This window comes from Opisthocomus hoazin, chromosome Z (genome assembly GCF_030867145.1).
Source record: "Opisthocomus hoazin isolate bOpiHoa1 chromosome Z, bOpiHoa1.hap1, whole genome shotgun sequence".
Classification (NCBI taxonomy): Eukaryota; Metazoa; Chordata; class Aves; order Opisthocomiformes; family Opisthocomidae; genus Opisthocomus; species Opisthocomus hoazin.
This window is the reverse complement of record NC_134454.1, coordinates 77,413,362-77,701,719: the sequence shown is the minus strand read 5'-3', so window position 1 is coordinate 77,701,719 and position 288,358 is coordinate 77,413,362. Positions and strand designations below refer to the sequence as shown.

The following is a 288,358-nucleotide window of genomic DNA, read 5'->3' as shown; positions in this document are numbered from 1 at the left end:
TATGCAGGTATGGGAGACTCATGTGAGGACAGCGCCAGAATTATGACAAACGAACGGGCAGACATCAGAGAGACATGAGAGAAATGAGAAGTGCAGCTAACCATGACAATAATCACTCTATTGAAACAGAAAGGTCTGTGTTAGTATGGGCTGCACTAGTTCACTGAACACTTGCGTGATTAGATGAAACTGGCATAAATGTTTGAAAAAATACACTGAGAGAGCAGCTATCAGTCAGCTTGTGTTAAACTAGCAGGAAATTTCAAGCTGATTCTATCCTGTGTTTGGTTCTTGTCCAAAAAGTCATTAGGGGTATGAAAGAGGAAAGAGTACGTTCAATTTAATTGAGTTTAATATTATTTTTAGTAGGATTCCAAACACTTCCAACTGAAAAACACACAAAGAAAAAAGCCTTTATATAACTTGTCACAAGCGATTTGACAAAATTCACAGTTAAGATGTCTCTTTTTATCAGCTTTTATGTGTTTCTTTACTTGAAGCAACGTTATTGGATTGTGTCCATGAAACATCATTAAAATGGGATGTTAACGAGGAGATCATCAGAACATTTGAGTCATGGCTAAAAAGAGAAACTGGGAACGTACTTTTGAAATAAAATAAATTTCACTAGAAATGTGTGAAATTAAGTCATAACTGCAATGAAAAATACTGTTAAAGGAAACAAAACCCTAGAATGCAACATCTGCTTTCCCTGTGTTTTTTGCTATTTCCCACAAAAATTGTCTGATGGAGCATTTGCAGGAGAAGCTAATGCAAGAACTTTTTGTCCTTTGGTATCTGGAGATAGTTTCCAGCACTATGGACTATGATGGAGGTTGCCTGGAGTAAGAAATTGAATTTGGAAAATCGATGGCTATGAACTGTACCAAATGCATGACTCAGAAACGTATTTCTTGCTTCTAATCAGCATATGTGGGAAATTCCTCCACATGCCACGTCTTGCCATGGTATGGAGGACTCTGCTCACAGAGCAGATGAAGGAACACTTTGGTCTCCATAACATGCGAATCACTATTTTTTCTGGTAAGAGCATCAGGAAAGATGTCTGATCAGGCTAATTATTTTTTGTGCTAACTTTTTTTTTAAATTTCACAAAATATTAAACAACTTTTCACTGTATAGATATTACATACATATATCTACGGTCTGCTGTTACAGGCTATTCTCAGGGAAAAAAGTATCAGTAATATCCATAGGGAAAAAAATCTCTTCAGAAACTGGAATTCCATTGTTACAAAAATATCTGAAATAAACCACACTCTCAGACTTTAAACTCTGAAACATACACTAAAGTGAACCGTAATGGGTTTTTGTTAGGGAAAAAAGGCTACCAAAAAAGTATTTTGGATTCTGGAAAATGCCATATATCTGCAAAAAAGTTTTATGTAGTAGAACTGATGTCGCAAAAAGTGCGAGTTCGTTCCCGGTGTGCAGTGACCAATCTCACACACTGACACGAGACACTGATTTATCACAAAGTTGTACAAGTTCAGATGCTAGGTAAAACTAGCATACTCGATTCACAAAAGACATCAATCTTTATTCAATCTCTTCTCAGTAAGTTCCAGCCCATGGGGCAGCCCCAGGCCGCTGACTGGTCACATCATTTACGTAACTCTTGGACAGCATTTTCACACTGCGCATGTTCAGTGAGGAAGGGTCTGGGGGTCTTCTCCCCAGGGGGTGTGGTTTTTAGTATTATAACGTATTATAATGAGGGATAGGCTACTTTCGGACACTACTTTTCTGCTAGAACCAGCCAAAACCAGCCAAGCACTTGCAAGCAGTCTTCTCAGGGTGTTCTTTTCTCCTTTGCGGACAGTTCCCCGATTTAGAGGTAACGCTAACTCTCCTCCTAAGCAAAGAACAACAAACTCCCATTGTTCCAGTTATACGAAGGCCTTTGTGATAACAAGGTTTTGGAACATTAGCTCTTCCAATTTTGCTAAGGCCTTCATGATAACAGTTCCCCCCTTTGCGACTTATGCATTACTTTATTACTTTTTATACTTAAGTCCCACTGTATTAGCTTATTGACTAGTGACTAACCACATTTTATATAACATTGTACAATCACAACTACACATACTAAGGCAAAAACAACTAAAATTCCCATTACGATTGATTTCTTAACCCAGCGTGACAAATCAGGAATCCAGGACGTCAACTATGACCAAATTTCTTGAAATCCATACGAGGTGTCATCTTTCGGTATTTCATGAAATGCGCATTCTGAGTCCACGGATCTTCCTGATTTCTCAAGGCTGTTATTAACTTGATTCCATTTAACAACAATGAGCCCAGGATTAAACAACACACGATGATTACATAAATGCCCAAAAAGAAAAATTAAAATTATTAAGAGTGTTAAGCTTAACAGAATGTAACTTTGCCTACATTCAACATAGAACTAAGGTTCTAAATCAGTCCATGTTCATTTACTTCCTTCTACTTGATATTAACTTTGTAGGAGAAACCTTTTTTGACTTCCACTCTTCTACTGGAGCCTTTTTCACTCTAGTGTAATGTATCCATGAATCTATTCCGTTGAGTTTCCCAACTGTATTAGTCATAAGTTGTACCCAACAGGGTCCCTTCCACCGCTCCTGCAGTGGCTCGTCCCTCCAAGTTCGCAGGTAGACTGAGTCTCCAGGCTGAAAAGAGTGGACAGGTATCTCCAAAGGTATGGGGAACCTTTCTTGGAGATGTCTGTATAAAGCTGAGAATGATCTAGCCATAGAAAGCAAATATTCAGTAAGCAATCTATTACCAGTAATATGCATTTGGTCTGCTTTCCCTATTAAATACACAAGAGAAAGTCTACCATACAGTATTTGAAACGGGCTTCCTTTTTCCTTTGCTATGGGAGTAATTCTAATCCTTGTCAGAGTACCTTTACCCATTTCAAGTCAGTTTCTTGATACAATTTGGTTAGTTGTCTTTTAATAGTTTAATTCATCCTCCGTACTATCCCACTTGATTGTCGTCTCCGTGATGTATGTAAATTCCATTTTATCCCTAGGAATTTTGATACCTACCGCACTATTTCCGCCACAAAATGTGGTCCCTTGTCTGAACAGATTCTCCCTGGAAGCCCAAATTGTGTAATTATTTCCCCTAGCAATTTCTTAGCCACTTCACTAGCTTTGTTGGTACGACACGGGAAAGCTTCAGGCCATCCTGTAAATGCATCTGTAAGAACCAAAAGATTACAAGCTGAAGCATAGGAAGTTCCGTCTGAACACAAGGAAGAACCTCTTCACTCTGAGGGTGACGGAACATTAGCAATTAAAGCTTCAGCTCCCATATGGCCTCCTTCGTGGATTTGTTGCAATAATTTTCTCATCATGGGAGCAGTTATCAGATACTGTATGTTACTGGTGATCCACCATCCTTCAGTGTCTTTTTCTGACATTTTAGCTTTTCTGCTAATTTATCTTCGTTTTTACTGTACTTAGGTACTTCCAATTTAATTCCTTTTACAAGAAGTAAAATTCTCATAATCTCAACACAAGCTGCTCTTTTGGCTTCATTGTCTGCTTTACAGTTGACTATTATTGTTTCTGTATGTCCACACTGATGAGCCTTGCAATGCATTACTGCAACCTCCTTTGTTTTTTTTACAGCTTCTAATAGCCTTAGAACCTTTTTTTCCATATTTCACAGGTGATCCTTGTGAAATTTAAAGCTCTCCTTCGTTCCAAATTGCTCCATTCACCCATTGATTCTCTGATAACTCCAAAGCTCTTGTTAATGCTGTTAGTTCAGCCTTTTGAGCAGAAGTGTTATGTGGTAACAGTCGTGATTCCAATACCTTTTCCAAAGTCACTATTGCATATCCAGATTTATGTTCCCATTTGATGACAAAACTGCTACCATCAGTATATAGTGTCTGATCTGGAGTTTCAAGAGGAACATACTTCAAGTCCATTCTGCTTGAATAGACTTGTTTGATGGTCAGAATGCAATCATGTTCTAAATTTCCTTCCTCAGATATTGGTCACAGTGTATCAGGGTTTAAGGAATTGGAAATTCTCATACACACGTCATCCTGTTGTAGCAATGCAGCCTGATACTGTACCTTCTGACTAGGAGATAACCAGTGGTGTCTGCGCTGTTCCAACACCACTGTCACTGCATGAGGTACATAAACAGTTATTTTCTGGCCCAAGGTTAATTTTCTGGCTTCTTGGATTAACAGTACTGTTGCAGCCACCACTCAAAGACAGCTGGGCCATCCTTTACTCACTTGATCCAATTGTTTGGAAAAACACACCGCAGGTCTTTTCCAATCTTAGGAATTTGAGTTAGAACTCCCAATGCAACGTGAGTTAGAACTCCCAATGCAATGTGCAGTCTTTCATGCATGTATAAAGCAAAAGGCTTAGTTAAATCCAGCAGTCCCAAAGCAGGGGCATTCATCAAGGCCCTCTTCATATCACCAAATCCTTTTCGGCAGTTGGGAGTCCATTGCAATAGTCCATCTGATCCTTTCACTGCCTCATACAGAGTTCTAGCCTTCAGGTCAAAATTCAGAATCCACACATGACACCAACTGGCCATTCTGAGGAATCCTCTTAGCTCTCAACTTAGGGGGGAAGATTCTGCAAATGGCCTCCTTCCAGTCGGTGCTCAATTGCCTTTCCCCCTGGGAAATTTCAAATTCCAGGTAAGTCACTCTTTTTTTGACCAGTTGGGCATTTTCTGTGACACTCAATATCCTGCGAGGCCCAAGAAGTTTAACAAGGTAATAGTGGCATTTCTGCACTGCATTTCAGTTTCAGTGCCCAATAATATGTCATCCACATACCATAAAAAATTACTTCCAAGTTTCTTCCCCACCATTCTTCTAATTCTTTAGCCAATACATTACCAGAGTTGGGCTATTTTTGAATCCCTGGGAAAGCACCATCCAGCGTAGCTGCATCTTCCATCATGTAGTAGGGCCTTCCCATTCAAATGCAAGAAGTCCCTGACTCCCAGGTTCCAATGGGATGCAAAAGAAAGCATCTTTCAAATCCAGAACTGAAAAATAAACACTACTTTCAGCAATGTTAGTCAGCAACATGTAAGCATTAGTAATACTGGATGCACATCGATTACAATCTGATTGATAGCTCTTAAGTCATGAATCAATCAATACTCTGAAGAATGTCGTTTCTTAACAGGAAAAATCAGGTTATTACATTCAGACTGGCATTTTAGTAAGAGTCCATACTGTAAAAATTTATTTATCAATTCCTCCAGTCCTACCTTAGCTTCTGTTTTCATAGGATATTGTTTTCTCCTTACTGGCTGCACATCAGGTTTCAGTTCCACATTAATAGGATCAGCTTTGGCTCTTCCTGAGATTCCTGTTGAAGGAATTACAGCATGTAGCATCTCTTCTGGAATGTTGAGATCCTGTTCTTCTTGTTTCTGTAACAAGCCAGCCTGAGCTTTCCAGGCATTATTTTTTGGAATATGCAATTGGATTGAATTTTTGGTAAATGCTACTTGAGCTTGTAATTTGTTTAACAAATCTCGACCTAAGAGAGGTTACTGGGCATTCAGGTATGTACAGAAATTCATGCATTACCATTTTTTTCTCCAATTGTACATTTCATTGGTTCTAAAAATGGCCTGATTTCTTTTTTTCCTGTTATCCCAACAATTGGCATGTTAAATTTACTAGGAGGTCCTTTACATGTAGTTACCACAGAATAAGTTGCTCCTGTATCAATCAAAAAAATTTACGATTTTGTTCCCCAGCTTAATTGGAACCAGGGGATCTGCACGGGATATTTTTAAAGTCAACCCCAGCCCCCTTCACTCTGAATCCAGCAGATTAGCTTCAGGAGTCGCACCCCCTCTTTAGGAGTTGCTCTGCTGCCTGGGGGCACTTCCTCCTCCAAATTCCTTCCTTTCTGCAGTACGCACATTGGTTAGGCCCGATGCTAGATTCCATGCTGCGATGGGCCCCCCTTCCTCCACTATCTCCTCTTCCACTCCCTTTGTTCATTCCTCTGTCCCTTCCTCTGTTCAGTGTTCCTGATAATGCCACTGCTAACATGTTCACTTGTCTTGATTGGCCTCTGACCTTCTCTCTTTGTTCTTTCGCTTCATTTCTTCCCTGTGACGCACTTTATATGCAATATCAATTAACTGTGATATGAATATTCCCCCAGCCCCTTCAACCTTCTGTAATTTCTTACGAATGTCAGGAGCTGATTATTCTATAAATAGCATGTAAAAAATTAGTCTGGTGTTTTCATTTTCTGGATTGAAATCCGTCCATTTTTTAGCAGCTTCGCACAGTCTCTCATAAAAGACTGGTGGATTTTCATTAGGATCTTGTTTAACTTCATATGGCTTTGCAATATTCCTTTGCTTTGGCACCCCATTTTGAATCCCATATAAAATTAACTCCTGATATTGTTTCATAAATGTACGCCCTGCCCTGGTATTCGGGTTCCATTCTGGTTCTGTTTTTGGCATAAATCTTACAGGATCATCTCAAGCATTCTGACTTTCATTTTCCTCTTGTGCTTTTTCTAACACTAATCGTTTTTCTTCAGGGAAGGAGAGACAATTTAACAAGGTCTGCATATCTCCCCAAGTGGGATTATGATTCAAAACAATAGTTTGCATTATATGCTACATCTTCCCCAGATTCTCTCGATACGATTCCACAGATTCTTTCCAGTTCAATAAATCAGATGTGGAGAAAAGCAGCTGTAAAAGAGCAGGCTGCCCCTCAGCTCCTGCTACCTGCCACAGAGGAGACTGTATCTTAGGGAGCTGAGCCCTGGTTCTTCCCGATAAGGGGCTAGAAAAAGGGCTGTCACTCCCCTGATCTGTATCAGAATTTATGATTCTCTTTCCCACCATCAGTTGAACATCTTCTTCCTCCTCATTCCTTCTAACACATCCTCTTCCTACCACACATGCCTCACAACTTTTCTGCTTTATTCCTTTTATCTGTCAGCACAAACATTACATTTGAATCATCTGTTAACAACTCACACTTCTTTCGTATCTCATAATAATTTCTCAAATCAAATAACAAATCTATGTATGGTGTCTCATCCCATTTTTCTAACCCTTTGCAAAATAACGTTAATTGCAAAATAGTACTGTAATTCAAACTCCCGTTTTCCGGCCATACTTCCCCATCATCTGGCTTATGCATATGCCACCATCGAGTACTATACGTTCTTAGTTTTTCCTTTTGAAGGGGATCCCTACCAGATTTATTCCAATGTTTTAGGATGCATCCAAATGGGTTACAAGGAGATAGCTCACTCGAAACTTTAGAATCCATGACACTAAATTCAAAATTGCATGCAAAATTCTAATCTCTTACTGTGGTCCTTAATGGAGCGACTTATGTAGAGAAATCAAGATGTATCAAAACTTATCACAGATATCAGACAGAACCAGACTCATCCTGCTCCGGTCGTCGCTGTACAAATGCAGGAGAGTACCCCGATGCGTACTTTTAACCATATATACCTTACTCAGGGAGTATCAGTCTTAAAGGGTACCAATCAGAAACCAAGCTCAAATGAAGTTTGAGTTCCAGAATAAAAACAAAACCAGACATTACTCTTAAAAAATTCAATATCTCGATTTTAGCATTGCACCTTTGAGTCGCTTACCGCCCTGTCAGGGAGAGGAATTGATGGAGTCCTTGATCAAAGAGAGTCGGTGAGCACTGGAGTCCGCTCGATCCAACTCCCCGCCAGCTGCAGCAAGTCGACCCGGGCAAGGTATTCTCAGTGAGGTCCCAGCTGGGTTGCCAAAACTGTTGTCGCAAAAAGTGCGAGTTCATTCCCGGTGTGCAGTGACCAATCTCACACACTGAGACGAGACACTGATTTATCACAAAGTTGTACAAGTTCAGATGCTAGGTAAAACTAGCATACCCGATTCACAACAGACATCAATCTTTATTCAATCTCTTCTCAGTAAGTTCCAGCCCATGGGGCAGCCCCAGGCCGCTGACTGGTCACATCATTTATGTAAGTCTTGGACAGCATTTTCACACTGCGCATGTTCAGTGAGGAAGGGTCTGGGGGTCTTCCCCCCAGGGGGTGTGGTTTTTAGTATTATAATATATTATAATGAGGGATAGGCTACTTTTGGACACTACTTTTCTGCTAGAACAGCCAAAACCAGCCAAGCGCTTGCAAGCAGTCTTCTCAGGGTGTTCTTTTCTCCTTTGCGGACAGTTCCCCGATTTAGAGGTAACACTAACTCTCCCCCTAAGCAAAGAACAACAAACTCCCATTATTCCAGTTATACAAAGGCCTTTGTGATAACAAGGTTTTGGAACATTAGCTCTTCCAATTTTGCTAAGGCCTTCATGATAATAGAATAGTTTGGTCATGTTCAGTTATAGTAAAACTAGTTTAAATTTAGGTAAAAAAAAAACAAGAGTGTGTCTAGGAGCCGGAAGCTTAGGAAAAAATGTTGTATCAACTGGATTTTTAACATTAATTTGTTCTAATAGTTTAAGTTGTGATTAAGGACTGTTAAGGACACACGATTTAAATTTTTTGAGTTTATCACCCCTCTTCCTCAGTATATGAAATTGCTAACATGTTATTTGCCTTTTTAAATGACTGCTGCCTTGCTGCTTTATCTTAACCAAAGAATAGGAAATGGAAGGCAGGAGCTCTGAACCTCCATCTCACAGCCCAGTCACAGGACTGTGAGTGGAGACCAGAGTAGGAGACACAGATCCACACAGCTCCAGACAGAACAACTTTTCCTGAGACCAGTATCCAAAAAAGATCTTAAATGAAGAACAAACAGCAGTTTTCTGTTTTTAAGTGCAAATCTCACTGGAAAATAGGAGTAATCTGCTGTAATACTAGTGAAAGGAGGGCAGTTTATCCTAAAAGCAAAGGTTTGGAAAAGTATCTTAATCCTAGATATGTCACTTGGTTAATAATGTGCCCTCCAAAATGACATGTATGAGCTCTATGAAAAGGACAAAAGAAAGATCTGAGTTTCATTGAATGTACACACACCTACTACTTTTCATGATGTGAGGTAATAAACTATTATTGACTCAACTACAAGTATTGTTAAAACTTTATAGCCAAGTGAAGTAGGGGTAAATCTGGGACGCAGGGGAAATACAAGACATTGGTTATCATTGGTATGTTTGTTATGAAGTAGAAAGCCAAATCTGGTTTTATTAAAGCAAAAAGAAGGAAAAGAAAATCACCCTGCATCTCACTTCTTTAAAAGACCCAAAGATTGCTAGTAGGAGTCTGATACTTGTCTGATGTCAGGGAGTGAACCTTGGTTTTAAGTTTCACCTAGAATTTGTAACCTGTGATCCCAGCATCTGTAACTATGAGATGAAACGGGATGCCTCCTACATTTGACCAAATACAGCCTTACTGTGTTTTATTCAGAAAACCTGCCTGGTAGCAGAGAAGAAACTGAACTTGAGTCATTTGAAGGCATGGTCTCCACAGTTGCACGTATGAAGAAACAGTGGCAAGTGCGGCAATTGAAGAGGACCTGCACCCTGGGACACCGGTGGGACAAGGCTGTCACTGCGCAGCTTGCTTCAAATCTACGAAAGGTCAGTGGGATTTCTGCTGCTAGTAAGGATTTTCTCCCTAGCAAGCACAAGCACGCACCTCTTCTGGAAGAAGCAGAAAAATGGCTGTTAGATTTGGCAAACCCCTTGGCACCACGAAAACTACTGGACTACATACCATAGTGGCTGTACACAAAGCCATCATGGATATAGAAACAAAATAAAACTGGTCTCCTTCTTTGCATGGAATACATTATTTTTCTTATCCTCCTAAAAAGACAACTATTTTCTCTTAATTATAAGGCCACAAAAGTTGAAAAAATATCAAAAGCCAAGGCTTAGATTCAGTTTTCCTAGCACGTTCCAGTTTGAATCAGGACTTCAGTTATTTTCACATGTATTTTAATTTCATGTCAACTTTATTTTTTTAATTTAATTTCATATGTTATTAAATTTCTGAATCTACATTTCTAAGCTTGCTATACTGGACTTCTAAGAAGTCAACTGCTTTGTTGCAGCAGCCCAGGTGAAAATGGCACAAAAATAATTCAGTTCTCAAAGCTGAGATTCCCATATTTGCTTGGTTTTATAACAGGAGGTGATAGCTCTTTGACTGATGGGGTCTTATGGAAATCCATAAGGCCTTGAATTCAAATTACATGTTTTGAACCCTGGATGTAAATGAGTGGCTTTCATACAATTTGATTTTCAGATTAGTTGGGAGTTTGCAAAATTAGGGAATACTCTACAGTGAATAGAGCTGATTTAATGTACACCAAATATAAACAAACCCAGACACTTCATAGAAAGGCCAGTGCTGTATCACTAGTTAGTGGGTTTCCCTAGAGCAGCTGGTGCAAGCTAATGATGTAGATGCATTACAGGTTGTGAAATACTTTTCTTAAGCTATCATCTCTTGCCCCTTCCTCAGTTCCTGGTATGTTCATTTACCTTTCATTTCTCACTCTTTTTTACTCTCTTTTGCTTTCTAAAATTCTGAGTAGTTGGGGGTTTCTAGGTTTTCTTTTCTCAAATTTTGATTCTTTTTTTTTTAAAGAATTATAATTATTTTCTTTTTTATTTCATTTTGATTTTTAGCTTCCCTAAACGAAATATAAGCTAAATAACATTGAAATTGCACCCAAACTTTCCAACCCCATTTTCTCCAACAAACTTCAAACGAAGCAGAAACATCCATTCATTTACTTGGTGATAATCATTAAAGCACACTGAAATGAATTTACACTTGGCTTAGGGTCCGGCTGATTTCAGTCCTACATCTTTAATCACACTGCTTAAGAGCAAAGCCAGTAAAACAGTCATTTAGTTTTGTATTTTATGCTATAAATCCTGTTACCTAAAGCCAAGAGCTGTGAGATTAGTTTCTCATCAGCGCAGCGTGTTTCGCTGCTGCCATCTTCTGGCAAAAGGGACAGTACTCCCGCTTGCTTTTGAAATATTTAATTCTTCTTAACAGCTGGACTATAGGGTTTTGTTAGTTTTGGGGTTAGATAATTTATCTGTAAGTTTTGCAATGTGTGGTCTCTTAGCCAGTTGCAATTGGTCCACACAAAAAGATTTTAGAAGATATTGCAAATCAAAAAAGTTAGTATTTAAAAACAAATATCTTATTACTAAACATGGCATTGCTACACACTGTCTTACACATATTATTAAAAACAGCTGCTTAAGAACAGTTTTTGCCAATATTTATGCTGCTCATATTTTACTTTTAGACAGCAAATGTATTATTCAGATCTAGGCCTGATTCTGTCTTGAAGTTCCTATTTACTACCCCTTCCCACTTTAACATTTTTAAAAATACAAAGATATTTACATTCTTTTTTAAGCTCCTACATTTGTGGTCAAATAATGTGGTGATGTTCTCTCAACCATCCTTCACCTCTCCATAACCGGTATTTGACAGCTACACAAAACTGCCTATGTGTCCTGAACTTTTTTCTCACAGCACGGAGGTCCGTGGAGTCTGAGGTGTTCATCTGAGCATGTTGTAGCTGCGTTTGGCACTCTCCAGTCCCGGATGACTGCTGCAGAGTAAGAGGAAGCGGCTGCTACAGGAGGCAGACGTGTCGGGTGCTCTGCAGGCAGCACAGGTCCAAGCCAAGCCGTAGCCCTGACCCCTGATTTAGACTCTTCAAAGTTAAGGACGCTATGCCAGGATTTCTTGAAAACACGAAAAATTGTAAGAAACGCCTTTGTTAAACTAGCCTGCTGAAGGAGTTCACCAGACACACCGAAGGCCTTTGGGAAGACCGTGGGAGCCCAGGGCCACCGCCAGAACGTGCTGAAAGTACCCTTCCTAAGTGTAAATATTGTTTGTTATTACACAAAAACAACAGCCAGGAGAGCAGGGGAGGAAGGTCACGAAGCACAAAGCTGTCCCTGAGGAACACATCCTTTTCTCAGAGATGTCGGCAGCTTCCAGCCCCCCCTCCTCTGCCGAGCCTCCCGCCGAGCCAAGCAGGCACGGGTCTGGCAGAATCTCCTCAGACCGGGGTTTTTTTCCTCCCCGGCGAAATCAGACATCGCTCAATCCGATATTTATTTTATTTTTCTCTCCTTTGTACTCAGGTCATCCGATCCGCCCTGGACTGAATCTCTGCCTCGGGAGGAATGGCAGCCAGGTCTGCCCGAGTGCCCCCCCGTACCACGGCCCCGCGAAGGCCGGCTGCTTCTCCCCAGAGAACCGAGGGGAGCGGGCACACGGACGCGGCGGTCCCGCTTCCCGCCCTCACGGGTGCTGCTAGGGGCTCCGCCATCTTGAGCTGCTGGGGCCCCTCACGGGCCACCTCTGCTCTCGCCGCCCCGGCCACACACTCCAGGGCAACCCGCTCGGCTCGGCTCGGCTCGGCTCGGCTCGGTGCGGCCGCCCCCGGTTGCATCAGCTGCGGCGTCCGGGAAGCGCCTGCGCGGTGCCGTTCCCGCCCCTTCCCCGCTGCGCCGGGCGGCTCTGCGTGCGGCCATGGCGGGCGCTGACAGCCAGGTGGGCCCGGCAGCACGGCGGCAGCGGCTCCGTCCCCAGCGCCGCTCCCCCTCACCGCGGGCCGGGGGTGTCCTGGGGCGGGGAGGGCGGGCGGGCGGGCGGCCCTGAGGGAGGGCGGGTGGGTGGGTGCTGGCAGGCGGGGGGAGCTAGGCCTCTGCCTCCTCCCTCCTACAGCGGGGGCTTCCCCAGCTCCGGGGCAGAAGGGTGGAAAGGTGAAGGGAAAAGAGCGGGGAGCTGGGCTGGGGTTTGCCGAGGCGGGGGTGTGTGGGGATGGGGGGGGGGGGTTCAAAGCGCCGTGGGTGGCCGCTGGAGGATGAGGAAACGGTGCTCGCCCTCCTCAGGTGAATGCTGGGGAAGAAAGAAAGGCAGACTGCGGGAAGAAGAAGATGAAGGAAGGGGCCGGCGATGGAGGGCGGACGGAGGTGAGCTGCGCTTGGGCCGCGGGGGGCTGAAGGATGCGGTCCCCTGGTTGCTGCCTTGCGTGCTGCTCGCCCCTCTGGAGCATTTTATCCGGCCTGACAGTTACTCCTTTTCCCACTGTGTCTTACTTTGCTGAAGTTTGCCACGAAGTGAGCTCGTTGCCGTTTACACCGAGTTACACTTGCGTAGTGGGAGAGCGGCTCCCATTTCCGTGGTTGCTCTTCTGGCTGTGCCGCCGTTTGCGCCAGGAGGCGGGCAGCAGGGAGCGGGGAGAGCCCGCTGCTTTCTCTGCCTTCGTGGTGGATCAACGCAGATCCCTCTGCGCAGAGGGGGCCGGCTGCTGGCCAGCACTAGCCCTGAGCCAGCTGCCTGGCTGTGTAACCTTGGCTGTGTCCAAGCTGATAGCCCTGATGTCGTTGTGTGACATGTAGGCTGGAGTCGGTTCCCGTCTGCGTGGCTGAGGTCTACCCTCAGTTTTGTGACCTGAGAAGAAAAATCCGGTTTTAAGTTGAACTTACACAGTCTTTTCCAATTGATTTTTGTCCTGAAGTTTACTAAACAGGTGTTTGATAAACTGCGTAGTAGCGTATTAACATGTGTTGTTTATTAAATAGGTGTACAGCGGTACATTTCAAAGTAATTTCATTAAGCTGAAGTCTTACAATTTTGCTATCTAATTAATACTATATAATTAATCTGTAATGGTTATTTGCTAGTATAGTACTTATATTGATACGGTCACATAACTGCTTGTAAGAAGCACATCGTTTCTGTTTGTGTTCTTGACATAATGTGATATTAGATTAATAACCTGTGGATTTTTTTCTTTATGTGTAGCTGAATCCCTGGCCTGCATTTATCAATGAGCGTTTAGAGATGTACAACAAACTTAAAGCTGAACATGATGCGCTCCTTGCGGAAAGAGCTGCAAATGACAGTAAACCCATTAAAGTTACATTACCTGACGGCAAGCAGGTTGATGCTGAGTCCTGGAAAACTACTCCTTATCAAATCGCTTGTGGAATTAGGTATGATTTTGTTCTGTGGTACACTCAATCACCTTCAGACACAGCTCTGCGTCTGCAGGTTGTGGCTGTGAGGGTATGGATAATGTATAATTTCTCTCCTAGTCGTTTATCTCAACTCTTCTTGTATATCGTAAATTGGAGGTAACCAACAGGAGTTTAGTTTTGTATTGTAATTCTTTTGTTTTATGAAGATACAGTTTCTAAAATTAAAGAAGAGTATAACTGAGTTCTTTTAGACACACATTACTTGCGTATTTTTCCCTGCAAGTACTGTCATTGCATTAAGATCTAATTTGCTAATGAATTTACTCTATGAGTTTGAATGTTATCACATGCAAACTAGCCCGCATTGACCTTAGGAAGATGACTCCTGGGTGATGTTTCAGTGGATTTCAGAGACAGTTAACAGTATGAGTATCTTTCGCTTAACTGCATTTTTACTTACATAGGAAGTACCCATCAAAAAGAGCATTGCACATCTCCGAGTTACTGAGACTTGCTGTGGAGTAGATTTTAACAATGCACACTGGACACCCTAACAGTTAAAGCTACAAAACCAGGGTGATTCCTAGAGATGAAATGCCTTTTTTTTTGGTGCTTAGGTGCTTTGTCATTGGAACCTTCTTTGATTTTGTGATTTGGGAATAAGGAAAGGGCTTTTTGCCTAGTTGAAACAAAACTGTAAAGTTACTATGTCAGAAATTGTATTTGATAATTTTTAAAAGAGAAGCTGTGTCTTTTATTGCAGTAGGTTTTCGAAGTCAGGTTAGTAGTTTGAGGTGGCTGCCTCTAAGTCATGTATGTTAATGAATGTATGGATGTCAAGTATACAACACAGCTTTCTTCCCTCATTTCTGAGCTGTCAATAGGATTTTCATAAATGTTCAAGACTGGCTAAACTGCTCTTATATTTGGAATTTATTTATGACATTGTATCCACTGTGAGCAGTCCCGAAAATCTTACTCAACATGGAGGGCAAATCTGGGGAACTTCTGCTTGCTGATTTCAAAAGATTATACACTGTGTATTTATTCTGTAGTCAGGGCTTAGCTGACAACACTGTTATTGCTAAAGTGAACAAGATGGTTTGGGATCTAGACCGTCCTTTGGAGGAGGATTGTACCCTGGAGCTGCTTAAGTTTGAAGATGAAGAGGCTCAAGCAGTGAGTATCTTCTGCCAAAATGTGTTTGCTCTTGAATTTGCATTAAGCTTAGCCTTGAGTAGTTGTTTGCATCTTTACTGTGTTCAAAAGATGAGGAGACAGGAACAGGTTTGCTGTGTAGGTACATCTGCATTTTCTAATAGTTCCTGACAAGAGAGATGCGGTACTGCAGATAATTTACATTCTGCTGTCTATTTGTAGCCAAGTCTGCTAGCAGTTGCAGTAGTTTTTGTCAGGTCTGCTCTTGTTAAAACTTTATATTTGCAACTTTCATGTTAGTGTAAAGTAGGTCTTTAGAACTGACCTCTTCAGCACTGACTTTTGTACTCAGTGTTGTTTTTGAAGTATTGTCTATGTACAATCATAAAAGTGCTGAGAAGGCTGCTCTTTTACTTTGTACATGCAACAGTACATACTTTGTTTTGGCTACTCATTCAAATAAATGTGGATATCCAGTAAATTGGTAAATGCTGTCTTTAGAAAAAATAATATGGTACAAGAAGCTGTCAGTCAAACTCATCACAAAGGTCTTACATTCAAACTTAGGATTTTCTTACTGGCTAAATGGTGGCTTTTGTGAGGTTCATGTTTCCTGGTCTGTGCAAATAAAAACAGACTGAAGTCCTATAGATTTGGGTTTAATCTGTTGAAACTTCAGCTGTACTAGAAGATGCAGTGTAATTTTTAACTTTACGAACTGTTGTACTTCTGGATTTCCCATGCATAAAATCTTCGGATTAGGACCACAGCCTTATGTTGAAAGCGCACCTTTTGAACTTTATGCAGAGCTGATTGATTGAAGTCCATGGAAAAAAAATGTCTCTGAATTAGTTTCCTGACTTCTGGACAATAATTGAATCATTTCAACAATAGTTGAAAATAAGAATTATTTGCTACCAGGCTGTAAACAATATTTTACCTTTTGGAAATACTGGTACTTAGGATGAGAGTGTTGCTAGTCAAGTTGCTTTTGTTCCGCAGACTGCTCTAATGCAGGATCTGCATCAAGTATTGTTAAAAGCAAGTGTTTCAGAAAAGGTTTTAAATAAAATTGTCAGAAATGCATTGTGCTTGTTCAAACTGATCCCCTCTTTTTTTAATTCCATTAGGTGTACTGGCACTCGAGTGCTCACATAATGGGTGAAGCTATGGAGCGAATCTATGGTGGCTGTTTGTGCTATGGCCCACCAATAGAAAATGGATTTTATTATGACATGTTCCTTGAGGAAGGGTAGGTTTTGTATTTTTCTTTTTAGGAGCGGGGGGTGGTGGCAGTCCTAGCAAAATTTCTGTACCCAGAACGAAGTAGTCTGCACTACTGCAGATTGCTTTGTTCCTTCCAGTGTGTCCCATCCACAAGCTAGTGCATTGCAACTGGATCAGAGATCGCAAGTGAAAGCAAGAATGATTCGCTTTTTGTGTGTGTTTATTTTAGGGGTGTATCAAGTAACGACTTCTCTGCTTTGGAAACGTTATGCAAAAAGATCATGAAGGAAAAACAAGCCTTTGAAAGACTGGAAGTTAAGAAGGAAACACTACTTGAAATGTTTAAGGTAGGCTGTTTTAGAAGGTTGTTTCTAGCACCCTGCAATTATTCTTGAAGTGTTTGTAACTTTAGCCGCATGTTCTGTTAGTGGTAGACAAAGGTCTATCAAATTAACTTTTTAAGGTGAGATATTCTTACAAGTTCATTTGTGGTACTAAACAAAAAATGAGTGAAGGTGTAATTCTTAGGTTCTGGGGAATATGCATTAAATTTTCTGCATCTGTCTCATTGTTCCCCTGGGTGACCTTGGCAAAATCTGTAAAACCACGTTCTTTGTTTATTTCCCACAGATGTAAATTTTCAATCTATTATGTGCAGTTATATGCCTGTATGACATTGGCTGTTAGTGAAATGCTGTGGTGATAGTATAACTGCATGTGGTGATGCATTCAGAATGCTGCATAAAACATTTTTTAGAATGAGGCCTTCTGAGAAAGTCCAAGCAACCCTAAAAGCTGATCTTTTCCCTTTAGTTCCTAGTTGCAAATAACTTTCTGGCATTCCTGAGATAGACGTTACTCAGTTTTCACGGTTAGGACATCAGGAGAATCACCGTGTCATTCAGGTTGGAAGGTACCTCCATAGGTCTCCAGTCCAATCTCATATACAGGGCATTGGGTCAACCTGAGGTCAAACCAGGTTTCTCAGGGCTTGTGAAGTTGGGCCTTCAAAACCCCACGGGACAGACACTGCACAACCTGCTCTCTGGGCAGCTTGCTCCACTACTTACTTGACTATCTTTCTGTGTGCCTTTTATAATCCTCTTTTGATGCAGCAAAGCATCAGGTTTGCAAATAATATAAACTGCTGTCCAGTTCTCCTGCTTAACAGGGAGTCAACAAATATGTGTGTTGCTTTTCTTCTCAGTATAATAAATTCAAGTGTCGCATCCTGAATGAGAAGGTCAATACTCCAACTACAACAGTATACAGGTAATTATGCATGCATCATAATATTGTGGGATGTAACTTTCTGGGGTGAAATACACCAAATGAATGTTTCCTTGTTCTTAGGTGTGGTCCCTTGATAGATTTATGCAGAGGGCCTCATGTCAGACATACTGGCAAGATAAAGACCATAAAAATTCATAAGGTAAGTGCTGAAACTGCCTTAGACAAAGGTTTTCACTGAAGGTGTGTTGCTGTCTTCGGGCAATACGATGGTGGCTTATCCAAGAATGTACCGTGAAATGGGTAACCTGGCCAAAAACTCAACATAACATATTGGGAAAGGGTTGTGTGCTATCCAGGTGGTGTGAAGGCCAACTAGGTGGCCAGGACCTGCACTTCCAGCACAGACAGGAAGCATGAGTGTGGCTTATGGCTTGGTTGAACTGTGGAAGTTAGTTTTTCTGATAGTTTCTGTGATAGTTTTTGCTCAGCTGAGGTTTATAGCTGAGTGTGAATAAACAGTTGGAATGGGATGGATATAAAGAAACCAAATAGTCTTAAAAAAAAGCTGAGAGCTTGAAATCATTTTTACATGCTCTGTTCACCTGTTCCTTCTGCATTTTTCTAATCAGTGCTCTGAATTTAAGATTAAAACTCTCCTTATACCTTAGTTGTTCTACATTAAGTATAGTGATCTGTTAATAATTGCATGCCTTTTCATAGCAGGCAGTAGTAGTAAAATGTGGAGGCTCTTCCTTTTCTTCATTATTTCATTTATTTGTTGCATGCAGAATTCTTCTACCTATTGGGAAGGCAAGGCTGACATGGAATCCCTCCAGCGGATCTACGGAATTTCATTCCCAGATGCAAAAATGCTGAAGGAATGGGAGAAATTCCAGGAGGAGGCTAAAAACAGAGATCACAGAAAAATTGGGCGGGTGAGACAGTTTTTCTGGTAATGTATCTCACAAACACTGTGTGGATGTAACCCTTTCACTAGGGTGGGTCCTCTAACATCTTGAAGACAGCATATACTTGCTACCAGAACCAAGATGTGGTGCAATTGTATTTTCAGTTCAGTTGCAAAGTCAAGGTACTTTTCTCTCGAAGAGCGTCAAAAGTTCTAAAGCAAGTAACTTCTCTTCAGGCTTTTCACTGTTTTAAACACGGTGACATCCTTATTCCACAGATCAGTCAGAACAGAACATGAACACTTCAGTCTGCAGGCTGTGTTCATTCCTACGCAGTTTGTTGCAGCCTGTTCACTTGCAGTTCCGTGTAATTTCAGAATTCAGAATACATTTCTATGTGGTTTTGGTTGGTTGGTTTTTGGTTTTGTTTGGTAGATGGAAACACCTTGTCAGATAATTGATAGTCCTGAATGCTGTTACAAAGTCTGCTGCTGGGACATCAGGAAAATATACAGAAGAATTTACTACGTGCAATCCTCAAGCATGCACACAGTTTGTCACCACATCAGCCAACTACAGTTCACACATTCAATTCGTGTGCAAATAATTACAGAGCTGCAGAAAGCGAACTGAAAATTACTTGTCAGTGTACAAAGGGAGCTGTGCGGTCACAGTTAGGAGTTACACATATATGTGAAGTTCTGGAGCATCAGTAATGAAACAGGAAACTAAACAATCTCCTTCCTCTGTAAGGACTGATGGAAATAGAAGTACTAGTGAAAATGCATCTGATCTATTTGTATTGCCTTTTTTTCCCCCATTTTTTTAAAAAACTCTGATTAGTGATGCCCAGTTGGTAGTAGTTTATTTGTGAAAGTTAAGTGAAAAAGCTAGGGTACAAGTACGAAGTTTTTCAAATACTGTTTTTCTGCAGGACCAAGAACTGTTTTTCTTCCATGAACTCAGCCCTGGTAGCTGTTTTTTCATGCCAAAAGGAGCTTACATTTATAACACATTAATTGAATTCATCCGGGTGAGTAAAGTCTTTTGGAAATCTGCTTATAGAAGAAATTGCTTGGTTTTAGAAAAATACGTAACAGCCTGCTACATACAACAGTATAAACTAACTTGAAATGAAGGGCTGGTAAATCTAGTCATTCTGTAAGCCACGGAACTAGAGACACCTGGTTTATTTGACTTGATCTTGCCATGATCTCAACTAAGTTAGGTTTTTGTCAATATACCTGAAGTTAAAGCAGTGATAATGATGCTTTATAACATGAACTCTTTGACATCTAGTAGTACAGCTAAGCTCACACTACAGCTGTTCAGCTGATGCATATTGAATTGTTTGAATAAACTTATTAAATTTGGCCTTGTAGAACTATTTGTTACAAAATTTTCTGTAGGAAAAATGAAATCCTGATCTTCCTGTTGTATTATTTAAAGTCTGTCTTGTTACTGTATAGTTGGTCTACAGTGTACTATCAAGTGCCATTGAATAATTAGAGACTGCTGCTTTGCTTGCAGGGAGGAAACTTGTTCTTCTTGCCTACTACAGAGGAATTGGGGGGAAGGGCGGTGCTGGTACAAGTGATGTATCCTGGAATGTCCAGCTCCTCCCCTCCCCTCCCCTCCCCTCCCCTCCCCTCTCTTCTCTCTTCTGTAGGGCAGCATTTGTATATTTTTATGGTTGCAGATTGAAGGCTGAGTACCATTACTTCTGTTTGCTTTATTGGTTGTTCTGTGTACTGGGTCTGTTGTTTTAGAGTGAGTATCGAAAACGTGGATTCCAGGAGGTTGTCACTCCAAATGTTTTCAACAGCAAACTGTGGATGACTTCAGGGCACTGGCAGCATTACAGTGACAACATGTTTTCCTTTGAAGTAGAGAAAGAAGTCTTTGCTCTAAAGCCTATGAACTGTCCAGGACACTGGTAAATACATAGCAAATCCGGTTTACCAAAGGTGATGCTGACTGGGGAGAAAAAAAAAAATCTGTTTCTTTTGTCTGCGGGATTGTAGAGGTGGCTGTCTTCAGATATCCATATGTGACATGCTGTCAGGAATGATGTAATTATGAGTCTTGTCTGTGTGCTCTCTTTACTGACACACTGAGAAATGTAGTTTTTCCATCATTACAGTGACTGTGTTTTAGACCTGAACCTTACCTTGGTACTACAAAACTTGGATATCCAAAATAGATATGGGGGCATTGTCAATTCTGTGGTGATTTAGGCATTCAGATTTTAATAGTTTTAGGAGCTGTTTTTTGTCTACTGTCTTTGAGGTGGGGGAAGCCTACCAGCTATAAAAGAATATCCACCTTTGTTTTCATGACAAAAGTAGATGTGAGTGATGGTTATATTATCATTGGCATTATGGGCATCTGCTTAGGTACTGGCTGCTTCTCATTGGCTGTTCTTCACCAAATTTTGATTCTGGATGAGCTTCAAGTAATAAACTTCTCCTTCAGCCTTATGTTTGATCATCGTCCAAGATCATGGCGTGAGCTGCCATTACGGTTGGCTGATTTTGGTGTTCTGCATCGCAATGAACTGTCAGGAGCTCTCACAGGACTCACTCGAGTACGCCGGTTCCAGCAGGATGATGCTCACATATTCTGTGCTATGGAGCAGGTATGGGCTGCTGTTGAATGAAATTGGGTATTAAAGTCAAATTAACTGATCTTTGCTTATTTGAGACTTCATTTCTGTTCTCATAAAGATTGAAGAGGAAATAAAGAGTTGTCTGCAGTTCTTGCGTACTGTGTATGATGTCTTTGGATTTTCCTTTAAACTGAATCTCTCCACTCGTCCTGAAAAGTACCTGGGAGATATTGAAGTGTGGAATCAAGCTGAAAAGGTAAACAGTAGTTTTATTAACTTTTTATATGAAAGTCAGGCTGCAGCTGAAAGTCCAGTAAGAACATATTGCCTTCTGGGAGGTACAGCGACAGCTGGACATGAGCAATATAATTTTAATAACTGTCTTCACTCTGGCTGCTGTAAATAGCTTGCTGTCCATTCAGAAGAAATCTCCATGTCATCATCAAATTACCTCTCTCTCCTTCTCTCCTTGTACTTTTTGATAATTTGAAAAAAAAGAGAACCAATTCTGACAGTCCTTGTAATAAGACTTGGAGCCATCTTCCAAAAGCAAGGTTGCTGTTATGATGAAAGGGATGGCATTAGCCCCTGCAGGTGCAGCACTGCGGAGAAGATAGGGCAGGAATAGACATTAGATGTAGCAAGGTGGATCCCCTCTCAATATTGTCTACAGACTTTTAATCTAGCTTAAAAAGTTCTTGCATCTTAGCTAACACTGCTTGTTTGGCCTCTTCCAAAATGAATACATTGATTTTGTTTGTGTAAATTTGGACTAAATTAAGTTTCTTTTTAACTGGGGCTCTTAGAAAACTTTACTTTTTCAGAAAATAAATGAATTGCAGCAGTAACTGAGAAGTACTGAGAATTTGGTAGTGTCACATATCTGTAGTAGCAGGCCGACCTGGTGCTGTAGCATGGTCTGTAGCATGGAAAAACAGCAAATGATTGAGAAACACTGAGTGTATGTGTCCTTTATCTGTAGCAACTCGAAAACAGCCTCAATGACTTTGGTGAGAAGTGGGAGTTAAACCCTGGTGATGGAGCTTTCTATGGACCTAAGGTTAGTATGTTGCTAAGCCCTAGCTGGGTTAGGCTTTTAATTCTTGCTTGAATAGGGCAAAGAGCTGGGAATGGGAAGAAGGGATTTTTGTTTTTATAGTTGTCTAATACCATTTTAATATGCCATCTGGCTGAAATTTTGGGGTTTTTCAGATACATAACTCTGACATCCTTGAGAGGGAAATAATACTTTGTGATCCTGGTTTTCACATCACTTTAACACTCATTTCATTAATTAAACCCAGTTTACTTGTATAAACTATTCGCTGCTTGAACAGAGCTGACTGGTTTAGTGGGAGATATGAACAGAAGGTGGCACTGCAAGATCTGTATTACCAGAGCAATTGCTGCATAAGAAATAATTCTTCGGGCGATAAGTGAATCCTAAGTCATGACAAAAACAAAAAAAGAAACTTACTGATTAAACAAATTTTTGAAAAGTTTGCCTTTACTGGCACAGTTTTGTAGCTGACGTTAAAGAAGGTTCTAAATATTTTACTTTGATAGAAGCTCTTTGGTGACTAGCTGAAGTATGACAAACTCTGGCTTCTGAATGCAAAACAGAGACATTTAGAACTTCAGTTAACAAAATAATGATCTGCTTGTTTGATACATAAATTAAAATAAGGCACACAGCCTTGACATACAGCCATACTGGTAAAATGATGAGTAAGAGCAATGTGGTAAATAAATAAGGTCAGGACACTGTAAATCTGCTGTTTTCTATCCATCTGTCTTCTGTCTAAGTTGTATCTTAAGTGCACTCAGGATTAAAGTGTAAGATGCAATAGAAAGAATAGGCTTTTCTGTAGGTACTCAGTCAGAAGAAGTGTCATTTATTGATCCCTGTTGCTAAGAGGACTGCTTAACAGTAGGATTCTCATCCCATGTTCATGTCCTGAATTTGTAACGTAAGCTAGAAGGTTTCAAATACTGCACAACAAAGGAGTGTAAATTTGCCAGTTTGAGGTTGAAGAAATCTAATTTTTTGGGGACACATGTTCAGTTCTGCATTTGCACTTATGTGCTGCTGAAGTCGGTCAGTGAAAAAAGGCCCATGAAAGTCCCAGACTGAAACTCACAAAAAATAGTCTGAAGTATTAAATGTAGTTCCCCCCTGAAATAATGTCTCTACTTGCTCACCCTGTACTTAGCTCTGACATTTTTTCACATCAGAACCTACAAATCATTTATATCCTGGTGTAGGCTGAAGTAAAACCATGCTGTTTAAAACCACATATAGTTCCTCTGCATTAAGTGAAACCTTCTATCTTAAAACAATGAGTTTGCTTTTAGAGGGACATGCTTGTATCTTTAACTATAGTAAAAGTTTATGTCTTTTTTTTAAGATTGACATTCAGATTAAAGATGCCATTGGCCGCTACCACCAATGTGCTACAATCCAGCTCGACTTCCAACTGCCAGTCAGATTTAACCTCAGCTTTGTCAGGTAAGCACAGAGGCTGGTGGTTTTAATTGCTACATAATTTAACTTTCCTGTCACTTACAGGCGTAAGTTTAGATCCAGAATAAACCTTACATTTAAAAAAACCCCACTTTCTTCACAGCCATGATGGTAATGACAAGACAAGACCAGTTATCATTCACCGGGCTATCCTGGGATCTGTGGAGAGAATGATCGCCATTCTAACTGAAAACTATGGAGGCAAATGGTAACATTGAAAAGTAGATTTATTATTCCAGTTTGAGCAAACACTTTATGTAGAAGAGAAATTAGCCCCAAGCATGCTCTACTTGCTAGATACATGCTGTAGTGTATGACAAGGCAATTCCTTCTGAACCACCTTCCTTAGGTATTAAATAATTCTAGATATGGTTGCCTCTATGTGGTGCCAGTTGTGCAGGTACAGCATACAGCTTGCCGGCCCAAGGTGTGCATCTCTCAACTTTGCTTTTGCAGCTGGGCTGCCTTGCAAGGAGTCATTTATGTAGGTGCTTTACGTGCTGCAGTGTAATACATGATGGGGATGCCCCTCTGATTATAAAAGGTCTCCAAAGTAAATGTTTTCCTGTGACTAGTTAATAATAAGCTGAACAACTCAGTTATGATTTGTTGTCTGTTTTAAAACACAACTGGAGTCTTCAGGTCAAAAAGTACTTCTGTCCACCCTGCAGTTCTTTTAGACAGTCAGTTCTTTTTGGGAGATAAATTGTAATGAGTACAGGGCTGTCATCACCTCTAAACCCAATCTAAGCATCTGGCTTTATGAATATCTCATGTAGATTTTAGTCCTATCTGTTAAGAGGATTTTTCGTACTAAAAACGTACTGAAAGCTACATAAACTTGTTTTGTTTGTGTATTGAAGGCCGCTCTGGCTGTCCCCACAGCAGGTAATGGTGGTACCAGTGGGACCAACATGTGATGAGTATGCGCAAAAGGTGACGTATCTGGTTTGGGGGCTTTTTTTTCAGTATGTTGTATTTAGTTGAGATACTTGGTTATTAATGATTAGTAGTGTTTGTCAGACAAATGTTATAGGTCTTTGCATATTACATTGTATCATTTTTACCTTACAATGACAATTAGCTGCTGAAGTTGTAGATGTATTTTCAAGAGAACCTGAAATAGACTTTGATTATCTCAACAACAAATCGTGATCTTTGTGAGACTTTTACTTTTGGAAAACTTAGTTTTTCTCTCTAGCTCAAAAGCTGTCTTACCCTTCAGGTTCTAGTGTCCCATGGCCATGTGCATCTGGCAGAGCAGTAAGAAAGATGAAGATGAGTCTTTGCGTATTTAGCATCCAGCAGACCTTCTCCTGTATTTCTTTCGAGTACACTCTATATAAATGAAACAGTCTGGAAAATAAATTTTTAATAAATCTCTTCTAATCGGAAAGCTCCAGCATCCTGCTGCCTTTTACAGTACCAAACTAAAATCACTATTCGGCCCAAAATATTTGATATTCACATCACTGCTTAGTTATTTAGTGTGTATGTACTTGCATGATGGCTGAGCTGTTTTCATTTCTTGAACTGGGCTCATCTCCAATGGCTGAGCCAATGACGGTGCCTTTGTTTTAGGGGTCAGATAAGCATAACTGGCTTAAGTCTACAAGTCATCAATATTTCACTGTCATGAATATCCTGTAGTGACAGTTTAAATACTTTTTCTCCTAGGTCAGGCAGCAGTTCCATGACGCTGGATTAATGGCAGATGTTGATGTGGATCCTGGGTGCACACTGAACAAGAAGATCAGAAATGCGCAGCTTGCGCAGTATAACTTTATTCTGGGTAATGTACAGCGTGTTTGTTACCTTATCCTGGCTGACTTTGTTGTGTAGGTTATGGGATTTGATCTTTCTTCTGTGAGCAAGGCAGAGAGTGGCACTCAGTGTTTTAGGTCACTTTGTTCCTAAGAGTGTCCATTCCAGAGAGTCTCTCCAGCCTACATGATAGGCGTTCCTGGCTCATGTAGCTTCACTGAAAGGAGGTCACTGTGGCCCAGGGCATTACTGCTGCTGTAGAAAAAGGTCTTTGCTGACCAGAAGACAGCAGTCTGGAGACATATGTAAAATCTCTTGCCCTTTGTCAGTCAGATTGTTAAGCGATGTTCCACCCCCCAGTAATTTATGCCCTGGTTTCAAGCATAGAAAAGAAGTACTGTATTTTTCACTGCATTCAGCTGTGGTGCTCTTCTGAGCTATACAGGCATGCACAGGAGAAGACTCTTCCACAAGAGGGGGATGCAGGAACAATTAGAAACTGGCCTTGAATTACGTGCTTTGAAGCAGCACGTTAGTTGTGACCTGTAAATTGAGGCTCTTAGCATTGACACTAAAGCTACCTGGGGTCCATTAGAGTAGAAGGAGCCTTTGACAGAGAAACTCTACCCTCAGAGTAACTGACAGAATCATGAATAAAGTTCTTTTGTTCTTTAAAACTTTTAAGCATATGAAACAGGTAAGACACAACCACATTTTGCCTTCAAGACCACAAACAAATGATCAGCCCATTAGGGAAAAAAGAACTCACCTAATTTGTGTTAAGAGGTTCTTTCAAAGAGTTGTTCTACTGAATGTAGACTGGGTACCAGAGAAAAACAATTCCTGTAGCAACCTCCAAGTATATTATATAGAGTTTGTATTAGTTATGAGACATACCTATATTATCTTGATATCTGTATCTTAGTGTTTAAGTAAAATAGCTTTGGGATTTTCCAATAAACTGTCTTGCTGTCTCTGTAAAGAAAACAAATAGCTATTAGTTATTTGCGGTCAAGTTGTCTTTCTAATCTTTGCCCGTGGAGTGCTCCATGTTTATTTCTCATTTTGACTTTGTGGTTCTCTCTAAGTCAGTCAAGCTGGACTAAGTTTACTTTTCTCTTTACTCAAATTTTGCTAAGTTGCTGTTCATAATATACTAAAACCTGTTAAACGATACAAGATTAAATAAGGCTATTGGCTGTTACAGATCTAAGCGGGGGCAGCTGGGAGGAGGGCAAAGAAAGATTTGATGTGTTGGTTGGTAAGCTTTTTAGAGTTTTTGTTTAGTAAGGCATACTAAGTTTTAAGGGAATGGAGGAAAAAAAAGAGAGTTTGCTAAATGTAAAGTTCATTGCTTTGCATCTTGGTTGTTTCTAGTTGTTGGTGAAAAGGAGAAGGCAAGTGGAACAGTTAACATCCGCACCCGAGACAACAAGGTGCACGGTGAGCGCACGATTGCAGACACTGTGGAGAGACTGCTGGAACTGAAATGCTCTCGCTCCAAGCAAGCTGAAGAGGAATTTTAACACCCATCTGCTCTACCTGGCAGAAAAAAACATTCTAGTTTTCCTAATTCAGTTAACCACAGAGTTTTTGTGCTGAACCAGATTTGAAATATATTTCACACTGGACCTCTTGCTCATTTTAGCAGAGATTTTTCTTTAGTCAGAAATGTCTCTTTTTGTAAAAATCAGTTTTTCACACACCTTGAAGTAAAATTTTCTGGCCTCTGACCAGTGACAGATGAAGCAAGATGAAATGACTTTCTGTGACTGCAAGGGAAAACGAAAATGTTAATCGGGGATACCTATAGCATTCTAACTTTCCTGTTAAGAATAAAATACATTTTGATAACCCATGTTTTGCATGAGAGTTAAACAAAAGACCTCAGGCTTAAGAAACCACATGGTAGCCGTGCGCTGCAGCAGTTTTTGGACTGTCTCCTTTAGCAAGAAATGCGATACCTTGCAGTCTCGTCTGCTGCTCTCACACCAGTTACGTACATGGACTGCGAATAGTTCCCAGCCACGTGAGCGGGCAAAGGAGCAGAGGTCTCCTGCTGCGTAGAGGCTGGTGCATCGGGGAGTGTCTGCGCTCCCCCTGTGTGACACTGCTGATGTGAGGCCATCTGCCACAGAGCACCGAGCCGCAGGCCAAACCCAGCTCACCCTTTTCCAGAGGCAGTACCTGGAACGCACTGGCTCTCAGGGTAAGGCCGTGGCAGCTGTAGAAGGAGAATCGGAGTCAGGGAGAGGCAGGACGTAGCAGGGCCAAGGAAGCAGCTGAGAAAACCTGGATTCTTGGGAGCAGAGAGTGTTTCTGTTCTTATCCCTGAGCTGTCCTTTCAGTCAGATTGTGTATGTCACAGCAGAAACAATAATTGTACCAAACTAAAAAGGGTAATGCTTATTTTTGTAAGACAAATGCCATTTTGCAATTTGATAGGTACAGTGCCCTTCAGTGGAACGCTTCCTTCCGAAGCCACTAGTCCAGGGCATCGCATGCGCAGTTAGCAGCCCCCTTCTCACAGCTGAGGGGTATGGTCAGTTGGGTTTGGGTTTGTTTTTTTGCACATCTGAGTGGCAAGAGACAAACGTGTGTCACTGATGAAAAAGAAAATCGTGATCTGAGGTTTTCTTGGTTTTTATCTTTTTTTGTTAATCTTAGCTGACCTGAACATCTTCCAAAGGTGGTTGATAACTGCTCCTTTAAAAAGAAAGCTATTGTTACAGGCTTAGCGAAGATCAGAAATCTGAGGACGGGTTTGAACCATGCTGTCTTCTGAAAACCTCCAAGTCTCACCATTTCCTTTATTATCTGGGCAGAAGCATTTCATCTAGCCTTTTCTCACCTCATTCTCAGGGGTGATGGTAACATTTTATCAGCACTTGATGAACCCATTATGAACTCAGTCTCACCAGACAACAACCCCTGCAACTTTTAGCAAAATCTATTTCCTCTTCCTTTGATTCATTGAGACTAAATGTTCCAGCGAACTGCTAGGGGAAAAAAGGAAGGGGAAATTGACTTTCCACGGTCTTGGTGCTTTCAAAATTGTTTTGGTGAGGTTGAAACAGGTTATTATTTTCGGTATTTTGCACCTGCTTTACTTTGCTGTGAAGTGACGTGCTCATGCGAAGCAGCGGAGTCAAGTGTCAGCTATCCCTGGAGCAGAAGGACTTCATCACGCATTGAAGCAAAAGCAGAGCAGATACTGGTCTCCCAGGGTAAAGGAGCCACCAGCTCCGTTCCTCTCTAGGAATCGTGCCTTTAAACCACCTTCTCCCGAGGCTGGTGTGTTGGTGGGTTTTCACGGAGAGCTCTGCCTTCTGTTTCGCAGGGATCCCCAGGCACGCTGGCATTCAACTGGCGGAGCCACGTAGTGAGATACCGGTGCCGTGAAACGCCAGCCAAGTGCCGTGAAACGCCAGCCAAGTGCTGTGAAACGCCAGCCAAGTGCTGTGAAACGCCAGCCACTGCCACGTGTGGCTCTGTGACTGCCAGTCTCGGACAACTTGCCTTTCTACAGAAACCTCATGTACTTGGACCATGTGTTTAAACACTTGTAAAACAGTGTATATGTACATATATGAATACATTACTAGAAACAACACTTAAGGGTACAGTCCAGTCAAACAGGTACCTCCAGCAGCACATGGACAGAACAGAGGTGTCTGTGTCCAAATCACGATCAGTGCCACGCTGCACCATGTGACCTCTAAACTCACGCTCTCTGCTGTTCAAAGTTCTCCAGCTGCCAAGAGCTGTTGATGTGCACAGAAGCAGAACCGGCCTGGCCCCAGCAGCACGTCCTCTCTCTTTGTTCAACCAGAAGTCCTCTGAAGAGCGGCCTTTGGTCACTGCTTATTGCCTTTGGTAGGACTAAGCTTCCCACAAAGTACTGTGCGTGTCTGCTAAGGCAGGAGGATGCAGCTTTGGTGTCATAGCTTAATGGTGGGACCACTTGTCAGTCAGGAGAGAAGCCCTTGTGTAATTCTCCCCAGGCTCTGAGAAGGCTGAAGGCCAACTCCCCAGTTGTGCGGAGCACGCTCTGTTTACCAGCACTGAGCAAGGGAATTACAAGTGTTTCCAGCTTGGTTTTTAGTCTGTATGTCCCTAGGGAGGTTTTCATGGGTGTGTAGGTCACCTCATGTTTACCACAGGCTCCTCCATGCCATGGGTGTTTCTGGAGGAGCAGCTGACAAGGTACAGCTCCAACTCTCATGACTGGAGTGCTGCAATGGATGACTATAAGCTTTTCAGAAGGGACAGGCAAGGAAAGAGAGGCGGTGGGGTGGCTCTGTACGTTAGGGACTGCTTCGATTGTATAGAGCTCAACGATTTTGATGACAAGGTTGAATGCTTATGGGTAAAGATGAGGGGGAAAGCCAACAAGGCAGACATCCTCCTGGGGGTCTGTTATAGACCACCCAACCAGGATGAAGAGGCAGATGAAGTTTTCTACAAGAGGCTGGCACAAGTCTCACAATCGCTAGCTCTTTTTCTCATGAGGGACTTTTAACTTGCCGGAGTGTGTGGAAGGTAACTTCCTGACACAGCTGGTAAGTGACCCTACCAGGGGAGGTGCCTCGCTAGACCTGCTGTTTGCTAACAGAGAGGGACTGGTGGGAGAGGTGGTGGTCAGAGGCTGTCTTGGGCTTAGCGACCATGAAATGGTAGAGTTCTTGGTTCAAGGTGAAGTTAAGAGGAGGGCCAGCAAAACCACCACCATGGACTTTCAGAGGGCAGACTTTGGCCTGTTGAGGACGCTGGCTGAGAGGGTCCCTTGGGAGAGAGTGCTGAAGGGCAAAGGTGTCCAGGCAGGCTGGACATTCTTCAAGGAGGAAGTCTTAAAGGTGCAGGAGCAGGCTGTCCCCATGTGCTGCAAGATGAACCCGTGGGGAAAACGATCAGCCTGGCTGAACAGGAAGCTTTTGCTGGGGCTCAGGAAAAACAGGAGGGTCTACTATCTAAGGCAGAAAGGGCAGGCGACTTGAGCACAGGGGTCTTGTTAGGTCGTGCAGAGAGGAACTTAGAAAGGCAAAAGCCCAGCTAGAGCTCAGGCTGGCCACTGTTGTAAGGGACAACAAAAAATGTTTTTACAAATACATCCACAACAAAAAGAGGGCCAAGAAGAGTCTCCACCCCTTATTGGGTGCAGGGGGGAATATTGCCACCAAGGATAAGGAGAAGGCTGAGGTACTTAATGCCGTCTTTGTCTCAGTCTTTAATGGTCAGACTGGTTATTCCCAGGGTAGTCAGCACCCAGTGCAGGAAGACAGGCAAGGAGAGTGGAACAAACCTCCCATAATCCGGGAGGAAGCAGTTAACGACCTGCTATGCCACCTGGGCACTCACACGTCTATGAGGCTGGATTGGATCCACCCAAGAGTGCTGAGGGAGCTGGCAGAGGAGCTGGCCGAGCCACTCTCCATCATCTACCAGCAGTCCTGGCTAACAGGGGAGGTCCCAGGTGAGTGGAGGATCCCCAGTGTAATGCCCATCTACAAGAAGGGCCAGAAGGAGGATCCCAGGAACTATAGGCCTGTCAGCCTGACCTCGGTGCTGGGCAAGATTATGGAGGGACTCGTCCTGAGTGCGCTCACCGGGCATGTGAAGGACACCCAGGGGATCAGGCCCAGCCACTATGGGTTCCTGAAAGGCAGGTCCTGCTTGACTGACCTGATCTCCTTCTATACAAAGGTGACCCACTTAGTGGATGACAGAAGGGCTGTGGATGTCATCTACCGGGGCTTCAGTAAGCCGTTTGACACTGTTCCCCATAGCATCCTCCTGGAGAAGCTGGCTGCCCATGGTTTGGATGGGTGTACTCTTCGCTGGATAAAGAACTGGCTGAATGGCCAAGCGCAGAGAATGGTGGTGAATGGAGTCAAATCCAGCTGGTGGCCAGTCATGAGTGGTGTTCCCCAGGGCTCCGTTTTGGGTTTAACATCTTTATGAATTATCTGGATGAGGGGATTGAGTGCTCCCTCAGTAAGTTTGCAAATGACACCAAGCTGGGTAGGAATGTCAATCTGCTCGAGGGTAGGAAGGCTCTGCAGAGGGATCTGGACAGTCTGGACCGATGGGCCGAGGCCAGCTGTCTGAGGTTCAGCGAGGCCAAGTGCCAGGTATTTCACTTGTGTTACAACAATCCCATGCAAAACTACAGGCTTGGGGAGGAGTGGCTGGAAAGCTGCCCGGCAGAAAAGGACCTTGCGGTGTTGGTCGACAGCTGGCTGAACAGGAGCCAGCCGTGTGCCCAGGTGGCCAAGAAGGCCAATGGCATCCTGGCTTGTATCAGGAGTAGTGTGGCCAGCAGGAGTAGGGAGGTGATCGTGCCCCTGTACTCGGCACTGGTGAGGCCGCACCTCGAGTACTGTGTTCAGTTTTGGGCCCCTCACTACAAGAAGGACATTGAGGTGCTGGAGCGTGTCCAGAGAAGGGCAATGAGGCTGGTGAGGGGTCTGGAGAACAAGTCTTATGAGGAGTGGCTGAGGGGGCTGGGGCTGTTTAGTCTGGAGAAGAGGAGGCTGAGGGGGGACCTTATTGCTCTCTACAACTACCTGAAAGGAGGTTGTAGTGAGGCAGGTGTTGGTCTCTTCTCCCAGGTAACTAGCAATAGGACAAGAGGCAATGGCCTCAAGTTGCGTCAGGGGAGGTTTAGATTGGATATTAGGAAAAATTTCTTCACTGAAAGAGTGGTCAGGCATTGGAACAGGCTGCTCAGAGGGGTGATGGAGTCACCATCTCTGGAGGTATTCAAAAGATGTGTGGATGTGGCTCTTCGGGATATGGTTTAGTAGGCATGACGGTGTTGGGTTGACGGTTGGACTTTATCATCTTAGAGGTCTTTTCCAACCTATGGTTCTATCATTCTATAAGTTTTGTTTGCGCATACCTTAAAGCCGATTTCAAAGGAAACCGCTGAAGGAGGCACAGAAAAACAGGGAAGGAAGATACCTAAACTATAGATAGTCCAAGCATACACAAGCAAGGTCTGGCAGAAACTTCTGTGCCTGACAGGAATCACTGTGCCAGCCTTCAGTTTTCTGCGAAGCTCCTCAGTTCTGCAAACTCCCCTGGAAGAGTCTCCCCGGGCCCAGAGCCACCGGGGATGGTAAACTGATGCTATGAAAATTTAGTATTGGTAGAGGCCATGCTTATTGAAAAAAAGACAGCAAATACTGCTTGGTACTTAAAGGGTATTTTCAAAACCACTCGGCCTTTCTACATACTAATGTATTCCTGTCCAAGGCAGATGGAATATTCTTTCACAGTTATCTGGTTGTGGTTGGTGCCTTGTTAGCCCTGGTGAGTGTGGTCTCACAGAATGTGCTACCTCTGGACTTGTATCAAATTGAAGTTTTTTTCAGGTAGGAGAGCCTCTGGAGCAAGGCATGTAGTAACATCTTCTGATAAATTACTACAAAGGGCATGTGCTCAGATTAGCTGGGGCAGCCAGGGACATTTTGTAATGTTCTCACATGTTAAAGCTAAATCATCTAGATTACATGATTAGTTTCAATCCATAAAATACCTTTATCCCTCTCAAAAAAATATCCTTCCACTGGATCACAAAGCTCTTCTGCATGTAGGAAAACGTTCTGAGATGCACGGAGGGCATCTGTGAAAAGTGAAAATAGCCCACCAACCAAACCCAGAATGCTCAGCATCCGGAAAAAAAACATTTATGCCCGTTAAACATGACGGGTCTATCACAAGTCAACGGTATGTATCTATGTGTATTAAAAGATAAGGTAGTAGGGACGACTAGAAAGGAGGCACAACGGCTGAATCCATCATGCATCATGAGACAGCCTTGTCTTCCCCAAAGCCTTAGGAATTGCCTCTCTGGGATCCCCAGAGAGAGAGGCAGAAGCAGGGACAAGAGGGTAGCCAGAGGCAAGCAGAGATAGGCCAGAAAGCATGGAACAAAGACACGCAGGGCTCTGCTTGCAGACATCCAGATGCAGGGTACAGTTAAGCTCCTTGGAGTTTCAAGCATCCCACCGTGTGATGGGTTTATCTCACTAGCTTGGAAGAGAATGTTCACTGCATGCCAGTTTGGGGCTGACACTTAAAGCACTGTTTGCTATCCATCACGAGAAGAAGCAGGCTTATAAACCAGACATTTATTGATTTACTACATTCCTGAAACATGACTCTTCATTTTGGGAATGCTCAAAAGTAACCCTTGTACAGTGAGTGTGGATGGCAACATCAGCACAAGTTAACTTAATATTCTGCAAGAGTTTAAATGCAAAATGACACTAATCTAATCATGTTTAATATGTGATTTCCCAGTTGCACACTTCAGGGACAAACTGTAACCTGTCTGCGGCACATTAGGAATAAAAGGAAAATTTCCTATATTTTTGTGTAATGGGATAAAGGCCCATAAGAATGTGAAATCTCTAAGCCTGCATAACTGCAAGAATGTTGGGCTACACACTGGAACAACTTTGAATGAACTGAGCAATGGACTTAGCTATGAGCATGAATATGGAAAGCCACCTTTTATTGGTGCAGCCACTGAAATGTCAAAATGGGATGAATTACTAAGCATGCCTTTCCAAGAACTCACTGCCAGCTGAGAATTAATAATCATAGAATCACTGAACCATAGAATGGTTTGGGTTGGAAGGGACCTCAAAGATCTTCTTTCCAGCCCCCATGCTGTGGGCAGGGACCCCTGCCACCAGACCAGGTTGCTCAAAGCCCCATCCAACCTGGCCTTGAGCACTGCCAGGGAAGGGGCACCCACAGCTTCTCTGGGCAGCCTGGGCCAGGGCCTCACCACCCTCATGGTGAAGAATTTCTTCCTTATATCTAATCTAAATCTGCCCTCTTTCAGCTTGAAGCCATCACCTCTTGTCCTGTCACCACATGTCCTTGTCAAAAGTCCCTCTGTAGCTTTCTCACAGGCCCCTTCAGGGACTGGAAGGCCGCAATCAGATCTCCCAGGAGCCTTCTTTTCTCCAGGCGGAACAGCCCCAACTCCCTCAGCCTTTCCTCACAGCAGAGGTTCTCCAGCCCTCGCATCATTGTTGTGGCTCCTCTGGCCCTGCTCCCACATCTCCCTGTCTGTCCTGTGCTGAGGGCTCCAGAGCTGGACACAGGACTCCAGGTGGGCTCTCACCAGAGCGGAGCAGAATCCTCTCCCTCCACCTGCTGGCCACGCTGCTTTGGATGCAGCCCAGGATACGGTTGGCTTTGTGGGCTGTCAGCCCACATTGGTGATTCATGCCCAGCTTTTCACCCACCAGTACCATCAAGTCCTTCTCGGCAGGGCTGCTCTCAACCCCTTCATCCCCCAGCCTGTATTGATAGCAGGGGTTGTCCTGACCCAGGAGCAGGACCCTGCACTTGGCCTTGCTGAACCTCATGAGGTTCACATAGGTCCACCTCTCAAGCCTGTCCAGGTCCTTCTGGATGCCATCCCTTCCATCCAGCGTGTCAACTGCACCACTAGCTTGGTGTGGTTGGCAAACTTACTGAGGGTGCACACTATCCTGCTGCCTGTGTCACCAGCAGCAATGTTAAACAGTGCCTGTCCCAGTACAGACCCCTGAGGAACGCCACTCATCACTGGTCTTGACTGGGACATCACACAATGACATTAATTCATGAATGCTCCACATAGCGATGGGGAATCAAAGCTCGCATCTGTATTTTGAGTTCCAGCCTCCAGATGTGTCAGCAGAAGGATCAGGTGGCATTCAAATACCTTCAGTTCATATTAACAGGACAAAGGGATCAAACAGAGACTTTCTTCAAGAGTAAGATTTCTTTCTTTAGGATTTTTAAACCACTGTCAGTCTTTGAGCAGATCATCCCTGGACAAATTATACATCCACTTTACTACCACGGTTCCCCTTTCTCACACTGAAAGGCAGATATGCCTACAGGCTTCAGTATCAGGAGGCTGAGCTATTAATGTCTTTTCTCGCCAGAGATTTTTCTGAGATTGTTCACAGGGTGGAAATAAAAATAATTTCAGAATGTTTGGGTTTTAGTTTCCAATGACCAGTTTGTTTTGTTTTTTCAGTATAAGACTTTTTGCACCGAATAAGACTTTCAAGATCTGACTAGAAATGACCATGAAAAAACAAATCTCCATTTCATTGTATGATATATGAACTTGTGTCATTGTGGATCTTCATGTGGGGAACTTAGACTTAAGGAGGAACAACAAACACATGATTTTAAAGAAATTTAGAACTGTTTTTTTTCAGGGCTCAGCTCCCTCAAACCAGAGCTTCATAATTCTTTCAGATTTCATGTACAGACTGTCAGAGGAATCCAGCAGTTGTCCTGGCTGGGTTGGAAAGGACAACAACTTACTGATCTGGAAAGCTAAGTGAAAGAGCTGTTTTAAAAAACCTCAGCGCTCGCGACTGAATTCAGAAACGATCTCAGCGTCTAGAGTGGGACTCCAGCGGAAAGTAGATCCCAGTTTTGGTCTATAACTCATTCTGCAACATCTGCTGCCTTGCCCTGATGTACCTAAGCCATAGAGGCTATGTCTTATTCATCTTAAAACTTACCATGCACTGAGTCCCTGCCCCCGATACGGCATCCCCCATTTAGTTCCCTGCTCTGCCTGAGGGGATTCAAACCCAAATCCCCAACATCCAAAGAAAAGCATGTTGTGAGGTGGGAGTCTCTCTGATATAGAAAAAGACACAAGAAAAGGGAAGTGAGTAAGGAAATACGGAAAACGAGGCCTGGCTGTGCTGTCTAGTAGATATGGAACTCTTATTGGGGGTTTCAAACACATTTCTACTTTATAGGAAGGAGCTACTCTTTTCTCACCATCAGCATATAAAGTTAGGATCTTTTTTTACTATTTCTGCTTTAATGAACCTTGACTTCCCAGCAGTTAACTCTGAAGTTTTCAAGACTCTCCATGTAGAGTTGGTGGAGCACAAGGTGCAATGATGTGGTGTATGGCTTTGTGTTCACAACAGAAGAATATTTTGCAAAGCAGTACTTTGTTTACAGGATAGTCTGTATCTTCCAATTAACAAACTCATCAGAACAAGTATCATAAACCACTGATAAGGTCATTTCAATCATTCGTGTGTACAGAAGACGGTGCAGGGAGATTATGGCAAGCTGTCACTCTTTGTCTAGCACTGTTTCCAAGTGAATAGAAGAAACTAGCAGCTATAGTTTGCGACATCAGTCTGCACATGAATTAAGATACACCAAATAATGCCATTTTCCTTCCACATCAATGAAGAAAAGCAAGTATTGCATTGCTTAGAAACATCTGTCTTGCACTCCTCTAACACTTAAGATGGAGAGAGGCATCAGTACGTATCTCATATGGAGCACTAGTCTCATTGCAGTAAATGAAGAGCCTGCTGAAGGTCAAAACACTGACACCGTTCTTATCCCATCCTGCTGTAGTGAGGATAAAGTGCTGCTGCTGCTGGAAAACTTCAACAAAGTGCATTTTAGCTTTGTTTTCCAGAACAGCAAATGGGAGGCAATCATGCAGTCTCTAAATCACAGCTTGAGCTGAGATCATGAAGTGAGAAAAGGAAAGGCCCCAGGAATTGTGTGAGAGAAGAACAAGGAATGGAGGAGACAGCAGGGTGCAGCAAATGGGGGAGTGCTTTTCAACCCTCCCTCCCTCGGTGGGGGAGGAGAGCTGCCTGTTTACATTCGTGTGCCATTTTGCTGTCAGCATTAGGCGAGGCCAAGCTCTCGGAAGTCATTTGTTTGCATGGTTTGCTTTCCTCTCCGCTTGCCCTTCCACAAATGGCCTTTGTCAAACCGCTGCAGCGATCGCACCCAAAATGACTGAGTGCCATGTGAGGATGACTCAGGGAGGCTTTTCCCATACCCTAACCCAGAGTCTACTGAGCACCTTCTGAAAAACATCCCAGTTGAAATTTTCCCTTCCAGCCTTCACCTGGAGTCCCTGGCTAGTGGAGAACCTCCTCCACAGCTGCCTCTCCTATACCACCAAATAAAATATGTCAGGAATTGTTGCCTGTTTCCAAGGCCAAAGCTCTCTTTTCTCTCCTCCAAGCGAAGATGCCATGCCCACGCTGCCTGCTGACAGCAGTGTCCTCCAGTTGCCTCCCCCAGCCGCGCTCTGAGCGCTTGGGCTGTGCCCAAGAAGATGCCGGTGCACAGGCACTGCAGAGAGTTACGGACCAGAGCCTCAGCCAACGTTTCTGAGCATGGTTTAATTACTGTACATCCACAGCTAATCAGTCACGCTTGTTCAGACGTGTATGTCTGGGCTTGCAGTATTAGGTGGTGCTAGGAACGCACCAGTGTCTGTGTGGGGGCTCGTGGGGTGGTGGGTATCTGCTGTCCCTGCTCTCCTAGCACAGATGCCATCTTAGATGACAAAGGAAAGGGCGATTTGAATTTCAGCTGCCTGTGTCAACCCAAAACAGGGACAGTGAAACCTCTGTTCTCGTATGTGCTGCCAAGCGGGTCCTCCCTGCGACTCCCCTCTCTTCCCCACCGCAGCCGCACAGCCCGTTCGTTCTCAGCTTCAGACTCCTGGGAGAATGCCATTTCCTTATGAACGGTAATTTATATTGCCTTTCCTATATAGCCTCTTTGTGAACATGGTAACATGATCTTAAATAGATTATCTGTGTCACAGCCGGAAACAAAATAAATAACAACAGCAACAAACAGAGCAATCTGAAGAGAATTTCTACGAATCTTAGTTCACTGATGGCTAATCTGTGCAAACCAGGGTTTTATGCCAGTTGAAGGAATAAATGCTAAGCTCAAAATTATAACAGAAATTGAGATTAGAAGTTTTAACTTCCTATCCTCAGCTCTGTCCCTTCATTGCAGGGTCATTCTTCTTAAAAACCATACTGGTGATGTGACAGTAAATCATATAATAAGATTAATATAATAGTATTAATGCAGTGCCAAGGGACCTCAAACAAGATCAAATCCTCATTGCTCAAAGCTGTACACGGCCAGCCTCTGCTGAGAGGAGCCGGCGATTTAATTACAGGGGGCACCAGGAGTGCAGAGTGCTGCGGTGACTTTACCCGGCGTCTCTGCAAACCCCGGGAAGAACTGGACCAAACCAGTGCTCTGCTCCCCACACCTGATTGCCTCTTCCGTTGGCTTTGCCAAGCAGCGTTTTCAGCTAGATGGCATTTAGAAGAATGAGAGGCCACGCACAGGCGTGTGCGTACATACGCGTGCAGTCTGTCTGCACCGCTGCAGATGGGCACGGCACGAGGGCACTGCTCTTCCTTGCACCACTGGCTGCTAGCAGCTGCCAGCGCTCACTGACCTGGTGTTTCACATCAGAGCGAGAAGTGGACCACGCTGTCGGCCACAGAAAGGGAAAAGAGCCGTGGTCAAAACTTTTTCGTCTGGAAAAGGACAGAACTTCTCTGCTGTTTAAATCGCAGCTGTAAAAAGCCCTGCTCTGAGTCACGGCAGCAATGGTCTGTTATGTAGCGTTCAGTCTGAGGATGGAGACGGTGACTCCCCGTTCTCAGTGGGACCACCCTCACCTCAAATCTTTAACACTTTTTTCCCCCAGCCTGGAAATGCTGGTCTGGCCCAGCAGCTGCCCAGCATTTGTAGATATTCCCAGTACCCCTCTGGGGCCCAGTTCAGGAAGGTGCTGGGGCCCTGCAGCGGGGTAGCGTTAACCTCTGCTAATGCTGACAGCAAGACCAAGCCTTTGCCTCTCCTGGGCCAAGGGACACTTGCTGAGCAGGCGTTTTCACAGAATCACAGAATGGTAGGGGTTGGAAGGGACCTCTGTGGGTCATCTAGTCCAACCCTCTTGCCGAAGCAGGGTCACCTACAGTAGGCTGTAGAGGACCTTGTCCAGGCGGGTCTTGAATATCTCCAGAGAAGGAGACTCCACAACCTCCCTGGGCAGCCTGTTCCTGTGCTCCGTCACCCTCAGAGGGAAGAAGTTCTTCCTCATGTTCAGACGGAACTTCCTCTGCTTCAGTTTGTGCCCATTGCCCCTTGTCCTGTCACTGGGCACCATGAAAAGAGCTTGACCCCATCCTCCTGACACCCACCCTTCAGATATTTGTAAGTATATATTAGGTCCCCTTGCAGCCTTCTCTTCTTCAGGCTGAACAAGCTCAGGTCCCTCAGCCTCTCCTCGTAGGAGAGATGCTCCAGTCTCCTTACCATCCTCGTAGCCCTCCGCTGGACTCTCTCCAGTAGCTCCTCATCTTTCTTGAAGCGGGGAGCCCAGAACTGGACAGAGTACTCCAGATGGGGCCTCACCAGGGCAGTGTAGAGGGGAAGGAGAACCTCCCTCGACCTGCTGGCCACACTCTTCTTGATGCACCCCAGGATCCCATTGGCTTTCTTGGCAGCCAGGGCACACTGCTGGCTCATGGTTAACCTGTCATCCACCAGGACACCCAGGTCCCTCTCCACAGAGCTGCGCTCCAGCAGGTCCATCCCAAGCCTGTACTGATGCATGGGATTGTTCCTCCCCAGGTGCAGGACCCTGCATTTGCCTTTGTTGAACCTCATCAGGTTCCTCTCTGCCCAGCTTTCCAGCCTGTCCAGGTCACGCTGAATGGCAGCACAGCCTTCTGGTGTATCTACCACACCTCCCAGTTTGGTGTCATCAGCAAACTTGCTGAGGGTACATTCTAACTCTTCATCCAGGTCGTTGATGAAGAAGTTAAACAAGGCTGGGCCTAGTACTGACCCCTGGAGGACAGCACTAGTTACAGGCCTCCAACTAGACTCAGCGCCGCTGACGACAACCCTCTGAGTTCTGCCATACAGCCAGTTCTCAATCCACCTTGCTGACCACTCATCCAGCCCATACTTTCTGAGCTTCCCTAGGAGGATGTTATGGGACCCTGTGTCGAAAGCCTTGCTGAAGTCTAGGTAGACAACATCCATGGCTCTCCCTTCATCTACCCAGCCAGTCACGCCATTCCACCTGGCCCTGTGTGTGTCACCCACTGTACAGCTCTGCACGATCTGATCCTCCTCCGGAATGTATCGGCTGTGTCTCAGGGTCTCCAGGGAAGAGCAATCTTGCAAGGGCTATGCTGTCCAGATGGCAAGAGGAGCCCAGGGGTTCTCCTTCAAAAGCTGCAGCAGGAAAATTCCCCTCAATTCTTCTCTGGTCTACCTTGGCTTATGGTGTTTCAGATCCATTATTGATCCAGACCAGTGCCTTTAAATGGTTGTTATCTATAAAAGCTGTTCAGTTCTTCAGAGGACAACAGTCTTCATAAACTATCATGGATAGTGAAGTCTGGAAAAAACAGGCTGAAAAATCTACCCTGCTGTTTACTTCTGCCCCACAGTTCATCAGCAGGGCCTTCCGACCTGGTACACCCTCCAGGCAGGCTGTTTTCATTGCACATAATGATCAAGCAAAATTCTTGAAGGAGATGAACCTGTGCCAAGGTTTTACTGCTCAGTTTGGGGTTATGACTGTAGATAACCCTGTGCAGCATTTAGGCACCAGCTTTGGTGGCTGGAAGATATGAGCCGCTCATAGAGGCTTGATCCCTCTCCGCAGTAATTCATCAGCAACTCTTTTTCTCCTTTTTGTTCTGTTTCATAAGAGCAACTTCAGAAGTCGGATGAGCAATGAAGAAGTTTCTACACAGCTCCGGAGTGTACAGGAAGATCTGTATTATCCACTTGAAAAGGAAAAAGCATCAAAAGCCTGACAGCTAGCAATTTACTTTTTCTCCTCCCTCAAACAGTTTTTAGTCTTCATGGTGGAGGTAGAGAGATTTTTCTCTGCACAGCTCTTTATTATTGTTGGATTTCTGCAGCATCATAAAAAAGGCATTTACACTTGACAAGAATTAATGCTTCTCAAGAAATGGGAAGAGCTGGTGGAAGGGAGGCGCTGGGCAGGAAGGGCAGCATCACAACCCTCAGTGAGGATTATCTGCTATAATATCAGCACATCAGAAATTCATAAAAACAAATCTCATTAAAAAAAACGCAGCTCAGTAGTTTTCATCCTCAGATAAAACTCAGTACAAGACAAGCTGCTTTTCTTTTTTCCATCTCAGCTGCAAGCAACATTTGGCTCTCATTTACCCTTTTGTAAGTGTGGAGTGAGAAGACTGAGGACTGAATTTCCTCATGAAAGACAAGACATTATTTGTTTCAGTTACCTATGCTGTGTAAAGGGCTGAGCTTGCTGACTGTATTTCTTCCTTTTGACAGTCTTTTTGTTTTGGGTTGCAACTGTGGGCACTGTCAGCAGAGAGATTTTTGTGAGCACATCTTTAACTGCCCCAAGCCAAGTCTGCTGGGCTACCATCAGTCGAGCAAATCAGTGTTTTGAATTCACCGACCCGAACACTGACCCTGCAGTCTAGCTCAGCTTTAGCAGGATTTGCTGCTGTCATCTGTAACATCCTTACTGAAAAATTGATGAAGTATGGACTAGATCAGTGGTGTGAGGTAGACTGAAAAGTGGCTGAACTGTCAGGCTGAAAGGGCTATGACAAAGTCCAGCTGGAGGGCAGTGACCAGCGGTGTGCCCCGAGGCAGGTACTGGGGCCAGTACTGTTTAACTGTCATCTTTAGTGAGCTGGATGATGGGACAGAGTGCACCCTCAGCAGCTTTGCACTGGGAGGAGTGGCTGCTACACCAGCAGGTTGGGCCACCATTCTGGGGACCTCCATGGGCTGGAGAAGTGGGCTGACAGGAACCCCGGGCAGTTCAACAGAGGGAAATGCAAAGCTCTGCACCCGGGGGCAGATAACCCCCAGCACCAGTGCAGGCTGGGGCCGACCGGCTGGAAAGCGGCTTTGCAGAGGAGGTGCTGGGGATTCTGGTGGACAAGCTGAACGTGAGCCAGCAACGTGCCCTTGCAGCAAAGGCAGCCAGCAGCATCCTGGGCTGCGCTAGGCAGAGCATTGCTAGCAGATGAAGGGAGGTGGCCTTTCCCCTCTGCTCAGCCCGGTGAGACACATCTGTAGTGCTGGGTCCGGTGCTGGGCTCCCCAGCAGAAGGCATATGGACATACTGGAGGGAGTCCTGTGAACGGCCTCAAAGATGATGAAGTCTGTTAGTGAGAAACCACACACATTGCTTCAGATGTGATGGAAATAGAATCAGCAGCAGGTGGCTAGAAGAGTCAAGCCAGAGACTGAAAAAGGTATTGTAAAAAGATGCACACACAGACATTTGTCAGAAAAAAACCCCTGCACTGTTATCAGAACAGTTTTCAAACTGGGGACTTGGAGTTAAGCAAATCTCATCCAAGCGATACTTTGCTGAACACCCGAAGCTTCATTCAAAATTGTCCAAAGCTTTGAAAAGCTTTTTTGTGAGCATGGATTGAATTTCAAGAAAAAGTATCTTGTAAAGCAATTATGTTTTTGTTTCTCGTTTAAAAAAATGGAGAAAAGGCAAGCTTCTGCTGATGATAATCTTATGAATTGCTGTTCCATTTTATTCAGCTGCCTCTTTGAAGTTGCACGACTTGGTATCTGAGGTAGAAATTGTGTTCAATGCATCATTTTAGGACTCTCTTCAGCTCTCAGAGATTGCAGTTTCATATGAATCATGATTTAAGGTTGCATATGTTAATAAATAACATCCAGCGCCATATAAGATATAGCATACAAAGGCTATTTAACAGTGAACAACAATCATGAATGATAGCACAGCTCATGAGTTACCATGCAGTATTCCTCCAGTCTTTATGGGGGGGAAATGTAGTCACAGAAAGGAAATTAGACAGGACATCAGACTCAACACTATAATTTCAGAAACATGTCATTTCTCAGTAGTTGCTAGGACTGCACACAGGGTCAAACAAATAGACACAGGTTGAGGTTTTGATTGCTTGTCAGCTTTCCACTAAGAACTACAACTTTGCCAAGGCTTCGCTTTGAAAGGAAGATGTTAGCTATGGCAATATTAGCTTTTTTTTCCCACAGGAAAAAAAAATCACTTTGTCTAATAAGATGTCATTTATTCTAAAATAAATCATTTTTCAAAATGAGTTCTGAGCTTCCCACAGCTGAAGAAAATATCTTCAGTGAAGTCTCTTTTTATCCTTCAAAAAACTCCTGACCAGCTCCAGTTCTGAACTGCCTAGAGATTCAGAGTCCAGCTGTTGTTTTACAAGTTAGATGCCGTTGACATTTCAAATAATATCTGATATTATTTCATATAGAGGGTGGCATTTTCAGTCATGAAATGGCTTAACAGAGAGTGAGCTCAGATCATCGAAGATATGAATTCCCAAAATTGTCAGTTCAGAGGCAAGTTATTCCTTGCTCACAGGCTTACACAGTGGTGGCACAAGGGGAAAGTGGCAAATCCTTCAGTAAGACAATGAAATTCCTTCTCTCATGAAAACTGCACACATTTTTACTTTATTTTATCACTCATCAATAACTACCGCTGCTTTGGAGTTGTCCGTGGATGTCTTGCCTGACCAGAAGACTATGGCTGTGGATTTGTGGTCCATTTGGAAGGATCACAGCTCAGCACTACACAGGCAAACAGGTCCAAGGAGTACCTGGGTCTGTAACAAGGTCACTGTCACCTGCCTCCTCTCACAAATTCCTGGCACTCCAAGTTGCCTTCGTCTTTCGCCTCCAAGTTAGCTGTACATGGATCTGCTTATAAAACAATATACTTTCCCTTCTAATCTGTTGCTGGGCTAGACTAGTCTCCCTAGATCAAAAAGCAGCTCTGTTCCTGGCTTCAGCTATAGAGATCTTCAGGATGATTTCCTCGGTTAAGGCAGTGACAAGGACAGCCAGCTCCCACGTCAGCCTTACTTCCGCAATTTGGTTTGACTCTGTAGGAGCCATGGCCAACTAATGGCCCCTGGGGAAGAGCAGGAAGGCTCTGGATTAATACCTCCGTGCACCAAGGTAGTGTCTGGGGTTGGGATCCACCTTTTCCAGCATGAGCCTGGAGCACAGCATCTCCCATTGCAGGCTCCCCTGCTGATCAAATCTTCACGCACATAGAAGTATTGGCTCAGGAAGACTTTCAAAACCAGGATCTCCCACATCATAACCCCCTCAGACGTGCTAAAATGTTCCTCAGCCTGGGCTCTGCAAGGAGGCAGTGCTCCTGCCTGGCTCCGGAAGAGCTGCAGGCACACGCAGCTCCCTAGTGGTCCCTGCTGCAGCTGCCACACGTCAGAAGCAGCAACGTATTTGCTGCTGTGTATCAGCGCACGGCCTACAGAAACAAGGTGTGCAGCCTCTGGGGACACATCAGTGCCATCCTCACTCTATATAAAGCTCAGGTGCTTTCATAGCCAGGCTTCACCCAGCTTTAAACACCGGGCCTGCAGGTTCCTGGCAGACGGCTTCAGGGGATGCCCTAGAACATCTGTAAGGTGAAGCTTTACGGTCAGCACATCAGCCATCAGTGTGAGGAGAAGCCGGATGAAGCTTGTTCTCTGCTGTATGAAATTCCTGGAGTTTTGCGGTTCCCATGCACTGGTCTGCAGCTGGTTGGAACAGCAGCTGCATAAGTTTTCAAAATTCCTGTGATTTCAGATGCATAATTACAAGTGTCAAAAGGCAAAAAAGAAGCATGTCATGCAATGAATCTCCTCTACAAGTCCCTTACTTTGCTTTCTTCTCATTTTGGATGCTTAAGGTGGCAACCGGCCAGCTGACGCAAAGAGGTCTCAATGGTTATGGTAAGAAAAGCTGAGATCGAAGACATTTCAAAGCTGTTGTTGAGCATGTTTTGAGTGTGCCTTGAGGTTGAAACTTCAGTAAGACAAAGGTTAGGGTTGTGGATTTTACTAGGTTGGCTTGACAAGAACCAATCTTGTAAAATCCACAACCCTAACACAGCTTCTCTTCAACAACAAAGAGCTTGGTTGGACTGGACAAAAGATATCTGTGAAAAATTTAGTTTTGCCGCATGCAGTATTTTGATTGTAGAAACTGTCACTATGTTAAACACAAGCACATTCAGAATTCATCATAAAAGGAATATACAAGAGAAACATCAACCAAACACTTTCATTCCTGTAGAGAAACATTCCTGCCATTAAGTATCTTTACTGGTGATCTGTAAGAAAAGAGAAGATGAGGGCTGAGAATATTTGCTGGTGAGACAAAAATTGGTGAGACAGTAAATGAGGGAGATTAGTTAGACAGGGTGAACTGGGTCACTTGCTGAGGTCAGTGGAATTTAAAGATATGCTTTCATAAAGGACAGAAAACTAAAAGCAAAGAGAGATCCTGCGTAAGAGGGAGGCTGTATGCTGAAGTCCATGACATTGGAAAATAGCAGCATAGTAATGGCAAACTACCAACTGAGTTTATGTTTATAAGTTTGTGCTAGTGCTGTAATAAGTAAAATTTGACTCTGAAAAAGTAATAGGATACCAATGCTGCATGCAGTGACAAGAACAGATTTGCAATACTGTAGTAAGTTTATGTGTCTGAACTTCAAAGTGAAGTTTTTAAGGGTTCAAAAACAGAACAGAGAAAATTGAAGTCCATGAAACATGCCTTGGAATAACTGAAGAAACTCAGTGTATGTATTTCATTTAAGGGAAGACAAGTGATTTGATCAAAGTTTGCAAGCACCTCTTTGTGGAACAGATTTCTAATGGAGACTGCACCTGTTCCTGGCACTGAAATAGCACAGTCCCGAGGGCTGGAAGCAGAAGGTACAGAAATTGCAGCTAGCAAAAGGCAAAAACCTTGAACACATGTAGTAATGAAACATGAGGTTAATCAGGAGTTTCGGTCATCCTAGCAGCCCAGCTCACGAGCAAGCAACAGATGCATTGATTTCCCTGGGACACCACCTCCACACAGCTCAAATTAAGAACATACTTTTCCTTTGATCAGAGCAAGTGCTGTTAAGGATGCAACAGTCATCTTACTAGCAATCTTAATTCACTAATCTAGGGCTAAATACTTACACTCATTCACCAAATGTAGAGGAAAACAATAAATAACCATGATGAAAGAGGAGAAAGAAACAGGTTGCCCGTGTAGCTTTAATCCACACTGGATTTAGTGCTCCATATATGGCATATTTTCATCTCAGTGGGCAACTCCCATCCGGGAGGGAGAGGTGGCATGGGCTATTGCTGAGGATACGCAATGTTCTTTCCTCAGAGACTTACTTTATCACTTCCCCTATAAACGCTCTTCAGGCTCAAGCACATGACAGCCCTGTGGGTGCAGAAACAATGGGAGTCAGTCAGTCATACCCTATAAATCTGTTTGGGGACTTTCAGTAATTGCTTACTGGGCTAATCCAGCATCAACTTACCTTGGCTGTCGGCTAGTGAAACACTCAGTGAAACCAATGACTTCCAGCGTTGTGCTCAGCAGGTTTCCTGTATAAAACCAGCACGCTGTGTCTGGCCACCAGAAAATCAACAGCTTTTCTGAGTAACTGTTTCTTCCTCAGCTGACTGATTATTAATAAAAAACAAAAAACATCTAGGGTCAAGATGAAACGGAGATGTTTCCCTGTGCACTGCTCCTTGGTCTCAGCTGACAGCCCTAAATATCACATTATACTGTCAAAATTGTCACTATATAGTTGTAAACTGTCAAGAGGAAAGACTGGAAAGGGACCACTCTGGCATCCTACACAAAGCTGCAATTACAACTCTCACACCAAGCTGCGGCTAGGTACCCGATCCAAATGCGAGCTCCAAGCAAGCGGCAGCTGATGCATGAACCACCCAATACGGTTTCTGTCCTGTGAACAGCACTCACCTACATTTCCCAGCAGAACCATTTCATTTCAGAAATACCAAAATTATCAGTTTTGACATCATGCATGATTTGTCACGGAACCTGACTTAATGTGCAAAAGGTTTCAAACACTCCAATACTCCACTCTTCAGCAACTAAACCTTCTAGCATAGTTTGTCCCTGTTGCTGCTTAACAAAAAGCTCACGTTTACACAGACATACCCAGTCTGTGCCTAGCACAAGGGTGACTGGCTACAGCGGATGGAAAATTTCAACTCCGGTCATGATTGCCTTTCTACAGTTTCAGACCCAGTAAGGGTCATGGCCATGGCAGCCGCAGCAGCAGGACAAAAGCTCCCTGGACAAAGCTTCCTTTGTATTAGTGGACACTCTTTGCCTCCTCACATGCTTGTAACAACCACAGTCAGTGAACCCAGAGACCTGGGTTGCTCAAAGGGCTTGTTGAGCTTGGCAGAGAATCTTTTGTGTTCCCCACCTCACCACTCTTTTGGATACTGTGAGTCCGACAAGGGGCAAAAAGACACATTTCCCATTCGGAGGGTGAATGCAGGTCAAGCGGACTGAAGCTGACCCCGAGCGGGGTGTTGAAGAGGCAAAGGAGCAGGAGATCAAAAGCCCCAGCATCCTTCCACGGGTTTTATGCCAGTGCTGCCTGCTCCCCATATAAAGGAGAGTACCCTCATCAACCAGACCGTGTGTCCCTTGTGGGAGAGGAGCAGGAGCCAGCAGGAAGCTTCAGCCATAATCAAGTTAGCTGAATGTGTAACTACAATAATTACCAAGGCCCATTTCTGCTCCCATTAACTCAAGCAGGGTCTGGCTGCTGCAACACCCCCTCTGCCTCCTTGCCTAAACACGCACTTTGACAACAGGCATGAACAGAAATGGAGTGACCTGGGAGCAACAGGGATCCGACAGCTTCCAGGTCACACGCAGGGAGTGCCTGCTGACAAGGGGGAGATCTGCTGAAAGCAAACTTCTGCTTCATGCTGGAGCCTGAGGATGCTCATGGCCTCCTCTCAGCTGAGATGCAATAATGTTAATTTCGCATGGCTGTGAAGCCAAGACCAGCTGGGATCCAGATCTTATCAGACGGGCAGCAGGGGTAAAGCCAGTCCCTTTTCATCCAGGTCCACGGCTGCTGGGCAGGGTCTGGCACAGCCTTCTTTTAGCTGGGGCAGAACCTCGCTAGTCTTTCAGTTATTCCAGTGACTTGCTTTGAACTACCAGGGCCAGGGTTGTGTGCTGTGAAGGCTAGGACTTGGGATGGGGACACATAGAAAAGAATTTGCAGTTTTCCTTTGGAGAAAAATGCCATTCAATTAGCTTTCAGATAGTAGGAACTGCAGTAAAGGACAGTAATCTTATAAGCCCGTACTGTTTGTAACGAGTCTGATTCAGGCTCATGTATTATAACATGACAATGTATTTTTACTTCCAGAGCCAAACAACCAAATAATATACTTCCAAGCAAACACAGTGGGTAAGAGGTAATTTAATCTCAAGCTTCATTAGTTCAGCTATTGTATGAAACACATAATAGATGCAGGATAATAGACAGAAAACATAAGTCTCTCCATGCCTGCCACCTGTGTGAATAAGCATGCGGGTAGCTTCAAAACTCACTGTACTCCCGTTCACAGAGTGCTCATGGGTTTGTAATAAAGCATTCCCTCTCTGCTAGTTCATTAATCAGCTTCCCTCACACTGGAGCTTTCCTTATGATGGTTTCCCGTTAATGCCACCCTCGCCATCACTCCGGCATGCCAGCGTTCCCAGTGGGAATCCCCCCTGAGACCGGCACTACAGTACGCAGCAGTGCCCCTTGCCCAGGCAGCCCGGCAGCAGGACCACAGACCACGGCATGACGAGAGGGCAGCACTGGGCACCTGTTCACATCCCAAGGATTACTGCTGCAGTAAAGCCACGCTCGCATGTACAGCGGCCTTCACCTGCCTGTCACTCCCCTTCTCTTTTGCTAGGAACTGGCTTGCCCCACGTGCAGCCTTTTCTTGCCTCCAGCTTCCCCCAGCCTCTACACCCAAAGCACGTTCTCTTTTTGGGGGCAGACAGTACCTACTCAAATCAAAGACAACCTTTAAGGGTTTAAAATCCATGGTTCACTCCATCTTTCAATTATGGAGACTTCATGCTAAACAAGAGGGAAGTCAGGGGTTCTGTTCTGCCTTTATGGCACAGTAAGAGCTGATTCTTAGACCATGCCTTTTACTCAGTGCCTTGGGCACTGTGTTGGCCTATTAATTAGGAAGCCGGGCTCAACCCCTTCCCTTTCCAGTCTGGAGGGAAGTCAGACTGCAGCCTCTCACAGACCAGGCATTGGGGCAGTCCTCTGACTCATTAGCCCCAAAAGTACTGTTCCCCACAGTCAATACAAGGAGAAGGGATACGTCATGTCTCAGTCCCTAGCCACTGAATCCAGCGGAGAGCAGGTGGCTGCTGAGGACCATCTTCTCACCTGCTTGTAACATGACAGAGGTAGAGGTAACTCCAGAGGCCCAGCAAAAGACTGCCTCCCCAAAACACCCAATCCCTCCAATTAACTGTTTTCCTCTGTTCCAAATCTTTAACTTTGATTTAGTAAAAGCTACACCTCATGACTCATAATTGTAACAGTGAATTAGCAGAAGCCCTGAAGAACCTTGGTAATTTTTTTTTTTGATTGTGTCTTTCAAGTAGGCATCCAATGGCATCCCAGATATTTAACAGCTTCTTGGTTTTCACATGTGCACAACGGATTCCTCCCCAAACCCAAGCACCTCAGCGTACAGAAGATGGTTGGCCAGTCTGAAAGTATTGTAGTTATTCCTCATGCTCCTGGCTCTTACTGCTGCTACCACCATGTCTGTAGCAGAGACTTGTACTCCTTGGCTAACACATCCCAGGTTTTGTTACTGGAGATATGTGCATTTGTTCATCAAGAGAAAGGAGGAGGTTGGGATCAGTCACAGAAATAAGCAATATCCTTGTGTGAGCTCCCCGTATTCTACCAGCTGCAGGCGTAAGGGCTGGGGAGGTTGCAGTGCTAGGCAGCAGCAAAAAACCACGTTTCTTATTAATCACCATTCTGTAGCAGAATGAGTCCCTGTATACACAGTCGGATCAGTCAGTCCAGTGAAGTGAGAGGTGTCTGGCACCAAGTCCTGTTCTCAGGGGAACAGGGTAACCCGCTGAAAACAAGCATATCTAGGACATTCACTTCAACACGGATGAAATTTCTCCCTCTTCAGTCTCCAATGTACTGTGTTTCTGTATCCACAAAATTAATCTACCAGTGCTGCCACATTAAGTCCCTCGGTCTGCAACACCCTACTCCTCAAATCCTTGCTTCTCTCTCACCTCATCCCATCACCATGCAAGTGTGCTCCTGCTGGCAGAGAAGCCTGCACACCTAGAAATCTCCTGCTGAAAAGGTCTAGCTCTGACTCTGCCTTGATACCACAAAGTAGCAATTTTCACTTTTATGTACTAATGAGACTCACACCTATACACACCTCAGTCACTGCCTAGCCCACTAGGATTGCAGAGCAGGAGTGCAGACCCTGTGTGAAACCCAGCTGGAGAAGTAAGTTATTCCAGGTCGATGGTGAGGATGCTGATCTGCCCTTCAGCTTACCCAGAGCTGGTTCACAGCAGGGCTGCTGTCACTAGGTGGCACAAGCCCCACTCACCCTTGCAGCCAGCAGCCTTAGGAAGGCTCAGAGAAGATAGATGCCCAGCATCCCCCCCATCAGTGAGTTGCAAGATGGTACCTGACAGTTTGAGGCACATGCAATGCTGAGTTTGCTTCACTATGTCTGACATTTAGGGTCCTTCTGAGCAGTGTCCTGGATCTCAGAGTACCCTAAAACAACTTGTGGAATTCACACATGGAGGTTGTATATATAACAATTAGCGGTGATTATTTCTGAAATGTAGTAAATTACTTCTCCCTGTAGCTATCCTCAGATACCTACATCTACATTACATACACTTAATTCTGCTTAAGCATGGGTACTATCAAGCAGTTATCATGTACTTCCATAAAACTGGTACTGCCACTGACTGACAACCGCTTTTCTACTGAAGTCATGGAGGAAAAATCCACACACACTCTAGGGACTCTATTTCTACTAAAATCATGGAGGGAATCACTAGAGCGAGAAGCACAATGTTTTCCCTGCATGCTGATTTCATTTCTAGCTGATGCTGGGCAGCCAAAAGGCAGTTCCTTTGGTGGGTGCTACATGCTTGGCCAGGCCGAAGAAGCACAGCGAGCCATGCCACACAGTGCAGCAGACAGCAGAAACTGCTTGTCAGGCTGCGTGTTGTGCAGCAGGTCATCCACTGAACGCTTAACGAGCCTTTGCAAAGCGGAGGGAGCTTCAACTCATTTCCCAGCGCAATTCATTCCTCTCCCTTAGAGCACCTGTGCAGGATGCTACCCTTGTGGTCTGGAGATTCATGCTTACTTTGTGAAGCAAGAAGGAGTGATGTCCTGCAACTTCCATAGGGCTTTAAAGGGCCTGAACCCATGGATGGATGCATGGGTGGAATCGGGTAACTGAGTGCAAACTGACAGTGCTCTCTACTCAAGCGTCTATGCCTAAAACTGTGATGCCTGTGCTCCTGGGCTGCCTGTCAAGGAACAGGGTTACTGTGATAGAGTTTCTGGGCATCAGCATCAGCAGCAGTACTTGCAGAACTTGAGTACTGAAAAGATTTGGAGGGCAGGGGGTGAGGGGTGGGGGAGCGGGCATGATCATACTACGTACAACTGTCCAGGTAGACACAACAGACATGCACTCATCTGCTTGGACTAGAAGTGGTAAGATGTCATCTATTTCATAGGAAATAACTAAGCCTATTAATGCATATTTTTACTTAGCACCATGCTTTATTCTGCTACTTTTTCCCTCACCCTTTTTAATGATCTCTTTTATGTTGTAATATTAAGCATCACAATACCTCAGTGATGAGGATTCCCCCGGAATAGAAAAGATACTTTCTAAGGTCTTTTTCCCTTGGAATTCCATCTTACAAATCTTCTTGCACTGAAAACATAAAAGACCAGAGACATCAGACACAAGCAATGCCATTTATTGAAGCTTGAAACAAATACGTCATCATAGTTTGCTTTTTAAACCTTGAAATGTTAGAACAAGCAGTGAATGTGCCAAATACACATTTTTTCCTGAGCAAACTGTTGAAACTGATGTGTCTCAGGCTAGTATGATAATATAATGATATTACACCTTTGCACTTAATAGTCTATTCATTTTTGAGAATAGTGACCATCTGGGTTAGGACCATAAATCAACCTTTACTTAAAAAGAGTTATGCCATAAGAAAGGAGTCTTGCTAAATGGATGGGAGAGATGACTGCACATGTTATTAGTACAGAGGAGACATTAGGCTGATGAGCGCGATGTAAGATCCTATGTAAGAAAACAGCAGTGGCACTGCTCTATTAAAACAGTTCATGTTGTCACAGTCTTTTCCCTAAAGTTTTAAGCTGAGCAATAGTGATGACTCTGCTTCCCTGGGTAGAAAGATTATTTTGATTAATGTCCATAATGTAATTTATTCACTTTTGTCCATTTCAAATGAGATAACAGCTCCCTGAAGAAAACAATGAAGCCAGAAACGGTTTTACTCCATACTAGCCATTGGAAGCACTGGAAGGGACAACCGCCCCAGCCACATTTCCTCCCATCTGCACTATATCCACTCCGTCAGTTCCTTTGTCGTTAGCCCACATACCTGATGGCACACCTCTGCTGACCTCTGTGGATAAAACATTGCAGGTTCCTCTAAGCACAGAAGAGTCTGACTCTGAAGTGAATCTAACTTTGTCCTGCCCAGATCCTAGAAGATGCTTCTGGGAACATCAAAAGCATCTGTACTGTCCACCAGTCTAGGTTCTCTGGCCTTGGATGTAGCAGTACAGGCTCTGCTCTACGCAGCGCAGCCTGAGGCCAAGCCCTGCCCAAATGCTCCCTCAGTCATGTGGGACACCTCCAGTCCTTCACATGATTCAGTATTTCTGTGTCCAGTGGAATATAAACTGCCCAGATTTCTGCTGCTCAAAGGGTCAGTAGCCATTCAGAACCTCAGAAAGACATAAGCACACTGTGAAACTTAAAAAGCATTATGTCTGGTGTTGGCCAGCAACACCATGGACATATATTATTTTAAGAGTATGTGTATGTGTGCTATGTACACACACGCATGCACATGCACCATTGTAAGTCATCCCCACTTCTGTTATACTAGCACCATGTTTTTAACAGTGGATTTTGAGTTTTACCAGCACCTATAACTGGGGTTATCTTGCCATCACAGAGTTTAATGCTGCTTATCCTGAACTCCCCAAGACTTCAAGTGAAGAAGTGAGCCCTTAGCCAAAGGTCACAAACCTATGAAAAAGGACAGTTAGACTTGTGGCCTTCATTAGATTAATACACCATAGCCGGGCCCAAATATTTCTACTAACTTTCATAAAGGTCTACCTAGAAATAGGGCTAATGCTAGTCATAGCTCTGTAACCATAGTGACACTTGGATTTATGGCTTTGTGTGTCACTCTGCATTGCATAAAATGTGACATTTCCCTGTATTACAATCTCAAATTGTTAGGTAGCTAGGGAGTAAATCTGAGATTTTCAAAAGAGCATGAAGAACCAAGGTGTCCGAATCCTACTGAATTGCAAAGGAATCTAAATGTCAGGCTCTGTCGAGCTCTTTTGAAAATGCCCATCTTTGCTTCAAAGGGTGCAGGCTGGTCTCCCTAAAGTTTGTTCTGCCATCTTCTTCAACAGCAAACCAGATCTGCTATTTGGCTAGTGTTTTCCTAATGCCTGAAGCCCAGAGCTATGCAGATACTCCGGGTCTCAGGCTCCTGTCCTAGGTGCCCTCATCCTCACTATGATCAAGGATTTGCACTGGGGAAAAAGTTTGCTGTGAGTGAGGTGATAGAGTACTCTTGTGGATGTGGGCTTACACTCTACTAGGAGATACCAGATTAAATGACAGCTCTATCACCGAATATTGATGTGAATTACAATCTATCTATTAAGGTGGTGGAAAGCTTTGCTTTCATTATACCAAGAAATGTTGCTTAAAGCATACTGGGAACTTCACATCCCATATTTGTTGGGCTTTTCAGGTTAGAGCAAAATGTTTGGAGCCGAAGAAAACTGGCAAGGACAGGGTATTGTTGAGGTATCCTTTAGAGGTTCAGTCAAGTACTAAACGAACATTTTTTCTTTTGAAAAACCCAGTGTTTCAATTTGGCCTGCATATCATAATCAGTTGTTATAAAACTCTACCTTCAAATTTATGAAGTAGGAAAACAATTTAGAGAAACACTGCCAATTCACCTTGATTCCTAAAAACAGAAAAGTGAGTTAGCATAGAGAGATCTGGCCCACAGCACAGGTCTGTGTCTGCTGCCCCATCGGCTGCCTTCACTCAGCACTTCAGTAAGTGGTGCTGCTGTTTCAAGTGGGCTTTGGAAAAGAGACAGAAGAAAGAACAAGTAAAATATTCATTTTAAAAAATCCAAAAATTCTTGCAAGCTTGTTTCTAGCCTCTACGTATACCTAAGAAGTACTAGCTGCTGGTACACTGCAAATTATGTTACAAATTTTGGACTATTACAGAGAAAAATCTGAAGCAGTAAATTAGGACTGGTAATGCTAAAGGATGTGTTTTCCCGTCTTTGATCACAGACTTCCATTTATGTTGGATGGTTCAGAAAAAAAAGAAGGAACATAAAACAGAAGCCCTATTGAAAGCAACTAGATAAAAAACAGCTAGTGCCAAGCAGCTTGGTTGTTGTTTTCCTGGTTTTGAGGTGGTTTTCTTCTAGATTTAGTGTAATTTTGTTGTTTGAGGCCTTGCTGATCCCAATATCTTGCTTTGTGACGAATCCGGGGCTGACTACATGTGAAGCAGCACTGAGTCTGTATTGACGGCAGCAGGCACTTGCCAATGCCTTTCAGCCTCCGGCAGAAGTGAACCGACAGTTGGTCTTTGCTGCAGGGTAGCCCTATGGTGGAGAAGATGAGAAGAATTAGCTACACTTTGCTGACAAATTATCTGTATTTCTAGAATATTAAACTGCTTTATTCCAGACAGTCATGCCTGTTAATGCTCTTATTTATGATTGTTTTATCCTCCTTTGTATTACGGGTCAGCTTGATCCTCCTGAAATTTTAGGACTTTTAAGTGAACGGGTCCTGTTAAACTTCACACGACCTTCTGCCTTGGAAAATACGGCACCCCTTTATTACTATTCAGTGAGGCTTTACTTTTGCAGCAGACATAGCTGATACATGTTTTTCACTTTAATGTTTCTGCTTTTAAGAACTGCCAGAGAGAACCGTCTAGCAACAATGATTTGTGAGTCTGGTACTTTGACATTCTTGTAGCAGTGCATTTAAGGCAAGTGCAGTGGGTGGGCAGCGTGCTGCAGAGCCATGCAGGGCAGGCAGGAGAGCACAGACAAGGCATGTGCAACTACACATTTGGCTTGACTATGCTTCAATTTCTGCAGCACCAGAATAAGCCAGGGACCGGTACCGTCTACATTATGCTGCGAATAGGTCTGTGGTAGCTTTAATAAACTGAGATGTGTCAGATTTATTTAGATATTGAAAAATGGAGGCCCTCAGCTGTGAGAAGAGATGGCTGGGGGGAGAGTCGAGGTTTGCAAATGCAGGAAGGCAGCAGATTAGCCAAATGCAAGGCTATTGTTCAGCACATCCTTCAACACTAGAACCAGGGAAACTTGATGAAACTAGCATAAAGTAATTTAAAACAGATGAAAGCACTTCTTTTCACAACAGGCTGTGAACCTCTGGAACTTGCTGCCACAGAAGAGGGTGGAAGCAGACAGCACCTCAGGGTCAAAAAGGGATGCAACATATTAATGGAGTAAGTTCCATAAATTTAAACTAAAGGCACTAAAAGGGGTGTCTTTGGTAGTCCTAATATGTCAGTTGAGAATGCTGGAGGGATAGCTGGAAATGAATCACAGGAAAGGACTAAGGTCCCGTATTTTCCCTAAGTAGCATCTTCTAATGCCACTGCTGGAGACACAGGATCAGGTTGCATGGACCAGTGGTCTACCCAGTAGGGCATTTCTTATGTGTTTTACTGTCCCCTTGAGCTTTTATTCACAGAAATAACTATTAATAACCTGTGTAGACAGTATTTTTCTAAGCCTGTCCTTCTGAACATGAAGGAGATAAGAAGATTAATTCAACCCTAAGGCAAAATGTGCTTAAAGATCTTTGAACAGCAGGAGTGATGCATCACTCTCAAGTGTATGCCAGATCTGCGTTGCCCTCAGGAGTCAACCTCTTGTCTCACTGCCAGATTGGACTCCTGCTGACTTGCTAAGAGGGAAGAATTCTCCTCCGAAAGGCCTTTGAAGGCTCTTCCAGCAGGACTCTGAGCTGTTGCTGTTCTTATCTTAGGGGACCTGGATACTGCAGTACAGACTACAGAGCTTCAGGTTTTCCTCCACTTTGTATTTGTCACAAATACAGATAAAGATACCCTTCTCTAAGCTTCTCCAGCCCCTTTCTTTTCTGGGCACGTACACAGTTGGGCTCCTGGGCCCTTGAAGGAGAGAGGTACAGGACACCCTGCGACACAAGGGGACTTCACTTCTTCATTCTGGAGACAGTCTCACATTGTGGGGCACTGAATTCATAGTGCCAACATTGTATCTGGGTTCACTGCCAGTCAGATTTTTCTTACAGCGTCTGTCTCTCTTTGCTTGCTTGTAACTCCCAGTCCAGAATTTGTGCTTCCTATAGCGGTATCTGCCTTAAGAAATGGCATCTGTTTGGACCCACATGTGCTTCCACAGCCCTCAAAGCAGCCTGTGAGTTACCTAAAGCAGGTCAATAACAGCAAACCTATTCATTTACTTGTGGCATCATAAATCAGGGATGCACGCTCAGAGAACTGTGTTCCCCATCATGGCAACACAAGGCCAGTATGGCTGGAGAACCCAACAACGTGATTCTGCCAACAGTGCAGCTGAGCAGTAGCCGGTTAGGCTGACCTGGAATTACTGAGGAGTAGTAGTCACAACAGGCTGACAGACTGGGTCAGCTCCCAGTTTTTGCAGAATCTCAACAAATGGAGAGCTTTTTGGAAATTGTCTGATGCAGTTATATTATCATACCTGTACTTTTCCTGCACTCCTGCAGATTGCATTTCTGATACACTGTGGGCTTGGGTTTATGCACACACAGACTGTCATCTTCTGTTTCATTAGTTTCTATATTCATGCACTTCACAGCTCTTTGCTGAATGCCCCCTCCACAAGAAACAGTGCACTGAAAGAGAGTAATTTTAACACATGCAAAAGTCTTTTACGTGGAAATCATGTAACACCAATATTTGACCTGTAATGTGATGGAAAGGTAAAAATGCCATATGATCCAGAACCAATGACACTGAAGTACTTTGTGTACTGCATTCTCCATCCAGACACCTCCATGGTGCATCGTGGCCAGATTTGGCAGGTTATGGTGGAGGGGTAAATAGGACAAATACAGGATCTTGGAATGTGTAATCAGGGTAGGAGGACTGTTTTCTACAGAGGAGGAGGAGGAGGATCTGAAATATAAGTCCTACAAAGTAAGAGAGTAGTAATCCAAACTGGTACTGCACACCGACATTTTTTGTTCCCAGTGTTCTCACCATCTAAATTAAACAGGAATAATCAATTGCAATGTTAGGTCTAGAAATGACGGAGCTGAAGATTTAAACAAAGCTCAGTGAGATGTTTTTTCTGTGGTGACAGCTACACTGTGGTTACTCTTTCTTTATGACTGTGAAACAACTGCCAGCTGTTTGTTGCGGCTGCACACAGATGGCCATAAAAACCCCCACATTTTCAAAACATGTTCCTGTATTATTCTGTAAATGTACTTAATTCTTCTGACATCCCAGAGCATCTGAGAATTCCAGTTAATTTAAAATGCTTTTTCTCTTCAGATAAATAGTGCCCAGCAAGAGAAATACTTCAACAGACGCAGAATGCCAGCTAATGAAGTGCAAGAGATGAAGACAGGACTGGTACCTCTTTAATTCTCCCGCAAATTATCCTCTCTCTAATGTATATCTCTGTGCATAAGACACAATATTACTGGTGTGAAGTACTTTAAAAGATCTTAGGTACTCCTGCAGCAACTTTAGTTTAATGTTTAAAATGTTTTTTTTATAAAGTAAAACTAATGGGATTAATAAATCTGTAAAATAGCTGGTATTCATTTGGGTATTCAGTTACTTATTTTATGCATGTCCCAACATTTTCTCTTCAGTATTTAAGTATTAAGAGTTACACTGACTCTACATTACATTATACTCATATCCCATCTAATGGCTTTATGTCAAAACCAACTCACCAAGTCTTCTATGTTAAATGACTTTCCATTATTTTCTTACTTGTGGCTCCTGGCTTTTGGTGTTCTTTCAATGTTCTCTTCTGGTGTGAGGACTATTTGTCATGTATGATTAGGTTTATTATGGAAACTGGAGGGAAAGATTTATTAGACATTACCAGTTTCTTTATAACTAAAGACATACTGCATACTGGAAGGTTCCCCAAAGATACATCTCATATTTGTCAATTAGATTTCCAGAAGTGAAAGTAGAGAGCTATTGGGTAAAATTCAGATTTTCTATTTGCGTGGGCAAGTCCAATATTCCACAAAGTTGCTTTAAGGGTCACCTCCCCGCCCTCTAAAATAGTCTCGAACAGCAAAAATATTACAATGACTGGACTGGCTCCAGAAGCACGGACAGATCAAACAGCCTGGTTGTACTTGGAAGGATTCAGCTAGGCATGTATCAGGGACTTCTATTAGCAATTCAAGCTTCTCCCTCCCTCTCTAAAGATGGTCTGTCCTGCCATCCTCTTGAAATGTTAACTTCTTCTATATCTAACTGAACATGGTTGCCTTTGCTACTCAATAGCCTCTTCCAGTGGAAAATTTCTAATGAGTAGTGGAAGAATGGTAATGGTAACCCCTTTTTTGCCAGAAAAGGGAAAAAAAACCAGCCCACCATCCAACAACATCTAATGCAGCAACAAACATCTATCACCTGCAGGAACTGAGATCGGCTGGCTCTGAAATGTTTAGTAATATTTTCAGAAGATCTACCTTTGTAGCTCCAGCTGTGGATCACAGCCAAGAGGATAATACGACCAGACATGGCCAACTCATGACAACAAATAAAACAAAAAAGAACTGAATCCTACCGGGCCCCATGCCTGGTTAATCCACTGCGTACAAGGTTGCCTGTTACATGATGCAATGGCATTAGGTCTTTTTGTCCAGTCACAGTAGCCTTCTTCTGGGCAATAGATATGTCGCTTTTGCTGGCCACCACCACATGTTCTTGAACACTAACAAGAGAGATGCACAAACCCATGAGGAGAGAGGTAGGAATGGATGAGAACCCAGAAACAGACCATAAAGACGGTAGGAAATGTTCTTCATTTAGAAATGTGGATCCAGGGGTAACAAGAAGCATGTCACTGACCCATGTGATTTAGAAAGATGCACAGGGTAGCCTGCATACCAAGTCTTACAGTCCAGATACGAAGAAAAGCTCTGCACTGAGACATTTATTTCATTGTATGCTTGGGAAGAGACAGGGAAGAAGCCACTATTGGTCCAAAATACATGGTATAAAGCTGCCCTGACATGTATTAATGCAAGGGATACAGGACAGCACAGAAGTGGCAACATAAACAGGCAACACAGAACTGCTCATGCAGCACCTCCAGCAACAGTAACTTCACCAACTGGAATGAGATGGGAAGTCACATGTCTGCAGGATTAATCTGCTATAGTTACTGAAGACACCACAAGTTCATGAGATGCAACATCTCATTTTTATGAGGCGGTCTGGGACATTAAAATTCACCCAATGCATACAATAAATTAATTATTTGGCAATAAAAGCTTCATACAAAGACAGTGACCCAAGTTATTTGTTTAACATTCTTTTGTCCACATTCTATTAGTCTATTATTACTTCGCAACTCATTTTTTACTGTTATTCACTAGGTCTGCAGCAAAGCCTTGAAATACACCAATAATTTCGTACTCTGACATGAAATACAGCACCAGATACATTTTGAATAATGCATTGTTCCTTTCTGACAAGGATTTGCATCCCTATGGACAGAGGACCAGAGCTGACACCTGATAAATGAACCTCTTCAATTCTATCCAGTATGTTCAGCATGAAGACAACTGCCAGGCTTGGACATGTGGTTTTTTAAGATATTTTAAGCAGCAAATGAGTGCAATAATTTGGCGACTCTTATTTTTGCTGACTGCTCTGACAGGAAACCCACACACTGCACATGGGATGAGGTCTCCTCCTTACTGCAGGTGTGGCATTGCTTCCTTACAGTAGTCTATAAGAAAGCAATGTGATCACGTCCCTTGAAATCCAAAAGCATCGGGTCCACAGTGCTGCTAACATTGTGGTGCTTTCTCCAAAGCTGCTTTTAGTGGGAGCAAACACTAAAATGTAATCAGGTCATGTGCTTTAGCTGACATGAATACGTGCCTGGCTGCCCGTGAAAGTTTGTTGGCACAGATTTATATTACAAAGGGACCCAAAAGTCAGATTTATTTTATGTTTGACCTCAGTCTCTGGTCCCATAAAATTCCAGTCTGAAAGTGTAAAGGAAAATTCTAAATTAATTATAATGAGAAAGCAACATTAAAATGGCAGCAAAAGGGATCAGTCTGAGTGAATCACATTTACTGATCCAGTAGGTTCACTAAAACAAATCTTCCAGTCCATCTGCTTCTCTGTTTCCCAGTATGGGAATTGACAGCTCTACCCATGTATCACATGCAATCGTAGGAATGATTCTGGGAAGTCTTAAAAACGTCTGTGATAGTTTTTGCTGTAACCATACACAAAGACTGCAGAGCCTCTGAGTAGTACTAGCAGTGTGTCTCCCTTTGAGCAAAAGTTTACCTAACAGCATGGGATCTAATAGTCACTGCTAATTAGTCCTGGTTGCCAAGAAGGCCAATGGCATGCTGGGGTGCATTAAGAAGAATGTGTGGCCAGCAGGTAGAGGGAGGTTCTCCTCCCCCTCTAGTCTCCCCTAGTGAGGCCCCATCTGGAGTACTCTGTCCAGTTCTGGGCTCCCCCGTTCAAGAAAGATGAAGAGCTACTGGAGAGAGTCCAGTGGAGGGCTACGAGGATGATGAGGGGACTGGAGCATTTCTCCTACGTGGAAAGGCTGAGGGAGCTGAGCTTGTTCAGCCTGAAGAAGAGAAGGCTGAGAGGGGACCTAATAAATGCTTATAAATATCTGAAGGGTGGGTGTCAGGAGGATGGGGCCAGGCTCCTTTCAGTGGTGCCCAGCGAAAGGACAAGGGGCAATGGGCACAAACTGAAGCCTAGGTAGTTCTGTCTGAACATGAGGAAGAACTTCTTCCCTCTGAGGGTGATGGAGCACTGGAACAGGCTGCCCAGGGAGGTTGTGGAGTCTCCTTCTCTGGAGATATTCAAGACCCGCTTGGACAAGGTCCTCTGCAGCCTGCTCTGGGTGACCCTGCTTCGGCAGGAGGGTTGGACTAGGTGATCCCCAGAGGTCCCTTCTAACCCCTACCATTCTGGGATTCTGGGATTCTGTAATTGACACCTAACTGCTCGTTCCCAAAGCTTCCTCTAAAGAACAATACCTCATTCCAGGGCTCCACATGCCACTGCAAGCAAGGCTCCATATTACAGCTAGTGTTGAGTTGTGGCTTATATCCAAGTAATTGGCAATGAAAAGGCCTGAGAAGTCGCTTTTCACGAACATCAATGCAGTGAACATCTCGGGTCTTGAAACCACCATTGCAGTTAGCAGAGCACTGTAAAGAAAACAGAGAGCGGCACATCTCCAAATGATGCTCTGCTGAGCAGCTGTCCCTTCCCCAGTCACAGAGGAGAAGGACGGGCCTCAGCTTTGAGCATCCTGACTCACCAAGGAAATTTCCAGTTTACCATAACAACAATCTGTTGTTAGGTTTAAAAACTGTGGGTTGCATCACAGCAGATCAGAACACACCACATAAATATTTCTCTTTCTTCACTAGAATATCCATTAATAACACGGATGCATATTTAATTAGGAAATGTTGCCAGCTATTTCCAAAAATGTCATAGTGAAAGAGTCATAATGCAATAAATACAAAAAGCAAATCCTGTATGCAGGGAAACTGTCGGTTCTTTAGTTGTTTTGGAGGGAGGGAGGAAAGAGGCACAGCTGTATGAGCTGTTTCTCGTTCAGCCATGGAAGAGGTAGGTGTCCACGGCAGCAGATTGCTCAAGCTGGCAAAACTGCTCCTCGTCTTATAAGGCCTACAGATTAGAGTTGCTGCTGATACTACTGGGAGAGCAGCAGTTCCCACCCCCACCTTCACTGGTCCCCCATGGTACCAGGAGGATTCATACCCCAAGAGCAGTGGGGGCGTGAGAGAATGGGAGAGAACAGCGAGACACCCTGAGCCTCACTCACAGCCTGTGAAATCACTTCTCAGCATGGAGCACTACTGGTGAGCCAAGCAAGACCTTCCAGTCTCCTGTCTCTCCCCAGAGCCTGCTCCAAGGCCTCATGCAGCAGCACCGGGTTCTATCCCCACATATCAAAGCCCAGGACGTCTCCTGCTACTGAGGAAGAACTGAATTTGCTACCCCAAGGATAAGGACAAATAAACATTTACTTATTTTGTCTTCATACAGAATTAAAGCCAATTCTGCCTACACCGCTGAATAACCTCAGATCAGCTTTCATCTTTACCACCATGATGCAATATAACAACTGATGCTGTTCTCCTTTGCATAAATACGCATTCTTCAGTTGAACAAGGAACCTGAATGTAATACTTCCCCTGGGAGCTGAAAGATGGATGGAAGGGGAGTCCATACTCATGTTCACAGAAGCTTCTGTCCCTCTGGATAGAAACAACGGACAGAAGTGACTATGTAAGAAACTGAGCACACGTAGCCCCAATATACGTGCAAATTATATTTGGTATTAAAGTCAGACTGTAAGTTCTAGTCTGAATCACCTTTCTTTTAGGGGATGGGAAGAATTAGACAAGAGTAAAGGAACAGAGAAAAGTCTACTACACTAGCAGGGGAATATAGCCATCTTGCTGTGACAAGGTGCCCTAAAAATGTTTGAAATGAGTAGTGAGATAAACAATTGCCACTTGCAAGAGCAAATAAACCCCAGTCATTTTTCTATATTTTGTCTCAAACTGGCCTCACAAATGGACCGACACTTTAAAGCATTTGTTTCCTATGATGTTTTATCATTAAACCTGATTTCTAGCTACTTTCTGTGACATAAGTATCATCCACTTGTTCCAAGAGCAGTAACATTTATGAAGAAAAAGTGAAGGTGAAATATGCCCTACTGCAGCTGGGACTGCAGAATATCTATGTATCATTTAAAATTAATTTTGAAGGCTTAAATGTGGTTATGTAATGCCTTGGCCTTGCCTGGACTTTCTAAACAGGCATTTATTTCACGTACAAATCAGTTCTATGTCAAAGAGCTCAGCAATATAATGCAGGTTTTGTAACTATAACCTTTTCTGCAGCCTCTTCTTTGTATGAATCTGCCCTCTAGTCCAATGGCAACAATATCGTCTGCAAAAACAACTGAGAAAGTTTGAGAGATCTATCTTCTTCTTTATTAAATCCACATTATTTCAGATAGAATTTTGTAGTTTTTCTCTTCTGAGTCTTGAAAAATAACCCAATGTTTGAAGAACCAATTTTAGACACCATGAAGACGAAATGTAACAAGCTTCAAGAAGTCACCGAACTCCTTCCAGGTGCTCATCACACATCTTACAATATCAAAAAAGAACTCAAACACAATTCCTTAGGCTCCATTTACCACCTTGGACACTCTTCTGTCTCTTGACCAGGCCTGTATACGCAGCTAGGACCAAATAAGAGCCTAGACATAACAGACATTCTCCCCAATACATATTTCTTTAGTTTTTGTAATGTAAAACTTCAGAGGTTACATGAATGGGCAACAGACCATGTCACGAAAGAGATGAATACACACTGGAAAAGGTGAATAGAACATGCCAACTCCCTCTCCCAACTCTCACCTGCTTTTTAAAATTAGAATATGCCTCTGGAGGCACAGATCAAAAAGGAGCCACATGCCAGTATGTACAGCTTTGCCCTAGGATCTCCACAGAATATAGACAGTGAGTCCTGCTTTAGCTCTAGATGCAAGAGCTAATGAGCATGACCTCCAAGCAGGAAGAACAGAATTCACAGCAAATGTGTTTCCATAAATAACTTAGCAAATTAGGAAATTAGTGCTGAATGGTCAACTAGGAATCATGTATACATTTACTGAGTAAATAATTATTTTAAAAATTAAGTATTTACAACTCCCTCCTCTTTGAAGTGAGCAAGCTTACTGTTCACACACAGCTCTGAATGAAGTTACCTTGCTCCAATTTCCTGTTTTCCAGCTAGCGCATGGGCGGAGATAACATTTTCTCGCAGGATCAGGCTTTTTCAGGTGCTGGCAGTGAGATGTGTTCCTGCTGCTGCACTCCACGTGTCTCCAGAAAGCCCCCATTCCACAGGTGGTAGAGCACTGCACAAGGGTGAGAGGAAAGCCCAGGGACAAACTCAACGTTAGTAAATCATTCTGGAAACAATCTAAGAACCTAAATATAAATATCTAGACCCATTTTAGATGACCTAGTTTATCTGAGACACTCAAAAGAGGAGTTCAAATTCACCTAAATCTTACTTCACGTTCTGAACAAGGTCTTTTTGTTGCTTTGTTAAGAAAAAAACAATTCTGATTTGTACCATGCACTGCTGTTCTTTGGCAAATTTCTGCTTACTGAGACATTCTAAATCTGTACCAGCTGTTCCACTGTTTCCTTATGTGATCTTTGGGGATCCAATGCAAAATGTCATTGCATCCAATCTTCAGCACTGTTCCCTCTCTATTCCCAATGCTGCTGCTGAGATATTCAGCAAATTGAGTGCATGATGCTGAAAGTCTGAAATAAATTGTATGACACTCTTGGGAAAACTGCAGGAAAATGATTTCTGAAATTATTAATTCAGAGAGTGCCTAAGTGTTTCCAACATTTGTGAGGGTTTCAGTATCTGAGGCAAGAGAATATTGATCATGCCAGTCCAGATCTCAAGAGTGCAAAAGCTCTTCACCAAAAAAAGTCACTATCCTAGTATTCTGAAGCAGGAAGAGGTGAAAAGTGGCTGGAGACACCCATTTACTGTTTTATCCCTTAAAAAGGGAGGGACATTGAACTGTATGCATAGAGTCAAATCCAACACATACCAAGTAGCCTGTAGCCAGCATGAGAAACAGCATAAGGAATCTTGGATTAAGTCAGCAAAATGCTGAAGGGAGCAACTGCTATTGTGTGGTTTGAACTCCCAACACAGAACTGGGAGAGTTAAACAGGAAAAGCTGAGTAAGCGTCCTTGGAACGACAAGGAAAGCTAAGCTGAAGCTAAGGCAGGGAAAAAAAAAACCACTGAAGACATGGAGCTGTTACCAGATTGAATCAGAAAAATGGAAGAATGGTTAATGGTCACAACAAACTATTTTTGAAAAAGTGCACACTATGAAAAGTGAATCTTCAAGGCCTCTGAAGCATGCCATCTCTAGCTTCCAAGATTTCTAGGATATTTGTCCAAGAGACCACAAAGATCCTGTCAAAGGTGACAGCATACCACTGTTCAGTTTTGCATACTCCTGTAACTATCAAAGACAACTTGTCTGTTCAAAAGGACAGACTGTCCTTGTCTTTGTTGGTGACCGTTTGGTGGCTCCCACCAGCCTTGCTGTACCAGTCTGACAACACCAGGACTTTATTGAAGGGCCTGCTTAGTCTTTGACCAAAGCCCCATTCACAGCATTCATGAGAAGACCAAAGATAGCTCCAGAGATGATGCCAGGCAGATCATACTTAAAAGCTTTATGTTCTTGTCTAAGGGAGGTGAAACACAGCAGGATTCTTTCAAAAATTGTGTGCAGGTACAGAGCCAAGAGAGAAAGGCATGATACTGCATATAGTACTGGGAGAAAGCTTTAGCTTTCTTTACCATTGTTTCATGTTACATAAAGGAGGCTGACTGCTCTGAAGTTCACGAAGACTTATTGCTTCTCCTTTTTGTTATTTAGGAACCAAGACTTCCTCTTGTCACAGTATAGATGTCTGTTACTGATGGAGGAAGTGCAGGTGACTTTTCATGACCAACAACAGAGGTGTAGAATAAGCAGATCTGGTGGTAATGGGGTGTATTTGGTACCCAAAAATCTTAAAAAAGGGAAAAGTGACAGCACAGAACAACCCAGGAAAGCAGTAGGAAAGAAGTCAAAAGTTAAAGACACAGGTGCCGCTGTCATTCGGCACTGTTTTACCTTGCTCTAATTAGTGCTGCCCCTTGGGAGGTAGATGTCAACAGCATTATGGGACATGTCACACCAATTCATCTCAGTGACTATCACTACTCATAGGCACTATTTATTTACTAGTATAGATGTACCGTAAAGAACAAAGAATATTGGCAGTCACTAAAAGAGAAAGATAAGAGATCATACTAGGACATTCAACTAGGCAGATGCAATGGTCTTGAAGTATCAACGCCTTGGAGAGACATCATCTAAAAACAGGCACAAAGTTTTACTAAAGACAGGTAAATAGAGAGAGCAAATACGAAGTCAAAACATTGTAGACTAAAAATGAATTAAAAGTAATGTGCAATAAGAAAAGGTTCTGTGAATGTTAGAATTAATATGTGGGAAAGAAATACAAAACTTTTATTTTATGAGAAAGATAACAGCTGACTTATTTACAGAATCACAGAAAGGTTGAGGTTGGAAAGGACCTCTGCATGTCATCTTGTTCAACCCCCCTGCTCAAGCAGGGTGGCCACATAGAGCCAGTTGCCCAGAACCATGTCTAGATGGCTTCAGAATACCTCTAAGGACAGAGATTCCACAAATTCTCTTTTTCACCACCTCTTCTTCTTCAAACTTGGAAAAAAAATAAGTTAAATGTGCCAGGCTTCACATAAAGTTAATTTTAACAAGAAACAATAGCTTGAATGAGAATAGCAAAAGATTACTAGAACACTAATGAACAGTAAAGTAAGTTAGATGCATTAAGTATCCTTGAATTGATTTCATCAGTTACATGAAACCAAATTAACTGACCTTACTTGAGTATTTATTCAAGTATTCTTGAATAAACTTTGAACTGTTGAAAATTATTTTTTAAAATAGTTTGGGAAAGTTCCAGAGGATTAGAGAATAACACCTTTCAAGTTATCTTTAGGAAAAGAAAAAGGCAGATCTGTGGACTAATGGAACACTCCACCTAACTTTACTTCACAAGAAGATACAAAAGCAAATTATTAACCAATCAAGATTAAAATGGTAAATACTAACAAAGATGATAATGCAATAAAACAGCCCACATGGACCTATCTAGAACAAATTATTCAAGTCAGTCTAACATCAGGTCTCTGAGCAACTTGACTGAGTTGAAGATGTCCCTGCTCATTGCAGTGGGGTTGGACCTAGATGACCTTTAAAGGTCCCTTCCAACCCAAACTATGCTATGGTTCTATGATCCTTCCCTAACAGGGGTACCTGGCTTAATGAAAATAGAGAGCCAGCTGATGTGATGCATTTTGACATGATCTCACAGAGCATTCTTTTAGCAAATGATGGAAATATGGTCTAGGTGAAATAATTACAAGATTGGTGCACAGCTAACTGAAAAACCAATAAAGTGGTCCTCAGTGATGCAATCTCAAAATGAAAAGGCATTTCAAATACGGTCCTGCAAGGCTCTGTCTGGGACCAAGCTCTCTTCAGTATTTTCATTAACTAACTGAATGATGAAAGACAGCATGCACTTATCTGCAGATGATGCCAAGATGGGAGAGTTGGCAGGAATGTTGGAGGACGCAATCTGAATTGAAAAACATCTCACAAAGTTGAAAACTGTAAGAAAACAGTAACTTGCAATTCAAAAACATAGGCAAATCCTACACTTATGGAGAGCTTTTTATACAGATATATATATATACATATATATACACACACATGAGCTCACCTATATACACACCCCAAAGAAAACTGCACACAACTGCTGATCTGGAAATACTGCATTAAGGGATCCAGGGTTTACAATAGACCACAAATTAAATAAATCAAAGTGGGATGGTTACAAAACAAGACAAATCTCATCCCAGCATTCACACAGAAGGTCACATATAGTAATTATTCCATTTTATTCGCCAGGTGTCAGCTGGGGCCATAATGAATATCACTGATAAAGAAATATATGATGAAACTGAGCTAGTCAATAGAACAACGAAGTCACCAGATATTTAGAAAACACATGGAAAATATGAAAATAACCAGATTGCTTTGTTTAGAAAACAGATCCAAACCCAGTTATTTTAATAGCAGTAATTCTTAATAGAAAATTATCTTCCATGGTCTGCATATAAAAAATAGAATCTTCAGTACAGAAAATGTTGGTTATGTATAAGGAAAATATTTCTAATGCGGGTAATGAATGACTAGGACAGACTTTAGCACCTCCATATTACAGACTTCTGTTTGGGATGTGCTGGGCTTGGGAGCACCACCTTTGCCTGGAGTTTCTCTTGCAGGCTCTTTCACCCAAGCAGATCTAAATGCATCTAAGCAGATCCCTGGGCACGTGCAGAAGGAAATGCTCCACGTGTCTCACTTGAACACAGGAAGCTAAAGACATTCTTTGCTGGCCATGAGAAGGCACAAGATGAAACTTCAGACTGCCATCAGGAGTGCACGTCCTGAACAACTGCTGATGTAGTGGTGACACAGCAGAGGTCTTACCCACCGGCAGCATCCAGACCGAGGGCACCACCAGAGTCTCAGCAGTCTAACTGCGCTCACAGTGCCATGGGATACACTAAGTCATCTCCTGCTGTCCTTTTTAGCCCTGCATTTCTGCATTTCCATGAATTTGCATCATTCCAGGCGGACCCAAGAGCAAACAGGTACCGAGAAACAGTGAGGACTGAGACACAGTGGCAGATCAGTGCAAGGGAGTTTCCACATCTGGAATCTTGGCTGTACTGATTAGCTTGGTTAAAAAAGGCCATCAGAAAAATGAGGTAACTCCTTCAGATACCAAAGTCTATCACTTTAGGTGTCGTGATTTGAAGAATATAAAATCCATTAGCATAAAAAGAATTCTGTCTACATAAAAATAGAATTTTACAGTGGGAAGGATATTAAATAGCAGTTTATTCTATATTCTTTTATTATAGTTGCCAGAATTAGGTGGTTGGCCCCTCACCAGCCCTGACCCCACAGAAATTACTATCTCAGGACACAGCAATGTAACAGCACAGAAACCTAGCTGTCAAAAATCCTGGTGCTGGGTTTTGGTAAAGGAAAGTCAATAGCAATATATAAAAAATAGTAAACACTTCTCTGAGGCCATAGAAAACTTCACAACCTACATTGCTCCTGCACAGAAGAAGTTACCCAAGTATTCTAACCATTCAGTAATGACCAGGGATCAGGGGAAACTGGGACAAGTCATCACCTTTCAGACCAACTATTTTCCAGATAGCTTACATGTCAAAACAGTTTTTGAACTCCCTGTACTTGTTTCATTTACTCAAACAGAAAGACAGCGCTTTCAAAAGTGAGCACTGCAGGATGCTGACAACTGTTTTGATTGAATTTCATTACCATTAGAAATTAGAAAGTTCATTTTGTCACAGCCATTAACACAGATAAAGTAACTTCATTTCTACATTCAAACAAGAAACAGCATACCACTGTAATTATCAGCTGCTGTATCCAAAGATACTGTACAGCCACAACCACTGGCCTGACAATTCTAACTTCTATGCCAGCCAGACAAAATGCTTTTACTTTACTACTGCTACAACCTAGTTCCAATATACAATCACCTAACTTCAAAAAAAAGGTGCAGAACTCCATGTTACAATGTCTCCCGATGGACATGTGCTGGACAAATTACAAACCCTGGATATACCAGTTTAATTTTGGACTAATCTTCTTATCTTTGCTTTGTAGATTCAAACTGGTTTTACTAGGTAGAATGCTGCTCTGAGTTTGGAGGTATTTGCTTAATGGTGGATGCAAACGCTGATGGTGAGATGAGATAGAAATGCAACACAAAAACCTGTTACAATAATAGCCAACTAAAAATATGTTTATGTATCCATGTTATTAATGTGCTTTATACAGTAATAAAGCTAGCTTATCTACATGACTCTGGTCACATACAAAATTAGAAAACACACAATTTAGAGAGAAACGACAAGCAAGTGAAGGTTAGAACTTGACAGCACATCTACAGCTAATTTGTGTTCTGTACTTATTTGGAAATGCAAGCATATTAATTTGGTGTCTCCAGGATTCATCTGACACCTCAATTTTTTTGCCCTAAAACAAAATTCTTGAACTATTTCTGGTTATAGTCAAACCTGAATGTTGTGTCCCTGGAAGAGTTATGCATAGTTTTGCAGAATCCGTAAATACAGACATGTTCTATTTAAGCCATCTAACATTAGGTATCCCAAGTTACCATTTTTTGTGTGTGGTAAGTATTTAATCTGAATGTGTGATACTCATTTCATACAATTGCGACAAACTAAGAAGCTTTATCTCCTTAGCAGTGGTTCAGACAGCTTTTCACACTCTCCACTGCTTAGGACTAACGTACCTCACTCCAGTTGCCTACTATCCAATAGGCATCACCAGGCAAACTGTTCAATGTTACTAGGTGGCTGTTTGGTGTGACATTCATCAAAACCTCCTCAGATGCTGCACTTTGGTTCCCAATAACATGCTCAAGAGTTGACGACTGTGTGCTGGAGGTTATGGTGTTAAGCAGCTTCATTTCTGTTTTGTTGTCGCTCTCGTCTTTCGGTACATGAGTAAACACTGTGGGCATTACTGTAACAGATGCTTCTTGGGTAGTTACTTCTACAACAGGCACACCAACTTGCAGACTGATGTAGTTTGCTGTTGTTGGAAATGCCAGTCCTTGCGCTGCTCTGTTAACAGGGAGGAGTGTAGAAGGTTCTTGGTGATGAGATGCAGGGGTGGGCTGAGAAGTCATGCTTCTTTTTTGAAAGATAGGAGAGCCAGTATCTAGGGTTGTGCTCCTGGTTCTGATTTCAGGATTAAGTTCTGTGCTGTAAAGCAGATCAATCGGTTTCTCACTGCCTCCAACTGACCCATCAATATCATCAGATTCTTCAGTTAAGTAATCATAGCTGGAAGTTATTTCTGGACTACTGGTAAAAGAGGAGATAGGGCTGACCTCACTTTCTTGAACGTCACTCTCTATAGTAGAAACTGGCTCCCTTTTAGAAATATTTTCAGCATGCCTTATAATTTCAGTACTTACGCTATTACGAAAAGGCCATGAAGTAGTATTTTGGTGTGAACTGTTTTCAGTAGAAACAACCGGATAACTGTAAACATCAGTTGGTCCAACAAAATTATTTTGTAATGTTTTGTTGGTTGTTCCTTCTTTTTCTGAGACATTACCCAGACCATAGGATGTAGGCAAACAGGGAGTTACACTTTCAGACTTGGGTATTTTTGTTGTCGTATGGGACCTTGGGCTTGGTATGGGTATTCTGCGAGAAGGACTCTGTTTGCGATTAGTACTTGTTTTTCTGATTATGATCCTTCCTCTTCTGGGTGCCAGTGGGGGTATCAGAAATCTTCCAGCAGAAGGACATTGCTGGAGACCACACAGGGCCTTAGAGTTTGGTCTCTTGGAAGTATCACATGGCTCATTGTTATTTTTTGCACAAGTGACATTGCGAGTCCTTATTCCACCACCACAAGTAACTGTGCACTGCAAAAGAAATAGAGTAAGTATCAAAAGGCATCTGTTTATAATAAAGATGCATCATTAGAAACAATAAATAACAAAGCTTTTCCTAAGGAACAAGCTCTTCATTTTAGTGAAGTTCTGCTATTACGGAGCTCCTTCCAGGTTTTTAGAACAGTAAATGTCACCTTGGGGAAACAGCAGTGAAAAAAAGACTACACGGTGAAGACAAAATATGAAAGTAATATGCTAGAATTTGATTTCTTCACTGAATCACAAACGTTGTTTAGCCAATACCTTTTCCACCAGGGTTATAAAAAACAGACTAAAAACCTGTCATCAAAAACACATCGGACTGGCTCAGCGCTGGCTGCTCACAGTGCCACAAACCCGCTGTGATAATCCATGCAGCTCACAAACCCTTGTTGACTTTATGAAATGGATTTTTCATTCAGCCTTAGTGCAACCACCACAGGCTACGAGCATGTCTCTCCTAAATTACAGATTACTGAAAGTAATTAATCTATCTGGCTTGAATTTACATGGAAGCACTGTTGTGTATTAAGGGTGCTTGAAGCTACAGAGACCCATTTTTTCTGTGATGCCAGCCCCACAGGCACAGCCATGCCTTCAACAGCTGTCCCTCCACTGAGGACCTTCTGAAATTTCAACACACTTCTCTGGTTTGAGGTACTAAGGCTGGACGACTGCTTGGGTGTGAATGGAGATGTTACATACAATCTACTGGAAGAAGTCTTCCTGGGATGCAAGGGAGCCTGAGCAGCTAATTCAACTGGTGTAAACCAGGTGCTCAACATGAAGTGATGAACACTCCCATTGCTAGCACTTTAAAACCCTTGGAATAGCTAACCCTTTTCAGAGCTAGTCTAGGTCATGGGGCAGGAGAAACACCAGTGACCCTGTGTTACTGGACCTCTCTCTGTTAACACCTGCAGAATACCATCAGTTCTGCAGCAAAAGGAGCAGGGAGGAAAGCAGCGTAACCCCAGAGTAGTTAAGCTCATTAGCTATTCTGTCTGTCCTCCCTGCACTTCCAGCTGTATAGTACATTTATAGTACTCGGAGCTATGCAAGTTTACATCAGCTACAATTTGATCTCTGAAGTTATTCAGTAAAGGATTTTGCTTACTGAGGAAGACAGCAACTACTAACACCATGTTGTGACTTACACAGAAATACAACACACTAATTTTGTCAGACTTTGCCACTCGAATGATTTAGATTAGCATTTGTGTGAATTAAAAGGAACATCCGACTTCATTAAAGTTTTTGGGTAATGGCTGTCTCCCAGAATTAGCTTTGAAAATTTCTGCTTTAGATTATGATTGTGTACTAAAACAGATTTCAGAATGGCTACAACACTCTATTCTCATTATCTGCCCAATTAAGTACATTCAGTTCAAAAGATACACAATGATTTTCTAACAGCCGGTTAAGTTCAGAGCAAAAGGAAGTTTTGCCTGTGTAAAATCTCTCCCTTACATTCAACAGTGAAGAATGTTCTGCAGTTACAAGTCTCCTGACAATCCTGTCATTTGTGCAGGAGAAATAGTCTGTACTACACTCCCTCCCCAATTTCTAGAGGTGTAGAAATTTATTTTTGTCAGTAACTTGGAAATATAATCCAGTGACATAGGTGCACTGTCTCTATTCTCCAACTGCATGCCATTTCTATATATAATTGTCCTGCTAGCCATGCAATCCTGGTCTATTTTTTCGCCAGCATTAAAACATGGTGGACACTTAATTCATGAAACAATTGACATTCGGTGATGACGAGTGGTCAGTGAGGTGGTTTGAGAACTGGCAGAACTCAGAGGGTTGTCATCAGCGGCGTAGAATCTAGTTGGAAGCCTGTAGCTAGTGGGGTTCCCCATGGCTCAGTACTTGGCCTAGTCTTGTTCAACTTATTCGTCAGTGACCTGGATGAAGGGACAGAGTATACCCTCAGCAAGTTTGCTGATGACACAAAACTGGGAGGAGTGGCTGATACACCAGAAGGCTGTGCTGCCATTCAGCGTGACCTGGACAGGCTGGAGAGTTGGGCGCAGAGGAACCTGATGAGGTTCAACAAGCGCAGTGCAGTGTCCTGCACCTGGGGAGGAACAACCCCATGCACCGGTACAGGCTTGGGGCAGACCTGCTGGAAAGCAGCTCTGTGGAGAGGGACCTGGGTGTGCTGGTAGATGACAAGTTCACCATGAACCAGCAGTGTGCCCTGGTTGCCAAGAAGGCCAATGGTATTCTGGGGTGCATTAAGAAGAATGTGTGGCCAGCAGGTCGAGGGAAGTTCTCCTCCCCCTCTAGTCTCCCCTAGTGAGGCCCCATCTGGAGTACTGTGTCCAGTTCTGGGCTCCCCAGTTCAAGAAAGATGAGGAGCTACTGGAGAGAGTCCAGCGGAGGGCTACGAAGATGAGCATCTCTCCTGCGAGGAAACTCTGAGGGAGCTGAGCTTGTTCAGCCTGAAGAAGAGAAGGCTGAGAGCGGACCTTAAAAATGCTTATAAATATCTTAAAGGTAGGTATCAGGAGGATGGAGCCAGACTCTTTTCAGTGTTGTCCAGCGACAGGACAAGGGGCAACGGGCACAAACCGAAGCATAGGAAGTTCCATCTGAATATGAGGAAGAACTTGTTACTTTGAAGGTGATGGAGCCCTGGAACAGGCTGCCCGGAGACATTGTGGAGTCTCCTTCTCTGGAGATACTCAAGACCCGTCTGGACAAGGTCCTGTGCAGCCTGCTGTAGGTGACCCTGCTTTGGCAGGGGGGTTGGACTAGATGACCCACAGAGGTCCCTTCCAACCCCGAACGTTCTGTGATTCTGTGACATGATGGTCTGCAAGCAGCATAAACTGAATTAATACTGTCAGAAAATTCGATTACTTCATCACCTGAATCCACTCGCAAACACAGTAGTGAGTTTGGTAAATAAAAAGAGGAGAAAGAAGGGAGAAGACCTTTCAAAAGGGAATAGAATAGAATAGAATAGAATAGAATAGAATAGAATAGAATAGAATAGGATAGGATAGAATAGAATAGAATAGGATAGGATAGGATAGAATAGAATAGGATAGGATAGAATAGAATAGGATAGAGTATTTTCAGTTTGAAGGGACCTACAACTATCATCTAGTCCAACTGCCTGACCAGTTCAGGGCTGAGCAAAAGTTCAAGCAAGTTGTTAAGGTCATTGTCCAAATGCCTCTGAAACACTGACAGGCTTGGGGCATCGACCACCTCTCTGGGAAGCCTGTTCCAGGGTCTGACCACCCTCTCGGTAAAGAATTGTTTCCCAGTGTCCAGTCTGAACCTCCGTTGGTGCAGCTTTGAACCATTCCCAAGTGTCCTGTCACTGGGTCCCAGGGAGAAGAGCTCGGCACCTCCCTCCCCACGTCCACTCCTCAGGAAGCTGCAGAGAGCAATGAGGTCGCCCCTCAGCCCCCTTCTCTCCAAACCAGACAAGCCCAGAGTCCTCAGCCACCCCTCACAGGACATTCCTTCCAGCCCCCTCACCAGCCTTGTTGCCCTCCCCTGGACACACTCCAGGACCTTCTCATCCTTCTTAAACGGTGGGGCCCAGAATTGCACACAGCACTCGAGGTGAGGCCGCACCAACACTGACTGCAGTGGGGTGATCCCCTCTTTTGCCCGGCCGGTGATGCTGTGCCTGATGCACCTCAGGATGGGGTTTGTCCTCCAGGCTGCCCGGGCATGCTGCTGGCTCCTGCTGAGCCTGCTGCTGGCCAGCACCCCCAGATCCTTTCTGCAGGATCTTTGCTCTCTCCAGACACTCCTCTCTCAGTCTGTCCTTGTGTCTGGCGTTACTCCGTCCCAGGTGCAGAATCCGGCATTTGTTCTTGTTAAATTTCATCCCACTAATCGTTGCCCAATGCTCTGATCTATCTAGATCCCTCTGCAAGGCCTCTTGTCCCTCAAGCGAGTAAACAGCCCCTCCCAGTTTGGTATCGTCAGCAAACTTGCTAATGGTGCATTCAGCGCCTGCACACAGATTGTTGGTCTTGGCAGTTTCAAAAAACTTAGTAAACTTGACACCTGAAATGGAAAATATTTGTTGTGCATTTGTTGTCACGATTGTCAGCTACATTGATAGCTAAACTGCCGATCTGTAAGGTGAACCATGAGCAAACTGTACTATAACAGAATCAGAATAAAATAATTCTAAAATTTCAAATGACTCAAAACCTACTTCTCCCCACTCCAGAAGAAATATCTTCATGCATTTTTAGTTTTCATGAAGAATTAGACTGCTCCATGTGTTGGAGAGCCTGAACTCTTCTTGGCTTCAATGGAAAGTGAAGTTGTCAAACACCTATAAATACCAGTACCCTAATCTAAAGAAAGCTGAGAAACATGAGGTCCTTCCACAGATTAAAACCTATGACAAAGCACGTCTAATGAGTGCTCCCTACTAATACTAACAAACATTGCAGAATATGTTACAGTATATTTAGACAAATCTACTATACTGCAGTCATCATTTTGATGACCTCAGATTCTGCAGTTCATCAGCTGCCAGTGAAATAACTGCACAATATTGAATTAACTCTTGAAGGATACACAGGTATTCTAGTGTTTGTTAGGGCTTCAGATTAATAATAGAAGTAAAAAGCTTGCATGCTGTGGCAAAACCAGCAGAGTTACGAATGTAAGAGATAGGAATGTGAAGAATGCAAAAATGCTTTTTTGTAGGCCTACAGACATGACACAGAGCCTCCTCCCACCTAGGCCACAGCAGTAATGAGTATTACACAGATGTTTAGCACGCAAGCGTGCTCTGTGCTACAGTCCCGAAAGCTCAGCAAGCCAAACCCCTAGAAACAGTTAACATGCAAAACTTGCGAAGGTCTTTAGCAAGTGGGGCAGCTTTTTTTTCTTCTGCACAATGGATTTGTGAAGACAAATTAACAAAAAAAATTTACAAAAAAGAAGGCAAAAAACCAGGCCATTGGTCCACTCTGCTGACTATAATAGGTCATTTTTAAAAAAACATTCCATATCACAGTTGAGATGGATTTACCTCAGTCCAGTTGCTCACTGTCCAGTCAGATGGGCACAAGACATCTCTGTTGCATGACAGATGTGTCTTTGGTTTAAGCAGGTGCTGGCACTCTGTGACAGCCAGCGCCTGCTCGTCAGATCCCACTGTCTGGATGCAAAGAACTGTTCGCTTCTTCTGGCCTGTTGGGCCACACGTGGTTGAACATTTCTGCCACTCTCCTGCCCACCATCTGAAAACCATGGAGGTAAGAAACATCAGAAAACAATCCACCACAAGCACGTTAAGGAAAAGGTCAGAGACTACAAGAAAAAGAACCAGTAATTTAAAGTCTGGGTTCAGATATATGCTTTTCATATCAAGTCCAGGTCACTCAAGCTTTCCCATCTGCCTTGTGTTCCAGTATCAGCCGGTCACTGAAAGATGCTGATTTCTAGACAGCAGCAGGCACCAACCACTATGTTTCTATGTTGTATAAGAATCCACTGAGTAGATAGTCTTTCAAATCCAAATTCAAGGTACCACTAGCAAGTTCATTAATCTATTTACTCTATCCTATTGTTTATCTGCTTACTGCTGCCTCAGTACTGAAAGATTTAACAACTGAGAATCACTGGAGAGCACAGAGGTGGAGAAGGTCCCCTCACACATGTCTACGCAGCCAGTACTGCACAAGTGCTCGAACTGGTCCCAAGTTACCTCCAGAAGGGGAAGCAGCAGGACACGCAATCCCAGAAACCAGGCTAGTCAGAGCTATGCTGTGTGCACCCGTGTGGGATCAGTGCCCTGCAGTGCTGTACCCCTGGGCCTCGTCTCTAGGTCTGCACTAGGCTGGACTTTTCCATACTTTGTTCCGCCATGAAGTAAAGCTGAGTCCCTTATATGCCTCTCTCCTGATTAAAGATGGTCTTCCTCAGCGTGCCTCCAGTGCAGTATTTTCCAGTGCAAAACATCTTACCGACAAGAACCGCCTCCTTTATATTTGGTTTACCTTAGCCCTTCTCCAGCTTCATGGACCTATTTCTTCTCATACTGACCCAGAGTGGATAAAGTATCTGCATACCTGCCTTCCACGATAAGAAAGACACCCAGAAGTTTTTGCCCTCCTACTGTTTGAGAAGCATTGGCATCAACTGTGACATTTTGCCTAAAGTTTCACCTTTACACTTTTTTTTTTTTAAAAAAAGAAAAGTCTTTTTCCTTCCAGTTTACAGTGCCCTAAGCAAGAACGTACCCCAAGCTGCTGTATAAAAAATCTGGCTCAGCTGTGACCTCTAAAGCAGAAAAGCTCCTAGACAGTACTACTTGTTTCTAAGTTTTGAAGCAGGTCACGACAAAGCCTTATGCTGAAAATAAAACAGGAATATATTTAGAAAACACCTTTCTAGACAGAAAGGCGAGAAAAATAGATTTTGGCTTACAACCTACACCATTCTATTGCATTTTTTTCCTTTTAAGGTCAATGAACTTAGAGAAAAAATAATCCCATTCTCATAAATACATCAAAGTTCAACATCCAGTTTTATAACAGTTTTTGCTCCTTGCTTTGTCTCCCATCTTACTGCATTTCTGACTTCTTCAGTTTGCTGACAATCCCTCTCCCCCTTCCTCTGTAGTTTCCATGTTCCTTCTCTGTTTCCTCATTAATTTATTCTTCAGTTGCAAATGAGCTGTCACTGATGTGGAAGGCAGTGATATCTATTCGTAATCATTTTTAGAAAAAAAAAAGACTCAGAGCAATCACACTATGCACATAGCTCATTTGTGCAACCATCTGGTCTTCTCTGGGGTACCCACACCTACCTTCCTTCTCTTTAGTTATATGCACATACCGCATTTCTTTTTAAATTACCCTAGAAGCCTTTTGGGGCACATACTGTTTTGCCACGTGCTAGAATGCAGCCCGTTGCCACCACAACCCTGTGCGAGGCCTCTGGACATTGCCATAATAAAAGAACAAAATATTTTTCTCCTTTCCTGCCTTTCTTTGGATTGTTTCTTGCCCTTCCAGGCTTCTGCAATCAACAAAGGAAAACTAGCAAGTAGTTAAAGAGAAAAACCAAGTGCATCTCAGCAGAACATAGCAATAAACCAGAGAAAAATATATTATCACAACCTGAATCAAGCCATTTTAGGGTTGTTTTCATCTCTTACATCTTCTTTCCAATTTTATTATCTCTAGTATCTTGTAAATTGCTGACATTTCAGCACAAATACAACTTGAAGTATGTGAATTGCCCTATTAATTTTAATGGAACCAGATGACATATTTCAAGCTACAGACATGCTAAGCTGACACCCCCTCCCTCACCATTTTCAAATGGCTCTGAGTGAGGGTTCAGCAGTTTGCAGGTTGAAATAGTGAAGTGCCAGCAATAAATTATCAGAGCCTACTACAGAACCTATCTTGATCAGCAGTAATTGTGCGTGATTAACTACTGCACACAAAACATTTTTAAAAAGTCATGCAAGAAAGTAAGGTGCTACTAAGTTAGGAAATCCCAGAATTAAGATTTTACCCTATTGCACCTTTGTGGTCAATCTTAAATCTCATTTAGTTGTGTAACGTTTTCAACAGAGTTCTTCCTCATTCAGTGCATGTAACAGATGGCACTGTTGAGTCAAGCAGTTAATTGCCTGGCACCACGTTTACCACACACACTTAAAAAAACTTGCTGACTGAGAGTTTACTCTTAGCAGTAACACGAGTTTTTGATGGTGCATTTTCCTATCACCACTCTAGGGTATGTGCACGTGCCTTAAAAACTCAAGCATGAGAAACTTAACATGGAAGCACATGCATTCTTGTCTCTTCATGGTTCCCACTGAGGACTTCTGAACTGCAGCATCCCACCTGAAGGCGAAGAAAGGCAAAGCAACGATGGCAGAACATCTACCATCCGTTTGTCTGTTCTGGTACAGGATGCCCCAAAGCAAGTCCTGGAACATACAGAAGGCAGCAGCACCCAAGTGACTGCTTTGCCAAACTCTATTCATAATCTTGGAGCTTCTGCTGTTTCCTCACACTGCAGAGGCATAACCAAAACTGGAGGTGACTGCTGAACACAGATCCAGAATTGACATAGCAATCTGAGATCCAAACATGCAACTTCTAAGTTGAAATGACCAAGCCGTTGGACCTCCCTGCTGTAAGCGAGAGAGAGGAAGGCACTACCAAACAGACTTAGCTTTGGGCAGGTTCTAAACAATGCTTTCTTTAGATTGCTCATACAGAGGGATGCTTGAGAAAGAAAAAATATGGGGAAGAAAACTAGTAGGTAGCTGTGCTGATTGTGGTGAGAGACTGGGACAAGTTGGTTGAAGCTGAAGACTGATGGGAGTCACTGTCCAATACTTGTTACTGCTTCTGGTTTCTGATGGTGTTTACCACTACAGCAACTGAGTGGTTCTTAAATATTAATGCATCACCTGCTCCTTGCAAAGTGACAGGACTCTCTTATCTCCACAGCCAGGTATAGCATGGAAAGATTGTGGTAACAAACAAACAAATAAGCAAAATGCATGATTTGGGTAATTAACTTGTGTGAGCACTAACTTTCCTGAGGCTGTTGAACCAGAGAGCCGGCTGTACCGTGAAAGCATAACTTCAGTTACATTCCCGCTGCAGCTGTGAGTGCTCAGCTCTTCTGCAATTCAGCCTGGGACAGAGGTAGGGAGAAAATCTGATTCTCTCATGTGGCATTCAGCTGCCTTAAATAAGACCTGTCTCTTTTCCTCCTACGCTGAATTTCCAAGGTCTGTAACAATTAAGGTGGGTCCCAATAGCCTTGTCCATTATACAACCCTCATCAATACCTAGATGATGTGTGCATCCTGTTGAAAAAGTAGTATCATAGGATTTTGGAACTAAAGTTTGCTATATTCATGCCTGTGGGGCTGAATGTCCCCTCCCTGCCACCATATTGTGTCACACCTAAAGAAAGACTGTCTTCTTTCGCTTTGTATTTGTATAGCATCAGGCACAGCAGATAGCAGCAGGGCACTGATTTTCACTCTGTGTATTATAACAGAAACAAGATTTTCTGTTCTTATTGTGCTACTGGAGTCTACTAAGCAGTCTGGAACCAGGACAATACAGTAACAGCAGATAAAGAGTAGAAGATCCCAAGTACTTGTAAAATAATCCATTTATGGTTACTCTGTTCAAGTGGGTAGTCAGTTTAAAAAGGCTCCAGGCAATGTTCTTCACAGGGGAAAGCAAAACTTTTATTCACAACACTATAAGTAGTTAAAATCTCACTCTTTCTCTTCAAGAAGTATCTATTGATTTTTATCATTAACACCTATGGAGCTAAGTACCTGCCTACCAAAGAAACATATAACTGGAAAACATATTCCATAGAATAACACAGAAAACAGCATGTATTTATGCTACAGTCTCACTGCACTCCTGCTAAGCAACAGCACTCTAGTTTTACATAAACAGTTGTATGACATTTAACTCTCAACTGTTCAGCCATCTTTATTATGTTCGGAGTCAACATGTGGCATACATATATTACAACATTTTAACTATTTTATGTGGTTTGCTCCAGATTCTTTTCATAGAAAGTGTGGGAAAAATAAATTTAGCCCAAATCAGGTAACAAACAAGATTTTTAAGACTTGGACTTCTCAGAAGCCTGTAATTTAAATGGTTTATAATTAACTTCCTGAAATGGATTAATGAGATAAGGTCTGGTTTGTGAGAGTCACAAACATTATGATAATGTCATTCTTGCCTGCAGCTACTGTTTGATAAGTTATCTAATTCCAATTTAGTGGTCTAGTAGCTAGTTTCATGGTAGTATGTTTTCCATCAGTGGGATTTAGCAGATCATAGGAGGGAGGACTATGCAAGAGAACATTGTTCTCATTTTAGATAGGATCCTCCTATAAAGAAACTGGTTCACTGCTGGGAAGCACGAGATCATCTAACAGTTTCAGTCCCATGGCTGCAGCGCTAACCAAAGGCCCCCTGCAGTGTGGTGTTTAACAATACCGTCCTCAACTCTAGCATAGAATTTAGACACCTCTCTGCAGGGAGCAGCTTCACGTGAACTCTCAGTTATCCTGTATCATGTCATATGGGACAGTCACACCTTCCTCCAACACTCAGATTTTCTTTAGAACCAACAAACCACCAAATTGCACTGTCTTGCGTTTCAGATGAAGATGTATAACCATCAGTCTGGATCAGAGGTATACGCCATGGAAAGTAAATACCAACTAAATCCCATGCTGAGACTACAGCCTGGAGCAGAGACCAGATGTAGAAAATGAAGGGCTTGGGAAGGGCGGATAGGAACTCATTCTTCGCTGCCACCTCTTCCAAGAGAAGAACTCAGGGCCACCAGCAGAAGCTAGTGAGAGACAGGTTCAAAATAATTAAAATGAGATGGTGCTTCACACAGCAGGCATTAAAGCTGAGGAACTTCTTGCAGAGGAAATTGTACATGATAGAAGTTCTACAAGGTTGCAGAGGGAGGCTGGACAAGTACTTGGAAGACAGGTCCATTGGAAGTTACTGATTAGACAAGCCATAAAAGCCTCTGGAAGTGCCTTAAACTAAAATGGTTGGAAGCTGGAAGAGCATTAGAAAGAGATATAATTTACCCTTGCCTTGTCTTTACCCTTCCTTAGGCACGTTGGACCAGCTGGGAGCCAGAACAGGGACTTAGATGGACCCTTGGTCAAACTACTACAGTCACTCTTCTGCTATTAAGAGAAAAATAGATAAAGAATGTGACTTTGTAACTAAATACGTATGGTTTTCCTGCACTGCATTTTGTCAGTATTTTACTGTCCTCAGAAGGTTAACTAGTGCTTTCCTCTGCAGTGCAGAATGAGCCTCAGAAGCATCATTCAGGTTGGCAGCATATGAGAGCTTTTCTGCCTGGCCTGCAGAAGAGCTCAGTTCACACGTCACGTAAGTCCACAGTCTGCCCAACAAGGGACAAATTCTGCTCCCTCACTTTCAAGAACAGGTCTGAATAATGGGATAAATCGAACTCATTGGAACTTTGGAATCAATAGCTCAGTTTATATGTGCTACAAAAAAACCCCACCTCCACGTACGTGTGTAGCCTCAGCTCTTAACTAGCCAACTAGTTAGTAAGTTTGATCTACTTTCAACTGATTTCCTAGTAATCTACAAAGAATTATGAAGTGCTGGTAGTTTATACTTTTAAGAGTCATTTATAGAAGCTGCAAGCGCAAAGATGTAATTTCCAGAGGATGCATTATATACTGTTGTGAAGATACTTGGAAACAACTAATAAAACCAACAGCCATGCAGAATTTTCTACATTAAAGCTTCATGAAATTCACTGCTGGCAAATGTAATGCAATACACTTTAAGGGAATCTTTGTAATGACTTTGATTTGATTCTGATTTAACTATAATTACTACGGAAAGACTGGTATACCATTGCGAACAGCATGATAAACAATTTCCGAAGACAATGAATGACAAAAGCAAGATGTTCCAGTATCTAAAGCATGAAACTAAACCCAGTATTGATCCCTTCCAGCAAATCTGTGCCTTTTTTCAAGCCCACAGTGCTGCTGTCACCTGGAATGTTTGCTGTGATTAGACTGCCTTACCCTACTTGCTAAAATGGTAGAACAGAAAAAACAGAGATGAAGACGAATTAAAATAATATTATGGGAATGGAAAAAATTATTCCCATATGACAGCAGAATGAAGAAAACTGTACTTTGCTGAAAGGAAAAAATAAGAAGGACCATGATAAAAAGATGCCAAATAATACGTCTTATAAAGAAGGTATAATAATTAGAGTTACAGAAGTGGGCATTTCCACTAGTCCTCCCTCACAAAAAGGACAAAGGAGTACAAAAAAAAATACCAAAAAATAGCATCAAAAGGCTTAAAAAAACCTCTCTGCAAGTTAATTTTTGGAACACACAGTAATAGACTACCACCTGAGCTAAGACAGAAACACGATTTTTAAAATAAGTAATGATGTATATGGTTTTCAGGCACATCTGTACCTGAACTGAACAAAAAGAGTATCTACACAGACAGGAGAGCAATCTTCGCCACTCCCAGCACAGACTGCTCAGTAACTTGCACTGGAAGCTTCTTAGGGCAGCTGGCTCCTCAGTCTGTCCATTACTGGGTTTCTGCCACCTTCCTCTGAACTGCTTGGGAATGCTCACCGTGGCAGGCCGTAGACGTCACACTAAGCTGGTATTTGAACCAACTTTTTCCTTTGAATAAGGCTGCTGTTTAGAACCACCACAGCCCTCCCAGTATCCGTTACCTGGGCGGACAGTCCTTTTCGTAGCATTTCTTTTGTCGCCCATTTGGCTGTGTTGATGGGTCGCAGAAGGAGTTTTTGATTGCTCCGCTTCCCTTCCGCACGCAGTGGGCAATCTGGCGTCGCACCCCTGAGAGAGAAAGACACACGTGAAAAATAACAGTGATCCATGTAGGCTGAGGATGAGCTGTGGAAATCCTCTGGCATGGGGAGTACACTGGTGGCACTCCACATCCCAGAATACAGTAACAGCTGTGAAAGTCAGTTCTGCTGAATATCTGGGCTAAGGCAGGTATGAGCATCCTTTAATCCAGCTGAAAAGGTGTTAATCAGAGCTCTTGTGGGTCAGACAGCTCCATCAACACATTGGAAAGCATCTTCCTTAGTCTCAATTTAGTTGTCAGCCTCAGAAAGGTCTCCTGCAGGCCCTGAACCAGGTTTAAAGGGCCATGAATGGTTCTTGGATCACTCACAGATAAGAGGCAACACAGCAGCACCAGGCTATTCACAGCAAGCGTATTTTTGCTGATCTTTTCTTTGTACTTCTGGGAAGGCTGTTTAAGCAGAATACAAACTGGAGTGTATCAGCAAAACTATAACTCTGTGACTCATAATGGTGGAGTCCACTTTTAAGAAGTTTTTGTACAAGTCTTGACCAAAAATCATGATGCGGTAATATGAGGGAGAAAATCTTATGTTTTCTAAACAACTAATACACAGCACTTACCACAAGAGGCAAAGCACAGTAATGACAACAGACACAGAGACATCCCCTACACACAATTTAGGTTATTCCCTAACAGTTTGACTTGGAAAAACTCCCACACATTTAATAGAAAAAACCATGAATTAAAACACTGCATTACCCTAGTGCAAATCTACAGACAGTCAGTTTCCAGAGGCCTGCCTTTCAGACAGTTTTGCAACATACTGAGGTAGGTCCTGTGCTGCAAACCCAGTGTAAAAGAAGTATTGCAATATTACAGTTTGAAAGGTTGTAACTAGACTGATACAGATGCTTTAAAATAGTGGCATTATGCCCAAAGAAACCCAAAGGACTAAAATGTCTGAAGAAACCTTGTTGATTAATTCTCATTAACTGTGCTATTAATTCACAGCAATTAATATGCACATGGTAGGTCACTGTACCTCTGTGGCTTTTATCCTCCTGGGAAGCAAAGGACCTAGCAGCACTGTTACTATGGTGTCAGGGGTAAGCGTTGGGCTATTTTGCAGAACGCTTAGCCATCAAGCATTTCCTTGCCTCACATCTCCTAATAATTACTGTGGGAAACTATCTGGAAGATAAGAACAGTAATCCACAGAGAATAATACTTGGAAATACGAAAATATTCCTCTATTCAACATATACTTGTGTTCCTTTATTTAGCAAAGTCCCTATATATGACAATTAAAACAAATTTCCTAAAATTTCATGCTAGCAGTGTGGTTATCTCACTTTGAGTAATTTCACAGCATTCAGATTTTTTTCCTGTCCAAAATTTAATGATCTGCTTATAAAAATAAACACAGAAGAAACAGAACACCAACTCTAACACTAGGAAATCCAAAGCTAGCAACAGAGGTAACTTTTGGTGGGAGAACTGAGCATGGACTACATGTGTGCAGGGGAGGCTGTAGTCACTTGTTACTGAAAAAGATCTCCACCACAAAAGGAAATTATAAACTTTCTATGCATACTTGGGTCATTCCATGGAAGCAGATGGAAACCTGTATCTCATTTTTATAGCACCTTAAGAGATCAGGTCTGTGACATTGTGTGGAAATGTTATAGCTTTTAGATTACTTTCAGAGTTGCGACTGAGACATACAAGACAATTACTGACAACAGCAGTGTCTGATGACTGAGTCACAGGTGAAGGCTGGTTTGCTAGAACAAGGATTAGTTTTAAGTACAAGGGAGGATTAAGGGACTGCAGCTCTGTGCTCCCATTAATACTCTTCGTTGAGGCTTTCAGGCTCCAGGGTACATGATGTGGAAGCAGCTGGATGTGGCGCTCTCCTCTTCCCTAGGGGACTTCAAGCAGCCGAAAGCTTTCTGGTTCAGTGCACAACTCCCAGTGAGCAGTGCTCTGTTTTCTGCTATGAAAAATGTAACTGGAATAGCTAGCACCCTTCCTGCTAGTTGTAAACAAAGCAGTTCACACAAATACATTTCTGTCCCTTTCAAAATCATGATATGTTGCTGTTACAAATGCAAACAAGAATTCTTCTGCTTTGATAAAATTTTAGTGTCTTTTCAGCTGCTGTAATTCACTTTAAAACCACTATAAACCTTTGCAAAAGTTTTGTTTCAAGGATGTACATTCCCATAAAATATTTGCTGATCGCTGGCATCAATAAACTAAATTATTCACACAAACAATTTTTATTACAGAAGTTCTGTGAACTCCCAGTGTAGTTTCAAAATCCGGAAAGTTCTGGGATGGATGGATGTATTTAAAGAAGCCATAAATACACATTTTTTTCATCATAACTCTGTATAATTCACTTCCAAAGCTGGAAGGAATCCTATATGCATATATCGATACACACATATATATGTAGGTATACATATAATGACATAATGAAACACAGTTATTTTTTTCAGCTTGAGCAAGTTGAACCAGAAAACATTGCAAAAGTAAAAAAATAGTGACTTCATACTGACCCTGCTCTACCAGGTTTACACAGTTACTTACCTGGTAAGTGTAATATCCTATTTAAGCCACAGATTAAAATTCTAAATATACTTAAAGACTCAGTAAAATTCAAAACATAAACACTATTTCTATAGGGCTCTGAGAGCGTAGCTGTTTTCCTCCCTTCACCTCTTTCAATTCATTCTGACCTCAGTGCTAACTAGTCCACGCTGATAACTGTTTTGCGTGCACAAAGACGCTGGCTGTATTCATCAGGACATTGTCTCTGTGGTCGTTATCCTTCTGAAAAGATCTCGCTTTTTCCTCTGGAGTGGGAACATCCCATTCCTCTCTGTTTACCTCAGCACTCATTGCACTGTAGCCCTTCCCACACCTATGTTTCTTTACACAGAAGTGTACCATCTCAGGTCTATGAAAAAAACCCTACAAATATTTCTGGGAAAAAAAAAAGAGAAACCAACAGTCAGACCAAAGAATGGTCTTGATTTCACTAAATCGGCTCAGAGAGTGTTTACAGGGCTTTTTAGATGGGAGGTTGACCCACTTAGCTCCTGGTTTCTCACCTAGTTCGCAAAAAAAAGTGCCAGTTTAAAATCATCTGGGTGTGGAACGTATTTGAAACAGAGATTAGAAATCTGTTGGCTGCATAGCCCTCAGGTTGGGCAAAATTAAGGCTGACAACAGAAATGAAGGACCAGAAGCAAAAATACAAATTGTGTATGCAAAAAGAATGTATTTGATCATAAAACTAATTTGATCACGTAATTGTCACAGCTGTGATCAAATCAGACACCCTGCAATGAGTTCACTTTGGTATTTGAATAAACAAATTATATTGAGTCCATGCACAAGTTATGTACACAGTACAAGAGCCAACCTTTACATTGTTAGTGTTATAAAGCTTAGACCCATAAGAGCAAAGGAAAATACAGTGACCTTTGTTTTCTAAAATGAATGCTACAAGTTTAGTACTAAATTTCAGTTCAGGAATACGTGGAGGTAATTTTGCAAAGTAGCCCTGATAACCGTGGTGAAGGATTCAGAGGGCACATAACAATTAACCCCCAAACTAATCTTACAGTGAAGTCCTTTAGCAAAGCTTTGCAAATTTGCCAGTTACTGATGTTATCTATGGAGAAGTAAATCGCTGAGTTTTCCCAATACCCTTCCTTAGTTGCAGCTGTGCTGTGCTTTGCTTCTTGCTGTGTTCAATGCCACTCAAAGCTAGTTGCAACAAACAAGATTAAAGCCTTCAGACAAGGATGAAGGATTTATACTTGTAATTTCTAATTGACCACCATTTAAAGAAAGAAGAATGGGTTGTTGGTCTAGGAAAAAACTCAGCGAGGCATTTAAATTAATCTTACTATAAAAAAGCTTAAGGGCTTTAAGTGCTGTCAAGACAGTAGGCTCTGGAGGGCCAGGCTCCTGGCCAGAAGGTGCAGCAGTTTGCAGGACACTGCCCAGTGTGCACACATACTGACTGCAAAGCAATTCCTTTCTGCATAAGGTAAATGGCAGGCAGAGAGTCAAACTGCCCTGCAGTGAGGACAGAGCAAGGCTTATGATTTTCATTATAAATTATGTCCTTTAGTGTTTGTTTGCCATGAAACGGATTGCAATGTAATTGCTGAATTATTTTTGGCATTGCAAATGGGTATCAGGTATTCCAATGTGTTCTCCTTTTCCCTGCATGGTATGTTTGCTAGAGAAAACATTGATTTTTCAGACAATATTTCTTCCTTCTTAAACAGTTATTGTAGACTGGCCAGACCCGACTACAAAAGACAGGGCAGGTGAAGCAAATGAAGGAAAACATGAGCACATTTTCATTTACTCTTTCTCAGTTGCAGTGGAGCTGGGGAAGCATATGGGTCAGGACATGGTGTGGTGCTACCTAGAGGCCAAAAATCTTCTGGAAAATATCTTTAGGGAGCTGCCCTGGGTTAACTCTGAGAAGTGACAGCTTCACTTTATGAAGACATTATTCATCATTCAGGACATGGTTTATCAGGCATAGTGGTGTTGGGTTGACCATTGGACTTGATCTTAGAGGTCTTTTCCAGCCTTAATGATTCTATGATTCTCTTGTGACTTTTTCCAGGTACACTACCCTTGGATAAGGAGCTGTATAATAGGGCTAAACCTGGACTTTTAGGACAGACGAGGCTTTCCTGCATCAGCCCATTCCCGTGTCTGTTGCCTCATTTGTCACTCCCTAACTCAGCTTCACTCTCTTGGCTCCACAAAGCATTTGGACGCATTGTCCTGATCTCTGTGGCTGCAAAAGGCTAAAGTGTCCTTGGATTTACTGCTACCATATTGATCAGCTGTGATGAGAGGCCCTATGCTGAATCTTTAGGCAGGTCCAGGTTTGCCAAGAGAATAAAATTCTAGGTAAGGATCAATTTATTCCACTGGCTGTGGCCATCAAAGGTAGTTCAATACTTCACCTTTTTTGGCCCTCCCTTTTATCTTGAAAAGCTATCGGTTTATTATTTACCAAATGATAATTGCAAAATTGCTTGAACATTATTTGACTACTACCTTTAGTCTAAATAAATGCAACTTTTCTTATCTCTTTGACCCTCACTGTAGGCTTGTCTTCAGTCAGACGTGTCAGGCAGCACACCAATAGCAGATGATCTTGCCTACTTCAATGCACTTTATCTTAGAAACCTTTCAACACTCTTGAAATGCCTGAGATTTGGCACAACACGTCTGTTACTGCCAACGGCAATAAAATCTGAATCTAAACAGAGTGTACCTTCAGATAAAAATCAATCTCATCATTCAAAGCTAGAAGTTCTGTGGAAGTCGGAAAAGGGTGTTGCTTAATCCAGCAAAGTTGAGAACATTCAGTTCTTCCTTTATTCTGCCTCCTGGTCCTGAACTGAACTTGGGGGGATCAAACCACAATAATGCATAACCATGTAAGACTTTCTGGTTCTAAGTCAACAACAACTACCACGCCTATATTTCTTGCTAAATGTAGCAAGACATAAGAGTTTCCAAATTTCCATAATGATGCAGAGCTAACATTTTCCAAATACACCTTCCCTGTTGCCACGCCCTTTCTTTTAGTGCAGCAAAGCTCCAGGTATTTTTGCTGATGTGTTTGCGCTGTGATCAACCGGGCATAAACCTGCTATATTACTGCACCAGTGTGGTGCCTAGGAGGGCCAGCTAGCTCAGATTCATTGCCAGGTTAAGATGACAACAGTCCACATTCAGACAGCACACAAACAGATAAAAGTATCAGGTACCTGCAGAAAACTATGTATCAGAGCTCCCCTGGTTCAACTGATAAAGTGAAGCTCTGTGACAGGGTTTCCCTTTTTTCTGGGCAGGGAGTAAGTGACAACACCCTGACTGCATCATACATTAGCAGACTACATCTTCTTTAGACCTGTTCAGTTAACTTTTTTTCCTGTTAACCAGAAATGACACTGTGTTTTCTGCTGACTCTTCTCAAAAAGGACCCCAAGAATAAACCACATAAATATTTGCACAAATATATATATACATGGATGTACAAACAACTCTATAATGTGTCCATTATATAGATAATTTTTTTTTTTATAATATAGTAATGTTGTTGGGATGGGGTAGTTTACACTATTCTTCTAAAATTCTTCTTTTCATCTTCTAAAATTAACACCATACAATGCCCTTTGTTCAAACCACTGAAAATGCATTATTTTAGTTTCTTCCCTGACAGGAAAGATTAAAAAATTGTTACTCCTGTAATCATCACTGTGTCTAGACTCCCAGCTGGATTTGTTAATACATTTGTTTGTCTTTTCCTTTTGTTCTGGAAAGTAGTTTAAGAAAGCAATAATTGTCAAAAAACACCAATAATATCCTAGCATTAGAAAGAGAAAAGACTTATTTCATGTTGTTTGTCCAATGGCTGTAACATTGTTCTTCTACTGTTCTGTACAGTTTTCACAGAGACGGTCAAAGAACAGGTTCCCATCCTGTCTCCAGCACCCTTCTGTCCAGTGAAACTCAGGAACTAATTCAGATGGAAGGCTGCAATCTTTTTCCCCCAGGTGCAGAATTCCTTTCACAGAGAACATTTTTCTCATCTTTTAAAAATTATTCCTGCAAAGGCTGCATAGAAACCTTTACGTCTGTAAATAAACCTTCAGTCTTTTTATCATTATTGTTGGTTTACTGCAAGCATTAACTTCATCTCCTTGATCTGTTAACTACTTTAAAGAAAGTTTTCCTGCTAGCGTTTTCTGTGTATTACCAAAGGCAAATTTCTATACCTGTCAGATACTGCTTCACGGTGTTACTCTGCTTGTCTGGTTTAAAAGGCTGCACAGAAGTACAATGTAACTGCAGCTGTCCTCAAGACATTGTGCTGAGTGGGGCAAAGACACAGAAGATACAGACATTCTCAAGACTGATTTAAAAAAAGTAATTATCGAGAAATCCACAAAAAGCATTGTTACTTATCAAGGCAGGATACAAATGAAGAATATGTTTTGCAGTTAACATATGGGAAGGACTCAGTAGGGAAACAAGAGTAGGTCATAGACTAGTATTACTGGGAAGTAAGGTTACTCTGAACAACACTGACAACCAGTTAGTTACGAGGAAATGAAAACTGTCATTTTTCATTCCGGTTCACAGAGGTCAAGAATTTCAGGGCAAGTATTACAGAAACCTGTTTGCCTTAAATGATTTAATAACATTTTGTTATAAAGCCAAAATACATCATTGTAACCACGTGAACTGATTTCACACCAAATGCAGATTAAAGAACCTTACCTCTTTGAGAACACTTTCTGGGTAACTTAAAGACAAGATTTGCCAGTACTGAAGACAAACAGCAATAGAAAAAAGAAGTGAGGAATTACCTCTTCCACAGGTGACGCTGCAGGCTGTCCAGTCTCCATACTGCCAAAAATACTCTGGCTCTCCAATCTCATTCTCATGACTTTCTTCCTTACGCACAGTATATTCATACTTGATTCCAGGGTTAGTTTCTTGAAAAAGTAGCTGAAAAAAGTGTGTGGTGTATTTAATTACTCATGACTTTAATAATCTGCTGGCCCAAAGCTTTCAAAGTGTGAAACCAGAAGAATCAGCAAGGTTTAAAGCAGCCCATTTTGGAGCCTACTACCAGTTCAGAAAAGCAGACTATCAAAGCTTCCATTTGTGCACCAACAGTGGCATATGTGTATCTTTCTAAGACACAATTGTTTGCCATGCACTTTTGCAAGCACAGGTGCGAGTAAGTGGGTCAGCATAATTGGTATCCCACTGACTATAAGAAAAGATAATGCAAAGTCCATCCAAGGCATTGCCAAATGTGCTGCTGACTAAGAGCTATTGCCTATTGCCATTATAAATTATAATTTCCCTACCCTTCTGAAATAACTGTTACAAAACGATCGGTAGGTCAGGAAATTACAGACTTTATTCAGATACTGCTTCAATATTATTTTTCAGTGTTTTTGGATTAAGAAGGAAAATTCCAGTTGAGAAGAGCCACTCAAGAAATTTACCATTTGGCTGATGAGAGGGAGAAAAGAAAAGAAAAACATCATCAAAGGATAAAAGACTTCAGCAATGAACTTCCACTCTTCCTCCTAGTTGTTTTCTTGACCTTGGTACTGACAGTGAAGGTCGAGCACCCATGAGATGTACCTTCTCACCAGTCATTCAAAGCTTGAAAGTGGCTCCCATCACACTCCTAATACTTCTTTTAATTGCATGATGGATACACAGGCAAAAAAGTCACGAAAGATACATTCAGAGAACAAAGGGGCAATTTAAAACTCTTTTTTGCAGAAATAACAGAATCTGGTTACTTTTAAGTTAGAATCTATAAAGCAACATAAAAGAAACAAAAGGGAGCAACTTCAGTGGATGCTAAATGGATTCATTTCAACTACACAAGCTACTAATCCATCTATCTTATGCTGCATTTTCTTGCTTAGTCTAAGCTGTCACTGCTGTTACCCTTCCCTTGCTCTCACTGTTCACAGCCTGACATCAGCTCCCTTTTTGTGATAAGCAGTTACTTTTCATCTGGGTCTGGTTCACATCACAGCCACATGTTGGTCTGAACTGGCACAAGAGACAAGGAGATTTGGGGAAAGGACTGACAAACTACAGATGGCAGGATCCCTGGCCTAGTGTATACTAGCCTTTAATAATCACCAGACTAAGATACTGGACATCTATTTTCAGACAGGGTAATCAACCCTCTCAAGCAAGGTGTTTACTCCTCTCCAAAACAGCTCAACTGATTTTTGCAAGACAGCATGCTAATAAAGTGATTTACATACAAATCTATGTATTTTTTGAGTCTCAGTTTCAGACCCCCAGCACATTCTGCTGCCATCCAAACCCAGCAGGTTCTGCGAGTGATCTCTTATTTACCTGAATCCATATTGATTCATTGGTGGGTCCTGGAGCAGTCAAATTTTCTAGATCCCCTGTTCTATCATACTGAAATACTGTGCCTGCCACTTTGTATTCACCATTCCACTGGATGATAAAGCCTCCATTCAGGTAGTACTTTTCTGGGTCTTTGCTTCGCACAGCAAGGAAATTTCCTGCTTCTGCAACTTCCATGACTTTGATTCCCCTCGCACCTTTCGGAATTAGCCCAATGTCAACGTATCCTAAGAGAAAAGAAAGGTTCATGGAGGTGAACAACAAAAATGTCATTGCATTTTACTTAAGTATAAGATTATTAATAATCGGCTTTGCTTGCAAATATAGACAAATATCACAGAGCTTGTATTTCAGTTAGTTAATAGTGTGGCTTCCCAAGCCAGGTTTTCCAGTATCAGTTGGGGAATATGAATGTGCACTGTGTTTAGGCAATGACAGTGGCACTGAGAAGGAATATGGAGGTGCATGCTTTTCTGAGCTGCACCAGGGTAAATCTACGCCACAGGTAAGCATCAACATCTCCATAACCATACCCAAGGGCCCTAGCATACTGCAATGTGAGTAACACAGAGAAATGTCAGGGAGTCCCAGCAAGTTAACAGTCTGTTGTGAGAAAGGTGTTTTCAATTTGCAAGGAACGTTTTCATCTGTCACCAGCATACAGGTATGTACATAATTCCATGCACCTTCTCTTAAGTCACTTAACTTCTCCATGATTGTTTCCCATACATAGCCTTGCTACAAAAAAACTGAACGTTACTCAAATGCCTCAAATTATGATCAGTTGAATACATTTTTGTAAACTGAAGTTCAACAGCTCTTCCTATATAAAGTAATCTGTAAAAAGAGATTTCTGGTATGTGTGTTAAGAATTAACTCAGAACATCTGTCACAGAATTTTGTTTGCACCACAGGCAATACACAACATCAGGCTCTGTGCTTCTCACCTTACAGGGAACTGCTATTGCTACTGCTACTGTAAAAACATGAAGTTGACATAGAAATCAGAACACAAACTCAGAGAGCACTCTTGCTGTTGCTCCTGGCTGGGCTTTAGAAATTGGAAGGATGACAGCTCAAGAAGCAGGTGCCCTGGGAGTGTGAGCTGCAGTTTCTGCTGTTTTACTCGAAGACTGGAACATGTGTTGTTCCCCAGTTCTCATCACACACTGCTGAGGTCATGAATTAAATTCTGTGACTGACATCCCTTTCACCTTTCTTGTGAAATAAACTTATCACTTTTGATTACTTACATGAGTCAGATAAACAACACTGGGCATACTAAGCTGTTTTCAGTATCAATGCTCTCCACCTACCAGAAGTATTTACATGCTGTACAACAACCTGCTGTTATAAATAAATGACCCAAAGTCTTTAATATCTGAATTGTCTTTGCAGCTCTTATGCGGGGTGATAAGTATTGGTTCTAATGTTATACGTTGCTTATGGTACAGAAAAAGGATCTACTTCTGGCCCTTCGTAATTATATTAATTACTTTTTTCAGTGATTAATGTTCAAGAAGAAGGGTTTTCGGGATGTTACCTTTTGTAACTTTCCTAGACTGACTGTGGAAATCCAAACTTTTCAGTCTTTCATAACTGAAGGGAACAACAAAATCCGGAGGATTACTGAATAATTTCTATTATAGGAAACCAGCGGTCTAAGCCTATTATAAGTAACCAAGGTTTAACGATTCTCCCAAATGTTCCATTAATTCAGTGCAGAGTAGATGTGTTATGAACACAGTGTGTGATCGTGTAACTAAAGACTTGATTACAAGGCATACTCGCAACTGGGCCAAATTAACACAACACGGAAAATCTTAATTGTATCACGTCCTGACAGCTTGGCTTTGCAAAATTGGTGTCCTTTTCCAGTAGGCTTTTTTCAGATGTAGTTAGAATAAAATTTGTTCAAAACAAAATATAAAACCAATAAAACATAATTTTCTTTCGGTTGTAACATAAAAATCTGTATCCTCTGAAGTTTTTGCACAATTATTTCTGTCTGAATCACCTGCTGTTGCTCACAAACCTGATTTTAAATATATTGCAACTGTCTGGTGATAGATGTTACCATTTGCTGAATGTGCCACACTCCCTTCCCCCCGGCCCTCCTTTTTTTGAATAGCTAAATTACCTCCTGATTTCCCAGAACCTCATATTAATTCCCAATGAATGTTATCTGCTTTTGAAAGCAAAGCTAATCAGCAGCAAGCTTTTGAGTTTATCACTCAACATAATAAATTTTTGTTTAAAAATGATGTGGATGGTGTTTACATAATTGTTCCTGGTTATATGGTTTCATCTGATAAGGATCTAGAGATCTGAGATTCAATAACAGTCAAAATGTCAGCTAACCTACACGCGGCGCTCATTAAATCCTGGAGCGTCCATATCATGGATGCTACTACACACACATGAAATGGCAACTACCAGATGTTATTAATCTTTCCCTTTGTAATTAAAATTAAATCTATATGCTCCTAACACAGATGAGAGTACAACATGAATAAACTCATGCAACCTTTGTGGCAGGCACAGCTCTACCACGACAGAAGCAGAGCTCATTTCTCTTCACCTGCTGCTGTTGGAGAGGAGTAATTTCACTCAGGTGGTTAGCACAGTATTGCAGATCAGATGATAATCAGATCTGGCTATTTCTCCTTGTCACAACAGCTCCCATCCTGCTCTCCAATTTGTTGTACCTTAAAAATACATGTTTCAGTGGCATGATTTTCCTCTAAGCCAGGCTCTAGGCACTACCACAAGAATATTACATGGCAAACAGCACAGGCTCCTGGTGGCATATCAGGTTTGTGAGTCAAAGTATGGTTGCATACAGTCTTCCCATGGAGTAGAGGGAGCACTGCAGTGTGTGACAGTAATGGGAAAAAAATCATAGCCCAGAGACAGCCTCCTCAGTGAGAATCCAGGAGACCTTCCAGCCTCTCGGATCAGTATTTACGCCATGGCTATGTCCAGATTCCATCCTGGGGCTAGGTTCAGGCATGTACCAGATCTCTGTCTGCACTTTGGTTGCATGAAAGGAAACAGTGGTAGCAGGGAGACCATGGTACATGCTGGTCCAGTCACAGCCAAGTTGGCCAGGAGATAACTGGACCATGATAAACCTCGAGGTTTACTGCTGTACACAGTAATACTCTACTCCTTTGCAGTCACCACAACAACACGAACACTTTTAAATACTCTACCTCAAAATAACAGTAGACTTCTTCCACCTTAACAAGAGGAGAGCTTGTGACTTCTTTGCCAGCCCTTGCTTTTCAACACCCTGCTCATGTTGCAACCTTTCTGCCCTAAGACTTCAGCTGCAGCAAATTAAATGATTTTCAGAGGAACCTCCTGAAATTGAGGTGCAGACCAGGTACTTGCTAATGTTAGTGTCAACAGCCAAGACCATTCATGCACATCAGGCCTCTGATTTGTTTTCCATTATGAAAGTCTAACGGAATTCATTACACAGGTGATGCTGCTGTTCCTGCGGCTATGTTGGGAGCCCCTGTACTGCTATTCCCATTTTCCGTCCACAGGAAAGACAAAAAATTTTAAAGAAAATCCAAGCAATAACACAGATTTTAAAACTTCTCTTTCTGAACATGAGACGGTAAGACTTCAGGTAAAACTGATAACCTTGCCCTGCAGTGAAAGGCTGAATTGTTATAATTTTTTCCTAGCATTTCATTAGTCTGATCTGGCAATTCAGTCAACTTGCAGACAGAATACGCACTGCTGCAGCACCAGACCCACCAGCCCTGCTGGGCTTAGCCTCTGAATACAGCTTTAAATCAAAATATATTAGCTTTGATTTTCTATTTCTCTGTGCCATTAAACATAGAAAAAACTCTTCAAATCTTCCTCGCCAGTGACTGGCAGCATGCTTTGGTCCAGCTTTGCTACCTACACTGAATTTACAAGCCTGAAGTCTTTACGCTTACATAAACTGTTCAGTAGCCACTCTGCCATAAATCTGTACTGCAAGACACCACAATACCTGTCAGAGACAACAAGAAGCCAGATATTATGAACAAAACCGTTTTCCTATTCTCTGTTTAACAGCTGTGAACATCACCAAGATCCACACGTTGTCTTATAAGCTGAAGAGCCCAGCAACCTTTGCCTTTGCTGACACTTGTCCTTATTTTTTTCTGCAATGGAGTCAACGTCTGTAGAAAGGAAAGAATCTGCAGAATCAATCAATTTTTTACTGAATCTAAAGAAAGCAATGAAATAATTTTACTTAACAGTCAGTATCCCTCAGCAGTCTCTGTCAGTGAGGCTTATTGAATCTTGAGGCAAGGGAAAACTAAGTGAAGATAAAACACAAAATTACTTTAATAAAATAAGAGGCACTTACGCTCCCATGTGTTACAGTATTTGACCTTTTTAGTAAAACTACTATGTGAAAATAAACCGCATCACCTGCAGCCTTGGAAAACTGACACACAGTCAAAGGCAGAGTGAATATTAGAGTAGCAGAAGCAACAGATCAGAGGCTGGAGGATTACTCCAGACTACTGGAGGACAGGGAGCTCTAGATTTTCCTTTGTAAGCCTCGCACACGTACACAACCTGCACTGTTGCAAGTTTCCAGGCGTCTTCACAGTCCACCTCTGCGATATAAAGTGGAGGAAAGCAAATCCAAGTATAGAGTACAGAAAAAAACCTGAAATACTGAAAGTGTTTCTCCCCCAAACTTTGGAAAATCTTATCAAACCAGCTCTAAATTACTAGCAAAAATCATATTAATGCAAATCAGAATTATTTTATGAAAAAACCCCACAAACCCAAAAGCCAGCCAAAACCATACCCTCACCACAGTTTCTCCCTCCTCACTAGCATGGTAGCAATTTTTGCTTTTGAGACTTCTCACCTCTGCAGCCACAGACCTCACTCTAAGCACACTCTCCAGTGCCCCGTCTCCTCACCTCTCGCCCTCCTGTTCTGGTTTCCCATTCAAAGCTGTTTATCCTGACTGTCACTTCCATCTTCAGCTCACCACCATGGTTTTCATTCAGTTTTAGTCTCCCGCTCCATCTTCTAGACTCTCTGGCTCCCATTCATCCCACACAAGGCAACTTGAAGCCTGACTGTCTCACTGCCGCCAGTGAAGAAAGGCTCCGTCCTCTGAGTGCTGACTTAGACGACCTTAACCCTGCAAGAAGTTACTTCTCCTCCCTTTCAAGCCAGAGGCATCCCACAGAAAATTTTAGAGCAACCAAAGTGCAAAGCTCTGCATAGGTAAGAGGTGTCACATGGTCACCAGAGCCAGTGGTATCAGATTTATGACACTTAGAAATTAATTCCCCAAACCACTCACTCCAGCATTTTCTTGGTGTTTCACACTGTCCAGAGACTTGATTCAGAATTTCCAAGGTGGTAAATGACATTCATTCTGTAAACGCACTTACTATTTCGTGCGTAAGTTGCACAGAGCCTGTTGATCTCTGACATCATTTTTATTATACAAGGTGAACTTAAAAAGCACAGACCGCATATCTTTTTCTGGCAGAAGCATGATTCACTGTGAAACATTCATTTACAATTTCCTACGCAGCTTGATCGCTTAGTTCCCAATGAGTAGCACTTCATCCTTTTTATGTAGAGAAATGACTTCACCAACTGAAGAGTTTAAAAAAAGAACCGATTTTACCAAATCCTTCACTTTGATTAAACATCATCTTCACTGTACGACAAGCAGAGCCGTCTCCCAGGCAAACTCCACACTGGTCTTCAGTTGCATTGGAATTTATCTCATAATCACAGCCGACAGTCTAGAAGGAAAAACAGTTCCAGAATAAATGCGGCCTCCGCAACGAAATACTCAGAGCTCGTGTATCGCTGCCTTCAGTGTACTTTGCTCTTCTAATAGGGGGAAGAATCAATTTTGTGGAAAAGTACATATCCTACACAAACAAATGGTAGAGCTAGTTATATCTACGTCAAACTCACGTGTATAATATGAAGGTGAAAACCAAACAAGCAATAACCACCACCATGTCACGAAACATACAGTAGTGACCAGTTACTTGAAATGGAAACGCGCCCCCCAAATGGCCTCAACATCTAGGACTGGTCAATACATCTAGCATTTGTATCTGCTTTCTTATGTCACAGAAATATCCATGGATTCCCAGGAATACAATGGAGTAACAGAACTGAAATCTCTGTGTCTGCTTTTTGTGGCCACCAGACAGTGCAGAACTTCTACTGCAGTCAAACCTCCTGGCAAAGAGACACTCTTCAGCACGCATGAAGCTTTATACCCATGATAGCTGCTTCTCTGGCTTGCCAGCATGGGCGAATGGGTCAAGATAAAGTTCATGTGACGACTGATTTTCCAGCTCATGCTTACTACAGGGAGTAGTAATAGTTTGCCCAGACCAAAAATTCTGCGCATTAATGGCTTTAAACTTCAACAAAATCTTCAGTTGGTTTTGGGGTGGATTTTGCCTCTCTTTAAAAACTAGCAAGGCTGCAGAACACAACCTAATGTCCAACATTTAATAGTTTTTAATAGTATCTAACATATCTGGAGACCTGTGGTTTAGATGACTAGCCATAAGTCTAGTGGTATATGAAGTTTTTCTCAGCTGATTTTCCTCAAATTAAGCTTTGAAGTGTGATACTTCACAACTGCTCTAACACTCCCTTGATGTATGAAAACCTGGGTATCTCCTCTTTTAATTCTCATCTTATTTTACCTTCAGTACATCAGCTACTGTAATTTTCTGCAAGCTTCTGACAGGAAAATCCATCTATTAGACTAATCTAGGTATAAAGGCTTCTGCATTCTCTAACATTTTTCCATCGTTTTCAGCACAAGAAACACCTGAACTTTTCCTCTATGTGCCAGTGATTTAATGAGCAGCTAGAGAAGCAGCAAGAACAGAATCAAGGAAAGGCCTCAAGTTACAAATGGTGTTAAACCATGTCACTTGCGTTTTTACAGAGGATTCAAAAAAGACTCATCCATTATTACTGCCAACACTTAGCCAGCACCTTTGATACCTACTCTGAAAAACAATGGCCGTGCCAAAAGGTTCTGCAGCAGCCTCAACTTCTCTCTCCTTCCAGCCAAGGCTACTTTCAAAAAAAGGAAGGTTTTGTAATGTCTTTCACACAGACACATCTCGGCCAAGGAACACGTTTACGAGCAGTACAGCTTATTACAGAGATAAGCACAGGTTAAGAAGGTGACTAAATTTTTGCCTCCAAGCACGTAGCTATTCGACCAAGAATGCATTTAAGGAAGTATTCAAAGTACACAGACACCACTGCGATAAGTGCAGGATGTTTCTTTATCTTGCCAAGAGTTCAGATTCAATTCTTAACCTGCTATCTACAGATGCACTGCAGCTTATATTTAACATTTCCTAAGAATTTAAAGAGGTAGGTGTGTAGCTATTTTCTTAAAGAGATGCGTTCTGCAGTATATTTACTGTCCTATCAGTACATTTGATAATCATCTACAAAAAGTTAGTATACTAAGTCATTGTTCTCAGGTTTCAATTATTAGACCAGAGGTGTAACCAGCCGCTCTGGAGAGTCATGAAAGTTGAAGTTTATTTTCTATTCTATGCACATACTCACTATTAAACAGAAAGCTGGGGCAAATCTGGACGTGGAACCCTTGCACTTCATGTTTTGCTATTAAAAAATATTATTTATGAGTGTTTGGAGGCTTCTCTTTTGAACTTCTTGAAAAAAAATGGCTTGTCTTCAAATTGCATGATTTTTGCCAAATCTGCATTTTCTGGTAGAAAATGTATGTTCTTCAAAAGGTTTTTGTTCATCATTTATTTTTCATTCTTGTTTGAGTGTCTGCACCCAGAAATAATTTATCCACTTCAGGCTGTCAATCAGACATTATGAAATGAACATCACTGAGCATATTTCCCTTGCGAGTACTGAGCAGTGTAAAAATCCCCAAATGCTGAAACAAATTAGTCCTGAACTACTGCACTGGCACTAGCAAACGAATCTGGTGGCAGCACCACAGTATCATCACCTTCCTTTCTTTGAGGTGCTAATTAGTGTCTCTGCGTTGGCTGTACTCTGTGTCATCTCAGTCAGAATCAGCTCAGATCTTTCCCACCTGGCCATACATTTCCTTTAGGAACACAACCATGGCATCAAAATACGACATGGTTATGCCATGAAGGGAATCTTTTTTGTCCCTTCTAGTTACAACCACAGAAACTTGCAATTTGCTTTTTCCTCCAATATTCGAAACATAGTTTGCATCCGGCCAGACATCACAGTCTTACCTATACATGCAGCAGGGTGGGGTGCAGGGATCCCCAAAAATGAGGCACTGCAGATAACTGTGGCAGGCAGGCAATTTACTGTGTTACTGTAAATAAAGTCTTCATCTTATTCCCTAGCGCTGGGGTGCTGCTGGTGGTGCAATGAGCATCACGTCTAGCAACAGGGCCTCATCTTATGAGGCCATTAATGACCATCACAAAAGTGCATTTTCTCATGTGTCAGAATAAACAGCAGTCATTCATTGTAAGTCTATTTGCATGAATTTCCAGGCCATGTTTTACTTTTCTGCTCCAGAGAATATCATATTATTTTTGTCATCCATTAGATTAATTTCTAGATGCTTCCTCCTCCTTTGCATTTGCTTTCCTCATTCTTCAAGACAGGCAGTAGACGTATTTTCTAAAACTGCTTAAATAATGTGCCTCAAATTTCTGCCAAATTGCCTGTTAAAAGGGATCTGGAGACTAAACACACATTACAAAACAAGAAAAAAAATCAGCAGCACGTAGGCTCTTCTGCCTATGTCCTTGGGCACCCTCTGCCAGGGAAACATGCTGTGCTACAGCAACAACTGTGCCATACCATTTGCAGCACAAATTAGCATCCCTCCGTGCAGCCCACTGACATTGCCCCATTCACCAAAAACCTTTTTGATGCTCCTGAGACTAGTTTTATTTCTGGTCCCAGCACACAATGCGGAGGCAGAAATAATGACCCGAATTGCCTGGCTGCATTACTGGAAGGAGAAAAAATATCTTTTCCTGCTGCTCAGTGACTAAAGGGAAAACAGCGAGAGATTACCCTTTTGCCACTTCCAGAGGGAGAAACTTTTGTGTCAGATTGCCAGTGGGGGACAGATACAAAAAGTCTTTGCTGTCGCTGAAGGGTATGGCCTGGAGGTACTGCCTGAATGTCAAAGTTACATGGATGCTGCATTGTGCTTTTAAGCTTTTCCTTCCATTCGTCTCCCCCACTGGTCTCCAAATAAAGAAATAATGTTCATGTCATGTTGGCCATGACACTGCGTTGAATGAGGAGAAATGTGTCCTGATGTGCCTGTTTCTCTTCTAATTTGTCTAGATGGGTCTGCATCAATGTCCTGTCAGGATAGCAGTAGGAGGAGGAGATGGAAACATAGTGAGAGGTACTAAAGCTACTACAAAAAATCCGAGATGTGGAATCTGCTTTTCAGCAAGAGAAAAAAAACCCCACATTTTCCTCCCTAGTACTACACAGCTGTGTAATTCTCCAATACAAAGTTAGTCTCTCAACATAACAATTGTGAATTATCACAGAGAACGGGCCACAGATTTGCTTGACTGAAGGTCATTTAAGCCTATTAAAATTCTATGCAGGAGACAAACACTTGCTAGAAACAGCAGAGATGCCAGGTCCTCCACCCTCAGGGTGTGCACACTCTCAGTGCATACACCATGTGAGCCTTCACTTCTAGATGATGCCATGGCTTGCATTTAACCAGACTCCTCAGTCATGTATATACCAGAGCTCAACAAACATACTCTGGTGGCAGTATCTTTGCTTATTAACACTGGGGGAGCAACGGACTGCTCTACTAAGAATTAGAGTGCACTTGATGTGTTTAAATTTAAAACACAGGAAGACAGGATATGTGTGTTAAACATCTTCTAAAAAAAGGGAAAAAAAGTGATACTCAAAGGATGAGCGCAGAGGAATATGATTAAATAGCAAACTGGTCATGGTATATCTTGATGATTCTAGATTAAATTTCTGACAGATCTTGTTGACTCCCTCCACTCAAAGCTGTTCGTAAGTCAGACATCATGACACAAGGGGGTCTAAGAAGGTATCTGAAAGAAGGCCGGGCTACAATAAAAGGATTGAGAGGACTGCATCTCTCATCTCCTTATGAGCACCACCTGGAACAAAACATGGTTGCAGCTGCAGGTGTGTAGCTCTGAGATCCCCCTTTGCAGGTACTGGTTCCAGCACTGAGTGATTTAATGGCATTACACGTGATTACGGAACTCCTGGCTAGCAGGTCAAGGGAGGTGATTCTGCCCCTTTACTCTGCTGTCGTGAGACCCCACCTGGAGTACTGCGTCCAGCTCTGGAGCCCCCAGCATAGGAAGGACATGGATGTGTTGGAGCAGGTCCAGAGGAGGGCCACGAAGATGACCAGAGGGCTGGAGAACCTCTCCTGTGAGGACAGGCTGAGGAAGTTGGGGCTGTTCAGCCTGGAGAAGAGAAGGCTCCGGGGTGACCTTAGAGCAGCCTTCCAGTATCTGAAGGGAGCCTACACGAAGGATGGAGAGGGACTTTTCACTAGGGTGTGTAGTGACAGGACAAGGGGGAATGGATGTAAACTAAAAGAGGGCAGATTTAGATTAGATATTAGGAAGAAATTCTTCACCATGAGGGTGGTGAAACAGTGGAACAGGTGGCCCAGAGCAGCTGTGGATGCCCCCTCCCTGGAAGTGTTCAAGGCCAGGTTGGATGGAGATCTGAGCAACCTGGTCTAGTGGAAGATGTCCCTGCTCATGGCAGGGGAGTTCGAATCAGATGATCTTTAAGGTCCTTTCCAACACAAACCATTCTATGATTCTATGATTCTATGACAAAGCTGAGACAGGATCGAGCTATTTTATATGCCAGGCCCTCAAGTGAGTTAACAATTCTAGCCTGTCTTTGAATTGACAAGGGAAGTTCTCAAGGAATACTATACCAACACCACCTCACCAGGAAGGCTGCCTTCAACTGAGGCACAGGCAGCACTTCTAAAAAATTAGGACCTGTCTACTGGACAAATTGCAAGGACGAAGTGAATCAGTGCTACTGTCTGTCCACACTGACTTCCCACTTGAAGATGCACATTATGGCTTTGCCAAGGTGCCTAGAACAGCACCCAGTATACCACACACACCGGTAGCTAAAATGAGGCATCTCAATCCACATTTAGCCATCAAGGTAAGACCAATTTCTCTGATTGATCTGAACAAAACCATGGCAAACTGCAAAATCAGATTGAAATCAGCTGAATTTAGTAGATTAAATTCTAGTTTGAATCTGAGTCTATCTATCTTGTTTTGACATATCCACTACGAAAAGTGTGAATTTGGTTGTTAAAAAATGGTGGCTCTGCACATCAAACACATGAGTGATATGGACAGTGGATCTAGTATACAACATCTCACCATTTTAATTTTCTGCTCAATTTCAGATCTAAACAAAGTGTTATTTTAGTACTTAGAACAAATGGGAAGTGCTTTTGTGAGATACAGTACTGAAAACCAGAACAGGGCTTTAATAGACATTGCCACTAATGTTTGTGAACTCCTTTTTCACATCATTAGCAATATGTTGCTGTCGGAGTACAAGAACGATGCAGCAGACTAATTATATTAAAAGCATTTCCACCTTTATTCACCATGACCTGCAATGTATATATTGTGTTTAACTAGCTGAACTAAACTACTAGTGAATTATATGAAGATACGTGAACAAGCTTTTCCACAAGTGTTATATTGGGTACCTATTTCAGGTAAAAGCACACTGTCTTTCAGAAATGTGAGCTATCTGGGTTACCTATTCATCATTTGTCTCATTTGTTGCAGCTGCATGATTATATTGTTCACTCCATGATTCTGACTCCAATTAAACCTGTTTGTGAGAAGATGCGAAGCAGTAGTCAAGATGTGAAAAGCTGACAAAACTGTATTTATGATAGCACCAGTACCTTGGAGGAAATTCTTTAGAAAGGCTTTGAGTCCCCAGAACTATTAATGCTAAAGTATATCTGGTATCTACAAACTGCAGTTAGAATTAGCTTTCCTTTCACCTCTGATCTACTGCTTCTGATTAATGAAGTTTTGCTGTTTCTAAAATAGGTATATGTTTGAACTGTCACAGGCAAGTCTCAATACAGATATCATATGGAAACTAAAATTAATCACAGTGATCCCATTCCATTTGGGCTGGAAATCAGAAAATGAAAGTGTAACATCACAAAGACAGCCTTCTGGGTTTAGCATTTGGCCTCTTCCAAATAAAGGTCAAAAGCACTGATACGGTATACATTTACTACACCTTTCAATGTGCTAAAGATGTGTTTCCATCTGGCTTGAACTGCTCAAGGCCAGGTCAGGTCTTTCACCATCACAGTTAAAAGGCCCATCCTGGCCCTCAGCAAAGTCCAGCAGAATTTCTTCACTGTGAATTTGAGCAGAGTCTCAGTAACTCCCTTTCACGAATGTATGTCCTGCAAGGAAAGCTTAAAACAAATCTTTTATTGCTGTTCTCTGAGGCACTGGCATTCTATTAAAACAGAAAGTCTTCCGAGAGGGTATACCAATGACATATTAAAAATGTGGAGTTCCCATCATTAGAAGTCTTTAACAAAAGAAGAAAAGAACTTCTTGAAGTTCCTTCTAGTTGCATTTTTATATGGTTCAATGAGTTAGGACATAAAATCCCAAGCTCCTGACAGTAAGCTAGTGTCGTCTTCACAAGACACCAAGTCCTGTTTGTTTCCAAAGATGTTAAAAGCCAAAAAGCAATTAGGTTTCTAGGGAGTACAGGACGCAAATCCCCAGTTTGAATAAATAAACTAGTTTTAAATGCATCCCCTATCAGTAAAGTACTTGTTTTATTTACAAGAAATTCACTAAAACCAATGCTAAGACTGTGGGTGTTACAGCAGCTACAGAACACAGCTTCAAACGCCACAAACACACACACCATCCCAGAAACCTACTACCAACATGCAGAACATGCAGAGAACTTTATACTTACTGTTCAATAAACAGAACATTATTGAACCATATACTCTGTGCTTGCCTGTTACACTGTACAGCATTAATTCACAGTTGTAAAGAAGTTCTCACTGCCTCCAACTGCAAATGTCCAATCCTATTACAAGTCAGTTCAGAACCGCTACATAACGTGTAATGCTAAACTGCATTTTCATAAAAAAAAACAGAGTGGTGACACCAATTACAACTGTAAAGCTACAATCCTTTGTAAAAAAATCTCATCAGAAACAAACAGATTTTCTTATATCGAAGTTTTAAAATAACAAAAGAAGAAGAAAGGCGTTAAAAGGCACCAGAAATAATTAGCAGTCAGTCTACGGGATTCATTAAAAAGGATGGAAACAACTCTTATGTCTACTCGAAAATCTGTTTCTATAAACTTCTTTCCATGATCATTCAAAATGTGATAAAATGGAGTGCTTGGCCTTGATCCACCAAAATAATCCAACATTTTCCCATAACTTTACAAAATAAAATTGTAGAAAAAGAAACATGCAAACATACCCAATACCTTACACATGCCATTAATACAGGTATCTCGGCTGTGCCTTCCTTCAAAGCAAGGAGTACCATCAGTAACTGCATCAAGCATCTTCTCTGAAAAATGGCCGTCTATTGGGCGACAGTGGAGCTCACAGGGGTTTGCTGAAAGGAAAACAAAAGTACTTCCTCAGAAAATACTTTATCGGGACATTGAACTGCAATACGCAGGGAATGACAGCATGTCTTTACTGCACCATCCACTCACTTTCCCTGGCATTTGACAGAAATGGCCTAATTAGGAGCAGTTAGCAGACCCAGGGTCGTATTGCTAACAGAGTGACACAGGCCTGATAAATGCCACTTGTGGACTTCTAGGAAGCAGCTGGAGGCTGGTGCCCTCACGCCTCCGTGCTCTCCACTGCTGGTGCATTAACAGCCGGCTGGCTGACTCAAGCAGTAATGAGGCTGTCAACTGTGATGGAGAAAGGGATGGAAAACCAGCAAAATCAACTGTCATTAGTGGGGGGAATGGAGGAATGTGGGGGTGATATTGCCAAGGACTCTGACAAGCAACAGTTTTCCATCAGCTGATGACTGCGTTGTTTCAGAGATAATTTATAACTGCTCATTTTCAGAGATAATTTATAACTGCTCATCACTGCTGCCAGCCTCTCTCAGCACTCAAATGGTTGCTTTTGATCTTCTGCATGGCAGTAGAGGGTCATGTCACTGCTTATTTTCAGCCATCTGCTGGCACTTTATAAATTCTTTCAAACACTGGACCTTTTTCCTGCTTGGCAACTTACAAAATGGGGATAATACTGGCAGGTCTGACAGACCAAGGTTGTTCCTGGATAGATGTGCACGGAAGCAACAGGGAAGAGAAAAGCTGTAGCAAAACAATCCGTGGGTCTCTGAAACAAGACTTTCTGCAGTGGACCAGCCTTAGTCCATTCAGTTAATGGAGTAAGAGCCAAACACACAGTGCCCTGACTCACAGACACTGGCCCTTGGGAATGGCAAATTTGAAACTCAGGCATCGGAGAGTCAAAGGACACAAGTTTGATAAATAAGCTGTGTACACGGAAGATGAGTTAGAACTGAAACCAGGGTCAAAGCAAAGACAGATATAATCCCTGCCCTTATCATCCACTGTCATAATGATGAGGGACAGCAACAGAGGATCCACCTTCTGGTTTTGGTCTATTTCAAGACTCCAGTCTAGCCAGGTGCTAAAGCAATTTGTTCTTGCTCAGCAAGCTGAAATGCTTTGCTGAACAAAGTATCGGGCCTTAACACTGCCAATCAGTAAGGACTTCAAGGCACCATTACTGAGCCATTTTAATACAATCTGCTTGTGTGCTGCAGAGGTGCCTCTGTGGAGTGATAATTTCAACCCACGCCTCACAGAACCAACAAAAGCCACTCCCTTGGTCTCAGAGGGAGGGAGGGTAACTATAAATCTTCTACATCTTGGCTAATGAATTTCCTTCTCCCTCTTCCTCCTCTTTTCTTGACCTGTCTTATGTCATACAAAGAACAGAGTTTAAAATTCGAGGAATTTCTAGTAATGAGAGGAATTAAAACCTCTGGCAATGCAAATAATTTCCTACCAAAGGGTTTATTCTTTTGAAGGGAGAAATTCACTCTCATTGCTCTGGTTTGTACAGCACCAGCATGTATACAGCACCATGCAGTACACAAAAGTGACGGCAGCTCCAGCCCCGAAAGCGCTTGCAACTTAAGGACTGAATCCTTCACAGACTGAGCTTTAAAACTACAAAATCTCGTTCATGTAAACTGGATCTCTGCAGAAGTGGGATCCAATTAATAAAAAAAGGGACACTAAAGGAAATTCAAAAACTTAATAAGGAGTTTTGTGTTTTCCCTCTTGTTGGTAGAGTTAAAATGGCATCCTAGAACCGACAACAATGTTGTGCTTGTAGCTTCTGCAACAAAGATGCCTTTATAAAGGTCAATAGAGTGATCAGAGGCAGGAGACACACAGACCAAGGTTACAGAACTGGTGGAATTCAAGATGATTTGAGTCATGTTCAAGAACATCGACGGAGACAGAGCTACAGGTGAGTGTCAGGTAAGAACATAACGTTTGTAATCCTTACCAGCCCTCAGCCCCTCGGTGAAAACTGCCAGCCGTAACATCCATCAGTTGTTTCTATAAGAGCTGTCACAATAAGCGATACCAGTAATTTCACTTCTTTCTGCAGAAATATTTTTCTGGTCATACAGCTAATTTGATTACTTTAGTGCTCTAAATTTTTTTTTCACCTTGCTTGCCTTCTCAATGCACCATTTTATAAACTCAAAGCACAATACCTTATGGAAAGGAGAATCCCAGAATTTCAGCTAGTCTGTTACTTGCTCAGAGTTTATCCTGACAGACACAGACTTTGCAGAAAGTCATTTCAGTTTTTACATTGCTCGTAATGAAATATATAGAGCAGCAGTTTGATATCTGTACCTCCTCCCTAGTACTGTGTTGACATAAACAAACAAGATGATATCCAATTTCATTTCAGAAATCACTGAGCAAGAAAAAGTAGGCAGTGCTGACTGCTGACATATTCTTGTCATACCTGTAATGCTCTAAGTGCATAACTCTGAAAAAGTTTGTAGAGAAAGATAACTCCCTTACTAAGGCAAAATAAACAGTAAAAATAAATAACATGCAAACTTTCATGATTCAAAGCATGGCATTCTAAGCATGAAAGCTTTTCTAGTCTTCCTAACTGTAGTAACTCATATAGAGTTCAATCCTACATGTACCCACAGATTTTGAATTGCTTTTCTTCCTGTCAGTTTTCTGCTGAGCCCCACTGCAAATGAGAGGATATTTCTCCCTCCCCACAAACTCAATTCTATCCAGTATTTATACTCCTTCCATCATTGTTCAAGTTATTTTGTTATTTTATCTGCACAGAAGGATAGTTAGGGTACCACTGAGGAAATTATCCTACAACCATGTCAGCCATTCATTTTCTAAAATTATTTAATTATCTATTGTTATTATTTTTTTACAGCTGAGCTCAGTGACCCGACAAAGGATCAGGGCTCCATTACTCTAGGACTGTAAATAAACCATACCAGGATCAGCCACTATCCTCAAAAAGTCTAACATTTTTAAACATGAAACAGATACAGGTGTACAAAGTACTTTCATCTCCTATTTTCACATAGAGAACTGACACACAAGGAAAATCAATACAATTTCTGAAATGATGGAAGAACTCCAAAGCCAAGAATGGCATTGAATTCAGATTCACTCTCCAACAGATATTGATCCAGGGTCTCTCCTCAGGAAGTCTGGCCAGGCTGAATGAGGTCCCTTGAGGTCTGATACAGTATGGTAGACCTTCACCTCACCTCCCAGCCTCACCATTTCTCTCATTGTCCTTCTGGGACTTTCCCTTACACCAGACTTCTCCACTGCAGTCTGCAGCTGGATGTTACAGCTCCTTTGCACCAACTCCCACCGGCTTCCCTTAGACAACTGACTGCACATAAGCACAAATTCTTTTTACTCTTTGCAAAAAAAGAAAAGTAAATCATGATCAAGTTTCGTCAGCAATAAAACACTCTGCAACCACATGCTTACTACAAGCTGCCTCCAATGAGGTCTCCTTTCTGCAAGTGATAATCTTATGAGAAATAGTTTAGATAGATAGACAGATATAAAAAGATAGATATAAATATAATGCAAGAGTTTTAATTAATTAAATTTAATTTAATTTAATTTTCAGTCCTGAAAATCTAAAAAGACTAAACTGAGATCAACATAACCACTAGGGCTGCTTGGAAGGAACTCATTAAAGCATCTGGTTTGGTTTCAGTTACTTCAGCAAACTTGATTAATTAATTACGAGACTTTAACAAAAAGGCTGTCATCTTAGTAACTTTTAGGCCAAAATATACAGAAATTCTTGCAATCCAGCATGAAATACTAGATCCAATCTCTGAACACTCACTAATGACCACGTTCATACAATGATTGTCCAGAAAAAGCATACTGAATTCCCATTTAAACAGAGCAAATTCCTGCCTGCGTAAAGCCTACAGGATTTTACCCATCCTTCCACATCAAAGTAGGATCAAAGCCACTTAGACTGCTCCTGCTTAGACTGTATTTATATCTGTAATGATAATATTTATTCCTCAAACCCTCTAGGAAACCCACTCTAATGTTTAACTGCCCACATGGCAATTAGGATTTCTCAGTGTGTAATCTAAAGTTCCCTTGTGCTGTTTTGGCTGTTTCTGCTTGTCCTACCTTTCATGGACATGAGGAACTGCTGGATCCATCTCTCTCTGTGGATTCCTGTACTGTTTGAGTGGAGGGGACAGCAAGTTGCAGTATGAAGTACAGTGACAGAAAACTTGATGCCAAATCCAAGTTTGAAAGCAGAAGAGCTACATTCAAACTGAGGTGGTAAGACCACTGGGTCCTGCTTTTCAAAGCTAGTTAACACGGATACAGAACTGCTTGGATCTCAACAGCTTCTTCCACACCCAAACCCAGCACTGCTTGGAGCCATGCAGTCTTGCTAGGTTTTATCCCTACTAGCTCAGGGATCTGTATGCTAAGTATCCTTCAAAAAGCTCTTCGAAGTAGTTGGCATTTAACTGACTCCACCTTCTCTTTTATAGAGCAAAACTTGTTTTTCTCAACCTTTCCCATCAACTACATTTTTCAAATCATTTGACTTCCATGTTGCTCTCCTGTAAACCTCCTCCAGTTTGGCTGCATCCTTCTGGTAGTGCGTTGTTCCTAGCTGGACATAAAATTTTAGTTGAGGTGCCACCAACATTTAGCAGCCCAGAAAAATTACATCCTGTTTTCATCTGTATCTTGCACCAAGATTATGCTGCTGATCTGAATAGAGACAAGCTCAATTCTTGCACACATAGAAGACACCCACATGTAGTGGAAGCCCAAGCCACAGCACTCCCATAAGTGCCCAGGGACTCATTTCTAATGAGAATGGGAGTGAGGAAGCAAGTCAACAAAACTGAATAAAAATCCTAAAATTCAGGCATGTGATTTTTTTCCCCTATGCATATTACAATGGAGTTCAGATTCACCAAGTGTAAACAGAACAACCTAAAGATAACTAGAAAGGAATATATTCCCTTCCCGCTTTAGATTTGTTTCCATTATAGATGATTCCCATGAGTTCCAGCTTAACCTGACTGAGAAGGGTGTTTAATGTGTCTGTCAGCAGAAGGTAAGCCTTCAGTATTTTCTCCTACTTCACAAGAAAGAAGAAAGGTGGGCCTCTTCTCTTCAAACCCTCACTTCTGAGAGAATTCAGAACTGGATGAGAAAATCCAAACCAAAGAAAACTAGAAAAGACAATTACCAAACATTGACAAAAGGGGGAAAACCAGGCTAAGGTGAACCTACTTTATCACTTTAACCAGGCTTGGAACTCCAAAAAAAAGTTCAATATCAAAGCAGTGGCAGCAGAAACATTATCTCACACTGTTAGCTCAGCCCCTGTGACTGTATCAGTACAGATCTTACTTTATACACAGACATGTTTTGGAAGAAATACGAAATTTAAAACACTTTAGCAACATCACCCCTATCTGCCAGTATATGAGATGATCCTGGCACTGACTAAGAAAAGAAAGGAATTTATATGATTCAATGTAGGACTCGTACTTACTACATGGAAGTTAAGCCATGCAAAGCTATCAGATTCAGATAAATCTAATTTGTCAAATGGTATGATATAAATACACATGGAGTCAGCCTGATGGCAAGAGAAGTAGGTTAGCACCACAGTCTGACTAAAGCGTCAAAGCAAGGGGCCTGAGTCATGAGAAAAATTGAGAAAATATCCTGGTCAGAGCTGCTGGATGCTTTAGCCACCCTCAAACTTGGAAGTTCCCTCTATTTTAAGATGCCCATGGACACTCACACATCCAGCTTGAGAACAGGGGTTTCTGTGCTCCAGGGCAAATCCACAATAGGACTATGCAAGTTCCTCAACACGCCCAAACTCTTCTAAAACAGAAGTGAAAAATCTCAATTGGAACCTTAAATAAAGTTAGACTAGTTAATGACAAGATGTCATTCACTGCTTTTCTGCCAGGCTGCTTGTTAAAGTTGCTTCTTGCATCTCACCTTATATTAAATTATAAGCTACTCAAAACCGAGTCACAGAATCCCAGAATCACAGAATGTTAGGGGTTAGTTGCTTAGTCCAACCCCCCTGCCGACGCAGGGTCACCTACTGCAGGCTGCACAGGACCTTGTCCAGGCAGGTCTTGAATATCTCCACAGAAGGAGAATCCACAACCTCCCTGGGCAGTCTGTGCCAGTGCTCTGTCACCCTCAGAGGGAAGAAGTTCTTCCTCATGTTCAAACAGAACTTCCTGTGCTTCAGTTTGTGCCCATTGCCCCTTGTCCTGTCGCTGGGCACCACTGGAAAGAGTCTGGCTTCATCCTCCTGATACCCACCCTTGAGATTTTTATAAGCATTTATAAGGTCCCCTCTCAGCCTTTTCTTCTTCAGGCTGAACTAGCCCAGCTCCCTCAGCCTTTCCACGTAGGAGAGGTGCGCCAGTCCCCTCATCATCCTTGTAGCCCTCCGCTGGACTCTCTCCAGTGGCTTCTCGTCTTTCTTGAACTGGGGAGCCCAGAACTGGTTGCAGTGCTCCAGATGAGGCCTCACTACGGCAGAGTAGAGGGGGAGGAGAACCTCCCTCGACCTGCTGGCCACACTCTGCTTAATGCACCCCAGGATCCCACTGGCCTTCTTGGCAACCAGGGCACACTTGTCATCCACCAGGACACAACATGGTCAACTTGTCATCCACCAGGACACAAAAGAGTCTTTGTCCTCTTGTGAAGGTACAATTTACACATCAGAAAAGGACATTACAACAGTGGTTAATTATGTGACATTCATTAGAACTGGCTTATGTAACCTATGACACTAAGGCCAGGAGAGAGAATTGTGACCATCTAGATCATTTACTGTTCTTCCAGCAGGATGAAGGAACACAGAATGCCTAAAATGTCACAAAATGTCTAGCTCAGGGTTTCATCTCCTCACTTACATGCTTCCACACTTTTACACTCACTCAGGGTTTGGGAAAGCTTCATTATATTTTCTTTTCCCATTACATCCCATGTGCAGCACGAGAGGTTTTAAAATGCCCAATAATAAAACACAAGCTGTATTGGGTTTGCGTGGCAAGGTGTTAGCTGCTGGGGGGCTAGAGGAGTGGCTTCTGTGAGAAGATGCTAGAAGCTTGCTCTATATCCGAGACAGACAATGCCACCATCTTCAAGACAGACCCACTGATGGCCAAGGACAAGCCTATCAGCAACTGTGGTAGCACCTCTGGGATAACGTAGATAATCACAGAATCATAGAATCCTAGAATGGTAAAGGTTGGAAGGGACGTTAAAGATCATCTCATTCCAACCCCCCTGCCATGGGCAGGGACATCTTCCACCAGACCAGGTTGCTCAAAGCCCCATCCAACCTGGCCTTGAACACTACCAGGGAGTGGGCAACCACAGCTTCTCTGGGCAGCCTGTGCCAGGGCCTCACCGCCCTCATGGTGAAGAACTTTCTTCTTCTATCTAATGAAAATCTACCCTCTTTCAGTTTGAAGCTATTACCTGTTGTCCTATCACTACAGGCCCTTGTCAAAAGTCCCTCTGCAGCTTTCTCACAGGCCCCTTCAGGGACTGGAAGACTGCTATAAGGTCTCCCCGGAGCCTTCTCTTCTCCAGGCTGAACAGCCCCAACTCTCTCAGCCTTTCCTCACACCAGAGGTGTTCCAGCCCTTGCATCATTTTTGTGGCCTCCTCTGGCCCCACTCCCACAGCTCCCTGTCTGTCCTGTGCTGAGGGCTCCAGAGCTGGATGCAGGACTCCAGGTGGGCTCCCACCAGAGTGGAGCAGAGGGGCAGAATCCCCTCCCTTTACTTGCTGGCCACGCTGCTTTTGATGCAGCCCAGGATATGGTTGGCCTTCTGGGTTGCAAGCGCACATTGCCAGGCTATGTTGAGGTTCTCATCCACCAGTACCCCCAAGTCCTTCTCCTCACAGCTGCTCTCAAGTCATTCTCTGCTCAGACTGTATTTGTGCTTGGGATTGACCCAACCCATGCACAGGACCTTGCACTTGGCCTTGTTCAACTTCATGAGGTTGGCACAGGCCCATCTCTCAAGCCTGTCCAGGTCCCTCTGGATGGCACCCCTTCCCTCCAGTGTGTTGACTGCACCACTCAGCTTGGTGTCATTGGCAAACTTGCTGAGGGTGCACTCAATGCCACTGTCCATGTCACCAATAAAGATGTTCAACAGCACTGGCCCCAATATGGACCCATAAGGAACACCACTCGTCACTGGTCTCCACTTGGACATTGAGCTGTTGATTGCAACTCTTTGAGTGTGACCATCCAGCCAATTCCTTATCCATGAGTGGTCCGTCCATCAAATCTATGTCTCTCCAATTTAGAGACAAGGATGTCATGGCGGGACAGTGACTAATGCTTTGCTGAAGTCCAGGTAGATGACACAAGTTGGTCTTCACTTTTCCACCAATGCTGTAACCCTGTCACAGAAGGCCACCAAATTTGTCACGCACGATTTGCCCTGAGTGAAGCCATGTTGACTGTCACCACTCACCTCCTTATTTTCCATGTGTTTTAGCATAGTTTCCAGCAGGATCTGCTTCATGATTTTGCTGGACACAGAAGAGAGACTGACCGGCCTGTAGTTCCCTAGGTCTTCCTTTTTACCCTTTTAAAAATGGCGGTTCTGTCTCCCCTTTTCCAGTCAGTAGGAACTTTACTGGACTGCCACGACTTCTCAAATATGATGGATAGTGGCTTAGCAACTTGATCCACCAGTTTCTTCAGGACCCGCAGATGCACCTCATCAGGTCCCATGGACTTGTGCACCTGCAGGTTCCTTAGATGGTCTTGAACCTGACCTTCTTCTACAGTGGGTGGTTCTTCATTTTACCAGGCCCTGCCTTTGCCTTCTGCGACTTGGGCAGTGTGGCTGGAGCACTTACCGTTGAAGAACGAGGCAAAAAAAAGTTGTTGAGTACCTCAACCTTCTCCATATCCCACGTAACCAGGTCTCCCATTTCCTTCCAGAGAGAGCCCACATTTTACCTAGTCTTCCTTATATCACTGATGTACCAATAGAAGCTTTTCTGTTGCCCTTGATGTGCCTGGACAGATTTAATTCTATCAGCTTTAGCTTTCCTAACCCGATCCATGGCTGCTCAGATAACCTCTGTATTCCTCCCAAGCTACCTGTCCTTGCTTCCACCCTCTATAGGCTTCCTTTTTTATTCCCCTTAATCACAGAATCATAGAATCGGAGGTTGGAAAAGACCTCTAAGATCATCAAGTCCAGCCATCCAATCAACACCACCACGCCTGCTAAACCATATCCTGAAGTGCCACATCTACTTTTTTTTTAAACACCTCCAGGGATGGTGACTCAACCATCTCCCTGGGCAGCCTGTTTCAATGCATGACCACTCTTTCCATAAAGAATTTTTTCCTACTATCCAGTCTAAACCCCCCTGATGCAACTTGAGGCCATTGCCTCTCGTCCTATCGCTAGTTACCTGGGAGAAGACACCAACACTCACATTACTACAACAACCTCCTTTCAGGTAGTTGTTGTACCCCTCATCAGCCTTGTTGCCCTTCTCTGGGCACGTTCCAGCAATTCAATGTCCTTCTTGTAGTGAGGGGCCCAAAACTGAACACAGTACTCGAGGTGTGGCCTCACCAGTGCTGAGTACAGGGCACGATCACCTCCCTACTCATGCTGGCCACACTATTCCTGGTACAAGCCAGGATGCCATTGGCCTTCTTGGCCACCTGGGCACACTGCTGGCTCCTGTTCAGCCAGCTGTCGACCAACACCCCAAGGTCCTTTTCTGCCGGGCAGCTTTCCAGCCACTCCTACCCAAGCCTGTAGCATTGGATGGGGTTGCTGTGACCCATGTGCAGGACCTGGCATTTGGCCTTGTTGAACCTCATACAGTTGGCCTCGGCCCATCAATCCAGCCTGTCCAGGTCCCTCTGCAGAGCCTTCCTACCCTTGAGCAGATCGACATTCCCACCCAGCTTGGTGTCATCTGCCAACTTACTGAGGGAGCACTCAACCCCTTCAGCCAGATCATTGATAAAGATGTTAAACAAGACCGGACCCAAAATGGAGCCCTGGGGAACACCACTCATGACTGGCCACCAGCCATTCTCTGCACTTGGCCATTCAGCCAGTTCTTTATCCAGCGAAGAGTACTCCCATCCAGACCATGGGCAGCCAGTTTCTCCAGGAGGATGCTGTGCAGAACAGTGTCAAACGCCTTACTGAAGTCCAGGTAGATGACATCCACAGCTCGTCTGTCATCCACTAGGCGGGTCACCTTGTTACAGAAGGAGATCAGGTTGGTCAAGCAGGACCTGCTTTTCAGGAACCCATGCTGACTGGGCCTGATCCCCTGATTGTCCTTCACATGCCCGGTGAGCGCACTCAGGATGAATCGCTCCATAACCTTCCCCGGCACCGAGGTCAGGCTGACAGGCCTGTAGTTCCCAGGATCCTCCTTCCAGCCCTTCTTGTAGATGGGCATTACACTGGGGATCCTCCACTCATCTGGAACCTCCCCTTTTAGCCAGGACTGCTGATAGATGATGGAGAATGGCTTGGCCAGCTCCTCTGCCAGCTTCCTCAGCACTCTTGGGTGGATCCCATCTGGCCCCATAGACTTCTGAGTGTCCAGGTGGCATAGCAGGTCGTTAACTGCTTCTTGTTCCACACTCCTTCCCTATAATCCAGCACTGGGGGCTGACTACCCTGGGAATAACCAGTCTGACTATTAAAGGCTGAGGCAAAGAAGGTATTAAGTACCTCAGCCTTTTCCTCATCCTTGGTGGCAATACTCTCCCCTGCACCCTATAAGAGATGGAGATTCTCCTTGGCCCTCTTTTTGTTGTCGACGTATTTGTAAAAACATTTTTTGTTGTCCCTTACAACAGTGGCCAGCCTGAGCTCTAGCTGGGCTTTTGCCTTTCTAAGTTCCTCTCTGCATGACCTAACGAGATTCCTGTGGCTCCTCTTGAGTCACCTGTCCTTTCTTCCATAAGTGGTAGACCCTCCTTTTTTTCCTGAGTCCCAGCAAGAGCTCCCTGTTCAGCCACACCGGTCGCCTTCCCCACAGGTTCATCTTGCAGCACATGGCGACAGCCTGCTCCTGTGCCTGTAAGACTTCCACACACTCCAGGAATCTCCTCCTGGACTGCTTCCTCTCTGCTATGTTTTATTTCCAGCAGATATCCAGGAAGTTAAAGTCCCCCACAACAACAAGGGCTAGCCATTGTGAGACTTGTGCCAGCCTCTTGTAGAAAACTTCATCTGCCTCTTCACCCTGGTTGGGTGGTCTATAACAGACCCCCAGAAGGATGTGTAACTTCTTGCCTTCCCCCCCCATCTTCACCCATAAGCATTCAACCTTGTCATCACAATCATTGAGCTCTATACATTTGAGGCAGTCCCTGACGTACAGAGCCACCCCATAACCTCTCTTTCCTCGCCTATCCTTTCTGAAGAGTTTGTAGTCATCCATTGCAGCAGTCCAGTCATGAGAGTCAGCCCATCACTTTAATGTGATGGTGACCATGTCATAGCTATCCTGCTGCACAGAGGCTTCCAGCTCATCGTGTTTATTGCCCATGCTACGTGCATTGGTGTAGATGCCCAGGGGCAGAAGGGAAAGAATTCAGAACTAAAGTTGAGCCTGGGAGAAGGGAGGGGTGGAGGGAAGGTGCTTTTAAGATTTATTTTTTATTTCTCATTATCTTACTCTGATTTGTTTGGTAATAAACTAAATTAATTTTCCCCAAGTCGAGTCTGTTTCGCCCGTGACGGTAAGTGGTGAGTGATCTGTCCCTGCCCCTATCTCAACCCAGGAGCTTTAATTATATCTTCTCTCCCCTGTCCAGCTGAGGAGGGGGAGTAATAGAGCGGCTTTGGTGGGAACCTGCCGTCCAGCCAAAGCCAACCCACCACACTACCCAAAACCCTCTTGGCAGCAAGCTCAAGTAGTAACAGGGTGCTGTGAAAAGTCTTTGAAATAGGATTGCCCCAGGTAAGGGGAAAAGTAAGAGAAGTTGGTGTACACTGACAAAGGTTGGTGGTGTACACATGGTGGCTATGGTGATTAAGTCTTCAGAGCCCTGAAACATCAGTTGTTTTTTGTGGGGGTTTTACAAGACGCTGTTGGTTTGCTTTTGTTTAATGTCTTCGTCTGTTTAGGACAAACATTCACAAGAAAGGCTCAAAGCGCTCCATCTCACAGAGAGAGCATTGTTTCATGACGCTACTTGAAGCTATTTTGCCCAGGACGTCTTTAGCAACGAATGGAAGGTGAAAGAAAATTTGAAACTGACATGGGAGGAAAACTCTCAGATGTATTTCAGGAGAGCAGGTAACACTGGCTGGACAAAACTGGAAGCAGTGTGCTCATGACAGCCACCCACCTTCCACCATACAATGATGATTTCAGGTGATGGATCAGCACAGGGTTTGGCCAACTCCTTGCTTAGATGAGTGTTCCCAAGAGACCCTGCCTGAGGAAGCCAAGTAAGTTACAGTTTAGCAACAAGAAAACACTTCAGATGCTGTTAATGGAATGTAAGAATGAAGTTGCAAACATGAAGGACCTCACAGATCACAGAGGAGTCTAGACCGAAATTCTGGCTGCTGAGAAGATGAGTGAAGACAGTCAAACAGCTTTTCAAGCCACAGAAAAAAATATTTCCTTGGTATATGAAGGATTTTGCAAAAGGTCACTGAAACCCTGTATTTTCCAGATGAAATACATCAGGCTCAATAACGCATCATTTTAAAGGTGATTTGCCTGTAAAGCTCCAGTCAGCTCTATCTGAAACACGTCATGGACACACCATATGCCTGCCTTCCACTGTGCAGGAAGCATTTAATTCATGATTCTTAATGCCCTTTAAAAGCAGACATTCTGCAAAAAATGCACATGCAGAACTACCAGTTCTGTAGCACTGCCCTAGAGAGGACATAAAGGGAGGCTGTACCCTCCAGTGGTACACATGAGCAACAGAGAGGACTGGAAACCCCATTTCAGCAACAGGTGACTGCAGAAAATGGTTTATGAGTTTGGCTTTGAACTAAGCCTTAGACCGTTAGAGTTTAACCATGGTTTGCTTTACTGGGAGTCCCTCTGAAAAAGTCTTTTTCTATCAACCGTATTTTCTTTCATCCGAAATTTTCCTGAAAGTCTGTCTGCTTCAGGTTCATCTTCAGTGGTGTATTTGTTAGGCGAAATTGAAACAGTAGCTGAAATTTACGAAACCTACTCAGAACTGCCAATAACTGCGAAAATGCAATGAACTTGCTGAAAAATACTTTTGGCAAACTAAACCAAAATTTGAATCTTAAGCTTCACTTCTCTGTATGGTTTATTTTTGCATAAAAAAATTACACCACTAGCTTCTACTGGATAATCCACACCTTATGTTTATGCATACACCAAGAATCAAACTGCATGGTAATAACTATTATCCCTGTATTTAGTAACTATAAGGCAGAGGGACTGATTCTGTCTCTACAATACAGGGCAGTACAATACCGAACCTGTTGAGGTATTGCTTGCTCCGTGTGGTGCCAGGTACACTTACCATGCAGATATGAGCGTGTAAGTAGTAAAGTTACACTTGTGCAGTGGAACAGCTCTGCTTATTGGATGCAGTGATGTATGCAGGCCAAAACATGCAGCTCTACATTATACTACTGTATTTCTTGTTCTGCAGTTGACACTGGAAAAGATGGTTTAGGTCTATCCCAAACAATTAGTACAGACACGACTTCAACTGCTCTTCTTTGTGCATTATCTTTCCAGGAACTGGGCTAGTTACACTGACAGCCATTATCACCAGAGCTTTGCAAAACCATCAATGTGTAGAAGAGAGTGACTGACTTTGTGTATACTCAAAAGGCATACATGCATATGGAGGGACATTCGATTTTTCTGTCTAATTAAATAAAAGACTTATAATTCAGTGACTTCTTGCCCTCATAAGGGTTTCTCATAGGTCTGTAAATTTGAGGTCTTATACAAGATACTAAAAAATTTGTAGCTTCATACCTGTGTTATAAACGGGAACCCAGTGGTAGAATTCATTCTGGTAGGGAACTGTATCAAATTCACTGCACTGCATCTGACGAAAGGTTGGCAAGCCTTTGCGACAGGGGCTAATGTTACACATGCGATAGCGTTTCCTTTCTCCAGTGCAGTAGTCTCCTCCAAACTGTGGTCTAGAAAAGGAACATTGAGATTGGGATGTTAGATTCTGGGTAGAATGTAGTTTTAAAAGAACCTTGTCTGTCAGGTTCCAGTGGGTTAAGAAGGTGAATCTGAATCCTTGACAGAGTAGAGATACCATTCACCTGTTCAAGTACTCGAACATGTGAGTATAGAGCACAGAGATCCAGACAAACCCTGTATCCCAAAGAAGTGCTTGATACATTGCCCAGCTGAGCTCACAACAAATTACCTTATCAAATGAACTCCCCAAAATACCATATTGTCCAGAATGATTGACAGTTCTTCTAAAAAGCCAAGTGATTTCTGCTGTTAAGTATCCTCTTAGTGATTTCTGAAAATGAGATGTAGCATCTTCATGACTTCAGATGCCTATTAGGAAATTCTGTCTTTCATGTTCTCTATCTATCAACTCATGTATCTGAAGCTCAAATAAAGCTGATGACTAGAATAAAACATGAAAGGTGAGTCTTTGATTTCCCTCAGGAACGGATTGCTAGCTGTTGTTCTCACCCAGTGTTTGAGGACATGCACCAGTACAGGCTTGGGGCAGACCTGCTAGAGAGCAGCTCTGTGGAGAGGGACCTGGGTGTCCTGGTGGATGAGAAGTTTACCATGAGCCAGCAGTGTGCCCTGGCTGCCTAGAAGGCCAATGATATCCTGGGGTGCATTAAGAAAAGTGTATGGCCAGCAGGTCGAGGGAGGTTCTCCCCCTCTACTGTGCCCTAGTGAGGCCCCGTTTGGAGTACTCTGTCCAGTTCTGGGCTCCCCAGTTCAAGAAAGATGAGGAGCTACTGGAGAGAGTCCAGCGGAGGGCTGCGAGGATGATGAGGGGACTGGAGCATCTCTCCTGCGAGGAAAGGCTGAGGGAGCTGGGCTTGTTCAGCCTGAAGAAGAGAAGGCTGAGAGCAGACCTCATAAATGCTTATAAATATCTTAAGGGTGGGTGCCAGGAAGATGGGGCCAGACTCTTTTCAGTGGTGCCCAGGGACAGGACAAGGGGCAATGGGCACAAACTGAAGCACAGAAGTTCTGTTTGAACATGAGGAAGAACTTCTTCCCTCTGAGGGTGATGGAGCACAGGAACAGGCTGCCCAGGGAGGTTGTGGAGTCTCCTTCTCTGGAGATATTCCAGACTCGCCTGGATGCAGTCCTGTGCAGCCTGCTGTAGGTGACCCTGCTTTGGCAGGTTGGTTGGACTGGGTGACCCACAGAGGTCCCTTCCAACCCCTAACATTCTTTGATTCTGTGACATTTATTTATTCATGGCAGTATTATTAAAGCAACATTCCTATTATTTCTGCAACGCCTGAATGCTAAGTAACACGACTTGACTTATTTTGTATAGAAATAAGCTCCATGGAGGGTAAGGATTAAAGAACAAGATGGCAATTGTAAAATGTAAGCCAACTGAATTTTACGCAGGTATACTTAACTGAGAAGGAGAGGTGTTCAATGCCTGTCTTGCTGTGGCACCTGCCGACAACAGTCTCACACAAAAGAATTTCCAATGTCACAAGTACCTCAAAGATCTTGAATAAAAGGTAAGAAAAGATTGTGCACTCAGCTTACTCTGGGTTGTCGCATGGTCTCTCTGCGCTCTGAATCCCTGCCCCACATGTCCTTGTGCAATGGGACCAGGATGACCAAACACCCCATCCGCCATGGATTGCTTCAGGAGTCTTGCCTACTGTAATGCACTCACCAGAGAAACACCACTGAAGAGAGCAGAGAAAGGACAAACAGCTTAAAATTATTATTGCATGAAAATGTTATTGGGAATTATTTGTTATTTCGGTCCCTGAAGGTCAAAAACTTAAGTGGAAATGTAAATGGAGATGTCATGGGATGCCCCTCATTCATGCAGAAGAATGGCAGAGCTACTTATGGTTCCTCCATTGCCCTTTTGTGACCAGCACAGCTTGCGGGCAGCACAGCTCACAGTCACCTTGTTTTCTCCGCATCTTGTTCCATCCGCAGCTGCATCCAGTTTGGAGCGGCAGGAGCCTTTCACTGAGCACCAGAGCGTTTGGCAAAGGTTCTGGAAAAGAAAAAAAAATGCAGCAGTCTGAAGCAGAGCTGAACTCCTATGCCCAAGATTTTCAAAAGCCGCCCACAATTTTGTACATCCTTTTACAAAGCCTTACAAGGGCTGTATTTCCAGAGGCAGGTGTTCAGAGTTTTCCACAAGTTAGGACTCACCAAGGGTCCTAATACAAGTACTCCTCATTATTGTAGAAGCAGTGACTATTTGGCAAATAGGAAATGGTCAATACTTTCTATCAAGTGAATTACATGAACTATGCGAGTTCAGACGTTGTCCTCATTGGCTACTCAGCTCCCAGCTACACACAGCAAAAATGCTTTTACAAGGTTTGCAAACTACTGTTTATCGTGAAGGTGAACAGAGTTTTTGCTATTTTCATTTGATGAGCACTAACGAATGCAATGTTCAATTTTGCATGGCTGTCTGCCTGAAAACATATAGTGAAATAAAAAAAAAAAAAAGCTAAAGAAGCCAGCCAGGGAAGTAAGTGTCACGTCTCCAAGTACAACAGCCAGGTTAACATCCACGGAGGTCCCAAAACTGGATGAGGAAAGAGAGACCAAATCACAGGTCTCTTTACACACCAGCCAAGCAGATGGCAAAAGAAGTACTCCAGGCTAGCCGGCAGAGAAAAAGCCTAGTGGGCTGGGTAGAGTAAGAGCTCTGGTTAGTTAGTGCTTGCATATTAAGTTACTCAGAAACTGGTGCCAGTTTCATGCAGTACCTTGCCAGTAAAGCACAGCATTTCAGCTGCTGCTTCACGTGCCATGGCCAGCTCCACAGAAGGGACAGAAACTCCTGAATCACAGGATCACAGAATCCCAGAATGTTCGGGATTGGAAGGGACCTCTGTGGGTCATCTAGTCCAACCCCCCTGCCAAAGCAGGGTCACCTACTGCAGGCTGCACAGGACCTTGTCCAGGCAGGTCTTGAATATCTCCAGAGAAGGAGACTCCACAACCTCCCTGGGCAGCCTGTTCCTGTGCTCCATCACCCTCAGAGGGAAGAAGTTCTTCCTCATGTTCAGACGGAACTTCCCATGCTTCAGTTTGTGCCCATTGCTCCTTGTCCTGTCACTGGGCACCACTGAAAAGAGTCTGGCCTCATCCTCCTGACACCCACCCTTAAGATATTTATAAGCATTTATAAGGTCCCCTCTCAGCCTTCTCTTCTTCAGGCTAAACAAATCCAGTTCGCTCAGCCTTTCCTCGTAGGAGAGATGCTCCAGTCCCCTCATCATCCTCATAGCCCTCTGCTGGACTCTCTCCAATAGTTCCTCATCCTTCTTGAATGGGGGAGCCCAGAACTGGACACAGTACTCCAGATGGGGCCTCACTAGGGGAGACTAGAGGGGAAGGAGAACCTCCCTCGACCTGCTGGCCACACACTTTTCTTAATGCATCCCAGGATCCTATTGGCTTTCTTGGCAGCCAGGGCACACTGCTGGCTCATGGTTAACCTGTTGTCCACGAGCACTCCCAGGTCCCTCTCCACAGAGCTGCTCTCTAGCAGGTCCGCCCCAAGCCTGTACTGGTGCATGGGGTTGTTCCTCCCCAGGTGCAGGACCCTGCACTTGCCCTTGTTGAACTTCATCAGGTTCCTCTGCACCCAACTCTCCAAATTGTCCAGGTTTTGCTGGATGGCAGCACAGCCTTCCAGTGTATCCACCACTCCTCCCAGTTTTGTGTCATCAGCAAACTTGCTGAGAGTCAATAGAGGTATCAGGACAAGAAACATTACCGCTACCTTATAACAAGTCTTCTTTATGCAACCAGAACTATTCTCTAGACAGCGAGGACAGACAGCGAGGGCTACTCCCTCCTCCTCAGTTCACAAGCTCACCAGCTTCTCTTTTGGTTGAGACACAGAGTCCCTGCATACTTGAGAATTCCTGAATGAGCAGGGCTTTGGGTGGAAGACTACTTCCAAGTTGGAGAAACCAGGGTGTCAGCGGGACTGCGAACTCCCAACTGGGACAGCAGAAGCAAAAGCCCAGGGGCTCTGGGCCAGATCCTGGCTGAGGCTGTTTGTTCTGCAGAGCTCAGCACTGGCAGAGGGAACAGAGCTGGCAGCACCTGTCTGAAGCAGGGACAGCTGCAAGTATCATCAGAAAAACGAGCCAACAAGAAGGATCCCACTAGCAGCTCCTGCTGGGATTCTCAGAATAAACAACATGCCAGGTTTGGGAGCCAACACAGAAACTGGGCAAACTGAAAATCCAGCCCCAATGAGCTAACAGCAACATTTGTCCGAGTGTGAAATGCAAAACTTGGCTGCTAGTTTCTGACTTGATTCTATTTGAAATAGCTAACCTTAGGTACAGTCTGTTTTGAGAGAGTTGTCTTTCATTTACTTTCTGCATTGTGTGTTCACTTTGGTTTTCATCTAGAACACCAGAAAGGAAGTTGATAGTACAGAACATCTCAAAGCACTCCAAATGTCCCGTTGGAATACAATGTCTGGGGCACTGCATCTCGGCTCATATAACTGCTTTTGGTCCATGTACACAAGTCAAAGGTTGTTCTGCAGTTCCTTATTAATAGTTCAGGAGTAGCACTAGTTCACAACTCTTTGTGAAGCCATCACTGTCAGGTTCTTAAAGCAGAACCACCCAAGTGTTCTAGCTGATTAATTTTCTTTCATTATGAAATTCATCCTTTATTTTTAACTCTTATATATAGAAAACATTTCGTGCTTTTTAGTGTATGAAGTGCACTCCTGCACTGTGCTTCAGATATCAGAGAAAGGCACAGAAACCAAACCCAGCTTTCCACTGACAGTTTCATTTTTACGAGGTGCACTCAGAGATTTCAGAGTCAAGAGTTCACAGAGGAAACTCTTCAGCTTTGCAAGAATTTTTCCATATTGATCTACATATATCAGAGCTTTTTTTTTTCCCATCTTCAAGAATAACAACAGTACAAGACAAAGCACTGTTTGCTCTGTGCTTTTGGAGGTAATACCCAGAAATTCATGACTCTAGTGTGGACTCACTGCAAGGCAAGTGATTTTTATCATCAGTAATACAGTATACACTTTACACCCAATCTAGGAGATCAGAGTCTGTGCCTTAAAGAAAGTCAAGTCCAAAAAAACCCAGTTTCACTGAAGCCAATGGAAGTTTTCAAGATAAAGAGACGGCAGTATGATAAGGATTCTGAGCTCCTACAGCCTGTCCTACAAGAAGCTATGGAACCACCTTCCACTTGGAAAGTTCTTTCCCCTGATCTGTATTTTGCTTTTGCTTGTTAGAGGGACAGTATTTACGTACATCAGAAGATGCTTACAGGACTTACTGCCTAAATGGTTCGTGGAAACCAGCATCTGAATTGTAAACCTCAGTCTTTGCTAAGTGTAATCACTGAACCCTTGAGCATCTTCAGCTAAATGCAGATTCTTCTTTCGAAAAGAATCTGTGGATCGAATGCAGTCAAACATTAAATGTTACAGAACAAATGTAGCCTGGTCACTGAGGGAGTGTTACATAAATAGTGGAAAGGCAAAGAACAGTCAGACCTTTTAGCCAAAATGACTACACTGATCATTTAATATGCCAGGCAGACTATGCTATGCAGAACTCCTTTCCTCACCAGTGCAGCTACCTGCAAAACACAGGCCTTCCAGTAAAATACAAAATGAGGTGATATCAATTAATTTTCTGACACATGTCGAGCTGTAAAATTGGTTTATCAGGAGATGTCAAATTTAAAAGCATCAAGCCCAAGGAGAGACAGAATGAACCAATACTGCAAAAATACACTTTAATTGTCTTATCTGTACCAACAGACAAATTGCAGCAACTGAGGAATCTGGAACAGCAAGTAATGAAAGCAATCTTTCAATACCTGCTTCAGATTCAGTAGTTGCAGTTCAACATTGGTAATCATGTCATCTATTGAGGCTGAGAAGATTAATCAGAAATAATCTCCCTAATAGAAGGGTAGATGAGGATATACATAATTATCCAAATGGAATAAACAGTCAACATCAGCAGTCCCCAGTCCACAGCTGTGCACAATACCTTGCCTAAAAGCCACTCCAGCACTGCTGATAGCCATAATGCCACTTCTGCCATGGCTATGTTTAACAGGGTGAGCAAGGGCTGGATGCTATCTGCAATGTTTGCTGCATATTGCTGCCCAAAATACAACAACAATTAGTGATCACTTAGCTAGGCTAGCACTTGAAACCACTGCTTCCGAACTGTTCTAAACAGAAAAATGCTGTACAGAGCCAAATAACTCTGAACGTGCTAGGTACAATTAAAATACCATACCACTGCACCTTTTGCTAATATAACCTGTTACTCTGCAGTGGCTCCTAGCTCTTGCAGAGAGCTGTGGTGCTGCGACTATACTTTTCCCTTGCATCTCCACATAGCACTGTTTTGCTATGCTGTGAGATCCCAGGATACTTTGTAAATTACACATTTCCACATAAAAAGACGATGTCTGATGGGAAAATAAAGATTCTTCTAGGCACATGGACTAAAATTTCTTTTAATTAGTTAGATCATCAAGAGTGAAAACTCTGGACATATGGGAAGAGAGTCCAACCCTGATTTCTTCAGAAAACTCTTCCTGGAACTGAAGATATGTTCCCAGAACAGTTTGGTCAGGTGAAAGATATAAGCTTGGAGCATCTTGGTTTTTACACTGCGATTTAAGCTGCATTGATAATTTACCTAAGATCAGTATTACAAGTTTAAAACAAAAATGACAAGTGTTTAACAATAGATATGGCGCCAGATCCAGTAAAGGTCTTGCAAAAGACAAGGCAAACAGTGCAACCACTCCCTTCCGGAATGTGCAGAGCCCAAATAAAACAGTGTTAGGCAATGCCTTCACTGCACATCTAGCCTATGAGACTTTGAACACGCCGCATTTGTATATAGCAACTGAGGTTCACTGACTGCATTTCCACAGAGTTCAAGAAACTTAAGTTCTTATTAGGAGAATAAAGAAAAACATACAGCACTTACGTCCACATCTTCACAGAAAGTAGCATTGGAACCATACTGAAGCTGGCACTGGTGATGCACATCATAAATCACTCCAGGAGCAATAATTGGGGACTTTAAAACTTGTTTTTGGGGGATATCATCCAGACAGAATCCCCACCCACGACTAAAAGACAAAAATTGCATAATAAAAAAACCCCTACAATCATACTTTTTTGACAGTTCAATACAGACTTTCAGCATCTAATTCTTAATGATAATTTTGCATATGGCCTTTGGAAATAATGCTTCTAGATTCCAGCTAAGTTATGCAGAAGTACTGCTAAGAAAAAGCTCTCCATCTAGTAAGGGAGGGTTTTCAAAGTGAAATATAGCTTGTCAAAGTGGAAATATCACGAGTTCATTATGCTTTGATGAGTGGCTTCAGAGCACTCCACCGCCTCTGGTTAAAGTTATACCATATTATTGCTCTTAAAAAGAACATAACTAAATTGAACAAGTCATTGAAGTCAAGTACATGTCATTGTGGTCAAAAGCAAAGTCTATGATGTTCCATCAAAGTCCTTGACAGAAATGCTTCCTTCCTCCTGATAACTGCAAAAAGCAGGTTGCACCAAACCTGAGCTGATATGACAATGCTTGAGTTCACTTCTTGAAAACAAGAATATAAAGGAACTTTTCCCAAATGGTAAGCTAGCAATAAGCCTGGGGTTTGTCCTCCATGGGAAGCACACTATAAAAACCTACATTCAGTAATATAATAATACAGGATTTAGTTCCAACTCCACATAAACGTCTCATACACGGTTGTACTCTTTCAGGGAAATGATACAATCCAATCACTCACTCTAGGAAACGTGTGATGTATTCCTTGCTGCACTGTGACCAGGTGAGTGGAGTAGGATCATACTGCAACTGTCGGGACATAATATATGGGCGCTTTCCAACAGGCTCACAGTCATTCTCTTTTCCATCGTGCTGGATACCAAAACTGGAGATGAAAAACAACATCTAATTATTCTAGCTGATTGGTTGTACCCCAACACCCACCTATGGGTTGCACATTGTGCTTAAAAAGACACTAAGGTTGCTTCCTCCCTGGTGAGCTGTAGATACTTGTTTCCTAAAAAAATATGGTAGATCTGACCCAAAACCTGCAAAAAATCTACACTCCAGCAGGACTTCAAATATGTCAGTTAAGTACAGCAATATTGTCCTGCACAAAATAAAGAACAGACTGTCAGAGACTATAATCAGGGCTGTTTTTAAAGGAGTCAAAACAATGTCGCACAGTTGGGCTGGGAGTCACGGTTTAAAGCTCCAAGTTACGTTAAAGCTGCTAAAGCTAAGAGCGCTTCCTAGCTCTTGGATCCCAGTTATTTCAGGCTTGTACCACTTTAACTAAGATCAAGCTTTGCTACACTCTGTCTTACAGTCTCTTATTATCACATCTCTATTGCTTGCTGCTTTTTAAATCTCTTTTGATACATTGAAACAGAGATATTGTTTTCAAAATTACTGAATGCTCAGTGAACTTGTCTCCAGCGTCCACTCCTTCTTCCTATTTAGCTTTCTCAAACCGTGTCTTACAAACAGATGTCCATAGCAGGTCTTCCCAGCATGGCTCTCTCTGGCTTCTCTGACTTATCAAGAAATTTCTTCATTCAACAGCTCGTAAAAGTCATATACAAAAAACATTGTGTGGGATCCAACTGACTAAACATACATGCCTCCATGCCACCTCAACATGAAGGAGATTATCTGAAATAGTAATATACAAAGATATTGATACATGAAGGTGTTGACTTCTACACGGTTAACATCTGAAGGTGTATATGCCCTTGTGTGAAAGAGCAGTGAAAACTGACTCAGGTCATGATTCAGTAAAGGATCAGATAAAGTGAGTTCAAACCACTTAAGACTTTGCTTCTGGAAAATGTAATTGTACCATGACTCAAATGTTCCAGAAGCAGGGCACGATTTCAGTCAGAATCAACTCCAGTAACAGGTCTGAGGCATAAAAGCAAGTCCGTCCCCTTGCTGACAGGCTCTTTTCCATAAAGGTGGTCTGTCAGCACAGGACGCTGTGAACATCTAGAGGGACAGTTTGGGGAAGAGTTGACTTCTGGCATTCATCTGTGGAATAGGTGCATGGCTTTCTTCTCATTTTTTGTTCATCTGTTCTTACTGACTTTTATTGTCCATACTTTTAACTTTTTAACATAGGTACTCTAACCTCGCATGAGGGAAGAATGATTCCATGTTAACAACAAACCCTAGAGTATTCAGTTTTCTTTGTGGAGACAATCCTTAGAGGCAAGGCCCTGCACCACTCCTGCAAAGGCAAGTATAGCAGTACTCCATCTCACCGTATTCAAAGGACAGTGACTTACCAGCCACTCAGGCTAGATGAGGAGAAGGTCATGCATGGCTCTATGGGGAAGAAGTGTCTTCTGATTACTAGGGTTAATGAAAAACGCTCCCTGTCAGCAAGAGGCTGCGGGACCACTAACTAAAGCTAGAGCATCCAGATCCAGTTGTAATGATTTCAGCAGTATTTACTTCTCCTATTTCCTTTCTGGCAATTAGAAGGCTGAATAAAGAAAGGCCAATTCATGTGTGATAGGATCAATACTTGAGCAATCTTTGTATCAAATGATGATGATTATTATTAGAATATCCCATCAGGAAATACAGACTTCATTCTGATTGGTGGTTAGGTGCACAACAGAAGTAATGTGATTGTAGATACAGCAATGAACACGTCAAAGCAAAGCAACATGGTCCAGCTGAAAGTGCACGCATCATAGCCAAACCAGAGTATCCATAAGACAACACTATGCCCCGCGGAAAACAGCTCAGAGTTAAAATGGACTCAAAAATCCGAATTTTTCAGGTCAGTTTAATAAACCAACTAGCCAACGAAAAAACCCTCAGAAACCTGAAATACTGAGAAATCCAGTTCAGGCAAAAATACCCAATCATAAAAAAAAGTTTAGCCATGTCCGAAATTAAATGCCCAGGAGCTTTAGCTGACTTGCCCTAAGTGTATCCACAATAGCAATATTAAGATACAGAAGATACCAGTTATTACGAAATGCCCAAAAGTGACTTTATTTATTTGTTAGAAAGGAGAACAAAGATTTGATATTTCTGTGAAGTTTGACTGCTTGAGTTAAAGATAGTTTCTAGCTCATCCGCAATACTGAAATACCCTGATATAACGAAATAGGCATGTTCTATGTAAATGATTTGGATTAATTTGGAGATCATCTAGAGCAACTGTATAGTAATTCAGTATATGTTTGGAAAAATTAGCACAATTAAGTGATGCATCTTTCTAGCTTAATTATTTCATCCTGATGTACTGCCCTAGCAGACTCTGTTAAAAAAGGCTGACTGGACAGCTGTAAATGTAAACAAAGGTCAACGGCTTAAGAATCTCTCTCTTATTCCTTTGCTTAGAAAAAACAAACGCAGTTTTGATTTTAGTAATAGACACATTAACTCTCTCCTCGTTTGTTTCTGTCTACCAATTTGAGTATTAACATACAAATAATAAATTAAACTTTGCTAGGTCCCCCCTTCAATTTCATCTATACCTGTGTCCCAGTTCATGAGCAATAGTGAAAGCCAACGGAAGGCCAGAATCTTCATTGATGTTACAGCTTCGGTGAGGTTGACACATGCCTGACAGATGAGACAAACCTAAAGTTTCACATGGACGATTCATGCCAGCACAAATGTCCTTTCTAGAATCACAAAAGAGATGTGTCATTAAAACAGCTTAAAAACAACTGTAGAGTGTAACTTAAACTGGGTAGTAAGTCTCTATCTTACAATATATCATTACTAATTTGCATTTTAAGCAAAGCATAGCGTTGCCGTTTTTACAAACATATACACAAAAACAACAGGCGCTAATTCTGCTACTATCATATACTGCTATAACTTGTAGCCAATATTTAGGTTGCTGTAGTGCCTAAATACCTATGGTTACTGTCAACTTGCATAAGGAAAGGTTTTAAAGCCTCCACCTCTGACAGCGTTTTGAGGTATGGTTTATTAAACTCACCTTATGTCAAGTTCATTCAAGTGAATGTTTATTTGGAGAGGTAAACCATGCACCACTGTGAGACTTCTTTTTCTCATTCTTATTTTAAGATTTGTCAACTCTCTTCTTTACTGCACCACTTGAGGGGGGTTTTTTTGTGGGTTTTTTTTTTTTTCCTGACAGACTTTAATGTAGGACTGTTTTTTACAGACCTTAGACCCAATTTCTTCTCTCATTTGTGTGCAGATTGGATCCACTTTTACAGACCCGTGGAAGTTCCGTCTGATGCCCTGCCACAAACTCCGTGTAACCTCAGACACCACCTTCAAGTTTTCTCTGTCTCCCCTGCCCACACTTAAAAAATATTTTTTGTCTCCTTAAACACGGAAATAGCATTTAAAAATCATACACTTTAAAGCTTAAAAATAAATGGCACCGTGTTTGCAAAACACTGTTCCATTCTGAGCTGCACCTGTATATTACTTTAGGATTTGTCATTATCAAGTTGTTCATCTACATGCTATGTTGTTTTGGTATATTGCCTCAAAGAAGAATAAAGAAGTGATTGAGCACAAAATGAAATAGGATCAAGTGGGGAAAATGATCTGAGCTCTGCAAATTGCTGATCTCTCAGGACATACAGATCTCAATTTCCTGACAGATGCATCTCTAATAAAACACTCACATGCATACGTGGAAATGTTATATGTACTTTGAAAACAAATGAAAACCAATCCATTTAAAAAGGTACTCCAGGTCTAACTTTAACCATGTTTTTATAATACAGCTCATGTTCTCTGCCTGTATGAATGTTGGACATGCCCACACAACATTATTTTTGCATTAATACTGTGTTTTGCAAACAACTTATCTTCATCAGATCCTTCATGCAGGATGAACCAAATGATGGCGTGAGCCTATGAATCACACAGTATCACAGAATGGTAGGGGTTGGAAGGGACCTCTGTGGGTCTAGTCCAACTAACCTGCCAAAGCAAGGTCACCTACAGCAGGCTGCAGAGGACCTCGTGGGTTTTGAATATCTCCAGAGAAGGAGAATCCACAACCCGTCTGCGCAGCTTGTTCCAGTGCTCTGCCACCCTCAAAGTAACAAGTTCTTCCTCATGTTCAGACGGAACTTCCTATGCTTCAGTTTGTGCCCATTGCCCCTTGTCCTGTCACTGGGCACCACTGAAAAGAGTCTGGCCCCATCCTCCTGACACCCACCCTTAAGATATTTATAAGCATTTATAAGATCCCCTCTCGGCCTTCTCTTCTTCAGGCTGAACAAGCCCAGCTCCCTCAGCCTTTCCTCGTAAGAGAGATGCTCCAGTCCCCTCATCATCCTCATAGCCCTCTGCTGGACTCTCTCCAGTAGTTCCTCATCTTTCTTGAATGGGGGAGCTCAGAACTGAGGCCTCACTAGGGCAGAGTAGAAGAGGAGAAGAACCTCCCTCGACGTGCTGGCCACACTCTTCTTAATGAACCCCAGGATCCCACTGGCCTTCTTGGCAGCCAGGGCACACTGCTGGCTCATGGTTAACTGGTTGCCCATCAGGAAATCGAAGTCCCTCTCTGCAGCGCTGCTTTCCAGCAGGTCAGCCCCAAGCCTGTACTGCTGCATTGGGTTGTTCCTCCCCAGGTGCAGCACCCTGCACTTGCGCTTGTTGAACCTCATCAGGTTCCTCTCTGCCCAACTCTCCAAATTGTCCAGGTCTGGCTGAATGGCAGCGCAGCCTTCCGGTGTATCAGCCAACTCCTCCCAGTTTTGCGTCATCAGCAAACTTGTTGAAGGTACACTCTGTCCCTTCATCCAGGTCATTGATGAAGAAGTTGAACAAGACTGGGCTAAGTACTGAGCCCTGGAGAACCCCGCTAGCTGAAGGCCTCCAACTACATTCTACGCCACTGATGACAACCCTCTGAGTTCTGCCATTCAGCCAGTTCTCAATCTACCACCCCATCCACTCATCTAGCCCACCCTTCCTGAGCTTCCCTATAAGGATGTTATGGGAAGCACGTGTTCATATGTTACATGAAAAAAACACCATCACCTGTCGTACCTGGTTAGAAGAACGGCCACGTCATGGTGTGCAGGGTTGACTTCACTCTTTGGATTTACACTCTTCTGCCACTTGCAGAAGCTGGCTAGCGTCTTATCAGCATGATGAACTATCTTCAAGCCTTGCTAATGAGAAATGAAGGAAAAATATTATCGTAAATTCCACACTGCATTGCAACAACATGTCAGTTGATGTTAGCTGTGAAGGTGGTTAATCTTTGAAATCCAATTGACTGTGCTTTTATCTAAAGCTAGAGCCACCATTAGTAGCAATGACATCTATTTATCTAACATATTGAAAATTAGGTTAAAATGTTGACATTTTTGTAATCGGTGCAGCAAAAAGCAAAAATTAAATCCAGAAATGTACATATCTTTTGGTAAGTGAGCTTCATAAGACCCAACACTGAATTGAAACTTTCAAACATTTTCAAACTTTTCATACTCTCTTGAAAGCAAATTTTCCTCCATAGAGAAGGTAAAGACTACTTAGCATGGGACTTCATGCTCAAGTTTGTCGCTCAATGTTATGTGAACAACGTCATGCTTAGGGAACAATTATGTTTTTAAAGGTGTACTTCTCACACAATTTTCAATTCCAAGGAGAAACAGTGCAGTCATAGGTGTTTCTACCTCATCTTATCATTTTATAGTATACTTTCAAATCACTGAAATTTCTTCTGAAACACAAAGTATGCAAAATAATTTAATTCAAAAACATTTTCTCATTTGTGGTCTTGGGCATTCGCTGTATCTTGTTGCAGTTGACTCTGTTTAAGTAAAATCAACATTTTGCAAAGCAGAAACTATTGTTACCAGATAGTAATTTCTGGGTAACATAAAATCAAATTTTGAAAGATACTCAACACTGCTGCTTCCAACATTGCCATGCTCAACTGAACAGGAATCCACTGTTCATTTTCAAAACAGCCACAGAAATATAGCAATTAAACTTAACTGGAGGTCACCATGGACTTCAGGTCCTAACTGTCCTGTTAAGACAAGAGATACAGTTTTTGGCCTGCATATTCTTACACTGAGGACTACAACAATAGGCTCTATCCTAACAGAAGACATAGCCTGGCCCCATGGCTTGGTTCATGGCCTTCAACAACACTGGGACTATCTGGCTTGCGGTCATAACCATAAGGCACTGAGAAAATCCCCTTATGTTCCTGCAGTCACAGCAAGTTAAGTCATGCACCATGTTTTAAAAATAGCTATAAAATTATGACAATCAGCATGTATTTAAGCATGTAGCAACGCATTTGTGAATGAGAGACCCTGGAAACTACGAATATATAGCTGATTTACAGCAATTAGCATCTGCTTAATGCTCAGTCTTTTGTTTTGAAAGACATCCAAAAACAAACGTGTGTTTGAGCTGCACAATAACAGATTTACTTCTTCAGAGATCTGCAGATACTCTAGCATTACAACTTATAATACATTTCAGGTAATACTAGGTAATTAGATTCTGAGTGATGATGCACACATTAATTTCTGTTTCTTGTCTAGTCTTCCTTGGCATTGCATGTTCTTTTGACACTGGAGAGATTCCATTTCCACATTCCTAATTTGTCTGTTTTAATTACATTTTCCTTGGTGATTTTATGCAGGAACACCTAATGTCATCAGCTAAATACTCTGCTGTCCAAGGCAGCATTTATCCTAAAAACAGATACGCCAAAGACTAACAGAAGAGTAAAATGAACACCTTATTTTAATCAAATAAACCCCCCTCTCCATAAGTGTGGCTCAATGCATTGAACTCTTGACTTTTATAAGTGACATTTGAAGAAAGTAAAAACCTTACCTCCTCCTCCTCAAAGAGGATGAGCCGGACCAGCACAATGTGAATTGCATTGCCAATGCTTGGATCGTGGAACAACCCTGTGACCTGTGCCAGAGCCAGGAGGTATGAGATTAACTGATATCTCTATAGCAGAACAGGACTTCAGAGAGAAAATACAACATTTACTGCAAGCGCACTGTTCACCTTGGGGTGGGGGTGTTGTTTTGTTCTTTAAATCCTCAATGCACTTCACTGAAAGTTTACTGAAATGCAAAAATGTTAGAACTACTGCAAAGGGCAGCTCTGCCAAATGAGTGATGATACAGGATTTGGCAAAAGCTCCTAAGCTGAACAGCAAAAGCACACACATTATTTTATCTCCATTTCCCTTTCAAGAACTTCAGCATTCTTAAAAAACACCAGCAGAGAAGAACATAACATCTACAGTCACGTAACACTGATGGAGAGGTCCACTCAGTGTGCAAAAAACCCAGCATATCAAATTATCCTGTTCTGATTTGATAGGAATCAGCTTCTGCCACAATAAAGCAAAAATTAGTCAGTATTAGGCAAAGAGATATCAGTTAAATGATGGACACTCTTATGTTTTCACAGCACAGAAGTGGATAATAAGAAGAAAAGCAGAAGATAATGAATCCATTTACAAAAAATATCCACAAAAAAAGAGCAAGAACTGAACTCAGCAAAAATTTGACCCAAATAAAACTTCATAAACATCATCGCAACGTTGAATTCAGCAGGAGGAAAGGGAATAGGAACAGAAGACAGTCATAACCTATCTACAAGTGAGCTTTGCCATACATCACATGAAATACGAATGGACAGTATAGATTGCATTTGGGTCAAAACTGTTTTGGAGAAGACCGCTTAAGAAGAAATTACCAAAATGAAGTGGCAATTGTGTTTATAAAGATCTGGTTTTGATATGGGTATTTTTCAAGGTATTAGACTGAAAACTGAATCATTGTGAGCAACCCTAATGTCTCAGGTACAGACCACAGAGAAAATGTTAAGACTTGTTTGTTCCTGAATCTGATCATGACAGGGTTTTCTTCCATATAATTTCCTTGTGTGGACAAAACCTCACGTGGTCATATCAGCTTTGTGTCTGTTAAATCAGGCTCACTGCCTCAAATTACAAAATTACTCAATTTAGTAATATCAATACTGATATTACTAAAATATCAGTAACACACTGACATTTTAGCTCTTGCTAAGTTACTACAATTTCCAGTGGGCTCCTATGTGCCTTTCTTGGTCAGGCATGGGTATAGGCTGCCTAGGGAAGTGGCTGAGTCACTGTCACTGGAAGTGTTCAAAAAATGTGTAAAAGTGGCTCCTTGGGATATGGTTTAGCAGGCATGGTGGTGTTGGGTTGGTGGTTGGGCTTGATGATCTTGGAAGTCTTTTCCAGCCTAAGATTCTATGATTTCTCATCCACAGACATGGGAAAGAATCCATACACTTAAACCTGTAGAATTTCTCTCTGTTGCTGTAGCTACCAACCTGAAATCCCTAATGAGCAACAGGTTCCAGGGGAGACAGTGAATTTCAGTGGAAAGAAGATTCATGATAGCATTTATAGCTATGAAACTTCTCTCACTTAAAATCCAGAGAAAAATTATGCCTATGCAAAATACAAGGTAAAAAATGCTTTAAAATACAGAGCTCCAATGAATATAAATGAATGATATTACATTTCTTTCAGTGAACAATGTTACAGACTTGTTTCAAGGTGATCAGTAACATAATCAAGTTACAATTTGCTTCATTCATCTATCTAAAAAAAGGAAATACTGTACCTACCATATTCATTATAGTGAGGATATATGATTCCACATGGTCACTTCCATGATACTCAACCATCTTACTGTCTGCAACCACAAGTGTCTCCACCCATCGCTCCTTGCTGACAGAGCGCCGAGAAACCCTTCTGTCAGCCATATGATTTTGTTCCCATTTCTCCCTCCGATGCTGCTGCTTTTGGAAAAAACTGAGGCTATCTGGAAGAGTAAGAAACAACATCGACTTGAAAATATTTTCAAGCTTGATTTCAAGCATACGGTTGCAGCACTTGCAGACAGAACCACAGAATCACAGAATGATGTAAGTTGGAAGGGACTTCTGGCTGCCACTTATCTGACCCACAGCAGGGCCAGCTCCAAAGTGACACCACCCTGTGAAAGGCCCTGTCCAGCAAAGTTCTGAACACTCCCCTAGATGGATTAAACACATCCACACATTACCGTACTCAAACACCGGCGATTAAGGTGCAAGACAGAGCCAAGCTGAAAAAATTGAATTGTGGATGTCATTTTCAACAAATTTCTCCTCTGTGGTTTGGCTCTAAACTCTCTAATGACACCAGTTCATAGTTTAAGGTAAGAGATACGCTTTGTCCACAGGCAGCTCTTCTTCTCGGCAGGATGGCACCTTAAGCCCAGCGCTGTGGCACATCTGTGAACAGTTTGTTCTGTGCATGGAAAATCTCCCTGAAGAGCAGGGACACTTCACCAGCAGGTGTCATCTAAGTACCAGTTAGGCAGGTGGCCCTGGGCTCCTCAGCTGCTGTCACCTTGTCTGACAGACAGGTGAGACACTTAGCGCTGCCACTGTAATTTTGGGATCTGTGTATCTAAAGGCTTTTGAGAAGCAGTCTTTGCTCTGTAGAGTTGCTATCAAGTTTGGACTGCACTCAGTGAAGCTAATTACGCCACTCGTTCTAGCTTTGAATGCCAGCTGACTGTGTTACCAGGGAAATACCAGGGATGTAAATAACCCTAGGCCTGAAAAAGAAATGAGAGAAGCCAGTTTGACAGCAACTGGTGGCATTTTTCCAACCCAGCAGCCAGGGAAACACTTCTACAGTGCTGGGATTACTCAGGTCCTAGGAAGTATCAGGAGCGCTTGTTGCTATTACAGATACTGCAGTGGTCCTTTGGCATCTCACTCATGGAAGAGGATGTACTTATTCCAGATGGGGCACATCTGCAGGCCAGAAACACAGCTCCAGCCTCAAAGTGCTCACAGCCCATCCAGCATTACCCCCACTGCTGTCCAGCATTACCTTCACCTCCCAGCACTACTAAGTGTTGAGGGATAGTTACCCAGACTACTCTTCCCTTGAAGAATGGATGACCTGACAGCTAGGTCCCTTATCTTAAGTTCACACATGAAAAATATCTGTTGTCTTTGTCATGAACGCGCTGTTTGCCCTTCAGAACACCTAAGTTCAGCCAGAATGTATCAGGGCATCTTGCATCTCTACATGTGGCACCACTGGACTATTAATAATGTGTATATTACATTTTTCAGCATAAAAATGGATTGATATCTTGCTTTATTGTATACGTGTAAAAGAAGATGCACAGGTTTTTAGAAATGGTTTCTCTGAGGTCAGCCTGAAAGATGCCTAGAGAAAGAAATTGTGGTAGTGGTAACACATGACGTATAAAATTGAGACATGACCCATTAATAATAAAAACTGCAGCAGCCACATTACATACTTAGAACAGAGCTGCAATGCACAAATGTGCAGCTCCATTAGCTGCCACACACTGTGCTCAGCTAGCACTATGTCATGGCACCAGCTCACCATTCCAGTCAGCACCAGGCACACACCACCAAGAAGCACACAAACCTACAACCCTACCCCAGTCAGGTTCACTGTACTAGATGGAAACCTGCACCTCCCTGGACCACCTTTTAAGGGATACTGTATGAAGCTGAATTAATATACTATGCAGAATGTCATGTATTCTGTACTGTAGATTTAGACTATAATAAATAAATAAACAAATACAAATCATTGTAAGTAGATTTCTTTTTGCATGAACTGGTATTTGCATTTTAAAAGATGCTGAAAGTTCTACTTGTGAAGGAGCAAGAACTGTAAGATTTTTGACCTGCTTCGCATGGCAAACAGCATAAAAAAAGAACTGAATGCAAGAGAAGGTTGAATAAATGTAAATAAATTCCAATAAACATGTAAGCTTACAAATTTTACTATGCATACACTGTCACAATGAAGAGCCCAAATATATATGCATTTTCTTTGTGATTACCAACCCAAATAATTTGTCAGTGCCATCCTGTGCACCCACACAAATAAGACTCTGTCCTGTAGATACGCCAACTAGTAAAAAAGTTAGTGAATAAAGAAAACAAAGCTCCCTTCCTACCAAGCCAAGGGACTCAAAGAGAGACATACATCTTTTTATCTTAATAGTGAAGAATGAGCTGCATGGAAAAATAGCTTCTTGTCTACATGGAAGAATATAAACTGTGAGTAAAGACCAAAAAAAGAAAATGGGTGGTTTATTTGGTTTTGTTTGTTTCTTTGGGGGGGTTCTTTTAAGAGAAGCGAAATACTATCACTGCTATAACCTCTACTCTAACCCCACTAACCCAGGCTGCAGCATCAGTCCTGTTGTCTCCCTCAATCTTTGCACAGTTACTGTAACAGCCACCTGTATGAGGGGCTATTTATGAGCTGCATTCTTTAGTCTCTCTTGTATATTTGCATGGTTTTCAGCATTCTTTCTTCTATGAAGCACAGTTCTCAGTATGTACATTTTGAAGGGTTTTGTGCAGCGAAAAGCCTTCCCCACAGCTATCTGAACAAAAAATTCTGTTCAGACTCTGGTTAAGCAGCTTGTTTATGGCCAAATAAAACATCATGCCAGCTGTCAGGCTTTGTATTCACATCTAGCAAAGATTTTTTTTATTGTCTGGACAGGTGATAGCACTGGAGGTAAAAATGTGTAAAGCCATACAGGCTGCAACAGTGAACAAGACCCTGGGAAAAGTTTGGAGTCCTGGTTAAGCATGAGGCTATGTACCACAGGAAAGTCTCAGAAGAGATTCAAGTTGTGAAAATTAATGCCAGGTAGCAAAAGGGTTCTGCAGACAAAATTCTCTCCTCAGTGACAGATCCCCTCCAGTACGGGGATCTAACCTGGAAGGTTGCCATCTAAGGACTAGGTCCCCACTATGCTGAATCTCTTGGCAGCTTTTGTAGTTAGATGAAGCAGAGAGGGACAACCTCTTGGAGCTACACTAACATACAGGCAGTTATAAAGTAAGGTTCTACTTCTGCTTTTATGTCTCTCTCCAAATGACGATAGCCTTTGTTAAGCTTCTCACTCTGAAGTAAAATAATCTCACCTTGTTTTTACCTTAAATTAGCAAAGTGTTACAAGTGATATCACATTTGATGAGAAATCCCAGGCACCCTGTTGTCCAGGGATGGAAATATTGACCAGGAACCCACCAGCTCAGGAATACTGAAGAAGTGATGGATGCTTTGAGACCTAGTAACACACAGTGTTGAGAAAAGCCTGCCTTCCATACTCTTCCATCATAACTGCTGAGCAGAGCACACTCCACAAGTAGCAGAAGAGAGAAAGGGGCTACTTGAACCTTGAGGGCTTACATTTATTTTTGAGAAAGATATTACACAGGTAGCTACAGTACTGGAGTCCTTCGGCATAGAAATACAGGTAGTACTGAAAGTATACCCAGGACAGTTTAAGACTAAATAAAAAGAAAGTTGGTAAGAGATTCAGCTAACAAAGAGCATGAAATTCAAGCAGCAATACCTAGAAGTTTCTACCTGTTTTGGGAGGTAACTTTGCAGATGTGAGGCTTTTGTCAGAAAACCTGATTTAGCCTAATGAGTCTCATGCAATTTTCTGTAAGTCATCTGTGATATCCAACCATATCACTGCCTAACCAGGAGAAATGGTGATGATAACATTTTGTGAACTTCTAGTTAGATCTGGCTAATGGATTTCAGCAAAAGTGTTGTTTTTTAAAATCAAAATCCAAATTGATTTTAGTGAAAAATAAAAATGCCCCCTGAAAGTATCCATACAATGCTGCCTGAGTCATTCAACAACATACAAGACTCTCAACTGCCAGCTACAAGGAAAGACTTTAAGTTAACTGTAAGTCTCAACTATAAATGAGAAAATAGTATTGTACAAACTTCTCTAGTACAGGCAAAACTGCACGGCTTCTGTGTAAGAAAGCAAAGTTATATTCTCTCTTTTAGCAAATCAATTTCATTTTTCATTAGGTGACAACAGAACTATATTGTAATTTACCAATCCCTACTAAGAAAGAGCTTTCTAATCTTTCAGATGTAATATCAACAGTCTCCCTATGAAAAGCATTTAAGTTCTTCTTCACTTTGAACAACACATCCACTCAATATGCTGCTTGATTAGGGGTATTTGTTAATTTCTGCTTTTTTCCTCCCCAAACTCCCTTAAACTGATATGGCTCACCTCACTTGAAGACATCATGTGAGATTTCCATACCAAAAGTTTTCCATTTTTGTTTCCTGCAGGTGTTGCTTAAGGAAGAGTGCAGCATGCAGTGCAAGACAAGCAGACCTCAAGGTGCTACCTGCACACAGACACTTTTCAACACCTTTGGAGATACACAGGGTTTTGAAGAAGCAAGGTGAAAATGCCTGGAAATTCACAGAAGAGGAGAACCCAGCCTACAACTGAAGGCTGTCAGACAAAACGTAGTAGTACTGGTTTATGTCTTCACTTTCTACCCTTATCTCCTCTCTCTTTGCACAAGAGCTTTCATTTTTACCATTCTATATATTCACACTCAAATTGCTACATCTCCAGACATGCAGTATGAATGATGCCAGGGATGTCAGACTAATAAATCTCATGCCATTCAGAACTTGCTATGTTATGATTTTCCCTATAACATTCATTTCGTCTTTGTTCTAAGATATACCTTTAGTTTAAATATTAACAAAAAGACTATAGTTTTGGGGTAAGTTCTTCAAGAGGTCAATAAACTCTGTTGAAACAGAATCATTGTACAAAGGGAGATTAATAAACACATGAAATCATCATTAATAATATTAACTTAGCACTAGAAAGTATACACAAGTCCAACTATAGACTAAATAAAGGAACGGCTGAGGAGTGACTCAGCTAATAAGAATTAAAAGGACAGTAAGGCAGAAGAAGTCAACACAGTTTTCTGAAAAGTGATTATTATTCAATCAACTTTGGGCTAGATCTAACAAAGGACATGGGATTTCCCAGGACAGTGCTCTAGCCATTACACTCCTGGATAAAGATGTTGGGACCGTCCCCCCTTTCACTAATTATTTACAAAACTCAAATGTAGTAAGTGAACCCCTTCCCCTATTCTAACTATCTCTGCTGAAATAAATAAGGCAGCTGTCTAAAAAAGCTTAGAGAAACCAAATACACCATAAATTTTGTACACATAGTATGTTCTTACACATACAGCTGTGGTTACAAATATCCATTACAAAACTAGGCCTGGATGCTGACAACGCAAGAGTAAGGGCTCACATGCATTTTGGAAAACTTGTTGTAAAACAAGGAAGAAAGGATGTGCATTTAAGACCGAACAGGTAAACAAATCAGCTCTTTCTACAAGCATTTCTGAAACAAGCTAAGTTAAATCATACAAATGTTTTCCGAGTGTGAAGCGGTGTTTACCCAGGAAATTACTACAGCTATTTAATCACATACTTCCCCATGTCGACAACACTCAAGTCCCAACAGAAACAAGCACAGAGAATGAAAGCTTACAACTTTGCAAGCTTTGTTTAACATTCCTGCTGTCAAAAACACGAAGTATCAAACACTGGAGTCGCACCACTCCAATTCAGAATGAAGCCAGAACTGGACATGTGCTGACCGATGCACTTAATCAGGTGCTGCTGCTGAATGTGTCTGCTGCTCTTTACCACTTACACTGGAAGGATGGAATGATATAGTTTTGGGCCACCAGCACCAGGAGGTATATGGCAAACAATATTATGGGAAACAGCTACACATGGAGCTGCCTACATTTTGCAACCATGATTTTCCTTCCATCTGAATGTTCTGATCTTTTTCCCAGGGATTAAGCCCAAGTCAACAAGGGACAACAAGAAATTATAGCTGCACAAGATGCTGTTTTAGGACTACATTACTCAATGTCCTCTGAACTTTCCATGATCACTCAATTGGTAACTTCAGTGGCTGGTTCCTCTTATTTTGGTGAAAACTTTAACATGATGGATTAGAAGAACAAGGTGACTTTTCTATTAATTAATCTAGCACTTGGTAAAATGGCATCTGAAAACAACTTAACTTGCAGCACAACTCTATTTTCATTTGATGAAAACCAAGTATCTTCTAAAAACCAGAATACATTTCACTGTAAAACAAATTTGCAGATTAAAAATTCCCAGTAAGTTATGGTTATGTCTTGATGTCTGTTACCAAATAATTTAAGAACAGGTGACCTAAGAATGACAGAGAAATGCAGTTTGTGGGAGCCATTATGACACACATCAGAATTTAAACATATGGGCTTTATCAATAATTTTACTTCTTTTTATGTATCTGTATGAAAACTCATTTGCACGAAAATGAAAGTGAATAACTGAAAACAACATCCTGAAGTAGTTGTACCTGCACTGTCAGGACAGATCTCTTTTCCAATAAGGTTAAGCACGCAGTATCCAGAAGCTCTTGAATCAGACTCCAAGAATTTCTATTAATGTCACACAAATTTCGTTCACATTATAATGACGATAAACAAATTGGTTATTTGTTGGTGATCAGAGGTCACCAATCTGCTTAAGTCAGGAACAAGGCTAAAAGGCCACAGGGATTTTATTCTTGCGATACTCTCTAAGCTTGCATGCTGCAGGTAAGTTTGTGGAAGCACTACAGCATTCAGCAGTGAAAGAAAGGGTTGAAACTCTGCAAGGTTACATGTTTTGTGGAGCTTCTTGAGCATATGAACAGGAGGACAGTTACAAACCTGCAGGACCCAGCAATGTGCAGCACAGGTCTCTGGAGTGTCCATTGGATCTTCAAAGTTACCTGTGTGATTTCCCTACCTGGCACTCACTGCAGGCTGTCCTAATGCCATACTTCAAGAGTTGGTGAGAACATAGGAATGGTTGATGGAGAGAATCAATGCAAGGGAAGGTCCCAGAAAAAAACAAAATTATGCTGGAAGAGACAAAGAACAGGAAAGGACTACTAAGGATTGTATTCCAAGGATTTGGGCAGTGTGAATGATTTAGATGGCAGGTTTGCTCCTTGCATGTGGTGGGACACGACAGTAACACAGTTTTCAAGCTGTGCAGATTGCAGCCAGCCACTACAGAGACTTGAGAGGCAGCTGAAAGCAGCTTTCACCTCCTGGGCTTTAATTAGCATGTGTATGCAGCAGCGAGCTGCGTGCTGTACCACAGGGACTGGGGAGAGCCACTCCTGCTGGTGAAATGCCCTCAAGGGAGCTTAGGTACCCATGATTACATATTTAAATTCACAATACTAACTAAATCTAAAGCTGATGAATATTAGCAGTCCTCTCTGCAGGAAAGAATGCTTGAGCATAATCACATCTGGTTCAGGGACTCTAAGTAAACTGGTGCATTTCCCCATGCAAGCACTTTAACTCAGAAATGTTGTGCAGCTCCTCTTTCATCAGACATCCATTTCTGCATGGTACAGATAGCTGCTGAAGTCCTAAAATGAAGAAATACTTTGCTCTGTTCTCGAAGAGGACCACAAGCCGAAGCACAGCAAAGGAGGCAGGTATGTCAGCATAATGCTCTCCTCTGGTCCACAACATGTGCTTCCTTCCACAGTGGTCCATCCTTCAGCCAGGGTGGAAGTTTCTTGTGGTCTGACCAGGGATAAACAGCTGCAGAGTAGAAGGGTAGGGTTTGGAATTCGCCTTGAGGGAAAACAAGAGGCCTCACTTCCCGCTTGCAGTCTTGCTCAGCTCTCTGCAAATACCTCGAGATTTCCCTGCACCTCCCAGAGTGGACAGACTGCTGCTCCATACATGCAAGATGCCCATATTGGCTTTTTCTGCCTTCCAACAACTGAGGAATGACTCCCTCCACAGAGACACCCTTCACACAATCCTCCCTGTACTGTCACCATCACCACAAATCCAGTACACCCAGCACTATTTCGCCTGTTTATACTCCCCCATGCAGAAGAAACAGAAATGTTGGGTGGGTTTAAAAGCCTCCTCTAGGTCTCCAAGAGCAAACTTGTGCGCTACAGGAACTCCACTCTGGGTCATCGCTTCCCTTCAGTAAATACAGCAAAACCAGTCACTTGCACCTCTCTGTGCTTGCAAATGATCAGTACAGAACCAGCTGGGACCAGCTGCTCCTGCCTCCTCTCGTGGAGGGGTAGAAGTCAGAGGCAAACACACACAGGCAGCACAGAGAAGCCGTGAGATGTCACCACCCTGTGCTTTCCCAGCCTGCTGGGTTGTCCCAAAACAGGACACAGCCTCTCTGTGGGCTGCAACCCTGCTCCAGCTCGTAGTTTCACTCTCACAAAGAAAATTCCAAGCTAACATGAACTGAATCTCAGCAGTTTGTTTTGGAACTGCCTGTGAAAAGCATGGCTGCTGAACTAAAGCTATTTCACATCATCCACCTCTGTCCTCCTGCTTGTCCCTATGTCTTTGCACTCTTCTGAGTCTGTTGCCCTAACTGCACCTCTTCCCAAAACACCAACCAACTCCCTTTGCTGAATACTATGCAAGGTTCCTGCGCAGCGGCAACTCCCACAAACAAGCCCAGGCATCCTGAACTCCTCATGCCCTTTTTAGGGCCAGCTCTCTCTCCAAGTTAGCACCCACCACTAACTTGATTCCTCTCCAGGTGATGTGCTCTTTATTGTAGCATGGATATATAAAGAGACTCCTGAAGCTTCATGGAGCAAAACGGCACTCCATCCTCTCCAGTCCTTTCCTTCTCATCAAAAAAATACAAGAACTTGTGCCATCAGGCTTTGCCTGCTCCAGTAAGTTAAATGTAGTCAGGGAACAAACACACACAGGCACTGGAACTTGTTTGCTTACTCTGCTAAAGTGGATGGTTCCCGTTGTGGCCTCAGTAAGGGCCCATGAGCATGCTCTCAGTCAGTTATTGAGCACGGCACAGGAGCACGGCACAGGAGCGGACACAGGCCAGGAATCCCTCTAATAGTCAGGACCTGGCCACTCTGTTCAGGAGGTTGAAAAAATTTAATATATACATAGATCGTTCCATGCTACTTGGCAGCAATGCCAAAGAATACTTGAGTATTTAATTTATTAGCACAAATGCAGTCTCATTGTGTTGGAATAGTGTTTGCCATGAATATCTTCAGTGTTACAGTACAAGAGCAAATGCCAGCTCAGCACTCACCCTACAGGTGAAAAGTAATACTGTAAAGCAGAATATATAGTGTTCAGAATACCACTGGCATCTTTAAAACAAAATTATTCAAGCAAACATATAACAGAGGATGTCTATAGCCATCATATAAACTGCCTGCCTTTGCAGCTATTCTATATGTTTACAATGTCAGGTTTTTGCTACACATCCTGGCATTGGATTAGTATTTTCAGGGTCTTTTTATCACTCAGTTACTCAAATGTGTTCACATTTTTAGGAAATAATAGTTTCTATTCAGCTTTCAAAATGTACATCTTGAACTGTGATGTGTTTCAAATAATCTCTTTCAAGATGTCAGCAGACAGGCTACTGGATACCCATACGCATGGGAACTATAAAACTTAGCTGAAACCACCCCAACAGGCATCGCCTTATTCCTTGGCACTGCCACCACAGAAACCTTGGGCAGATTTCAAGAAGACAGATTCACCTACTTTAACTTTTCCAGATGTGAAAATAAGTCAAGAATTGAGCTAAAAACGTCTTTTCAAGACTGGATTTGGAGAGTTCTCCACCTGTAACATCACAGTTTGATTATAAAGCACTAGACAGAAATAGAAGATTTCACATCCAAACATAATACAGGTAAAAGTAGAAAAAAAAATGGTTCTAGACTGAGCTTTGTCTTCGTACATGCAGAATAGACCAGTTAAGAAGTAATTCAACTCCAGGTCCTAAATATCTAAGTAAAAACGTATGAGGATGCATTTACTCGTATAAATTAATGAAGCATCGATTAGCATATATGCAGGATTATTTCACTGGGCACTGGCAATGAGAATTTCTTGGTCTTATTACCAGTAGTTTAAAAATTGTCTCTTAGCTGCCTTGAAATCCTGACTTACAATAAAAAAAGACAGGAGAAAACTAAGAAAATAATGTAGATTACTTTCCTTTTTTTCTATACTTGATTTAGATCTATTAACGTAGAAGACAATCCCATTTTTTTCAAAACTTAACAGAAGGTATCCTCTATGTCAGCCATAGACCTACCTACTGTATGTGGTAGCCACATCAAAGAAAATGTATCATACAATTTTCTAGCAAAACACACAGAGGGAGAAGGAGGTAGAAGAAAAATACTCTAAAATCCAATATAAGATATTTGGAGGACCCCTTGTAACTTCAAAACAAAACTTTTTTTATCATGCAAGGAGCTGAACAGAAGGTCCATTGGTGTTCCTTATATAAATTGCCAGGCTTTGTGTTAGCACTGCATTTCAAAATTTTATTTAGGTCATGGATATAAACACATCACTTTTCACCAGTTTTTCCCCAGAGTAGTTTCTCACAGTTAATAAGTACTGTGCACTAAGAGGACTGAAAAACGGTTTTAAAAGCTAAAAAGCCAGACAGTAATCAGTGCTTTCCAAATACTCCAAAATCCTGTTGAAAAAACAGTGTCCTTGGCTGTTAAGTAAAGCAAAGACAAAACTCCAATTTGGTATGTGTATTAGCGATTTCATGTGTTATTGCCATTCTCAGGAATTCTCCAATGCTCTCATTCAACAAAGTGTACCTGCTCATTAGTTCAGCTAAGTGTAAGTTTACACAGGACAAACCAGAAATCATTGCAGTACACTGGACAAGGCACAGCAGACAGGCTGACACACCACAGAATTCAAGTCACTGTGCCAGACCCACCGGAGAATCGAGAAAAATTACTCAACACCGAGAGCCCCGTATAGGCACAACCAGCTTAGCAGTGCTCCCAGCGCCCTTCACCCACAGCAGCTTCTGCAACCCCATAGAACCACTTCCACACCCGGGAAGCTCAGCTCTGCACTCTGTTTTCCAGTCCCAAAGCAGCAAGCTAGTAACTAATTGTAAGCTCAGGAAGTTCTGCAGATCTAGAAGGAACAACTGCCTCTGCACCTTCCCCTGTGAGGGGGTATCAAAAATACTGTGCTGGATCATGTAGCGTGATTAGAGGGTGAACAAAGCTGACCTGTGCTTCCAAAATAAAGTGTAATCCAACACCTCCTGGTAAACACGTCTAGCTGACAGTTCTTCACCCCTTCCAGGTTGCCACTGTGCCTGTCCACTCTGATCTTGGCATCTCCAGATCTCTCAGAAATACAGCAATACCAAAGCAGTTTCCATATCAAAACCCAAGCCTACAGGAAAATCCAGAACCATCTCTAACCATTTCACCTGCTACCGTTGAGTTTTACTACATAAAAGCCTTGAAACAACAAACCAGTGTTAAGATGACAATAGATAGTAATATTCAGAAAGTGTTTATCTGAACTAACAGAGCAAACAAATATGTAATGCCATTAATTTTATAACAGAATTAATTATCTATTTTAATAGACTGCACAAGTCCTGATGTTTGCCTTCTAACATTACATTTACGTGATTTAAATTTCAACTGCTTTTTTCCCCCCTTCCTTGCTTCCTCTAGAATTCGAGAGAAGAAAACAGTACTTTTTCCAGACATCACTCAAAGCTATCATGACTTATTTTCATTATGAAGGGGCTGTGAGGAGCAGGATGAGCCATTATGGGGAAGCAAGGGTGAAAGCTGGAGAAAATGGCTGGATACTATTCCTTTACTCATCAGCCATCCTTAGAAACACCCAAAACAAACAGACACTTCCCTAAAATATTGTAGCCCATTCAATCTCTCTGGCACCATCATATGAGATGAAATTTGAAAGCAAGATGGGGGAGTGGACAGTGCTGGGTGACAGGTGTCAAGTCAGCAAAATTCTGTGCCCCATATTCCCCATCTCCCAATCTTCGTGCACCTGTCTGAAGACCTTCAAGCTGGAGACACGCCACAGACACAGAGGACAAGTTCCTATGAATGCACCATCCATCAGTAAGTGAGCATTCCTGGCACAGCAGTTTGTTATACATGGAAAATAGCCATTATAGTTCACCCATAATTCCAGATGTGGGAATTATGAACATGTGACTTGTTTAAAAAAAAAAAATCTCAGTTTTAAATGTTCCAAAGATAAATAAATGTAAAGTACCCCAACTAAATTAATGTATAATGTCTGTGTTGTAAAAGTGAAATGTCTACACACAGAAGGGGTCTTTGAAGTGGTAGTTAAACTATGCCTTTTAATTAGTCTGGTTTAAATTCAGATTACTAAGAGAGATGACAGTTTGGAATTAATCTTGAAACAAAATGCTATTCCTTCAAGGTTTGATACGATATCTTTAAGAAATCCTGCACATGCTGTAACCTTCTTGTCTCTGGGCTTATACAACAGAGTTTATTTGGCCTTTCTCTGGACCAGCTATTGTTTTTTCCAGTCCATTTCTCCAGTGTATTTAAAATACACCAATTCCACTAGCGTGCTCAAACAAAAAAAAACACATGCTAGCACTCTGAGTGGCCTCCTTGTCCTTGGCTGAGGCTAAATGTCTTGTATTTCAGATGATGTTAGTAGAGCAACACAGCCTTCAAAGCCTCAGCCCCAACCCTGCTGTGCTTCTGCTGCAAACATCAGCAGTGCAAGGGCAGCTCTCACAAGTAAGGACTCCCTCCTGGGCCTGGGCCTGAGAAGGGGCTGGTCAGTCTGGGAGCCGTTACCAGAATGAATTATGCTAATGTGACATCTTGAAAATCTCACACACATATTGCTTTTAATGTTTTCTATTCTTCAAAGCAGGTCCTGATAACAACGTTTTCCAACTTCATGACATTTTGAAAGGTGATTGTGGAGGTTCTCCTGCTCCAGCTCCGCACAAAGATTTCATTTGGCCTGATTAAGCCCCTGTAGAGGCACCCATGCACAGACAGCAGCAGTTGTAACCGCAGAGCACAGACAGCCCATCACCCAGCTACTCCGTCCTGCAACTGAGAGCTGGCAAAGGCATCTTTAAACTGTGAGAAAGAGCAAGGGGAAGAACAGCGCAAATGACATCGAGATGTCTGAGGGGTGGCAGCCAACAGTGTCTTTGCATGCGAGAGGTTAAGGACTCTTGCCACCAGCCACCCTGCCTGGGCAGTCCTGTTAGCTCACCACCATCTTGGGGTGACCAGTACCCTACTCAGCTCTTAATGAGTACCACTGCATGGGCTAAAGAATGTTTCCAGTTTTAGTCAGACTTTTGAGAGCAATTCTTTCCTTTGATTCTGGTTTCCTATCAGACACTGGTTATCAGGGCCGTTATAACCTGTTGGACGCCACAATCCCATTAATTCACTTTCATTTTTGTCGTGCATAGGGTGGCGGTTCTCCATTAACACCCCAGGGAGGTTGTGGAGTCTCCTTCTCTGGAGATATTCAAGACCCGCCTGGACAAGGTACTGTGCAGCCTGCTGTAGGTGACCCTGCTTCGGCAGGAGGGTTGGACTAGATGACCCACAGAGGTCCCTTCCAACCCCTACCATTCCGTGATTCTGTGAAAGGAGCTATTGAGGCTTCCACAATAAAATGCCAAGAAGTTTGAAAGTGTTTGCTTAGAACTGGGATTAAGCTTTGAAATTTGCACTCCATGGAAAGAGAATCAAGCAAAGCCCTGTCAACAGACTCAGCCTCTGTTATTTTCTAAATGACAATCTCAGTTTTCATTTCCAGAAAGTCCCTGGCTCCTCTTCTCTCCAGGTAGCCTTGAAAATATAAAGGTGTGTAAACACATGGAATCAGAAAGAGAGAAAAATGCAGAAGTGTTTGCCTGAAAGAAATATCCAGTTCACACACATCACAAAACACTACAATTAATTACAGCTTAAGGAGAGAAAAATATCCCAAAAATTGATAATGAAGGATAAAACCAGGTTACATCCATCAGCTGGTGAAGGGGCTGTCAGTAATCCATTCCCCAATGTTAAGGCTTTCTCTGCTTGGACAACTTTCAGCTGCCTGCCAATGTTACTGGCCTGGGCTTCGCAGGAAACTCCCTCCTTTTACTGCCCTTCTTCCCTGTTACCTCTGTGGCAACTGAAATTTCACCCCTCTCATCTCCTTCCATCTCCTCTGAGGAAGACATGACTGACAGAAGTACCTCATGATGGGCCACGGATGCAAACGGAACATCGAAAAGAAAATGCCATAAAGCAGAGAGTGGTTCAGTGAATACCTTACCTGGAGAATGTCAGGCAAATAATACAGAAAATGTCAGGAATGATCCCTTGTTAAAACTGCAGCACCTGAAAGAAGACTGATCCAAATCCAAACCTCCACAGAGCTGAGGGGAATCCAGACTTGGGGCTCAACTGACAGCACTGAAGATCAGAAGGAAGGAACTGGATTCAGCTTGTTTTAGAGCTCAGGCAGGCAAGAAACTTGCTGCTAATTCTAACTTTGGCAGAATGGAAGACTCAGAGTGAGGCTGTATTTTAATTGTGTTTTAACAGTATACAAAGTACAAAAATCTATCTCTGTGCAGCTTCAACTCAAACACTTTTTTGCAGCTGAGCAAAATATTAGACCAGACTTTTTTCAAAATTAGTACAAACCAGGCACAGAATTAGACCATTTTTTTGAAGAAACGAATAAAGGACATCGAAGCTTTGGACTTTCTGTTTTGCAGAGATTCTTTTTTGTGCAGTGTTTCTTGAGACAGATTAGAACGGTTTAGAAGAGCCTTCATCTCATTTAAGAGTCTAATTTATGTGCACAAAGACTTCATCATTAGTTGTTTAAAAAGGACAGGAACACGTAGTTTTTCAGCTAAGCCACCTGATTACACATTGCTTGCTGAAGTAAGTTGAAGTTGAATATTTGCAAGAGAAGAAAAGCACAGAGTATAGAAGAGATCATGGCAAAAAATCGATATTCTCTTTTATGCTCTTTCATATAGAAACCAGGACAAATACAACAAATGGTTCCACAAAATCTGCAAATAACTGCAGTATTTAAGGGCATCAACTAAAAACATCTCTTATACCTTTTAGGATAGCAATCTTCTGGCCACTTTTTTTTGCATAAAGGTGGATGCTTACTTCTGTTGGACAATTTCTTTTTCTAGAAAAAAAAAATGTATGTAATTCTGTATGATCTTTAAGTGAATAACGTCGTTCCAGTCTGTTATTTACATACAGGTTTTTCAGGACAGTTCAGAAATAACACACAGTAAAGAGGTGTTATTTACTAAGATACCCTGCAAGAGGTAATCTTTATGTAAGCACCAAGAAACTGAGGAACAAACCTCACACTACTAGAAGTCTTTCATAACAAATCAAATCCTGCTAGCAAGTCCCGTGGATCACTAAATCTGTGTTGAGGCATATCTTTGTTTTCAGTGACCAAACTGAAAAACAATTCACACACGAAGACCTGGGTCAGAAATGACATCCTGGGCTCCAAAAGCATCTCTGGAGTTGAGAGCTCCATCGTACACTCAGTAGGTAATCAGCAGTGCAGAACAGGATCTGTGCATCCCAGAACATGCCACTGGATAATTATGTGTGGAGTGGGGTAAGTCCAGACATGGGCCCACTTCTCCCTAGAGAGCTTACAGTTCTCTACAACATGGCTGAAGTTGTAGTGGATAGAAAAAAAATCTTATAATCTCCTAAGTCACACAGTTCCCTTGTTCTCAACCAATCATAAAGCTAAAATCTATGCTGAGAGGATGATGGTGATATCCTTTTAAGAACAATTCATCCAAAGCATTCTCTCCAAGTACACACAATGCATCTAAGTTCAAGCATATGATGGGAGCATGGAATGAAGAACACCAGCCTTAAGCAAGGAGTGGACAAGCTGCAAGGACACCGTGTTTCATGCAGAAAAACTGCGCTCAGACACCTGTTAAAGTGGGTCACGTACAATAGGAGGCTGCCAGAGGCTCATCAGGGACTTGCAGACTTCGGAGAAACTAATTGTGAACACTGAGCCCATATCAGTGCATTAGCCCCACAGCACAAGTCCAGCACTTCTCAGAAGAATTAGAGATCTGTGATCTGCCCAGAAATAATAAGGTAATTGTAGTTTCTTTTTAGAAAGTTCACAGAGAGTTCAGTATGACTGAGAAATCTGGCACTAAACAGACTGAAGGCTGAACAACTTTGCCAATACTATTCCATTAACGGGTCGAGGGTTCTGAGCAGATTTTCAAACCACTGCAACAAAAATGTTTCCTGAATGCAGCTTTCTGGGTTTGCCATTTCAACTGTGGAAATCAGGTTTACGATTGTTCAAGGCTAGCATTATCCTACAAAAGAGAAAGGGATGGCATGTGACATGTAACAGTTTAATTTTAAAGCTTGCTGTTGCTCTCCAAATCAATACTGAAGCAATTTAACATTTACATTACCAAAGTGTTTGTTTACCCAATCAATGGCAATACTCCAAAAGTGCAATAGCATCACACACAGTTTGATAAGGAAAGCTGTAGGCACAGAGCAAAAGCAGAATATATTCCTCTACAACAGTACACAGTTAGAAACGCTGAACTAAGTTCAGTCTGGATCCAGACTGAGACGCCTCAGTCTGATGAGTGGTTAAGCAAACTGTTTCAATGAAGACATGAAAGAGACCACAATCCACCCTTTAAACTACAAAAGAGCAAGTACAGTAATCAAGCATGGTGTAGTAAATACAATTTCTTTCCAGTGGCACAGGGACCGAACAGAAATACTCCACTGAAACACAGTGAAGCAGATTTTTCCCTTCTTATAGTTTTGACACGTATTATTTGGAAAATGGCCTGTCACAGAACTTTAAAATTTATTCAGTCATTGAGTAAGGAAGTGTATCACGTTTCTGATGCCTTTTGGTGACACTAAGTGACTACCATCACATTGTAACAACAATCTCCTGTTCCCACATTTTTCTCCCTTACCTCCTGCACAACACAAGTACCTATGAAAAGCACCTTGTTTCAGTTAGTTAGGAGCTAGTGAAACACTAAAAGTTAAATACCGGCAGAAAAGAGAAGATGATGAGAAAACATTCAGGGACTGGGAAAGCAGGTGTCAGCACTCTGCCAGCATGGAGCTCTCACCATCTCCCGTTCAGCACAGACTTTGGATCCACTTGTAGAAAGTTCTAGTTTTGACTCTGCACTCATTTAACCGGAGAGGCAGAATTGCACAAAATACAGCATTTTATTCCTTTCTCCTCTATCAATATTTCTACTGCCTCTAACTACAGCCTAGGCAGCTCCCAAGGACAATTCACCCCAAAAGTCAGATGACATCTTAGGATAAGATGAACCAGCCTTTGACAATGACTGTTCTACTCCACTAACTATAATATGAGCCAGCTTGAAACACAACTAGCTTAAATTCAAATACTTAACTGCTAGGCTACTCACGTTAAGAGATAACCTTATTCTGTGTCCTTAAAACCTGAAGTTCAACTAAAAGTAAACACATCTATTAAACATCTGCATGCTAATGAAACCTAGAATCCTTATTACTGCTTAGCAAGGCTACACATTTGTGCCTGCTCATTTGTTAGAAGTAACAGGATTTTTTATAGCAAAGTGAAATGAACACAGAAGTCTTCTTAAATTCATATGTCAGATGTTAGAAACTCAAAGTTTAGGATTCGTATCTCCCCGGCACAGAATCCAGAGGTCTTAGAAACAGAGGTGGACTTTTGCTTTTTCTGAAGAATGAAAGCTCAAGACAAGGAAAAAAAGTCTATCTTATTTCTGATTAGCTTCTAATAAACTCCAAAGAGCAACTGGAAAAAAAAAAAGTCTTCCTGAAACATGAAAGAAAGTTAGAATCTTCTGCTTTCACTTCATGAGCTTGTTTGAGGCAGAAAAAATCTCTTGATACCAGTTAGCAGCAATTGTTTCATGCACTGCTAGAACTAACCAGCTATCACATCTTCTTTTCCCAGATACTCCACCCGTAAAAAGTTAAATCTCCTGCTGCCTGCACAAGCCAGCACTCACTGTTTTCAGTTCAATGCAAACTGTTCCAGAGATGAGAGACACTCCGTGTACTCCTGCAGGCTGTTTGTTTCCTTGTTCCTGCTTTAAAATAGAGGTCATTCTGACTGTATGTATCTATTTTCTCTTTGTTCATGGCAAGCACCTTTTAAACAGGTTAGTAAAGCCTGTTCATGGAAAGCACAGCGATGCAGGCAGAAAGCTGCTCTTCCCTCTACACTGAATTAATCTCGGTTACTACAATTCAATGTGTCAATTTACCACCCTAAGAATAAGAATCTCTGTGTTTTGGAGAAACTAAGCAAATTAAGCTGAATAGTAATTGATGTGGTTAAATACAGGATAAATAAATACTGGAAAAATTGCAGCATCAATCTTTAAAAGATATGGAAGCTACACAGCATGCACCAGGGGTTGTGCCAGCAAGAAGGGCTGCTTACATCAGCCACAATGTTCTTCCAAGAAAAGATAGGCTGTCCTTTGAGAATAAAACAGTGTCCTGGGCTTTTTTCCCCTCCCTCTTCCAAGCAGTTAAACAAAGGACTTCACTGTCAAAAGCCAAGACTAACAGTTTATGCTGTACACTTGCAGGCAGAAAAATTGCAGAGAATCCTCTGGCAGTATCAAGTTAATCATCAAAAAGCAAGATCATGATTCAACAAAATCCTGCACTCAGACATAACCCTTATGAAGAAGAACAAATAACTATGGTCTGGAACAGCTTAATGGCATCCTAGTCACCTGTTAAATGAACTACGCCATCAGGCCATGATTCAAAAGACTTAAAAACAGTTTTGCAGAGATGATGTTGTTGTACTCCTTCAGCTCCCCTCATCCCTCTACTCATTTCACACAGCACCCAGCCTCTGCCTCCTCCTTCCCACCCCAGCTCCAGATGCAAACTGTTCAGTATAACATTTATAACTCCCCTGCTGACAAGGAGTTGGAGGTCCATGTATAACCCAAACTAATCCTAACTTCTGAACTGTGTGGAACTCATCTTTTAAATCTTTTCAATGCCAAAATGAGGGCAGAGCATATGACAACTTCTATACACCTAAAGCTCCAATGAAGTATTATCAGAAATCTATTTTAAAACCCTAAATATTTCTTTCCCTAGTCATGTATTACAGCCCACTGCAGCAATCACTGGGTTGCAGACAAAATAAACTCAGCTACCCTCCTTCTAAACCACAGCAACCTGACAACCTCACCAGTCCAAGAAGTCCATCTATTCGTACCATATCAGCCCCTCTGTAGTGCTGAGTCAGGAAGGGCTCCATTATGTCACAGCATTTTCATTCACAAACTTCACAAAACATCTCCATTTTGCAGGTCACAAACAAACAAATAACTTGTGGCAGACTGCATGAAAACAAACGTTAAGAAACGGGAGGAGATCTTTTCTTACTCTGTAGAAGGGCGGATAATACTTTCTCTCTTCCATTATATCTCAAAGCACTGTCGAGTGTTTAAGTTAACCTATCTTGAAAGAAAAGACAAATCCCCAAACCCATAGTTTCCTCTCCTGCAGGCACAAACAGTTAGAGAAGTTATTTATAAAGCTCAGGGTCACTTTTCATTTATCATTTTTGCTACTTCTCATACAGGTATCTAATGAATCAGTAATACAGCATCTTGCAATGTACAGTATCATAATGCTGCTTCAAGATTAGCACTCAGTTTTGAGTGCAGCTAATGACTGAGTCACCTGGCAGTTGCCCAAGCAGCAGTGGAAGTGCACAGCACAAACCTAGTTTTAATTTATATCATTTCTCACAATGCTTTTTCTCCAAATATCTGAAATTGTTAAGAATATTGCAAATTACAAACTAATTAATATAATCATTGCCAAAGCACAGGAATGTAACCGATGCCAAAGTATTACTGTATATAGATGAGACAGATGACAAGCAGGTTGGAGCCCGGAGATTCTTGCTATGGCAACAACCACATAAGTCGTGAGCAGGCTGCACAAGGCTTCTTCCAAAAGGCAACAAGACCCTTGCATTAAAAAGAGCTTGAAAAAGACTACACAGGAGGTCAGCACCATCTACCTAATCCCTTCCATACTAATTCCTCTCCTTTGATTTTGCCATTACAGCTAGTCTTTATATTCCTTGCCTGACAGACAGGTTAGTTCTGACTAAAAGATTACTATAACCACCACCCAACTTTGTCCACGGACTTGAAAGCACTCAGGTTTTTCAACCTTTCCAACAAAAAATCACCACTACATTTTAGTCTGGGCACACAAAGTGATTCCCAAGCATAAATCTTAGAAATGACTCAATTGCCTTACCTTAAGGTTAAAAAACCAAACAGGATCAGAGCTCAAATAAACAGAAGTAGACATTCTGTGTGATCAATCTCAGCCCACAAGGTAGAAATATTTGATGCTGAAAACCAGTTCCTACAAGAGGTCTGGCAGGCAACTCTTCATCAGTTATGCCCCAGCTTAGTGGGGATAAAGCTAGGGCTGAGAATACAAATTGGTCATGATGTGTAATCTGTAAAATACAATTTGTTTCTACAGTTAAATGTGAACTGTAAACTTAAACTGTTTTGCTTTACAGTGATCCCAAAAGGTATTACTCTGGGTCATCTGTGATATCACGTGGGTGTACCAGACTTCTAGCATCAAACTTAACAGCAAGAAGCACTTGAGGTCTTGAAAATGGGGAAGAGTCAGCCTTCCACCTTTAAAATTTATTTATGCACCAAGTATTAGTCAAAGCCTGTGTAGTGAATATATTTAGCCCAGAAAGCAAGAGTTAACTCACTTTCCTTTTTTGTTCCATATTTCACTTCTAACAAGAGCAACTGCTTTTTGACAATGCATAATGGAAACAAGAGATGACTCTGAATTCTTGTTGCTTCTACCCTTGCCAAAGAGCTGGCTACAACAGAAGTGAGATAACAAAACATAATGCACAAATTAAGAGTTAAGGCCTTTAGAGGAACCAATGATTGTTATATCCTGTCACACAAAGGGTAAAAATGTAATGAAGGAAATGCTTTCTTTTCCCCACGCACTTTTTCATGCCGATTACTTAACTTCTGACAGTCAAGCAGATTACTGCTTGACCAAAAGCAGACATTACCTCTAAAGGCCAACTGAGTCAGTTAAACATAGAAACATAAATGACAGTATATTACTTTGTTAATTCATAAGACACTCCCTTTGTTAGCCTGGAATATCATGAACTTCTTATTACCACCAGGCATAGTTTTGTCACATGATGATGAATAACATCAGAATAAATAACATCAGACAGGCAGTTTAAATTCAAAAGCCTGTTAGAGCAAACTCAGCCTAAGTGATGAAATCTCAGGGAAGCTATGCTCAATTTTTCCCAGCATCCAGGTACAGCCAGTCTTTTTCTGTCTCATTCTGCAGGACTTTGAAGGAAGATACAAGAGGTAAAAAGCGAGAGGCTGAATGAAAATAAGCAAGCTACACAAAGCAAATACACAGCATGACTGCTGGTATCTCCTACCTTCTCTCCATACTTAAAATGATTGCTTACAGATGTTATTTCATGCATAAAAGAAACCTGGAAGACAGTAGGCAAGAACATTTCCTCATTCTTCACGGGCAAATCTAAACTAATTCCTCTCATTTATCCCAGCAGTCATCAGAAAACAGAAAATCAGAGAACTGTCCTAGATTTAAGCCAAAACAGACATCAACATTAGATGCTCATGGTTTTTCAGCTTCAGGCTTATTTGTCTAAAAAGTAGATACATTTTTATTTGATGAAAAATAATAAGGACCAGCATGCACATTAATTCTTACGGCTTCCCCTTATCCTCACCTACCCTATAACACAGATGACCGAAGAGCTCCCCACTAGCCATCAGCTTCCCAGTTTCCCCCAGCTATCATTTCACACTGCTCTTGGCCAGCAAGCAAGAAGCGCAAAGCAGGTCTATGATCAGAAATACAGCAGGGTGAGTCGTTGCTTGTTTCGTTCATTTATCAATTGATATTAAACAGCAGTAAAACTTCAGCAGCAGTCATGACTGAGGATTACGTTTTCTACAGTTGTCCTTTTTTTTTCCACCCCTGGAAAAGAACCAGCTACTCTTTAACCATTAACCTGAGAAAAACAGATAGAAACACACCCCTGTGTATTCTGCAGCTCTATTTGTACATAACTTGGGCCCTATGTCATTTAAGTTATTACTCATGCTCCCTACCATTACTGTACTTTTTCTAAAGTTTGGTGCAGACTCACCTTGAAGGCCATCAGAGAACCAATGCAGTATCTGTAAATTTTTGGTATAAAGTCAATCAAGTAAGTGCTTTTACTAAGTAAAGGAACTCATTTTGTAGTGAGAAGATGCCAACTACCCTCTAGATATACTCTTTCTTTCCAGGATAGTGTATCAGTTCTTTTTCCCAAAAAACAGGACATTCAGTATTACTGCACCAATATTTTAGTTATTTTTACTTACGCTTCTACAAAAAACACCTTGCTGTTGATGTCTTGCACTCCACTTTCATAACAACCAAATAAAAGTCTTCTAATATTTAGGTAACTATCAAAGAGAATCTAGAAATCCTAAATTTAAACCATGGATTAGAAGGGAGATATTTTATGTTGAAGACAGCATTTTCATGGTGTAAGAATATTTTATTAAAAATAATAATGACTGCAATTCTCAACATCCCAGAAGTGCTCAAGAATTCATGTAAAATTCACTGAACAGTTCTGGCTGGAGAAGAAAGTGAAGGATAGAAAGTATCAATTGTGTGAAAAACATATCCCATCAGTCACAAGGAGGATTTAAGTTTTCAGAAAGGAACCCAGATGGGTGGCTCCCAGGGTGTTTTGACTGAGATGTTCTCATTTTGCATTATCTCTTTTACAGAATTTATAAAAAGGCTAGCAGAAGGAAAGGCACACACCACGGGAAAATAAAAGCTGCTTAAAAAGATACAGAAAGCAAACAGGCAGAAATCCAGCAATGCTTGTACCATTCAAGCCACATGCTTGTTCTTTTTCCATTTGGATCGCCCGTCTTCTCCTTAAAGCATTTTGAAGGACCTTCGCCCCGTAGATAATATGGGGATGGGGTGTTCCCTCCTTCTGTGGATGCTTTTTAATGGGCTCAATGAAGTAGTCTCCATGGGGCAGATGGAAAAATCCAGTCTGAAAATAAACACAACAGAGTTAATCTCCACTGTCCAGCACTGGAAGTCAAAAATAAAATAGACTCTTTTCATATCATTACCCCTGAGTTTTTCTTATAAGCCAGTCATTACACTGCAGAAATATGAAAACAACAGGTTTGCAACATTTATTTTGCTGCATACATCAACGTTGCTTTGTGCCTCACAAAGGCGTAATACTGCAAAGAGGAATAGTAAAAATACATTCTTCCTAATAACCTGAAATCCTGTATATGGAGGCAGAGGATTCCATATTTGTACAAAGCCACTGAAAGGTCAAAAGTTAATTTGTCAAACATGGTGCGCTAGGAAGAGTTAGGTCTTGTTCTTCTGGTGTTTTGCATCCATTCCCTAGAGAACAAGCCCTTAATAGAAGCTGCTTTGTAAGTGCAAAGTGTAATTCTGCTCCTAGCTGCAATTTCACAGTCAGATTACACACACCGTCAGACAGGCTAGAGTGTGTGGTCCACTTTCAACTCAAGACTACAAATCCATATGGACCCCAGGTTTCCAGTGGAAGAAATAAATAGCTTTTCATGACTTATGACAAGCTATTGTGATCATACAACAGACCTGCATAATAAAGGCTGTAATATTACTCATGCTATAACTTCTGCATCATCCTCCCAGCTTTGATTGAGCTATAGGACCTTTGATATCCATCTGGACTACACAGATGAGTTTACACCTCCCTCTGCCATGGTCTAAGAGACACATGCAGCTAGGGATGGCCTTGGTCCCTTGTGTCTCAGCATTTTTGCAGGGATTGCTAACATTGCAAAACCATTGTATAGCCCTTCCACTTCAACATATACAGAGCAGTGCTAAATCTAAATCAAATGATCCTCTGATATCTCAGCCCACAGTGGGGATGTGACAGGAGTTTGAAGTATCCCACTGTTACAGCTTTGTTTCCTCTTCATTTTCTTGCTGTGGTCAGTGCAGTCTTGCCTTCTTAACTTGCTCTAGAGCATGAAAAAAACCACAGCAACACTGTGTTCCTGCAGCTGCTGTATTCAAACTTATAAGGACAGGCAAATTTGAAAACACTTTTGAAACATTCTGAAGTCTTACAGCTTCCCTGGACAGTTGCTAAAGCCAATCACATGAATGGAGGAAAAGCATTCTTAAAATATAAGCAACCATGGGCTCTGTGTACTAGGGACCCAAAGGCAGCTCAGTGAGATCTCCATGCAACGTGCTTCAAAGCCCCCTCTACCAGACACTTGCTTCCTCCGTGCCGACTGCCACAGGCCCAACACATCCCACAGCAAACTTCTACAAATAAATGTGACTGCCATTTCACAGAGTTTGCCTAACAGTTCTTCAGAGAAGAAACTCTTTCCTTCCAGTTTTCTGGTGCAAGTCAAAGTTTAAAAGTCAGAGGTTGGCCTTGGTTTGAAGCCTTGGTTACACCCATAAAGTTTCAGAGGTTCAGGATTCAAAGTCCCACATGTTTGTTCATCTGGGATTACAGTTACTGCTTGTATGTTTTTTGTTTCATTTTTAAGAAAAAAGAAATCACGACTTCTGATTCTTAAACACGAAATCCAAAAATGCTCAGGTTTCTTTTGAAATTATACATCAAGTCTACCTTTGATCTAGGAGCTGAGACACACTACAAAAGCAATAAATCTCATGCTCAGATTGGGTAAAGATGTCAGGCAAGCATGAATCTATAGAGCAGGAATGTCTATACAGAGGCTACACCAGGAAATCGGTAGATGTGGCTTTCTTCCTGCTGCTCAAGGAATCAAAGCACCATTAGAAATCTTTGCCCATTCCTTTTCACTCCACAGGATTCGATCTTCCCTGGATACTCTGAAAGTCTTGATTATTTGACCATCTTTTCCTACTGTGTTTTTTAATCCATTTGGAAGCAGGAAGAATTAACCATCTTCACTGCAGACTCTGATTTTATAGGGCAGGCTAATTAGTCATTGGACTATTGTGTCAAATTTACACCTTAAGAAGGGTCAGGCAATCATATAAAAAATTAAGTATATTAGTAGTGACTTCATTTGTCAAGCTTCCCCAGCAATGTTTGCATGTTAAAATTCAGCTCTCCATCCAAGCTGTATGGAGCAGGAGAAAAAACAAAAATTCATTGTATTTCATACTGCACATGCACACACACAGATGGCAGTAAAGGTTGTTCAATGAGCCAGTATATACTGGCTACTATAGAACCTGACTTCAGACATTCTCATTGATTTATTTTTTATTATTGTTTTCTTAACATTATCATTTTTCAGTATGGAATATGTATTTTCACAACCTTACAGCTTTTTGCTGTAACAACCCTATCCCAAGCCATTCCTGTTGCAACACAGCCACAACAACCCAAACCAGCTTGCATTCTGTGGACATATGTTAAGTGCAGCAACACGACTGTACCATCCCACCCACCTGCAGCAGAAATCCTGCCTGTCTTCCTCTAGGTCTGGGATAAAACTAGAAGTTGTCCTTCCTGCTCTCTGCAGTAACTGCTTGTCTGCGCTAGTTTGTGTACCGTTCTTGTCACTGTCACCATAGTGCTTTCCTTGGAGTATGAGTGGCTACTCGACTCACATCTGCTGCATGTGTTTCATGCTTGACGTTGACAGATAACGGAATATGGACAGAAACACAGTTAGCAGCACTGTCCTTCTCTGTGCTGTAATTACTACCTTCCTGCTTGTCTCCTCTTTGTTGTATGAGGCAAGGTCCAAGAGAAGCTTCCTGCACTTCATGCAGAAAAAGTGGAAATTTTTAATATCCCTTAATTTCTGGAAGAAGCCAGGTCTATATGTCAGATCTCCCCTGAAGAAAGCTACCTCAGGCATGTGTAACTTCTACATGATAGCTTTAACATTTGTTCTTTAACAGAGGCTGATAACTGTCAGAACTTTCATATGTGTTGACTACAGACTGTCCAATCTTGGGAAGATAAAGGCTGCTCCCACACTTGACACGCAGACTAAAGTCAGTGTAGAGCACAAAGAAGCGTGAGGACCTGTCTACCAAGGAGACACTCCAGAATTTGCAGAGCATGATCAACTCACAGTTCAACTTGCTACAACAGCTCTCGACACATTGGGACTATCCAAAAATCTCTGCTTACTGAAAAGCAACTAAGCCCATGAAGCAGCAAAACTAAGCTGGAGCTAGAACTGCTGCCAGCTCACAATAAAACAAGAAGCAGCATACGTGTATTTTCAGGTTATGGACAACTCTGTATGGTTGGCTTGGCAATACTGCTGGGCACAGCCACACAGCCATCTCTGGCATTAGTGCAACAGTGCATCCCCACAAACAGCTGACGGGATGGTACGGAAATACATAAACCAGCTTCATCACCAAAGAGAGCACAACTGTTCCCATCAGCCCACTGACTGAGTACTTCTGAACCACAGACGTGGCTTGTTGCAGTTTTTTTGGTTTTAGCTCTGACCTCACGACGACCAACGACTGACTTCATTCCCATTGCTTCCTGCAGGCTTGAAGAATATCAAGACCATGAATTCAAGGCCACAAGTCAGTAGGCCTGTGTTCTGCCTCAGATTCGTGGTTTAACCCAACAAAGCATTTGGGAACAAAGTATCCTTGCCTCTTTCCCATCCCTGCCTACTTGTTCCTGCCATCAAATTCTGGCCATGAGTCCCTCCACAGTGCAGTCTGAGGAGGGAGGAAGGAGAAGCAAGGATACACGGAGCCCGTATTGCCTCTAAACTCACTGTAACATAAACTCTGCATCTTGATCGAATTTATGGAACAGATCTGATGTTCGTCATGAGACGGAACGTACATTCAGCACTTGGGAAGCCTCATTAAAAAACTAAGTTCTAAATCATCACTGCTGTGTGAAGCTTTCTCCTGTTTTCTGTTGGTCTACAGACTAAAGCCCAGCTCTGTCTGTAACAAATTCCCCAATAAAGTAAGACATTTAAAAGCAATCTCTCCTTTCACTTGAACTTTGTGCTCTGGGAGTTTCTGAAAATGTTTGAAATTTGGATGAAACCATCATCACTACAATACAAAGTAAGAGAAATGCTGTTACATCCTACACAGCATTTTATTGCTATCTGCACTCTGCCCAGAAAAGAGAGCTGCCTCCATGTGTTCCCTGTTACAGGACAGAGACAGAATCCTGTAACCCAGCCAGGTCATCTCTCTCCGAAGGTGTCAGTCAGTGCGTCACCAAACAGCCCTCAGTGCTCCCTCTTTCCCGACAGTTTCAACATACGGCTATTCTCAATCCATGTTGCTGGCCTGAAACCAGAGCATGCATTGCCCTAATTTATCTTGCAACTGCAGTTCTCATGGTGCTACAGCATGTGGGGAAAGCAAGCTGGAAGAGAAGATGAAAACAGAAAAAATAAAATTACCTGAACAGATTCTCTGGTCTGTATTACTCCTCCCAAAAACCAGCCCAAGAGCAGATAAGGGCTGTTGAGACCAGTGTCTTAAACACAGCTCTGTAAATGTGGCAGAAATGTTCTATGTCCTGTGTTATCTGAAGTACCATAAGCCAAAGCAAATTTACGAAGGCTCAGGAATTGTAGATCTTTTTGCACAGATGTATATCGAAACATGCGTTACTCCATATCCTCTAAAAATCTGTAAAACATTGTGACATGCTCCACTTTTATTATCTGCAAATGTCTTCTTTGTGTGCCTAAACTTACCAGAGATGAGAAGAAGACACAACATTCTGGAACCTGCCTCAAAACCTTCCGCTAATTCGTGTACCATGGAATTTTTTTAATGTCTGAAAATATCTGTTTCACTTCTGCACTACTACAAGAAGACGAGCTGATACCCTCCAGAGAAAAGTTCTTCTCATGACTATTCCCAGAAGTAACTGGAAGAAAAGTCAGGCACTTGTGTATCTTCTAAATCAAAATCCTTTATCCTTGCTTTGTTTATCCTGAAGCTATTTTATTTCTGACTGATTGGCTGTCAGGTAGAAACCATGATTTTCATTTCTGTCCAGAATCATAAAGAAGAGCGCACAAAAGTTATACTCTAAGTTACAAATTAAAAAAAAAAAAAATCCATCAATTACACGATCTATCAGTTGGAACTGTAAAGACCGTTTACATTAGCACTAGTGAATAGAAGTATCATGGTTTTAACCCTGAGAAATGTGGTTCTCTCAGAAATGGTCCATCACTGTAAAAAAATAAATACTTCATATTTCAAATGCTAACCTACTGGGGAAGTAATATTTTTTATTAATTCAATTTCTGGCTCTGTCTTCTAAAGAAACATGTTATAGAGATACCTGTGTAAAGTTATGGGTAAAACCAATCAAGGAAATCAGAGTACAAAATGCACCATGCCCGACAGCGCTGTTTGGGATGAATTGACTGTAAAAGCCCGCTTCCAGCCTGCAGATGTGCTTTCAAACAGCTTGCAGAGACTTCCAGCACTTTCTGAACTCGTGTTCTGCACTTGCATTTGCATCGTGCACAGGCTATACACCAAGAAATTAAACGCTGAGACCAACTGGAAGAAAACACTACCAATCTTCACATTAAACTTACTTCAAAGCACTCAGAACTGGCAAAATTCCCTTTGCTGATTAAGTACTTCTTTAGTTTTGCTTTACATCTGTTATTTTCTGACTCACAAATATAAAACCAAGAATTTTTCATTTAAAGTCTTTCGGATTTCACGCTATGTATACATACTATATATGCTTTTTTTTTTAGCCACTTGTAGCATCACCTGCTTTGAGTGCATTCACTTGGCCTCAGAATACACAAAGGAGTGCTGTTATGAAAGTCTCATCTGAAGTAAGCCAGTCGTACTTATGCTCATTATAGAGTTTAGTTTTCACCACAGAAAAAATTACTGCAGCCAAGTTTCCCTCATTTAAACTTCTTTATGAAAAGCTACCACGTAAAATAGTAATAGAAATGGCCAGAAAATAAGTGGGGGGTGGGGGTGGGGTGTTGTGTGGGTAGGTGGGTGCTTCTGTGGTGTGATGTGTGCGTGTGGGGGGGTATGTTTCCTTCCCTCAATGCCTATAGGGGAAAACCTAAAAATGTGCCAGAGATTTTTTTCTCAAGTTTTGTTCTCCCCTCCTTCATATCTCCCTCTTCACCCCCAAATTCTGACATGTTTTGGCCCAAAATGCTTCCCCAGACTGTGCTGGAAGTGTTTCTACATTACTCGATGGGATTTATAGTTCAAGTGCCTCATTATTTTAACACCAACAGCTCCCTGGACACTCCACATCTCCCACACTTCATGCTGCTTGCCAGAAGGACATGGTGATCCTGGGACACTTCCGACTCATTCAACCAACTTTTTTGATTTTCAGTAGAAATCTGCGTTTTCCAGTGGAAAGAAGATATTTTTCACATACTTCTTTCGGTCAAAAGTTCAGGAGTTTTGTCAAAATATATTTTCTGGTGGAATTTTTTCAATCAGTTCCACATGGGAAGCTGAAGCTGAGTCCTGTGGGAAAAGAGCAGCTTTAGCCTTGGCTAACATGTTGCAATCGCAATGTTATCCCAGACAGGAGGGGCTGGAATTAGTGGTTGTATGTCAGGATAAATAGGGACTGAAAAATGCAACAATTTGCAGTCTGAAGGTAAATAACTGAGTATGCTGACACCAATGCCAAAAAGTAACACCTGCAGTGAGAACAGTGTGTAACTCACTGAACCCAGACAGCAGTATTTCTGACAACAGGGCAGCAACAGACTCTGAAAATTCAACGAGTTTTTAGAAGCAACGTGAAACAAAAATAAGAAGACAAGATGCTGCTTGTACCTTTAAGTGCTTTGCTCCAGCTGCTTACTACAACTGTAATGCATGGTAAGAGAAAATCGGTTTGAAGAAAATAATTTTCTAATTAAAGAAAAAATTGTGCCATAGGAAACATGCATGACCAGAGAACTTCAGGCACAAATAAACGAATCTGAACTGATGAAGTAAATTATCTGTAAACATTACACGTGCTGAGTTTATTTTCTTTTTTCAGCTTATGACTTAATTGCTTTCTATATGTCACTTTTCTCCCAAGGATCTTTCTCTTTGAGTCGTCACCAGTTCCTATCTCAGCCAGAACACAAACCCAGCAACCGAGTCCAGATGAGATTTTCACCCATGCGCTCAGCTAGAGCTACAATAAATGGACCTGCTATGCCATTGCTCAGTCAGAAAGGGGAGGATTATTTTTTAGGTACTGAGAAACTTGAAACGTTGGTCTCATAGCACCTTTTTCACCAAATCCTGCTGAAAACATCGGGTTTTTTTTCTGTAGAACTGTGTAAAAGCTAGAGTGTTGTCCTCTTCTGTGGGTGATGTTTATAATTCACTAACTCAAACACAGTTTGAACCCTTATTCTATTTACCAGTGTGATTTCCACACTGCAGCTGAAAGATGGACTACCATGGCCTGTCTGCAGCCCAGAGCACTCCTGACATCTAAAGAACTTTTTATCAACATATTCTTTGTTGCTCAATCACTGACAAGTCCATTGTGTCTTTGGAGAAGACAACATTGCGGTCCTTTGGGCTGCCCAAAGCCAGGCAGGTGACACCCCACTGGGACAGGCTGAGTGGTTGGTGCCTGGTCTGTGCTCTGAGCCCATCCACACAGCAAATTACATCACTCCTCACAATACAGCACACCCAGAAGTTTTTCCTCCTGCAAAAATCACACGGGTCACATGGGGCAATCCATCAAGTAAGGAGTATGAAAACGCAGTCAGTATAGCCTCAAGCTTTACCTCAGGGTGAATCTAATAGCAAGTTAAATGTAAATCAAAAATCACTAAGCTTTGCTATCCAACCTGAATGACACTCTTTGGTGAACAACAACATTTTTCTGAGTCTTTGACTCTTCCTCTTATACATGCTTTCTTCCTCCCCCCCTCTCCCCTGCTTTTGTGCTGGAAATTTTAACGGCAACATGTGCTAAAAAAAAAAAAAAAAAAAAAAAAGCTGTTTCTCCAGGTGCAAGAGGCTTACTTTGACTATAGTCACAAGAGGGTGAGACTTTTGCAAGTTTTGACTTCATTTAGGATCCAAAAACAACTTGGCAAGCATCACTCTTCTGAGAAAACAACAAGTTTGCCCAATTCCTCCAAAAACGACCTTTAGTTTGGAAGTGTAGGAAAGAACAACAGCTGTTCTATTCCTGAAAAATACTCTTGGAACATCTAATTCATATTTTTCTAATTTAACTTGTTCAGAAAGCACTGTATCCAGGGGGCTTACACTGTACAAATATTTTATTTCAATCGCATTAATATCAGAACAGCCTCTCATGAAAATGAAAATAAACACCATAAAGATGGTTTGTACTACCCAGCATTTGAAATCCCCTCTGAGACCTTTCATAGCAGGATAAGAAGTTCTAAAGATTTTATTTGGAAGACAGTAAACTTGTACAGTTTGCAAAGCAGATCAAGGTTGATGACTTAAAGCCTAAGAAACACTGAAGAGTAAAGATTTAAACACCAGATTGGTAAGAGGTTCCTTGCCTAAACTGTGCATTCTATTAGCAACAAAAACACAAGCAAGAGGATCCACAGAGCAGATATGATCTCTAGTCACAGAGACAGAAAGCACCATGGCTGTTTTCGCTTCCTCATCACTTATATTCTAAAACTAATTTCAAGCTAGTGAGCATGACAATGTTAATAGTGCAGAGCTCAAACTTTATTAGAGAATAACTAAATGCAAATATTTGATCAAATGACAAGTGGCATTGTTTCGATTGACAAGTATTGTTTGTATTACTGTGACCCACGAGAACCCTAGTCAACAGCCAGAAAAGCAGAGATACAAATGATGACAGCTGCCACAACTTGTGCAGATAGATGGAAGAAAGCACAATTATCCCATTTTGCAGCAGATGAAAGCATGGCAGGAGCTCTACTGTCCTCAAGAGCAGAGCAAGGGAAGGTCACAGCCCAACTTCTGCCACTCCACAGAAACTATTCTGCTTGAAGAAACAGAAGTTCGTGGGGAAAAGCAACATCAAAATGGACTATGCTCACCCACCTGCTGACGCTCTTCTCCTAGCTTCATTCTGTCCAGGCTCAAAAGCAAGCAGAAATGTCGAGACCAGACACCGTATTTTAGGTCTGCAGTCGTGATCACAGGTGTGTTGGGGGAGCAGGCTTCTGCCTCTCTTTTCTCCAAACTCATGAAGCCTCTGGGTGTGCACCATAGATGGGACTTAGGAATTAATTTCAGCATGCCTAGGAAGGATCATGCCACCATTTACCATGAAAGTGTCACACCAAGGTGACCTACCAACGTAGCCCATACTGACGCCCTCAGTCTCTTCTTCACTTACCATTTATGCTTCCAATGCCCTTCTAAAAGGTGACTTGCCCACACTGAAGGATTCCCTCAGAGCGGCACTGTGACATGGAGTTTCTGCTCTGTGTCTACAGAATGAATCATGGTGTCTGCTCAACAACTGCAGCTTGAAACATACTGCCCTTGTTTCCACGGGTGGTATGAGTAAACAGCTGCTCTGTTTGCTCTGCATAGCCTTGCAACAGGCTGCAAGCCATACTCAAGCTGCAGCTTGCTGCACTTTCACTGGGGAGGAATGAAGGAGGAGGGAGTTTATCAAAACCAAACACCTTACAAAACAGAAAAATTCGGTCCCCAGTTGCGGGCAGCTGTGGCACATTACGGTATCAGTGTCAAGTGAGTGACACGCTACACTGAAAAGGTTATTTTGCATCACAACCAGTGGCTGTGTTGAAAAAGGATCGAGCGTAAGAAATGGGATGTAGAAGGAGAGGTGAGAAGAAATGCAATGAAACTGTGAGAACTGAAAGATTCAAACAGAGTCCCAGAACATGCAGGACAAAGCACAGTTGCCAGGACACAGCTGATGCTTAGCACATGGCGATCTGGGAACCAGCGTGATGATAACTGGCAATGACAACGGAAGTGCTAAGCTTCTGCTGGCCTGAGGCAAAGCACATGTCACTCATTTGACTTTCTCTCTTACTAGTGTCCACCTGAGAAAGAAGAACAAAGCGATTTTATGACTGATCTGGCACACCACCATAAATGTTTTCACAAATTTAGTACGTTTCAGCTCCCATGCATACCAAAGCTGAAGACTGATCAGATTCAGCACTGTGTTCAGGTCAGTTTAAAAGCATAAAGCACTTAAGGTAACTCTGAACTTGATTTAACACCCTCCCCCCCACCCAAAGCTTGAATTCTGACTGAAACACGGTTCTGTTGATATGAGAGGTACACTGCACACACTGATATATCATCAAAATTACCTGCAAGTGTGAGAGACAACAGTTCACAGGCAAAAAGTTAACAACTCTGTCAGAGGTGCAGAGAGATGACCTACGCTTTGAAATTCAAGTTGTGCAAAAAAACCTCCCAATAAGAACAAAAGCCTGCAAGACAAACAAAAACTCCTCAACCTACCCACAGGCAAGTTTCAGCTCAACACTTGGCAGGACATATACTCAGTAAAAACCAAATCATATTTGGTAAAAAAACAGTAACTCAGTAAACTACTTCTGCTAGGGCTAGCATAAAATCTCTGCTGACTCCAAGGCCCTCCCTGCTAGGAGCTAAATCTGATGAAATGCCAACTACCTTCTCTAAGGCGCTGAATACTTTAAGATCCTCCTGAAGCTGGTGGGAAATCAGCAAGCTCAATGCTCTTCAGAGCAAGGCCCGGTACGATGAGAACCTGAAAAGGCTGGAAAAGGGACAAAACGGGGAAGCAGCAAGCTGCACAGAGAAACTGGAAATTTCTGACTGTTTGCTGTCTGCCTGGGCATAAGCGGTAGAGGACTTTAAAAGAAGCTGGCAGGCAACAAAAGATTTTTTCACCTGAGGTATACTTTAGCTGAAGGAGCATTTGCCACAGAAAATTGCATATTAGGAATTTTTAGAGAGGTTCCAGAAGTGGCTGGATAAATCTACGTAGGGAAGATTAATTCTGGATTTTTAAATAGAAAAATACCACCTACAGCTCACAAACAGACAGCATAACGAGGAGATTTCCCTATTTTCCAGTATTGTTCTTACACTTCTTCCCAGGAATCTGTTGTTGACCATTATCTCCTTCTGGAAGTCAGCAGCATACTCAACAAAGCCAAGGGTCTGGCAAATTAGCACCCTCCAACAACAGGGAAATCACAATCTACTGTTCAGGTGCTGCCTTTCCAGGAGCTTTTTCAGTAGAAAAGGCTTTCTTGGTTTGGTGCTTAGCCATCTTGGTTGCTTTTGCAGCCCTAGGGGCTTCTTCCTATTGTGCCTTTCACGCTCCAGGTTTCTAGCTTCTTTTAGCCATAACGTCAGCCCAAGATGCCCTTCTGGGACTTAACAGCAGGGCACGTGCACTCCTTTCTGTCTCCTTAGACTATGCCTTCTTGTCCCAGACTGACTATGGGGCAGGCTGGGCTTTGGGGCTGACCTTGTACTGCCAGAGGTCTGAACACTTCATGCAAGCACTAACCACTTCCTTTAAAAGGTGCCCCTTTTCCAAACTGTTCTTGGGGCTACACTGGTGTCTGCTTGCAAAAAGAAAGTGCCTTAGTTGTGCAGCTCACCCATGGAGATCAAGGGGATAAATTTAAGTCTAAAAATGATGAATTTAGGATTTCGACTTCTAAGTGTTCTGATATGCATGTGTTTGTTTCTTCCGTAGAATATTTCTGTAAAAACTAGGGTTTGCCTGTTGAAAAAGCTATTGTTTTTATTTGAAGGTGATAGAAGAATTCGACTTTCCATCAAAATAATTCTTTGTTTGACTGAAAATAGATTGGTTTTGCTGTTTTGGAAATACAACACCATTTGTGATAAAAGCGTTTCATTTTGTCTTGCTTAAAAGCAGCAGTCAGCCTTTTAGGTTTCAGTGTGGTATCCCATAGCACAAAAAGACCATATATAGAAGAATTGGGCTATTTATCTGACATAAAATTCCAGTAAAACATTATTTGGAACAGGCATGTGAGGAAAAGTATTTTGCTACAGTAAAAGGATTCATTTTCTTTCTGTTAAACTTCTGCTGTCACCTCTGCTTTTGCTCACAGGATGTTAAAGTTTTGTCTTTAAAATTGGCATTGTTTTGAAATCCTCATAATATACCTTTCAGGAATTCAGAAACGGTGAAAATCACTTTTAACTTAAAAAAAAAGGCACAGATGTTCAGCATTTCTAAGAATTCAGCAATTTGTTTCTTTAGGATCTATAATACTTTTTCATGTGAAACTGATACAGTGATACGTAGGAAAATATGCAAAAAGAATAAGAAAATACTTTTTGTACAGATCAGACAGATGTTGTTTGCAGATGAAACACTTTCCTAAAGACATGCTCTTAATTCTGTAGAATAAGATGTTGTACTGAAACAGTAACAGTTTACTCAAACCTGGAAGATAGTGAGTATCTTCAGCTCTTACTCGGCATGATTCTTGCTAGTCTAAGAATACTGAACATTCAAAACCTTGGTAACAATGGAAAGAAATAGAAGACAATGAAGATTAGATCATATACCTGGTCTAGCGGAAGATGTCCCTGCTCATGGCAGGGGGGTTGGAACTAGATGATCTTTCAGGTCCCTTCCAACCCTTACCATTCTATGATTCTATGATACACAGTCCTGACAGAACTCCAATGGACTTTAGCATTCTTTAAGACAAGGTATATTTGACCCATAAACATCTAATAAGCTTCTGTGTGCTCAGAGGACTGTTTAGAAACAAACTGAGGTAGGAAGTCAGGACTGAATCACTAAGAATTCACAATTCACCCCTCACAAAGGTGAACTTACAAAAATAGTACATACAATAAACAATTCATTCTGCCCTCACTATTAGCCAGAGCTGCACAGCCAAGTACCAGAATTTTGATGCAGAAATCTTAACAATTGTGAGATGAGATTGGCTTTTTGAGCGAAACATTTTCAAAACCAGAATTTTTGCACAGGATGATGCCATATCATGACAGAAGCACTGAAGCATCATTAATGGAAATGGTATCATTGAAAAACAATGTTTTTGCACTAGCCAAGCTAAAGCTATTTTTGTTCCTCCCCAAAACAATTCAGGTGAGATTTTCTCAAGTTGACAGGTTTCTTTGTCGGTGCTATGTCTTTTTTCCTTCTTCTCTCCAACAACGAAAACCAGAAAACAAATACTGAACCAAATACACCCCTGGCTCAACCTCATTCATTTATTTGCAGCAGGAAATCTGACAGCCTACATCACAACAAACTATATGCAGATTCTAAAAGCAATGAATAATCCTCTCTAGGCTCAGATGCACACCTCATGAGGTTCACACATGGGCCCATTTCTCAAGCTTGTCCAGGTCCCTCTGGATGGCATCCCGCCCCTCAGGTGTGTTGACCGCACCACTCAGCTTGGTGTCATCAGCAAACTTGCTGAGGGTGCACTTGATCCACTGTCTGTGTCATTGATGAAGATGTTAAACAGTGCTGGTGCCAGACCCCTGAGGGGCACTACTTGTCACCGATCTCCATCTGGACATTCAGCCATTGACCACTACCCTCTGGATGCTACCGTCCAACCAATTCCTCATCCACCAAACAGTCCACCCATCAAATCCATCTCTCTTCAATCTAGAGAGAAGGACTAGGGCAGGACACAACAGCATGTCAAAAGCCTTATGCGAGTCCAGACAGACATCATCCATAGCTCTTCCCTTGTGCACTGATGCAGTCACTTCGTCACAGAAGGCCGCTAGGTTGGTCAGGCAGGGCTTGCCCTTGGTGAAGCCATGCTGGCTGTCTTGAATCATCTCCCTGTCCTCCATGTGCCTTAGCAGAGCTTCTAGGAGGATCTGTTCCATGATCTTCCCAGGCACAGAGGTGAGGCTGACAGGTCAGTGGATCCTTCAGATATAAGGGATGCACAAGTATTTTTGGACAACACAGTGTAAGCCACAACTCTGAATTACCTGTAGGAATAACAGCCAACAAACAGTAGATTCTGGCCTGCTGACACTAATATCCAGTGGCAAATGCTGCCTCACTGGTGACACACACCATCTGTGCATTTTAAGGCTACTCACAGAATTGCTGGGATTTGCCATTTGGGTTTCAGAAGTGAAAAGCTGAAAAAACTCTCAGTATCAAATAGAAAACTCTGCTCCCTTTGTTGAAAGGAAAACGTAGAACACCAAAATGTACATCAAACTTACCATTTCCCAAGGAAAAACATCCCTTTCCAGCTTGCACTCATCCTGCTGCCTTTTGTTCTACACTCACAGTCTCACAGCGATGAATAAATTTTTGGTGATATTTATGAAGAATCTAGCACAACGCCTCTGACTCAGACACACAGCCCTACTGCCATGTGAATTATTACTCTTGATAATAATAACAATAAAAATGAGTAACACCCAACAGAAGTAAAATTTATTTTACTGCTTGGGCTCCCTATAGAGATCTGGCTTGAAAAACCATCTGACAAATAACACCATGTACACCCATTTGCCGCAATGGGGTGCATGTATATGTTTACAGACCTCCCTCGGAGTCTCAGCAACACAAAACATCCATGCTACAGCCAAAGCTGCAAGATGTCATGGGCCCTGCTTTATCTCTTGAGGTACCCAGCAAACTCTTTGTATGGTGGCCAAGACACTGTTCATCACAAAAACATGCTTCCTATGAATCTCTATGGTTAGCCACCAGTTAAGTGATTTTTTTATTTTTATTTAATGCCTGACAGACTCCAAAATCTGTTAAACATACACTAAATACAAAGGAATCAGAAGCATATCAGGTAGCCAATCTATAATGGATACAACTGCCTGAATTTTGTCTGTGTGCTGAAGTTTGCATGTTTGTACTTCTACAGCCACAGGATCCAGGACACTTCTGGTCCTCCAAGTACAGTAATGTATTAGTCTTCTTTGAAACTGTAGCAAGGTCTGGAAGGGAAACTTGTTCATATTGCTTTATTTTGCAACATTTACTACTTTTCAGACAGTAGTTTCATATTGCCAGAAAAGCTTCATAATCCCTATGCGGAAAGTTAAAATATGGTCTCCTCCCGGGTAACGAACATCAGGCATCTCTGCAAAGGCTGAAAGAATAAGGATTTCACCACAGTCCCACTGCCATGGACTGATTTCCAATAGGAAAGCCCAAACAGAAACAGAAATCTGCCATCAGAACTGCAAAATGCATGCAAGAAGTGCATTTGAATTAATTTCCATCAGATCTTTATCCAAATTCAGACCCGTCAACTTCGACCACAGCATGCTCCTGCCAACATCTGATACTCAGAAAACACAATCCTTTAGTAAATGACATATTATGTAATTTACCATCAAAGTAGAACATCGTATGTTTTACATTATTTGGAGCAGCCCATGGAAAACTTTCTGATGTTCAAAGACCTTGCTGCAAAAAACCCCCACAGTATTTTCATTCCACTGTTCCGGTGAGTCCTCCTTTCACTGCTTCTTGATAAATAACGGATTCCTCATGGTGCAGTTACCCTGCTGCCAGCCCTTTCATCCGCACTGGATGTATCAGTTGTCCCATCTGGACATGGCCAACCAAGTGAAAACGTGTGGCCCGAGTCAATGCTACTGCCACCATGGGTTGTGTTTCCGCAGAGTACAGGCAGGAATTAAGTAACAAAGCATGTGATTCTGCTCAACTGGCTTTGAAGGTCGCTGTAGCAAAATTCTACCTCTAAGTGTGCCAGCCAAGAATCACCCTTAAAACATCTGCTGAGCTAATTCTCAATCAAAGGAAAAATATTTTGGAAGGACAAGGACTGATTCTGAGGGCTGACAGACTGATGTGGTGGAGCTGTGAAAGCCTTCACGGAAGAAGTGGTGTAGGCATCAGGGTGACCTCAGGTGTCATTCAGGCAGGTCACCTCATGACAACAAAGATCTGATCAGAGCAGATCTGGACTCTTTGGTGGGACAGACTTCACCACATAGGCTGTACTGTGCTGCTCAGGCAGATATTCTGAACATCCTTACATCTCAGGTGAACTCTCCAACTTTCAGGAGTCAGTGCTGTGTGGGGCATCCCAAACTGATTTGCTGTGGCGTAGAAGAAATTTAGTAGAGCTGGACAGGAGACAGAAGCATTGAAAGGCCAATGCTTAAGCCACGTTGGTGCAAAAATATCTGTAACCTCTTCTTTCCTTTCTTCCTGTTTACCTTGCTCCTTCTAAAACTGAACTTCACTGAACGACATAGCTGCTTTAGCAGAACTCAGCCCTTTCCCCAGTAAGAGAGCTGGGGAGCAGAAAGGGCTACTGTACAGAGTCCTTGAGCTCATGTGAAGTTCTGTTGCGTGTTCCCAGAAGCAAACCCAGTGAGGGTATTGCAAGCTGCAGTGAACAGACAAGCCCACAGTTCGCATATCACTGCATAGCATTGGAGAGTAGCAGGGTGTCTTTTGCTTGCCACAGGCTACAATCTCCTGGCTTAATGTAACAGTGCAGCAGTGACTATTACTGGAATTAACACTACCACTTTGACAACATCATCAGAGTCTTTGATCTCATTTTTAAATCATCACACAAACAACCCTGATTGGTGCTGTCTTTTATAACTTTGCCTGTGGAAAGAGACAAGTGTCTCCAGAGGATAAATGAAACCATGGGCTACAGAAGGACCACAGATTAAGGAGGTGTCTAATTTAAAATCTCAGTTAAGTAGGTGGGAAGACTCTAGAGCCAGGTATTCAGGGTAACATTGGGTGGTAAAAGGAACAGGAATTAGCAGAGGTATGCAGCAGAAATCAAAACTGACACTGAACGGTTAGCATTGCCCAATTTATTCTGTATTTGTAACTAGTTTGAGCCAAGGGCTTTCAGCAAGGTCAATGGAATAGAGTAAGTCCCATGTAGCACTGCTGTCCTGCAGTCCCCCGTGAATATGGAGGGACACAACTGCTAACATAAGCAGGGGATTTAAGCAAGCAGGATTTGACAGTAAAGATCAAAGGGTTTTTCTCTGATCTTTTGAGAAACTCTTGATCCTTGCAAGCGCAACTTTCTCAAGCCTTCAGAGTTTGAGAGCATGATTTAAGAGAGACAACACATTGAGATCCAATGATGACTGAAGACAGAAAAATAATTTCACTTACTAGAAAAAGTTTTCTGAAAATGATGTTTGTTTTTTTTTTTCCACTGATTCAGCCAGGAAAAATAGCTTAAAACCCTTTCAAGGTAGCTTGATGCACCAGTACCCAGTCACTTATACCTATGTGAAGTACTATTTCACGAAGGCTCGAAAAAAGGACTGTCTTTGTCTGCTTGAACTAGAAAAGAGCAACTTTGCTCCCCAGACATTGACAGCTAGGCCAATCTGCCTGTGGGCAGTTTAATTAAAATCTGTAATCTCCTGGCATTGACTAGTCATGTTTCCCCATCCCTGACAAATCATTTGATACCATCGCAGTCAGAAGCATCTGCTCTCTGTCTGAGGGAAAAACGCTAGTCTCTTTTAATTGGCAGTATACAGAATGCAATACTGGAAGGGCTGTTCTTTACTCTGACTTACACAAGTCAGGCAGACTTGCACTTTGATGCCATACATGCAGTAATGAATAACAGTACAGAGTAAAAATAAAATCAATTGCTCGTATGCTGCATTACCAAACTTCTAGCAATGACCTGAAACAGAAGGGAACTCGAAAAAAACAAGAACAGCATGAAGAACTACTATGTGTAACACTACATCAGGAAGAGCAAGTATATTTCCCAGTTCCAGCTGGCCAGCAGTTCAAATCCTGACCAAACACACTTACGCAGTTAATGCGCAATAATGACCTTGTTTATGCTCTGATTCTTGTCTGAACTATGCTTCCTGGGAGTTCAATGTAAATCTAGTACAGTACAAAAATTCACATCAGTGGGAACTAGACTGTGGCGAATTGAATAGTGACTGAGAAGACACCTGACAAGACTCGGAGGGTCAGTGATCCCAAGCTGAAACGTAAGACACAAGCACAAGTTTGAAAAGCAAGCGAGGAATCAGATTGCTGGTTGTCAAAGGGAAGGAACTCATGCTGCCATCAGCCCACATTATTGCAGCGAGATGACTGTAGAGTCTTCAGAAGCATCTCTGAGTAACTCAGAAGATCCTATTCAGCAGAGACAATGAGCATCTATGGATTTTGTGGATACATACTAATTGTTTACAGAACTGCTACCAATGAAACTGTTATTTTAATCATGTAAACCGATGTTTGCTTTGGTCCTGCATTAGGGGATAGGCCACATACTGACTTAACTTTTTAGGGAGACTTTTCATTGTTGCTTTTATCCTTTAGATTCCCTCCCTGCCCCCCGATGTCTTGTCTCTGGCATTGTGTGACTGGCAAAGCTGGTAAAAAAAATCTCAGATGTTAAACTTACTCTTACAAACTGGAAAAAGCAAACAAACAGAAACACCTTGCCAGTACAGGACGCAATGAGCTCCACCCATAATTTAGTATTTTTCAAGGCCAAAATCAAACTCCAGGCATGGAATTCATCTGACCAAATGTAAATATATACCCCTAAGCTCATGCCCTTAGGATCTCTTTCATAATCAATGAGGAATAGGCAAGTTCATCTGATCTGAACTATCAACTTTGGGACAAGTAAAATTGCAACCCACAAAGTGTCCTGGAAGTGTCCTCTCCACTGGCCCTGTAGAAGATCTTGGGCAAGAGGAGAAGTGGACACCTATATGTGAGGTTTTCATGTTTGGTTAGATACATCTGACTGACAGTGACGAGGGATACCATTAGACTATTCCATGTTCCGCTTAAGGGTTTTCTCCCAGCCACAGTGGGGAACACCATATAGCTATATTCAGCTGTAAAAAACTGACTGCTACTAAGTTTGTATTGCTATGTGAAGTTCAGACACCTGGGGTGTAACATCTTCATCTAACTCATGTAAAATTCAGCATGTGTACCTAACACTGCAGCCCAGCAAGCAGTACTGAGGATATTCCGCATGGAGATACTTCTAATCACCACGTAAAGAAAGGACAGAGATTCTGGAATATTTTTAATTTCTGAACTGTGATCATTTGCAGTAAGTCCTCATCTGTCCAAATAATAAAACATTTAAAACTGTAAAGCGCTGGAAGCAACATATAACAAGCATTTAATTTAGAAGCATATGACTAAATATTCTGATTAATTCACATAACTGAATACTAAATCTCTTTCCAGCTGTGGGAACTTTTTTACCCCGCTTTCTCATCTTTTTTTTTTTTTTAATCTAGGCTTTGATGATTTTATTCTACTGATTTATTTTTGTGATGATCATTTCATAATATTGATATTACAGTGGCCATATCAGTAAATAAAATACTGGACCAGCCAGTGGATCAACTGTGTGGTTCTTATGCTTATGTGTAAACTTTTGCTGCTATGAATACCATTACTCAGAAAATACTAACTCCCTCCACTGTCTTTATTCCTACACCTCACGAAGCAGACCAGCAAGAGACACAATTCTTCCATCCCACTCCAATCCACTTGAATTACAGTGCTCATTATCATTAGCAAATTGTAGCAATAATGAAATAAAAAAATAACAAAATGCAAAAATTCCATAAACAGTAAAAGATGTTAACCCTGAAACAATGTCATTTAATCAGTATTATTTTTGCTAATTCATATAGATGATGCTTGTTATACATTCCCTGTTGGATCTCTGTATTGCACTGTGATGGGACAGCTAGTTTAGAGCACAGAGTGCTACATATACTGTAACAGTTCCCAAAGCATAAGGAACAGGACCCAATAAAGCAAATAAAGTCAGGCAACACTGCCTTTTCACACTGTTCAAGTTTTTTAAAGCTAGATTCCTGCCTTTAGAGATGTGAAAGGCTTTTGAAAGCACAGCCAGAGTCAACGTATGAACCTCTACATTCACTTCAGATTGCGAGAAGCCTGAAACAAGAGCTCTGAGATAACACTATTTGAAAACAAAATAGGATGTATCTCAGATACCAAGAAGAATACAACAGCCTCATGAAGTCTGTCCTTCAAAGCGCACACAGATGAGGAAGAATTCAGTCACAAAGAACTCTGCCAGTGCTTTCCAAAACAAGTGTAGCCTGTGTTCAGAGCAGGGTTTAAAGAGTTCAGCTCTTGTCAATTGGGCCCAGGACAGTTGCATTAAAAAACAGGGGCCAATTCTTAATTTCATGTGGGTGGAAAAGACAAGCACATTCTTCCCCCGAAAGTACAATGCTAATAAAGCTGTTCTACACTGTCTGACAGGTAAAAATCATTCTGCTTTGATGTAGTCACTTCTGCAGTGCTGTAAAAAGATACTTTGGAGCTCAACACCATTTCCCCGAAGCCTTGCTTGCAGGTCCTTATTGTCCTGCAGAATCCCTTCCTAGACAGCTGCAGCAGCAGCCAGAATTGCTTCTTTATTTATCGCTTTGGAGCCCTCTTCCTCACCCTTCGCTAACGCTCTGTACCAGCTTTCCAGTAATTGCAAACCAGAGTTCACAAGCAGCAGCTAAACTGGGACTACTCTAGTGCCTCACACACTGCTGTGTTGCCTTGCATTTCTGGCTGCTCCTGGAGCAGAGGTGCTAATTGGACAAATGGGACATTTGCTGGCTGTTTAGGAATCCCTAACTGGTTTTAAAACAGCAATATGGGTAAAACTGTACACAGACACAGTAATAAGGTCTCCATTGCCAGCAACAGACTTTTTACCATACCACCTACATTCTTCCCTTTAATTCCACTAGCTCTATTAGTCAAAACAGTGAGCCTCCATCTGAGAACAGCATTAGTTTTAATCCAAATTACGTCAGCTTTGCTCAGTTAGTGCGATAACTCCACAGGCTGGTGCTGCAACATACTAGGAGAGTTTTAGACACTCTGTTAAAATGAAGCATAGTTTGTCCAAGCAATTAAATGCTAGCTAACCACCAGAATTGCATTTATGTGCTAATAACCATGTCCATATTCCAAATTCCAGTCCCCATGTGTAATCATTCCAATAAAATTGCAACTGATTGCAGCTATACCTAATATGGCATTGAGATCCAGATTTTGGACCACGGCACTATGCTATGGGCTATTTCTGAACAAAATCTGTATCATCAGCCAAGTTATAAAACCAACAGAAAGAGCAGTGGCACATTCCAATTCAGTTGATGCAATAACTGTTTTTCCCCAACACAATCAACAGTTTCGCAAGTCCAGTGCAAGTATTTTACTAAGCTTTTTAAAATATTCATATACAATGCATAGGTAACAAGTGACCTTGCTGTTTCGCCTTGGCAAAAGTCAAATTATTGACTCGGCTCTCCCAGAGCAGACTTTCCTCAATAGAAACAACAAGTAACTGCTGTCTGATTCTCCTGATTATGTCTAGTGGTGCAGCTACAGGACAACGCACAAAGCCAGATTCTCCTGTCCACTTCTCCTACTCTACCCTTTTATAGCAACTCACCGTATTTTAGAAAGAGGGAAAGAAAAAGGTTGCATCATTAGAACACCATTTGTTCACAATTGCGAGCACACGCTGGAAGAAATAAAGGACCTATTGCTAAAGCAGTCTTCTACCACTGCATCTGTTGTAGCATTCTTAGTTGACGTCGGGCACATCACTAATACAAAACCTCGTAAGTGACCCCTAACAACATACTACTTTTTTTTTTTTTTAAATATCTAACCTCCAATGAAAGCTGGTAAGAGTTAAACATACAAAACTTTGTGATTTTATGTTCCCAGGGAAAGTATAAACGAACTGTCTGATACTTTATAGTAAATACCTCAAAGCAGTGAGCACATCTGAATTTAACCTCTCTGTAGTAAAGCGTTCTAATTTGCAAAATAGGGTAATACTATCACCTTAGCCACTTCAACTTTGCAAAAAATGCACACATTTTTCTGAAAGTTACACTGATAAGCAGGGAAAAACTCAGGAAAAAGTACAGTAAGCCTGTTTTCAAAACAAAAAATGTGTTCTCATTGCACAAAACATGGATTCACACAGCAAGCAATGAGAAACCGTTGAAATGGCAACAATTAAGTGTCATTAGGATCCCTTGAAAGGAATCAATACAAAAAGTATTTATGACTGAGTCTTTTAAAGATCACATACCACTTGCACACTTGATTCCTTACTTGAGGTTGTAACAGCAATACTGCGGTAGGCATTTGCCAACCTTAATGCTGTTACAGTAGATTTCTTTAATAAAAACCATGTAACGGCTCCATTTGCTGTGGGTTCTTCCCACACATCACCACTTTTTGCAAGAGTGATATATTTGACTAGTGCACTACGTTTACTACTCCAAAGTACCTTCCCACATCAATAATAAAGACCATACTGCAGCATGTATTGTATCAGGTGGCCTGGAGTGGCAACTGTTTAAAAAGAAAAAAGAAAAAAGAAAGCACACACATAACCCAGCAACAGTGCTTTAATGCAACTGTTTCTAATTCTCAGTAATAGAATTATATGGTTGTAGGGAAGCAAGACCATACATACGCCCTCCCAGTATCTGCTATTCACACACACATGAAATCAGCAAAATCTTATTTTTAAAACCTAACAGGGTTAGCAGGAGAGTGAGTCTGCTTCCTAGAGACTGAGCCTTACTTTGAATGAACAGCCAGACAATAACTAGGCATACATGGTCTCCAACAAACTTCTGGACACAATAATCCTTTGGGAGAAAAAATATTTTGTTGCTATTTTGTCTCTGTTCTTCCCTTAATTTATTTCACATGTAATCATCAATCTATTCCTGGAACCTGAGGAGAGGTTTCTTTTCTTAAGTTTTTCTAGGGCTGTTAACAGATTTCTATAAAACCTCTACCGAAGAAGAAAAATGAAGCAGTTCTCTTGCACCCTTCAGATTCAACTGCAGTTCTTCAATTCAGTTTACTTTGAAACAATCAGAAGGAGGAGAATCCTAAACAAGGGCTTTAAGCAAAGAAAAGCTGATCTAAAAGAAACAGATTTATCATCTGTTGTATTGTTCCAGACCGTGTCATTGCCCCCACTTTTTCTCCGTGCACACCTTTTCCAGGGCTAACATTCTGTACTGTACCATCTAACCATACACAGTATGCAAGTCTTTTTCCAAGGCAGCTTTCTCCTCTCCTAGCCATGCTAATGACTGGCTGTGAGGCTCAGGCAAGCCACTTCTGTAGAAATTTACTACCTGTAAGACAGCACTTCTCAACCTCACACCAAAGGAAAATTAAGAGGAATAAACAGCAGAGATGGATAAAGCGTCCTTAGTGAAAGACACCAACTGAGTATCTTCAGATTTCAGATGCAATTTTAAACTCAAACCAGCTTCCTCTTAACTGTCTGCTGACATTGGGGATGAGTCAGATGCAAATGAGTCCTGTCTTGACGACTGGAAAAAAGGCTTCTGTGAAATTTCTTCAGCAACAGCCTAATCAGATATTTAGTAGCTCACAGTTGTGGAAAAAGCCTAGAGAAACTGCCTTCAACGAAAATTTGCCTTTGGCAAAGAAAAACGTAAGCTCAGAAGGATAAAATCCTTCTGGGTCACTCCTTTAAACACTGCAGAAGCAGCAGGAATATCTGCATGGAACTGCCACCTTGCACCCACAGCAACAAGAAAGTTGCAAAGCCCATTGAAAATAAGAGACAAAACTCATTTTTTCATGGTCTTTCTACAGAAGCAATGGTTACATTTTGCATCAGTGGAGATTCCTTCTCAATGTTAACCAGGGGAAAGGAAAGGGTAAGTTTCAGTCTGCAGCATAGTCATCCAACAGATCATTTAAACCAATTATCACACACACAGAAACCCAGATTTGCCAGAAGTAGCAGGGAAATGACACATATTTGGTCTATCCTGTTGTATGGCCAACAGCATCCAAGGTCTGTTTATAACGTGCAATGCGCAGACATTTGGGATTAGTAATCAGAGTATCTATCTAGAAATAACACAGCTCTGAAGCAAGAATGAAAGAACATTAATATAATCTGTGGCAGTAAACATTATCTTTAGATGTCTGACTAAAACTGTGAAGATTAAACTAAATCCCAGCTGTGAGATTAGGACAGATCTTCCTCATATCAAACTGTCAGGGACCACGAGAAATGAACCAGCACCACCTTCTGCAACACTTGTACAACTTACTTAGCAGAATCCTCTGGATATACCAAAAGATTTCCTGCCACTTATGGGACTTCAGGCATTTAAAATGCCTTTGGTGTCCCATCTCCATTGTTAGCAGCACACTAAAGTTCAGTTCCCTAATGTTAAACACTGTCAAAACATGGCTGAGTGAAATCTAATGTGAGAGTCTGATATCTCAATTCAAATAGACAAGAAGTCTTACACTGAATTATCTTCTTAGGCCACATGAGTTAACTGGCATCACTTTGAGCCAAAAAAAGATTAAAAATTCTCTCCATCACTTCATTTTCAACTGCATTTCATTAAATAATTTCATACCATGTTGCATGCATGGGTTTAAAAAAAATAATTCTGAAATTGCTAAACCTGAAGTAGTAGGTTGGAGTCATCCATTTAAGACCTAAACTCAGTTCAAGCTCTTCAATTTCATTTTTTGTGCTTAAGCAGGCTGCCTCGCCAGAGGCACAGCGGGGACTATCCTGCTTTCATGAATATAGAAGCTGTATACATACATGCTTGCAAATCCAATAAATTATACAGCCATGTATTTAACAAGGTATAATATACTTGCTTCTAAGCAGAGAAAGAATTTACTCAAGTTAACAAAAGAACTCAGAAAAATCGTCCAAGTCTGTCTGCTTACCATGCTTGAACTTCTGGATTTGTTTAGAAGCACTGCTCGGACGTAACTCGCCTAACAATATAGTCCACAATTCAAGTATAACACAGCAGAAATTTAAATGAAACACAAAGCTAGTATCTATGCTGCTTTGATTAAAAGCTTCAGGTAGGGGAAAAAATACTCACCAATAAGATCTGTTTCAATCAAACGCATAAATTACTCAGCATGATACCTGCACCAACAATGTTATCTTTACCAAAGTGATAAAAAAGTAAGACTTCGACTCAAAGTCTCCATCGACTCAAAACAGGATAGTACAAAAGCACTTTTATGTATACCAGAAAACGCAAATATGTAAGTCTACTCTACATCCAACTTGCCACCATGGCACTAAATGACATTAAGTCTCCAGAACAACCTGGACAGATTTTCAGTGACAGGAACACCAGTCAAGACTGTAAGGTATTTGTTTTCAACTGGGATTTTCATCACTTGCTGCCATTCATGCACATCAAAAATCTTTCTCAGGTGTAGCACACTAGGTGCTTAATACATTAAGACAACAAAAAAATACAAGAAAATGAACATCATCCATCTTGTTTTTATTACTGTACTGTCTCACACTGGTTTTGCTCAGCACGCACAAGCACCATTTACTTTTCGTCAGGGATTTCTTGTTGTGGGGTTGTTTGGTTTGGGTTTTAGGGGGAGGAAGGACAGGGTTTAAATGGCTATGCCTCCCTCTTCCTTTCCACAGAGGGCGTGGGTACCTTCCCCCAAAAATAGCAGGGACTGAATACTATCTTATCTACAATGAGTGCAGATAAACGAAGGAGTAAAATCTTCCTATTCCTTCCCCTGCTCTGGTTCCCCAGCCTCCATATATTTTAAGGATCAGGCACCATGCAGTGCCAAGGAACCTACAGTCAATACTAGAGAAACTAGATCCAGAAAGTAATCAGACTGAATCCTTTTGTGGAACTGTGGTAGGATTTTACACACTCGGCTCAACAATTAAATAGGATTCAGACAGGATCCTATCTTCAGGTATCTGGTCTCCCTCTTATCCCTTTAGCACAGCTGAATGGAAATACACATCGTAAGAACTTTCACCAGAACACGATGAGCTTTTAAGCAGTCACCACTTTGAAAAGCAGATAATGTCTTGAACCTGCCAAACTATTAATATCCATTTCATTGTACATTACAGACTTCTTTGAAATAAAATTCATTACTTCCATCTGTCACTAATGCGGCACTGTCAATGCCGAGATGTGAGTACTGTCCAAAACTCTGCATTAGTCAGTAGTCTCAAGTTCGTCATACGACAGCTACAGGTATTGTACAAAATAAGAGCGTATCAAAGACAGGGTGACGATGTACCACCAAAAATATGTATTTTTCAGATGCTTATTTTCACAGGAGAAAGGAGGAGTGGCTGGGCTTGGAGCTGCCACACCAAAGAAAGGGAAATGCAGTCGGTGATAACAGGCTATGCTCCTTCAAACAAATTCTTCCAGGAGAATATACTTGAAAACTCAGATCTGACAGGTATTAAAAAAAAAAAGAAAAAAAAGAAAAAAAAAGCTGTAATGAATTTCAAGCATGCTTCAGCTGGAAAATCCACTCCTCTCATACATACCACCTCTATGCAGGCTAAAGAGCATTCACCAGTTTTCCTAAGCTCAGCACATACAACAAGAGGACTATGACTGGGCAAAAAAACGCAAACAACCAACTATGAGATGTAATTTATTACAATGCTTGAGAGCTTAGGGTTTCTCCAGTTTAATTTTTACTTTTACCACAAGAAAAATAACATACAGGAGCTTCTTTGCAGGCCTCATGCAGGAAGGCCAGCTGTGTCAGTCACGCACATCCCTCCGCTTTCTCTAAAAAGAAGAGCTATGATTTCAAACACATTCCTATGTACCGCCAGGTGTGAAAAACCCTATAGCCCAGAGCCACACTCAAAAGGCCATTTCAATTTCATTTATTATTTTCACACAGTAGAGCTGCAAAACAGGCAAAAAACACAGAGAGATAGTTGCAGACTGTAAGTTTTTAAACAGAAATGCTTATTCAAGTCAGGCTTGTGCAGAACTGAAGGTCCACACCACCTTTAAATTCAGGTAAGTGGTAGCTCTTAAGCAACCAGTCATCACATAACTTTGCAGCTGTTGGTAACAAGAATAAATCTTGATATCTGGTTATTTAATATACTTTTAAACTTCAGTATGCTCCGTCTCATTTCAGACATGTAATGGGGGCTGTATTTAGTTACAGCACTTCATGAGAAGGCCATGCAGTAAAACACCACAGTCAGCACTGAATTTGCCTTGTCCAGGACAGGAGAGATCTGTTTGGGCTGCTATGGGAAGCTGGAATTTGCTGGAGCTGGACATTTCTGGTACCTGAGCTAGTCTAATCCTTGCTCGCACATCTTTACGTTCCATCGCAAAGCACATAAATAAACACAGACAGCAGGAAACCCAGGCAAGCCTGGATGCAGCCGTGCTGCTATGTGATTTCTTTGTTACTCTCCTCTGATTACCCCATACTTAACAGAAGGCCACTCAGCCCTCTTGCACATCTGACTTGAAGGGGACCTACAAGAAAGCTGGAGAGCGACTTTCAACAAGGGCATGCAGTGATAGGACAAGGGGTGATGGCTTCAAGCTGAAAGAGGGCAGATTTAGATTAGATATTAGGAAGAAATTCTTCACTCTGAGGGTGGTGAGGCCCTGGCCCAGGCTGCCCAGAGAAGCTGTGGCTGCCCCCTCCCTGGCAGTGTTCATGGCCAGGTTGGATGGGGCTTTGAGCAACCTGGTCTGGTGGAAGAAGTCCCTGCCCACGGCAGGGAGGATGGAACGAGATGATCCTTAAGGTCCCTTGCAACCCAAACCATTCTAGGATTCTACAATTCTAAACAGTCCTACTGCCAACTCTTCATTCTTGGAATGTCGTTACAGAGTCTGTTCCCTTTGTTACAGTCACATCACACAAAATAATCTTTGAAGCAAGCAGAGTTACATCTGTTACACCAAGAGCACAAATCAACCCTCCATGATGAAATCTAGTATCTTCTACTACACATTTAGAGGCAGTTCACTCTTGATAAAAAAAAAGTAACATGATAACATAAAAGTGGGAATAAAAATAGTTTCTAAAAAATAAAAGCCTTTATAAACAGCAGAAAGTTCTATTTCTAGTCACTTGACACTCATTTCTTCAATCAATGGGTATCTCCACACGATACATGTTAAACAACATGGTAGAAGACATTGCTGGAAAGATCAAAACCCAAAAGAATATACAGTGCCACCTCTAATAATTTAATTTAAGGAAAGGCACAATGGGATCATGTAACATTTTATAGGAGAATAGAGGGAAGTGAGGGTCAACCGTGTTCCAGAATTAACTTTCATTTTTGCCGTTAGCTATTGCTGACTTTGATTGCCACACATCATTAACAAGTTCTTAGACCAAATGAAAAGCAGTCAGAAATAAAATGAGAAAAAAACAACCCTGGAGTTATACTTGAAATGGGAGAAATGCACATACTTTTAACCAGATGGTTTTCCCTCTGAGTTACAAGACATTATAATATGAAATCATTACTCCACATAATAAGTATTACTATTCTATTGCTTGCACACATTTTTAAATTCTAAGAAAACCTAACAGCTGCATCACCTGCAACGGACACTTTCAGCAAATGTTACAAATCAGGATACTGGTCCCTTCAGTGTCAACCTGTTTATTGACCAGCAGCACAGAGCCAGAAATCCAATCAACTGTGCCATGGGCATGAAAAAGAAAAAAAGCCGCCATTTGGTCCAGAGATGATGTTAAATTATGGAGCTGTAGCCTAGCCAAAATGTCTCATCAAACCAGTCAATGGGTAAGAATTCAGAGTACACTTTTATGAGACTCTGGGTATGACATAAACCTGAAGTAAGAGCAGACTGGCAGACAGAAAAACCCTGGCTGTAGTAACTTCATTCCTTTCTGAACATGCAGGCTTAACCCCTGCTGAAGTCGGAGATAACACTATAGATTCCCTTCACCCAATTTTCGGCACCCAAAATACCTACTGAGGTGATTAATGAAAGATAAACATAACCTGTGCTAGATAAGGCCTTTTACAAAGCTATGAAGCACCAATAACCACAGTTAAGAGCTCAGTCGCTGAAGGACCCTTTCAGAGGCCTTCAGAAGAACGACCCTGACCTTTAGCGGACTGGACCACCACTCTGAGCAACCCCGCTCCCACCTCAAGATCCTTGGGTAACTGTCTAAAATAAACCCACATGAATCCAGTTCTAACATTTCTGGTCTGACATATGAACAAAACTAACACTGGTGTCCATACATCTCTTCCAATGTACCTGTTTTCATTTAGACTCTCTTTACAATCCTGCCAACCAAATCAGCAACATAAAACCTTCAGACAGTTGCCTATTCCACTTAAACAGTCCACCAGAAAGCACAGTTAACACCTGTGACTTGATTTCTTTCAAAACAAAGACAGGACATCAGCCCTAATCAAAACGCCATATGGTGGTGCAAACTTGTATTTCTTGTCATTCTGAGAACTGGTTTCTCAGAAACAGGAGAGCACAAATGTTTGGCCTTCTAATTCACCGGAAAGCATTATTTTACGAGATATTTCAGTAAATGAGGGTAGCCTATCAAACAATGTTTCTAAAAAGTATAAGACCAAGTTGCTATGTATTTTTCAGCAATAATTAACTGACCATCAACTTCACAAATGCCACTTACTTTCTTTCATATGAGAACTGCTTCATCTCTCGTTCCAATATGCAACAGCCTGACAGACACAACTGCAAACAGCTTTCCAGATCATTGTCTTTGGACTCCAATGCAAGCTGTATTAATGTTCTTTTCCCCAGTGTTAAATGTTTTTGATAGCTAAGAGAAAGCCTCCATAGTGTAAGAGCTAGTTACTAGATGAGGGCATCCCACTGTGGGCTGTATTTGGCACTTCTTTCCTATAATGTGAAAGCATGACACCCATTAGTATAATTGGGATTTACAAGCCTGCACAATGAAGCAAAACTTATAAAAGACCCAAGAGAGTGAACATAAGCTATCATCAACAGGAGTGAACTTGACGCATAAGCCATATTGCCGCTACTAGAGCACTGGCTTTCAGTAAAAACAAAATTCTTAGTAATGTTTGGTATTCATATAGTTCATCTGTTTTGTGCTTTTATCTCACACTAGTTTTTAAAAATAAAAGTGAAAAACCAACATAAAAAAAGTTATCCTAAAACAGGATACAGCCACACATTAATAAAAAAAAAAAGGAGAAAATGATGGAATAAAACCTGCAGCGAGACAGATGTGCAGGTCTTTATTTCTTCAGCTTTCTTGTTAGTTACTTCAAAGGATCAACCTTTTGCAGATGGCACAGTTTGAGTAACTGATTTTTCTCTGAACTGCGCTTGTGAAAGGATTTTTTATTAAAGAGTCTATTTCTTTTTAATGCTGCTCAAAATGCAATCAAAAGCTGGTAAATCTAAGCCATGGTCCTGCACATGTCCAGTAGAACTTGGCTTCTCTCATATCCAAACTGAGTTCAAACACAATGGCTTATCTGCCCAAAACGCTGCCCACATACTGTTGTGTTATTTTAACTCATACTGTCCTTGCAATCTCATCCTAATAAACTGTACCTATCATATGTCCATTTACACTCATGAACAAGTCATGCTACCCTGACTCAAAAGCAAGGACTGGTATTTACAAGTTTCCCTAGAAGCAACCTCAAGCAAAACGAACAGCTGCCCAGGTCAGCAGAGAGGAAGAATTAAGGAAGTCAGTTGAGGTAGACATCTATCTTGTCTATATCCTTTCTACCCTCCAGATGGTGATTACAAAGCCAGTGAAACACAAATATAACATACCTACTGGAAACAAAACTACAAATGTAACTTCTGGGCTGTTATTGAATGGAGATGATTGAACTGTTGACACACAGAAGACAGCCAGGAAAAAAAAAAAAAAGCAAGAACAAAACCAGAACTGTTTATCAAAGTGTTCTTGTTTTGCAGGTCGGAAAAGACTCCTGCAATGTAGCCATACTATTTCTATTTCAAAAATTACTGAGGAAGATGCTAAAGAGCAACTCCTAAAGCATGACACTTTTAGGACCAGCAACTTCTGATAATTTGTATCCAAGAGTTGTAGACAGGAAGGTCAAAAAGTCTGTGGGAACTTCAGGGTGTTGTTCAATAAAATTTGGAACAAGAGAAATTTTCCCCAGAACTGATAAAAGTCAGTGCTGGCGTAGCATCTGCTGAGAGAATGCAGCACAACACAGGACATCACAATCATGTCAGCTTGACATGATTCAGAGTGGGCAGGAAGGGAAAGAAGGAAGGACAGCTGATATTAGCCAGACTAGTAAAGAATTAACAGCAGGAAATACGGCCAAAGCCAACTTTATAAACAACAGATCCTATCTAATGATATTACAATTTTTACATTTTCTAATCACATTTCCTAAAGAGATTACAAGTTTGACCAGTAGAAGATACAGTAGGCTTATGACACATTTAGGCTTTGTAAGGCATTTATCTTGGCACATTTTGATGAAGAATGATTTAAAAGAAAATCAATACTACACACATTCCACTGATTCAAAACCTGTCTAACTCGCAGAGCTTAAGATACAATTATAAATGAGGAGTCATTATCAAGCAGATACATTTCTACCAAAACACTCCGGCGGTACCAATTTTGCCCCTCCAGGACTGAACATTCTTACAAAGCTTTGAAAGCCAACATCAGAACGTTCCTGGTGCAGTCTGTAGATAATACAAAGACTGCACAAATCAGGAGGACATGTGACAGACACACAACCACCACAGCCATTTGTAATCTGAGCGCCAGGAGACAGCACAAATTTCTCTATGTTCAAACAAAAAGTCACATAACAGAGAAGTTAAGCCTCACGAAACAAGGCTGTAGTCTGCAAAGCAGCAACTCTGAGACTCTTGGTGTCATCACCTTAGAGTGGCTGAACACCAGCTCTTAACAGACCTCTACAGTCAAAAGGGTTAACAGAATCCTGCCAGACACACAATAGGATATTGGACTCTCTCAAGGAGCTGCCACCTACTGCTTGCAAGGGCCTGCTTACATGTCTGCCAACTCTGCTTCGCCGGAATGACACAGTTACGCTACTTTCACCAATACCCAGGCTTCTCTTGGCACACAAAAGCTTTGCCAGAAAGCAGGCACCAGGATAGTATTGTTTATTTTTTCAGAGCTGCCACACCAAATGACAAGAAATTTACTTTTCAAAACTTCAAAATTACATGTTTCCATCTACTATCATACAGCAAGCAGTATGACTTCTCATAGTTTTCTCCATGGTCTTTTTGTTTTCAGCTGTCTGTACAGTTAGACCTTTCCTTATGCAAGCAATACTTACTACAGCCTTGTTATTCTTCCATTTGTCAGTGCTGATTTTCTCATATCAGCAGGCTAGCTTATGTTTCCCCAGAAACGAAGAAAAATACATCTTTCTCTGTGGCACAGTGACTACCACTGCTTCACCCTTCACTCCAATCTTTGTATTTTGGCAAATCCAATGCAGCATTTATCTTTCTTTGCGAAGGTACACATCAGCTCCTGAAAAAAAATAATCCAAACTGTTTAAATCTGTCTCCACTACCAGCCCGTCCATTACTATTCATTGACATGTCTTTCCGAAGTGACACGCACGCAGTATTTTTAGGACAGAGTATAGTGGGCAGAGTATGCAAAGAGAATCCGTTTTCCACCTTAAACTGAACAGTATATATTACATTTTTAAAAACTACAACAATATCCCAAATCGTTGTGGATGTGAATTCCATTTTCTGGGTAGGATGCAGTAATTAAAGCAGCAAACTGTCTGCTCTGATAACGGAAGTGGGGAGTGTGCTGGTCTTGCATTCTCATGTCAGACATCCAATTTCTACAGCATACATTTGTGAATCAAAGCAATACGGAACAGTCTGAACTGCAGCAAGCAGACTTCCAGCACTCACAGGTACCACCTCCACCAGTCATCTGCACCCCCCACTACTGCTCACAACATCAGGATACTATTCCCAAATGTTGCACTTTCTATACCATCCCACCCCTGGCTTCTCCTGTCTGTCTATTCTAGTTCCTTACAGAACTTACCAGACACCCTTCCCAATTTCTCTCACAGGTGTGAAAGCTTTCCTGCAACCTTACCTCTATCACTAGTAGTTACACAGACAATTCACTTCAAATTTTCTACGAAGCACCAACTCCAGTTTCAAATGGTTCTGAACTATATTTAGTAGTGCCAAATAAATATCAACACTATTTCTGCATACAGTTCTTCACAAGACCACACAAGTAACCTGTGCTATGTTGAAAATGCTGCTGTTATACTCTTCAGTAAAATGCTTTGTCAGATTGTAGATCCTGCCCTTGTGTGACAGCTGTGTTGTCTAATACCCCTGCAAAAATGGAAAAAATATTTAGAAGCAGTACGCTCTTGTTTCATTCTATGCAAGGAAATCTGCATAAACACACAGCCAAAGACCTAAAGTCACTCTGAGCATATGAAAATACTCAACATCACATTACGGTGATTACCCTTTTCTTGGCTGTGCAACAAGAGCAGAAATTAGGCCTTAGCTGTGACTGACTTTTGCACATATCCTTATGAGTTTTTATGGCTCAGAAAATGTTTTGCTTTCGACAAAAATCCTTGCCCTTCTCCTGCTACAAACCCCCCTGGAGATACTATGCCACACTGCTGCTACACTTCTGCTTAACTAGCCCTTGTGTAGAGTAAATTCACGCACAAACCCAAATACTTTGCATTTCAACACTGCTTTAATTTTATTTCACAACTGGATTGTGCCAGCAGTGATCGGGATGACTGGGCAAAGGAGCCAGCTGGCCAGTTTGTGGGAGCCAGGAAACCTGCCAGAGACTGACAAGACTCACCACTGGCTTCTGCCCACAGAGGCAGCCAAGAAAACAGAGCCAGGTCCCCAGCAGCCACGGGCACCCACTCCACCTGCTCAGCCTGCTGCCCAGCTGTAGTGTCACTCCTCCATTCCCAGCCCTGACCCTGGCACCTCTTCTCAGCTCCAGCGGGAGCAGTTCTACCCATTTTACAGAATAAAAAAATCTGGCACAGTTACTGAGTCAAAAACAATGCAGTGTATTACCTGGGACTACTGACTCTTTTCCTGCTGTAACCACAGCACGAAGCTGCCCCTCTGAGTAAATCATTGCTCTAATAACACACAATGCAACATCAAGTACTGTGTTACAAGCCAGCCATTAAGTTTACGCTGCTGCAGAAGACAGATAGAATGCGTTTCATTCTTCAGTGTGACAGTAATACAGAAAACACATTTCATTCTTCAATGTTACAGTAATACAGAAAACCAGAGATAGTATTTGTCTCAGCCTCTGTACAAGACAGATCTGGAAGCACTACCAGAGTATTTTCTGTGATGTTGTCCAACACTTTCGCAGAGCCAAACAATTACAATTTCTTGTCGTCAGCATCAAGTTCACCCCTCTCTGTTCTTACCACAGCTGCTGGAGTACAAATTAGCCTTTCAGAGATAAAGAAAGCAGAAACTAGAAAGTAAGCACCATGTCTCCTGTCTGACTAAAACCAGTGCAAGTCTATTCAGAAAAGAATCCGAGCCAGAAAGTAAATAGTTTGCTGCCTCACATACTTGCCCAGTAACTTCTTAAAGTGAAAGTTGACCCCAAAAGCCTTTCCAGCCCTGGCAAACTCCTCAGAAAATAATTCTCTCTGGAGTTAATCTGGTTCTTATGATGCAGAATTTAGCAAGTACAGGCTTCTCTCTCTGCAACTCCAACGCACTGCGATCATGTAACAGACCATTGTAAGAGATATTATCTTACTTTTGCAACAGAAAGCAGTGAATTTGAATCCTCCATGAAATGAACACCAAAAAGACACGTGATAGTACTAGAAACTGCAGTACTATTAAGCCTTTTGGACAAAGGTTTAGTGAGCTTCAGAGGACTCTGGGTAGAACCTATAGTCACTCCCAGGTCACTCCGCTCTTGCTGACAAGTAAGGATACGGCACTGGGAGACACCAACAAAGGATGGTAGGCAGTAATTGGAGCCCATCTAATTATAAAAGTCAGAGGCTGTATTTAGAGTAATTCATCTCCTTCCCCTGCCCCGTACTCTTTTCACTCAATGTATGAGACCTCTGCTCTCAATCAGCCTTCTCCTACAACCAAACATTTCTGATACTGCACAAAGGTGCCACAGCCCTTTGCTGAAGAGAAAAAAGGATGCCACCGACTGTGGGGAGGCAAGGCGGTGCCCAGCCTACCTCCAAACCCATCACTCTCCTCGTTTCTGGACTGGAGAGTTCAGGCAAGCAGACGGCCCCAGCTGCAAGCAAGGGTCAGATGGAGTAACAAAAGCCAGAGAAAGCAATGAACGGAAGACGGTTGAGACACACCACACCGAGCAGTCCATGGCACATGACAGGCGCACCTAAAAGCTGGTATTATGCTACAGAATCGCACTCACAAAGCAATGCAGCATCAGTACCTCATCCACGAAGGGGCAAAAGGGGTCTTATGACAAAGTTATGTGAAGACAGATGTTAATTTGCTTTAGATGTCACACACTCTAAGGTATGGCTAATGGATACAAAATACTACGGCAAGTACAGTAGGATCAAAGTAAAGGGAAAATTTTAAGAGGACCTTTTTCTTGTTTAGTATTGGTAAAAACAACTATGGTGGACTCCTGCTCTTTAGTGCATCCTGCCTGAACGATCCAGCAACCCTCATGCTGTGTTCAGAAATTGTTCTTTTGAATGAAAGCTGGCCAAGAAGATGCAACTGTAAGGAGTGGGAAAAAAACCTGCTGAAGCTCACCCCATTCAGCATTTCCAGAATGTTGATGCTCACAGACACTGCTTTTATCAGGCTGTGCCTGGCAAAGCGTAGCAGAGCACCCCACACAATCACTGCTCCACCTGTCAATGTATTGAGATGCTTTCTCCTGCTTTTCTGAGCTAGATGCCCCAGTAACCTATACTGGGTTCTCCTGAAGGGAAGAGGTTGGGCAAACATCTGATGAGGAGAGGATGGTATTTGATCAGGTCCACAGTGCTGAACCCTCATGCAAACCCCATTTTCAGGATCCATTTTATTTTCTTTTGCTGTAAACCAGTACTGATCAGTAGAGAAACACTTAATACTAGGGATCAGAAATGCCCGAGATGGGAGGGCAGACAGGACAGCCTGAAAGAAGCCATTTGCAAATACGCTTTTGCCCCAGAACAACATTATCTGCCACAGCCAGCAGGAAAGAGGTTAATGCTAAGCCAGACTCCACAGCTGCAATGCTGTGGCATCCACAACCTGCTCCCCCTGACTGAAAGGACCAGAGAATTATGCTACAACACCCCTGAAAAGCAGGGCACATTTCAGGTATTTTGCTGAGAAGTCCTCAGCAGTTCCTAAAATTCTGCTGCAGTCTCCCTAAATATCCATGTTCCCAAATAAAGCCACTGGCGAGTGGATGCTCCTGATGCATACCACTGTGAAGTGCTCCCTCACACACGCCCTACAGGAATATTATGTGTGCTCACTGTCCTTTAGATGTATACACACTGTGCTGCCTCAGCTTCTGTATATAGCAGATCCAGACAACTGAACTTTATGGCTGCCAAGATCTTTTCTCTGGAAACAGTTACAGGAACAACACCCTCTCTCTTTTCTTTTCTTTCTCCTTGTCTTAAAGTTCCGTCTCTCCTTTACTTTTTCTCTCCTCTCTTTCCCTGTATTATCCACAAGTGTGTTAATTCAGCTTATGTTAGGTATCTCACTTGGTTCAGCAGTCTTTTCAGTATTTGTGGGCTTATACTTGGGAAAGGTGCTGGTTTTCATTATTTATTATTCATTATATGCACTCATACCAAATACATGCATGCTGTGCCCTGTAGAATTACCTTCACTCTCGCCTTTACATCCTTAAAAGAAATACAATGTTGAAGTGAACAAAGTCCACTTGTGAAGGAGATGTTTATCAATCAGATTTCAAAGACGTTCTAAAAGGGCATGTCTTGACTTCCTGAAATCCCACCCTCAGATAGGTCAAGTACGCCTAAATCATCTCCCACAGTTACCTAATCTCTTATGCTCCAATTTCAAAGCTTATTTATTTTTTCTTAGTTTTCCAGGTCTTCCCAAGAACATTAGCCTTCTTGTTCCAAGAGTCACCTGTGAATCATCACAAACCACTCTGGTCTGAGCATCCAAAACAGCACTCAGGCAGGTAGAAATGGGACATGAAGCGAAATCCTAAATCAACAGATCCAGTTGCCAGTTCTCCATCACTTAAACTAAATCTCTCATGTACGAAAAGCAGGACTGGCTCAGACCAACACTTCTTACCCCCCATCCTATTTTCCAGAAGTGCCAAATGCAGACACCTGGAGAATACAAAACCAAGATGTGATACTTCCCACTAGTTCTTTCCCTGGCTTTTTCAAACTGAGTGATGAGAAATGCCTGCTCTAAGTGAACCTTTAGCCATATTTTCCCTATTTTTCTAACTTCTGATCAATCCTATTAAAAAAAAAACAAACTATAAAGCAAGTATATTCAAGTCTTGGTCTTACATTTCCAACAGATGAGCTTTCAAAAGCAGAAATTCCTATTATTTGCTAAATTTATGACTTCACACTCCAGACTACAACACTTGAATTTACTCCCCCTGCAACTTCAAGTCTAACATTACCTGTTTTAGTGATACAACATCCCGGTCCTTCTCTGTACTGATGACACTTTTCAGTTTTGTGTCTTAAGCAAAGACCATCACGTTCCGTATTCCTGTCCCATGAGTACCAACAAAAATTTAAAATAAAAGCAGCCCCAGAACAAAGACTTTAGGGACTATGTGAAGAGTCTTACTTCTCCCAATAATTTCCCCTCACTTGATATTCTCCCATTTCACAGTCATGAAATTCAGCAGACATACTTAAAAATCTTTGCTGTGATATTTACAGTTTTATTGGCTTCTTTCTCTAGTACTCTAGAAATAAAGTTGTTACTGTCCTTTCCAGGACCTGTGGCAAAACTGTCTCACCACAGTGCCGCTAGCCCTGCAAGTAGGTTTCTAGCACACCAGGAGGTTTCTGCTATCGGTTCTACCCTGGGGTCTGTTACACATCCTGCCACAGTCAGAAAACCTCTGCAATCACCAATTACTACCTCCTTGTTGCTAGCGGTTGCATCCAGGTTCCTCTTGACCACTGCCAAATTAGACAAATCTGATGTAGGTGCACCATGCAAGTATATAAATCGGTGTCCTGATTCAATTCTACAGTGGACAAATGACAGTGAAGAATACTACTCAGTTCTCTGTGGCATTGCTACAGATCTAACACAGATAAACATCTCAATCTACTGCCATGATCAGGTTAAACACCTAAGGAGATCTTGTCTTACAACCAAGAAAAAAAAGAGGCCCTGAGCACACTGAGGTGGGGGGGGAGGCAGGGATTGGGTTTGTGGAGGTTTTCTGGTTTTATTTTTTGGTTTTATTTTGTTTTTAAATCAGACCAGTCTGATCTCATGACTTGGACAGAAATGTGACCCAAGTGACTTGCTTAGTCACAAAAATAGCCTGTAAGAGGGCTAAGAGTCAGGAACGCCAGTGGCAGACTGACAATTCACAAATTCCTACACTTCACAGAAATCCACCCACTTTGAGAGTCTGAACTATTACGCCTAATGTTTTTCTGATTTAGACTTTTAACTCTCCCAAGACTTACCTATTTACAGGCTTTGTGCACCACTGCATCTCTATGTTCTGCATTTTGAGTCTTCACACTGTAGTGTCTGGATGAATAATGAATTCCCATGCAAGTGTAAAATAGGACTTCATAGTTCACAGAACAGAAATTCTTAATAACGGGGAAACACAGAACATTTGTCAAAGGATGAAAAGCACAACTCAGTTTGGCTAGCTTCAGTCTCCATAAAGAAGCTCAACATAAACAAACTTGGCTAGTTTATACTTTAAAATACCTAATTGTCACTCAAGCTCTTTACAGAACACAGTTCTTGAGAAGTGTTATGATAATCAACTAGAAAAAGCACTGTCTAAAGCAACATTCACAGCCATAAAATGAAGAGACTATGCCAAAAGCTGCTCTGCTACCTGCGAGAAGATGACGTCCTAATTACAAGGAAACGGTCAAAAAGGTAACACAACTAGGTTGGAGATCATATTCCTTTCTAATGACCAGAGCAATTCAGAGCACTGCTACAAAACAAATTTTATGGCCTAAAGCCTCACTCACCTGGGTAAGTCAGTGTAGCTGATGATCTGGTATTACATATTTAAATAATTTAATATTTATTATTTATATTTACTATTACTCAACTACTAATTTATTTATAACGTATTTATAATACATTGTAATGTATTTAACATTACACTCTTTCAATACAGTTACCCCTTTTCCTGGAAGACAGTGATTACTACTGCAAGCAGGGGCTTTGTGGTTACTCACAGCTAATTCAAGCTCTTCAGTTTCTTTCCCTCCTTAAGTTTGGATTGCCTCCCACAGGAGCAGCAGTGGTCATTTAGCTTTATAACTCTCCTTGGCATCTTTCTCCTGAATTTGCTACTACTCTCACACTTTTGAACTCTTCTCCAAAGCCAAGCGAAATCCATTTCCTCCTTTGAAACAGAACACTTAATTGGATAAACAAGTGGCATGTTGTTCCTGTAGCTTAGCTAGCAATAAAATAAGAAACATGCATTTCTCTGTGTAAGGAGGAACCTGTACTTTTCTAATTTATTCCTTTTTTCTGGATGTTGGGACTGGGGTCCTAATCTTTGAAGAAACAGCAGTAGCTTCCGCTGTGCATTTTGATACAAAAAAGGTTATACGCACCTGTCATTTTTCGCAAGCATCTGCTACCAGGCTGTAATTTAACTAGATTATATAAAGATATATCAAAAACTGACAGTAAGTACTGAGACACTCTGAACTGACATGATATAAAAATCCGTCAAGAGAAGAAATATGGCTTCTCCTTTAGTTATGAGTTACTAGGAAAAAGACAACGGCTGTTGTAAAATGTGTAGGCAATGCAATTCAAATGCTTTGGTGTCATCTATAGACACAGCAAAGACTGTTTAATGCAGATTAAGATCTAATGAGGCCCTTTGAGGACAAAGACCAACAAAGGATATCCAGATGTCATGTGGAAAACAAAGCCAGAAAGAACTTATTTTTAAAAGAAATTGTCATGTCATGGCAGCAACTGCAGCCAATTCTTGTTTTCTGTACCATGCACAACAATTTTCAAAGAAAGGCACCTATATTAACAAGTAGATACAGCAAAAATACTCTGGATTGGTGAAAATCCATTACATACCCTATGCCATAAGAACATGGAAATGGGCAGACTGGATTAAAATAAAGATTTCTTAGACCCAGTAGCCTTCATCTGGCAGCAGTCAAGAGCAGTTTCTTACGGAAAGGCTGTAAGAACAGTACAAGGACAAAAGGACACAATCACTGACCGCCAGATGTTCTGGCAATCTTCCAGTTAGGGACTTCTCAAGTTAAAGGCTGCTTTCTCATGGCTTTACTGGAGCTTTCCTCCATCAGCTGCTAATGTGATCCATTTACTACTCTGCCATCCAAGATCATCTCATTGCCCACATATTTACCCACCTTCTAAGGTGAATTTAAAAAGTAGATTTCGTCTCACAGTTAGTAATTCTGAAATTTTATATGAATTCCTTTTGAAAAACACTTCATCTTGGTAATTTTTGTTTTTCGTTAAATAATGTAGCTTCTCTGCTATGGCTTTGTCTCCTTCAACCATTTCTTTTATTCTCAAACACACACTTGTCAACAGAATCTCAGGAAGGTTTCCTGATTCTGAGGTGTTTGAAAAAGTTCCCAATTCATGCACCTTTAAGCACAAGCCTTTCTTTAAGACCTTTTTTGCTTATCCACCATTTTTTTCAGTTATCTTAGCACCTTGTATGTTAATTTTCATTTTTCCCCCCACTTGAATATAATTACTGTATTTGCAAGAACAAAATTTTTTTTTCCCCTCTTACTTGCTTTTACTTCTTACTCTGTTTATTCCCACCAGGTTTTTATGTCTTCTTTTTTTAAGAATTAAGACAATAACCATGAATTATCACTTGTCTTGAGCTTCCAGGAAGATATCATTAAACAAGTCCCATACAACTTCAGTATTTCGACCTACCAGCTACTTCTTAACCCTTCATCATTTTTAAGCAGCTTCCCTTTTAGAAGTTAAGCACACCCACAGGGGACACACACTAGAGCTACAGGATTAGGAATCAGAGCTGGAAGCTCCAGCACAAGTTTATAGTTACAAAATATTGCTTGTAATTATGACAGATCTGAGAGTCCTAGTCTTTCATCCAGTACCTAATTATATTCAGCACAGCACAAACACACAGCACTACCCCTGACAGTCCCAGTGTGGAAAAGAAGTGATAACAAAGACTGAGAAGCACAACATTGTTTCCTTTTTTTTTCTTAATACTGAAATACAATGCATCTCTAACACAAGCACAGTTTCCTCTTCCTCTTTGTTTAGTGCACCTTAAAACGGCATAAAGACTGGTGAGGGCAAATACTATGTATTTAATACCTGTTTTTTACAAACATTTAAAGATACAAATAATCTTCCTTGTCAGAATAGGACCACAGGTTAAAGAGGTACTCACTGACAGCTGTTGTAGTAATAGCTAAGTTGGCCAAAGAAACTTAGCTAGCAGACAGCACAAATAAAATACTGCAATCTCAAGGGCAGTTCTACTTTGGCAGCTGGTTTATTATGCCATGCTGCACAGCTGGCAAGGGGGGGGAAAAAGTAACAACATGTCAGTGAGGCTGCAAAGAGCAGTTTTATTCCATTCATGATTCCATACTCCATTTAAGATGCTCAGGTACACAGCCATTGACTAAGAAGTGAAGCTACTGTGCCAGATTTAATTGCCAAGGTGAAACAGGGACTACACACAAGACATCGACTCCATCTGTGAGCACAATTCACTATGATTATTCACGAATCCCATTTGGAAGTCCTTTCTTCTGAGACATAAAATTTTCCCTTTCCTGAAGGAACAGCAGGTTGTAAACCTACACACTCGCCCCAGACAGGTCTCCAAATACTTTTTGCCTCATGCTCTCTGTGAGGCAGGCTGCTGGGGTCATTGGTTTTATTCTCCATATTGTTTCGCATTGCACCACAACCCAGCTTCCCTGTGTCTGACAGAGCCAATGCCAGCCAGCTCCAAGACAGACCCGCTGCTGGCCAAGGCTGAGCCCATCAGTGACCCTGGTAACGCCTCTGGGATAACATAGTTAGGAAGGGGAAAAAACCCTGCATAGCAGCATTTTGCAGCAGACAAGAGGAATGAGAATATGTGAGAGAAACAACTCTGCAGACACCATGGCCAGTGCAGAAGGAGGGGGAGGAGGTGCTCCAGGCTCCAGAGCAGATTCCCCTGCAGCCCGTGGAGCAGAGCATGGTGAGGCAGGCTGTGCCCCTGCAGCCCACGGAGTAGATCTCCACCTGCAGCCCACGGAGAACCCCACGCCGGAGCAGGGGGATGCCCGAAGGAGGCTGTGACCCAGTGGGGAGCCCATGCTGGAGCAGGCTGCTGGCAGGACCTGTGGAGAGAGGAGCCCACGCCAGAGCAGGGTTGCTGGCAGGGCTTGTGACCCCATGGGTGACCCACGCTAGAGCAGCTTGTGAAGAGCTGCAGCCCATGGGAAGGACTCACATTGGAGCAGCTCAGGGAGAACTGTCTCCTGTGGAGTGGACCCCACACTGGAGCAAGGGCAGAGAGTGAGGAGTCCTCCCCCCCTGAGGAGGAACAAACAGCAGAGACAATGTGTGATGAACTGACCATAACCCCCACTCCCAGTCCCCCTGCGCCACTCGAGGGGAGGAGGGAGAGAATTCAGGAGTGAGGTCAAACCTGGGAAGAAGGGAGGGGTGGGGGGAAGGTGTTTTAAGATTTGGTTTTGTTTCTCATTACCCCGCTCTGATTTGATTGGTAATAAACGAATTTCCCCAAGTCGAGCCTGTTTTGCCCATGACGGTAATTGGTGAGTGATCTCTCCCTGCCTTTATCTTGACTCACAACACTTTCCTTGTACTTTTTCTCCCCTGTCCAGCTTAGGAAGGGCAGTGACAGAGTGGCTTTGGTGGGCACCCAGCATCCAGCCAGGATAAACCATGACAAAGACTCAGCCCTATCTGTACTAAATAATATTTTTTTTTAGTGTCAAACTGGTATATATGACAACAGCTGAACTGCCATTTTCCAACGCAGTCCAGAGCAAGGGGCACACACCACATTACCTTCAGATGGAGGTGGAGACCAAAAGGTACAACCCATGTTCTGGCCTCCTCACCTTGCATGGCTGAAGCACATTCTGAGCATGCCAGACCAGCTGTAGTGGCCCACTCAGACAGCCTAACCTCAGCGGCCTCCTGTCTGATGCCACCCACACCCAGGCTGCCGCAGCAGCAGCACCAAGCACCAGCACGAGGGCAGGGGAGCATTACAGCTCCTTGCTGCTCCACACGGCTGCCCAAACAGATCCAGACGCTTAACTGGCTTCATGCAGCGCTCTTATATAGCAATGCACTGCAAGAACCAGGCGTGTGATGTCTACAGATGCTTGCTCAACCCTCTGGCCCTCATAAAAATTTCAAAACTTACAGCCCAGTAGCATATTCACGTCCTGAGCAGGAAGGACTCCATGCCATGGAATTATAAGCAAAGGAGTAGTGAAGGACAGTGACAGCTTATATTCACCAACCACTCTTACTCAAGCTCTTTCTTCACTCATCTGCCTGGCAGTGGGCAGAGTTGTGAGGGGTCAAAGCAGTCACAGTACTGAGACTATTTCAGAGTCAACAGCACCAAACTGGATTTTAACCTAAACGTACTCAAGTCTGCAGCTTCCCCATATGTGACTATTATTTACATCTCAAGACTTAGCCCCTTGAAGTTCCTGACAGTACTGACAGCATAATGAAAATACTGTCTTCTAACACCAGTTACTACATTGTCTGGGGAACCACGGTATACGTGACCTAGAAAAAAACGGATGATTTCTGGCTTTTTTAAATGTTATTGCTACAGAGCAGTAGTTCTAGAGAACTGTGTAGACACAATTTTCTTTCACTTAAAGGACCCGAGGAAAAAAAAAATAGCATAAACTTAGGAAATTATGTGCCATGCTTGTTTGTTTTCAATTTAAGATGATGTTTCTGATGATAAACATTCCCAGATAACAATATTCCTCTGCCAATCTCACAAATACGGATTTGACTCATTGGAGAATGCAAAAATTATTCGCAATTAATAGATTGCCACAGTTGCGCAAATCATAAACACTAATTATGCAACACTCACAACAGACACTACAAATATTTGCATGGATGCGCTACAATATCATGTCTGTAATTCAACACTGTTGGAAATTAAGCCCAAAAGAAAATTCTAGTGGTTCAGCTGCCCCCACAGTAACAGGCATCTAATCAGGGACTAATTAAACAAAATTTCTGAGATGGGAGGAACTGCTTGGGATTTGTTGTTAGACTACCTGGCGTTGAGAAGTATAAAGCTGATGATTTTTCCTACTGATTCCCACCCCCCCCTTCAAAAAAACCTGCAGACTGAGATCAACTAAAACAATGTAATGAACAAACTGGGAGAATTTTTTTCCAATAATTTCCATAATTCCAAAACAAAAACTGTTTGCTAGCTTTCATTTTAGGAATTATATAAAATCACATATTGGGAGGCAAAATCCTAAACAAAAATGTAGTTTCAGATCCCGCTAAAGTTCCAGTTGAAATTATTCTACGTGAGCATTTCAGGAAAAGGGGGGTGGGGATGTTTTGTTTATTTTGTTCAGTGACAAAACTCTCCAAATTAAATGTAGATGATCTGAAGTTACTAAAAATAATTATTCATAATATACTTTTTGCCAGAGACATTTTTCTCAAGTGGTACACATGAACTGAAGTGCAATGGACTTCAGTAAGGGTGAAATACTACCTACAATGTTGTTCCAGCTCCATAAGTATCCACCAAGGAGATTCATAGTAATAGAAATTATTTATATTTCTCTTGCTAACACAGAAGGCATGTAAATTCTTAACAGAGGAGTTTCTGCAAAAAGAAAATAAATTACATGGCAACTGGAGTTTTGCCAAAAAACAAACATGCTTTGTCCCCCAACACCTAATCCACTACTTGCTTGATCTAATCATAAAGACAGTGGACCTGACTAGATCTTGATATATCTATTTAGTAAACTCAAACTTGGAGAAAACATGAGGGAACAGAAAATGAAGGTGAAAACCACAGGCACCAAAAATGAAAAAAAAAAAAAATTTCCTTGAACTATTTCCATTAAGCTCCAGAGCTACGGCCATTTTAACAGTGTTGCAAAACAACATCAAGAAATTTTTCTTCACATCAACTTTCCTTGTGTTTGCACAAAAAATAGTTGAGAATCTGTTATACAGTTATTACAAGGCTGTGAGAAGTTATTCAGGAGGGTAAGGATAACAGATGACCAACAAACTTCAGAACTGCTGACAGCCTGAGCTGCTGGACAAGAAGAAGGAAGATGTAATTCACTGCAGATTAATGAAAATTGATAACGCATAGCATGGTGGAGGGTAAAAGAAATAATCCCAACTTTGGTGTGTTAAAATGTCCGGCTCTGACCTACATGCTACTGGGCAGAAATAGGAATCTGAGCTGCCATTTTCATGGAAAATAAATTTGGAACTACAGAACAAGCCCATCCCAACAGCTGTCCAAAAAGGCTGTATCAGGTGTTTGGAATTTCCAGGAAACAAAAAAATAATGAAGATTACACTATGCCACCGAGTAAAGCATGTCAGACACTGTGCTCAGTGTTTGACTGCTGTTTCCTGCAAGACAATAGCTTCAAGAAGCATCAAATGAAGCTATAAAAAGCTAGTGCAAAACAAAAGAAGATACTTCTAAATTAATTTTAAGTGTCATAATTCATAGTAAAGATTCATGTTTCTAGCAGCAGGGGACTCAGGGGAGACCAAGAAAGTATGTGAAAGACTAATCCATCAATAGATTCTCAACAAAGAAAACATACCCACGTCAAGAAATTGGATGAACTGAAAACAGAAGCAAGGATGAACAAAGGGGACACATCCTGCTGCCCTGTTCTTACTCTTCCCTAGATATTTACTTAGTCATTGTTGGACAGAGTATGCTGGATAAAATATTCACCCTATCCACAGTCTCCATTCTTACGATTTTGAGCAGATTTGGTCCATGACTGTTCCACTTAGGGAAACAAGGTAGAGTTAATGTTGCATCCAAATAAGTTTGGACTGAGCATTTAGAATTGTCTTTGTTTTAAATATGTACATAAAAATGGAAAAAGAATGGAATTTGAACAAAAGAAAACATCAAATTAAAAACAGTGTCTGCATGAGCCTTTACTGTGAGTTAGTGTGAGCTACAACCACAATGGATTTAGATCTACTCTTGGGATTTCCATGCATTAACAAGCCTAGGCTGTTTATTAGGGACTTGCTCTTTGCCATGACAACTGGAATGCACATGGATTGTTTAAACATAGGCATTGTTTAGCCAAGACAATCAGCTTTTTTTGTGACTACTTATTCATTTATTTTTAAAGCTTGCCATTTCAGATAAGTCTTTCTCCAGAGCACGCCCTGGAGCCAGTGTGTATGTAAAGCACATAAATAACCCAGCCTAAATCACGGAATACTTAAATTCTGTTGCAATTTACAAATGGGTCGGGAAAGTCCATTGTTAAGCACCAGTTGCTGGAAAAGCCCAGTATTTGGCCATGGCTTCGAAATACATACAACAGCGCTTGGAAATACATAGAACAGCACAGAAGCCTTCTCAGCACACAGCATGGAGCTTAAACCAAGAGCTTCAGCTGTAGTGTAGCTATTCTGCAATGACAGAGGTACATCTATATATACAGATTTGCGCATGTGTGTTTGTGCCTGATATATGTGTATATATAACTGCCCTGATGCTGACATTGCTCAGGGACTGCAGCTGCTCCTTTCTGACAGGCAAAGAGAACTGAAGAGGCAGGACCTGATCTTCAGGCTGCTGGTTTTCAGCTGGTGCCAGAAGCCAGGCTCACACAGCTGCTGTAAAAGCACCACTAGCCCACATATCCTCTTAAGTGCAACCAGTAGACACAAGACTATTTGGGTCTGTTGTTTATGTCACCCATTGTGGTTCATCACCGAACATCCTGCCAATATTTGACTGCTCAGAAGAGGAGCAAGTCAGGCTTTTCTTGGTAATTTTCTTTTTTTGACCAGGTAGAAAATAAGGCATGCAACTGCAAGATTTGGCCCTGTTAATGTCACATGATGTGCATCACTGACTGGGTATGTAGGATAGTTTCAGTTCTTCCTCTCTCACTGCTCATTATTAATGATTACGTACAAAGCATGTGCTGCGATGGGCAGCAGGTACAGCACGTTGTTAATATGGCAACCACTGCAAACAATTCTATTTACTTCCAAGCTGGACCCTTCCTTTCAGCATCATGCAAATGGATTAAAAAAAAGAAAAAGTTCTATGAACAGCAGAACTATCAAAACCTTGTTTCCCTAGAGATTTGCTTCTCACATGTACTCCATTTCCTCACTTAAAAGTCATTTTCTCCAATCTCTCCTGAATCCTCCAGGACTCCTCTCACTTTCAGCTGAGCCACAGGTAGCACTGCACCCTGCCCAGTAACAACCTACAGTTGTGCTCAGCCACTGGTCAACCTGTATGTGTTCATTCACCATTTCACTGATCAAAAGTTCTCACCTTTGCCTGCAAAATTTCTAAGAACTTTATGGCTTTGATACCTCCATTTCTCTTTCAGATTGGGCTGACCTTGGCCAGCAACTTCCAAAGGTACTAGAAGAAACAAAGAACAAACCATCTTACAAACCTCACATTACGAAGAATCAACGCAAAATAGATGTTATGTATTTTTTTACTTCTGGGTTCTGAACCTTTAGACTGAAGTTACAATCCCACAGTTTCCCCTCGGTAAACGAGACACTTTTTACAAAAAACACCACAGCCATGAAATCATGAGTGAAGACTTTCAGAAAAAAACAAAACAAAACACACGAACACATACATAGAAGATTCATTAAAAAGATTCATGGAACCTGGAAATGTAATTGACAGCTCTGTACACTAACAATATTCCTAAGTAATTAGCAAATAAGTAGGTACAGATTTAAACAAGAGAAGAAGATTTCTTAAAACTGTACAAAAAGGAGTCTGTCTTTCTTATTCTCAAAAAATAATTATCTCAAAGGAGCATTCTAATCCTGGGTACTCCATTCAAATCAGTTCATACTGACTAATCCTTACTTTAACCTGCCCCATGAATGACTGTTCCACTGAAACGTTAACAACTACATTCTAAAAACTCCAGCCATACCCAGCTTCTGGGTTAACAACTTCATGCTGGTTAAAGGTGACAAGGCCAAGACCAGGAGCCACAGACACAGCCGGATTCTCATGTATTGAGATCACTCATGAGATTCATTTGACCTGTCAATTAGAGTATTATTGTAGACAAAAGACTGGGGGAAGGGAGCTGGCAGATGGATGGTTGAAGTACATACACAAAGGGATGGATGTTGAAGTACTGCAGCACATACTAGTCAAAGTTTGACTGATTAATCTGTTTGAGGGAAAAAAACACAAACACCAAAACAAACAAAAAAACACCACCACACACCCTATCTTTGGATCATCTTCCAAAAAAACGCAAAACCAAAACCACACATCCCAGCCACAACACTAGTCAAGCAAGGAGAATATGCAGGTATTTATTATTATATGAAGAAAACACGCAAACCAAGCACGACATAGAACAGATGCACAGGGAACACTGTATTTACTTTCAGTGTAGATTTTTCTCCTTAGCATTTTCCATACTACTGCGTAAGAGAAGAAACGTACAGCAGATACACAACAGAGTTACTTAGCAGATCTTTCCTTCTATACACGTGCCAGCACAAGCCAAATCGTACCATTTAGACTTAGGAAGCTCTACTATGTTCAACCATGCAGCAATTCCCATCCCCAAGGAAAAGGCTGGCAGCTTGCTTTCATGCCTGGCATTCTGCAAACACCTTATTCCTACATTTTCGTTCCAGCAGATTATCACTAGCTGGACAAACTGCGTCCAGCTGCTGTGGAGGTGTCACTGACACCTAAGTAAGAAGACATAGATGGCAGATAGGGCCATCTGCCACTCTTTCAACCACAAGCAGAATCCACCAAGTACTATACAGCAGAGAAATGGCAAACAAACGAGTTACAGACTCCCTTAGAGCAAGCAAGGAGAGATAAGTGAAGGGGAAGAGACCCCGGAAGCAGAACTTGTGTATTTCTCTCCCAGTACCCTTGCTCTCAGAACAGAATTAATTCATTTGAGGTAGCACTACAGGAATACACTCCAATTCATCTCTTAAAAATAACAGCCACCAAACCAGCATGTGTGTCCAAATGTGTTCTGGTGCTGTACAATTCCATGTCAGGGACCAGTGCTGAATCCAGTTTTAGGTGCTCGCAAGTGCAACTGAAGAAAAGGTTACAGCTCCTCTTTCCTTAAGTGTATTTCTGTACTACTACACACTTAGCCATTTAAAATAATAAAAAACCGTTTCCATTTGAAGAGAAACAATATTGTTGGCCGCAGGTACACCACACAGGATTAGAAATGTGGTCATTTTTCTGGCTATAGGAACGAATTGTGTAGAACAGTAGATTTGTGGAGTTGTGGTAACCACCTTAAACAACAGGTTAACAAGCAAATTGTTAATAACCAACCAATCTCACAATCTGGGAGATATAGAAGTAGGTAAAAATCCCTATTATAAGCTTAGGAATGCATTTTGCTCTTCCATTACTTTAGAACAAAATATTATAAAAGTATTTTGAAGTAAAGATTCCTTTATCCCTAAATATCGTCCAAGGAAAACACCAAGCACTCCAACATCCTGATGCAGGCTTTCCATATCCATAGGAGAGGAAAGTCTAAACAGCAGTATTAGACCACTTCCACAGAGCACACTACTACTGAAGTACTATTATGGTACCTGCATGGAACTGTTCAACCTGGGACAGATGACAAGATGGTAACATGTGGGTCAGCATGGAAAAGGTATCTCCCACTAACTAGCAAAGCTTCTTGGCATGTAGCAGAACAGAGATCATGCTGAATTCCCCAAAACTGAAGCAAGTCTGCAACAGAAAAAATGCCAGTGGTAAATTTTACGCTACACTGAATGGACCAGATTAAGAATACAGGTGACACTGCATAACTACCAGAGCGCATTCTTAGGCTTCAAATAATGGTGATATCTTGCAATAAGGAGAACAGTTACATTCGAGCAGAATTCAGCCACCATTCTGCTTTTCAGTGACAAACTTGCCACATGTGTCTGGGCAGACAGATGCGCCCAGAGAGGTCCCACCTGGACTATCTACCACCAGCTGCCATACAAAGAGAAACGGTCATACAGCCACCAATTAAATGTTCACAGAGGGCTGCCCTGACTGTGGTTGGGCACAGCGGGAAGAACTGAGGTGGGGGAGACCTTCCAAAAATCCTGGGCACAGACAGCAGACTTGATCCAGTTTTCCACAGATTGCCAGGGTATGGAGCATACACCAGGTTTGGTGTCTACGTCCATCACTGCTAAGAAACTGCAGTGTTCTGCAGTACCTGGAATTTGGGAGGGGAAATATATAAACAAACTGTGCTTCATGACTTTCTACTGCATTGCTGTTGCCTGGGCAGCAGACGACAACAGCACTTCTTGTAAACGCTGATGCCCATCAGGACAGAGACAACCCTTTGACCAGCTGGAGACAGCCAAAGCATGACCTGTCCATTGCACTACGCAAGGCCCAGTATGGCCAGGAGCTTTCCAGGTACATCTACACAGATCATTCTCAATTTTCATACTAACGTCCTTTCATTCTTTTGCCATTTCCATGCTAATGCTTGCACAGCCTTTGAAGATAAAAGTATTACCAGAAGCAACTGTCAATTGACAACTCCACACTGTAAACAAGTGTCAAGGAAACAAAGCCTTAATGATGCTATGTCATCTAAAAATACTATAAACAATGTCTGTGTTACTGATGAATAAAAGAGGGCTTTGTTCCTAATGAAGAGGACAGACTATCCGAGAAGAATTCACTTCCCAGCTCTATAGGACTTGGTGCATAAACCTAGAGTTTTTATTCAACTTCACTGAGCTTTGTTCCCTCCCAGCCCTACTGAGGTGACAAGCTGACACTACTGCTGCGACACACAGGATCTCAGGACTAACACGCAACTGAGAAATAAGGCATTAGTATTTGGAAAAGCTCATTACAATGCGCTGTGGAAACATAAAGCATTATTAGAAGTGTGACACAAATAGCCTACCAAGACAAATCCAAATATTATTTCCACTGAGACAGAAACAAAACTATTTTCTCCCTTTACTTCCTCTTTGAAATTTTCCTGTATCTAAGAGACTTCATGTCTGCTCTCCTCCCAAATGCCACAGTTTGATCCGTTCCTGGTGTTCCAGCAGCGACTTCCTCTCCAGGATTCCCTCCTCCAACTGTGACCCAAAACAAACAGCGAGGTCTGCGCCACTCTTCCCATGTTAACAAAGCCTCACGCATTATTCTACAAGACCCAGAAGTGCAAAAGACTTAACTCGACAACTGATTCAGAGAAGAAGACACAGAGCTTACAGCATCATGTTCTTCAAGCTGTTAAGAAGGTCATGTCCTATATAGCATGAAAGGGAAACAAGGTTATCACATGGTGTTAGAAAAAAATTTATTAAAAAAAAAAAACAAACAAAACCAAACAATTTAGTTCCTCCAGATCTCTGCTAGTTTGTCCTCTCTATCCTCTTGTCCGATTCTGCCCAGGTCTCTTTATGAACACAGCCATTGGCTTCCAAATATATATCTAAAACTAAAGACGTATTTTTAAAAACGAAAAATGTCATACAATGACTGTCCCCCCCGTTCTTATATCTCAAATCTGTCACTGTTATCCCCCTTGCATTCCATTTTGGGAACATAGAAACACACATGAAAATGAAATTTGTAAGACATCGGCGTACTTTCATTTTCAAAACAACTAAGGAAATGCTGCAATTCCTAAGTATGATGACATTCTAGTTGCAAAAGCAACAAACATACTGTCAATCTGGAGAAGAATTGATGGCAAAAAGCTGTCTCCCATGTTTTGAAAGTGTCACTTTTCTTTTTCCGCCATGTGTCAATATGATTTAGTCAAACAGGTGCCCCTCTGAAAACCACGTCTTTTCAGCACCATCCATTTGATTTTCATACAAGAAATTTCATTCTGAAGAGTGTCACAAATAAGAAAGAACAGTTAGAGTTATTTCTGCCACATAAGCGATGCCCGTGTAATGCCAATGGAAGCAGAAACATATTTCAAAGTAAAAACACAAGGGAGATGAAAATCCACTTCTAGGTTTTCTACACTTTCAGTGCTGTGTGTGATTGATCTTTATGACAGAACAAAATCTACAACACACATCTTTGTTTTGTTCTTATACACCGCTATTGCCCTGGTAATTCAGGAACTTTCAAATATGAACCAAATAGACTTCACATGAGATGAAGTCCTTCCGGAAAGAGGACTAAAATGAAGATTCCCCTGCCACAGGTATCTTTAGGCCACTTTTTTTGACCAACCTCAAGCCAAAATTTTCAGGGAGGCTCTTGGTTTGTGCGGTTTGAGCACATCAGCACCCTGCCAGCTCACAGCAGTGGGCTGAGGAGCTCAGTTTTATTTGGACCCATTTGCCAATGTATGCAGTCAGTGCGGTCCTGACCCAGGCTGTCACGGGAGGGGACCTGTGCAGCAGTTACTGCTGCCAAAGCATATTCTGGGAAGCTGGCACCTTTCAACCGCACTGTTTTGTTACCTTCCTTTTCTTCCCACCTCAGCTCCAAGGATCCTTACCAGCTCGCCCTGTGGAATTCATTACTTCATATAGCTCTTTTTTATGAAGTAGTTTAGAGTTAATCTCCTACAGTAAACAAACTTACAACTTCTCCTCATGGGATAGGTTTCTTGTACCTCAAGTAATTTGCTCTACTTCCACGGTGTTTATGTATTCTCAGCTCTCCTTCCCTCCCTCATAAGAAAAAACAGAAAAATTTGTTTCAATGGAGAAACACAACATACCTCCGGAAGAAAAAAAAAAAAGGAAAAAAGGAAAATAGAAAAAAGCAGAAATGAACATGGTGCTGAAGAGTAAAAACTGGGGATGTCCAGGACGGAAATAATTTACCATTAGCTCAGGAAGCAGCAGACCACCACAAACAGTTTCAGAAGCAAGAGGTTTGTATTCTGAAAAGCAGATTGCTTTTCTCAATGCTGGAAAAACAATTAATTAATAAATGTTTTCATATGACACTGGATCTTCTGGAAAACCTTCAGGGGAAAGGCAGGCTACACCAGCTTTCCCCAGTTTGTGGCACTCAGAGGAATTAAGAGATTAAGACCCAACTCTTACTGCAACTTCTTCAGAGCAGTGACTTCTGGACTTCAAAAATCATCACATCAAAATCACCATGTTTTTCCTCAGAGGTCACTTTCAACCTGAACTGATTTATGATTCTGTATTTTCAAGGTTTCAGTTTGGGATAGGAGGGGAAACCAAACCACAGCAATTTTCCGACACAAGTGTTTTGTCAAAAAGAAAGAATTCCCAAACCTGTATTCTAGCATTGTTTCACAAACTTCCAAAGCAAAGTAAACCTCAAAAAATTTGTAACCCAAATGAAAGGATTGCTTTGAAGCATATTACTAAGTTGAATTTAAAATGTAATTTGGTTATTATTTTCAATCCTTGTGGCAGACTAAATACTTCAGAAGGCGTAATGAAGACATAGCACCTCGTTTTCAAGTTCTCATCCTAATGAAAGCCAACATTCTGATAAAGCACAAGATAAACAAATCAAAGGAACTACTTCTATCATCATATCTCGATCACTGACCCTGTATGACCATAAAGTGTTTCAGGCACATTTTGATAAATTTGTCCCTGCTGGAAGAATTACTTTTAAAATCCCTGTGGGACTGAAGCTTGTGACCACAAGAAACAATCTGTTTCTCCAGGCAACAGGCCAAAAGTGGTATCAGTACTCCTGTAAGATTACAAAGTTTCCAATTTCATCTACATCACAGCAGTCTTCAAGTTACTTTTCATACATTGCCAGGATACTTCTGTAACCCACTGGTTTTCCAAAGCTTCTGAAATCTCCATACTTCTCCATAGCAAGGAACATACCTCAATACTGCAGGCTGGCAGCGAAAGGATATACTTTACAGACACTCACCATGGTGTTGAGTTCAGGCTCAAGAGGGAAACATGAGTCTCTGGCCTGTTACAGACTGAGATGTGTTGTCCAAAAGGCATCAGTACAGTGCTCCACGCACTTTCAAATACTATCATTTGTCACTCAAGGATGGAAGTGCTAGAGCACATGCAGGCGGCACACACTTCATCACCTCTGCCTGCACACTCCACAAACACTCTGTATTTTGCCTCTCACAGACTACATGTGCCACTTGACACAGCTCCCTAGAGTATTCCCTTCACATTCAGACAGTTTGCCTCTTCTTCTACTCCCTGACAAGAAGCGTTAAGCCTTATCTTCTAGAACTAGACACCTAAGCTATGGTAGCGCTAAAAAACAGCACAGCAAAAATAAGGTTTCCACCACCTTGTCTCAGTCTCAACCACAGGCTATCAAGAAATGTAAGACTTCAAACTCTAGCCTTAGAAGTGCTCTTTGGAATGACAGATGTCTAGAGGTGGTTCTGGTCTGAATTTTAAGCTCAGGCTAAAGTTGCATCTACCCTAACATTTATTTCTGAATTGTAGTGCAATTCTCAAGCTAATGTCCTAATTTTCCCAACCTACCATTAGCCGGTTTGATTTGCAGAGCAGTTTCAGTGCACCTGAGCTACATTCTGTTTAGAAGAAACTAAAACAGAAGCTCACATCCAGATACATAGCAAAGGCACTCCAACTACTAATGGGATCATAGAATCATAGAATCACACAATCATTTAAGTTGGAAAACATGTTTCAGATCATTGACTCCAACCGTAAACCTAGCACTGCCAAGTCCACCACTAAACTGTGTCTCTAAGTGCCACATCTACATGTCTTTTAAGTACCTCCAGGAATGGTGACTGCACCACTAGGCAGCCTGTTCCAGTGCTTGACAACCCTTTCAGTGAAGAAATTTTCTCTAATACCAAACTTAAACCTCTCCCTGCACAACGTGAGGCCATTTCCTCTCATCCTATCACTTGTTACTCAAAAGCGATCAAAGCAATGACTAGATATTTGGATGGCTTCAAGCCTTACAAATGATAGAGATGTGCAGTCCAGACCACCAGAAAAAAAACACTCGTGAAAAGTAAACCACAAGGGACCTCAGCACCAACTTTTGATCTTCTGATTCTCCCTTCCAAAAACTGCAAATAACATCCATAGTGTCAAACCAATTCTTTCAGAGCATTATGTTTGTAAGGTATCAGACTGGCTCATCCAGTTTCAGACACATTCATAAACCAATGCTCTAGCTCAGTTCTAACAACACCAAAATTAGTCTAGAACCCCAGCAAAGGTCACATCACTTACCAGGCCACTGCAAGTGCTGATCGCTGCTGTCCCACTCCCAGAACCTGGCTGCAACACTGTGCCAATGAAGTGACAAGGAACTCCTGAGCGAGTTGCAATCTTCGCACTGGTGTGGTTGCCATGTCTTCTTTCTACTACGTAGTTATGGGAAAGAAACCCCACATGGACAGTCAAGTTAAAAAACAGATCCTTCTCCTCATGGCTAATTTTGTAATATACCTCATTCTCCTTTTTGCTGAGATCTTTCTTCTTCCTCGTGTTCGAGATGTGATGGTGTAAATTATATGAAAGAAAATGCCCACTTGCATCTACTCTTGCTGGATCAACCACGTGGTATTCTGGCAATGTCTTGACAAATTGGTCTGAGCAGAAGAGGGAGAAAAAAAGAAGAAAAACTACGGTGAGTGCTAGCCTGTTCAGCTCTCAGATGATCTAAAGGAAAACGCAAAAGTGACTGCAATTCACTCCATCCTACCAGCACAAAGGCAGGCAGTGCACTACAATCCTCATTTGGGCTTTCTACTCTCCCACTATAACACTCAATTTAGCAGCTAAACATTCTTCTTTTCAAATATTTTGTCACCATTCATACAAAAGACTGTCACACACACACAACCCTCCCCACCCCACAAGAGCTGGGAACCCGCTCTGTCCTAGGTCCCCAGCAGACAATGCTCTGACTGAGGAGACCATCCTCATACATCCAAAAAGCTGACCACCTGAAACAGGAGACAGAGCCTTACGAATACACATGGGTGAAGAGAACCCTACTAATTGGCTTGATTGCTGTAGCAATAGCACCTCAGTAGCATCAGCTTTAGCAGATGTTGCAGCAGTGGAGGGAATCTTAAAGAAGGGTTTGAAGGTGAATGAACTAACCGTGCCTTTTGCATAAGGGGTTCCAACAAGGATAACACTGGACATCTTATCACTTGCCAGGATCTAGCAGGGGAAGAAAGTATTACTGGCATTCTTGGCTCCTGCTGTGATACAGAATAAACAACACCTGTTTCCATTTTTTTAAATAAATTAGTGTAAAACTAAAAAGCCCCAAGCAAATAACATAAATCCACTTCAAGCACAGTCCCTAAGAACTCATCCCCTAAGGGCCAGATCTTCTGCTGGCATATTTGACTTCAGCCCAAGAAGTCACAGTCTGAACATATTTCATCAAAAAGAAATTGTTAGGATACAGATCATTCCAGTTCCTCTTTCCCCTGGGCTATCCTTCATTCCCAAAGTCCCAGCCACTTATGAATGAGGTGTAAACACTTCATGTATTAATTAAGCTGGTTAAAAAAGCAATTAGCCTGCTCCAGGTACTTCCAGAGGGAGTTACTCCTCCCTCGGACTGGTAAGGCAATCCTTCTAGAGATAATTCTCTCTCCACTGCCTGCACCTTCAAAGCCACAGAGGATAAATCATGCCCAGACAGATAGCTGTCTGGATTCATCCCCTTCAGGAAGGAACATACCTTCTTCGTCCTCATTAGCTGCTCTATGAGACATGGCTGCTTGTGTTTCCTTAGGCCATGGACCCCTCAGACATGTGCACTGAAACACTTGCAATTAAAAAAAACACCCAAACAAAACATCCAAAAACACCACTTCCCAGCACATATACAAAACTACATGAGAAATCTGGCCTTGTCTCAGTAGCATCTTTATTTCGGAAGCAAACTTCTTCTCATACACAACAGATTTCTTTGTACACAAGCCTTCCCACCAGCCTACAATGACTTCGTGCCTTTGCAGGACAAGACACAGCAGTAAGCTTTTAGATCTCCACAGTGGCAGGTCTTGACGACATGGAGACTAACAAGTACCATGAGTTCTCAGATGCATCTCCTGCCCTTGTCCATGTAAGCATGGTGGGGACTGAGACACTGAAAACTCAGTCTACACCTTTGCGCCTGCGGTTCGCACAGCCTACAGATTGTACAAAAGGTGACAGCTGCCTAACAATTCAGCATCTGAAGATAAACCAAGGTCCCCCTTCCTCACACTCCAGAGTGAAGCAAAAAATGGGTGGGGAGAAGACAGGGGAAACACCCAGAAATATGGCTTACCTTATGAATTATAAGACTTCTAGGAAGTCCCACATCCCGTACTGTGCTAGCAAAGACAGGCTAACAGAGAAGGCTGCAAGACCAGGCCCCCATTTCTACAGTTTTCACCACAACTCATGAAATAATCAAATTAAATGTCTGAAGCAAAACTTACTCATTTGCTGTCACTGTGACATTTGCCTCTGCTTGATGTCTTGAGCTTAATTTGCTGTGGCTTAACTGCTAAGATCCGTGCAAGACCAAAGACTTGCAGTGTTGCACTTCAAACTATTCAAGAAAGTTTTTTTATTTCATCACTACAGTAATCGGTGCGTGGAGGTTAAGGCAAATTACACATCATCATCACTAAAAGCGAAAATAATGTCAAAGCATCTGGTGGCAACGGGATTATCAAAGCAGAGCACTCTGACTTCTTCCACCCACTCTTTCAATACTCATTTCTGAAAGGTAGTCACTGGTGAGGGGAATTATGCTGCAATAATAACATACTGTACTATAACTGCAGAAATGAATTATTAAGAAGTTTTCAAAAGACCAGAAGGAATAAGATGACAACACAACAAAGTTTAACAAGATGATGAGGCTAAAGACATTTCTGCAAGTAATCATTATCAGTTTTGTCTAGACTGCTGGGTAGATATTAGCTAAGGCCATCCTACCAATAACAATTTACTGAGCTCCACATTAAGCCTGACATACTGCTTGACCCTTCTAGCTGGACAAGAGTCCAAAACCTAGACAGGAGGTACGATTTTGGTGACACCTTTCTGCCCTTCTAGGAAAAAATAACACTCATCTAGAAGGGAGGGGGAACAAACAGAATAACTTAATGCATGTAGCCCACACTTCACAAGAATAAGGGTTGTATTCTTCAACACTGACTGCCTCAATTTTCCTAAAGTAATACTTCATTCATATTAAAACACCACAGGTTCCCATAAAACTTTGTGCCAGCAAGCATTTAATGGACGGAATCTATCCCAGTGCCACTGACAAGCCTTGGGGCTGGCATGCCATGGCATCCCACTTGGCCACCTAGAATTCCCTCCGCTTCAGGGAAGCTCTGCCTGTTGAGTGGGACTGCTCAGGATTTATAGGCCAGGAAAGGAAAGACTTCCCTGGTCAGCTTGTGTAGCTCCACAGAATGCTCCACAACCACTGCCTGAGCTTGCCGGCTTGCATCAGTGCCATGAGCAAGACCAAAACATCCCGATGAGCAGGACATGCTCCAGTCAGGACTCTGCCTTGTAATCACTGTGTTTGGACAGGCCCTTATGGGCACACTGGACAAGCAAGATTCAGGCCCTTCACGCTTGTTTGACAAGTCTAAGAATTGTTTAAGTTGTTGGAGAAACCTACCCTGCAGACCTTATTCTCCTTATTCTGCATCACTGGAAACATCTGATAATATTCAAAACCACTGCTGTCTGCTCTGCTCCTCTGTGGATTCAAATCCACCACACATGGCGGAGAACTGCCTACACTAAAACAGCTGTACACAAAGTAAATAAACTAGGATAAAGAGAAAAAGACACATGGTCTGTCACACATGACAGGAAATGCACAATTTCTTTTAGACAGATAACATGTTTTCTTGACAAAATCCCTTTAAAATGTGACACATCATCATTTGCCATTGTTTCACCTCCATCTTTCTAGTTCAGCTACATCTGCTTCTCAGACCCTCTGGCTCCTTTTCAAATGACTCCTTGGGATAGGAAATAGCATTGCTCATCTCCGGTAGAAGCATTTTCCCAAGCCAAAGAAAGGCTTCGTACCCAGGAAACACCCGGAGCTGCGAAGCCCCACTGCAGGGAGCAGGTCTTCAACATGCAGCAAGGGCATGCTTAACTGTCCCATCCACCACGCTCGTCGTGGATGTGGAGTGAGCACAACGCTTAACAGCTATGCAAGACACAGATTTTAGTCCTTCGCACTTCTTGCTGCATTCAGTCTCCCTCTGCAAAACATTAGCCAAATTTTGAACTGACCCTTTACACAAAGCTATTTGCAAACTCTCGGAAAAGCCTAGGTTTTTCATGCCTAGAAAGTTAATTAATTCTATTTCCGTTTCCAAATGCCTGACAATTACACAGTTACTCTGTGCTAATGCAGCCACGCCTGTTCTGCCCCATGTAGAGTCACAGAAATGCAACGACTGTTCGCATTTAGTTTAAATAATCCAGCAGGAACTAACTTCAGGGTAATTGTTCACTCCTCAGACAGCTTGCCTAACTACTTTTCCTTCCCACGATCTCTGAGAGAAGATTTTCTCCTCTGTGCTCAAGCTCTGCCACCGACACCACCGCAGCCGTTGATTGCATCAGGAAGTTTTTCAGAAGACAAGTTTTGTCTTCCTACACTTTCGGGTCTTCTACCACCAGGCAGACTCTTCCAGCTAATCACAATTTTTCTCTCGCAGGCGCCGCTTCTCTGATTTTCCTTGCAACAGCCAACAAGATAAAATTCCCGAGTTATGCTCCCCCAGCACGGCGTACAGCCCGTATAAACTGGCGGAACAAAGTTAATTCACCCAAGGGAGCAGCCTCAAGAAGACTACACTCCTAGGTGAAGCCTTACTCCTAGACCCACCGCGCTCACCGAGTATGAACAACCCACAGTGGGTTTTGCACCCTGGTAACACCATCAGTTTGTGCTGCTGCAGCAGAGAAGCGATCATTTGTTTAAAAAAAACCCAACAAAACAACAAGGAAACTATCAGGACGGTAAACTTTTTCAGCCTGGTAGTGCGAGAGGATTCTGGTGTTCAGCCAGACGCCTCTCAGCGAGGAAGACGAGCAAAGAGCAGGGTCCGGCAGTGCCTTCCCCTGCGCAGCTCAACCCACAGAGCTCCCCAGGACAGCCGGACGGCGCAGCCGGGGCTCGGCGCTCCCGCCGCGGACCCTCGGCAGCCCGGAGCGGCCGGAGCGGGGACGGCGGGGGGCCGAGGCGGCGGAGCCGTGGGCTCGGCCGGCCGCAGCACGCCCGCGGCCAGGCCGCTCGGCGAGGGGGGAGCCGCTCTCCCTCACGCCCCGCCCGGGGAAGCTCCCCGCGCCCCGGCCCGGCCGCCGACACTGACCTTGCCTTCCGTCGGGGAAGAGCGGGCCGCCGGCCGGCGGGGCCCTGCCCAGGCAGGGAGCTCGGACGTGAAGGACGAGGAGCCAGAAGGAGACGTGCGCCGCGCGGCTCCGCGGGACACATGGCATGGTGCGGGCGGGGAGCTGCGAGCGGAGGACGCCTAGCCGGGCCGCGGCATGGCCGGGCGGCGGGGCAGCGGCGGAGCGGCCTCCCGGCGCCGCCCGGACACAGGCGCCGCTCCCCGACAGGGGCTGCGCGGGGCCGTCCCGGTGTCTGGTTTCTGCCGGCGGAGGAAGGAGGGCTGTGGGGAGGGAGCCGCTCCCGGGAGCCACCCCCCCCCCCTCCGCCTCGGAGCCGCCGGGGTTAACGCAAACCGGGCCGGGCCAGGGGGGAGGGGAGGAGAGGCCGCCAGCGGGGGCTGCCCCCGCCACCCCCGCCCCTCGCCCTCCTCAGCGGCAAAGGTGGGGCGGCAGCCCCGGCCCCCCGCGCAAGGCGGCCTCCCCTCGCCGGGTCCGGGCTGCGGGGCCGGGGGAAAGAGCCCGCCGCGGCCTCGCGGCCCGGCTCCAGGCACGCGGGCGTCCCGCGCCCTTCCCGCCGCAGCGGCGAGGGACGGCGGCGGCCTCGCCCCGCCTGAAGGGAGCGGGGGGCGGGCGGGCGGCCGCGCCCGGCCGGGGCCGGTGGCCGCTGCGCAGCCGGAGCCCGGCTTCCAGGTTGTCACCTCAGGGCGCTGTGGCCGCGTTGTAACAGCGTGCTGCCACGTTTGGGTTACTTCGGAGCGTCCTCCCTTTGCGGGGAAAGTTTCTGGTCGCCTGGGCACCTGTATTTGTCAGTCCGTGCCACGCACTCTCCGCCAAGGGTCCCCTCATGCAGCGTCTGCCAAGGTCACCGCCCGGCCGGCGCTCCCCGGGTACCACAGGGCACGGCCTGGCCGCCATCCTGTCCCCCAGGCCTGCGCTGAGTTCCTCGCCCGCCTCGACAGCCGCCTGCGTGAAGTTGGCTCTGCCGTGTGTTCCTTGGATGGCTTTGCACGGCAGCCTGTGCTCAGTTACGCTCGTTCCTCTGCTCAAACTTCCCCAAAGGCAAATGGCTGCCGCAGTTCGGCTGCCTTGACTCGGAGAACCTCAAGCTCTGGAGAATGAAAACGCAAGAAAGTGTTAAAACTCCAAGGATTTCTAAATCAGATAGAAACGTGGCTTCTCCCAGGCTCAAGACATGATAACTCTGGAAACAGAACACATTTCAAAAAGGGTGATACTGGATTTATGAGTCATAGTGTGCTCTCTTTGAGCTAATGGAATAACACTATGCAAAAGAGGATGAATTTATGTAATGTTTGATATCCAACAGCACTTGCCAAGAGTTTGTTCATTACAAAGTATTTATTTTAATATAGTCATCTGTATGTTCTGTGTATGAGCGTTATCTCGCCTGTTACAGTGACAAGTTTCCTGCTGTGCTTGCCGTTAGGATTCTCTGAATAGCCTAGTCACATAGCGGGTACTGAGCTGTTCTGCGACACTGGGTATTGCAGGCTGCTTAGCTCTTTATCAGTACTTCCCTGAAATTGATTTAAAGCTAAGCGTGACCTGAAATTGATATAGTGTCTATAATACTGGACTTTTTAAAAACAATTTTTTTCATAGAACAAGCTACACAATTTGCAGTGAATATTTTAAAATAATTGAATTGGAGAATAAGGAAGTGCCTACAGTAAGTGGAATAGAAAGGAAAAGGACTGTGAAATGAGCAGAAGAGGCTAGAAGCGTTGGAAAGAAGGGGTGAAAGTGTAAGGGATGGGCGTACGTTTACAAAGTACTGGTTTAACAAACTTCTTGCAGGCAACCAGAAAAACAGCCTTTCTGTGAGGGGCGTAGAACTATTTGCTTCGATTTCCAGTCATCTTTTTGGGTAGGTGTTCTACTGTGTCTGATGTGAGGCAACTAGTATTTCGTGCAGGATTCTGTCTTGCTTTCTTTCTCAACAGAACAAGTTAATTCCCGTTGCCTGTAATTCTCTCCAAGCGTGAGGTGTTTCTCCTTCTGCGCTTTCCTGAGACTACAGAGTTTCTCATTATGGACTAACTCTTTCAACCTGTTACTCCTGCTGGTTTTCTTCCCTGTTATCTCTTCTCCAGACAGCATCACATAAGAGAAACAAAAAAATCAGGACATGATGGCAAAATAAAAGCTTGAGGAACTCAAGACGGTTTGTGGGAATATGGGTGTTCTGTTTTGATTTGATTTTTTTTTTTAAATGACCAAAAACTGTAGATGCAAAAGTCATACAGAATGAGAAAGAGCACTGTGGGAATCTGATTTGAAACATCTACAATTCCCTGGGCTTTGTGCCAGCATGCACATACACAGAAGAAATGATTCACTGGGTGTAGTGTCAGAAAATACCCTGGGGGACAGTAGTGTTCCTGCTTAAGGGATGCTGTGGCTCTAGCTGACACGGTCACATACGGTTAAAATGTGAAGCAATGGCACAAGCAGAAAGCACTTTTCCTGCTGTGAGGACATGCTGAGGCCAGATATTTAAGTGAACAGAATTTATGGCACTATATCTTCCCAGTATAGATGTGATTTTAGGAGACCATTTCTGGGCTGTTAAAATAAGATGCCTAAATATTAAGTTATTCAGTCTCTCACAAAGAATTGCAAAAATCTAATGATAAGGAATTAGTGATTTCTTGTTCTGAAAGAGACATAATTTGAGGTTTTGGAGACTTTGGTGAATGTAAGGGCTTTTTTTTTTGGTAACACAACCTCAATTATAAAAAGAGAACACAGCACCACACCGGCTGTGTTCTTGTGACAGCAGAGGTACGGCAGTTCAGTAACTGCAGCTCAACACAGGAAAGCCTGTACAGTTGTTGAAAGGAGGTCAGAAGAAACAAACATATGTGACCAAGAGACACGGTCGAGCCTGGATTGATCCAGGCACAATCAATATCTGGGTTCTTTTAAATTTAAGAAGAACTGCAGGCCAGAATTAAAAGAAATGCATGTATGGGAATCTATATGCTTGTGTAAATGTGTACAGAGAGACAGAAAAGCAGAGGTTATGAGCAGGGAGGAACTGCAACATAAATTATATTATTTGAGGTTGAGGAGTTGCTAAAAAATTAAGCCAGGCTGAAGACTGTCGAGAAATTTTGCTTCACTGGGAATGAGATTTTCCTGCCCGAAGTTTAAAGATCTGAGGCTTCTAATCTATGCTTGCTTGTCTCCTCCAGTCAGTGGGGAGAGAGGATTCCTCTGGAGAGTAACACATCCCTTTCTGTCATGTACAAGGTGAAACATCTGACTATATGTTAACTACACAGGCAGCTTAATAGTTTGCTTGGACCAGAAATGTTGAGAAGATGAATCACACGTGATGTGGTGGGCTGTGTTAAAAGGTACTGAGTTGTTAGCAGAGAGGTGAACCGAAAGAGAATGACCCTCAATCCCAAATGCTCTGTGGAGTTTGCTGGATAATTATTGTGCATCTGTTGATCATTTTTTGGAGACAGATTTAGATGGGAGTTTGAGTACCTTTTTTTTTTTTTTTTTAATCTTATTCCCTCTTGCTCATTTAGAGATGCAATGTCTTAACACAGCTGACTTGGTAATTGAACCAGAGACACTGTTGGATCCCTTAGCTTCTGTTTCAGTTGTAGTCTTTAAAGATCTTTGGAATTTCATAAGTTACTCATGCAAAAAAAATATTTGCTGACATTCCACTTATGGTATGTCTGTGGGCAGATTCAGGTAACAGAATGAAGCAAACTCTGAAGTAGTCAGTGATTCTATCACATGAAATTTCTGGGGTTGTTCACATTTAGATTCCTGATCAGTGTTCAGATGTGGATTGTTATTTGTAATTGGTGAGCTAATTCACAAAATGACAATTTCCTGCTTGGACTATGGTAATTTAAAAGCTTGTTTGGTCTTACTGTCTATACTAACAGTTTTAAAGCACATTTCTGGAGCAACAGGTCACTTTGAAGTTAACTTTTTATGAAAATTAGTGCCAGAAAAATATGTTCTCAGTGATCCACCTCAGAAGCAAATGAGGACATGAACATGATTAAAATAAATTTTTTAAATTAGAATTTATATCTGTATTAGAACAATACTTTCTGGATAACATGTCTGTGGTCCGTGAAGTGTACCGATGATGTCTTCCTCTGGGTATGAGAACTAGGTTGTCTAACAGAGATGTGGTAGTGAAAACCTGTATACACTTCCTTCTGCACTTTTAAGAAAAGAATTGCCACGAAAGTATTCCTCTGGTGGATACAAACCAAGTCACACCAAACCTTCACTCTCAGGTTGAAGAGAGAGTTGTAAAATCCAGTTCAAAATGCAACTGTTAACAGTTATTGTTGGAGTTTAGTCAAAAGCATGAGACTGTAGCCCTCAGCTCATAAAAAGCTGAGGGGAGATCATATGGGTTCCAGAAATTAGAACTGAGAAAATAAACAAACATGAAATGTCTCTTTTTTCATGTCTCCCTTCCTTCTCATGCTCCAAAATTTTGTTTTAATGAGAAGAAAATGCCATCAAAAAATATTCATAGGACAGAATTCTATGGCAAAAATGCAACATTTGAGAATAATATAGACCCATTTAAGTAACATATTAATAACTCTTTTTAATGAAATCTGCTCAAGAGCTTTAATATTACTACTTGTTGCTTCAGTGTGTTGAATAGAAAAAGATAAAAAAATCTTTTGCTGCTACAAAAATGCCTGGAGAAGTAGTCCCATGTCTCTGTATTTAAAATAGTGATACACGCAATATTTCAAAAATCCGCTTTGAGATAAAAAAGACTTTCATATTGAAAACAGAACCCAATCTCCCTTGCCAAAATGTTTCAGAACAGCGTGCAGCTGTCTGCAGCTCAGTCACTATTGCAGTCATAATCAATCTTTTGTTTGTGTACAAAAAGAAACTGTAAAGGAAGTGAAAAATGATAGGCATCTTTCGACGTAAATCGTAGGAAAAATGTAATTTTCAGCAAATCTTTATCTGGCATATTTATCTGGGACATTTTTAAAGGCTATTTGAGAAACACTTGTAGGAACACTTATCTCTGACACAATCTGAAATCGATGGGCAGTTTCTGTTGTGGTCTGAACTGGTGCAAGCTTTTTAAGTTTACTGTATAGATTGATGCTATCTGAAGGCAAACGAGCAACCTTAGCCCTGTGAATTTTTTTAGCATAGTACTGTTGGTGTGGTTTAACCCCAGCTGGCAACTAAGTACCAGGCAGCTGCTCGCTCACTCCATATGGGACTATAAAAGGAGTGAGCGAGTCTTAGTGATTACTCCTTGGCTCTCCAATCGAGGAACCAGCTAATGGATGGGGACCAGTGAGTCTTGGCCGATGCAATATTGCCACCGGTGCACCGTTGTGGTAGTGGTCGGCACCTGTTTTTCTTCGACTCTCCACAACTCCCCATCACAAGGGTTCTCTGAGAGACCAGGCAAGGTGGGCAGCTGTCTCCTTTGTCTCCACAGCAGCTATACCAAAATCCCACTGGTACCCTTTTGTGCCCCTAAAATACCTTCTGCTGAGGTAGTCTGTGCCAGCGATGCACGGAGCCTTGGGACCAGTCACCATGGGGTGCTTTGGCCACTCATTCCCGGTCAGACGCACTTCGGCCTCCAACACAGTTAGCTGTTGGGTTCAGCTCCTTTATAGCTTGATGGCACTAGAGTAGACTGTGCACCGATGTCCACTAGAGCCTTATACTCCTGTGTTCTGGTGTTCCAGGCCATCGAATCCGCACAGTCCTATAAATCCGGTTGTCCCTTTCCTCTACCTGGCTGGAGGCAGGGCCCCTCCGGAGATAGCATTTGTTACTCACTTCTTGTAAATGTGAATCAGAAATTCCTTCAAGAGGATCAGAAGGAAGATCAGCCCTTCTACTCTGTCTGGGGGACTGCCCACTGGAAACTGCAGCAGCAATTTTCCTGGAAGAATCCCCTTTTGTGATAGTTTTTCCTTGCAACCCATATCCCTGTGCCTCTAGAGTCAAGGTAGATTTTCCATCCCACTTCCTCATGTCCTCTTCGTGGTCCTGCAGGTAAAACCACAGGGTGCCTCATGATGTGTGCCTTCTATATTCTCTCTCTTGAGCAGAGGAACGCTTAGACCTAATAGCTGAGATACTGGTCCATACAGGTGGGGAGCAGAACTTACCCTCGAATCGCTGGAACTATTGGGATGGTTTCTCAGCTGGCATGTCTGGCAGTTTCTCCACAGCCGAGATGCAGGCCCGTAGAGAGGAAGAGAGACTTCCTTCGTATTGCCGGAGTTGGCCAGCCAATTCGTCTGCCCTTTGTCCCTCACCTTCTTTCCAGGACACTAATGCCAGTGAGTTGGCATACGAAGATGGTGCACTCCATAGAAACTTCCGCCAGATGGGTTGTGTGCATTGGACTTTGTCTGGATCTGTGGGTAACTGCTCCTTTGCCAGTTCATTATAAATCACCTGCAGCATGGCTAATTCCCTCAGGTACTGGATACCTCTCTCCATGGTGGTCCACTTGCCTGGATAACACACAACATCCTCACTGAAGGGGTACCTTTCCCTCATGCCTGACAGAAGTCTCGCCCAGAGGCTGAGGGTTTGTGCCTTTTTCCAATCACCTTGTCAGTGCCCCATTCCCTGGCCAGGGATCCCAGCTGCTTGGCTTCCTTGCCCTCTAATTCCAAGCTACTGGCCCCGTTACCCCAGCACCGGAGCAGCCAGCTGACAATGTGCTCACCTGGGTGGTGGCTGAGATCTTTTCAGATACTTGGCAGCTCGCTCAGGGACAGGGACTGGGTGACTGTCTCCGGTTCTGCCTCTTTCTTCTGCTTTCATGATGACCTTCGTTCACCTTCCTCCCTCACTAAGTGAACTGATTTCTTGTCTATTTCTTCTGCATAGGGGTGACTGATACCGGCATGGGCTGGTTCTCTGGTTCAGCTGCAGTAGCCACAGTGCTGTCACAAGGGTTGGAGTAGCTGCAGGACTTTTCAGAAGGGCTGGAGTAGCCACAGTGCCTGTCGGTCTGTTTTCCCTCTTCTTCCCCTGAGAGTGCTACATAGCATTGAGCAGTGTTTGATAGATACAGGCCAGGGCCCAGCATAGAGGTGTGAGTTGTGCCTCTTTGGAATAGCCATAGCGTTTTCCCTTCAAATACTCTATCACTTCATCAGGGTCCTGTAGCTGTCCGGGAGTGAAGTTCCAAACCATTGGACGTCAGAACTTCTCTAGATACTTGCCCATATTCTCCCACATGCCATGCCACCCGTGACTATCCAGCCTCGAGGCAAGTCTTTGGGTGGTATTCTTAGCAACAAATTTTGTAACCCTAGAGAAGACCTGAAACACATTCAGGAGACATAGCAATAAGAGCATGCTGACTTGAACATCCCAAGGATATTCAAAATTCTCAAAAGATGTTGTATCTAGCCTGAAGGAGAAGGAGGGAGGTGAAAGAGCAGGGGAAAGTATCCCCCCCATATTCACCATAGATTGGGTGCAATTAATAAATTCCGAGAGATGGCACCTGAGGTACAGGCATGACAGTAATGCCACATACAAACACTAGCTCAACCTTGTGCCCAGTGATGTTATCATTATCATGAGTTGATATTACACAGTACAGCAAAATGATAATCCTGATCCCTCTCCCAGAGCTGATAAACAGCAGGGAATACGTAGTGTGTGTGCAGATTTACGTACTACAACCATGTGAACAGACAAAACAACATTGTGACCAGCAACTATTTAATCAACACAAAAAATGGGTATAAACTTGTCTTAACACTCTCTGGTCAGATCTCGTTATCTCAGCCCTTTGAGCCCCACACCGGGCACCAAAATGGGCTGTTGTGGTATAGCCCCAGCTAGCAACAAGGCACCACATGGCTGTTCGCTCGTCGCTACCCCTGCCCCCAGTGGGATGGGGAGGAAAAGAAGAAAAGGGTAAAACCCATGGGTTAAGATAAAGACAGTTTAACAGAACACCAAAGGAAGAGAAAAAATAGTAAAAATGATAATAAGAAAACAATCTACAAAGCAAGCGATGCGCAGTGCAATTGCTCACCACTCAGAACCCGATGACCAGCCCGTTCCCAGCAGCAATCCCTGCCCCCAGCCAGCTCCCCCCCAGGTTATGGTTTATATGCTGAGCGTGACGTCATATGGTATCGAATATCCTGTTCAGCTTGTTTGGGTCAGCTGTCCTGGCTACGTCCCCTCCCAGCTTCTTGTGAACATTAACTCTATCGCAGCTGAAACCAGGACAACTATTCAAACCTCAAAAAGCCTCTTGCAAAACTCTGCAGGATCTGTTTGAGATTTCAAGAGTAAGCAAATCAGTCATGATTTGCCTGTTAACACCAGAATACTTCCTCAAAGTCTATGCCCACCAAGTTTATTACAGTTTTCAAAAAGATTGAGTCAGTAACATGAATTACACTGACACTTTGATAAAGAGAAGGCTCCAAAAAGTTATGCATTAGCAACAAGCCCTTGGTGGAATAAATAAGGAACAAATAGAAGACAATATTTTCTATAATAATGAACCTTAGGTAACGTGTCTGATGAATTTTGCAATAATTTTTGAAAATAACTGATGACTTTTTTAACATTTTTCCAGCTATGGAAACATTCTGAGGGTGTGACAAATAAATTATTTTGCAAATATTTCTTGTATTATTCATTTAGGTGTAGCAAGTTCCCTTACCTGCCTCTAAAACTTCTTCTCTGAGGTGAAGAATGACAAAAGACAAACCACCCAAGACTGAAAATGAATTTGTCTGGTCATCTAAATACAAGCGAAAAACCTGGACAAGCCTCTCACATTTGCAGACCTGAGTTCAAAATCCGCTACCAGTGTTCTCGTGAGGTACCTCAGTTCACGCTCTGTTGCTTTCTCTGGGTGGCTGACAAAAAAACTGTTCAGTCTCCACAGTATGTCAACAAGATGTGCCGAGCAGTGAAATACTCGAATGATAGAAAAAATTATTTCATGCAAGACACAGTTTCTGCAGTTTTTCCAGTGAAATGTTTAAAGTAGGACATGGAGGTAGCCATGCGATCAGAATGGGGCAGAAATCAGCCTGGAAAAAATCCACTTGTGCACAGTCCATCCTGCTAATGATTTACGAAGTGAACGTGTCATGGTCTCTGCATGGCTCAATTACAGATGACTTTTTTCCTTGTGAGCTAATAGCAGAAGGGCTCAGCAGAGGGGAAAAATGAACAAGAACTTCCTTATTTCAAATATTTTACTCACCTTCGTTTTGGACAAGCGCTGGCAGTAGTGCTAAGGCAGCCAGCGCTGCGGAGGGCTGGGGGGGGCCTTCACCTCCTGTGCTGTTTGCAGAACATCTGCAGTGGCGCGGCTCTGATTAAAACTCCGTATTTTCACTTCGCTTGTTTATGCGGTTGCTGCAGTACTGGTGTTGAAGGACTGCTGGCTTTCTTTCCTGCCTGTAGTGTTGTACAGTCGGCTGTGCAACACCGATGGGGCTGATGGGGCTGCTGTTAGATTTCGCAGCAAGGGTGATTTACTTTGGGTGAGAGAATTTGAGATACTGCTGCCATTCAGCAGGCTAAGGGATGAAGCTTAATGCCCCGCTATTGAAAACGTCACCTGAATGCAGCCCTAGTCAGTGATCAAGAGGTGTGGAAGCCTAGAAAAAATGCATAATTTGCAGAAAATGGGGAATAAATGTCAGGAGTCCAATTTTCAGGGCCTGCTGCAGTCAGCCTGTTGAAGGCCCATTATTTCATGGAATCGTAGGATCATAGAATGGTTTGGGTTGGAAGGGACCTCAAAGATCGTGTTGTTCCAACCCCACTGCCTTGAGCAGGGACTCCTTCCACCAGACCAGGTTGCTCAGAGCCCCATCCAACCTGGTCTTGAACGCTGCCAGGGAAGGGGCAGCCACAGCTTCTCTGGGCAGCCTGGGCCAGGGCCTCACCACCCTCAGAGTGAAGAATTTCTTCCTTATATGTAATATAAATCTACCCTTTCTCAGTGTAAAGCCATCACCCCTTGTCCTATCACCACATGCCCTTGTAAAACATCCCTCTGCAGCTTTCTCACAGGCCCCTTCAGGGACTGAAAGGCCGCAATAAGGTCTCCCAGCAGCCTTCTCTTCTCCAGGCTGAACAGCCCCAGCTCTCTCTGCCTTTCCTCACAGCAGAGGTGCTCCAGCCCTCGGGTCATTGCTGTGGCCTCCTCTGGCCCCACTCCCACAGCTCCCTGTCTGTCCTGTGCTGAGGGCTCCAGAGCTGGATGCAGGACTCCAGGTGGGCTCTCACCAGCGCGGAGCAGAGGCGCGAAGTCCCCTCCCTCGCCCTCCTGGCTTGACGTATTTGAAAGCAGGACGGGGAAAGCAAAGCCCCGGCTCGATCCCCGCCGGCCGCTTGCTGTTTCTGCCGCAGTCCCGGCGGCTGAGCGCGCTCCGGGCACCGCGCACGGACGGGACGGGGCCGGCGGCGGCTGCTGGGCTCCGCGGGCCGGGGCCGGTCCCGGCCGTTCCCGGCGCGCCGGGGCCCCCTGCGGGCGGCTGCCGGGAGCCTCCGGGGCCCCGCTGCCGCCCGGGGGAGCGGCTTCACCCTGCAGCGGGCCGTGCCGGCCGCTGCCTTCGGCCGAGCCCTGCGCGCCGCCGGCAGCCGCACTCGACGGCTTCGCCTTAAAATCCGGGACGGCCCCGGAGGCGGGACGGGCGGCTGCTGGCTCGTCTCGGGCCGGCGAAGCGCGTCCAGGCTGGTGCCGCGGCTCCTCGGGCGGGAAGGCGGGGGGTGCTCGGGGCGAGCCCTCGCAGCGGAGCGGGGGGAGCGGGGAGGGGGCCCTGGCCGAGCTCTGCCCGCGGAAAGGCGCCGCCCGGTCGGTCCCCGGACGGGCAGGCGGACCGGGGGCGGGCGGCGGGGACGGAGCCGCCGTGAGCGAGCAGGGCGGGGGCCGGGGGCCGGAGGGGGGGGGGCCGGGGCGCGGCCGCCCCGCTCAGCACCCGGGAGAGCTCCGGCGCCGCACGGCGCATGCGCCGGCCCCGCCGGCGCGGATATAACGGGGACCGCCGCCCGCCCGCCGGGCACCCCGAGCCGGGCGGGAGGCAGCCGCAGCCCGGCTCCGTCCCCGCGTCTGGGGAAAGGCCCCCGCGGAGCTGTCGCCCTCCCTGGCATGGGATGGGCGAGCCCTGCGGGAGCGGCGCCTGCTCGCCGGCCGCCGGCATGAAGGAAGGAGCGGGCGGGGAGTCCTGGGACGCGCCGCTGGGTCTGCTGGAGGGCTCCCAGGCGGGCAACGGGAGCAACATGTCCTTCCTGCAGCTCTTCAAGAACATCGAGCTGGAGCGAGCCGACGGGATGCAGGGGGACAGCTCCGACGTGGTGCGGATTATCATCTCGCTGGTGTACTCCGTGGTGTGTGCCCTGGGGCTGGTGGGCAACTTGCTGGTGCTCTACCTGATGAAAACCAAACACGGCTGGAGAAAGTCCTCCATCAACCTCTTTGTGACCAGCCTGGCGGTGACTGACTTCCAGTTTGTGCTGACCTTGCCGTTCTGGGCAGTGGAGAACGCACTGGACTTCAACTGGCTCTTCGGCAAGGCAATGTGTAAGATTGTCTCGTATGTAACAGCCATGAATATGTATGCCAGCGTCTTCTTTCTCACTGCCATGAGCGTGGCTCGATACCGCTCTGTGGCTTCAGCCTTGAAGAACCAGCGGCGAGGTGACCCCCTGGGTGGCTGCTGCTCTGCCAAGTGGCTTTGTGCGCTCATCTGGCTGTCAGCTATCCTGGCTTCCCTGCCACATGCCATTTTTTCCACCACTGCCACTGTCTTTGATGATGTGCTCTGCCTCGTCAAGTTTCCGGAGGGCCGAGGCAGCAATGCCCAGTTCTGGCTGGGTCTGTACCACATCCAGAAGGTGCTGCTGGGCTTTGTGGTGCCCCTGGCCGTCATAAGCCTCTGCTACTTGCTCCTGGTGCGCTTCATCAGTGACAAGCATGTCGGCAGCACCTGCAGCGGCCCCAGCACCAAGCGCCGTTCCAAAGTGACTAAGTCAGTGTCCATCGTGGTGCTGTCTTTCTTCCTGTGCTGGCTGCCTAACCAAGCGCTCACGACGTGGGGCATCCTCATCAAACTCAACGTGGTGCACTTCAGTACTGAGTACTTCCTCTCCCAAGTGTACCTCTTCCCCATCAGCGTGTGCCTGGCGCACTCCAACAGCTGCCTCAACCCCATCCTCTACTGCCTCATGCGCAGGGAGTTCCGCAAGGCGCTGAAGACACTCCTCTGGAGGATCACCTCACCTTCCCTCACCACCATGCGCCCTTTCACCGACACAACCAAGCCCGAGCAGGAGGAGCAGGCCCTGCACGCCTTGGTGCCTGTCCACCCCATCACTGCTTCTTCCCCTGCTGCGACGGTCCAGCCGGAGCTGGCCTACTACCCCCCTGGGGTGGTGGTGTACCACAGCCGCTGTGACCTGCTGCCCGCTAGCTCTGCGGAGCAGTGCTGCTGAGATGGGTGGGGTGCTCTGGGGGGTGGGATGGTGGGGTCTGTGCGAGGGGTGGCCCTGGGGTATTGAATGCCTGGCGGGTACCAGGGGAGGAGGGGTGGGTAAAGCAGGGCTTCTGGGTGAGAGATGCTCTTTTGGGGTTGTGTCTCCTCTTGGAAACTTGTTGATGGATATTGTTGTCTTGAAAATGTCCCTCAGACTGGAGAACAGGAGTTAGGAGGCGGCAGTGCTGGCACACTGCTTATTGGGGTGTCTCTAGGAGATGCTTGTACCTGTTCTGGGGAAGAGTAACTGGGGACAGTGCCAGGACTCCATCCAGGGAGGATGCAGGGTATTCAGGGCACTGTAGGGAGGAGAGGGGCTGGGTGGGCTGGAGCGAGGCTGGGAGGCCTTGGCTGTGTCCCCCAGACCTGGAGGTACAGGCAGCAAGGGGCCAACAGCCCACTCACCCCTGTGTCTTTGTTTCTGGCAGGGGGTGGGAGCTGGGCTGCTTTCTCACTGCCGTGTGGCATTGTAAACGATGCTGGCCTGGCTGCGGTCACCGCTCCCCAGGCTCGAGTGAGGGCACAGGGATCAGGCAGCCTGTGTCCCATTTCGTATCTGCCCCGATGGGAGCAGCCAGGACAAGTGGGTACAAGGCTCCTTCTTGTTCAGGCTTGGCCCCTTTCCCCTCCCTTAGGGACCCAAGGAAGATGGGGGATGAGGAGTGCTGTGCTCCCTTCTAGATCTGTGCAGTATCTGCTTTTCCAGCTCCCCCCATCCCCTCTGCTGCTCCTAGGATATAAAGCAACACAGACAGCCAAGGAGAAACCCAAGGACAGGACTTGCAGCTTCATGGAGAGGCGTTGCCTTGCCTGGGTTTGGAGAGGAGGGTGTGAGTCCCCCGACGTTGTGTTCCCCAGCCTCTGTCCAGGCTGCCTGGGGGGAAGCCCACAGTCCCAAACTGCATGTGGCAAGGCAGGCGTCTCTCCCGGGGCACTGAGGCTGTAGGCTTTGCTCTTGCTGTGCTTCAGACTGTTTGTATTTCACTCCAGGAAATCAGCACAACTGTAAATAAAAAAGGGAAAAAAGAATCAAATCGTAGCCACTTCAAGCTGCTTACTCTGGGATACTTCTGGGTTCAGCTAAAACCAAGCACAAAGGTTTTTGTTCGGATAAAGTGTTTGTGAAGGGTCTGCACTGATATTTGCCAGTGTTTCAATTCACTCCAGTTCAATTCCTCTGGTGTGAGCAGCCCTAGAGCCTGCAGTTCAGTGCTTTCGCACCCCGGGGAGGGGCAGGGACAATGCCTATCCCAGCCTGTGTTCCACAGAAACATCTGGGAAATAATTTGAGATTGATCTGAAATGAACTTCTAAGGGCATGAAGAAAGTGTAATTTTAAGCTGTGAAACTTTTTATGGCGAGGTTATATATTTACTTTTTAAAATATTTTTTTAAATTATGAGGAAAAATAATTTAGAAAGGAAAGGTCAAAATATTTATTTTAAAAGATGGGAAAATACAACATTTCTAGTTTTGTTGTTAAAACACGAGTTCGTTAATCGCCACTGCTATGTATGGGATGAATGTAAAAATGCAAAATGCAGAACTCCTCTCTATTTCCATCCCCTTCCCCTGCAGCCTAACTCCAACATCTGCCTGACTCTGCAAAAAAAGTGTTTTGCAGAGGGTTGTTTGTCACCTCTAGGTACTGATGTGGAGCAAACTTACTATTTCTGCCCAGAGAAAATTGCAGTGCTGCTAGTGGCAATTATGCTCTGCAGACTCTGTAAGGTTTACTGTACATGTTGGTAATGCCTATTGTAAAATTTTAGTTTGGTCTGGAAGCAGTTGGTTCTGCTACTTGCAAGGAGAAGCTGGTGTTCTGTTCTTCTCAAGGCAGAAGAGACTTCTGCTACAGCTTTGGGCACCTGCTAACTGGAGAGACACAGGTGCCTGGAGAAGAATAGCAGAAGTGAGCTGGCAGCTGGTGGACATACTTATACAGATGCAAAGACTCTGAAGAAATCAGACATATCCACAGAAGAACTTGAGCATCTAAGTACTGTACAACTGCCCCTCCAGGTTCCCAAATCCTGACTTGGCTGCCAGTTGAAGTCTGTAGGTACTTAAAGTTTTTTCTAGTAAAATTTTTGTGCCTATAAGTCTGCTCCTAGCATGCCTAAAGCTGCTTAAGTCTGTAGCACTTATCTGTGCTTCATGGGGATCTCTCAGTCAGGACTGGCCACAGTGTGTGTCCTAAAGCCAGGGAGGCAGCTCTGCATCCCGACACAGAACACACCGCGCCAGGCTGCACGAACTTAGCAGGGGCTGTAAATTTCACTCGTTCCCCCATCCTTTTGCATCTCTGTCTAGATGGGCTTCTCCTGTCCTACCTGCAATGCATGTGCAGATTATACTCCTTCCTCTTCTTTTTTGAAACACTAAGTGGGCAGAGCTTGTGCCCACAGCCTAGGAGACTAAAGCTTTCCCTCTCCCACATCCCTGGGGAATCACTGAATCTCTGGGCTACTCTGCGAATGTGCTCAAATCCTCTGGCCTGAAACAGTTCCCTGTTGCGTGAGTTGCTCGCCATTGCTGGATGATAAAGAGAAGGCAAACCCTTGAACACTGCTTTGCAGCATAGTGGTTAGGGGGTGAGCCCCAAAGAGGAAGTGCCAAGATTTTTTTACTTGTAAGTACAGAAGAGCAATTGGATCCTGGTCTGGATTGTAGGTCTCCTCTTTCCGAGAGCAATGATTAACTTGCTCCCAGGTCCTGGTTCAATGAAGTTTCAATATGCCATTCAAGAGCCTGAGAGCATTCTAGACCTATAAATCTAGCAGCCTAATGTGTCAAAGGATTCACAAGAAATGCGTTTGGTCTCATGTGTTCTGGGAGAAAGCCCTAATGCCTGTGCTAGCAGATTAAGAAAGCTACCCAGTTGTGTGAGAAATAGATACCATGAACCCATAACTCCAAGGTTCAGAGAGATCTAAAGGTGTCTCTGCAGGTCAGGAGAAAGTACCTAAATTAAGAAGAGGGGATGAATCTCAAAGCCATGCTCTCTTCTTAGCATTTGCTTTTGAACAGCATAGTTTCTTGCTTGGCTTGGTGGAATTTTAATCCCTGCCCTGATGCTTAAATGTTCTTGTGCATTACATAAAAAGCTGTCAAGGTGTCTGAAGCATAACTATGAATTTCAGTAGGTAGCAAATTGCCTAAAACACATCCTCGGCAGTGTTCAGCGTGACAAAACCTATGTCCTTTTGTAGATGTCAATGTAGATGTAATTCTATGCCAACAAAACAACACAGTAAAATAGATGTTCAGAACAACCACTAGTTGGCCCAGAATACTAGAAAGATACTCAGAGGAAGCCCCAGGAATCTGATTGCTAAAACCATAAAAACCTTACATTTGGCAAATCACCCAAACAGGAAAATACCTTGGGTGCATAGGGGCTGGACTATGGACTTCGAGGGCAGCTCTTTCTTAAGCCACCAAGTGTAGGTCATGAATCTGCTGTTCGAAGGAGGCACAACCCACCCACAATCAGCCAAAAGGATGGTGTAGGCCAGACCGGCAGGTCAGGCCGTGCAGGTCAGTGTGTATCCAGCATGGCCAAAGGGCACTGCTGCAGCTGTGCATGAGCAGAGGGAAGTTTTGCTTCGTGTGTGTGGCAAGTCCCAACTATCAGTGCATGAAATCTGGGCTCTGTGTTGCATGGCCAGGGGCACCAGCCTGGGCATTGCAAGGAAGAGGCGGTTGCTGTGAGTGTGCACACAGCATCTGGCCTGTGGCCTGAGCAGAGGGTCTCTCCAGCTCCAGCTTTGAGACTGCGCATCGACAACAAGAAGTCCTGCTGGGTATCTGGGGTTTTCCTAAGTAACAGTAGAACATGCTTCAAACACACTCCTGTTTCCTCCAAATGTTCATGTCTGCATTTGTAACAATCACCTTTTTGTGGACTAAAATAAACACAGCTGAAGGATGCAAAACAATAATTACAGAGTTCTTTAAAAGACTTTTCGCGACGGGTGTCCTGCTGTTACGGATTCTTGGTGGGGTGCTGGCGGAGAGGTGCGTATCGCTACAGAATGATAGGGACATGAAGGAGCAGGCTGACACCTAGTGACAAACTGAAAGAACCTTTAAAGCCCAGATAGTCTCGTTAGGCACTGACTTTGCCTAAGGACTTCTAAAAAGTCTCGGCCCTCCCCCCCCCCCAATAGCTAACCGAGCTCTTAACGTGATAACAACCTCCAATTGCATTTCCAGGTTTCCCTTTTAAATTCCTCTTCAGTAGAAATATTGCTTCACTTTCCCTGTGAGTTATTCTGGCACTCACTTTAGCAGCAAAAAAAATCCAGTCCCCTTCATTCCCGTTCACAACTGTCTGCTTTAAAACTTGGTTATTCAGCTGAGTGCCTGTGCAGAAGCTCTGATCTAATGGGTATCCCTGAGCTTGAGCTGGCGCAGGTGCAGCTCAAGAACATTAGACTGGGAGCTTGGATCTCCAGTTTCTAGTGAGGGTTTTTTCTCTCCTGCTTCAAAAGAGGATTCTGATAAATCCATTCAGAGAGGGTTATTGAAAAGATCTTTTCATCATGATTAAGCAGTTATAACAATCTCCTGCAGGTACCTTCTCAGCATCAGTCAAGTGCAGCGGCAGTTGAGACAAAGTCTGCAAGAAAAGTCTGGGCAGCCAGTTAACTTGTTCTTTTGCTGAAGGGTAGCTGGTAATTTGCCTTAGACATGTTCCCTAGCTGCAGAGAGTTGCTTAGAACTGTTGCTTTCAAATCCTACACCCATGTGTGGGTTTCTCAGCCTATGTTTGTGAATAGCCTCGGAGTCCTTTCCAAAATTTTAACTCTAAAACATAGACTCACAGGATGGCTGAGCAGGTTGGGCCAAGAAAACCAGCTGGAGACAGAAAAAAAGTTATTTAGTTGTGCAAGTTTTTTGAAAACTTGACCTACCTGCTTGGGGAGGACTGCAGACTATTCAGTGTAGCAAATAACAAAATAAAGGTAGACCACTCACGTATCTACTCTTTCCATTCATTTCCGTCCTCCATTCCTTGGGACAATGAGATACGGTTTCTCCAAGGACCTGTGTTCTTCCTTGCACAGACCAAATGAATGAGTACTGAATGAATTTCATCATTGGACAATGATCAAATTACCTATTCAACACTGACTTCTAGCATCATTGTTCAAGGGACATTTCCGCTTTCGTTCAGAAGTCGCATCTAACCTAATGTTGGATAAAACTAGAGTGTTGCGGAAAAATTAACTTCTTTCTCTCTGTGTAGTTGTAGACCTCGGTGAAAAGGTCTCTGGTCAGCTTAGACAAGAAGTCTGAAAATCAAATACCTTTAATTTCCTTTTCAGGTAAAATCCTAAAACTGAGATAATAAAGTTGTTATCAGTTCATAGCTACCAACAATTAGCCCAGAGTGAGGACAATAGGAAAATCATGTCTGACCAAGCTGGTAACCTGTCATGAGACAATTGGTTTGGTGGGTGAGGGGAGAGCAGTAGATGTTGCTTATCTTGACTTAAATAAGGTTTTGATGCTCTATTCCATGATGGCCCCATAGAAAAACCAATAAAGAATGGACTAGATATGTGGAAAGTGAGATGGATTGAAACTGGCTGAACTGTCAGGCTGAAAGGGCTGTGACAAGCAACAAGAAGTCCAGCTGGAGGGCAGTGACCAGTGGTGTGCCCCGAGGCAGGTACTGGGGCCAGTACTGTTTAACTGTCATCTTTAGTGAGCTGGATGATGGGACAGAGTGCACCCTCAGCAGCTTTGCACTGGGAGGAGTGGCTGCTACACCAGCAGGTTGGGCCACCATTCTGGGGACCTCCATGGGCTGGAGAAGTGGGCTGACAGGAACCCCGGGCAGTTCAACAGAGGGAAATGCAAAGCTCTGCACCTGGGGGCAGATAACCCCCAGCACCAGTGCAGGCTGGGGCCGACCGGCTGGAAAGCGGCTTTGCAGAGGAGGTGCTGGGGATTCTGGTGGACAAGCTGAACGTGAGCCAGCAACGTGCCCTTGCGGCAAAGGCAGCCAGCAGCATCCTGGGCTGCGCTAGGCAGAGCATTGCTAGCAGATGAAGGGAGGTGGCCTTTCCCCTCTGCTCAGCCTGGTGAGGCCACATTTGGGATGTTGTATCCAGTTCTGGACTCCACAGTACAAGAGAGAGATGAACTTGCTGGAGAGGCTCCAGTGTGATGTAGGGCTTGGGGCATTTGGCATGTGAGGAGAGGCTGATGGAGCTGAGGTTGTTCACATGTGAGGAGAGGCTGATGGAGCTGAGGTTGTTCAGCCTGGAGCTAAGAATGCTCAGAGGGATCTTAACAATGTGTGTAAATACCTGATGGGTGTGGGGTTAAAGGAGATGGAACCAGATTCTTCTCAGTGTTGGCCAGGGAATGGACAAAAGGCAATACGCACAAATTGAAATTCAATAAATTTCATTTAAATGGAAGAAAAAAACCACATTTTTATGGTGAGTTTGGTCAAGCACTAGAACAGGTTGCCCAGAGAAGTTGTGGAGTCTCCATCTTTGCAGATGCTCAGAATGTGAGCAGACACAGCCTGACCAACCTGCTTCAGCAACTCTGTGCTGAGCAGTGGGATCGGAGTAGGTCATCTCCAGTGGCAACCCCAACTATTCTGTGCTTCTGCCTGATTCTATGATGACAAATAAATTGCTGTGAATACGTCTTTGTTCCAATACACTAGAATTAGCACAACTGTCTTGCTTGACATTTATTCTGAAAAACCTCTAAAAATTTTATGCCTTCACATCATCTCGTACTGCGTATTTCAAATCATTTATTATATGTTTATGGCCATAAACAGATTTCAAAAATGTTTTTACTGCTTTTTATTTCTGCTGAAACAGCTGAGGGGGCTCAGCAGAAACACACTCTCCCTTTTGCCCATCAGAAGGCATTTTCTGCTGAACTCCTGTCCCTTATTCACAGGCAAATCCAGTGATGCATATAAAGGTAGAGAGCTACCCATGAGCTCCTGAACTGAGGGTAACAGGGATCCTACAGCAGTGTATTAAATAATGGCTCAACCTGTACAGCTGATCACAAATAGTGAAAAGAAGAATCTGGTTTGAATTTCAGATTTGGAATTACATTTTCAGAGACGTAGACTGAACTCTTGAATTTTGAGCACACTTGATACAAAGTCATTCCAAGTAAAATATTCCAAGAAATAAAATTCCTTTTCAGAGAAGAACACCACCCTTTGGTAAGGTGCCATCTCTGTCTCAGAGATAACCACAGTTTTAGAAACTGTTTTATTGCTGTGCTTTGCAATCTTATGGCAATCTAACAATATCTGGGATACATTTCTTAAAGGTCTACTTGCTGGGATTGGGTGTTCTGCTGGAATTTCATCACTTACCAAAAAAACAAGGCTTCAGGCCTTAAAATCCCTGAAATCTGGTAACTTGCAAATTGTCTTGCAAGATGGCATTTATTTTACTAAAAACAAAACAAAACAAAACAAAACAAAACAAAACAGACAAGACCAGATCTGAACACTGAAAAGCAAAACAAATAATATTTGAGATACATTTGCACTGATACGGTGAGCTGCCAGCCATGCAGCTCCAGGCTAGTTCTCCCAGCCTTTAACAAAATGCATCTCTGCCAGAACCTTTTCTTTCTCCCTCATGCTACTCCTTAGACCCCACAGTTCTGCTATTTTCCCCTCCTCATTGGCACCTAATGAGCAGAGGGGCCCTGAAAACAGAGGTGCCAAAGAGCCTGATGCTGCCTGTTGCTGTCTCTATGTGCTGTGACCACCGTCCCTGCCTCCCGACGCACCTTTCCTCTTGGGAACAAATGCAACAAAAATTCACCTGCCAAACAAACAGGGGACGGCTGCACTACAGGATTGACTCTTGGCATTAGCACTGAAGGTTTCGAAGGCCAGATTCCGCCACGAGCTGGATGCTAAGTGTGTCCTCGGTGGGCTCCTACCTCCGCGTGTCCATGCGGCAGTGTCTTCGTTGGCATCACGCAGCTGGGCCACAGCTGGCAGCCAGCAACTTCCCTTTATTGCCTGCGCACGGAGGAGGAGAACTGAACTGCAGCAGAGCATCGCTCCAAGGAGGCTTCAGAGTCAGACGAAACAGAGAGGGACAGGGCTGGGGCTGGAAGGCGCCGCAAGGAAAGGCAGCTCCGGCGCTCTGGAGAAGTGCTATAATGTCAGTGAACACCGGGGGGCAACCAAGCACCCAGCCTTCGGAGGGGAGAGGGCTTGGTCCTCCGGCAGCAGCCCCGTCCCGTCTCCTCCTTGGCGCTGACAAAGCCGTCGGTAACTATCCTTTCGAAAAACAGTCCATTTTTTTTAGAAAAGGTCACAGAACTCTCTGCTTGAAAATAACAGGCAGGATCTGCTTATCTCAGTCCACTGTGCCATCCAGAGTGGAAAAAGCACTGAATCTTTTTTCCCACTGCTGCAAGCACTTACCTGGAACACCACAATGCAGTACTCTCTGGTCTGCTGTCTCTGCGTGACGTGAAGTCATTATCTTTAATACACAGGTAAAATATTAATACTTCGGGAGGTGAAAAGTTAATTTCCAAGACGGAATCCTAGGAAATACAACTGATTAACACACCTTGCATACCTAAAGGAGCAATATATGGAACGTAATACACCATAGAAGGCAACAGAAATACAAAGGACTTTTCACGGTGTAGTCTTGGACAAGTGGCCCCGAACATTTGCTGCTTAAATAAACAAAGAATGAGCTGCTAGGGAATGAGAAATGAATGCTGGAAACTTAGAGGGGAAAGTTTTGTTTTATAGATCATTTTTTACAGCTTTATCATGCCAAAAATCATTTGAAGACATTTTACAACAGATACTCCCACACTTTTCTTCCATGAAGCAATCCCTCTACAGTTCAGAAATATCAGATGTCATCATTGCCACATCTCCTACTTACCCCACTCTCCCTATCTTTCAACATGCTGCATGGACTGGTACTGATTCATGGGCACCAATGCTAAAGCTGTGAGTTCTGCCAAGGCAAAGATATTTATGATTCATCCTGACTTTTGTAGTTTATCTGGAAGAAACGTGTCTCCCACAAACCACCTAAAAGTTTCTTCTTTTCAAGGAAGTCAGGGAAACTTAATGAGATCACTGTGAAAGACAGATTGAACACTGGAAGAAAAACAATTGTGGCGTTACTAATACTGCAAGTCCTGTAAACAAGAGAACCAAAACTTCCTCAAATGGTTTGCTTGCATGACATCCCTGCTTGTTAAACGGAGTAAGTGGCAGGCATTTGCAAGAGAAAGAAAAAGGAAAGAGTCATGAAAATAAGATGGCAGACTTTTTTCCTGCCTCATTTAATTCATCCATGACTAGTTTTGTTAAGGTGGGAGGCAGCAGGGGCTGGTTATCTCAAGACATCTTGTCCTGCGTAAACAGAATATAGAGAAGATCTTTGTTTCTTTGGTTTTATGTATATGGAAAGAAAAACAGATGAGAAATGTCAGACTCAGGGTAAATCTAACTTTGAAACTCACATCATTGCAATAAAAGCTGATGTTAAGTACAATAACTGATCATATTGATATCTCGAGTCCTGAACTAACGTAAAAGGACAGAAAAGGTGGAATTTCTTAAGTCAGTAGCATCAGAGTACAGTTCTTCAATGCCTTTAACATTGTTAACATTTCAGCATTTCTAGTGCTGAAAGAAATGCTTATTTCATCCCTTCTCATGAATTATTAACATTTTAGATGGTTTTCAGTAACAGCTGAAATACGTTTTCACTTCAGAATAAGCACCATCATAATTTTTCTGTTTTAAACACTGTTTTTCAAATTGTACATAGTTTTCTGTCTGCTTGTTATTTTTGACGAAGACTTATTAAGATAGGTACTATTTTGAAGTCTTAGAAACAAGTACGGGATGTTTTTATGGAGATATTTCCAAAGAAAAACTGACTCTATTCTGTTGTGTAGCATTCAGCAAATTTTAAAAGGAAAGGTCATGAGAAAGATAATAATGTGAGTTCCTGAAACAGTTTTCTCTGAATAAATTTGTAAATAAAAGCATTGATATAAGTGATGGTCACGTCTCTCTTCTCTCTGCAGGTTTACAATTCTTGTTATGTTGCTATAGATCTACAGTCACTCTGTGGGCCTGAATCGATGTCAGCTTTCTCTTTGTGTAACAGAGCAGCGATAGCACTGACTGTTCAAATTTTAATGCTCTGACGGCATTAAACATCAGAGGAAAGAGCGACAAAGACATAGGTAAACACCGCGAAGTTCCTTTCCCAGCCTCACACTGGAATTGGAGATTTGTGTCCTCAGCTCCTGGAGCATGGGTTTACCTGGTGCTTCAAGTCCTGCAGTCCTATAAAACCAGGTCACCTCCTCCTTTCTCTATTTTATGACTCCACAGAGTTAACGATGTCATAAAGCGAATGAGAAGAAAACCATCCTTCATTTTCTGGCCATCTCCTCTTTGTCCTGGTTGAGATCCTTGTGTTCCTGCCATCTCAGCACCTACAGAGTGTTTCAAGCACAGTCTGCGGGCTCAGTCTTCCAGCCTTTTCTCTTCCATGGATGTGACGTGAGGGGGATTCATGAAGAGCCACAGAATAAATGAAACCATAAATCGTGGCTTTTTATAAGGCAGGATGGAGGAGCTGTGAAGAAAGGTAAGGTTTGCCATGCACTGAACCCTGTTTTAGGCCTACAGTAGAGACAGAGTCACCAAGAAGAAAAAGTAGCTGAGGCTGCCATGGGCTTGTTGTAATTCATAAGAGGTTACCTAAGGCAAATTTGTTTTTCCTGAGAATAAATGACTCACCGTCCTCTTGAAAACATACAAAAAGGATGAAGTTGGTGCATCTCTGCAGAGGCACCTTATACTCAAATCTAACCATTTATTTGTGGTGTTGTCAGTGCGTATCACGAAGAGCTTCTAAGAGCTAATCAGCCCAGCAGTGTATTTGACAGAACAGTGTTGATTATACAAGTGCAACATTTAAAACATAAACAAAACAAACACCATACCTGGCAACAGTCTCTCTGTGTCACTGTTCATTAACAATACTGCATTAGCAGATGGCTTCATGTGGCTTAGCGTGTAACATAGCAAATGGATATGACAGTTTTCAGGACAGAGGAAGCACAGCATAAATACAGTGCATCAGTTTCACAAACACAAGATTTTCAAAACGTTGGCAATATTATAAAAATCAGAATGAAGCTTCACATGAAATGAAATACAAATAACTGGTATCTTAAGTATTTACCGTACAATAATTCCTGATAGTCCTTTGCAGAACTGAATGTATTCACAATATTCTGAAAAGAGTAAATGCCATTTCACTCAAAGCTAGATGCTTGAGGGAAATTAGAGAAAACAGAGATGGTACTTTAAGGTAAATACTGTCATATCCAACATCAAGATTTGGGTGGCTTACAACTGTTCATAAAATTCTTATTTTGACCAAGTTTATTTTTTCAATCACAGTATCAAAGTCAAGAGGCCAGTTTTTTAAGAAGGAAAAAATTGCAGCTGTTTCCCATAGATGGATTGTGTAGGTGCCTACACATGGATTTGCAGAGCAGCCTTAGGCAGACCTTCATGACAAGCTCAGTCAGTACTTGTATTTCATTTATACAGAAGGAGCAGGATCCAGTATAAAATAATTACTTTACAGCTATGCTCTTAAACAATAGGTGTCAATGTTTTCTATATTCCAGTCATCTTCCACACGCAAATCTGCTTTTGACAGTAGCTGGGAATTGACTGGTCCCATTTAACAGCACTGCTGATCACAACACTATTGCACTTTGTATGGCCTCTGACATCTGTTTGATCCTCCTGCAGCTTTTGACTGCCAGAAGGAATATCCCCAAACTTAAGATACTTGAAAAAGAAGATAAATAACAACTTTGTTCCTAACTCTGTCCATTTCTATTACTTCTTCAATTTATCACATACGCCATCTATTAAGTTCCACAAATTGGTAATGAGGAGTTTCGTAGCGACTCCTCGTGTAGAGCATCAAGATACCATAAGCATACACACCGTCATGTGTAATAGCATGTTAATACACTGAGGTCAGCAGGAATGAAGTAATAAAGCAGTCAAAATACAGAAGCTTTCAATCTGAGGCGTCAGGCCACCAGTTTTATCAAGTCTCCATTTTGTAAAGCTCTGGAATTGCAACCGCTCCGAGGAGGTAAGAGAGGAGGTCATGCCAGCAGTTATCAGCACGGCAACAGCACCAGTGCTACTGACCCAGAAAGAAAACACTCCCCCAGTGAGATTTCTTCTGATCACTTCACACAGTCCTACTTCACGTATCGAACACAAAAAGCGACAAAGCAGCAGCCGACCAGTGCCACCATAGACGCCGAAATCACGGTGACAGCGCTGCCGGCAACACTAACCAAGAGCCCGAGGCCCACACCGAGAATGATCTGGGCCAGCTGGACCATGCAGGTGAGAGCGGCGCAGTCAATGCCCTTCCCTCGCTCGTGCTCCCCAGCTTGCTCCCCGCCCTGCAGCTTCAGGCTCTGCAAAGAAGCACAGAACAAAACAAAACCCCGTGAAACGAGCGCCGACGGCTTGCAGCTCTCAGGCAATGTGCTGTCACGGCCCCCCGGTCCGGCAAGACAGGCCGGTAGCTCTCTGCTTCCCTTCCGTTTTTAATGCTTGTCCTGCAGGGGTTATGGAACTCAAACAGAGATTTTACAAATGATAATGAGTTTTCCAAGCTCCCCCAAATTATCCCATTTCTCTCATCTGTAATTTTTCCATCTGTCTTTTCTCTCAAGGAAAGAATTGAAACTTGATCAGAAAAATAGGCTGTTTCCTTCAAGTTCAGGTCTATTTGAGCTCTGGCAAACTGACATCTCACAGTACAGGACACCCAGCTCTCATGGTTGAAGGTGAACCTTAGAGGGATGTTAAGAGATGTCATACTACGTCCCGCACACATACATTGTTATAATGGAGCACTGTGCTCTGAAGTTACGGCTAAAGGCACATAAAAGAGTTCAGTACTAAAATCTAAATGTAATGCTTTTATTGCTGGGGAAAAAAAATAATCTGAAAATAAATGTCCAGACTAGGATTCTTCTACACTACCAAAGACCTTTCTTAACTACTGATTATCTGTATACCTGCTATGCTATACATAGCAGAGCAAAAGGCTTCATTTATTCTGTACAAGCATCAGGTATATAAGCACACTGTGAGGGCGGCTGCTCACTGGAGAAGGTTGACCAGAGGGCTTGTGGAGTCTCCGTCCCTGGAAACATTCAAACCAGGCTGGACATGACCCTGGGCAACCTGCTTCCAGGTAGCCCTGCTTGAGCAGGGTGTTGGACTACATGATCTCTGGAGGTCCCTTCTAACTTCAGCTGTGCTATAATTCCCTCCAGCAAGGATCTATTCTGTTTTGTTTGGAAATTACGTGATAGTTTACATATTTATTGTTCTTCTTGCAGAGGCTGTTGAATGGAGAAGGTCGTATCGTATCAAACACGAGGTTTCCATGCTGTAGGCTAGCTGTGCTGCTGTCTTCTGGTATTCAAACGCTCTCAGCCATTAAGATGCTTTTTGCTTTTTGAAAGACCTATTATATTGCCTTTAGCTGTTACCACACAATGCTCAAAAGTCCTGGAGACAAAAAGTCTCTTTCTAATCCTGTAGACAAAATTGAATTTGGATCCTAGGGAATGGCAGCATGAACAGGAGTTGAAACGGCAGCATTTTAAAACCCAGCATGTGATTTTGGTAGACTGCATAGTGAGGGAAAATGTCTGCTCTTTGTTCTGGAACGATACTGTCCTTTCACGTGAAATATTTCCAATTTAAGATACAATCTTTTTTTAATTATATCTATTTTGATGGGCTGTACCCAGCATTCCTATGTATTCTGACCACATTTATATGAATGTGTTAGAATCTTGCACTTGATGTTTCCTCTCTATTTTTTCTATCATCTTGTACATTATAGAAGATTTGAGATAAACCTAATGTTGTTAATATCAGATCTAACATAGAATTACATATCATTTATCATCTGGCATAGCAAGTACCATACACCAAACAAGAAACAATCAGTTGTCTTACAACTAACATTTGAATATATTAGCCTATTAAAGTCCATGTGCACATCAGCATATTTTATTTCACTTCTGTCTTGGAACAGCTCTGAATCAGAGTCAGATTACAATTTTGCCTTTAATCCCTCTTTCTGAGTTAGCTGGCCCGAGGTTAGGATTGCGACTTCACCCTAAACTGGGTTAATTCCCTGTCCTTGTTACATCTTTCTAAAACTCTTCGTCATGATCATTCTCTGTTGGAAGGAATAGAGAAGCTAACTGAAAAATCAGGAATCAGATCTATGAAATATTTAACCACGTTGATACATCCTACTAGGATTCAATAGAATAATTAAAGAGCTTTCTTGTATTTGTCATTCAGATGGTGATGCTTAAAAGTTGTACAGAACAATAGGATGTGTTCTCTAGGACTTGATCTACCCTGTGCTGGTCTCAACTGTTTCTATGTTGTTTTTAAACAGTTTAACATTTCCTTTATTAATTTCTTCAAATGTCCCCGAATATAATGAGAACTTTTCCTAAGTCCTCCCAACTCTCCTTAATCCTTCTTGTTTCCAGCTCTTTCACTAACTTGAGAGAACTTTTCCATTAAAGGACTCAACACTTTATAAGACATGAAGAGCCTGCTGTGCCCAGTAACATGATATAAGCAAGACAAGCTTTACCAGATTTTCCTTTGAAACAGGATTTTGTGCTGTGGAGGACCAAAACCAATCCCAGACATTCAGAGGGATATTGAGAACATGGTATATAATTTATTACTGAATTACATAAGACTGTTTGTACTTCAATTTTGTATCTTTATTAGCTAACAATTTTTGTAATGTTTTGCAGTTAACTAAAAATTCTGCCAGCCTTTACAGCGTGGTAATTAACCGTAGGAACTCAGAAGTCAAGTCCTCAGCTAATACAACTGGAAGGAAGGCTACAAGGAAGGTAGCGCTTGATGGCAACACAAAGTGGAGCCCTGCTGTCTGCCTACTGCCCAAACACGTACTGTGATTTTCTTTGTTTCAGGTGTGATGATAAATAATTTTTTGTCTCACTGCAGGACTGTTTGGAGAGTTTAGAGCTGGGACCTTAACTCTTTCTGTCAGAAACTTCCCATTCATAACACGAGTCATCTTAAATATTTGAAATTAAAATTAAAAGCTGCTCACCATTTCTATCCAGTTTTCTCCCAAAATAGATGAATCAGACCTTGACAGATATGAACTTACCCTTCCATAGACATTGAACTCACCTCTTCTTCCTTGTGATACTCTGCAATGAGGTGGAATGGCACTGTGTACAGTGTACTGGACATGATGCCAAAGAAAGAACATAGAGCCAGAGTGGAATAAACATTGGGAAACAAGCCAATCAATCCAGTACCCAATCCAAAAAGTAGGTATCCAATGAAATAAAGTCCCTTTAATCCTATGTAGGGCAGAAGGATTTTCTGCAGGTCTGTGAAAATAAAGTGAAAATGCTGATAAGACTAAAACAAAACAGGTCACACTTCATCAGGGAGTTCCTTCAAGGGGTTTTATTTTGTAAAATGCAATCAAGGAGACAATTTTACTGATTTTGGAAGTTGCCTCAAATTACCGTATGTTTAAACTCACCAAATCACTTGCTTTCTCTGCAGATAGTCCTATTCTGGCATAGCCAACTCCAGAGAAGAAGTAGTTAACAACCATTCTGGAAGAACTGCCCTCATTGACAACCTCAGACATTTCCGCTGTTTGATCATAATACGAACATTTGGCATTAACCCCTGTCTGAGCTGAGAAAGGCGTTACAGAAATGCCTGCAGTTAAGCTCCAACGGGAAAAAGAGCTCCCTCAAGCCTCGTTTAGATGCTTAGTTCAGCCCCTAAAATGCTACTCATTCGAGTTTTCGGATCGCAAGTAATTTTTTTAATCCTTGGTGAGAGCTATGGTGAAATCTATCCAGGGAGCAGTGTGCTAGCCTATTTACACACAATTTTTGAGAGCAAGGTTTGTGATTCTGGCAGGAACTTCCACTGCACTGTGAAAAAGTTATTTTGTGAGGAATGCAGATGGAGAGAGGCCATCAGAAGGACCTTTGAGAACCTAAAGCTGCAGCACTGCTAGGTGAAAGAGCATCTCAGAATGATGCCCACAGCATCTATTTCAGTCTGGCATTTAACTTCAGGATGATTTTCAGTGTTCAAGGTCAGTTCACACACAGAACAATGCCTTACACCCAAAGTGACCCCTCATCATGTGGTCAGGAACTGTTCATGTTAAGATATGAGTTTCTAACAATGCTGAGAATGTAACATTTCTTAAAAGTTTAAATATGGAAAAAATCAGTTAATTTGGCATCGCTTTATTTTTCTTTGAACAATGGAAAATAGCCAACAGTTTAAACACTGTTTCAAAAGACAGCGTTGGAGTACATTCCTGGGTACTTACAAGAATAGACTGATGAAGAAATTGCATTGATGCACAGCCCCCAGCATCCCATCTCTACTCCTGTTTTGTAGGTAAGGTAAAGCGTGGAGTTATGAGGTGCGTAAGGACTACCCTTGTATACAACCTGAAAGAGACCACAAAGATCCAGCAGGCAAGGATGGACTGCGTGTATATAACGTCTCCTTCTTATGGGAACATGGGACCCAGCGCAGGGCCTCATCCCTGATAGGGGAGATAATTAGCACCCAAGAAATCTGTTAATCAGCGCCCTAACCATCCCTTCACAGTCCTCCAGGTTTCACACTCATTTCTCCCAGATTCACAGATCCCAGGCTCCTCCTCATTTATGACCCTCTGCCTTTTCCTGGACCGTCCACTCTGCGCTGACTCATTTGCTCTTTTTCCTTTGGGTGTCTCATTTCCCACTCTCCTTCTCTCTCCACTTCTGCCTTCTCGCCTTAGCCTTTCTTTCCCTAACTTAGATACACCTGATTTTTTTGTTTTCTCCTTCAGGCTTACCCCAAAACACTCGTTTTTCCATGCAGTAATTGTCTTATTCAGTTCCTTATCTAGGCAACCAAAATTTTTCTTTCAGTTGTTCATGTGCAATACAGGGAAGAAAACCATCTGTCTTGCCCACAGAGGAAATAACAAGACAAGGAAATGGGAATACTGGGTGGAAGCCACCGAAAAAAGGAAGCGGCAGTGAGAGGGGTTGGGCCACGAGCACATTTGTACCCTGGAAGAAAGGAGGCAGACAGGATCGCAAAGGCAGAAATCACTGGCAGGGACATGGTGTAGAAAAGGGAGTACTGGGTAACATGAAGGCAAATAATTTCTGGCAGAAAGGACTCAGGGAAAGGTTTAAAGAGGTGTGGCAGGGCCAGCCAAATTCAAGGAAACAAGAACTTTCTGCTACCGCGTAGCCCACTGTGTGCAAATTGCTGCAGAGCCTGAGGCCAGGGAGGCTGCGGTGCCGGTGAGCGGCCTCGCGCTGACGTTGCCCATGGACCAGGGTAAGGCCAGCTGCCTCCAAGCAACATCAGCATCGCGCTAGTTAGGAAACCTGCCCATCTCGGAGTGGCTCCGAAGCCAGGGCAGAGAATGGATGTGTTTGGAACAGCTCCGAGAGCTTCGTTTGGAACAGTTAAATAGACACAAATAGCCTGACAAATACTAAAAGGTTCTCCCCAAAGATCCAACAGACTGGGTCAGAATGAGGGCCTGAGGTCAATTAGCTGTTTTACAAAACTCTCGTTCAGCCATCCAGATACCACTGGCTCTGCCACCACTGTCATTTCTTCAGGATTGTAACACTATTTCGTTTCTTTTGGGTGGAGGAGGAGATGGTAACAGGAAGGAGAAGCGAGAGGATTTTATGCTTTTACCTGTCCCATGAAGTCCGTGAAGAAGAGCATGTTGGAGAGGAAAGCCATCCATCCAAGGAGGTGGCTCACACACAGATAGCGATAGTGGGATGGCATGCTTGAAAGTGTATTCAAGAGTGATTTAAGGGTCATCCGCCTTTGAACCTAAAATCAAGTATTTAGCAATAATACTGTATTATTGTCCTGAAGACTAATAAAATAGCTGACAGCCAATGAAGAAGGCCTCAGCATCTTTTCATTGCTAAACTTCCAAAGTTTCTAACTTGTTTTTGCTAGGAAGGGTTGCTTGGGTACTGAATGTCCTTCACTATATATCTCATTTGTAGAGTCGTTGCCTAATAAAGTCATCTGAAAGATTCACAGAAACTCTGGGACAGCTGGGGTGCATCAGCAAGGATGTTACATTTCTTACCGTTATAATCAGTAGGATTATTGTTTACTCGTAGTACCAAGTGAACATTTTCTGCTAAAAAATACTCAGTTGAGTTTAAAAAAAAAACAAAAAAAGAAACAAAAATAATTTCTTTATGGAGACAATCAGCTTTCCACTGAAAATTTAAAGCTGTCACAGAAAAAATGAATCTCAAAATACTTTCTGAGAATTCAAATGTATCAGTTGTGGAATACAGCACTTCTGAGACCTCATTCCCACTCCCTTCTGTGTGCTAAAATCCCTAGAAAACTTCACCTTTTCTGGCATATCATTACTATGAGATTTCCACTATGTACTGTTCTCCCCTCCATGAAGCAGGGAAAGACTGTGATACATCACAGGAGATGTGGCACCACTCAAAATCCTAGCACGCAGAGAACATAAGCTCCGCCACCTGAACATCTCATCCCACGGGAGAAATAACAAATTTCAAAATCAAGACATTTCTCGTCCTGGTTAACAAACCTCACTGATGGGGAAAAACAAAACTTCTCACCACCTCCAATGCCCCACCCTGTCTCCCTCCTCCTTGTCTGAGCCTTGTGCTCCAAAATACTCTCTCATTTTCTTTTCCAGTCACATTCATCAGATCACATGTATCACTTGAATTTTTTTTAGTACTGTAGGCGTGCTTGATGCCAGGCATTTGCTACACACGATTCTTACTGCTTTAAAGCTCCTGCACCGTTCTTTGCTTTTAAAGAAAAAAAGGTATTAGTTTATCTGTGCATGATGAAACAGTTCCAGTTTTCTCTAGTGGTGTTTGGAGGCAACAGTGTTGGGAGAAATAGTAAGCTGTACGGTCATGAAATGCGGAAGAACTGTAAAAGTTATGTTCATTAATGGAAAGCTGAATTTTTATTTTGACTAGCTGTAAGATAATGACATTTTTTCCTTGCTTCAATGTTCTACTTAGTTTTCACAGTTCTGCTTTCCTTTGAAACTAGCTGCAAGCTACTCTGTGAATAATCACCGCGTATAAAGTTGGAAAATACTTTGCTCCAGTGGGAGGTTTTTAATCCTCATAGGAATGCCAAAATTGAAGTTGCTAACTTTCACCTTGAACTGCATATTGTCCAAATCCCTTGGAATTTCTCTTGGCATCACTGTCTCTTTCGAACAGGCTAAGCTTTCTATTCTTCCACAGTTATAAAAAGAAAAAGAACAAACAAAAAAAAGAAGAATCCACATTGTCTCAGAAGTATTATTTCAAGGATAATTACTATTGCTTGACTTGGCTTATTTAATTTGTTCAACTCTTCCACTCAGTTCTTTGAAACAGCCTTTCCAAAGTGTTAACACAAGATCAGGGAAATACAAAGGACACTGCTGTAATTACAAACAATAATTTGACAGCCAGATAGAAATGCTTGACTTCTATTTAGATATTTTAGAGAGTGGAAATGGAAACTGAAATGTTTAATGCACACATGCAATACACACTGACACACAAACCCCTTACTAATTTAAATGATGTGGTGAAGTTTGGCTCCATTTAAGTTCTGCATCTTTCAAAAGCTCACAATACACAATCATTTTCTCTATAAAATCACTACAACTCAAGGCCTAAGATGATTCATAAGGATACAGAGGAATCAATATGACTTGGGTTTTATGGCAGTAGATCCTGAGTAATTTGACACCAAACTAAAGAACAAAAGACAAATGACTTCAGAAGTCTGTTCATACTGTAACAGATCAAATCTCATTAATAATCATGGTAGCTATTAGCATGTAAAGATCACAGTCTTTAATTTAGAAGATATAGGGCCATGATGCCTGCAGCAAAAGTAGAGACATGGAAAAACAGGAAGCCAAACCATTTCTTCAAGGAAGCAATTACCATAATGAATGAACTCAGAAAACATGCCACAAGAGACAGACCGTGAAGGCAGTGAGTGTCTAGAATTTATACGAGCCCAGGCACATCAAAGAAACATGAGACAGATCAAAGCACTGTGAGCCTCTGACAGGCTGTCCAGCTAAAAATACAGAGGGGAGGGCAATGGCACGAGCTGACCCACACCGGATGCCACAGCTCTACCTCAGGTATCAGACGTTACTGATTCAGTGGAATTAGCTCTTGCCAAGGTAGAGGCAAGAATCCATATTCCAGTCCATAGTCTGCCCCCCTTGCTTTCACTGCGTCTGCTCTCCTTCATTTGCCTTCCTTTCTTTAGAGCCCACGTGGGCCAAGCAGTCAACGGCACTCAGCATCTCCCACAATTTGGAAGATGCTCAGAGTGAACAGTGCTGGTGAAGGATGCTGGCTGCTCGAGTTGGCCTAGGGTAGGGAAACAGGGACAGCATCGCAGCATGCCAGCCATGCTCTCCTGACAAACTGTCGCTTTGCTGTCTGCTCCTCTCTGTGTTGGCCTGGCATTCTCATCAGGCAGTGTTCATCTTTTATTCTACATTTGTGTTGTATCTGGTGGAACATGTTTTAATTTGGGTTAGGAATACCAAGTGCTATTATAATACAAATGACAAATAGTAAAAAATCACTTTTATTTGTGGCCTAAACATGAGTTTAGGTTTCTAACTTATAACCGTCTGCACATTCTCAGTCCTTATTATCTGATTTATCAAGACCTGTATCAGGGATAGATATACATAACACCAAAAGATCAGAAGTGAAATTAAAACAAGCAACTGTTTCATCACTTACTGTTCTACTACCAGACATATACATTAACCTTTGCTTGCTGAGGGTACCATGAGAGTGCAGTGAGGATTCCTAGTACTAAAAGTCATCGATAACACAGTAAAAGCTATTATTTGCTCCCAAGACCACTCTAGAAATGTGCTCGCCAGATACTTTTCAGGTAGCTTCACCTTTTCCTAGTTGCCTTAGATTGAAGCAATCTCTCAAAAAAATGCAGCAGAAACGAAATAACAGTGATGATTTGAAAGTACTCGCTATTCTCTCCCACCTAAAAATTCTGCCAAAGACATACTATCTACATCACTTCAAAATAAAACTCCAGAAGCATGGTGGCATTGCTGTAGAGGTAGCAATTTTGAACACATCCATACTGACAAAAAATGGTGAGCAGCAGAAAATCCAAATGTTTACGAGACTGGGCAACAAACATTTTGTACGTACGAGACATTAAAGTGTGTGGACTTCAGTGGGAGTTACAGATTTACATCAAAGCTTAATGGTCTGCAGTCCTTGTCCACAATTTGATATTTATTCTATCAGGACTAAAAGACAAAGTAGATCCTCTTGACAAAACTCACATGAGGAGGCTATCAAGAGACTGACGCAGAGCAGAAACTGAACCTGGTTCTCCCTCATCCCTGGCAATTGTTCAAAGCATCAGGACTAGCCTGTCTCATCCCTCTTGCTGAAAATACTTTATAAATCAAAGAGAAAAGAAAGCAGACTTTCTCCTGACCCTGTATCCTGGTGGAGGATTCTTTTTCTGTGTGTGCAAAAGGGCTCCATCCCAAACAGAAAGGCATTAGCTAATAAAAGGTCTCCAAGGATGCAACAATATGGCTTACACAATCATCTCTGCACTTACCTCTGTACGTGACGTAACAGCACATTTCCCTGGTTTAGGTGCAGCCTTTATTTCAGTAGACGTTGATTTTAAGCAACCGTTCTTGTTTTCCTCTTCTATGGAGCTGTATTTATAGGATTCAGTCACTTCCAACAAGAACTTTGTCTCTTCATTTTCATATCTGAGTGGGACTTCAGGAATACTGCGCAGGTGTATTGTAAGGCAGATTAGGAAAACCAAGGCTGCGAAGAAGAAAATCACCTGGAATTCTGATGCCAAGGAATATCCTAGTGCAGTTTGACCCCAATCCATAGCACCCGTCAGGTAACCCAGGGCTCCCCCCAAACCTGCAGGGGTGGGACAAAAAAAGAGAAAAAAGATCTACTGGCATTGACAAAATAAACAAACAGTACACAATACCCTCAGCATGTGCTCCCCTCTAGACATGACTGAATAATCACTTTTCAGATATTAATCACAAGAAACAGGAATACTGAGCTAATCACATACATGAGCAATTAACAAAACATCTCTCGAAAAATGCTCTCAGCTCTGGTGGACAGAGCGCTCCAAAAAAGGCCTGAACGTATAGCAACACGGGCCCTCATCTCTTTTCTTGACTCTTTGAAGATTTATTTTCTTTGAAACAGTAAGTAATACAAAATAAAATTCTACTGAAATTTATGGGGTTTTTAAAACTTCACCGAACAAACATTTTTTTAAATTACATTGAAATTATCTGTAGTTTCGACGTTGTAGAATGGATTTTATTTAGCTGAATCTAAACAGAAATACTGTCTCCATGCACAATTTAAAAACAAAAAAAGGAAAAAAAACAAAAGCAGTGTTTTGTAGCTATCAAAATCCAAGTACATCACCACTCAGAAAAGAAAGCAAAAAGGAACAAATACAAATGTGTAATTCCGTTTCCTGGTTTTCTCAGAGAAGTTAGAATAAAAGGTAAAACGAGAATGCTACCTCGTGTCTTGAAGTTCATAAAACCAGCGTTCAGTCTGATTTTTTACAATTTCTTCACTTTGTTATTAGCACACACAGTTTCAGAAGCGCAAGAAAGCACACACTGCTGCGCGCAGTAGAGAGCTCTGGCAGGGGAAGCAGCCATGTGGAGTCCCAACACCTTCTCAACCGGGTGGCTCTGCGGGACGTGGCAGTCAGGCAGGATAGAAGCACGTCAAGGGCTTGGAAGCATTTCTACTCTTCTGCTTAGGAGAACTGAAGACAATGTCCGGCAGAACCATTCTGCCTAACAAAAAGTAACAGGTGACAGGACCTATATTTGCTTCACCTACAAAACGTGGGATTTGGATTTCATTCTGGGCTTTCTTTACTTTTTTGCCTCCCGGATCTGACTATGGCCCACCTTCATTGTGTCCTACTGCATTTTACAGAGGACTGCATCCTTGCTTGTTCTCATGAACAGCAATTAAGCTGTCAACAACTTCTTGAAAACAACCTACACTAAGCGTTTTCACAGAGTGAATGTTTGACGTTTGAGGTCGCCTTTGCGTTCCGTTTTGACAAAAAGCAATCATGATGTCGGAACGCAGTCTGAGTGTTGTGTGCCGGCTAAGTGAGCTCTTCCTTCCACTTGCCTCTGTGGTCGTCAGTTCCGTATATGCGGAGCTATCAAGATTCACGTTCGAACCTTAAACTGAAGACAAACTGGAGTGCAAAACCTTGGAGGTATTTCATACAAAAACAAGGAACTGAATAGGGAAAACTATCTAAAACAGAAACTAGGTAAGAAATGGGAAGATTGCTGTCTGTGTCTAATAGGGATAGAACAAGGAATGATAAATGTAAATTGTAGGGAATGGACATTAAGATTAGATTTTGGTGGAAACTGTCTTAACAACAAGGCCAGTGAAGTGCTGGAACACATTGCCTTGAGAGGGCTACAGAACCCCCATCAAGGGAGGATTTCAAGAACAGGCTAGGTAATTACCCATCAGGAAACATTAAGATGCTGACGATCTTGCTGTAGAGGGCATAGGGTGCTGGGCCAAATAATGCAATCTGTTCCAGTCTTGTTTGATAGGATTTGTCCCACATCCCTTTTCACAGTTCAGTACCCAAACGAATCAGCTACAAATGTAGCTCCAAATTTGGAAATCAAGCCTTTTTAGTATCATCCAGGGAAAAACTGCAACCAGAGTTCTGCTGAAGGCAAGAACACACAGGGAGACCCGCTCCCCTCTGTCCAAATGAATGATTGTTAAAAATTTTATCTGTCAGTTTCTAATGGATAATACTGATTTGAGTCCCACATGGGTTTAAGGTTCCCTTATAAGCCGTGTTCCTGGACACAGCTATTTCACATGCCCAAAACTGGCCTGTTGCCAACAGCTAGTACACCTCCCTCCTTGACGGGAGTAACTACCACCGAATCTATGTGCCTCTGCTCTTGGTACGGCTGAGTAGCCACAAAAATCTGCACCAGCACAGACCGCATGACTTATCTAGTCTGCTTTTTGTCTAGTCCTTTCGCAGTGACCGACTGCTCCCAGACTGCTGGAACTTCCTCCCGACTAACTTTACAGGTACACAGCCTAATGTGTCTTCTGTGTTTTCTCTACACGGGGCTCATGCAGCACAGGTTCCCTTCTGTAACTCAGCAACATCTCAGATCCGTATAAAGGCAAACGAAACTCTTCCTTCATTTGCAAGAGCTGGACTGAACCACTTGGACTTACTTTGTGGCAGTTGTGAAGCTCTGAATTTTACGCAGAAGTCCTATTTCTACACAGGAAGGCAGCACATACTGGAGCACTGCTGAAGAACAGAAATCAACTATACTGGTTTGTGCAGCTCTTGCTCTATGTCACATGCTGGGTCAAAAATGTTACTTTATGTGCTATGGCAAGGAAACAAGTTACATCCCTTAACTTTTGCTTCACCAAAAACTTGGAAAAAAAAATCAGAACAAGCTGAATAAACACTAATTCTATTTTTAAAACAATTAATCGCTCTTACTTAAATCATGGCTATGTTTCTATGAATGTTTATGCCTGCAGCCTTCTGCAGCAGAATTCTTGAAGCAGCAATCACAAGCTGCTGTTCTCCGGAGTAGTGAAAATCCAGCAACAAAAGACTCGTGACTGAAGTGTGGGATCAGATGATCAGTTCATTCAAGATTAGAAACACAGTGAGAATAAAACCCATGCAATTACCTTTCCCTCCTTCGAAAGGGAGGGAGGAGAGGAAGGGATCCGAGTACCTGTAAAGAGGGCGTGGTAATGCAGACCCTTCTCTTTATCCTCATGAGAGCAGACATCAAATAAATACGCTTTGATGGGGCCATCAATAAAATCAGCTGCAAAATCAAAAAGCACTACTCCCAGCATCGTAACGACTATTGCCCACGTCCGCCGCTTGTCTCTCTCACCGATGAAAGCTACAAAAAGAAAAACACCCTCATTCTGACAGCAACAGTGCCATGTTCTGCAAAACCACATTTTATCTTTCCTGATACCTCCAGGTCTAAACAATGCTTAGTTAGGCAAGAGAGAGCAGCGATACCAGCATCACATCAGAGAAGCGGGGTAACCGAGTCTGTGGAGCTCTGAGCTCTTCTAGGTTGACTTACTGCCTTGAGTCAGCGCAAGCTCAGGGTACTCCACACTTCACAATCAAGAGCATCACTAGCCTTAACCTACTCCTTTGCAACTTCATGACATGCTCTGGTAGCCTAATACACGTGCATCTTGTAGTACTTTTTTGTCTTACTCTATTCGTCCCACCTTTTCCCTGGTTTAGATAATCAAGAGCTGACTGTAACATCAGACAATCAAGGCAAATGAATACAAGTATATTCAACACCCGTGATATCCAGGAAGAGGGAACAAATCAATCCATAAAAACACACACCTCCCCCCGCTGCCAAGTCATAACGACAGCAACAACTTCCCATCAAGACTCTGAGAAGTTACATCTCAAGCTGAAACATAACAGTGTCTAGGGATGTCATTCCTATTTGATTTTGCGTCTTCCAGGTGCAACGTGGTTTCCAAGGAGTTGCAGATAGTTCTAATATTCACCAGTGTAACACAGTTCTGAGGCAAGGCAGTGCTGCAGCAATTAAAGATATTTTGAATGTTAATCCATCTAAAATAGGGATTAACAGATACTCATTCTGGATGTGTATTACATAACACAAACAACACTGATCATTTAACTTAAAAAAGTAGATTTTAGTTTGTAAAAACTTCTCCAGGCCTAAGCAGTGCTTTACTTGTATGAACTGAGCAGGCAACGACACCACCACACAACATTCTGTAGTCACACGCAGAAACGACAGAGCACTACGTACAGGGTACATGACGTGGTCTTAGGACTGAACATGTACGAAGATCTCAGCATTCCCCAGCTCCTTCAATGCCACTGAGTAACGTGATACCGATTTTAATGGTCCGTGTTAGCAGGGAAAGAAGGAACCCTTCTTTTATTTTTGATTCAAAAGGCTAGGATGAGTTTTGTCTGTCGGTACAGCGTACGGCCCTCACTCACCTGAGATCATCTCGTCCCCATTGAGGTACAAAGTCATGCCCAACAGCATTACGATCCCCAGACCCAGAATGTAAGGTCTCCTCCTGCCCCAGCTGCAGGTGCAGTGATCGCTGGCCGAGCCCACCACGGGCTGCAGCACGAAGCCCAGGACAGGGCTGATGAGCCACACCAGACTGTAGAGGTTCTTGGGCAGCCCTACGCTGAGCAGCACCGGCGTGACAAAGGCGGCCTCCACGGCGTAGCAGAATTCCCGGCCGAACATCGCCATGCTGTGCATGACCAGCCTTCCCACCGCTTGCTTCCCAGGTGCCACCGCTCCAGTCCTCGTCACAGGCTGCAGCAGAGCATCCTCCTTCTCTCCGGTGTGGTCCATGTCAGCCTTGGCCACCTCAGAAGGGGGTGGAGGAGCCCCCTGGAAACTCTCTTCCGTTAAGGTCATCGCTCTGGCTACGCGCAGCGCGCCGGCAGGTCGGTGCTGCCTGTCCTGGCTGACATGGAGCCCAGATCATATGCCGGGTGGGATCGGTCTGTGCTGGGGGAGGGACTCACATACTTTCATGGCTCTGTGATCACAAGTTATGAAAGGAAGGGGGCGGGGAAGCCCGCGTTAACATTAGCAGATCTGAGCTCTTGGGCGCCTGCAAAGCTCCCAACCTTCCACAACTGAAGAACTACTGTTCAGGCACGAAACACACACATAATGGGAACGCGCATCACATGGGCGAGGCGCAGGATTAGCGACACAAAACTGTTCCTCTTGTTGCTGTCAGACAGCGGTGATACCAAGAACCCAGAGCTCTCGCCTTCCCGACCAGCAAACATCAACACCCGACAGAGAGCCAATGTCCTGTCGACCGAACGGGGGGGGAAAGAATCTCTAATCCATGTCCAGAAAAGGATTTCAATGCACTTCATGAAGACAAGTAAGCGAACCTACCTATTGGTCTAGGGTGTTAGTGGCAGATAAAAACCTTGACAGACATCTGTCAGACAGCAACTGGTGCTTTTTTTTTTTTTGTATCTGCTGTGTGCCACCCTCAACACAACTGATTATTTTCTTGGTTTCTGAAAAACAAAGGACATCAGGATCACATAGGGTTTCTTTCAACAGTCTTAGCTGCCAAGGGAAAGCCTTAAGAGAAATCTGTAGTGACAAACCAAAACTGTACCTGTCAGGGTAGCCACCCGAGTGAGGCAGCTGATTCATCCTACGCAGAATCACAGAGTCATAGAATAGTTGGGGTTGGAAGGGACCTTTAAAGGTCACCTAGTCCAAGCCCCCTGCAATAAGCAGGGACATCTTCAGCTAGAGCAGACTGCTCAGAGCCCCATCCAACCTGGCCTTGAATGTTACCAGGGACTGGGCATCGACCACCTCTCTGGGCAACCTGTGCCGCTGTTTCACCACCCTCACTGTGAACAATTTCTTCCTTATATCCAGTCTAAATCTGCCCTCTTTTAGTTTAAAATCACTACCCCTTGTCCTTTCGCAACAGGCCCTGTCCCCATCTTTCTTGTAAGCCCCCTTTAAGTACTGGCAGGACGCTCTTAGGTGCCCCCGCAGCCTTCTCTTCTCCAGGCTGAACAGCCCCAGCTCTCTCTGCCTTTCCTCACAGCAGAGGTGCTCCAGCCCTTGGATCACTGCTGTGGCCTCCTCCGGCCCCGCTCCCATAGCTCCCTGTCTGTCCTGTGCTGAGGGCTCCAGAGCTGCACGCAGGACCCCCAGTGGGCTCTCACGAGAGTGGGGCAAAGAGGCAGAATCCCCTCCCTCGACCTGCTGGCCATGCTGCTGGGGATGCAGCCCAGGGTACGTTTGGCTTTCTGGGCTGCGAGTGCATATTGCTGGGTCACGTTGAGTTTCTCATCAACCAACACCCCCAAGTCCTTCTCTGCAGGGCTGCTCTCAATCCCTTCATCCCCCAGTCTGTATTGATCCAGGGGGTTGCCCTGATCCAGGTGCAGGACCTTGCCCTTGGCCTCTTTGAACCTCATGAGGTTCACACATGGGCCCACTTCTCGAGCTTGTCCAGGTCCCTCTGGATGGCGCCCCGTCCCTCAGGCGTGGTGACCGCAACATTCAGCTTGGTGTCACCTGCAAACTTGCTGAGGGTGCACTTGATCCACTGTCTGTGTCATTGATGAAGATGTTAAACAGCATTGGTCCCAGTACGGACCCCTGAGGTTAACCCCTAACATTAACTTCTTAGTTTAAGAAGTTCTTAAACTGAGTTCAGCGATTTTGGGGTCAAAACTTCAGTGCACTGGGGATTAGATTTTACAACCTTTATTGTTCTCCAACACGATCAGATGCATCTGGGACTCAGCAAATTGTCAAACCTTCTGTAATGGTGTATAGTATTCAGTAATTTATATTACAGTGATAATTAGCTGGAAACTTAAGATGCTTTTGCTGATTGTTTATCTAATTTGTCAGGACCTGCTAGAAGATTCTTGCTTCCAGGCAGGTGTTTCTGTAGTGGAGTGTAAAAGGCTTTTTTATAGTAATAATGTTGACATTTTGGCATGACACATAAAAAATGAGCTAAAGCACATCTCAGCTTTGGAAGTCTTTCTAAGCAACAAACTAATCTTCAGCAAGGTAAAATTCTGACAAAATTATCAAAAAACCTAATCCCTCATATTGTAACTCCTGACTAAAGAAAACTCTATTAAGGCCATATAACTACATCTTTTTAAAAGCTTTTAATTTTTTTCCTGGAAGGAGACTGTTTCAAATGATGGTTTAATTTTGAAGTAAATCAAAACCACCATGGAATAACCATTGTTTAAAACCTGTACAGCTAAGTTGCCTGTCATTTTTCCAAAAAGAGAGGAGAGATTTAACATTTGGCAGCTATTCTAAAATAATAAATTTTGTTCTGAAGTGATTTTCTAGGCAAACTGAAATTCCAAATGTAATATAAAATGTAGCCAGACTATTAAGTAGAATTACTTTACGATAATGTCTCTACAGCAGCACATAAGAAAACAGCATTATTTTGATCGTTGCTTTTGCAGAATAAGGCAAATGAACTAATATGTGATAGAGGAAAAAAATCCCTTCTAATCTATAAGTAAACAACACAATCACTTGTTTAGGAAGAATATAACTATATTTTATGAAAAGTACTGCCTTCATGTAATTACAACATATATTACAAAGCAACTGTGTAACTAAGAATTGAAAGAAACAAACATTTCACAGGATATGATATTTGAAGAAAGATTTTGAGGATTTACATCCACTTACGAAGCAAACTGTGTAGATCTTCAGAATATGGTTTTGGTATCATTCTAGACTGCAGACCATCAAGGTACACAAGTACATAACTCCAATTGATTTCAATTAAATTTAAAAAATCAGTATTTTTTAAAATTATTTAAAAGGTGTATTATGCAAACATTTAGTTGTCATATAATTCAATTTTAATGCATAAAAATGTTCTGTATCAGCCTGAAATTTGTCTGGTCTATGTAGTTAGAGATTATAAATTAGCTTTTGGATTACAGCATTCTATTACTTTATCAGAATAAAGTTTAGTAATCTCTTGCTTAGTAAATCCATATTCTAGAAGTATCTCTTCTGTGTGTTCTCCTATAAAAGGATCTCTTTGAAACGATGGAACAGCAGGGGTCCTTGATAGAAGAGGAGCAGGTCTAGGACTTATCTCTTCCTGATCATTTTTAATAAAAGAACTTCTTTGTTTGTTATGCTGATGTGAGGCAACCTCATCAAAGGATAAAACAGGGGTCACACAGGCATCAGTACCATCAAATATGCTGCACCACTCGGCTTGTGTCTTCTGTGCAAATATGGATGCAAATTTTTCCTTCATTTTGGGCCAGTCGGAGAAACTCAACTGGCTGGGAAGTTTCTCTGAATCCAGCCCAAGACCTGAAAGGAGAAAAGCAAAGTCTAAGTGTAGTATAGCTTAGATAAATCAAAGTGCTGCCCACAATGTAAGTATGTTCCCTGAGAAGCTAACCTTTTTGCAGGCAGTCCAGCACAGCAGAGCATATTAACTAAAAGTCACTTCAAACTTTATTACGATATCTATGATTGAGTGGGAGGGAGCAGAGGGATAAAATGTTCTGTTACTTGCAATTAGACTAAGCCACATCAGCTACAGCCTTTTAAATAAGTACATATAATAAACACTCATTTGTATGAACACTTCATAAGACCAGCAGCTGCCTGGAGATAACATTTTGTCCTGAGAACATTTTCTGTAATAGGTATTGTATGCTCTACCTGGTAGCAGCAACACTAAAGTCTGCTGAATGGGACTTGGACTACAGCAATATACTTATCTCATGGAAGCCCGTACATCTGTCAGTGCTGGACATTCACTAGGCTGCAGTGTGTCCAACACAATCAGGTTATTTGTATGCCAGACGTGAAAAGATGGTGTGGATGGATATACCCAGGCTTGATGTGCACAAGGCAGCTCAGCTGCAGGTGCCTGCAGGCTAACTGACCTGCTTCTGGACTCCCTCAGTCCAAACAGACTCCAGCAGTGTTTGCTGCTCTCCCCTCCTCAGTACACTTCCCAGGCTCCAACTGTCCACTGCTGCGCTTTTGGGAAAGAGAAACCCATAGCCCTCACACTCACCAACGGCTGAAGAACTCTGCTTCCCAGAAGATCAGCCACATGGACCACCTAGGTATGCAGTATGCACATCTCTTCTGAGACACCACAGCAGAAGGTGGACACATAGGCTGAAAATGCCCTGAACTAGGCAAGTCCTTGGGTCCTTCCCTTGACAAAACACCACCTTCCCTCCCACTGGGGAGTTCACATCTCTCCTGTGCAGACAGTTTCCATTCTCTGTTTCTGTTCTCACAGCTTCTGCTTTCTGCACTCCCTACCGTTCCATTCTCCTACTTCAAGGAGATGCAAGAATTGTTATCACTTCTTATAGGATTTATCTCAAAAAGAAGGAAAGAAACAAGAAAGAGAAAAGGCAAACCAAACTTTCAAAATGGAGAGAGTACAGAGGTACAGAGTCTATGATATTACACACAAATCAGAAGTGGTACATTGAAGGCTGTCCAAACAGTCACATCTTGAAAATCAGGAGCATGAACACAGCAGGAAAAATTCAGAAAAAGGATGGATAAGAAAGTAGTTAATTTGAGAAATCAGAAAGGCTAGAGAACAACTATCATCATCATGCTTCACAAACAACATAAAAAAAGAGCTGCTTAGAAAACAACAGCTCTGTGTAAACGGCAGAGAAAGTGTGGAGTTCTGCAAACATTTGATTTTGAGCATTCTTTCTTAAATCTTTGGATATCTGTTATCAGACTGACGATTTGTCTTGAAACTGTTAACAGGCTTGGCTATTAGATGCCTGTTTGCAGGCAGAATTTACACAGAACTCCTCTAATCTTTACCTGTAGATCGGCAGAAAGAAATTTGGTATCTTCTATTTCTACAGTTTTCTTATCACTGAGAGGTGTAGACATATAGCTACTGAAAGATGCAGGCGAGAAGAGAGGAAGACAGCGTCCATTCTTCCGCTCTATAAGTTCGTTCTTTGTGCTCATAATCTCTACTACCTGCACTTCCTGGGGCTCATGGTCTCCCCCAGTTATCATAATATTTAAGAATTTCACTGTTGATCACAGTATTCTTAAAGAGTAGCTTTGAAAATGAACACATGCTTTGAAATCTTACTTTGGTACTGCAAAGCAAAACACAGAGAAATTACCGGTCTCCAGACTCAGAAATACAGCCTTGCAGTTGTTCGTGTTTACAAGAAAATCAACACAGTCAAAGACAGAATAAGCATTTCCACATCTTATTAGAGATTCCTACAGGTATCAAGGTAAGTATTGCTACAAGGTAAACATTCGTCCTTATCGAGTTACCAAGTCATGTGCACCTTAAATCACTAAATTTACAATTTCATCTTCATAACCATTCATATCACACTAAAACAAGCTCGGCTGAAGATTACTCATACTGGTGGAGCATCTGTAATTAAATAGAAGCTGATAATGCTTTCAAAATTAATTTGATTATTAATCTTCAAAGTATAATACTAAAGGTGAACAGTGCTATATAGCTTACTGAAGAACTAAGAGGTGAGGCAAACTTACCTTCCAAAATAGGTAAAGCTAATTAACAACACACTCTCTGAGACTCAGTCTTCACGCATGAAATCTTGTCAGTTGGAAACACTGTTTCATAAGTATTTGCTCATTAATTATGGTTTGGGTTCTAGTAGCCAGTCCAACATGAACAGAGCTCTACCATTATCCCATTACACAATCACATCTGAAGATTGTGCCAGATGGAAAGCTGGCTGAACCTAACCATACATGTTTCGCAAAACAGAACAATATGCAGAACTTGGAATTTAATATTACATACTCATTTTCCTTTGACCACTGAAGACTTCAACTTTAAATAGCATGAACCGACAGCATTTAAGCACTACAGCTTCTCATTTTCCAGCCTGTGCTAACTATTTGTGGTGCAGACGGACAGAAGCACAGTAGGAGAGACTGAGTCAACAAGGAAACAATTACACAGTACAGAATTATTTGGGATACCACAGGATGACAGATTTCACCCGACATAATCAAAAGCAACGTATCTTATACGCAGAATATCTGGTAAAGCAATCACAACTTGTTTCCAAGGGTTTTTTTGTTCAAATTTTCACCTAGGGATCTTTGTTCAGAAAAGCCCAGCAACTACCCTAGTACAGCTTTGGAATAACAAATTTTGAAAAAACGAAAAATTAAGTCTCCTTATAATGATATAGCTTCTAGTGTCCCTTAAATGCTACAGCTTTATTGACATATATCTGCATGTTATTTATTCATGCAACAAATTGCAATCTCTCTTTCTACAGAACTTCTTAAACTGCAATAAAATTAGTCACCTATTTCAAGAGAGAGAAAACAGTAAAATTTATTAGATAAATCAGCGAAGTTGCTTTAGTATGTTGGAAATCAACAGTTTCCTACACTATTTCAGTCATACTATTTTAAAAGCTTACTTACGATCCCTAGCAGAGCTTTGTTCAGGATTTTCTTGTTTTAAGTTGCTGGTTTACTTTCCAAAATTGTACGCTCATAGCACAGCAATTTTGAAACTATGTTGCCACAACTTGACTGAATAGAACCATACAGCGTGGGAATCCTTAGTTTTGGCCCATACCACAGCCGTAAGGTGTATGCCACTGCACTTTCAAAATATATTCATTCTCACTCTGAGAGGGAACTAACTTCAGAATACTGAAGTTTTTTCACTAAAGTAACTATGTAAAGTTTTTTTCTCTGCTCAAAGTTTCTGAAACAAAATACTTTTTTAGAATGTGACAGTTCAGCCAAAGGCTGATCAGGCCCAGTGTACTACCAGAGCATCGGTGCAAATGCATCCATAGCTGTACTCCAAGTTTACATATTTGATTACCACATTTTTCGTCCTGTAAGAACCTGCCCTCTACCATATTTGTACAATGTTTAAGGCTTATCGTGATAAGTAAATTCAAATAAAACTTAACATTATGTGTAACTGAGGATGTCTAAAATGTAATGAAGAAATTGTTCATCTGCTTTGCACATCCTAGTAACAACACTGTAATGAATTCAGTACATTAGCAGATTTTTAATACAGTACACAATACTTTACAATCACAAAATGGAGAGCCCTGTGGACAGCCTTCATAATGTACACTACGTTTTTCCAGTAGAAGTCACACATTCATAGAATCCTAGAATCATTTAGGTTGGAAAAGACCTCTAAGATCATCAAGTCCAACCGTCAACACAACACCACCATGCCTGCTAAACCATATCCCAAAGTGCCATGTCTACACACTTTTTCAACACCTCCACGGATGGAGACTCCACCACCTCCCTGGGCAGCCCGTTCCAATATCTGACCACTCTTTCAGTAAAGAAATTTTTCCTAATATCTGATCTAAACCTCCCATGACAAACTTGAGGCCATTGCCTCTCATCCTATCGCGAGCTGCTTGGGAGAGAGACCAACACCTGCCTCACTACAACCTCCTTTCAGGTAGCTGTAGAGAGTGATAAGGTCTCCCCTCAGCCTCCTCTTCTCCAGACTGAACAGCCCCAGCTCCCTCAGCGGCTCCTCATAAGACTTGTTCTCCAGACCCCTCACCAGCCTCGTCGCCCTTCTCTGGACATGCTCCAGCACCTCAATGTCCTTCCTGTAGTGAGGGGCCCAAAACCGAACACAGTACTCGAGGTGCAGCCTCACCAGTGCCGAGTACAGGAGGAGAGTAGGAGTATGTAGGAGTATCACAGTAGTATGAAAGGAGTACTATCAAATACAGGTTCAGAACTTTAGCGACTGTTAGTGCTTTTCACATCAATGTAAGTTAATACTAAGTTCACCTTATGCAACCAAGTTTAGACTACATGATAACACAGAATCAAACCTTTACTCTTACCCAATATACAGAATTTACTGTGTTCTGCACACCTCTTGTAGCCTGGCTAGAGCAATACTCAGCACATATTGCTAAAAATCAAGAGAAACCTGTAGAAGCAATTTACAGGTCAGTTGGAAGACATTTTGTCTCTTTCTGTCAAAACATTGAGACTTAACATAAGTAGCACATGTTTCTTAAATCAGATTTTTCATAAGATGCAAGGGTATTTTAGTTATTTATTGGCTGATCTTGGTAGTAATAAAATTAATGTAAGCAAAAGGATTATAGCATGTTTGTTAACAACACGTAGTCTATAGAGAGCCCAGAATGCAACTCCTAATACTACAGCAATTATTTTCCCTATCTATTTTAATATTGCTTCAGTTTCTCATAAAACCTTTTTGTTTAAAATTCATAAATTTGCGGTAAGCAGAAATTTAATTTTCCCTGCTGAGCACATCTACAAAGCCAACAATCTTCTCAAACTAAGATGCCATTTGTTTTTAAACTTAGTTTCCCTCCACAGAACCCTGAAGTACTTTCCTCGCCATGTCATTAACTGCACTGTGGTCCAGCACTGCGTTCCTAATTCTGCAGCGAAACACTGAAGTGAACCAAAACGAAAAGGAAATTAGTTTCACTTGGTCTAACCAGAATTCTGTGAGCAGTGTCAAATGGTTCAGAAATCACGTTCCTTCCTCAATTCTGCAATCTTTAAATCTCCAACTCTTACATCTGCAACAACCGTATCCTTGTATTCTCATTACATAGGAGCAGCAAAAGCAACCTACTCTCTGAATATAGACAGAGAGACATAAAGCAGCTTTTGGATATATTTTATCTGGAACAGCACCAAACTGCTCACCAGCAGAACTGACCAGAATTATGGGAAAAAACTATGAAATAAAATTATGGAAATTGCAACTGGAGCATACCGTTTTAAAACTATTTCAAAGTAGTGAATTAATGCTTTGAACAGACGACTCAGCCTAAGTCAAAGCTCCTCAGGTTTGTGAAAAAGTAATACAATTCTCACAAGCAGCTTTCTCTTCCCTATAACATTCAAAGGCTTAAATTCTGAACTGAATGTCTGTAACAGATACCCCAGAAAGGAAAAAATCCCCAAGCCACAAGAATAATCTGCTGTTCTAATTTAGTACACTATTGCTTCAGAAAGCTTGCAACCATAAGGACTGAAGGTGGTAAATATTTCCTATGTGAAAATCTGAAAAATTCACAATATGCATCTAAAAAACAATGAAGAAAGACCACTTCTTTTAAATGCAACATTGTGAAAAAAATCTTGAGTTTGGTCTGATCCTTTAAACAACACGTTTTTACAAAATAAACACAGAAAAACTGTTGACTGTATATAAAGACTGTGCTACAATTAAAGGCAAAAAGCAATATTTCCTTAGAAGACTATAGTCTGTATGTCGGATTTTTTCAATATGACAGAAACAGACTGGAACACAGGTATGGCTGTGAATGTACTTGTTGTCTACTTACAAATAGATACACCAGTTCTTTAACACTGGAATAACTATTTTTGAAACTTCAGCTGTTAAAATCAAGCCATTTCTGTGCATTGTAAGCATTAGGAATACTTTCAAACATGAAAATAAAGTTGCCCAAAGTAGATGCCTCAATACAGGCAGATGAATTTATAGTTGCTGCTCGAACTTTATGCTCTAAATTTCTGAGAAACCACTAAGAGGCAAATAGAGAATTGTAGCATCTTCCTCAGCAAAGAGTTATATAAATAAGACAGAGACTGGTTAGTGATCATGTTATATTGCCTGACTACTGGATTCATCCATCACAGGCTTCTTTCTAGATAAACTGGCTGGCTGGTTGAGAGAAAAGCCTGAGTCTTGCCCTGTAGCAACAATCGATACAAGAAGGCTGGAGTGTCCAGCAAAGGTTCACTGAGAAGAATAGTGACAAACAAGACCAGACTCCATTACAGAATTTTTATTTTTTTTTAATAAATACAGATTCCATCCCATGCTTGTAGCTTAAAAGTAAGTGCTACTCAATCTTTAGAGAAGAATAAAATACTGCAGGCCAGTGTTTGATCATTTTAAGCCAAACATAGGGGTATTTGAGTAGGGCAGCTTTATTCTTTTCTTTTTTCTTTTGCATTTAATATAGGCATTCTCCCTGAAGACATGTACTGGAATTCCAAATTCCCTAACTTCCAGAGCAAGGGCTTACATTTTGCTTTGATACAGTTTTACATTTATTTTTGTTACTCAACTCTGTTTCTGGCAAGCAAAAAAATCTCAAGGGACTGGATGAGAATAACATTTGAAAGAACTACAAAGTGTGGAATAATCAACTATACTTTCTTCTTCAAGGTTGAGTAGCTTAGAACTGGAGTTTGCAAACAAGTTATTCTCTGGACAAGGATGGACACAGTACCAGCTCCTTCAGCCAAGAACATGGGTCTTCCAAACTTGACATACGACCTAGGGGCAGCACATAATGCTGGACATGTCCCTGAGTCACTCCAGGAGCCTGTCTTACAAGTTTGATGTATCACCATGTACCAATTTGGACATTCTATGCCATTGCACAGCCCTTTTCAAGCTACACAGAGAAGCAGCCATTTACAGGCACAGACGTGCAAGAATTTTTGGAGCACCACAGGCTGCAATACAACAAAGGCAATCTCTCTTTGGGACCCTCCTCACCAAAGGCACACCCCACCTCACAACCCCATACTTTCATTTCATCTCACCATGCTCCTGAATTTCAAAAGCTCCTGGAAGTGCAGACCCTGGCACTGACTAAGCTCATTAGCACAACAGAGCTGACTGGGGCTGAGCTGGCAGTAACTGCCTGTGAGAGGAATTGTCATGGTTTAACCCCAGCCAGCAACTAAGCACTGCACAGCCCCTCACTCACTCCCCTTCCCCCCAGTGGGATGGGGCAGAACTGGAAGAGTAAAAGTGAGAATGAAACTCATGGGTTGAGATAAAAACAGTTTAATAATTACAAACAAATAACAATAATGAAAAAAATGTAAGGAAAAGAGGGGAAAAAATAATAACAAAGAGAGAGGAAAATAAAACCCAAGAAAGACGAGTGATGCAAACAAAAACAATTGCTCACCATCAACTGATCGATGCCCTGCCAGCCCCCGAACAGTGACCCCCCTCCCAAACTTCCCCCCATCTTTACTGCTGAGCGTGACACCGTGTGGTGTGGGACACCCCTTTTGTCGGTCGGGGTCGGCTGTCCTGGCTGTGCCCCCTCCCAGCCCCACGGGCACCCCCAGCCCACTCGCCGGTGGGGCGGTGGGAGGGGCAGGACAGGCCTGGGCTCTGTGAAAGCACTGCCCAGCAGTGACCAAAACACTCCTGTGTTACCAACACTGCTTCCAGCACTAATCCAAACCATAGCCCCTTACTGGCTACTGTGAAGAAAATTAACCCTGTCCCAGCCAGACCAGCACAGGCATCCATGCTACAATTCAAAGAATAATTAGTGGAGAGAGACTGAGGAAGAACAAGATGCTACTCCACTGCCACCTTCACTCAGCAAAGATTCACCGCATGTAAGTCATGCACGTACACAAGAGTTTTACGCTGGCTGCCTCCACTGTAGGCATATCCTTTGTTGGTACTCCTTCTATTCATTAAGCAAAACTAAACTAGATTAAGAACTTCTTATACCCTTCATATTCAGAATAATGGAAAGAGAAAAAAAAATTCTTCTGTGAAATTTTTGTATTTCCATAAAGTCTGTATGCAAAGCATAGCGATCTACCAAAGAAGCACTACAGAAGAAATTATTTTTAAATTAAATAACCAGTAAGAAGCTAAGAGCACATCTGATCACAAGCTTGAAGCACACAAGCATGTGCAAATTTTTTAACTTCACATAATTGTTTTGCATGACCCATCCTAATTTCTCAAATGATAAATCATATTTTACAGTCATATTTAAAAAGTCTTCAGTATATTCACACTCTGAGATTGTGGTGGAAATTAATTAATAAAGGTGACTTTGCTTCTAGAAAAATTCCGTTCTATCAAGAAATATTATGAATTACTTCCAATGAACATTCATTTCTGAAACAATCTGAATACATTCTTTCTAAAAAAAATTATAGCACAAATAACTGACATTGCTTGAAATTTTATTTGCAATACTAAAGAATTAGGTCTCCTTTTTAAACTATATTCACAATCCCTTGGAAAAAAGTGGTTTCCAGAAATAGTTGTTAGTGGTCCTGCCACATCACAGACTACTATTACCACAACTCCAAAGAAAACCTGTAATTTAAGTGTAGTTTCTGAGGGTAAGGTGAAGAAGGGATGAAAAAGAAATAAATCAATTGCTAGAAGAAAGTCAACTAAACTGCTACACTACTATCCAATTAGTTTCAAGAAGTGTTTGCTTTTACAAAGACATCAACATAACCAACGACATAAAACAAAAGCAAGTACTAAAGAATTCATTCAATCATGCTTTGCTGATGTGAAACAACTGCTCCAAGCTACTTACCCTTTATTAACTGCTCATAGAATTGAGGCTCTATGGCACCAACAGCCATATATTTTCCATCGGAGGTCTTGTAGGTTTCATAAAAAGGTGCACCGCTATCTAGCAGGTTCTCACCTCGAGGTCTGTTCCAAAGTCCCAGATTTTGTGATTTCCATATGAAAGAGCTGAGGTATGCTACTCCTTCTACCTTGATTTACAGGAAAAAGTAACAGCTTCAGTAAATTAAGTTGCCATGTTAACTTAATTCTACATAAAACAAAACACCAAAAAACTACTACCAGTTCTGTCCTTTCTTAAAATTTTTAATGACAAAATCTCTGGTAAGCAGTTTAATTTCTTAAAATTTTCAATTACTGTTTATATTGCATACATGAAATAATCTAGAATTAGAGAATAAGAAGGACCGTAAACGTCATAATGCAGCTTCAGATGGATAACACACTGTCAATGGACAAAGTTTCCTAGTTTAGCAAGTTTATAATCATTAGGAGCTCACACAGAGACTGTAAGCAATTTTAAGTGATGGGACAAGCTTCTTGGCTCTATAGAACATTAAGTATCTAACACCCATCAAGCCTTCTCACCTCTGGAAATCAAGATGCCTATACCAGTCCTGTAAGTATTAATTTTTATCTCAACATTAACTTATTTGAAATTTACTGATTATAATAAAAATGCTATTTTTAGAAGAAAACCGGAAGGAAATAAAAGGTTAAAGCTCTCTTATACCACCAGAACTGGGAAGCTCATCTCCATCACTAAGTTAAAACAAAAATTATTCGCCCACTCTTATCACTGGCAGGTACATAGACATAGCAAGGTAAACTCTAAATAGGCAAATGTCTAACGAATACACCACTAGAAAACATGATTAATCCTGTTCCAACTTGCTCCTTAAAATTTTGGCTGACTACAACCAGACAAAAATTCAGTTTGTTCATCCTTTCAGTAATTATCAAGCTTGTACCAGTCTTTCTGAGCAAAATCACATCTTACAGTTTTGCTTGCCAGCAGAACCCATTTTCTTCCAACTGCATTAGAAAAACTTAAAGAGAAGATGAGGCAGTAAGAGTATATGGCCAGAAACATTCCAGTGGAACAGTGAAAAACCTGACCTGTGATTTTGAGTTTCACTTGGATTCATACCTTTTCAGCTGTGTAAAATTAACCTAATATTGTCTACAGAGAAAAGCACAGAGATTGTACCAAAATAAAAAAGCTACTGAATTTTCGTATGGAAACATCTACTAGTTTCTACCTTTCCAAGCAAGAATTTAAAACATGCAGATCTCTGAAGTATGCAGTCATGAAGACTTCTTCATTTAATGTGTATTACTTGGCCTCTTTCTCAAATACCTGCCACAAGGACAGGAGCACTTCTGCCCTACTTGTTATATCTTAAAGTCAATTATTTGTTTTGAGAAAATACTGTATACCTTCATGTACATGTCTGCAAAATGATCGCAAGTATATCAAAATATCATTTGCTTTACTAATGATCTGATCTTACACTGTTCATATTAACAAAAAAATACACAAAAAACATTGGAAGAAAGGATAATAATAGATGGGGATAATACCCGAATAAGCTCTAACTGGAAATTAGATTTTGGTGCTGGCGAAACTACTGACAACCCCTACGTACAGTGCTACCTACACTGGAAACACTTAAAACAGCACATCTGTCTTGGACTGGTGTAGGGACTTTAGAAATATCCCTGACTGGGCAACTGGACAGCTAGCTTCTGCCTGAGGCCCACTGCACCTCGGAGACAAGTAAAAAAGTGTCTAACATCTGCACCAAACCTCTGAAGGTATGCTCATATAACACCACACACACACACCAACATTGTCATTGTCTTTTAAAACATGAAAAGGACCACATGAGGAGACTCCACTGAAGCCTAACTGCAGCATGGTTATAGTAACAGTGACGTGTTTCACTTAATGGCTCCCTCGTGCTAAAAGCACCAGCAGCCTCCGAGGCAGCGACAGGAACCCACAGGCACCACTCCGCTGCATGACCTGTCTGCTCTGCAAGTCTTCCGTTCCTTCTGCAGAGTGAAACAGTTCAAACAAAACTGAGAATTAACCCACACCACCCTAATCTTTATCCTCGTGACTGATGAATGCCTCTAGGATGTGGGAGTATTGGTTTTTAATATCGCCAGGCTGAGAAAAACCCAGAACCCCAGTCTTCCGTGGGACAGCTAAATCCTCTTGCCATGAGACTATTATGCAAGTGATATTACTCCCATCCTCTCCTGTGGCTGTCTTTCCACACAGAGTGAGTCATGCTTGGTCAGATGCCTACCACCAGCAGAAGGCTCTGTTTCCAAATTTGGAGTGAACTTGAAGCGTGGCCCTGACTCACACGCCTCTGTTCCACTGTGGTGCAAGCGTGCAGATGTACAACTGTGCCTACCGTATCACATCGCGGTGTCCACTCCACATCCTACTCAGCACACGGGAACTACCAGGCTCACTGCAAGACACCTACGATCCCTAGAGAGCCAATAAGAAGAGACAGCAACTACCACGAATCAAGTCAGCCCAGGTATTTAATTCTTCTGAGGCAGACAGCTGAAACGCAGGACCCAGTGTCTACTTTTTAGGCAGAGCAACAATAGCACAGGACACTGTGAATAAGCGATGCAAATCTAGCCCTTCACCTGACACTCTCTTCCCTCTTTCTGCATCAGTTTAGTTTCACTAAACAGCAGAGTTCCTCATGTGTATATTATTGATCATAAGAATGCTCCCAAGCCATTTTTTCAGCTTTCAGCATAGTAATTAGAAATAAAAGATAAATAACAAATTCTTCTATCACAAAAATTCAGATCTCCATCTAGAATTCCCAACTCAAAGACAGGAAATAAGTAACTTTTCTAGATGACTTCAGAAAAATGTACGTTGCAATAAAAGGAAAAAACAAACAAGTGATCAGCAAAACAACTGAAGTACAATGAAAACTAAACATAAGTAATCCTGAAGATAAAAAGCTGCTAAAAAATAAATTAATTTTCCCTCTTCTACTGTACAAAACTCCACCATGTGTCAGAGCTGTTAACATATTCAGACTACCTAAACTGTAGAGCAACTTAAGTAATAGGCCTATTAAATAAAAAGGAGTGTTAAAACGAAATGACAGCTGAAATGCTGCAGTATTGTGATTTCGAAAATATCCACTTCCATGAAACAAACTTAGATATATAAACAGGCTCATCAACCCACTCTATTTAACTCTCTTTGCTGTTGATGATGCATGTATGTTTTTCACCAACTCTCTCACTGAAAGTCTGTTCAAGTGAAAGGAGGATTACAAAATACCAGGTAAAGTGCATCCAGTGATACTGGACAATATTCCACCCCTTTCACAGGACACCAGGAACATCATCATGGAACTGTAAATTCCACAAGTATGAGACAAGAAACAAATTGAAAGAGAGAAGTTTTGAGGGCTTAAAGAAAAAAAAAAACAACCCACAAAAACCCACAACACATTCAATTCCCAATGAGACAGAGATCTCATTAGGTATTAACAGACTTACATTGATTCTTCTTGTAACAAATTCTTCTGATGACTTAAAGTGCCAATAGTGAAAATAATGTGACACTCCAAACTACAAGAAGCATCTTTTAAATATTTGAAGACTTGTCACAATTCTCCACAGTTTTTGTTTCACAGATATAGAAACACCTTCAATTTTCCGTTGTAGGTCATGTTTTTAGACTCACAATCATTTTGTTGTGTTTCTCAGACTTACTCAGATTGGTCATATTTTTTTTTAAATGATAGCAAGCATCAGAAACAGTATTTTCATGAGGTCTTATAAATGCTGAATAGATAGAATTACTTCAGAAACTCTGCTGGGTCTATTTCCTGTTTATACATCCTAATACAGCGTGTGTGTTTTACAACAACATGACATTGTTGACTCATGTTCAGCTTGTGACTACTACAAACCCCCAGGATTGTACTTTAGCCAATTGTTTTCATACTGCATTTGTGCTGCTAATTGTTTCTGCTTAAAAGAACTACAGAGCAGTGGTGTCCATTAATTTCAGCCAATTTCTGCAATTTGAAAAGGTCACTTTCAGCTCTAATCCAAGTGTCCAACATACTTGTAGTTCTTCCCCCATGCATATCATCTGTAACTTTACTAAAACAGTCACTCATTCATCATTCAGCTTATTGGAGAAAACACTGGAAAAAACCAACAGCTGTCTGTGGAACTCCAGTTGATAAGCTTTCAATCTGACAATCAACTACTAATAGCTATTGTTGAGTTAAAAACATTAGATCAGTCTTGCACTGAATTTTCATCCAGACCAGAACATCATCACCTGCTTTTGAGAATGTCATGTGAATTTGTCAAAAATTTACTCAAGATAGCTAACATCTCTTGCTATTCTCCTACCTTGAAGACCTCTTCAACAAAGGGATTTTTCTTCAATTAGTATTTTTTTTTCAATTTATATTTAATTCCAAATTATAGCCCTGACTGTATCACAACAATTCAAAGAGAGGTCAAATGTTAATTGCAACACTCTTTAAGAAGAAAAACAGAAAAAGAGAGACAGAGAGAGAAAAACTACTTGCAGAGAATATAGGTTTCAAGGATAAATGTAAATATGTATTTTTCCTCTGTGTGTAAGTGGGGAGCCTTGCAGTGAAAAATTCCATAGTATTCATTATTAAGTTAATTTATCCTTTCATTTCCTTTACAGCACATTAACTTAAAGTGTTTGAAATTGACTTCTTGGCAATAATCCATGGCAGTGTAATTGTTTGAGGGAACAGTGCTTCTAATCAGACATGACTTGTCACAAATGCATAAGGAGATGTATCTTGGATAAAGCTAATACAATTATTTTATCAGGATCATCATTTTGCTGTTACGCATTATATTAATTGTTTATTATACACCCTTTTTCCATATACCAAACTTACTCACCACATATATACAGCTAGTATTTCTTGAAGAAGGCAGACTGGTAAAAGGAAATACATGGAATGGCACAGGGCGAAAGCCACACTATGTGTCCCATGTCATAAGGATGTTATTGCAACGCTGATATGTGAAAACTGCTTGCAGGCGAAGGAATAGCCATTTTATGAGATTACTTGCATTCCCTTTCCCAAGTTCTCTATTTTAAACCTCACGAATAGCTCCAATTTCCTCCCTTTTAGACTCCATAGGAAAAAACCCAAACAAGCATACCTAATAAACCCACCTTCCTTGAGACCAAACTTACCATGCTTGCATCAATGATCTGCCCTTTGCCAGATTTGGTGCGTTCATAAAGGGCTGTAACAATGCCCATGGCGCACATGACACCTCCACCAGCAAAATCAGCCAAAAGATTTACAGGTGCATAAGGATTTTCATCTTTTCTACCCAGCTTTGACAGCACACCTGACAGTAGAGCAAACAAAGCAAACATAAGTGTAAAATTAATTATAAACACCCATTTCTACATTTCTACAATTAAATGTTTCATCCTTTTCAATCTACGCAAGTAAACAAGGGATAAAGCAAAGCCAAGTTCTCCAAGAACTCTTCTACCAACAGTTTTTTGTCTCTACTCGGCTGTGTCTTGGCAAATAGTTACTCTTTTACGGACAAAAGAATTGAATATCTGAAATCATGTTCGTGAAGATGCATTTAATCAAAGATATTAATAAAAATCTCACAGATAAGCCATTGTCAATTTGGCTGTACATGGACAAAATTGTTAATCCAAAAAAATTTGTGTGCAGTAATTCAACATTAGTACTTTGTACATGCATAGAACCTCCCCCATAAGAATTCAACAGGCGTTACGAACATGTCTCAAAGCAACTTTGGTACATTTTTCTTCTTTGAATCTTTTAAAGCAAAAACGCAGATGTACAGTCTTCTGTGCCCATAACCCATGAATTAATAATCATAACAAAGGATTTCACACCAACAACTGTACTTCAGTCCTATCCTCCCTCTTCAACTACCTTTGGAAAAAAAAGGTTGTGTACAAGAGGAATGGGTGAGTAACACAGAAAAGTTGCCTCTGATTGCATGCAACATATACAAGGGGAACCTGTATTTATGCCAGGAGTTATGCAGAAATGGAATGGAACAGAGCAAAGGCTAAGCCAGTTTACTTCAGACGAAGCTTTGAATCTGTTGGCGTTTCTCTGCCATGCTGAACAACCTCTTTACTGTCACCTTACTCTTTGTGGTTCCCTGATAGCGATCCCCTTTGGGTCAGCAAGAAACTCTGCAGCATGATCATGTCTCTCCTATGCCTGTAGCCTAAGATCTGAGACTTGCAGCACAGATGGTCAAAATTGCCTGAGAACTGCATGATTCTGATGCACTCTTTTAGTACCTAATGGTCTAATGCACTTCCTAAGTGCAAGCAACTGAGTGCACAGTATAAAAAAGTTTCCGAAGCCTGTAGCACAAGCACAAATCCCTGTCACTGACTAAACCTCACTTTCAACAGTCTAAAGGTCGTCACAGGCACCAGCAGATTAACGTATCTGCAGTTTCTAACGCAAGCCATTTTTTAGTTAAAGAAAGCCAAAGCTCATCAGGAAAATACTCAGGAGATGACATCTCCTTTTAGAGGAATGATACCTCCCAAACATCTTGTCCTATTTCCTTTAAACAGGCAGAAAAACTTAACCTGTGAAAATTCAAGCAAAATTATTTAATTTCAGGAAGATAGCACTAACCAAAATACTACTAATTAAATAAGCTCCAGAAGAAAAAAACACTTCTTTTTGTAAACAGAAGGTACTACAACCTAAGGTAGCGACAGACTATGCTGTTTCCGTACTGACTCTTTCCCTACGCTAACAAAAAATAAAAAATATCATAATACTTTGAAATCACCTGGACATCAAGTCACAAGTGTTTCAAACGAGGTAACTTTTCTTTACTCTTTGGTATTCTCTGACAATCTTGTATAATGAGAGAAGCCTGAACCCATCCCTGAAAAAACTCAATTCCAGAACACAAGGACTCCCCACATCAGGTGATACCAGACCACCATATTTGCACTGACTGCCTCTGCTCCGGCCCTTTGCTGGGGCTAAAAGAAACGCTTTATCCAGTGGGAAGCCAAGGAGTTTTGGGCCACTTTCTCTCCTCCTTCACAGGGTCAGAGAAGCAGCAGAGACAGCAGCAGTGTGAACAAGCAGTAGGTGGGGCCATGCATGACACAGTGACTACTACCACAGTCATTATGTTTTTGTTTGTAATTATGTTTTTGTTTGTTACTGCGTACTTGCAGAAACATGACATTTAACAACAGCAGACTGTCTACAACACCTGAAAGAAATACAGCATTGCCACTCTATTTTAAGCCTACTTTCCTTCCAATTGGTATCAATGGAGAGATGTTTACAGTAGAGAGGCACAAGAGCTCAAATGGCTTAGGCTGCCTAGCTTTTCTTTGCTCAAAAAAAGCTGCTCACAAACACATGAAAAAATCTGCAGCCCTTTTGGGATTCTAAACATACAGATTTTCTAGGAGAGAGGGCCTGAAGAAAGACAAAAATGCATAAAAATTTCAGTCCTCTCTTCAAAGAGAAAATAGCACAAAGGAAGAAAATACTGTACAGCCTGAGAAGACAAGCTGATGCAGCCGAACAGCTCACCGCTGCTGCCAAAGCGAACAGCCCATCCAGCCCACGTTTCCTCCTTGCTTATGCTGACTTTTTTACGTTTGTTGGATCCCTTAAGGAGCTGCTTCACCTCAATAACCTGGCAGAAAAACATTCTCATTTCTCCTGGCCAGTCTTTGACTTGTGAGGGAGCTTACAGAGGGGTTAAGCAAGGGCCAGAGCTGACTAGAGAGAAAAGAGCGGGCAGAAGCACACGGAAAGCGAAGGAAACTGGCCTTTCACTGAGAGAGACGCTTCAGATCTACTCAACTGTTCTGTCAGACTGCACCTCAGGTAATTTGAGCTATCTGCAAATAACCTCTAAATAAATTCTTGAGTCGTGATGTAAAGTAGAGAAAAAACCTTATTTGACAGGAGATATTACAGCCTACCTGATAAAGCCAAATAATTGATGTCATGACCTGCAGACTTGGCATATTTTCCTGTCTGGCCAAATCCAGTAAGTCTAGCATAGATGAGCCTGGGATTCTCCTGTAGAAGGACCTCTGGACCAAGCCCAAGTTTTTCCATGACACCTTAAAAAGACAAAGGCACGGAATCCTAATTCACGTTTATTTTTTAATAAGCCTCAGAATATACATGGGCCAATGTTAAATTACACAACACCAGAACTGAATTGCAATTTACGAAGTAATACATCCTACTTCAATATCCATATTACAATATGAACAGCCAGAATGTTATAAATTACCAACATACTGCATACATCTTGAACACAGGCCAATTACATGGAAATTAAGCCTTAGGGTCCTGACTGTTTTTTTCAGCTTTTTTCCTGTTTTACTTCCCCAGAAGACTGCCAGACAGCTTGCTGTAATCCACGTACTGTTGAACACGAGAGAAAGCTCCCAAAGGCTTGTAAAAAAAAAGAGAAAGAGCAATCTCTTACATTTTCCACATTAAAATGACCTGAAATTGGTTCCATCTTTCACTGGAGACGTTCCTGACTGTATTAGCCTCTCAGTACCCCATGTGTTCCTGTATCTTTTAACTCACTGATGCAAATCACAGAATCACAGAATCACAGAATAGTAGGGGTTGGAAGGGACCTCTGTGGGTCATCTAGTTCAACCCCCTGCTGAAGCAGGGTCACCTACAGCAGGCTGCAGAGGACCTTGTCCAGGCGGGTCTTGAATATCTCCAGAGAAGGAGACTCCACAACCTCCCTGGGCAGCCTGTTCCAGTGCTCCGTCACCCTCAGAGTGAAGAAGTTCTTCCTCATGTTCAGCTGGAACTTCCTGTGCCTCAGTTTGTGCCCATTGCCCCTTGTCCTGTCACTGGGCACCACTGAAAAGAGTTTGGCCCCATCCTCCTGACACCCACCCTTCAGATATTTATAAGCATTTATTAGGTCCCCTTGCAGCCTTCTCTTCTTCAGGCTGAACAAGCCCAGCTCCCTCAGCCTCTCCTCGTAGGAAATGGACCATGCTACTATTCCAGAAACGATCTGCAACAACTGCATGGAAGGAAATGTGTTCTTTTGTAAAGCAGAGAATAAGTAACTTAAGAAATCAATGAAATGTAGGTTTGGTCAGCATGGGTTTACAGAAATCAAGGCTAAAATTTTTATCCTGCAGTTCTAAACTAGTGGTTTTAAAAGAAGGAAATTCAAGTTGCAAATAAATGATAGATTTCTATCAGCTCAGTGCAGCTTGGTCCGACTATGCCCTATAACCTATACTGGCACTGCAGGGAGACACATTTTGGAGTGGAAGGGATAACAAACTCCAATGCCCATTCCGCCCCAGAATCTGTTACTCCAATTTGTTTCACAGACTAGTCCATAATATTACTAAATCTTTAAATTCCTTAAGATATATTTCTATTGTGTTACTTACTGGGCATTGACAAAGTGATTAATGCCAAGGAGAAAGCAGTGAAATTCAGTAAAGACTAAGATTTTCAAAAGCACAAGTGAGAACTGGGTGCCAAATAGCCCCTGGTGTCACAAAGTCACTGTCGGAAGGTCAATGGTACATCTGTGTTTAAAGAAACTCTTCTGTCACTTGGACCCTCATCTTCTCATTGGTTCATACCACCTTCATGCTGGATCACACGTTTGCCCAGTTCAGTTACAGGCCAATAAAACCTAATGTCTAATTACAAAATTACCTGCATTTCCAGATTAAAAGAAAAAAACAAAGCAAGTGCTTATAAAAGCAAAGAAAACAGAAATTTCCATGATAAGTAAAAAAAAAATCCCACTAGAAAATAGGAAACCAGCTACAACAAAAAATGGCATTTAATGTCTTAATTTTGTCTGCACAGCTTCTCAGGAACAAAACAAAAAATCCCCAAGGTAAAAAATACCACAAACATAAACCCGTTTTCAGAATGAATAGTATCCGCAACACAGGACACATAAGCCTGTTTATGATGTGAGATGTTTAACTGGTATGGCCTTCTATTTCTAAACTGACTGCAGAAACACCATAACGCTTCATCTAGCTCCTCACTGAAGCAGGATCATAGAGTCATGGAATGGTTTGGGTTGGGAGGGACCTTTCAAGTCATCCAGTCCAACCCCCTGCAGCGAACAGGGACACCTTCGACTCCATCACAAGGTTGCTGAGCGCCCCGTCCAGCCTGACCCTGATGATGCTCTTTGTAACAGAACAAGGATACTGGAGAGCAGCTCTGCGGAGAGAGACCTGGGTGTGCTGGTGGATGACAAGTTCACCATGAGCCAGCAGTGTGCCCTGATTGCCAAGAAGGCCAACGGGATCCTGGGATGTATTAGGAGGAGTGTGGCCAGCAGGTCGAGGGAGGTTCTCCTGCCCCTCTACTGTGCCCTAGTGAGGCCACATCTGGAGTACTCTGTCCAGTTCTGGGCTCCGCACTTCAAAAAAGACGAGGAACTATTGGACGGAGTCCAGAGGAGGGCTACAAAGATGATCAGGGGACTGGAGAATCTCTCCTACGAGGAGAGGCTGAGGGAGCTGGGCTTGTTCAGCCTGAAGAAGAGCAGGCTGAGAGGGGACCTTATAAATGCTTACAAATATCTGAAGGGTGGGTGTCAGGAGGATGGGGCCAGACTCTTTTCAGTGGTGCCCAGCGACAGGACAAGGGGCAGTGGGCACAAACTGAGGCACAGGAAGTTCCAGCTGAACATGAGGAAGAACTTCTTCACTCTGAGGGTGATGGAGCCCTGGAACAGGCTGCCCAGGGAGGTTGTGGAGTCTCCTTCTCTGGAGATATTCAAGTCCCGCCTGGACAAGGTCCTCTGCAGCCTGCTGTAGGTGACCCTGCTTCAGCAGGGGGTTGGACTAGATGACCCACAGAGGTCCCTTCCAACCCCTACCATTCTGTGATTCTGTGATACTGAAATAGCCCAGGCGTGGGCATCAGATGAGTGGCTGCGTATGGTTTATGGACGAAGAGAGCACATTACGTCTCTTGTCTTCACATGAACCATGACCTCCGAGACCCGGGTCACCATCTGCTGCGCCTTACCCACACCCTAACCTTACGGTGGGAGCTGAATTGTACCAGCAGGCCGGAGAACCATGGAGGGACCGACGCCCAAGCTCACGCACGGTTCCTCAGCTCAGCCGCCCCCCGCTGCCGCCCGCAACCACCGGGTCAGCGCCTCAGCCACCGGGGCAGCCCCGCGGCCTCCCGCCCTTCGCCGCTCGCCAGCCCCTGCCACCCGGCACAACCCTCCCCCCCCGCAGCCGCTCTCCCCCGCCTCCTGCCTCACGGACCGGCAGCGCTCCCCTCAGCACCCCCCGGCCCGCTCCCCCAGCCCCGCCGCCGCCGCCTCACCGTGGCGGAAGGGCTCGATCAGCACGTCCGCCCCGCGGCACAGCCGCCTCAGCGCCGCCGCGCCCGGGGGCCGCTTGAGGTCGAGTGCCAAGGAGCGCTTGCCGCGGCCCTGCACGTCGGTGGCCACGGCGGAGCGGGGAGCCCGGTCCACCCGCACCACCCGCGCGCCGAAGTCGGCCAGGATCATGCCGCAGAGCGGCGCCGGCGCCAGGCCCGCCAGCTCCAGCACCCGCACCCCTCTCAGCGCCATGGCGGCCGCCGCCTGCCGAGCGCCGAGACGATCGATGCCCGCGGGGTCGGCGGGGTCAGTGGCGTCGCACCGTGTGCCTCCCGCCCCCCCGGGATACGAGCTGACGAAAACTGCTTTTTTTTTTTCACCAGGTGTGCCTTTAAAGTGGGCGGCCTGGCCGCGTTGCTGCTGCCACGGCAGGGGCTGGAGGGGCAGAGCCCACGGCTGGGGCAGCCCCATCTTACGCGGCCCCTGCCAAGCCTGGTCAGGACGGGGCTGCTCGTAGGAAGAACTCCGCCGGGACTTTAGATAAACACCAATTTTAACCAAGGTCTTGGCGCTGTTAGCTCGGGGGTGCCGCCAAGGGAAGAGCGTCACCGCGGAGGTCATCAGCCCGGCAGCCGCCCGCCGGCCGGCAGCGTGGCGGAGCTCCAGCCAGAGCTGTCCCCTGCCTTCCCGAACCTTCCATCCGCCCTTTCCCCTGCGCAGAGCACGGGGGCTGGCCCTTGGTCGAATCAGAGCGGGTTTTGTAAAGCCCGCGTCCGTGCGCGGTTGGTCTCCTGACGCAGCCCGCCGGAAGCACGGCCGGGTTTGGCGGGAGGCCGTGGTTGCCGTGGTTTGGCGTAGGCTGCTCGCAGGAGCGGGCATCCACCCAAGAAAGGCGATGAGCCACGCGTTGGATGAACGCAGCTCTTCAAGCTTAGGTCCTGCTACCAGTTTTTCAAGTTACGGGGTGTGAAAGAGGGCTAAGAATTTGTCCTAACTCTGCGATAACGAACAGAAGAGGTCTGTTGCAGGATACCCTTTGTTTTCCAGGTACACACCTGCTCCTGTAATGCGGGCACTGATTGTATCCCCTGCTGTGCAAGAAATCCCAGAGAGAAAATTACGTGCGTTGTCATTCAAATGAGGTTGTCGTGTTTTGTTTATTGTCCATCACTCTCAGAGACACTACTCCATATAAATGTTTGTTTCTGCAGGCATCATCATGTTACTGAGACACTGCGTTTCTTTAAATGATTTTCAGTTTCGTTTGTCCCCTCTCACCTTCGGGTCTTGGAGTTCGTGTTGAATAGGAATGGGGAGTTTCTGTTGTGTTGCCTTCTTTCACTTCCCCTGATGTTGTTTAGTTTATCACATGGAATAACACCATAATCACACACTGCATAATGCATGGATTTTGCTCTGGTTGAAGTGAGCAGCCCTTCGCACCTGCTTTTTTGCTGTCAGCTGCCATTACAATGAGTACTCTGTGGCAGAAACACTTTACTGCACCCTCGGCAAGTTTGCAGATGACACCAAGCTGAGTGGTGTGGTCGATATGCCTGAGGGACGGGACGCCATCCAGAGGGACGTGGACAGGCTCGAGAAGTGGGCCCATGTGTGAACCTCATGAGGTTCAACAAGGCCAAGGACAAGGTCCTGCATCTCGGTTGGGGCAACCACTGGTATCAATACAGGCTGGGGGATGAAGGGATTGAGAGCAGCCCTACAGAGAAGGACTTGGGGGTGTTGGTGGGTGAAAAGCTGGGCATGAGCTGGCGATGTGCGCTCACAGCCCAGAAAGCCAGCCGTACCCTGGGTTGCATCACAAGCAGCGTGGCCAGCAGGTCGAGGGAGGGGATTCTGCCTCTTTGCCCCACTCTGGTGAGAGCCCACCTGGAGTCCTGCATCCAGCTCTGGAGCCCTCAGCACAAGACAGACAGGGAGATGTGGGAGCAGGGCCGGAGGAGGCCACAAAAATGATCTGAGGGCTGGAGCACCTCTGCTGTGAAGAAAGGCTGAGAGAGTTGGGGCTGTTCAGCCTGGAGAAGAGAAGGCTGCGGGGGTAACTTAGAGCAGCCTTTCAGTACTTAAAGGGGCTTTTAAGAAAGATGGGGACAGGCTTTTTACAAGGGCATGTAGTGACAGGACAGCGGATAATGGTTTTAAACTAAAAGAGGGCAGATTCAGAATGGATATAAGGAAGAAATTGTTTACAGTGAGGGTGGTGAAACAGCGGCACAGGTTGCCCAGAGAGGTGGTCGATGCACCATCCCTGGAAACATTCAAGGCCAGGCTGGATGGGGCTCTGAGCAACCTCCTGATCAAGTTGAAGATGTCCCTGCTCACTGCAGAGGGGTTGGACTAGATGGCCTTTAAAGATCCCCTCCAACCCAAAGCATTCTATGGTTCTGTGATTCTATGAGTCAGGTCCTTATTAAATTATTTCAGTTTCAGGGAGGTGAGTGCAGCATTTTATGAGCATTAAACCCTCTTAGAAAAATTGGATTTTGACACACAGGCATGAGAGAGAAACAGATATTCTCATTAAACAAGAGACGATGCTAATGGTATGAATCAAGCAAACTCTCCTGAAGCAGCAAGGTGACCAGCAGAAAATACATGTTAAAAACAAGGAGCCATTCCTTAGCACGGGCTTGAAGTAAAAACAGTGC

General features: G+C 42.7%; 5 protein-coding genes across 8 annotated transcripts; 2 read left to right on the top strand and 3 right to left on the bottom strand.

Annotated features, from left to right (window-relative positions):
• Positions 1-12,472: 12,472 nt before the first annotated feature.
• On the top strand, positions 12,473-27,059 carry TARS1 (threonyl-tRNA synthetase 1). The gene is made up of 19 exons (XM_075447183.1): positions 12,473-12,566; positions 12,908-12,988; positions 13,824-14,014; positions 15,055-15,178; positions 16,288-16,409; positions 16,614-16,731; positions 17,592-17,656; positions 17,738-17,816; positions 18,406-18,552; positions 19,460-19,558; positions 20,295-20,461; positions 21,001-21,163; positions 21,252-21,389; positions 22,116-22,193; positions 23,542-23,642; positions 23,761-23,865; positions 24,521-24,593; positions 25,335-25,449; positions 26,799-27,059. The coding sequence occupies exons 1-19, from the start codon at positions 12,546-12,548 to the stop codon at positions 26,945-26,947; spliced, it is 2,136 nt and encodes a 711-aa protein (XP_075303298.1). The 5' UTR covers positions 12,473-12,545; the 3' UTR covers positions 26,948-27,059.
• Positions 27,060-52,226: 25,167 nt separating this feature from the next.
• ADAMTS12 (ADAM metallopeptidase with thrombospondin type 1 motif 12) lies at positions 52,227-222,612 on the bottom strand. 4 transcript variants are annotated; one of them, XM_075410653.1, is made up of 24 exons: positions 222,378-222,611; positions 217,231-217,592; positions 161,425-161,599; positions 138,176-138,372; positions 136,370-136,453; positions 134,555-134,679; positions 132,040-132,189; positions 129,285-129,428; positions 128,459-128,603; positions 123,379-123,471; positions 123,003-123,148; positions 121,254-121,423; positions 107,091-107,224; positions 99,172-99,292; positions 93,480-93,724; positions 91,949-92,090; positions 84,418-84,544; positions 77,153-77,363; positions 70,969-72,117; positions 64,662-64,814; positions 61,876-62,049; positions 59,415-59,561; positions 57,330-57,483; positions 52,227-55,178 (listed from the first exon to the last, which is right to left on the bottom strand). In XM_075410653.1, the coding sequence occupies exons 1-24, from the start codon at positions 222,502-222,504 to the stop codon at positions 54,943-54,945; spliced, it is 4,911 nt and encodes a 1,636-aa protein (XP_075266768.1). In that variant the 5' UTR covers positions 222,505-222,611; the 3' UTR covers positions 52,227-54,942. The 4 variants fall into 4 exon arrangements, 3 of the variants coding, with proteins under 3 accessions (XP_075266768.1, XP_075266771.1, XP_075266770.1); XM_075410656.1 differs by having other exon boundaries at positions 71,659-72,117; XR_012761860.1 differs by lacking the exon at positions 52,227-55,178 and adding an exon at positions 58,558-58,684 and having other exon boundaries at positions 57,446-57,483; positions 222,378-222,612.
• Positions 222,613-233,489: 10,877 nt separating this feature from the next.
• On the top strand, positions 233,490-234,903 carry RXFP3 (relaxin family peptide receptor 3). The gene has a single exon (XM_009943730.2). The coding sequence runs from the start codon at positions 233,566-233,568 to the stop codon at positions 234,901-234,903; it is 1,338 nt and encodes a 445-aa protein (XP_009942032.2). The 5' UTR covers positions 233,490-233,565.
• Positions 234,904-243,658: 8,755 nt separating this feature from the next.
• SLC45A2 (solute carrier family 45 member 2) lies at positions 243,659-261,754 on the bottom strand. The gene is made up of 7 exons (XM_009943632.2): positions 261,316-261,754; positions 260,027-260,203; positions 256,810-257,135; positions 252,847-252,990; positions 251,459-251,582; positions 250,279-250,484; positions 243,659-247,478 (listed from the first exon to the last, which is right to left on the bottom strand). Exons 1-7 carry the CDS (start codon positions 261,752-261,754, stop codon positions 247,254-247,256), a joined length of 1,641 nt encoding a protein of 546 aa, XP_009941934.1. The 3' UTR covers positions 243,659-247,253.
• Positions 261,755-264,406: 2,652 nt separating this feature from the next.
• Positions 264,407-285,969, bottom strand: AMACR (alpha-methylacyl-CoA racemase). Its single transcript, XM_075410727.1, has 5 exons — positions 285,692-285,969; positions 282,298-282,441; positions 279,511-279,671; positions 274,252-274,438; positions 264,407-265,210 (listed from the first exon to the last, which is right to left on the bottom strand). Exons 1-5 carry the CDS (start codon positions 285,939-285,941, stop codon positions 264,801-264,803), a joined length of 1,152 nt encoding a protein of 383 aa, XP_075266842.1. The 5' UTR covers positions 285,942-285,969; the 3' UTR covers positions 264,407-264,800.
• Between the last annotated feature and the right edge of the window lie 2,389 nt (positions 285,970-288,358).

Coding starts and splice junctions, on each gene's coding strand:
- ADAMTS12 (XM_075410653.1), bottom strand. CDS start 222,504: ATGCCATGTGTCCCGCGGAGCCGCGCGGCGCACGTCTCCTTCTGGCTC. Junction 217,593..222,377: donor CTTCCCCGACGGAAGGCAAG/GTCAGTGTCGGC, acceptor TCTTCTGCTCAG/ACCAATTTGTCAAGACATTG. Junction 57,484..59,414: donor TTAACCAGGCATGGGGCCCG/GTAGGATTCAGT, acceptor ACTCTCTTTCAG/TGCACTGTTTCTTGTGGAGG.
- AMACR (XM_075410727.1), bottom strand. CDS start 285,941: ATGGCGCTGAGAGGGGTGCGGGTGCTGGAGCTGGCGGGCCTGGCGCCG. Junction 279,672..282,297: donor CAATTATTTGGCTTTATCAG/GTAGGCTGTAAT, acceptor CTCTACTGTCAG/GTGTGCTGTCAAAGCTGGGT. Junction 274,439..279,510: donor AGATCATTGATGCAAGCATG/GTAAGTTTGGTC, acceptor CTGTAAATCAAG/GTAGAAGGAGTAGCATACCT.
- SLC45A2 (XM_009943632.2), bottom strand. CDS start 261,754: ATGACCTTAACGGAAGAGAGTTTCCAGGGGGCTCCTCCACCCCCTTCT. Junction 260,204..261,315: donor TGGGGACGAGATGATCTCAG/GTGAGTGAGGGC, acceptor TTCTTTTTGTAG/CTTTCATCGGTGAGAGAGAC. Junction 251,583..252,846: donor TCACGGACTTCATGGGACAG/GTAAAAGCATAA, acceptor GGTCTCTTTCAG/GTTGTATACAAGGGTAGTCC.
- TARS1 (XM_075447183.1), top strand. CDS start 12,546: ATGGCGGGCGCTGACAGCCAG. Junction 16,410..16,613: donor GACATGTTCCTTGAGGAAGG/GTAGGTTTTGTA, acceptor TGTTTATTTTAG/GGGTGTATCAAGTAACGACT. Junction 16,732..17,591: donor CACTACTTGAAATGTTTAAG/GTAGGCTGTTTT, acceptor TTTTCTTCTCAG/TATAATAAATTCAAGTGTCG.
- RXFP3 (XM_009943730.2), top strand. CDS start 233,566: ATGGGCGAGCCCTGCGGGAGCGGCGCCTGCTCGCCGGCCGCCGGCATG.